Below are 288,358 nucleotides of genomic sequence, written 5' to 3' on the forward strand. Positions count from 1 at the left end.
AAATAAACAACGATTAAAATACAGACCAATACCTCAAAGTTAATACATATATTTACAAAGGAAAGAGAAGGCTTCCGTGGTCTGGTCCGATCACGTTGTTTTTTTTTTTTTTTTAGCCTGAATCAGCCAGCCTTTTTTGCTTTGCCTAATAATGCCATATATCACCCAGACAGGGCAGCAGGCATCTACAATAAGAAACATCGGTGTAGTTCTACTTTTTTTATTTTCACGTTACAGCTAATATCTCATCTTGTGTTTTGCGCTGACGACAAGAAATTGGGGCTTTCGTCACGTCAGACCAAGCTTACGCATAACCCGGACCTGCGAGGATTCACACTGCAGAGGTGCAGAAAGGAGGATGGATGGGATCAACGGTGCCGCAACTAGCTTTATGCGCGCATAATAGGCCGAATCCATGGACTTCTGATGTTTGCTGGAGTTCGCTCGAAATCTCACAGCAGCGGGTGCTAGCGAGTGATGCCGCCCTGCATGGATAATGATCCATAGATGTCAATATCAACTATTCGTTCACCATTCATGAATCGCACGTTTAGGTATATTAACCAGCCTTGCCGTTTTATAATTATTAATGTCCCAGTTTTCACGCACTTAGCATTTACCGCACCATTTATACGGCATCATATCGCACCAACTGTACGGCACCATCTATACGGCAGCACTCCGAAATGACGGGCGCGATGCGCAAAGAGGGAGAATGGTTATCTCGGCTGAGTTCACTAAGCGCTAACGGTAGTCAGCGATATTGGCATATGCCGACCTATAAAATTGCGTCACTTCCCGTCTTCGTTCCTCTCGGCGTGCGCTTTTACGAAACGCGGTTACCGCATACACGCAAAGAATATCGAAGAACAAATCCTGTCGTAGCACACACTAATCAAGGCCTGACTATGGATTCAGTGAATATATAGCGCCTAGCACGCGAAGAGCGACTGCGATCTGCCAATCAGTGCCTATAAGAGCACTATTTTGCCAGCATTCAGTTTACGCTGATTACGGTGTCGACTCTTAAATCGAAAGCCCCGACACCGAGATAGCTCCGTACAATCCCCACATAAAAAAAAACAACAACAACAAAAAAACGAGAAACCGTCTTTGAATGTAGGCGTGTTAACGTCAGTGTCTTTGAAGCATGACGCTCGTGACCTCACTACGATGCCCTTCTCAGCTCCGTTACCGCTGTCCGCTCCGGGCCGACGTGCGACGTTCACTGTGAAGATGGTTAGACCCTGCGGCGCGTCAGGGCACGTGCACATGCTGCGGTGCACGCTCTCTCGTCTCCCGTGACTCGCGCCTTAATAACCGCACTGAGTCGGCTGCGAACCTCGTCCAAAAATTGGGAAGTCACGGCTACGGCAGTAACTAAATTGCCGGATCCGCGGGTTGCGGAAAGAACTCCCATGGTTTATGGGGACGATCGTCAGACGAGCAGACGCGATTCTGGTTAGCAGTGATGTCGCGTCTATGCAAATAGCGTACCTCGTCTGACTTCTAGGAGGGGAATTACGCACAGTACGCTGTAATGGACTAAACTAAACAGCTTACGTGCAAAAACTAATGGTCAAAGATGTACCCTCGAGACCAAGATAAATGTCTTTACAGCCAAATACCGCTTTTATATCGCTTTTTAAGGACGCTGTTTAGCGTTGACACCAAACGCAGTGAACTTGGTAATACTGTAAGTGAATTAGTGAGTAAACTATACTAAATATGAATGGAAAAGACGTATAATATGTAAGCTCTAAGCACAGAGCCACGGTAAAGGGAATCTTGATGCACCAGAGGGTTTATCCGTTCCGACACTAGGATTAAGTAGGTTAGGAGGCGGGTGTTCGTGCTTTGCATCATACAGTACATATTTACAAACAAAAACTGCAGAACGTTTCCTGAAAATTTCGCCACGCCGAGTAGGTGCTTCTAGTGTTGGATGGGGAATCGACGCAAGTTTTTAAACGCCACGTGGTCCAGTTACTCGGCAAGTGGGAAGGTAGTTCTTTTTTTTTTCTCTCGAGAAAGAAGAAATATAATTTGGCCCATGCATTGACCAAATCCGATCAATTATTGCGAGCAGCTTTGAGGAAACCAATATTTTTAACGCTTTTAGATATGTAAATAACGTGTATTTATTTTAGACATCACCTCCATGCTTTACGAACGTTCTTGTCTTAAAATACTCGCCATTTTCTGTAGGCATCTATATTCACTAGCCCTGACACACGAACATAAAGAAGGTGGAATAATTCGCTGATGATACAAAGATTGTACTCACTGGCAGCCGCGTGTGGTGGATATAAGTAACACGCCCTCGTAAGCCACTACTGCAATTTTGTTCGGCACATTCCATAGTAGTTAAAAAGACCAACTTCATTTTTCAAGGATTCTCTATACTCCAGGAATACCGCAAATACCTACCTGGCTCCAGTATCATTCAAAAATTGTTCACACTATCAGTTGAAATCTGCCCGAAGTACATTCGGGTATCTTCGCTTCAGCACGAAGAACCGAGAGATGAAAACCACAGAGAATCTAGAAAAGACAGCAGTCATTTCATCATGCTTTCTTATCGTGCCAGAACCTAGAGGAGATAGCGCAACGTTCACAATTCTGATTAGTCTTTCCCAATCCGTAAAATTTCCTTTCACGGCGTGCAACATTGACTATGATTAGTTGAAGGAGGCTTAGTACTATAAACTAACTAAATCTTTCAGCCTAAGAATATCAAAGATGGCTTGCAGGGGGAACCAAACGCCACCAAGAGACCTGGAAGACATTGTTGACTAGCATATAAATTTACCTAAATGTTTATTTAGAGGTTCGAGCAGCGTCGTCGCTCACCCCCAGCGATTCATGCTGCTGTTCGCCGACTACCTCAAGACTACATGGCCCATCCGAAGAAGCAGGCACAGACAAAATTACAGGGCTTCACATAGGTCTGGTTAAGAGTGGAAATGGCGAAAGCTATTTCACAGGAATTTTGTCACTAACTGCACCATCATTGTCATCCCTACTACCATCACCATCATTACTCACGTTACTGACATCGTTATCAATTAAATACACAATCCCTGCGATCACTACTATCGTCTTTATCACTGACTGCAATCCGCAAAAAAATTGGAAAAAATAGACATTGTTTTTTTACATTGCTGGGAAGGGTTTTGTTTTTGGGATGTATTGCAATGGAAAATAAGTAACGATTTTCCACTACAATCGCACGGCATTCGATATTTAAGCATTGATAATGATGATGGGGTACCGTTTGATGTAATTATGCATTTGGGCCTCCGCAGTTATCACGCTCTTGAATGACAGGCTATCAATGTGACAGGGGAAAAGACCTGATCGAATTTATTTGTGAGAGAGTGTGCATGGATTTATCACCATGCAAAAAGTTAGAAGGGTTCAACGCTGCTGAACCGAATATGGAGCGAAAGCATCAGCTGCGGGTCACCGAGCGTTGTTCTTTTTCTTTCTCTTCTTCTTCTTCTCCTTCTTCTTTTTCCTCCTCCTCCTCCTCCTCCAGCCCAGATATAAAGCCTCGCTTTAACCAAGCCATATGAACGTGCCTTAGTGGCCTATAGGGGTAGCGCGATATGCCAGGGTCCGGGCAGGCTGATTCTGACATGACCGTCCCATGTGAAACGAGAGATCCAAATTGGCAGCTCCTGCCAGGAGACCACGGACACCGACAAGGACACGGAACACAGCGATGAGTGGTTAGACCTGGCGTTGTACTGCTTTCGCAATAAAAGCGGCTGCAGAACTTCCCAACTGGCTCTCAAGGCTGGCTCCTTTCTTGTCATTGCGAGAGTTTGAATGTCACGACGTCGGCTAACACTGGCTTATCATGATGTCCCTATATGTTCATAGCCATGTGCTGTTCATCTTGTGATTGCAGTTCGCTTGCAGTCCGGCATGAGCTGACTCGTACTTTTACCTCCGATAGCACGCTAAGTTGTTCGGGAGACCTGACACGTTTGCTGCAAGCATCCGAGGATGATTAAGAATATGTGAGCATTCGGTAGCTACCCGTACAGTTCATTCCTTGTCCGTTTGTGTTTACAGTTTCTGCTACAATTGCGAAATATAACTGAAAACAGACACCTCCTAATAGTTATTTGCGACACTCATCAGTAATGAAAGTTCGGGCTGCGGAAGCGCAGCTGCTAGCGCAGTCCTTCGTAGTCACCCTGGCCGCTATACGCCTAGTGCCAACAGCTTCCGCCATACGAGTAAATGGTATGGTTTGCTGGCGTGCTAAAACAAAGCACAAAATAGTGCCACTATGCCGGACAGCTTCCACGACCACCGTGCAGTAGCATTTGTACACTGCCTATACCGCAGCAACAACGGCACACGCACTGCCCGAGATGGCGTCGAGTAGAACCGGTGCGTACTTTCCCTGCTTGGCTCATACGGGGCGCCACCCCAAAAAGAAGATGGCGGCGCCCAGGCATCGAAACTAAAATTTTTTGCATGCGTCGAACGCTTGATGCTACATTCCAGGAAGCCTTCTGTGGTGCGCTAGAGGTACAAAGAAAAGATGCATGCTACGATTGATGTGTAGGACCGAAATGGGCGATAGGAAGAAGATAAATTATTTAAAAGTGCTATTTCCATAGTGTGCCCATGACATCGGCACCTTTGTGTCCGCGAGGGCACACGCGCGCTCGTGTATCGTCGTGTCCTTCGTCGTAGCACTCGTGTGTCATGGGATATTTCAGCGTACCACCTTCACCTTTGTACGCCCTGCCGAAAAAAATAGTTGTGGTGTAGCTTTGGTTAAACCGAATATGTCGCAATAGCTTCACGCGGCTACGCCAGTTTCGCGCCCCCTTATATAATCGAGATTTGAGTTAGTAGTCCCATTTCCACGCGTCGCATCTGAGACACAGCGCCCCCGCAATGTAAGTCCCCCTCCCGCACTCTCACTTTGACATTTGACCTTTAACTTGACTGCGGTTCAGGACTTTGTATACACACTGCGATTTGGGAAACACACGGCGAAACCCGGCTTTACCTAGCGTATAGCGAAAAAAAAAACAGACAGTATAAGACATACAGCCTTGTAAAAGAATGCAACGTTCATTGAAACGTTGTGCACCCTTCAGCTGTCAACGAAAAGCTCCCACGCTTTCTCATATCATAGTATTTTGTCTCTTGCCCAATTTATTTGCTTCACCAGCAGGGATGCAGAACTCTCGGTAAATGCACTATTGATAGTGCTTATATTATTTTAGGAGGAGGAGGAAGATGAGGAGGAAAGGCAGGGTGGTTAACCCGTAACAGCAACCAGTTTGCTACCCTGCACTGGGGGAAGGGGGTGAGTGGATATAAAAGTTGTGAGAGAGGTATGGTTGAAGTTAGTACAGTCACATCACAGACATGCCACATCACATCACGTCACAGTCATATCACTTAACATAAAAGCAAACTCATAGTCTTTCGATTAGGCCTGTGCTTTTCATAAAGCGGAGCAGTGCCTGGGAGTCCTTGACTGCAGACGATCGCCGTGGCCAGGGACCTAAAATCTTAATTTCAGTCAATGGGCGTCGATTTAAATGCTCCAGCGTACGGCACAGACACTGTCTTTCCTCACTGTATATAGGGCACTGACAAAGAATGTGGCATATAGACTCGTCGCATCCCCAGTTTGTGCATGCAGGGCTGTTTGCCATACCTATCATAAAAGAATACGAGTTTGTGAATGCTACACCAACCCACAGGCGGTGGTGGTGGTGGTGGTGGTAGTGGTTATTTATTGTATATACAAAAGGAAAGAAAAGATGTTTGCCAGCCCCGGTATCTGCTATCGGATATCTGAAGCACCTGAACTGGGGCGGCGGAAATAAAGGGATAGCGAGGAAAAGATAGAGGACATCAAACAGGAGAGCGATAGGGAGAAAGAAAAGGGTAGGTAAAAATAAAAGAAATATATACACTATGGTACAGTATACAGTAGCGAGAAGAGGTCGTAAGGGGGCGTTGCATTGGTGAGCTGCTCGTACTCGAGCAGCGCCGCTCCCATGCGTGAGTGGCGATGATGTCGCAACCGATGTAGTAGCAGGCCGCCGTCCTCAGCGCGCTGTAGGCGATCGATGTGTCGGAGCGCCCGCGCCGTGGCCTGAAGTTGTAAAGGCCACGCACCTGCCTCGGCCAAAGTAGCTGAGTTCTGAGGAAGGCCGAGGCAAATGCGGAGCGCCTTGCGATGCTCGACCTCCAGCTTCTTCCAGCATGGTTTGCGCAGTGTGACGAGCGGTAGCGCGTAGAGTATTGCCCCCACAGCCGCCGAGTTGTATAGCTGTAACGCAGCAACGCACAGGCGGCACAGCAAAGTTTCTGTGCCGCAGGTGGAAGCCGGAGCTTCCACCTGCGGCACGGACTTTAAGCGGCAGTTCGCAAACTGGCCAGAATTCCACAAAGGGAGTGTGTGTTCCCGCGCAAGTGCGCGAAGCCTGCCCACTGCGTCTTCCCTGAAAAAGGGAATCAACACACAATCGCCGTCTTGGTGGGCTGCTCATGCGACCTTGTCCGACAGAAGATTGCCCGCTATGCCGCTGTGTCCTGGAAGCCATTGGAAGATGATATGATGAAAAAACAGCGCTACAGACGTGGACGGAGGTCAAGAACAAACAGGATGGGCGCTGTTCCCGATAATACTACCGGAAAATGATGTCATGTCCTCAATTAATTGCACAGTGATGAATTGGTCGTATTACTACCGCTATCGTATATATACTCTCACTACTACACAGATAAATTATTGGTAGTATTAATAATATGGGTAGTACCATCATAATAATAGTATTACTAAAATAATACTATTGACGACGTCATGAACAATTAACAAGCTATTGTCCACCGATAGGGACAAAACGTTTTCGATATTTGGCAATCAGCAATACTAGGTTCATGCAGTTTATGAACACATTTTTGTGAATAGAGTAAAATATACACAGCTGCAGTGAAAGCCCCGAAATATGACCATGAACACATTCTTACTAAATATTAACTAGTTGCGCCATAGCAACAGCATGGTTGCTTACATGTTTTAGTGCGTAGCACTACTAGCCACAGTCATGAATTTTGCCTATGTCTGTCCGAAGGCGCCCAGTCTCTTTTCGTGAACTTGAAGTAAAGAAAGAGAAGGTGGCGACGCGCGCGTCGCCACCTTCAACATTAAGGAGGCGGAGCAACCACACAGCTGCAGCAGAAGCCGCTCTCGGTCTCTGTCCATCCGTCTCTCCGTGAACTTGAAGAGGAGAAAGAGAAGGTGGCGACGCCCGCATCACGCTACTTAACAATGAGGGTGCGGAGCGGACGCACAGGTGTACCCAGAGAGAGTGGGGCGAGTCACAGTTGCGGACATCGCGGTGGTAACCGGGCAGCGTTGTATAAGCGTGTGTTAGTCCCGACAGAGCAGTCGTGTGTCGTTCGCGCGTCCTTAACTTTGGCATTTCTTTCCTCGCATCAGTCACTCCTCAATCTTCACAGACAGCAGACGTTACGCGCGGTGCTCCCTGGACCTCAGCTCCTGACCCTCTCGCCGCGTCGTAAAGCAGCTTGTGCTCGCCTTCGCGCCTTAACTGGCATTCGCCTTCAAGCACATTTCCCTGCTCTTGGATTATTTTTCTTCAACCTGGAGACCTTCTTTCACTGCTTGGAATGTGTTAATGCCGATACTCATGTAGGACGCGCATGTAGGAAGGAGCATGTAGGCTCTTTCTGCGGTTTTAAGTCATTCGAATATCTTGACAGTGTTACGACCGTGCATCATCCGCACTTGCGCGCTCTATTGTTCGCCTGTGGGCATGGATAAGTGCTGTGGATATGTGGTGTTGGTACAATGGCTCTAAGTGAGCCTGTTTCCAGGAATCCTGTTTTGTAAGCCTGTTTTGCTTTGTGGACACCCTGCAAATGCCAAATTGACCCTGTCAAGAGAAAAACACCCTGTCTAGAAAAACACAAAGAAATGTCCCCCTGCGGGAAATAGCCGGAAGTGCTTTGGTTCAATTGTTCACCCTTCCCGTCGAGACGCCTTATCGTCCAGTGAGGAATGCCTACTGTCCAAAGGAGACGACAGAGTGACACGTCCGCTGACGTGCAGGACAAGAAAGGAGCATGACGCATACGGCCATTAAATGATTTCCCGGGAATGCAGGAAAGATTTGCAATTGTCGAAAACGGACAATGCTGGGAGCGTATGCGGCGCGCACGTGCACTTGGGTTTCTGAGAAGTAAATCCACTTGCCGGAACCAGCCTATCGATTCTTGGCTGAAGAATAGAAATGTACCTCCTCGCCGTTCCCAAGCTTTTCCCGCCAACAAGTGACCAGGCTCAACGAAACAATGCCGGGCCAGTCACTGCTTCAGACCATCAGTGCAGTGATGTGTTCGATTGGATGCCGATATCTGAGGGGCGTGCCCTGGATTTGGTTGGTCAGCATCTTCAGAGAGGGGCTGGACATAGGGGGTTTTAAGGACGCTGCAGAGCACGAAATGTCGCTCTGAGCCCTGGGTAAACGGCTCATCCAGTCGCTTCTCGCTATGAACTCTTAACGCTTGCCATTTTGCTGATGTACCCTACTTTTTCTTGTAAATAATCTTGTAAATAAGTTTTCTTAAAGTGCCTTTAAACCTGCTTGTACATATTTCACCAACTTCGAAGATTCAATCCTTCTTCAACCCGGAGTCTCTGCACGCTACCAAGTGAAGGCCGGGTCGACATAGCCCCAGCGTCACGACAACTGGTGACCAGCGTTGGGATCTGGATCTACAAGCTACAACATCTGGTGATTCGAGGTGGATCAGAATCTACAAGCCACATCTTGTGATCGGAGGTGGCATCCCAAGCAACAAGCAGGAGCAACAATCGGCCAACAAGAGAGCAGCTCGGAACATCGATCGCATGTGTGGGTGAGTGCTTGGCTTTTCTTCTGATGTGGACCAGGTTCTAGAAGAGGGTTAGATTTTAGAACTGGTAAAAAGTGTTGAAACGCCTTTAGGTTTGGTAGTTTGCACTATTGTTTTGGAAGTAGCCGACACTCGGAGCGATCATGGACCTACAAAGGCTGCAGAAACCGGACCTGTTGCTATTGTGTGAGGAATTGGGAATTGATACAAGTGGTTTGGCACGAAAACCCTTGATTATAAAGGCAATCAATGATCTGGGAACCGATGATGAGGAGCTCAGTGAAGCATGGAACCTCATCGGTCAAAAAAAGGAACAGCTCAGACAGCAGAAAGAGTGGGAAAAAGAGGAAAAGAAGCTAGACATTGAGCTCCGGAAATTAGAACTAGAGTTGAGCAAGAGGTCGGGCGATTGTCCCCAGCTAGCGGTACCTCGCCTCAACAAGGAGGCAGATTTCAAGATGTCAAAGTACATGCAGCCATATGTGATATCAGGTGATATCGGTCTGTATCTGGCTAACTTTGAGCGAACCTGCGAAAAACTGTCCTTCCAGCGAGACACTTGGTCTCAGAGATTATTGACGGTTCTGCCCTGCGAGGCAGCGGAGGTTGTCGCGCGGCTAAGCAAGGAGGACGCGGACAACTACGAGAAGGTCAAGGCTTGCCTTCTGAGAAAGTATAGGCTTAGCGCCGAGGCGTTCAGACAACGTTTTCGGAACGCTACTAAGTCCAGGGACGAGAGTTACCCTGAATTCCTGTACAATTTAAGAGTTAATTTGGGCGAGTGGCTAAAGAGCACTGATTCCTACAGTGATAGGGACGCTGTAGTCGAGCGAATTATTTTGGAGCAGTTTTATAACTGCCTCCCAGAAAAAGAAAGAAATTGGTTACAGGACCGAGACGAAATTAAGTCGGCAACTGAAGCTGCCGAACTTATTGAGGAGTATGCTTCGCGCCGACAATTCAGCAACCCAGCAGTGGATAGGCCCCGCAATCCCAAGTTGAGTGTGAATAACCGTCAGGAAAGGCACTTTGCTAGAGTTGGAAACGAAGAAATGAAGGTTTCTTCAGGCAGATTCCCTAGAAAGGACGGCAGTGAGAAAAGTGGGGAAGTGACCAACGCGCAGAACACAAAGAATAAGCTTGAGGCTAGGAAGCCGCTCACATGCTTTAGGTGTAATGAGCAGGGTCACATTGCCGTCAACTGCCGGAAAGAAAAGATTGCTTTCTCGTATGTCAGTGACTGCGATGAAAATATGCAGCTTTTAGAACCCTACCTGCATGACCTAGTAGTCAACGGGAAGCCTTGCAAGGTACTGCGCGATTCGGCCGCAACGATGGATGTTGTCCATCCGGCGTATGTGTCGCCTTCCGACTATACAGGACAGTGTGTGTGGATCCGCCAGGTAGTGGAGGAACAGAGTGTGTGCTTGCCAATCGCGAACGTGGTCATCGAGGGCCCTTTCGGCAAGTTGACAACCGAGGCTGCCGTTTCAGGAAAGCTTCCTAAGTGCTATCCGTATTTGTTCTCCAACAAATCGGACATGCTACTGCGAAAGAGGGGCATCCTTTTCGGAGACAGAGTTGTGCAAGCCTTAACACGTTCAAAGGCGCGAGAACTAGCTACACTGCTCATTCCAGAAGAATCCACAGCGGAGGAAACGGCAGTTAAAACAGCGGTCGATGCGGAAGATAGCGGGTCAGAAAACTTTGAGAGCGAGGCATCTCAGATAAGTCAACTTGAAAGTGAGCTTGATGAGACGCGGAATGAGGACGTTCTTGAGAGTAACCTCTTGCCGCCAGTGTCTAGTAATCTCACGAGACTTTTGAGTGGAACCCGAGAGGACTTAGCTATGGAGCAAGCCAATGATCCCAAGATACAGGAGATAAGGGAGCGCCACCGCGCCACTAAGACAGCAAAGAATATTTCTTTTGAGATGAGAAAGGGAGTGCTGTATCGCTTATTCAAGGATAAGCGCGGAGTAGAGCGGGACCAATTAGTCGTTCCCGAAAAGTACCGCGGAGACTTACTGCGACTTTCCCATGGCAGCTCGTGGTCATGTCACCTTGGAATAAAGAAAACAAAGCAGAGGCTGTTGCAAGAATACTATTGGCCTGGATGTTTTAAGGACACGGAAAATTTTGTACGGTCATGCGATACGTGCCAGCGGGTTGGAAAGGCGCAAGATAAGTGGAAAGCTCCGATGGTGTTAGTACCAATCATTACCGAGCCGTTTCACCGGTTAGTAATAGATGTAGTTGGGCCACTTCCTGTGACAGAGTCAGGGTACCGTTATATCCTCACTATGTTATGCCCAGCCACAAAGTTTCCAGAGGCTGTTCCGCTGCGCGAGGTGACGTCCGAGAGTGTAGTGGATTCGCTGCTGTCAGTGTTTGCACGAGTTGGATTCCCTTCCGAGGTCCAAAGTGATCAGGGTAGCGTTTTCACGAGTGTCCTCACCACCTCATTTCTCGAGCGATGCGGCATTAAGGTAGTGCATAGCTCGATCCATCATCCGCAGAGCAACAGCATAGAAAGATGGCACTCTGTTCTCAAACGAGTCCTGAGGGGACTGTGCTATGAAAACAAGCGCGAATGGGATACCTGCCTGCCTGCAGCGCTTTTCGCTTTGCGGTCAGTGCCGCACGAATCCACTGGATTTAGCCCAGCCGAGTTGGTGTACGGAAGGTCACTGCGCTCACCTTTGCGAATGGTGCGCGAAGCCTGGGAGGGGCGCGGAGAAGACCCAACAGTAGTAGAATTCATTCTGAACCTCTTGAATCGCTTACATAACACTAAGGAACTCGTTGAGGCCAGCATGAAGTCAGCCCAGGCTCGTTCCAAGGTGTACTATGATAAGTCAGCCCGTCAAAGGACGTTTTGTATCGGGGACCAGGTGATTTTGCTGAGAAGTTCAAGGCAGAATAAGCTCGAAGTACAGTGGGAAGGACCGGCTGAAGTCGTTGCAAAGCTTTCTAACACTAACTACGCAGTGAAAATTCCCGGTAGGCGTAAAGAAGTGCGCATTTATCATTGCAATCTTATGAAGCCTTATGTGCAGAGGGAAGCCGTGGTAAATCTAACGTTAAACCTTCCCGAGGAGATGGGGGACAACTTGATTTGCCTCAGCGGTAAAGGAAGCAACGCTCAGGAGCTTCTCAGAAAGACGGAGCAGAGAGGAGAACTAAAGAAATCCCAGCTGTCCGATCTGGGCGAAATAATAACAGAGTTTGAGGCCTGCTTCGTGGACAGGCCAGGCAGGACTGATTTGACTGAGCACGATATTGAGCTGAATTCAGACGTGCCAGTGCGATCAAGGTGCTACCGATTCTCTCCAAGGCAAAGAGAAATTCTGGATAGGGAAGTAACTCGCATGCTGGAATTGGGAGTAATAAAACCCTCGGAAAGCGATTATGCTTCGCCTATGATCTTAGTAGAAGCTCCAGGTAAAGACCCTAGGCCTGTGGTAAACTACCGAAAGCTAAATTCTCTCACCAGGGATCAAGTGTATCCTATTCCGAATATTGAGGAGAGAGTAGAACAGGTCAGTAGAGCGGCATATGTGACTACGCTGGACCTTACTCGAGGATACTGGCAAGTACCGCTCACTGAACGCGCCAGCAGATACGCGGCTTTCGTCACTCCGACGGGCAGCTACCAGCCAACAATGATGAGTTTCGGGCTCAAAAATGCTCCATTTTGTTTTTCCCGACTCATGGATAGGGTTTTAAAGGGGTGTGAAACATTCGCGGTGCCTTATTTGGATGACATTGCGGTTTTTTCCGACTCATGGGCGGACCATATGGTACATCTAAGAGCTGTACTGAGCCTTTTGCGTCAAGCTGGACTAACCGTAAAGGCCGAGAAATGTTGCCTGGCAAGGGCGACCGTGGACTACTTGGGTCACAATGGAGGTCAAGGTTTCAGGAAACCCAGCGAGATTAAGATTTCTGCGGTAGCAGTCTACCCGCGGCCGAGCACGAAGACGGAAATTCAGCATTCCTGGGTCTGACTGGGTACTACAATCACTACATCCCTAACTATTCAGCTTTGGCTAGCCCTCTGACTGACGCTCTCCGCAAGACAGAACCGACAAATGTAGTCTGGGATGAACAAAAGGAAGCCTCCTTCGTAAACCTGAAGGCTGTGCTGATTAGCCGTCCGGTATTGCGAGCTCCAGACTATGGCCGAGAATTCACGGTGCAGTGTGATGCCAGTGATCGAGGGCTAGGTGCTGTTCTCTGCCAGAGAGATGACGACGGTAATGAGCACCCCGTGCTCTACCTGAGCAGAAAACTGAGTTCTAGAGAGAGAGCTTATTGCGCGTCAGAGAAAGAGTGCGCTTGCATTGTATGGGCCATTCAAAAATTGCAATGCTATCTTGGAGGGGCCAAATTCACCGTAGAGACGGACCATTGTCCCCTGGCTTGGCTGCAAACTGCGACATCGAAGAACAGTCGCCTTCTTAGGTGGAGCTTGATTTTACAGCAGTACAATTTTGAAATAAGATACAAAAAGGGGAAGTTAAATGGGAATGCGGACGCGCTTAGCCGCTCTTTCTAAGCGGTCCGAGATGTTCCTCACCATGTATCCAAATTGATAATCAGGTTTTTTTTTTTCGTGCGCTTGTATATGTGGGTCCTGAACGTCTTGAGAGTGGGCTTTTCTCGAACAACAATGGCAGTTTCCTTTTAACCTGGTCTCTTCAGACGGGAGCCGAGTGCTTGCTTGGACATGTGGTTGAGTTTCAGACAGCTCGAGCAATTTGGCCTACGACAATCAAGACAACGCGACAAGCAACAGCGAGCTTCAAGCGTTCATGTGCAGGCCATTAAGTCGTCTCTTCATGCAGCAGCTGCGACTGCTGCCCTCCGAGACTCTTCTGGCGGGGGAGGAGGCTGTTACGACCGTGCATCATCCGCACTTGCGCGCTCTATTGTTCGCCTGTGGGCATGGATAAGTGCTGTGGATATGTGGTGTTGGTACAATGGCTCTAAGTGAGCCTGTTTCCAGGAATCCTGTTTTGTAAGCCTGTTTTGCTTTGTGGACACCCTGCAAATGCCAAATTGACCCTGTCAAGAGAAAAACACCCTGTCTAGAAAAACACAAAGAAATGTCCCCCTGCGGGAAATAGCCGGAAGTGCTTTGGTTCAATTGTTCACCCTTCCCGTCGAGAAGCCTTATCGTCCAGTGAGGAATGCCTACTGTCCAAAGGAGACGACAGAGTGACACGTCCGCTGACGTGCAGGACAAGAAAGGAGCATGACGCATACGGCCATTAAATGATTTCCCGGGAATGCAGGAAAGATTTGCAATTGTCGAAAACGGACAATGCTGGGAGCGTATGCGGCGCGCACGTGCACTTGGGTTTCTGAGAAGTAAATCCACTTGCCGGAACCAGCCTATCGATTCTTGGCTGAAGAATAGAAATGTACCTCCTCGCCGTTCCCAAGCTTTTCCCGCCAACAAGTGACCAGGCTCAACGAAACAATGCCGGGCCAGTCAGTGCTTCAGACCATCAGTGCAGTGATGTGTTCGATTGGATGCCGATATCTGAGGGGCGTGCCCTGGATTTGGTTGGTCAGCATCTTCAGAGAGGGGCTGGACATAGGGGGTTTTAAGGACGCTGCAGAGCACGAAATGTCGCTCTGAGCCCTGGGTAAACGGCTCATCCAGTCGCTTCTCGCTATGAACTCTTAACGCTTGCCATTTTGCTGATGTACCCTACTTTTTCTTGTAAATAATCTTGTAAATAAGTTTTCTCAAAGTGCCTTTAAACCTGCTTGTACATATTTCACCAACTTCGAAGATTCAATCCTTCTTCAACCCGGAGTCTCTGCACGCTACCAAGTGAAGGCCGGGTCGACATAGCCCCAGCGTCACGACAACAGGTACTTTCGAACACCGATACTGGCGAAAGGGCACCGCCTATTCGAGAATGGGCATCTTTAGAACGTGATCTATGTCGACGTCACCGCGAAGTGCGCGCCGCTTGCGACGGAACAGCCGCGCGAACGATGTTGAATTTCGCGTGAACAAACGGCGCTTTTTTTTTGTACCGACATTTATTGACTGAGGGCATCAGTGGGATATGTGAGGAAGAATTAAGAAATAATTATATGAATGGAAAATGTTGGCTGATGTGAAAGGAGCGTTTCATTTACCTATTACGTTCACATCTCATACCCGAATGCCTTCCGCAGGACCCCGAGCAGCAAGGCCAACGCTACCCTTGGGGCTTTCCAGCCTCATCTAACACCGTGTACTGTGCGCTGTCAGTGTGTGTTGGAGAACAAGATGCGGTCAAAATTTCTACAGCCTTCCACTACGACCTCCGACATAAAGGCCCTATAGATGTAAAGACGAGATGCGCAGTCTGGATGCACTACTTTACCAACTTGGGTTTTCAGCGGGGGCTCGATACGTTATTCCAGCTCTCGACGGACCACAGGACCGACCAAAAGAAATTAAATACACTCATCCCCAGATAGCAACTTAGGGGCCTCTTCAAATGGTTGCAGTACTTCCCCAACATATCAGAACTGTATCCACTTCTGCTCACTGGTCTGACCTCGGTGACGCGTATGCTGCGACTAGTTAGTCCTGTCGTCGTTGGTACCACCGTCACACCAAGCACTCCGAAAACCAAGTCTATGCTGCAGTCCCTTCGCACGGTTAATTTTATGCATTGATTCGACTACCTGTTGAAAGTGCTATCGATAATACCACCGACACTAATATCTATATTGCTATCTAAATCCCTATCGACATTTTTACCTACGATAGTTCTATAGTGAGCAAACTATTGATAGAATCGATAGCACAACTGATAATTTTGCATCACCACCTCTGCATATCCCTCTTTCTGGTGACTGCAGGTATGCCAAGACAAGAAAACGTCAACATTTCCTACTGCTCAAGCCACAAAAAGGTTGTGCTGTCTTTTAATTTCTTTACGTGGATTTCGCCCAAGTTTGATGTCGCAGGCACACGACAGAGTATAGTTATAGCACACGTGACTGAGGACTTATCTGTACCACACAATATTGCCACGTGCCTAGCGCCGCGCCACTGCCGTGCTTGGTGCCGACGACGACGAAGTGGTTGTTGGCTCGAGAGGCGAGCTGGTGCTGGACTCTGTGATCGGAACTAGAAGCCGATCTTATTCTTGGGTCCTCGTCTACGTGTACCTTCACGGCTCCCTGTGGCTTGAGTCGTGACACTGATGGAGGTGCGGGGTGCGTGGGGACTGAAGAATGAGACAGGATGAATGGGTGGACGGGACATATATTATGGTGAGCCTACTAAAAAAAACATAATATTCATCTGCCCGTGCCACTAGGTATAACGGGCTATGGTACGGGCGGGCGGTGTCGTTGCCATAGCTATAGGGTCTCTTCGTCAAGAGGGAAGGCCTCGGGGGGCAAGCCTCGGAGCCGCCGGCTTGTACGATGAACAGGAGTGGTCACGAGAGGCGGCCGCGTCGGGTCATCCGTAGGAGAAGGGATCAACGATGGCACCTCCACCAGTAAAGTATTTCTCTGACATTAGACTTTGGTAGTTTATTATTAGTAGTCTAATAACAGAAACTATATTAACTTCCTCTAGCAATGCAGTAGAATATTGTAGTGGCTTGGCAACTTGGCAGTCAGATGTCATACTGTCGGCGCCAGCGCGCGATACAAATGCATCACAGTTTTCTGTCTGTCTGTCTGTCTGTCTGTCTGTCTGTCTGTCTGTCTGTCTGTCTCTGTCTGTCTGTCTGTCTGTCTGTCTGTCTCTGTCTGTCTGTCTGTCTGTCTGTCTGTCTGTCTGTCTTTCTGTCTGTCTGTCTGTCTGTCTGTCTGTCTGTCTGTCTGTCTGTCTGTCTTTCTGTCTGTCTATCTGTCTGTCGTTCTGTCTGTCTGTCTGTCTTTCTTTCTTTCTGTGGTTCTTCCGATATCCGAGTGATGCAACATGCTTATTTCTGCTTTCATTAATTCTTTTTGTTTATTTCATTATTTCTTCCTTTCCGTCTTCCTTTCCACATCCGATTGATGCAACAGGTGACATGCGGAAAATGAAAAGGGTGATCGCACAAGGAGAGAACTGCAGGCTACATGCTGTCTCGCAGAAGACTTTCCTCCACATCCCCCGACATATAAAGAGCAGCGCAATGACAGCGGTCGTCATTGGCCGTCATCATCCACATTGAAAATAGCCGGAATCCTGAGCACTGGCGGAGCATGTAAACAGCCATCGGGCAGCCCCGTTACCGCCCGTGGCTGTTCGGTTGTATAAGCCTCCAGCAAAATGTGATGGGACGTTTCTTCATCGAGCGTCGCTACACTGTCTGCAACCCGTTGTGTCGTGTCGATGTAGATGATGATGGCGACGATGGGCGCCAGGGGATCATTTGGTGGCCAGCGCGCTTTCAGTGACGCTAGCAAATGGACCATTTATAGTCAGGTTTGCTTCAGAGGTCATTATTCCTCTCGCTTTCATTCGTTCGTAGGTGGGTGATAAGCGTTATTATGGAACACGCAGCTCAGGCAAGCAGGTTGACAGACAACTGTCCTGTCCCCAGAGCGGATCTGCAGACTATCCAAATGCTACTGTACGGAGTAGTGCCATTTTTTTCATTATGATGTTAGCCTTCTAAGTAAGAGATGACATCTAGACTATTCCCGCCAAGAATTTTAAGCAGTACCTGTGAGGATGAAGCGGGGCAGAGATGCTGTTTTATGAACAACAGTGCCATGTTTGTTGTTTTTGACGGCCACTGAAAACAGCGGTGCTTTGACAAGTAGTAGCATTCTCTTCTCTTTTCGCATGTTTATTGGGGTTGGGTGTTGAAGGAGCTCAGAAAAGAAGGAAGATCTTCTAATTACTTGGTTGTTGCCCACCTTAGCATAATTATGCTTACAACACTTGAATATCGATAATTAAAACATTAAGGCGACCAAATACAAAATTTTGAGCCTCAACTAAAAGAGCCGGTTCAGGCCGAAGAGCTAACGCACTGCGTTGCACAGGTAAAAATATACAAGGCGAATCAGCTAGCTCACATCTTTCGATATGTGCTCGCTCGTTCGCCACTACACACACTTGACGGATATGCAGTTGCCCTCGAAGCACGCCGGCATTACATCTCTGCAGTCAGTGAAATCCGCCACAATACGCACGAAAGCGTCGGACACGTACCCCTCCAAATGTCATCTACTATGTGGGCCCTGGAGAAGGGACAGTTACAATTGTTTTCACAAGGCAGTGGAAAAGAAATTGTTCTAACAGGTAGAACGGAAATTCCGCAGAGATACTCAAGGCGGCTTGCGTGCCACAATACGGAAGCATTATAATGCCTTTGGGTCATACCTATACGTAATCAAATCAAATAAGAATTCTTTATTTCAAGGAATCTCCTGCGGAGACAGGGACTAAAGACTAATACTGCCTAAACGAGGCCCCTGTTCCCGATTAGTTCGTACAGTATTCCTCGTTTAACATTTGGGGTGAACTGCATAGAGAAGATGTGATTTTCATTCGATATACAAAAAGCAGAAAGATGTTACAGCGTTATAGGTAAAATAAAATTAAACAAAATACGTAGAACATGTATACGTAGGGTTAAACAGAAATCATGTACCCAGATAAAGTTAGTCAACATCGTTGGACGCGTTACAGTATCAGTGCATGCAACAAAAGCAAAAGATAGCCAAACAAAAAAGGAACAATTTGGAGCAGACTACATACATATTGCCACCTAGCGTTGCCAGGTGGCGCATGACTGAGTGAAGGAGGACGACGAAGTGTCGCTTGCGGGTTTGCGTCTGTGCTGCTCGCTGCTGTTGTGTCGGAGCAAACCCCTTGCTATTCTTGATATTCCTAATCACCTTGTACATGACATTCTGGTGGAGCTACTGGGTGAGATCACCTATGCAAGAGTCTCCATCTGAAAGACGTCGCGCCAGCCCTGTGCCATTGGACACCCCCGTGCATCGCTCCCGTCGACGGCTCCAGGGACTGTCTCCGGAGTTTCAGCCATTACCCGCAGCCATGACATCCAGTGCTTCTGCTCAGCAGGTAACGGGCGTCGCACCGGCCTGTAACTACACCTTTCAGGCCCCTCGGGTACTGAAGTCTTTCAACGGGGACCTCTTTGAGGATGTGGAGGACTGGTTCCTTCAGTTTGAACGTGTCGTTGCTTTTAACCAGTGGGACGATACTGTCAAACTAAGGAACGTCTACTTCAGCCTTGAGGATGGCGCCCGGATCTGGTTCGAGAATCGAGAGCAAGTGTTAACATAGCGGCAGGAATTCCGTCGTCAACTGCTCGAGGCCTACACTAGCGCGGATCGTCGCGAACATGCCATTCACTCTCGCATCCAGATGCCAAATGAGAGTGTCCAAGCGTACGTCGAGGACATGACGCGCCTCTTCAGGCGAGCCGATCCGCCATGTCCGAGGACAAAAAGGTCAGACACTTGATGCGCGGTTTGAAAGAGCAACTGTTCGCAGGCCTTGTGCGCAACCCACCGTCGACTGTAAACGGATTCCTTGCGGAGGCCGCCACAATGGAAAGGGTGCTACAAAAACGTGCCGCGGCTTATAACCGACCTCTCCATACTGGCACAACCGCGGAGTCATTTGCATCTTCCGAACGGCATCCTGATGCTTTGCGTGAACAAATTCGCAGTGTCGTGCGCGAAGAACTGAGCAAGTTCTGGAACCCCCTGCAGCAATCGCCAGCTTCCGTTTCTGCTATAGTGCAGCAGGAGGTGCGACAGGCGCTCAAGAGCCCTCTTTCGCCTGTAGTTACGAGCCCGCCATTGTTGTCGGGGACCGAAAACCGTCCCACATATGCGGAAGTTCTGCAGAGTCAGGCTCCCCCTTCACCGCCGCCCATTCTCGCGCCGCCTACAGTTTCGCTGCCCTCGGTGCAACCAGTGCAGTACTTCGACGAACGTCCCCTGCCTCGACGCAAAGCCTACATTTGCGCACGCCTGACCGCCATCCACTCTGCATCCACTGCTGTGAACCAGGCTAGGTATCTCTAGCGGGATTGTCCTTATCGACGCCTCGGGCTTCACGGCTTCCGCATCGACTCGCTTCCTACCCGGTTTGGTCAACGACCCCGAGTAATTGAAGAGTACCTGGCGGAGCAGCGTTCATCTCGTTCGCAGCGTCAGTCCCGCTCCCCTTCACCAAGGCGCTCATCGATGTCCACCCAAGGTTCCTCGCGGGAGGGGCAAGGCCGCTCGTCTAGCCCTGGTCGGGAAAACTGAAAACGGCGACCTTCTGGGGCGAGGCCGCTGGTAGTCGCTGCGTTGAAGACCTCCCGCCGTCGCCGCTTCGATCCGACCGCGAGCTGCTGGTACCGTCCCCTAGAGAAGCCAAAAGCGTTTCTCTGGACATTCCTGTTATTTTAGACGGTCGTACTACAGTCAATGCATTAGTGGACACCGGTGCGGATTATTCGATTTTGAGTGGTCGCATGGCGACTGGTTTGAGGAAGGTGCTCACTGCTTGGCCAGATGTGTACCTTCGAACCGCCGGTGGTCATATAGTTACCCCAAAGGGGATGTGCACGGCTCGCATTCAGATTACGTTCGTCGTTAGTTGCGTCGTTTTGAGTGACTGTTCCCATGACCTTATCCTCGGTATTGACTTTCTGCTAGAGTACGGAGCAGTTATCGACCTGCGAAATAGACGCGTCACATTTTCGATGGGACAATCTGCCGAACGAGATAGTAGCAGTCCTTGCAATGCCGCACTTCGCGTTTCCGCTGAGAGCGTCTCGCTGCCGCCGCGAAGCAGTGTTCTTGTGGAAGTTACCTGTGACGATTTCCGTGCCGGCGATGTTGTAGCGGAAGCGAACCATTCACTCCTACTTGCTCAAAGCATCTGCGCTGCTCGAAGTTTATTGTCGCTTCACAATGGCCGGGCTGCACTCCTTGCAACAAATTTTTCTAATGAGCCCCGGCACTTGTTTCCGCGAACTGCTATCGCTTTCGCTGACCCTGTTACGCACGATCCGGTCTGTTTTGCATCCACGGCAGTCGAAACTAATGAGCCATATCTTGACAACATCGACATTAACTGCCACTTGTCGAAGGAAAAACGGCGGGCCTTAGAGCTACTGTTGCTGGACTTCAAGCACTGTTTTGCTTCTTCCTCGAAGGTTCGTCAAACTCCCATCACACAACATCGCATCATTACTTATGAAGACGCTCGCCCTATACGACAGCAGACTTATCGTGTGTCTGCCAAAGAGCGGGAAGCGATCCAGACGCAGGTTCAGGAGATGCTGGATGTTGGTGTTGTGCAGCCTTCACAAAGTCCGTGGTCTTTACAAGTAGACCTGGTCAAGAAGAAAGACGGCACTCTTCGATTTTGCATCGACTATCGGAAATTGAATAATGTGACAAAGAAAGATGTATACCCGTTGCCGCGCATCGATGACTCACTCGTCACATTGCGACGTGCGAAGTATTTTTCATCTATTTATATGAAAAGCGGCTATTGACAAATCGAAGTAGACGAAAGAGACCGAGAAACCCAGTCGAAAAAAACAACAGAAAATTTCTGATGGTCTTTAGTCTTGTCGTATTTTTGGCCTATAGTCTGACGTTCATTGTTTGTAGTTTTGTATTGTGACGTTCATTGGCTGTAGCTCTGTATTGTGACGTTCACTGTCTGTAGTTCTATATTGTGACGTTCATTGTCTGTAGTTCCGTACTGTGACGTTCATTGTCTGTAGTTCTGTGTTTTGAGGTTTTGTAGTCTATTGTTCTATACTGTGACGGCATGAATTCTGATGTCCCACAATCTGAAATTCTGTACACTGATGTTCTGTAGTCCGAGGGCGCATATTCATTTCGCATACTGTTGTGACTTTCTTCTCTCCTCTTGTGAGAATATTCACACATGCAAAATCCAACCAATGTCAAGTAGGAAAAACTAGTCTCATGGGATCATAGTCATTAATTGGGCTATTTTGCAGGCATGTAGACCTAGCAGCTCTGCACAAAAAAGTGTGCCAGCATGCCGAAGACATGCGAAATAACACCTGTGAGAAGCCGCCTTTATTTGGAATCCATGAAGCTGTATTTCCAAAAGGCGCTTGAACGGGAACACCTGAATGACCAAAAGATGCAGATTTCAATTAAACACCTATTTAAAATGCATTTTTAAACAAAAAAGTGGTTTCGATGAAGGAAAATTGCTGTTGGTTATTTTGAAGGTAACTGAAAAATGAAAGAATTATTTTGTGGTTTTCATAGACATTAGCTATGGAAAATGTTGTAGTGGCAGGCGCAAGAATATTTTAAACCTCATTGTGCTCATTATGTGGATTGCAAATGGGCAACGCTAGGCCATTATTGTATTACCGCTTTATCAAATCATAGCCCGTCTCTCCTACATAAAGGCCACAACTCTAACGTAAGTGGTAGAATGCCAAAGTAGTAAGCCTTCATATAGAGCAATAAATAAACGTTTACAGAGTTTAACAAAGCTCATTGAAAATGTCTAAAAGATTATACGTGTTTAGCCTAACCATTATTGCACACAGATATCCTCAGGACAGACAGTATGCAATGCTCTCATAACTGTGGCCCATGCAAATCTTTCTCTGCTAGGAAAATCTCCTGAAATTGCAATAGCTTTTATTGCCTTCTATAAGCCTATAAGCTGTTATGTTACAGAACTGAGCAACCTGTGACACCCACTGATTAGCTACACCTTGAAAGCAAGCATAACTCCGCTGCAAAAAAAAAATACTGTGCATACATTATTCTGTCACCCACCCGAAGGAATACACTGTAAATCTTACCCTAGAGGAAAAGGTGCAGACATTTCTGTGCCAGGTACTGCGGCATCATCTTGTAGCGCTTGACCACATCTTCTTTGCTGCAACTCACCTCCTTCGTCTGCACAAATAAACGCATTAATTATTTCCTAATCAATTATTCATTCGATTTTGCAACGACAAAATCACGATTTGGATGAAAACTTCACATATTTTCAAGAAAATTATTGCTCGTCTGGAAGCATTGATTTACTACTGAAACACTCTTTAGCATAAAATAGAACATTGCAAGGGTTAGCATGCTGAAATACAACTACTGCTCTGACCATGGTCAAGCAACTGCTGCATACATTTCGAAACGAGCAACACATGTTGTTTCGTGTTGTTAAATTTTGCAGCAAATATGGCTTTTGTTTCGTGCTAGCCCGGTTCAGCTATGAAAGTGACTCAAAACTGCTAGCATAATTGTTGCTGCCTAACAACCAACTCGCACATTGAGCCAGTCATCCATTGATAATGATAAAACCGTTTTGTGTGATCTCATCAGCCTTCCCCTGCACTGCATTTCAAGTAGCAGCCATGCTCTTTAAGCAGCATGGTTTGCAGCTTGTTGATAGCCACAGTTATACCATCACCAGCTTCAGTTTCAGAAATACCAAAAACAATACAATTCCAATTATATTGTATACAGCCACCACAAAACCAAATGAAATCTCTTTTGTAGTTCTATGGAAAGATGTTTTTGTTTACCTGACAACTGATGCCACTCCAAAAGGGTAAGGTGAAGGGAACACTTTTGAGATGGCTCTGCTACAAAGGCTTCCTGTCACGCTCCTTGTACTTCAGTCCTACCGAGGTAAACGGACATCAGCTTGCAGAAGTCGGAATCCGATCGGAGACTGAATTGGTTCATACAATTTCCATGGCCAAGGTGGACCTGTAAAAACACAAAGGTAAATGTAATTAATGTGGCTGATTCTTTAAGTAAATAAGACTATGCATCATTCAAAAGAAGCACACATTTTGTTATAGTTGTTGAAGAGACAAAACCACTTGACTGAATAAAGTTTGAAGCAACCAAGTGCAAGTTATTTATACTCCGTTTCATACATCAAGTGCAACACTGCCAAAGCTACAGCTCTTGTTTGCGCTCTCCGCATCCGCGATGAAAAAATAGTGCCTGCTCTTGACGAGAGGAAATGATAGTTGCTTTGTCTGCAAGCTTAATGCATCTTACATTTGCCATCAACTTCATGAAAAGCACCTTTTTTTTAGGGAGAAATGGTTGGATTCGGTGAATTTGTATGTTCTTTATGTCGTTTTCGTTCGTGCCGCGTTTTCACTGCTCCGCAACCTTGCCAGCTGTGCCACTAGATGGCGCTGGCTGTGCCCTTCACGCTGCACATCTCTTTTTGAGGAAATGGTTCTTCGGTACGAATTTTTTCTACAAGTTCCGCACTGCGAAGATGTCTAGGCATGCGAAGCAAGTTATTGCAAACGTGTATGCTCGGAATAGAGCCCGTTTCCGCAAGAACCACTCGGCCACAGAACGAGCGCGTAGTGATACGCCTCCTGTTTTTTTTTCTTGCGGACTACTTGCGTAGCTTTCGCTGCGTTGCACCTGATGTATGAAACGGACTATAGAATATACTTTAATCGCGAATCGACGGCAACGCGAAACGGCGACGATGCTCTGTGTTGCTGGTATAGTACACCGCAAACTATTTGCATATGCAAGTCACAATTGCAAGAATTGAAGTGTTTTGCGATAACATGCAATAAAACGGATTTACACTTGAGCTATAAGAGTAGTAACTTGACCTTTCATTTATTTTTTTTTTTGTTGCGATTATACATTCGTAGAATCCTTGCCCATTCACCATTGTTTGTACAAAGCGGAGAATTTACGCGGAAATGCACAATCACGATGCAACACTGCAAAAAAAAAAAAAAAAAATGAGAGAGAGCGCGTACGAAAGGAACGGCAGTATCGTACGCTTCGCGTTCATGCTGTTAGCTGATTATGCATGCGATTGCGAGGAAGGAGCAAAATTTTCTATTTCAGCAGGTCGAAGTGACGAGCCAGTCGACACATGCATTTCTGTTCGCGCGAAGGCTTCGCGCGATGTGTGCCGCCGTCGCGTTCGCGTGAGTTTTCGCGTACATGTAGCTCACTCAGCCAAAGAAGCGCGCTTCGCGATAAGCATGAACAAAAAATACAGAATCGATCCGTGCTCTACAAGGCGTTATCATTGAAGATCTGAAAGGCTGGCGGCAATATTTTGCGACACACAGCACAGCTAGAGTTCTCCAGGCAAGACTATAATAACGCCCATACTTGGCTGCTCGCGAACTGTAGTCTGGCCATCCGCCTTGGTCTGGCGCCTTTGTGCTTTTCATGCTAGGAGGCTAGAGGCAGTGCTCAAGATCAAGGTGGTTGCTTAGGGTAACAGTGGGGGCTTAGAAACTTCATCCGTCATCGTAGCTACTAAAAGTAGAAAACAAAGACAAACATCACATTACGTACCTTCTTCCGCGCATTAGGCTCGTATGGCGTTTCCGGTCCAGCCTGCTAAGCTCTCTGCTCCATCCCTCCATTTCTTCGTCTGCGGTTAAGTGCAGCGTTACGATTCATTTTTCGCTTCAGAATACAATTCAAAACACATCGTAGCAAAGAGACGCTTACCTGTAATATGAAATATATGTGCAATGTGGTGGGCGCCGCGCGGATTTTCTTCGCCTTCCCAAAATCTTCAACATCGTTCTGTCGAAGTTTCCAATGTCCCGCGGTGAGGACTTTCGCATTGTGTCTTCTCAGATAATATAGCACTTGTGCTCGTTCTCGCGTTAAATGAGTACGAACAGAAACGTCGCAGATCAACATAAAGTGACCGCAGGAGAAAGACGACTACACGGGCAGCACTGGCGTGATCCGCGAGACGAACAACGCGGCATCTTGCTAACTTGAGTGAACGAGGAGGAAGCGGAGAAAGAAACAAAAAAAAGGGGGGGGGGGGGGGAGGGGCTGTGGACTGCCGGCGGAAACGACATCAGCGTGCGGATAGTGGGATAAGGAAGAGCGGAGGAGAAAGAAGAGAATGCAGATGGTCGCTCGCGTCCCGCTGCCGCCAACGCGGCATCCATCTTGGCCAACTGGTTTTTCGTGGAGAGGGAGAGAGAGCTATGAAGGGTGAAGGGGAAATGGCCTCCTTGCATTCCCAGCAACAGAAGAAGAAGAAGACAGGGAAGCCTCCCCCGGGCTTGTGACAATGGGAGCCGGGCAAGTGTAGCACGGGCGCAACAGGCCGGCGGCAGCGGCTCTACTGGCGGCCCATACAAACTTAGCTAGCGCTGGTGACCTGTGACACATTCGAGAATATTGCCTTCCGGCGTGAATGGAGGTAAAATTGTTGTACTTTAATTATTGTAAGGAGCATGAAAGAATTGTGGAAAAGGCCAAGCTTCGCTTCTGAATACGCAATGCACTTTTATCGGGGTCTTTAAATATCACATCGTGAACTAGCCCTATTTGGAAGATCTTAATTGTGCTTCTTTTTACTATTGCAATCATGATACATCGCCAAGTAAACAAATCAACATATTTTAGGCAGTTGAAAATAGTTATGCAAGCAAAATGAGAAAGTAAAAATTGATGTTTGTCGGTAACATACACCTGTGTTGCCTTAAATCATCGAGCCGTGCATGCTCAGCCATCTTTTTATAAAGCACAAATTCCTGCGGTCATTTCGCTTGACTCACTCGATACCTGTATTTAATCACGCGATTTTTCTAACTACTGTCCATTTTACTGCGCGTACATTTCAGGGAATTCTGCCTTTTTCCAGACGAGGGTTCATTTTTGTTCGCGTAACATCCACATACACACAGCCGCTGAAGAGCAGGGGCATAATGCAATTGTAAATACAAAATTCGATGCGGTGTCCTTATGTACGCAAAGCATTACAGGTAACTACATGCTGCACTGTCACGTTTTTTCTCGTGTTTAGCAGTGGCCTCCGTCATACGATTAAGTTTTCGGAGGCCAGTTTCACTTTTTGGGCAGCACGCATCTACTATCAGGAGCTTGTAAATTCTGCCGCTGGTATTGCGGTGAAGGGGCGTCACTAAACCTTCAGAATGACAGGTGCACAGCTCAGATATAAATGAAATTCAGCCACGCCTTTGCAGCACTTGTACGCAAACGTTATTTTATCGCCTGTGGTGCAAGCGCACATTCGTCTTCAACGTTTTTCTCACCGTTCGTGATGTACACTTTCATCTCATAACTGGCGAAGGCTGCTACTCACCATTCTATATGGAATCTTACTTCCAACATACCGACGCTTCAATCGATATTTTTATGCGGGAAGTTTCCTCAATTTAACATTTTGCTAAAAGGGGCCGGGTCGTTTTTTTTGACAAAGATTTTGAGGTAAAACTTCGTAGTGTGCTCTTTTAACAATATCAAACAATCCGAATTCAGCGTACAACATCGTGATGTACAGGCAAACGAATTTGACAAGAAAGCAAGATGAACTGGTGAAAACACCCGGGTATGATTCAAAGTGGTTGGAACCTACATTCACGGGAGCTCAGAACGATTCCCAAAAAGAGTCCCAACAGAATTCAACATGCGTGAAAAAAAAAAAGGAAAAAACCTGCTCACTGAAACTCATCGCAGTGCAGAAGAAGGTCATTCAACAACATGGATGAAATTATGTCTACACAACGCCGGGATGAAAACAGTCTCAACGGTTGCAAATATGGATCTTTGCATCATTTACCTATGGTCTACAGTGAGGGAATTAGCCTAGGGGAGTGTGCATAGAAGCGAAGGCGTATGCATCGGCTTCTGTATCGATCAAGTCAGCAATGATTTAGTGCTGACCTTTAACGACAGGAGGACATGGATCACCACAGCCTGCCAGGACTTTTAGTGCTTTCCGGCGTACTGATTTTTACTTGCTGTCGTTTCATTTGTAAATTCAAGGAAATCGATTTTTTTGCCGCCTACTTTATCCTGCCTCCGCAGTACCTCCGAGATGCTGGTGTACAATATTATAAGCTCTTATACCTCATTGAAATCGAAAAGGAAGAGGTTCTTTCTTTCCTTCTTTCTTTCTTTCCTTTTTTATATCTGCTAACTCATAAATTGCCAAAAAGAGTCTCAGTATTGCTGAGCTTTGGAGGTCCCTCTTCAGTTCATGCTGCAATGAAGGGCACCGAAGTTTAAATTGACGACTGGAAAACAAATGCTATCCCGTTATTATTTCTAGTGTGACTGAGACCGAAAAGAAATTCGTTAAGACTATGAGTTAGCGTCCGTCTTATTTAATTTCGACGCTAGTTCCCGCCTAGCAGCAGCCATTCTTTTATCACGCGCATCGATTATCTCGACATTAGATCTCGATCGCGATGTTCGTCTGAGACCATCCGCCGCCAGCCGTGAGCATGTGCGCGTCCAGAGGAATCGGACTCCTTCCCTCGGTTCCCGGCGCCGTTAAGGTACTGTATCCTGTTTTTTATTTTATTTTTTTTTTACCGAGTGGTGTTTTTGAGCGTTCGCGCGTAGCGTCTACAGTGGCGATAGTGTGACCTTAATAACTAGTTGAAAGTATGCACTGTGCGAGCGAAGTGCTGTGAAACTGCGATCCTTTCGAGTGAAGTGCCTCAACGAAAGAGTTTGTATTTTATATTTGGTAATTTACTTTTTTTGTTAAGAAAAGGTCATAATTCTTTTACAGTCTGCTTTTTCCGCCGTCATGTCTATTCTTTAAAGCCCTCTTTTTCGCAACACTCGATTCTGCAATACTTCGGATGCCGCACCATTCCTACTTTTGTGGGCTATGCCAATGACTCAATCAAACAACAAACCGGAGTGATAATTCTCTTCCTGGGGCAAGACTGTCACAAAGGTCTTTACAGGGAGGTAAATTTATATCAAATTGCGCTAGAGCACTGCCCCCGACGCATCAGAGCCCTTTGACTAACTGTGGCCTCAATGTGATCAACAGGATAAGTGTAAGCTATGGCAATCTTATAATGGGAGAGCTGTATTAGGAGGCACGTGAACGATCTATTTCGCCTAAGGGTACCCGAGAAAAGCAATAAGTTAAGTTATTGCCTGAGGCTGAATTTTCATCACACGTTACCCTGACCTTATTGGGCGATCGTTTGTTCAACAATATTTATTTTCGCATGGGCTACGCGTGTTCCAAAATTCATTCTCTGGGCGACCATGATGAACGCACAGCAGAACTCCTACATAGTGTAGCGACCATTTCATCATACTTGCTCACAGCGACCTTATATATCTGGAGATTTTATTTCTTCCATGCCTTAGTTAAAACTCTCGTTTTCTCTTCTTCCATCTTTATTTCGCTTCTTTTTATCCTCAGCCTAGTTCGTTCGAGCTCCGGCCAGTTTTTCTACTGCCCACTTTACCAGTAACGCTTCTTGTCGTTTAACTCCACTCGCCTTTGTTGGGGCGCCTAGGTAAAGAAAATACACAGCAGAAAACTGCTTTGTCTGCCGCCCCGCAACTATGCTTTTCCTTTCCTTTCTGGGGCCATCAGTCCCCTTCCATGTCCTTACCTCGTTTGTCACGTTCCCCAGTCTTCACTCGGTCGGCAGCGTCTTTTGCATAGTGCCGCCGTCGACGCTCGTTTTGAGCAGGCCCGCAGTGTCGGGTCGGCGGGTATCTTGTGCCATTGATCACCGTGTCTGTGCAGGCTTTTGGCCATTTGGCTCCTTTTAAAGTTTTTTTTCCCTTTTTGCTCTTTTCAGCCACCTTTTATCCCTCAAATTTTGCTCTATGCGGAATAAGCGATCAAATTTTAGTCAGCGCACTTTGGGTATTTTCCTGATTGCTTCGTTTGAACCAGCTGACTTTTTTTTTCTTTTTTTACTTTGATGCACCGCCAAAAAGGTCCTTATTTTCTTCACAGTGTCCCGCAGACGACCGTGTCGCCTTGCTGTTTTGCAGTCCTGCCCCGTCCCTCCCTGTCTGCAGTAAACGTGGCTTGGAGTGCCGGTGGCTTATTCTTTTTTTTCCTATTTGAGCTGTCTCTTCTAAGCAAATATTGTAAACGCGCGAGTGGTGCAGCGATGGTGAGCACACAGCCACCGCGTCACGTGTACTGCATGCAGTTGTGGTCCTTGAGATTTATGGCTCATGGATCCATTGAGCTGTGCCGCTGAACGGTTTCTGACAACAGAGGCTAAACGCACGCTTCTATGAGTTCGCCCAGCATTGTTCGCAAATGTTGCAAATGGCCTTTGGACGTGAGCGCGTATGAGAGTTAGGGATGACTCGCAGAGAGAGACAAAGCGTTTAAGACGCCCTGCCTGCTCGGCTGAGTGTTTCATTTTCACGCCGCGTGGGTAAGGGTGAAATGCATCGGTGTACGTGCACTTAACGCTAATTTAATACGAATACATAGTGTAATTTGTCCTTCGTGCTTTTAGGGATGTAATTTCTTTACGGGGTATGTGGTGCTAGGCGCTGCCTATGATTGGTCTATCTTCCTTGCATGCTGTCTTGTCTCTCGCATCCTGGTCATTTTTTGTAGCGAGTAGTTTAATTTTTTCTTTTAGAATGACGAAGTCTGCTGCCTCAACCGGCAGCGTCTCGTTTCATGACGGATGAGGATGTTAGTCAAATTTAGTACCGTTTCTGCTGCCCTCTCGATCATGGTTCGCTTTAGCCGAGTGCTCAAATCTTCGACGATCATTCATTACACCTTAATCCTAATTGACTTCTTCATATCAATACATCGTTTTATTATTTGGCCAGAAAGAAAGTGTCTTACAGCGCAGTCGCGAAGTCGAATCAAATCTGAGGCTCTGAACCAATATAAAGATGCAATATCGAATCATTTTAAGTCAAACCACACAGAGAACGGTCCAGACAGTAAATTGGACAGAAAATGTCAGAACATCAGCGTGGTTCGACGAACACGGTAAGGTGAAGGAGCAAGCGGTTCAACGTTTCTACAGTGCCGCATGTAACCATCACATGCACTGCTTGTCACGAGGCCGTAGTTAACTATTAAACAGTACAAAAACAAAACGACTTTTGCCAGCCGCGGTATCTGCCATCAAATACAGCGGCGCCCGAGCTGCGGTACAAAATAGAAAGGACAGCGAGAAGAGAGGGATTGGAAAGAAAAGAAGGGACATACGAAAGAAAGCACGCGGCAGGTTATAAAGGTTTAAAGCCAGTCAGTCACATGGAAAGTGTACAATAGCATGATGCCCGCCGCCCATTGTCTCATCAAAGCTTGCCAATACGGATAGATATCGAATGGCGGCACAGCACCGCCACGAACGCCACACAGGCGGCCGGATACAGGAAGACTATGCCGGAGCGAGACGGGCACCCTCTCTTCTTGCAGCGAAGAGCCCTCATCCAGCCAGCTGGTCGGAAGAGGAAGTGGGGGGAGGCGTGAGCCTGAGAGGGGCGAAAACCGGTTGCTGGCCAGTTCCCGAATCCGATCCTCCAGAGAGGTGGTTTGCCTGCAAGCACACCCAAACGTAGTTTGCAAAACTTGTCTCTTCGTCCCGTTGTCCACCGCGGAGGAATGGGTGCCTTGTAGCGAGCTAATGCCTGTAGGTGGGCAAATTGCCGTGGAAAATCATTTCCCTTCAAACGCCGCATCATTGTCGTACTGCAATTAGCGTGCCCTTCTACCGCACTAAAATTTACAGAAAGCCCCTTTTCCCCCTGACACTGCCCGTGCATCTGCCATGTCTGTAGCGTCGGTCCCGCCGAGCTAGGCGCGAGCCAGCAAGGACTGCGTGCGAGTGCTGGAGACGTGCGGGGAAGTTGCTTGTGCAAGCATATGCCGTCCTCGTTTTTGTCCAAGAACGTGTGATATCAGGATGCTGCACGAGAGTCAACTCTTTTGTAGTGTTTAAAGGATGGAATCTATCATCGATGTGAGAACAAGGATAGATCATTTGAAGATATCGCTACAAATTTGGAAGCAGATTTCGCAGGTGAGAAAGATTTATTCATCCGGTTGTCTTAAGGATTGAGATAAAACAGAAATAGCTTCGCGACTGTTCCTGTGAAACTCATTCGCACTCATCGAGAAGCTAATCTCTGCATCGAACGAAACAGGAGTATTGCGGTCACGACTGCTCCGGCAATCGCCCGTGATGCTACTTCACGTGCGCGCTAATGGCGCAATTAGCGGTATGCGTGCACGGCAGCAGACAGACACTCAAGGCGCACTCTGTTCTGGCACAATTAGTTGATTTTAAGGTTGTTCAAAGGCATACAGCTCGTAAAGTTTAGCCTCTACATGGAACTGTCTCTAACACTGTTCAGTGTCTTTTTACGAAGTTTGTATTTTGAAATGAAATAAACATGTTTATACGCAATAAAGAAAAACCTAATGTTTTATTTGAGACAAGAAAAATAGTGTGGTTCTACATGCGCGAAAAAGAAAATTTCTGGCCACTACAGAACACATAATAGTATTTTTCTTGTGACCTCGCTACCTGACGTCGCTACATACCTGCATACCTTGGGTTGTCGCGACCATTACGTCAGAAGGTACGTTAGAACATTTTGTCGTTGCGACAGAAAGTTGTTGTCGCCGCAGACAACACAATGTTTTGTTGTCGCAACAGACAGAACGTTGTGTTGTTACGTCAAAACTTTGCGTTGTCTGTTGCGACAACACAAAGTTATGACATAACAACACAACGTTCTGTCGCAACAACAAAGTGCTCTGACGTAACAACACAACGTTCTGTTGTTACAACACAGTCTTTTGTCGTAACGACACAAAGTTCTGACGTAACAACAAAAGTTCTGTTCTCGCGACAGAAATATCTGTAGTAACATCAAATTTCTGTAGCGCAATAGAAATTTCTGTAGTACAACAGACATTTCTGCTGTCGTTTTCGACTGGAAAAAACCGCATTTGTCACTCCAGATGGCCTATATGAATTCAAAGTACTCCCATTTGGATTGTGCTCTGCCCCAGCTACAATCCAAAGGATGATGAATACCGTCCTCACTGGTCTCAAGTGGCAGATCTGTCTTGTGTACTTGGACGACGTAGTTGTTTTTTCCGAAATATTTGACCAACACCTCGAACGCCATCGAGTTGTACTGGAAGCGCTCCGTTCGGCTGATCTCACGCTGAAGCCCGAGAAATGCCACTTCGGGTATACAGAACTCAAGTTCCTTTCCATGTTATGTTGTGAGCGCTGATGGGGTGCGCCCGGATCCCGATAACACTGCTGCCGTCGCACAGTTTCCTGTTCCAGCTAACAAGAGGGCTGTTCAGCGCTTTCTCGGCCTGTGCGCATATTATGGGCGGTTCATTGCGGACTTCTCTCAAATTGCGGAACCTCTGACGCGCCTCATAAGGAAGGACACCTCCTTTGTGTGGAACTCTGAGCAGCAGACGGCCTTCTCTTTGCTTCGCGAGCGCCTTCAAACATCCCCTGTTCTGGCACACTTCGATGAAGCGGCTGACACAGAGGTGCATACTGACGCCAGTAGTATCGGTCTTGGCGCGGTCCTTGTTCAGCATCAAGACGGGATTGAACGAGTAATAGCCTATGCTAGCCGCACACTCTCTCGCGCCGGAACGAACTACTCCACCTCGGAAAAGGAATGCCTGGCGGTCGTGTGGGCCACTATGAAGTTTCGCCCCTATCTTTACGGCCGACCGTTTAAAGTCGTCACGGGCCATCATTGTTTGTGCTGGTTGGCAAATCTGCGAGACCCATCGGGACGACTTGCACGCTGGAGTTTACGGCTTCAGGAATTTGACATAACTATTGTTTATAAGTCAGGCCGCAAACACGAAGACGCTGACACGCTGTCACGAGCCCCCGTTGACACTGACGATGCTGCAGCCGATGACGACAATGGCTTTCTAGGAGCTCTCAGTGCATCTGAGCTCAGGGATCGACAAAGAGCTGATTCAGACATCCTTCCATTCATCGATTATCTGGAAGGGCGTGATACGACGCTACCTCGGTGCCTATCTCGGCACATTGGTTTATTCTGTATGCAGCAAGGCGTCTTGTATAAAAGAAACTCCCAAGGCCAAGAAAGAGCTCACCATCTGGTAGTACCATGCGAGCTCCGTGCGGATATTCTCCTTGCTTGCCACGACGAACCGCCGTCTGGTCATTTGGGTTACTCACGGACGCTTGCTCGAGTCCGCAACATGTATTACTGGCCAGGACTCTGCGCAACTGTGAAACGCTATGTAAGAAGCTGTTGCGAATGCCAGCGCCGTAAAACACCGCCCCTGAAGCCTGCCGGATTTCTCAAGCCCGTTAGAGCACCATGTATTCCATTCGACCAAATCGGCATGAATCTCCTTGGCCCTTCCCTTTGTCGCAGGCGGGAAACAAATGGATAGTAGTCGCTACTGACTACCTGACCCGATACGCTGAGACAAAGGCAATCCCTCATGCCACAGCTTCCGAAGTAGCCGAGTTTTTCATGCATAACATAGTCTTGCGGCATGGCGCCGCTTTAAATGTCATTACCGACAGAAGGACAGCTTTCACTTCGCAGCTCATCGACCACATATTTGAGTTGAGTTACACGACCCATCGCAAGACCACAGCGTACCATCCGCAGAGCAATGGTCTTACCGAAAGGTTAAATAAGACGATTGCGGACATGTTGTCAATGTACGTCAATGTGCAGCACAAGACCTGGGACGAGGTGGTGCCGTAAGTCCCATTTGCGTATAATACAGCCCAACAAGAAACAACGCGCTTCACACCATTTCGACTTGTGTATGGGCGTGAAGTTCAGAGCATGCTCGATTCCATGCTCCCGTGCCCAGAAGATGACCAGCTTCCCCCAGATGCCCATCAGTATGCCATCTGCGCTGAGGAAGCCCGCCAGCTGGACCGTGTGCACATCGGGCGGCAGCAGACCTCTGACGCGCACCGCTACAACCTCCGGCACCGCCAAGTTCACTACAAACCTGGGGACCAAGTCTGGGTGTGGACACCAGTTCGCCGTCCAGGCTTGTCAGAGAAACTCCTTTCCCGCTACTTCGGGCCGTACAAAGTGTTGCGTCGTGTGAGTGACCTCAGTTATGAAGTTATTCCAGACGGCGCCGCACTCTCAAAACGTCGAAAGCCCAGCTCGGACATTGTGCACTTTTTTACATTTTTTTCGGAAGGGGGGGGGGGGGGGGGGTAATGCCACCTAGCGTTGCCAGGTGGCGCATGACTGAGTGAAGGAGGACGAAGTTAAAAAGGACGACGAAGTGTCGCTTGCGGGTTTGCGTCTGTGCTGCTCGCTGCTGTTGTGTCGGAGCTAACCCCTTGCTATTCTTGATATCCCTAATCACCTTGTACGTGACAATATTATGTTAATACAAGAAACGTTTTACACATTTTTTTTTTTAGTTTACGCGGGCTATCTGTCCAGTTTATAATACCTTCATGTTTGTTCAGACACAGGATAGCTTGGTAGTATAATGACTGTTTCCCATAATTAGTTCTGATTTTCGGAAGCCTCCTTGACTGGCGCCGGCAACCGTCCTTTTAATCAACCGCCGTGCCGAAATCTGTGTGTGTTTGCGACTCGTATATGTTGGATAATTTTGTACAAATCAATCTGACTGGCTATGAGCAAGTCATGTTTCACATATAGCTCACTGGTACGTAAATTACGGACATCTCCTACATAATGTTTAAAAATACGTAACATTCGTATTACCATTAGTCTATCATAGTTACACGGAGTAGCAGTGCCTCATACTAGCGAACAGTAGGTGAGCTCTCAATAAATTAAAGTATAATATAGATTTTTCTTTAGCCAATGAGGTATTAGTGTAGAAGTTTTTATAATACATCCAATTGATCTGGCTATATCAGTGACCTGGTGCTCTACATGACATGTCCATGTGAGCGTCTCTTGAGACCAAACTCCTAGAAATTTCTGCTCAGGTGTTTGCTGAATCATCTGTGCGTTGTACATAAGGCGCATCGCGTGTTGATCATGGTCATTTAGAGGAGGGAATATGATACACTTAGTTTTAGGGGCGTTTAGTTTTAGACGGTTTTCGTTTTAGCCATCGAGAAAGGTTTTGTACATACTTATTGGCGATTTCCTCGAGTTCATATTTTGTACGTGGGGTAAAGAATACGTTGGTATCGTCCGCAAACATTACTATTTCGGGAATGTTGGAAATTTCAGCTAGGTCGTTGGTGTATGACAAGAACAAGGTAGGCCCCAATACTGATTTATGAGGAATTAGCTACGTTCAACCAAGTGGAGGAATAATTATTTACATTTATTAGTAGCAGTGAACAGCACGTATTCCGCAGAATTTAAACTTACGGAGAAGTATACTGTGATTTACTGAGTCAAACGTCTTTCCCAAGTCTAGAAACAGTCCTAATGAATAATTGCCTTGCTTTCAATACTTTGTATGGTTTTCTTCTTCACGTGAAGTTGCGCCTATTCAGTTCATTTCCGTTCTTTAAACCCAAACTGGGAGCTAGATATAACATTGTATTTCTCTAAAAAACGTTGTCGGTCATTAATTGCCCACTCGAAGATGGTTGGTTTGTGGAGTTTAACGTCCCAAAGCAACTCAGGCTATGAGAGACGCCGTAGTGGAGGACTCCGGAAATTTCGACCACCTGGGGTTCTTTAACGTGCACTGACATCGCACAGCACACGGACGCCTTGCTTTTCGCCTCCATCGAAAAGCGGCCGCCGAGGCCGTGATTCGATCCCGCGTCCTTGGGAACAGTAGCCGAGCGCCGTAACCACTGCGCCACCCCGGCGGGGTGCCCACTCGAAGACTTTCGAATAAAATGGTAATATCGATATCGGTCTATACTTTGTAAGCGCGCTTCTGTCTTCTGGTCTATGTAGCGGAATAACCTTTGTTATCTTCAATTGGGGAGGGAAGACGCCAGTTTCGAACATTAGGTTAATTATATGTGCAAGAACATTTTTAGTAACTTGGATACATATTTAATTAGTTCTGGCCTAATTTCATCATAACGAGCAGCAACATCAGTTTTTATTTTGCCAAGTGGTCAGTTTATTGTGGCGAAATGTGGTAGAGGAGAAAATAATTTTTCAGGGAGTTAATGTGTCTCGTCTGCAGTTCATTGCCGGCCATTGCTTTATCTGGCTTTCCTGACTGTACAAAATGCTCATTCATTGAGTCAGCCAAATACTGCCCGGCTACCACGTTCCCATCTCTCTCAACCTCTTCTAGGCATGGTTTGGCACATTTTCTGCTCATAAGTCTATTAACACCTTCCCATACCTTTTTTTGAATTTTTACGGTAGCGGAAGAACCAGTTTTCATAATAGGCGTATTTTGCTTTCTTTAGGACTGAAGTAAGTTCATTTGGGACCTTTTTAATTTCCTTGGAAATATTTTTATCGCATATTGTAATAAATATATGATACCCGCCCATCTTATTTTTCTCTCTTATTCTCTCGTACAGCACAAATTTAAGCCAAGGCTTTCTGATGGCTTTTTGTTTTGTTTGTTTTTTGCGGTCACACAAAGGAAACTCATCACCATAACACGCTTTTAATTTGCTGCAAAATCTTGCGTAAGCATAAGTAGGATTACTGCAGTCCTATACACTGGTACAGTTTACAGCCTCAACCAGAAAATAATATTTCTTGAGCGACTTGTCATCTACGTTTCGATACTTAATTACTTCAGGAGGTCTTCTGTGGGCAAAAGAGATTGGTAACACAAAACACGGGCAAATGATCACTTGTGTCGTAAGTTATCACTCCAGACTTTAATTCTGTTGTGTTAATATTCGTCAAACAATGTCTATGGTTGTAGCTGTTTTAGGACCTATTCCTATTGGTACAAGAACAAAATTCTCACATCTATATGATACATTTAGGCTCTCGTATTCCAGTGCCTACTGGTCACTACTAGCTGTGTTTATGTTTATGTCACCTGTGGTAAAAAAGGTAACCGACTGCAGTATTTGCTCGACAAAATCTAAAAAGTCACGTTTAGATTCAGCTGGTTGTCTATAGATGGCTGCAAGCAAGGCAATGTTTGTACATGCTCTACACCTTGCAGAGAGTTACATGTAGAGTGCTGAGTAAAGCTAGGTTGCCCAATCCATAAGGCTCGTGAGTCCTGGCTATGACTATGAGTTAGTATAGACCATTTACAGAGAGCGCTTCGGGTTGAGCCCAACAGGTGACGCCACTAGTACTGCCGCCATATACCCCTATTTCAAAATTTTTAATCGCGAAACGCGACTGCACATATTGTTTTTGCCCACGTATAGAGTGTTTTAAACAGGTACTGCTAATGCCGGAGTTTTTAGTGGTCTCATTGTCATTTTGTATAGTGCTGTCACCACCAGCCAATGTTGGTTTGTGTCTCCTCGCTAAGCGCAGCGGTGCGTGGCATGAATCCCCCCCACTGGTAAAAAAAAGACAGAAAGAAAAAAAAAAGAACACAGCAAAAATAACGTCTTAGTCAGCAGGTTGCAGGGCCTTTTGTCTCTTCATGGCTGACTTTGGATCATGAAAGGCTGTTGTTTTCTCGTCAATTGTAAGGTAGTAGATGCTCATGAATAACACATCGCGGGCTAGTTGTGTTGTGTAGACGAGACACACAGTGCTAATGTGGGTCTCGTCTTCCTTTCATGTCCCTGTGTAGCTTACGCTGTTCTGCCTTGAGTACATGCTCACCATTATTAATACACAGCAGCTGCCATCGTTCTAATTCCCAAAGAAGTCGAAGAAAATGTTCCTGTGGTAGGATCGACGAAAAATTTTACGGAGCAACTGACGTGTAGGGCTTTTGGGGGCTCACACTTGTTCTCAAGTTGATTTCTGTCTTTCTTATTGTACATGTTTTTGTGAAGGCAGCACGTTGGCAAGTCGCCAATGCCTGCAAAAAAAACTGTAGAAATGTCCTAAAATTTACCCGGTTTTTAATTTCAGCGCTAACAGGATCTGCGAAAACGACTGAGTCACTAATCACTCTAGCATCAGAGATAAAATATGCCGCTTTAGCTGCACCATTATCGAACTGTTCCAAAGACGTTTGCTGTTCCTAATAGCCTAAAATATTATATAAAGCGAATTAATTAGTCGTAGGCACGCAATTGTTCTTTTTCTTTTTTTTGGTGTGGGGAGGGGGGGGGGGTTGTTCAGGGTATTTCCTCGATTTTGTTGTCGGGAGAGGCGCTTGAGCTCCCTTTTTCCTCTTCGCTCTTCGATACCTGCCTGATGTAGATATTGCATGTTGGTAACCTTAGTCAGCGGTACACTTTCCACATCAAAGTTCATAGAACAATTATTACGCACAGAATGTGGCACACAGAATATAACCGTGGACTTTCGTAAGACAACATTTTGTGTAGGGTGATCCACTTTAGCTATAACATGGCATTGCTTCCTACCCTGGCATTCCATAAAGCTAGGCGGCTGGCCATGCGAAGCATCAGCTTTGAGTCCCACTGTGCATATAGTATCGTTTTGCTTCGATAAGTGCATGCATCCGACGCAATGCTGCTTTGAAGTCATTAACCGAAGTGGATCACCCTGTACAACAACTGACCTCCACTGGTAAAGGTATGTACGGCCTAGTCAGTGATCCACGACGTAGTACGGCAGATCAAATGTCTAGCCAAATTATTGCAGCGGCTACAGTTGGGACACATAGTTCTGTCTGTTTATTGTGAACAACTGAGCACTTAAAGAGTCGTTCGAACAACTTGCGTTTTGCGAGCCCAGAGCGTTAACGAAACCTAAAATAATGTGCAGACTGTGAAGTGAGCAATCACATGCGGGCGTGCGCGCTCTTATTCTTTTCTAAATTTCATGCAATATTAAGTACATCAAGAAATATTTCCGTATTTATCCACGCGAATAAAATAGAGAGTTCTGGAAAGAAAGCACTCAGACTTTGATGTGTTCGTAATTTATGCAGCTTCAAAATTATTTACTGCCTCCATCATATGGCCGTCAGGTAAAGAAATAAAAAAAAAGAAAATGCAAGCTGACACAAGGCTGTATGTTTTTCTCCAGAGTCACACTGATCCTGGTATTGAGTAATTTATGAGCCTAAAGCAAATATTCAATGCCACAAACACGCTTCTACACAATGTCTTTGCTCCGTGCGCGAAAGCTGTAAGAGTGCCTTGTATGGCGCCAGCGCACCGGCCGCCGCTGGGATAGGACGCACGCAATGGCGGCGGGCTCGTGTGATAGAGTGCGCCAGAGCCCATGCTCCCGCGCTGTAAAGCGCCTTACTGAACGTTCCGCTTCATCATCCATGAATACTGAATATACACCGCCCCTCTACATACGTCGTGGCGCACCTTACACCGGCGTGGTGACGGCATCCGAATTTCGTCCCATGGAAGCCGCCGCTGCATTGTCTAATGTCCTTAGTGCCTACAACGCTTTAATGCCTCTTTAATAGCCATAACGTTTCAACAGTTGTGGGACACGTGAAGTGTAATCATACGTATACATGCATACGCGAAGTTACCAGTGCAGCGCGCGCGATCCCCCTGGACGGCGGCGTTGGCGAGGACAGAACAATGATTACTCAGAGAAAGGCGCTGCGGGTTGCGCTTGCATTGGTCCATCCACTGAGCGCACGTGGTTACTGTCGTAGTTTGGAACTAAGCGTTCTTTCAAGTTGCCTTTCACTCGCAGCGGTGGGGCTCTGTGTCTTTCGCGTTTGGCTGCGAATCGCAAGGCTGTGGGAAAAAAACACCCCTAAGCAGTGCGAGCTGAACGTATGTTTAAAAAAACAAAACGTGGTAAAAAAAAGCTAATCCGCGTTCCAGGGCATCGTCAAATTGCGGCCAACTTCAAGTCGAAAGAGATGCAGGCAAATTATAGATGCCGTGTAAAGAGTGTATATAATACACGTATAGTGTTGATTCATCGATTATGGAGGAGGTTGATACTGTGATTGCTTGACTGGTTGATTAGTGATTAGTGACTGGTGATTAGTGAATGAAACCTGCATGGTGTGACAAATAATTTCTTGTGCGTGTCAATGAGTTTGAACACGTTTGAGCCTGTGGCTGGTACTAGTGCGACAATGTTGTCTGACATTGTACCAGAAGCGAACGATAGTGCGGGAGCTTCGTTTCAGGATGTGTCTTGTTATGATGGTGCCCGACAACCAAGAAGTCATAAGGTGGATGCCGCGAAGGTGGAGAACGCAGCCAGACGGTTGAAGCGAAGGCGGTATGCCAAATTACGAACGTTAGAAGCGGGAGCGAAGCGCCGTAGGTGTGCGGAGAAACGGAGCTGGAACGTCACCAAGCTGCAGACGATTGTAAGCGATCATTCAAGCCAAAGGTGCCGAACTGAAATGTCAACGTCGTTTAATAATTTGCAAAGAATCGCGTGGTGAAAGTAGCATCAGAGTAGCAACAAATCAGGCAATGAGTGCGGACGCTATCCCATCTAGCAAAGCAAAAGCGCTCTCCTAATTTCTAATAAAAGATCCGGCGTATTATTAACCTCGAGTACGAGTATACGCACACACCCGATGTGATTATAGAAGGGTCATGGGTGAACTCTGCCGTCACTTGAGTCATCAACGTCGGCTACAAGCCAGAACAAGGAGCTCGTATAGACGAGCACGGTGTCCTGACCATCAGTACAGCGTTTCACCTGCTGGTTCACCAGCGGCTCGAGCGGCCAACTGCTGCCTGAATTTATCTCCAGTACTTCGTAGGCGCTGCCGGCGGTGGTTTTGCCAACGCCTCATTGAGATTTCACGGCTTATGAAGAATGCATTTTCGGACTGGAGGAAGAGTATGTACGTCGATCGACTTAGAACTTTGAGGCCCTTGGGCACTGCTCCGAAAAAATGCCGGAACGGACGTGAAAAGAAAAGGATCACAATCTGCAGGTGGCAAAATAAGGCAAGGGAAAGTCTTGAAGGTCGCTTCGTATCGCCGAAGTAGTATACACACATGCCCCTCATAAGATGTGACGTATGCAATATACATACATAGTGCATCAATTTATTATTGCTAATCATTGAAAAACTAGCTTTGTCATCAAGTTAGACTGGATCAGGTTTGTGAAAGCATTGCCTATTTACGGAAGGCGTAGGCCGCTTGGAAAACATAAGTTGAACCTTATTAAATGTTTAAGCATGGTTATTTTCATTCCAGCTTAACTTTCTAAGAACATAATTTTTCCTTCTCGTTACCAAAGCTGTTCTTTGTGAGGTTTGCTTTATTGCTAGCGTCCTATTTGTACAAATAAGCCCATATCGCACGTATTCACTGATACTTGACACTGGAGGTTACCTTTCCTACCTGTTCTTCTCTGTACTAATAATTTGACATTGAAATCTGACGCTGCCCGTGGACACTCCACATCTTTTAAACCGCTCCCGCTTATGACACCACCGTTACAAACGGATGTATAAGGTGAAAGCCTTACTTGACTTATGATGGAAATCTCGCGTGGGCGAAATATGTCGGCGAGATTCTTAAAACTTTCTACAAAGGGGGGGGGGGGGGGGGGAGGGGGGGCAGAAATACAAAGTCACAGGATAATAAGAGCACAGGGAACAGCCTCTAACATGAGAAAAAAAATAAAATGAGAAATAATAATAAAAAAATTTTTGAGGACAAATTCAAGCAACAGTTTCCCAGCATTTCAATCAGAAAGACCATAAGTTCGAAGAAATTAAATTATATATTCTCCAGTCAGGCTTTAAATATGCAAGGCCTGCAGAAAGTTTTAAGAATTGTCCCCCTTAGATATATGCCTTATCAAGGACCTTCGCAAACCCTCCCTGTGTAAGGTGTATCTGCACCAAACCCGCCTAAGTGGTGACTAATCATCTACCCGGTACTGTGTTTTTTTTTCCCTGGTACTGCCGCTTTTACTTCTTTTGTAGGCCACAGGATCTCTGGTTGCAGGTTGAGATACATACTTAAGATTATTATTATTTTTCACTATGCGGTTATTATCCTGTGACTATGTACTCGCCCCCTACCCCCTCCTTTTAAGAATTGTCCCCTAGATATATGCCTTATCAAGGGCCCTTTGCATAGCCTCCCTTTGTAAGGTGCATCTGCACCAAACCGGCTTTAGTGGTGACTAGTCACTTAACCGGCATTGTAGTTTTTCCTGGTACTGCCGCTTTTACTTCTTTTGCAGGCCACAGTATCCCTGGTTCCATGGCTGATAAGTACATACTGAAGTTTTTTTTTTTTCACTTCATGACCCACTTTCTTCTCACCCATCCTCTCCTCCCCACTCTTTCACACCCACTTTCCCCTCCCCAGCTTTTCTTCTTCGGAAGCAAAAGCGTATTTAAACCCCTGCCAGTGATGATGGCTATGCCCAGACGAAGACAAGTCCACTTGTCAAAACGTTGGCTCATCTGCGAACTGAGGCGTACCCCATTTACCCTTTTTCAGTTCTTTTTCATACCGTGCAAATCATCTTCTTTCTTTCGTTCTACCTGAATCATTATGGCGTAGTAAGACAAGACCATTTTACTAGCTCTCAGAAATTGCTTGTATGGTCAATACTGTAAACAGATTTAGCGGCAATGCGGCAAGCTGCAATGACAGGGTATGTTAAAGGAATGGCTTTCCTTCATCTGGAATCCTTGACGTTCAAATAGAATGCTGCATACTTGTTCGTATCCCCTCACACTCATCAGGTATCGCGGTCAGGTATAGATCGGCCCCGCAAGTCTATGGTACGCTGAGAAAGTAGGACACATGAGCGAACGAGCCATCCGAGGGATTCCATTAAAATAGAACGCCCTCTTAGTTGTCTGGTGTCTTATCTTACAACACATCACACTGCCTTTTTTTTCGAGTGTATTTAACAGTCTGGCAGTAAATTGTACTGCCTTCAAATGCTCAAGGCAGCTGCGGTAATCGCATTCAACTTCCTGCCATGGGAGAACGCCTAAATAATCAAAAGCCAAATACTCCGATCTCTCTATCATAGCAGGCATTCGAAAAAATAGTGCCGTTCATAGCAGGAACAATAATTTTTTTCTTTTCACAACTTCCGCAGCATGTCGAGAGAACTCTATTCATAGTCTAGAATTTTCTAAGTCAATTATCTGTAGCAGCTCCGACGTGTTCAACTAGAGCATTGTCGTATGTGTAAAAAGGATGCTGAGGTGGTATTACTTTTTCGCTTATGTTATGATTAAGTTTGATTGTCTCAAGGCTGGATTCAGTGAGCTATTGTAGCATAATTGTGCAGGAAGTCCTGGAAGTATGTTTATTTGCTTTTCCTACTATAAAGATAATCCTATTTTTGCCTTGCTTGCTCATTTTTCTCCTTTTTCAGCTCCCATTGCAAGGTTGATGCCGAAATGTCATCTGCTGTTATTCTGTTATGAATCGTTTGAGCCTATTACCAAAAAGACAGGTGCAGCATCTTTTCCATTTTACATGAACGCGGACTATTACAGCTACCACTACTACGGCGCCAAAGCTACATGGCTAGACGGTATTTGATTTTCAGGCTGGTGTCGTAAAGCCATGCACGCTTGTTGTAAACCCATGTGTTGTAAAGCCACGTGTGTTATAAAGCCATGCATGCCAAGCCATGCATGCAAAAATGAGTAAACCATGCACGCTACTTTATAACTATGGTTGCGCCAGGCACCGCAATTGCAATAAGCAACCTCCTTCCCCAAAAGTAGGAAGAAAATGCGCATGAGCAGCGTATGCAATGTTGTCCAAATCAAAACAGAAAGAGCACACCCATAAGGAGTTTTCGTCCTGCCTCGAAGCGCAGGATTAAGTTGGAAGTACGATATCCAAGGCTGCAAAATGCGTCCGAATTAAAATGAAACTTTTGAAAGATATTAAACTGGCTCTTGCAAAAAGCTGAATTTCTGCGGAACTGCTTTAATAGACACCACTGAGCCAAGGGAAACCCGACATTGATAATTAGGCTATCATGCAGTATTGATGGCAGGGAATATTCCAGGACTAAAGCTCTCCTCTAAAGGTCGTTCACCTCCATACTTGAGGTACAAGGACAGTTCCGTCCTTCCTAGCAGTCAGCGATTCATATTTCGCTGGACAGTCCCCTAAGCCTGCAGGCACGTTTTAGGGATCCAAAATGTCACCGCGTGCTATAATCGTGCCCAAGGAACACCTCCCTCTATCTTGTAGCCTTTAAATCTTGTATGAAAGTGCAATGCCCTCTCATGTAATACCCCACACCTGAGGTCTTTGAGGTGTATTCTAAATAAATGAACGAAAGTCCGCGATTGGCTTCTGCCATTTATTAAGGCGAAAGCTCATCGTTGCCTCATCGTTGTCGTCAGCAAAAGTGTCACGCTTTTGCGGCGGCTCTGATTGGTCGAGACGGGATGACGTCATGGAGGTTATCGACCAATCACAGAGCACCATCACGGTATGCGCGAATGTGTGCCCCATATGGCCATATGCCAATCAACGATAAAAAATAATTTGATAACTAAACAAATGACTAATTACTAATTAATTGCTGATTACTGAATAATTACCAATTGCTGATTAATCACTTGAGATAATGGCTAATTAGTGACAGTTGCATAATCAATTAATTACTGAATAATGCCGCGCCCCCGGTAAAATCAATCCCAACTAAACGTAGAACTGCGAAAATACAAGGAACGCGATCTCGTCGCTGCCAAGCAGAACTCACTAAATAAATGCACTCGCAGAATGTGAAATAGTCGCCCGCTTTACTTGTAGCAGCATTCTTCGCTAGTTGCGCAACAGTCGCGTAGCAGAATGTAGCACTCAAGCTTTCGCCTTTCATCACTTTAGTCGCCAAAGTGCCTTCAAATTTTTCGCATTCCTACTATGCAAAATATTCATGAACAAGCCAACTGTCCAGCCACACTGGCCTAGAGTGGCTCGAAGTTCTTTCGGAGCCGAAGTGAACACCGTGAAAAGCGCGCTACTCGCACAGCAGGGGCGTTAAACAGCGCACGTCTCCCTACAACGTTCGATGATTTTCGCTACCATGCAATGATCGCGTTGGCGACTCTCTGAGGACTGGTCTGCCTGAGTCTCGTCATCCACGCATTCCTGGCCACTTCTAGCACAGATGCAGCGAGAAGAGCGAAGACGGTCATGCGCACCGCAACCAGAAGCCTAGTTTGTAGGAAAGCGGGCCACTTGCACGTTCGAAAGAAGGCGCGACTTTTATCCCCGGAGGTTTGCTGCCATTATTACGGTGATGAGATGCAAGTGTTCTGGTACCCGGTGCAGTGCCCTCGGCAACTTCCGGTGCGTCGAAGTCAGCGAGAGGCTGCGACTGTTTTACAGGATGGCTTGTTCTACAAATCAACTAGAAACCAAGAATCTGAGTCTAACGACGTACTGCGTCTGTGCTGCAAGTCCAACTACACTGGCTGCGCCTGTCCCCGAGAGGCCAATAGTACAACCGGACAACCTACCTTAAGGGGACTTTTCGGAATTCAACCAGTGAGAACTTGCTGTCGTTTAAATCTTTTGTCCAGCATGTCCTGGATTACGCTGCTGTCATATGGAATCCATTCGCAGGTGTTAACATTCATTAAGGAAAAGTGGCAGATAGGAAGACCATTAGGTTTATATTTATTCACAACTAAATGGCAACTGTTTTCTAACATCATTAAAGTATAAGGACTGAGAAGAATTTCTGAAAAAAAAAAAAAATTAAGGTTCATGTTTAAAATAATCGAAGGTTAATTCAATTTCGACAGTTCGCAGCTTCACACTACTTCGTCCAGCTATATGGTGCAAGAAGCCGCCATAAATTCACTCTGCTCCGCTTTCCTGACAGAAACAATACTTCTTCTTTCATCACACAGTCATCGACTGGAACAAATAAGAAAATGATTTAATTTGACAAAGCAGTATTACACTTTCAAACTGCTTTTTTGATGACGAACGTGTCCCTCTTTATCCATAATTACTCTTGATGTGCGTATTTATATCCTTTTTGCTTGTATATTTTGTACAGCTTATGAATCATAGCTTTGTATTTCTTGGCTTGCAAATCTGTATTGTTTCGATGCGTATGGTTTTTCGTGCTAGCGTCTAGAATCTCCTGTTGTTAATTTCTTTTTTCTTTTTTTTTTTCATCTTGCCATTGTTATTCTGCTCCGCCCTCCCCTCTCCTCTGCAACAACCCTTCTTAGCAGTATTCCAAATAATAACTAAAATGGCTGATACCTTTCATTTGCCTTGTAAGACCCATGACGTCTAAAAGTTTGCTTCATGTAGTTGCTCACAGCGTGTCATGAACCTTGATCATTCCGCATGAGCAACCAATACACGTGAACAGGCTGTCGCGTAAGAAGGTACAATTTTCCCAAGAGTGAACGTTATCAGCACACACTTACGCGTTCGCTCGTGAACGTGCTGCTAGAGTGCTAGAGTAGTAGGCGTTTGAACGGCTACAAAAAGATTTAAAAAACATTAATTCCACCTGCCCCATGCACGAAGAATTGAAAGCGCTAGCTTAAATGCGTACTTCCCCTCAACCACCCCGCCTCCGATCCGGCTTCTCCAAAGCTGCACAGGAGATTATAAGTTTTATCTTATTACTCGTCGCTGAGGCCATCGAGGCTATCCCCCAGCGTCGACGATGAGGCACTATCGTCATAACCCACGACTTCAAAATTGCTCCAGCCGCATGCATCATTGGTTCGATTATTAGGTACCCTAATGCTTTTCTTTTTTCAGGCTAATAATTGTGAAGGTGAAAGAGAGCAGAACCTTGCTAGAAAAAAAAAAAAAAAAAGAAGAGAAGGATCACGTTCAGACCAAGTCGGCAAATGATCGTTTAGAATTTTTTCCGAACCGAATTTAAAACTTCGCAAAAATGCCTATAAGATAACTTTCTTCCAGTTAGAGCCTCGATCGTAAAAAAAAAAAAAAAAAGACAGTGAGTATTCTCTTCATCAAGCATCAACCTATCAACTTAGCGGCATCAATTTCACTTGCATCACGTTGCGAGGAGCGCTCATCACTGCGATACTTTGCTGCCCGAAAGCAAAAATAAAATGAGAAAAAGGGAACTAGTTCATAATATAAGTATCCGCGGAAAGAAGAAAAGCTCAGCTGCAGAAATAAAACGAAGACAGTTGTTTACAGAGGGGGCGCAGAGCAAATAGAGGCTTTTGCATATAAAAGCGCGCGGTTTCGATTTCCAAGGGAGCCATGTCCTCCTCATCGGTGAGTCTTTCCACACCGTAATGGACTGGAAAAGGCACCACGAATTTTAGGAGGCAAATAATCGAAGCGTTCTAATCCTGAGTGCCTTGAAATGCGGCGCCGATGGCAGCAACAGATTTCTTTTTTTCTGCGCTAACTGAGATGTGAAGCATTTTACGCTATACGCTCTGAGAATACTCAATTCCGAAATCAGGAGAGTGCGGCCAACGCCCGCCACCTAGTGCCAAAAAGGTTGCGCTGATCCGTACGGCTCCGCACGACCGCGTGATTGATGAGCTGTTGATGTGAAATGGCGCTCCGAGGCCATGCGCTAGGGAGTTTAATCCCCATGCCTGGGTGAATTCCTCCAGTGTCTGTCAAAGCTTCCAACTCACGAATCGTTTGGATATTTGTTCACGTGTCTGTGAAAGAGACATAGAAATTCAGAAAGTGAGCAGAACTTTTCACTGCACTGCTTATGGTAGCTCAATTTGAACATGGGAAACGATGGCATGGAGGAAACACGGCACAAAGCTCACAGGACGGTTACCACTGCGTTAGGTGAGATTCAGCAATAGCAATGTACGAAATTTTATTTCACGATATATATTGAGGTGATAGGTTGGAGAGCGATATGGGGCACATATATGTGCTTGACCTTTTAATCCTTTGGTGATGTCGAGCAAAATCCCGGGCCTTTGTCCAGCGGTGGCGCCGATAGCACTGGGAACTGCGCTGACGTCGATAGCAAAAATGACGCGTTAGTGGAACTGGGCGATATCAAGGCTGGTGAGACCGCCATTCGAAGTGAAATGAAAGCGATTCGTACTCAACTGCCTGAATACGAGCGATCGTTTCAAGAAATTAAAACTAGATTAGTTGAAATTGAAAACGACTGCGCTTCTTTATGCTCTCTTAAACAGCAGATTGACAGCGTCCAATGTCAAGCACAGGATAACGAAACTAAAATACAGTAAATTGCGCGGAGACTAGACCACTCAGAGGATCAATCTCACCGCCCTAATAATCTTCTGTTTTTTTGTTGTTGTTTATTGGTGTAAAGGATGCTGATCGTGAAATATGGGCGTATTCTGAAAAATTGATTATTGACGTTTGCAATACTAGCCTCAATGTCTCAGTTGAACCAATGTACATAAAACGACCCGGGCGTTTCGGCAGAATGAAAAACAGACCTATAGTGGTAAGATTTACACGCTTTAATATCAAAGAACAGGTTCTTACAAATGCAAATAAATTAAAAGGATTGTAGCATCTCCGAAGACTATTGCCAGAACACTCGCCTAGTCCGCAAAAACCTAGTGCAGTTTCCAAAAGGCCAACGTGAGAAATTCGCCCTCCGGCACAATAAATTGCCCCCATAGGAAACAACACATACACTTTTCAACAAGCTCCTCATAGCTTGCTATTCGCAAGGCCCTCTCACCGCGCGACTGCCAACACCGTATCTTTCCTTTATACTGTTACGGACGACAAGGAAGAAGAAGCGGGCAGTGGCGCGGTCAGGAGCGCTCGCGCTAGGCCCACGAACATTCATTAAACGTCATCTACCATCGTCATCGGTCATGTTCTGTCACCTGTCTTCATCGGCTTGCCGCTTCGTATCATTTGGTTGGAGGTGCGGCGTACGGCATCCCCATCCTCGCCTTGGAGCATCGACGCCATCTTCAAGCCGGGACCATCACCGAGGGCCCAGGGACATCGCCGAGCAGCTTCGCCCCAGCCCTTCAAGCCCAGACCTGAACAACTACCACCGCCCAGCCCCCAGCTCGGACCTGAAGACTAGGAGAACAGACATACCGATCAGAACCGAGAAGAAGGACCCGAAAGACCCGAATGACCCGAAGGAACCGATGGACACGAACACGCAACCCCCGCCCAAGCTGCCCGACGTGACCTCGAGCCATCGGTCCCATGGACTCTGGTGACGGATGGTTGACAGCTCCAAGGGAGGCGGATCACCCACGCATCAAACATCGTACTGGCAAGCCGTTCTATTCTTCCTTCTTCGTCTTCTTCTTCAAGCATCCAGACACGCCCATCATCATGCCATAAAATCATTAACATCGCTAAACTTCCTCGTCCACGATCGGGACGATCGCTCGGTAGCCCCGGGTCATGTTACGGACGACAAGGAAGAAGAAGCGGGCAGTGGCGCGGGCAGGATGCGCTCGCGCTAGGCCCACGAACATTCATTAAACGTCATCTACCATCGTCATCGGTCATGTTCTGTCTCCTGTCTTCATCGGCTTGCCGCTTCGTAACAATACTAACACAAGAAGCACCCTTCCTAAACGCGATGCCCTCACAAGTCTCATTGACAGCACCCAATGCAATGTCGTCTATACTAACTGAAACTTGGCTAAATGAACTAATAGATTACAGAGAAGTGCAGACCTTATTGCCCAAATTCGTGATTTTCCGCCGCAATCGAGTAGGTAGGCGAGATGTTGGTGTGCTGATAGTCATCCGCCGTAACCTTCAATGTTTTAATTTGAAGACTGATTCATCCCTCGTAATATTGTTCATCTGCTCTCGTGCCTCATTTCCACCCGTGACGATCAGCAGTGTTTACTGCTCTCCAGACAGTGGCGCTCGTTCATTCCACTATTTCATGATGCTATTAACACCGTAACCATGAAGATTCCGCATGCTACTATCCTTATACTAGGGGATTTTAACCTTCTCGCTATAAACTGGTCGTGCCCTTCTGAGATCGCGTCAAATTCCGCAGAGTGCCATTTTGTGAACACCTATCAAACCTTTGCTTTAACCCAACAAATCTCTGCGCCAACAAGACAAAGTGCAGTCATCTAGCACACTTGATCTGATCCTAACGTCACATCCGGAAAACCTGTTGTCTCTTTCAGATCTTCCTGGATTTAGCGACCATTCGATAATACACACCATGTTTCTCAGTCACTTATCAAAACCTAAAAAAGTAACTGAAACACTCACTCTTCGTGATTAAGACGATTATCAGAACATTAACCGTGAACTTGAAAATTTTTGTACTTTGTTTCTTATCGACTTTGAGCAAAAATTTACTGAGACTAACGTGCTTCTTTTTAAAACAAAATGAATAACCTCATACAACAATACATCTCTACAATTCCTGTAAGCGAGAATGTTACTACCCCTTGATTCAAGACTGCATTAACATGCCTCAATAACAAGATAAAAATGCTCTTTCGAACAATCAGACGAAATAACAACCCTAATACATGACAGAAGTATTACGAAGCCGAAAAACTATTTAGCGCCTATGAATTTAAAGCTAAGCAATCATTTTTGAATACGACACTTCCCGAAATGCTACGCATGAACCCTTGTGAATTTTGGAGATGCATCAACCCTAACCCTAGCAGCCCAATAACACTTTGTGATGATGGCATGGCTGCAGTTGCAGAACCGGATGTTGCTGAAGTATTAAACCGCACCTTTAGTTCTGTATTCCTTGAACCAGATGCGAACCTACCTGATTTTCCGTCCTTTGGCTTCCCTGCTATGCCTGATATATCCTTCAAACGCCACGGTATTATAAAATGATTGATTCTTTGAAAATAACCTCATTAGCAGGTATTGGCGACATACTCAAAAGTACTGACGACAACTCAAAGGTACTGAAAATACAAACATATTGTCACGAAGACAGGGATTTTTGGAAATCGGCAACAGGGACAGAGACACACAGTCAAGACAGAGGTTCACGGAAAACGGTAACACAAAGACACAGGCTCAAGAGTCCACAGTCCTAGCTAGCCAAAGCGCGCGAGAGTCTCCAACTTCTTCGTCTTTAAAGCGCTACCTCAAACCGTCCGGTGGCATTGTTCCCCCCCTTCGAAAAAAAAAAAACCGCAAGCTCACAGAAAAAACTGATCCGGATGGCAAATACGACTTTCAGCGGGTGAAATACGGCTTCATGCGAAGCACGTGCACTAGGTCATGCGATCACTGACGACTAGAACTCGGTACAGTTCCGTCTGGAATAACCTCGTACGTAACTTCTGAGAGGCGACGCAACACTCTGTAGGGTCCGAAGTAACGATTGAGAAGTTTTTCTGACAGGCATGGGTGCCGGACAGGTGTCCACATCCAGACTTTGTCACCAGGCTGGAACACGACATAGCGATGTCTGTCGTTATATCGGCGTGCACCTGTTGCTTGCTGTTTTGTAATGTGATTACGGGCGAGTCGGCGAGCTTCCTCAGCGTAGTTGGTGAATTCTTCTGCGTCAGCGGTAAGCAGCTGGTCGTCAGCCGCACATAGCATCATAGCGTCGAGCATGGTCTGTACATCGCGTCCGTATACTAGGCGAAACGGAGTGAATCGAGTGGTTTCTTGGACGGCCGTGTTATATGCAAATGTGACATAAGGCAATATCTCGTCCCATGTTTTATGCCGCACATCCACGTACATGGCGAGCATGTCCGCTATTGTTTTGTTTAGTCGCTCAGTAAGGCCATTAGACTGAGGATGGTAAGCAGTAGTCTTTCGGTGATGTGTCTGGCTTAGTTGGAAAACTTCTTCAAGAAGACGCGCTGTAAATGCCTTGCCACGATCAGTGATGACGTATGAAGGGGCGCCATGGCGGAGGACAATCTGCGTCATGAAAAATTGCGCCACTTCGGAGGATGTTGTACGTGGCACCGCCATAGTTTCCGCGTAACGTGTCAGATAATCTGTAGCCACGATAATCCACTTATTTCGAGCGGACGATAGAGGAAAAGGGCCGAGAAAGTCCATACCAATTTGGTCGAATGGTACTAGCGGTGGGGGAATAAGCTGCAGGAAACCCGCTGGCTTCAATGGCGGTGCCTTGCGTCGCTGGCACTCGCGGCAACTTCTAACATATCGATGAACGGTGGCGGTAAGTTTGGGCCAGTAGTAGGCCTGGCGCACTCTGGTAAGAGTGCGTGCAAAGACCAAGTATCCAGCGGTGGGTTCATCATGGCAAGCATGAAGAATTTCATCGCGGAGATCTGCAGGGATGACTAGAAGATAGGCTCGGTCACTGTTGCCGGCACTTTTCTTGTAGAGGATTCCGTCGCGCGTACAGAACGATGACAAGTTCTTAGCAAACAGTCGAGATACTGTAGAATCGATACCCTCCAGATCGATCACAGTTTTGAGGTCTGGATCAGCCCGTTGCCGGGCCTTTAAATCAGATGAACTGATAATGCCAAGAAAATGGGCGTCTTCATCCGTACTGTCATGGAGCAACTCCAAGGGTGATCGAGACAGTGTGTCAGCATCTTCATGTTTACGTTCAGATTTATAAACGATAGAGTAATCAAATTCCTGCATACGAAGACTCCACCGTGCTAGACGTCCTGATGGATCTCGAAGACTAGCCAGCCAACACAAAGCATAATGGTCTGTCCCAACATTTAATTTACGGCCGTAGAGGTAAGGTCGGAATTTCATTGTCGCCCAAACGACGGCGAGACACTCCTTTTCAGAAGTTGAATAGTTTGATTCTGTCCGAGAAAGGGTGCGGCTGGCATAAGCGATCACTTTTTCCTTGCCTTGCTGGTGCTGGACCAGAACAGCACCCAGACCGACGTTGCTGGCGTCGGTGTGAATTTCGGTGGCAGCGTCCTCATCGAAGTGTGCAAGAACGGCAGGGTTGTGCAGCCGTTGGCGTAGCTCGGTGAATGCCTCCTGCTGCTCGGAAGACCAAACATATGGGACGTCATCACGTGTCAGGCGCGTCAAAGGTTCTGCAATCTTGGTAAAATCGGCAATGAAACGGCGATAGCACGCGCACAGGCCCAAGAAACGTCGGACTGCTTTCTTCGTGGCAGGGATGGGAAAATTAGCTACAGCGGCTGTTTTGTCAGGATCAGTCCGTACACCGTCAGCGCTAACCACATGACCGAGAAATTTCAGCTGCTGATATCCAAGTGACATTTTTCCGGCTTGAGTGTCAAATCTGCCGAGCGAAGAGCGTCCAATACCGTTCGCAGCCGCTTAAGATGTTTGTCCAACGTTTCTGAAAACACGATGACGTCGTCCAAATAAACCAGTCAGGTTTGCCATTTGAGACCAGCAAGTACGGTGTCCATCATTCTCTGGAACGTCGATGGCGCTCAACACAGACCGAAAGGCAATACTTTAAATTCATATAAACCATCGGGTGTCACAAAGGCAATCTTTTCCCGATCGCGCTCAGCCACTTCTATCTGCCAATAACCACTTTTTAAATCAATGAAGGAAAAGAACTTGGCGTTGCGAAGTCGATCGAGCGAATCGTCGATACGGGGCAACGGATATACATCTTTTTTATGATGTCATTAAATTTCCTGTAATCAACGCAAAAACGCAGCGTGCCATCCTTTTTCTTAACCAATATGACTGGCGACGACCACGGACTTTTAGACGGCTGAATAACATCATCATTAAGCATTTCCTGGACTTGTGTCCGAATTGCCTCACGTTCTTTGGCTGAAATACGGTACGACGGCTGTCGAATAGGTCGGGTATCGTCAGACGTTAAGATGCGATGCTTGGTGATAGAAGTTTGCCGGACTTTCGATGATGAGGCAAAGCACGGGGCGTACTTCAGCAGTAAGGCACGCAGGTCGCGTTGTTGACAGGCAGAAAGGTCACTGCTAACATCGATGCGGTCTAGAACACTAGGAGTATCAATAATGTCAGACGCAAAACATTCAGAAACTTCGTTTAACAGTTCGCCGAAAGCGATGGCAGTAGAGCGATAGAGGTGGTGAGATTCATTCGTGAAGTTCGTGACGAGAAGCTCAGAGTGACCATTGGTGAGAATAATTAAGCTTCGAGCTGCACAGATGCCATGAGAAAATAGAAGCGAACGGTTGCCTTCAGCAATTATTGGCCCTTCACGAAGCCCGTCGCACACAACACTCACAAACACGCGGGAGGCGCTGAAACACACTCGGCTGAAACTCGTAGGGCGCACGTACGTTGGCCGTCGGTGGGGCCGGCAGCCGCTTTCTCCGTTGAGAACGAGACCGTTCGCTGTCGGAGATCGATGATGGCGCCATATTCCGACAGGAAATCCACACAGAGTATCAAATCACGTGAACAATCCCGGAGAACGACGCAGCTGACAACGAACGTTGACGTACGAATCTGGATTCTAGCCGTGCACTGTCCAATAGGAGTAATTACATGCCCCCCAGCCGCGCGTATCTGCGTGCTACACCATGGTGTCATAACCTTCCTAAGATGCGCTGCCAGTTTTCCACTCATAATCGAAAAGTCTGTTCCGGTATCCACTAGAGCGCTGACGTAATGACCATTGATGCACACAGGGATGTCCAGCGATAGCCGGTCTCGTGAACCAAATGCTGTCGTTTCAGCTCCAAAATCCATATCTGCTCTCATTGGGGGGACTTCGTTCTGCTGCTGACATTTAGCGGCCTCGCCCCCGGAGGTCGCTCTACTCAGTTTTCCCGGTGGGGGCTTGGCGAGCGACCAGGCGGTGCTCGCGGGAAGTCACCAGTTGTTGAAGAGGATGACCGACGTGGGGATGGAGACCTGGATTGTCGGCGCGCCATCCGGAGGCTCTCTTGTGCGAGGTTGTCTCCAATGTCACGAGGTAGTTGACCGAACGTGCGTCTAGATGCGTTGGTGTAAAAACCCTCTGGTCCGAGTTCCCGATAAGGGCACCACCGGAAAATGTGACCAGTTTCCCCACAGTGGTAGCAAAGGCGGCGGCTCCGAGGGGCCCGCCAGACGTCCGTTCGTCGAATGTTTGACCGCGGTGGCCGCACGTACCGCGTTGGTTGCTGTGCAGGAATGTATTGCGTTGGCTGCTGGACGGGCATGCTTTGGGTTGGTGGTAACGTAGACAACGGAGCTTGGACGGGAACCGGGCGTCGGAGAATATCAGCGTAAGTCGGACGAGAATAATCAGGAACAGGGGTACTTTGAGCTTCAGCAATATTCAGAGATGGCTGCGTGACTTGCTGAATCTCTTCGCGTATTATGTGTGCGAGAGAATCACCCCTGGGTTGGAACGTGCCACAAACCTTCTGCAGTTCCTCACGTACAATTGCACGAATAAGATCACGGAGGTGATCAGTATTGCTTACAGCAGCTGTAAGAGGCTCGGCAGCAGTCGTAGACCGCCGAGCGCTGGTGTAGGATCTTTTCCATGGTGACCGCCTCTGTAAAAAATGAGGTAACTGTAGTAGGTGGGCTACGTACAAGACTAGCAAAAAGCTGTTCTTTAACCCCACGCATCAGGTGGCGCAGCTTTCTGTCTTCAGACATGTTGGGATCCGCACGTCGAAATAGTTTCGTCATGTCCTCAACATACATCATGACGGACTCGTTTTGCATCTGTTTCCGAGATTGTAGAGCACGTTCTGCTCGTTCGCGCCTATACAGGCTGACATACGCCTCTATGATAAGACGGCGGAACTGAGGCCATGATGTTAATGTGCCTTCTCGGTTCTCATACCATGTCAAAGCATGGTCTTCCAGACAGAAAATGGCGTTCCGTAGCCTTAAGTTGTCGTCCCACTGATTAAAGCATGCGACTCGTTCGAACTGAGTTAGCCAATCCTCAACGTCTTCATGCGCAGTGCCATGGAGCGTGTTTTGGAAGGTAAACAGGAGTACCTTGCAAGACCGACGTAGTGCTTTGCGTGGCTGGCCGGAGGCTCGTTGTTGAAGTGGACTCCAAGGGCCCGTGTTCGGGAGGAAGGCCCAGGTTCCTCCGGCTCACGCGATGAATTAGGGTGTCCACAGGCAAAAGCTCGGTGTCGTTGGTTTGCGGAGGGGTGCGCGACATTACCCAGCGGCTCCATCAAAACTGTCACGAAGACAGGGATTTTTGGAAATCGGCAACAGGGACAGAGACACACAGTCAAGACAGAGGTTCACGGAAAACGGTAACGCAAAGACACAGGCCCAAGAGTCCACAGTCCTAGCTAGCCGAAGCGCGCGAGAGTCTCCAACTTCTTCGTCTTTAAAGCGCTACCTCAAACCGTCAGGTGGCAATATCACAGGTGCCCTGTTATCTCATATCTTTCAGCAATCACTTTCATCAGACATTGTACCCTACGGGTGGAAAGTGTGCAAAGTCATTCCAGTACCAAAAAAAGGGCCTTCACCTTCCCGCGTACTAGCGTTCCGTCTAAACTAATGGAACACGTAATCTTTTCTCGCATCATGAAATTTCTTGCATCTGATCATTTCCCTCACGCTAACCAACACGGCTGTATAAAGAGCTTTTCTTGCGGCACTCAGTTATCTGTTTTTATAAATTACCTAAGCTGCAACCTTGATCTCAACATTCTACTGGGCGCCCTCTTAGATTTTGAAAAAGCATTTGATAAAGTTTCCCACAAACGGCTTTTTTTTGGAAACTTTCACGTCTTAATCTCAATTCCTTGATTCTTGACTGGCTTCGTAACTTTCTAATTAACCAGCAACTAACTAACCGGCAACAGTTAGTTCTCGCTAATAAATGCTCATCTTCCCGCTCCTCGGTTATCTGGGGTACTCCAGGGAGCAGTCCTGGGGCCCCTGCTTTTTCTTATCTATATAAACGACCTGCCAATTGACATATGCTCTAATATGCAATTATTTGTTGATAATTGTGTTGTTTACCGTCCTATAATTGCTCACAGTGATCGCCAGCTTTTTTAATCCGACACAGATCGCATTTTAACTTGGTGCAGTAAATCGCTAAGGTCTTTCAACGTGCAAAAAATCTATTTCCTTTCACAGGCGTTCCTCTGAACCATCTTCAAAGTACTTAATTGCTAACTCAGAAATCGCAGCTGTAACCACATTAAATACCTTGGCCTTCATTTACCACACGATCTGAAGTGGACATACCACGTAACACAAATTTCTAAAAAAGCAAATCAAGTTCTTGGGTATTTTCGGCAAACACTACGTCTAGCACCACCACCGTTAAAATCACTAGTCTATTCCAACATTTGTAGGCCCAAACTAGAGTATGCATGCTCTATTTGGGACAATGATCAAAATAACGTTTCTAACACACAAGAAGCAATATAAAACCGCGCCGCTAGATTCATCTTCTCTGCCTATTCTTAATATGAAAGTGTCACCAAACTAAAATGCAATGCTCATCACTCGAATTTAGCTAACCGGCGTAGCATCGCAAGACTGCGTCTGTTTAATAAATCCCATTATCATGTTCCACGCGAGTCTTATCGTCCCTGAATACCGCACCTCCAGCCGCACGAACCACGGAAAGACCACCCGTCCCTCGCAAAGCCCGTACACCTGCACATCTGTATTCATTTTTCGTGCGCACAGCGAAAGACGAATGACTTCCCTGTCGACGTCGTGCTCCATACTGACCAATCACTATTCAAATTATCAATCCAAGCAATATTATGCCCTGTAACCCACTTCCTCATGTAATACCCCATCAATGGGGCCTTTGGGGTTGTAAGAAATAAATAATGAATTTGTATAGATACACAGCGATCTTTTATAGTTTCTCACGGTCACCTCGTTATTCTTCAGTTAGTGCTCTTATTCAATCCGCCCTTCCCTTCGCTCTCGCTGTATTCTCCCCCCATTGTACTAACCACTAGTCGGGTGTCTTACGTGCCCCTGGTTGCGCGTCAGTTTCACTTGCCATACCTTCTACCCCCCAGTTTAACTACAGCCACTGTGATGCTTGTGGCAATCACCATTTAAGGGCGTCCTCTTATGCGCTCTTGCCTTTACCCCTCCTTCCAAGGTATTCTCCCTCTCTCTCCATTTGAGCATTCCTGCATTCGTCGTACCCTCTTCCTTCAAAAGTAACTGTCCTCCGATGCGCAAAAGACAACTGCATCAGATACCCAAATGTTTTAATTCAGTAAGCTACATCGAAAGAAGCCAGAGATAATTCGATTCTGATAAACGCTATTTGAGCACAAGCGCGGAAGGAGGCGCGAAGCACAGATAATTTGTGGACGCTTGAGAGCGATAGCTCACATCGCAGCTTCATCATCATTAACCGCGGCTCGCCGTCATGCCAGTGGACAGTGCAGAGAGAAAAAAAAAATAACAACGTCCGGCCCGAACTAACTCCGACCTCAAGGCGCCGAAAACTTGAATTCATTACGGCGCTTTCTGGATGCGAACACACAAACAGTCAATATTGATGGCGTAGTAAAGACGTTATGCTTTAAATGTTTCTTTTAATGTGGCACGTGTCTTCCAGTTCAAAAGTTTACACTTCTAAGCAGTTCAGGTGTTCCCAAGGTTGGCGTTGAGATTTGTTTTTATTGTAATTGAAAAGACCCGCTCATAACAATTCAATATTTTATTTTTGCTTACTGCAAAAAAAAAAAAAAAAAACTTTCTTTAGCTGAGGAGCTCGCCACTGGAAGAACGAAATTGCGTTTCGCGCCTCATTGATTGAAAATTTGTTAATTCAAGCGTGGCAATGCTAATTCGCGTACCTCGTTTGAGCCGGCTGCGAGTGGCGAAACTAATAAAGCATTTTCCTTGGTTATTTGGTTATTTTCCTGCTTTATGGACTGCGTTTTATAACCTGCAAGCAAGTTAGAAAAAAAAAAAAGGTGCTGGATTTAAAGAAAAACCGTACACTGTCTGTTTGGTATTCCTCACAAACAACACGAAGTGGCACAGCCAACTTGTTTGGCACAAGGCCATCATCATTCGTAGCGCGAAAGAAGTTCCGTAAGAGGCCACGACGAGTACTCTGTTGACAAGTCGGCTACTTTTTGTGGGTTAAATCTGTATATTTGAAATGCCTTAAGAGTAATCTGTCTACGCAATTTGCGTTTTTATATTTCTGTCTGTAATCACTCACCTCTATAATAACGCTGGCCCGGACGATATGCGAAATTCTTTTAATTAGTTAATTTCCTATTTTTAGCGCGTTTGATGAAAGAGAGCAACTATCAGTATGATGTAAAAAATAGTTCTGCTTCCTCCGTGCCATGCAAATACTGTTTCGTTAGTTTCCAACTCTCAATACGCGGTAGCCTTTATTCCGCTCTGTTCGCGATGCCCGTAAAGGAGCGATGACGATGCGCGCATACAGAGTGCCATCCTCTACGCTTTACCGCGCAGAGGTATAAGGAAGGGGGATATTATTAGCCTTAACACATTGACAGGACTTCACAGTAAGAGGCCAATTATGACCGGAAGTAAGTAGTCCAAAGTTGACAGTCACCTACCTGTCAAAATCCGGAAACATCTGCCGAGATTCGCATTAACTTATCTCGTTTCGTATCATCGTTTCATTAGCTTATCTTTTGATGTCCTTTTATTTATCCTAGCAAAATAAATATACTGTCTTCATCACATTTTTGCTCAAAAATTTATTCATTAGAAATTGTGTAAGAAATATAATCTTTGTGTAAACCTGTGTTGAATATTCCCGCGTTGCCACTTTGCTGTTGAATTTATGATATGTATACTATGTGCATTTTGACAGGCTAACTTCGGGACCTTCTTTTGTATATTTTTAATAATGAACATTTAGCGCACTTCAATAAACCTTCAAACTGATAGTGGCTTATTTGCCACTTATTTGTATAGAGCACAAGAACCAGTTCATTCGCACTCGGACACCTTGATGTTGGCGCCGGCGTGTGCTACGTCATTTTTATTTTTTGTATATGATATTCATGAGTCCAACAAATTTTGATGTTCACTACTGTGAGTGGCACGGCAATGTTAATGAGTCAACTATCGGCGGGAAATATTCCACAAAACATGATTTTATTCCTGTTATATCTAGGTTTAGCCACGGTATTTTCGAATGTGTGGATTTCTTTAATCCCCTTTTAATACCGAATCACAGGTAACCCCAAACTAGGCCAGTCGCCCCCCGCATTTCGTCCTGAGGCCACATCGCACGTACAGCAGTTCATTGCTTACCTGTAGCAGTCTAATAAAAAAGTCAACACTAAACACATTCAGAAAACAATGAGACGGACCAAGTAGAGCTTCCACGTGCGTCTTCCATCATTTGGAGAAGCGGAGCCCCTATTTGTGGCCTGCATGCAAGCTCTCTCCGATCCTGCCTAGATCCACTCGCGACATCGTAACCACGCTGTTCTGTAATAATCGCGCTTTGTCTGAAATACCCCCCCCCCCCCCCCTCCAAGAAAACAAAAAGGAGAAAATTTGCGCACTCCTTTTGTCTCAACGCAAACAAACAATCAAACAAACAAACGAACAAAAAAAAACTAAACAGCCCTCTGACGCCGGTTTACAGCGCACGGCGGAAATCCGGAGCGTCCCGCTCGTACTCAGGCTCTGGGGTGGTCGTGCAGTTGCGCCCAACCTTTTGCAGGCTGCTGAAGCGCCCACGGATAATGGGCTGCCGTCTCGGAAAATAAGCCGTGATGTGAAAGCACGGCGTCTGCAAAGTTGGCGGGACCGCGGCGGTAGCGCGAATGAAGAAAGAAAGGGGCGCTGAGAAAAGCCCGTAACAAAAGGATGACGTGCAGCAAAAACAACACGCCAGCGGGAGAGATCAGGGCGGGTGAATCGGCTGCCATCATTATCGTGGGCAGCGTGCTGGTTGCGTCTAAGGGGCGCCTCACAAAGGCGCCCTGACAAACGCGGCGGCGCACCGTGGGTGCCCCCTCCGGGCCAGGATGCGCTTTGGGACGCGCTTCAGGGACGCCTGGGTTTCAATGAAGCCGCTTACGGTTTCGTTAAAATGGAATGCACCGCCTCCTGCTGGCTTTCGGTGAGCGTACTCTTTGGCGCAGGCCCCGGGTCGGCACAGGGGTGCTGGGCGGCTGCTTTTCCGGTCCACCGAAGGTAAAATGTCACCCAGCCACCGAGAGGTGCGCCTCCACACAGTATTAGCGAGCCGCCACCGCGCGATGCGCAGCGAGCGAGCGAGCTCAGCGGAACAAAAAGAGTCGTCTAGCCAACCTGGCGAAAAAGAAGAAGCAACCTTGGTGAGGAAGACGACTGGGAGAAGAAAAAAGATGGACTCCGGACAGTACGGACACGTGTAGCATCATCTATTAGTTTAATTCTTATTAAACAGTTTGAAAATGCAGCAAGAAAGGCATCCTGAATTTAATCCGAACAGCATCAAATAGCCAAAATTGCCGGAAGAGGGACTGCGGAAGAGGGGCTCACCAAGATTTCTCGAACGGTGCCTCCCGCTATAGTAGATAGAAAGCGGTCCCAAAATTAATCCTCCTCCCCTACTCAACGGCCTCCAGTCTACGGTGCGTGTTTGGAATACTGCTTTGTTCGATTGAACGCTAGACGTACTACATAAATGCAATGTCAGCGCTTCCTCCTTTTGCAGTCAGCATTATGCCAAGTGTCAGCACTTCCTTTTGAGACTTGTCAGTGGTCAAAATCATTTCATTTCATCATGCCTTAGACGATGATGCCAAGCACATGGAGGATCAAAGATGACAAGCATCCCAGGCGCTGCTGCCCACACCAAGCTTTTTTTCCAACGTGCAGTGGGTATGAGAGGAAGAAAGATTAAAGTTTAGATACCGCACTTAGGGTGAACCTGCGCAGTGGTGAGCTACAGTAGAAGAAGGTGTAGTGTATACAGAGGTCGCGTCTCGAATGCTGATAGTGATACTTGATACCTCATCTATAAAGAAAAGATCGCCCCGAAGAGGGCGATCACGGCTATGGAGCTTCCGGTGTCCTAGCAGATGCGCCAACTAATCGCCTGTAAATCCTGTGACTTACACCATCGAAGAGGAGAAAGCACTGGGCGCAGTGCACGCGGCGTCACTATTTAACTGGTAACGTCCGAGTGTTTACACATGTACTACAGTCCAATATAAAATGAATTAAAAGGGCATTTCTACGAAAAAACAATGAAACATTTACTGCATAAGGAATCTTGCACTATGAAGAACCAAATTTGAATAAAATTTCAATCGATACTCATTGGTGACAAATTTACACTAGGTCTTTCATAAAATTTAATTCCCTTTAGAAGACAACACTGCGTCCCGACCTGATTCTCATACAGTCATATTTGTGAACATTGACACTTATAAACATAGTTTACGCAGCGTATGCAAGACGGGGACACAGAAATAATACATGATCAGTGTCGGCACACTCACATTAGTGTGCAGATGCTTATATTTTTATGGCCTCGTTTCGCATTTATACTCAACTCATATGTGTAAATCAACGAGGCCATCCAAGAACTGGGAATTGTCCTTGTGCGCTTGCTTTTTTTCTTTGTTTTTATTTCACGTACAATAGCGGAGTGGAACTTGACAATTATACCATTGTCCCTTCAACTGCATTCTTAATTATTATCTTGCAATTATTGCTGCGCTCTGTATTTTTACTACAGCGTACTTTCCACCTTTCTTAGATCTAGTGTTCATATTATATGATAAATAAAAAACAATAAAAGAAATTATAAGCTCTCGCATCAACTTCAGCTGGACTAGCACGTTAACTTCTAATGATATCAGACAGGCCGTTTTCAGTGAAATACTACTTTGTTAAAGCAAAAATAATGGCCTAAACCGTTCATACCCGCGTGGCATCAGTATCAGACTCAGAAAAGCGATTGCACGTTCTGCCCATGCACGTTGACAGCTATTACATGCCTATTTGCGTGATTCTGTATTGCGTGGTTGCAGTGTGACAAAATAAGCGCTTAATAGGCTAAGAATATGAAAGTGGATCTTTTCCAGCTTCACGCAGGGAATCCTACAAGGACGTCAGGGATGAAAAAGAAAAACAAAATTCTGTTTTCATGCTGCACCTTGCAAAAGATTAGAGGTGACAGCCAGGAAATGCACGCTTCGTTGCGCACATACTACATACATAGCGGTATTGCCTGAAAACACGCTCATGGGCTCTGTAAAATTTATTGTACTTATCAGGCACACGATAACTGAACTCTGCCGCTAAATTTAGACTATGTAGATTTCCTGTGTCGTTTCTACATATCTAATCCAGCGCTGTGCGATTGATAGATGTTCGATTTTGTGTCAGCGTTACGTATATGCACTCTAAGTGCGCTACCGCCACAACATCGTCTCCTGCGGCAGTTAGATGGTGAAGACAAGGACGCAGAAAAACAGCCGACTGTTCGCGTTCGTTCACCTTCTGCAGTGCTCGCCTGATCACCATAAAGACATAGGAGGAACGTGCATACACGGTTGCTTGTTTACAAGGAGGTGAAGTGCTTAAGACTATACCATATGATTTGAGATGTCAGAGCATCTTAAAGGAACCAAGATTGTCCGGATTATTAGTAGCCCTGCACTATGGTGCATATTCAATTTTTCCCCTCCCTGTTTCAGTCGTTTCTCGGCTGCTGAGCCAGGGACGAAGGAGCCGTGTCGGTCGTGTTTCGATGGACACGGAGTTAAAAAGACTGCCTTGTGTTGTGAAAGATCATACTGGTCGAAAATATTCTGCAACCCTTTGCTTCGATGCATCTTTCTTCCATCTTTCACTTCATCCTTTGCACTTTCCCCTTGTTTATCACTTCCTCTACTACAGCCAGCCAAGCAGAACCTCAGCAGTAGTAAGATAAACGAAACGATTCGAGCGTACCCCGCAAGTTCATCTTGCAAAAAGGACATGTTTCCTCTATTGTAAGAGTGACGCTGGCAAGATGAGCGACATGTATGAAAATTCAAAAATAAACCGCCCTGAACAAAACGAACACCGTTCTAATGTACTACAACATCAATGTGGACGGCAAAGAGGATAGGTAATGAGAGTGGTTTATTATGTGTCCAGAGATGAAGTAGCAAAGATGACACCTTGGCCTTTTCATCACCGCTGGCGGGAAACGAGATCGTGCTGCGAGCGACCGAGATTACGGAGTAGGCGAAACATTTTCTCGCTCCATATCTGCATACCGATCTTTGATGAGAATTGTTTGCCATGTGACGCACTTCTCACTTCCTATGCGTCAGCACCTCTGCTTCCCCGTTTAATTTTTTTTTTTTTTGTTTGCTCCTGCGGCGCACTGGGTACTGAACTAATAACGCTATATGCAAATAGAGAATCGAAGCTCATATATGTCTGAGAGTGGAGACAAAGACGGAAAGTGGTGCAAGCCCCGAGAAACAAGTCACTCTGTGGACGCTAACACGTTCAGAGCGCGCTGGCTCACTGCGTGCATATCGCAGGGATTTGTAAAGCCACGCATGTACAGAACGAGAATCCGGTAACGCTCACGGGGGAGCGCTCCGCTTCGGAGTATAACAGCGAGACGGCCGAGCATTTGAAGCTGTTGCGCTCAAGATAGTACAGAAGATACCAGTACATATGAAAGAGGCAAGTAGTGAATAGAATATCAATACAGAAAAGGCAGCTTGCTAGCCCGCGACGCGTAATAACCATGTTTGTCGTGAGCCAAACGGGATTCAGCCAACGCATGAAGGCTTGGGGCGCCTTCATGACTTCATTTCTCCGTTTGGACGTCTCCTCTTTATTGCCGCCCTCTTCTTTTGTCGTTGCATGGGGCCAGGAGGAGGGTAGACATGACTAGTGCGTTAGCGTCACCCCAGCTACGACGTGGCCCGCTTTCGCCCGCGGTGTTGATTGTTTTCCTCTCACCTCCGTCATCTTGGCGCTGCTGTCCCATGAGTGACAAGTTGAGATTGATAGGGCCGACGTTGGCCCGGCTGGGGCCAGCGTCATCCTGCGGCTTTCATTCGGTGCGAATTATTCACGCGCTGCCTGCCCCAGGAGCAAGCAAGCGCCGTCGCGACGGATGACGCCGTCGCTGGAGCAGTGGCCGGCTCGCGCGCGTGTGCAGCTCATTACTCATAATGCGCCTGAACAATAAACGGGTCATGACAAGCCGGGAGGCACTAATGAAAGGCCCCGGTGGCAGGACCGGGTCCGCTCGATCAATCTTGGCTCTTCGTCCGCTCAATTATCAAAGACGCTCGAGAAATCATTCGATTACGGCTTTTGCGCCGCGGAACAGGTAGCCGCGCTCACCATAGCGCTTACTACAAGTGGAAGCCACGCCGAGATGGGTCAGTGCTACCCCTTGTCCTCCTGGCTCACTGCACCAGCTCCGAAGGGGCAGTACCGCGACGTGGTCAGACATTTGTTTCTCGTGTCCGGGGTCACGTGACCCCAGAATTACCGCCGGGTAACGCGGGCCGTCGCTGAGCAAACATTGACCCAGGACGGGAAAACATTTACTGGCCCATCGACCTGCTTGTATGCACTGCCGAGAATCGGGCTCCAGTGCAAACCGGGTGACGAGGGAGTAGGTCAGTCTCTATATGCTCGTGTGTACAGGGGTTTGCGGTGCTCCGCCTGCTTCGACTCAGTCGCTGCGGGCCACCCTCCACCTGTCGAGGTGCGTGCTCATCAGATCGTGGCGCAGGCGTTGGCAGCACTGCTCTCCCCTCCAGCTTCGTCGCACAATTTCATTCACATTTTTGAATGTCGTCGTACTCGTCAACATGAGCCGGACTATACCTAGCGCGAAGGTCTCTACCATATTCATTCAATTAACCCTGTTCTTTGCTAGCTGCATTTACTTGACCCCTGCGAAAGTTTTAACCTCATCCGCCCACCTGAGTTTCTGACGCCCGCTGCTACGCTTTCCTTGCACTGGAATCCAATTTGTTACCAAAAGCGACCATCGATTGTCCTATCTATATACGCACTACATTCCCTGCTCATACTCATTTATTCTTCTTGATTTCCACAAGAATATCATTAACTCGAGTTATTTCTCTGACCCACTCTGCGCGCTTCCTAAATCTTAACGTTACACATACCATTTGGCGTTCCATAGCCCTCTGCGTTGTCCTCAACTTAAGTATAAAATCCTTTTCAATAGCCTCCAGGTTTCAGCCCAATAGGTGAGTACATGTAAGATGGAACTGTTTTATACTTTTCTCATGAGCGATACCGCTAAGCTCCTAGTTATAATCTGCAAATACTTTCCAAATGCGCTCCATCCCAGTCATATTATCCTAGTTATTTCCCTTTCATGGTCTCAATCGTCGGTTACTACCACTTTCAGCGTTTTATTGCCTATTGTGAACTGCTGTTCCTTCCCTAAGCTGTTCAACATTACCTTAGTCTTCTGCATATTGATTTTCAAGCCTACGTTTGTGCTATTTGTCTCTAGGCCATCAATAACCCTTCGCACTTTATCCCCTGAGTTACTTAACAAGGCAATTTTATCAATGAATCGCATATTACTGAGGTATTCTTCGTCAACCCTTACCCCTAACTACTACCATTCCAAGTCTCTGAATACTTCCTCAAAGCAAGCTGTGACTAGTACTGGAGAAATCGTGTCTCCTTGCCTAACACCTTACTTTATGGGAATTTTGTTACTTTCTTTATGCAGAACAGTGGTTTTTTTGCGGCCACTATAATATCTCTCAGTACTTTCACGTAGGGCTCGTCTATACCTTGATTTCGTAATGCCTGCATGACCGCCGTAATTTATACCGAATCAAATGCTTTTTCGTAATCAATGAATGCTATGTACAAGGACTGGTTATATTCCGAGCATTTTCTATCACCTGGTGAGAAAAAAATGTTTCAAACCAAGCGTGCCAAAAATAACCCAGACACGCGATTAAAATTTGGGAACATTTTTTTTTTGTGCAAACTGGTCTTGGATTTGCACACCGTATTTCTGCAGCAGCTGCCCTTATACGTCCTCATTGCCAGAGCTCACTACGTTACGAAACCAGACCGGAGTTTAGTGAGACGACTGTAAATCACACCGGTATTTTAATTGCTAGGCATATGAGTCGTATACACGACCGCCTAGGCGGGAGTACAGAGGATATCCATGTGAACATAGAAAAATACTTAGTTCTGAGGGGTCGTGGTCATTGGTTGGGAATGCATTTCTACATAAGATGTACCCGTCGTCCCACGTTCCAACTTAAAATTTCAGCTCCTTTTGTTTTCACAACAACGCGAAGTTCTGGTAGTCCAGAGCCAGCGCCCATTAAGACGAGCACCTATTGATGATTCCCTGTACTTGCAGTTACGCTAATTGATATTCACCCCTAGCTTGCTCTCGTACCCGTTTGTCTCGCGAGCGGATAGAAGAAATAGAGTTTCGTAGCATAAAAAGATGAAAAGAAAAGGAATGGGTAAACCGAGCGCTCGGCTGTGGACGCAGGCGCGGCGCAGACAAATAACTGGGTAACCCAAAAGGATGGCTTCGCAAGGTGAGCCCCAAGGGAAGTTCGCTGGTGGCTGACGGCGACATCATCAGAGTTCAATGGCTCGCTTGACGACCTTTCTTCGGCGCAGCTACGGGGACCCCTGGCCAAAATACGGTTTCGAAGGGCAGCTGTTTGATCTTCAACTACAGCGCTCTTTTGTCCTGTTCAACCCAACCCCGGCGGCGCCGCAGCCTAGAACGATCCCTCTCACCAGCGCTCGCACGCGGTGTGATTATAGACTAGATATAAAAGAAATCTGGTTTTACTATATTCGCTGCTGAAGCTCATCCATGCTGCCGCTCTTTTTAAGCTGCAAAAATGAGCGAGCGCGCACGAACCGATCCGCTACGGGAGCAGATATCTAGCAACAGTATCGAAAGCTCTTGAATTTGCTACGCGGGATTGTAAAATTTCAAAAGAGGTAATTTTCCATAAATAATTGCATCAGTCGCTGTTGCCGGAGGGAATGAAAAGTTCCTGGGGCAACAACCATTTTGCTAGCCATGATACCAGCATTAGCTGTTTTATCGCAGTTATTTTTCAGCTTTTTTAGCACTCGTTCTTGGCACGTGTGGCTTAAGTGCTATTTACCGCATAATGAAAGCGATGTCATCTCCTTGGAGCGACATTGTCACGAAAAAGTGCGAGATGGACATAAAACAATTCCATGAAGTCTGCTTGAGAAGCTCCGATGACGGGCAGCATAGTGCGCGGCTTCATTAAGCCAACAAAGCGGATCGGAAAAACGAGCGCATAATTGCAGTAATTAGCAGGGTGTGAAAGCCGCTACTTTGAGTTTAATTGCATCGTACGGAAGCAAGGAAGGGCGTTATCATAGGGCTAGCTCGTTTGCTCGCAGTCATAACCCCCGATGAAATTTATGTGTTCTAATTTTTGTTTACATACGCATTAGACTGGCGCCTAATGAGGAGCCCGCTGCCACTTTTTTTGCTTCGAAGGGCTCCATCCGAAGTGCCTCAGAGTGCTTACTGCCTTGGCTTTGCAAGGAAAATAAGGAAGAAAAGAAACGTCTACATTCGCCGGACACGGTGACTTAACCAAATTCAAAATACCTGTTTTGTATGGGCAGTCTGCTACGCTCACAGGCGCATGGTGGCAGCGCAGCTCCCTTCTGAGAACAGTTTCATTTTGTTTTTCTCACTAAATTTTTTTGACGGGCAGTAACTTGAAAGTATACATCTTTCTTTATAAATGGATCCCGTAAACCCGAAGAGAACTCTAATTTAGACTTAGTAAATGTTGAGTGTGCAAGAAATTTTAGCACGCACGAGACATGGCCATGACCAAGAGAAGGACACAGGAGCGACCGCGTAGCTGCTGCCGCGATGGAGCGCCTCATCGCAGACATAGATGAGATCGAGGCGAGCCTGCGCTGTGCCGCGCTAGCAGGTATAGCGCGTAGTCGACCCCGTTCGTCCGAGCGCCACATCCACCAGGTCAGAATCACGCAGGACCCCTCTTAACAACCGCGCCGATGCATCCACACCGCCACCCCCGCCTGCTCTATCACTCGCGCTGAGTACGCAGTTAAAGACATCTTCGAAGTATACGATTCCGGGGACAAGATGAAAAGGACGGAGAGATCAAAAGAGCTCGGACGGTGCCGCTGTCTCATTTGGGGCGTATACACACCCAAAGCGAGTCAGCTCCCTCCCACAAGGGCATCAACGAGACAAAAGCGCGTGTCCGCTTCCAACTCGCAGTCGACAATGGGGACGTTATCTTTTTTCCTAATTAGAATGGCGGGGCCTCCTGCTCTTGAAGTCGTGATTGTATGAAAACACCAGATTTGGGCTCCAGAGTAATGAACAAAGAATTCAGCATCATCCGCACTTGAAAGTTTGGTCTCTTGTAGCAGAGCAACGTCGACACTGTTTTCATTAATTAAATCAAGGAGCCATCTTTTCCTTTTTTGTTTTTATAAGGCTCGCCACGTTAATGGTGGCAACTTTAAATGACAGCTCGGATGGATCCATTGTGGGGGAAAGCTTACCGGACTGGTGGCATGCGACCCCCGCTACCACCGACCGAAGCTCCCCTCTCCCCCTCGCAAGGGTGGCTGGCGGTTGCAAGCTCTTCCCTCGTTACGCGGCGGCCTTCTCTCTTCCCCTCCTTGACATTGGGTTCGTCAATGGCATCGGTGGGGTTGACGTTGTTTTTTTTTCGACCTGTCGTCTCTGTTTCTTTCCGTAGTGCGCCTTCTTTCCGCGGGCATTTGACCTCAAAAACCTCGACCTCACCTCGAATTCAAGAAGTATTTGGCGATCTCACTCAAACTCAAACTCAGCAATATAGGTTGAGGTCCTCCAGGCCACCTCATCTCACTTTTCAGGTGACCATTGGCGACCTCACTTAATCTAACCTCAAACTCACATGTGAGGTTGAGATCGGGCGCTCGACCTGAAAAAAAAAAGCATTATCAAATTAAACCGTAACTTAAAGCATACCTTACTTTATAATCCTGGGATATATAGGCAAACCAGAACTTTGTGGTATGAAGGCTGTATTTTACTCTTAATTTTATAAAACAATTCATATTCCGGAAAAAAGCAGAACTGCAGAGACTTCGTGTCCAACTCTGCACTAAAGTGGTGATCCTCTCCCCCTCCTCGACTACCCCTTTTTGGGTCGGTTTCATCCTAAGGCCTGCATGGGTGTCATATTACTACGCATCGGCCCTTAATGCAATACAAAGACTTATTCCCATCCGACCCACGTGAATAAGATTCGTATTAAGAATAAAACAAGCCAGTTCTTACTATATACTGAAACGACAGATGCTGTTGACCCTAGGGATGATGACGACAATGACGATATGCGCTTTTTCTTAAATCGAAAAAGAGTCTTCATGGTTGTCAAGTTTGCATTTAATTTACTGTACAATATCTTCCAACCGAATACATTAAATTAGGAAAAGATAGGAATACCTTCCGAAAATTTGATAGAGGTCCCAACCGGCAAAAAGGTTATGAGGTCCCAACCGGCCATTCCCTTCTCCCATATACTCGGCTCCCCTTCAAGCGGCGGTGAAGGTGACTTCAGCGACCTAGGTGTGTGTCGATAACTGTCTGATCCCGTGGCGTATTGCAAGAATTATCTAAATTGCTTCTTCGAACTCCACGCCTTCATTAAAAATTGGTTGTGGTTGAACTCTGGTTAACCCTAGTTGAATTGCGACAGCAACGGCGTAAGCTTCTTTTCCTTGCTACATTATTCCCTTATCACGCCCTATCAGTGTAAGGTGCTACATTATTGGGGACACTTAAGCTCATCATTCTAGAGTATGACGCGAGAGCGTAAGCTACCAGTTTTCTCCTTCTTTTTTCTCTTCTTCTTCTCCTCCTCCTCCTTCTCTTCGGCTGTTCAAGGTCAAGCAGGATCTTTGTCGGGACCACGCGACGGCTCAAAACCTGGCGCAGTACTGCTATCGCAATAAAAAAATACAGGGGTCGGAACAGCTGGGCAAGAGGGTTAAACCTGAACCACTTTGTTGTCGCGAACATTGGCTCGCCCGTCAAACTTCGCCTGAGCAAAATCTGTCCAACTCCCACCCGTGTCCAAAACAAGAATACGATATAAATACTTGTACGTCCGAACAGAATCCTGAATACCATTTCGCCAACAAGTTTGAGACAGGCTTCTTTGTGGTATTCACTTGTTTTCCTTTAAAGATTAAACTATGAATTTCACGGTGGAAGATGCTCAGTCGCGTGCACCGCAAGAGCATCCAGAGAAGCTGTACAGAGAAGCTGTATAGTTACAGCACATAAACGTAAAATAAAGTCAAGAACAACAGAAAGGAGGCGAGCCCGCAGCCCGTAGGGACCGCGTTCCCTGCTATGAACGCGCTCCTCCCTTCGCCTTCCGTCTCTAGGCATCTGGTTTTGCTCAAGACGTGAATGCCGAACTGTCACCAATACACACCAAAGGCAGTGGCGTATGTGTGAGCTCCGCTTTCAGAGACTACATTGCGACTTGCAATACATACAAAAAAAAAAAAAGAGAAAAATTAAATGAGCGTGCCGGTAAGTGGAAAGAAGGATTGTGCTATGGGCCTCTGGAAAGACGCCGAAGAAAGATTCTGTCTTCTGTTGGGCAGCGCGCAAACGTACCTGATGAGTGATGACATACAAGAAATACATATAAAACGAATGCCATGCTGACGAAAGTACTAACAAATGTCGCACACTAAAAACAGAAGAGAACTGAGCTTCCCAGAGCGAATAGAAGGCTTGAGACATCGACTTAGTACTGCATTCCTCAGTTCTAGCATGTAATAGGTTTCATTCACGTATATCTCAATTGATTAAAAAAAAAAGGAGTGTCTGAATACATTACCTTGACATCTGATCACGAAAATTTCCGTCCGATTAATATGTCCGTCTCGAACAGATGGCAGGACAAAAGGGACACACTTAATTTGCCACATTAAGTCCAGACGCCAAAATGTCGAACCAGAAACCATCTCAATACTTTTTTAGCTCATAAAAACATGTACGAGAACGCTTTCCTTTTTTTTCTCTCTCTGCACCTAAATAAGCAATTTCAAGAGAGACCTGATATTATAAAGTTAGTAATCCCTTACCATCCTCCTGCATTGCTCGGTTTCACTCGAATTCGACAGATGAACAAAGGGCCTTAGCGGAGCAAAAACGTTTTTTTTTGTCATTCAGCTTTACTGTATACAATCCCCAAATAATGTTTTGTCTTTTCCTTCTAGGTAAATGCTTGCCATCGGTTAACATGCGCAAGCTTCTTCCCTGTATACCAGCTGGGTCTTATAAGCTGCACCGTCCGTCCCATCCTATTGCATGCTTTACCGCTATATTGGTTATGTAAGGAATGCCAGTACCTTAACCCCATGCTGCAATGATTCGGCGTTGCAGTTGTTTGGGGCCACTTGCGAATATATGAAAAGGATCAAGCAGCACAATACCAAAGAGAGGTTATTCTGGGGAATATAAGAATATAAATTTAAAGAAGCGGAATATAGAAAGATGCGTACGATTCGAAAGGGAGGACCTAGATAAAATGCTTAGACGGTCTTGTGCCGGTTTTCCTCGTTTGTTAGTGTTTTTCTTTTTTTTTCTACCAGTGTCACGCCCTCTAACAATTTCGCTGCACCAGTTTCTTCAAAGTTTTCGTGCAATGTACAGCGGGATCCTTCATCGAATGTAAGGCAGTACGGGCATGCACACGACAATTGGTACTACTGCGCGTCGTCTGCGCAAAGACGATTTTCGTTGGTTTTTGCTTGCTTGTTTGCTTGCGGCATCCGAAAAAGGCACCGCGGTTCACCATGAGTTGTGCTTTGCGCGCTCCTGGGTGTTTGAGCCAGCGGTAAGTATCTGCACAAACAAGGCAGAGGGAGCGGGGGTGGGGGAGTGGGCACGAGGATTTCGTGCCTTAAAAAATAAAAAGACACTCCTTCCATGAAGATCAGAGAGAAGCGTCCTCGGGCTGCGGACATTATGGTGGAACACCGAAAGCTGTGAAGGGGATGCGGCATCCGGTCGTCGAACGGGGGGTACCTGCGCGGGCAAGAGTCTGCGCGGGCAAGAGTCTGCGCGGAACACCAAGAGTCTCCGCGGTAGTACGCTCGAACTCTGCGTCAGAAGGGGCGCTCTTCGGAGTAAGCCGCGGCAACAGCAAAGAGCCTGTACCTCAAAATTTCCACCTCGTACAATGGCGACCTCACTCAACCGCAAACTCAGGCGTGAGGTCGTGGTCCAATTTCGTTACCTCACTCAAAACATTTTGAGCTGTCGCCGACCTCACCTCCACCTTACCTCACTCCGTGAGGTTGAGGTGATTTTAAGGTTGAGGTTGACCTCATGTAGACCTGAGGTCGGAACCTCATGAGGTTGCCCACCTCTGCTCTTCCTCTCTCACGAGTTGTCTGTAGTCCGGTTGTTTAGAGACCGGCTTATCTTATTCCGATCCCCGAGGCCCTTCGCCGTCGGTCGAGAGAGCTGAAGGTTCGTCGACCTCCTTGATCGCAGTGACATCTATGGTGATCGATCCATTAATATAAGGTTAATATTTTTTTCAGTGATAAAAAAGCTAAATTTATAGTTTCATGAATAGCGCTGTGCGCAAACGTTTTCAGTTTTTACATATGTTAATAAGAAATAATTTGAGTAGAAACATGGTTTTACAAGCGCCTGAAAAGTTAATCAAATTTATACCTCTAAAAGTAGGAAAAACTGTTTATACCTTCGGTTCCGCGTTCGCGGGGCCTCTCCAGTGCGATATCGTCTCACGGGCAATGTTTATTCATCCGTCTCTTTCGTCGTCGCCGGCGCCGTGGGCCGGGTGAGTCGCAGCCTGCAGCACATCTGCTCTTTTTAAAGCCGAATCATTTCAATCTACTTAACTGAACGACCACTCGATGGCTTGTACAGCTTGTTAGAGGCTTTTTTTTTTACTTCCATTTCTTCGGGACTTTACGACGAGTGACGATATACTTATTCCACGCTGGGCAGCGGGGTCAGATGAAGTCTACACCTTCTCGTATTGTAAGCGTCTGCTTCCAAGATGTTAGACATCAGAAAGCTTGCGGAAGGCGCCACATACCCCATTTCGCCTGGCTCTAAATTTCGACGTGGCCGAGCTCCACAATTCATTTCCTTCTGCATGACTGCTATCCTTCGCTACCACTCCTGTAAGTCCTGCCTGTCGATGAGTGCCGGTTCCAGCTTGATGGGGACAAGGATGTTCGTAGTCTTCATGCCATTAACATTTACGCAGGACAGAAGCCATTTAGGCGGCGGAGTGGCCCTGCAAGTAGGAAGTACACCTTAACTGTACCAGTTATCTTGAGACCCTTCCTGAAGATACGTAAGGTGGCTTCAGTGAAAACATTGCCTTAGGAACTCTCGCACTAGCGGTGATGTGCTCGAAGCCTCATCCCTCCGTTAACGGATGGAAGGCTGAGTCGATGATCCTATTTATTGTAGTCCATTATGGCTGTACGCTCGTAGAGATGTCCGATTCCTTCTGACAGTGCATTTTACATGACAAATGTTTACATGTTAAATGACTTATGCCGAAGTCATTTTCGAAGCACAAATTTTTCAGATAGCTTGAATAGTGGTCGGTGACCAGAAGATAATTTCTTTCTGCACAGTGGAACAAATCCTTTGCTACTTGCTCCCAATGTTGCTCAAGAAACCGGATGGGATGAGTGGCTGATTTGTATATGCCTGCTTCTTGATGCACATTGAACAGGGGCGGCGGATAAGTTCTTCAATATGTGTTCAAATTCCCGACCACCAGACAGACTCGCAAGCTTTGCTCGATGCTTCACAGTTCCACCATGACCGCGGAGAATCCCGTCAGGGATCTTTTTTTTGTATTCATTGACGAATTAGATCTCAAATTATTTTCTTGCCACTCTGCTTTCAACTGTAATATATGATCTGTGCTGCCAGCAGTGTCTACATACCAGTGAAATTTCGTTTTGATTTGGCCATCTGTGCGTGCTGTACGTATTCAAAACATTGCAGATTGAACCAATTGATTGATACCGCTGGGTTTCCATCAGCCTTTTGTCACTAGACGGAAAATTGGCAGTAACTCCTCGTACGTAGGTTACAACTTCTCTCTTAAGATCACTGCCATAATTTTTAGGAAGGTGCCGTCGAGACAGCGTGTCAACAGCAACAAAATTTATTTCCGGGGATATGTACTATGCTGCAGGATAAATGCACCATGCACAATGTTAGTAATCAAACTTCAGGGCCTGTCTAGTTCTTGGCCTCAAAATAGGCACTAAATGCTTGCGATCGGCTTCGAATGTGAGCGGAAGGCCAGTGACGAACTCGCGAAAGCTCTCACAGGCCCAGGTTTGTGCAATACCTTCTTCCTTGATCTGCGCGCCCTTCCATTCAGCCTCTGGCAGAGTACGGGGTACGGGAGGCATACGCTATGGGTTGGTATCCGCCTCTTCCTGCTGTTTTCGAAGAATTGTAACTAATCTAAACGAGATGAAATGACTAAAGGTACCACTGTGGGGGTCAAATATTGTCAAAGCAAAACTTTCCGTTAGTGTTTTCTGCAACATTTTGAAACGTTTCTATGAAACTCAGGTCTACACCCACTAATTTGAGGAGCTCAGAAAACTATTCTATGAATAGGGAACATAGAACCACTTCGCACACACATCGTTCGCTTAGTGGCAGGCTTCTCGTGCGCTCTAGGCTTGTGTAAAGCGGATTGTGTTCGCTGGCCAGATCGAGAGAATCCTGACGAAGGCGGCGCAGTGAATTGTGCGATGTCAGAACACGTTAAAGCACCCACACGTGGTGCACATTATCTGGACCTCTCCCTCATAGCTTGAGTCGATCTCGGACGTTAAACCCCATAAGCCAAAACAAACTGTATTTATTTAGTTATTTTATTTATCCAGAAATACTGCCGATCCCAATCGAGATCTATACAGGAAGGCACAAAAAATCTAAAAAAATCCAACAACTAATGTACAGAACATACAGCGGTGCAAAGGGGTGTGATGCAGGTGGTTCAGTTAGTAGCGTTCGTAATAATGGATGAACAAATGACATCAGATAATAGGAAAAAGCAACAATATATCCTGAATGATACATTAATTGATAGCGCTTTTCATGAGTGCGGGTAGAGAGCAATTAGTGCAGAGTAGTGTTACAATTCACACTGAAAATCTAGTAGTATTGTTTCATAGGATTCCAAGAAAGTTCTAAACGTTGAATTAGTAACGCATGGTGGCAAGTTATTTCATTTTGTATACGCTAACGAAAAAAAAAAAGGATATTTAAACTAACCTGTGTTGAAACAATATTCTTCTAGCGATTGTGAATGTTTTTATCGCGTAACTCTGGTTTCTGATTTTGAGATGTACCTTGAGGTGTCTATGTTTATAATGTTATGAATTAGTCGATAAAGTAGTTTCCGTCGCGCAAGCCTGGCGCGATTCTGTAATGTGGGCATTCCTGCTTAGTTTATCAATACTGTGGGGGAATTAGTTTGTCTGCATTTGTTATATATGAATCTCACTGCTTTTCTTTGGACTCTCTCTAGTTTCTCTATTAGTTTAGAGGGAAATCAAAACCAGGCTACACTTGCATATTCAAGTACGTGTCTGACGAAGGAGACATTAAAAAGTAATTTAATGTCAGATGGCGCGCCTCGAAGGCGTCTCTTGAGAAATAACAGCCGTTTTAGTGCTGATGACGTAATGAAGTTTACGTGATTGTCCCATGGGTCAGTTAATATTGTTACGTGGAAGATTTACAGTCCGAAAGCTCTCCGCACAGCTAACGTTGATGAGGCACCGATTTCACAACACAGCGTCGTCGTCTTCTCGGAGTCTGTTGCACTTCTTCATCCTCATCACGAACAGCGAATACAGCTAAGTAACACTACCCCCCCCCCCCCCCCCCCCCCCGCGGGAAAAGCACAGTCCCGGTGCGGTCTATGTTAGCGAAATAGAACGTTGATAATAGCGAAATAGAACGTTGAACGTTGACGGGACACATGCACTATTTCGGAGGTTGGAGCTGCGGACGGGGACTTCGGAAACACAGATTCAACTTCGTAGGTGGCGTCGGTCACGGGGCGCAAAACACGCTAAGGGCCAGTGTAACGGGGCAAAAGTTTTTCACACAAGCCCACTCGACGGCACGGGAGCCACAGCAAAACGAGAGATCCAGGAGTGCAGTGGACATCACGGTGGCGGCTGTCGTACCGGAACTTTTGGGAGTCTTGGATTGCAGAGAGCCTGGCATGAGCTATCCGGCGGGCATCATGAGCGCGGGCGACGGCATCACTGGCGTAAGTACTGGTAGCGTCTGGCGCGGGTAGGGAGATATCGAAGCGTAGCAACGGGTGTCGGCCAAATAATAAATAAAATGGGGAGTATCCAGCGGTATAATTTACAGATGAATTGTAGGCGAATGTCACAAAGGGGAGATGAACGTCCCAATCTCGATGGTCGTCAGACACATACATGACCAGCATGTCTGTGAGGGTACGGTTTAGACGTTCCGTGAGCCCGTTGGTCTGGGGGTGATAGGCGGTGGTGAATTTGTGGCGGACGGAGCACGAACGGAGAACTTCGTCAAATACTCGCGACAGGAAACAGCGGCCACGGTCAGTTAGTAGTTCTGGAGGAGCACCATGATGAAGAACCACGTTTTCTAGAAGGAAGTCAGCGACGTTTGTGGCGCAGCTGGTCGGGATGGCTCGGGTAATAGCGTACCGAGTATCGTAATCGGTGGCGACGGCGATCCATTTGTTCCCTGAGGCGGAAACTGGAAAGGGGCCAAGGAGGTCAACGCCTATACGGGAAAACGGGTCAGTCGGTATGGGCATCGGCTGCATATGACCTGAAGGCAAAATTGTGGGCTTCTTCCGACGCTGACACAGTTCACATGCGGCAATGTACTGCTGGACAGAGCGGTAGAGCCCCGGCCAGTAGAAACGTCGGCGCAGGTTGTCGTATGTGCGAGAGAAACCAGGTGGCCAGCCGTGGGAGCATCATGGAACTGTTCAAGGATGGTGGAACGCAGGTGTTAGGGAACGACGAGCAAAAGGTCCATGCCATCTGGTCGCATATTATGTCGGTATAGGGTGTTCTCGTGGAGCACAAATAAGGCGAGAGATGGATCAGGGTGGTCGGAGGTAAGACTGAGGATAATGAAATGCAGAGAAGGATTTAAGTGGTGTTCATTGGCAATGCTAGCAAAGGCCGAGACAGACAAGACACATGCATCATCGTCTGCATCATGCATCAGGACTAGGGGAGTCGACGGAATGACATGACAAACAGTCTGCATCTTGGTGAAGCTGGCCGGACTTGTAGACCACGGAAAAGGAGTATTCTTGTATTCGTAGCGCCCAGCGCCCCAAACGGCCAGTAGGATCTTTGAGAGAGGAAAGCCAGCACAAGGCATGATGGTCTGTTACACAGTAAAAGGGCGGACAAACGAATAAGGGCGGAATTTCGTAATAGCCCAGACCAGCGCTAGACACTCTCGCTCTGTGATAGAATAATTTTGTTCGGGTTTTGAGAGGAGGCGGCTGGCATACGCAATCACCCTTGTACGGCCGTGTTGTCGCTGAGCGAGTATAGCTCCTATTCCATGGCCACTTGCGTCGGTACGGAGTTCAGTATTGGCGGAAGGGTTGAAGTGGGCCAAGACTGGTGGAGTGGTTAGAGCAGCAATAAGCTCTGGGAAAGCTGCAACTTGTTCAGGCCCCCAATAGAATGAAACTTCTTTCTTGAGGAGTTGGGTGAGCGGACGAGCAAGGACTGCGAATTTCAGGACGAATCGTCGGAAATAGGAACATAGGTCAATAAAGCTTCGGACATCGCTGGATGAACGCGGAGTGGGAAAATCTCTGACGGCTCGTATCTTGTCAGGGTCAGGCTGAACGCGGGAAGCATTAACCAAGTGACCAAGAACTTTGATTTCCCGATGGCCGAAACTGCATTTCTTTGATTTGAGTTGAAGGCCGGTGCGGCGGAATAGCTCTAGAATGGCAGAAAGGCGAGAGAGGTGGCTGTCAAAAGTGGACGAGAAAACAATGACGTCGTCTAAGTAACAAAGACAAGTCGTTCACTTGAAGCCGCGCAGCAATGAGTCCATCATCCGTTCGAAAGTTGCAGGGGCGTTACATAGGCCAAAAGGCATGACTTTAAATTGATAGAGGCCGTCAGGGGTGATGAACGCTGTTTTTTCACGGTCTTTCTCGTCGACAGAAATCTGCCTGTAGCCGGAACGAAGGTCGATGAATGAAAAGTAGCTGGCTCCGTGCAAACTATCAAGCGCGTCGCCGATACGCGGAAGAGGATATACATCTTTTTGATTATTTTATTCAAATGACGGTAGTCAACGCAGAATCTCCAACTGTTATCCTTCTTCTTGACCAACACGACAGGGGATGCCCAGGGGCTACTGGAAGGCTCGATTATGTCGTTCGCTAACATTTTTTCGACCTCCGTTTGAATGACGCGTCGCTCGGCGAGCGAAATACGATAGGGCCGCCTGTGAATATGAGCTTTCGGACTGGAGATCTTCCGCGTAACAATATGATCAAACCAAAATATCTATGCTGTGTAACGGCGCGAAGCGGGATATTGTTTAGTGCGTATGAAAATTCATAGGAGTAATGTTTCATTATGACTCGTAAGACGGCTGATTTAGTTAAAAAATACACTTTTTTCATTTAGCGCACCATTCATTTACTGATGTCATTGCATGTCTAAGTGTTACATGGTCATCTGTCAATTAATTTCATGGTTAAAGATACAATCATCAGCAAAAAGCCTTACATTACCAGGAACACTAGTGGGCAGAGGTGGGTAACCTCGTGAGTTTTCGACCTGATGATCGACCTCAACCTCTGAGGTCGGCGATAGCTCGAAATGTTTTGAGTGAGGTCACGAAATTTAACCTCAACCTCACGCGTGAGTTTGAGGTTGAGTGAGGTCGTCATTGTGTGAGGTCGAAATTGTGAGGTCCAGGCTTTTTGATGTTGCTGCGGCTTACTTCGAAGAGAGCCCCTTTTGACGCGGAGTTCGAGCGTACTGCCGCGGTGTGCCCACCGACTCTTGGTGTTCCGTCCGTCTGTTCGAGACGGAAAAATCAATGGGATGAAGATTTGTGTGGTCAGATATCGGGGTAATATGATCAGACCTTCGTTTTTTCTTTAAAAATCAATTGAAATATATGTGAATGAAACCAATTACATGCTAGCACTGAGGAATGCAGTACTAGTCGATGTCTCAAGCCTTCTATACGCTCTGGGAAGCGCAGTTCTCTTCTGTTTTTAATGTGGGAAATTTCGCATTACTTTCGTCAACATGGTATTTCTTTATATATATTTTCTTTAATGACATTTACGTTAGTGCACTGCCGAACAGAGAACAGGCTTCTTCCCTCACATTTGGCTTTTCCTTTGGCATCTTTCCAGAGGCCCATGGCACAACCTTCCTTTCCACTTAAAAGAGCGGTTATTTAGTTTCTCCTTTTTTCTGCAAGTATTGCAAAGCGCGATGTAGTCTCTGAAAACGAAGTTAACACGTGCGCTGCTGCCTTTGGTGTGTATTGGGGACAGTTCGACATTCACTGCATGAGCAAGAGCCGATGCCTAGAGACGGACGGCGAAGGGAGGAGCACGTGCACAGCAGGAGCGCGGTCCCTCCGGGCTGCTTGCTCGCCTCCTTTCTGTTGTTTTTGTCTTTATTTTACGTTTATGTGCTGTAACTATACGACACTAACGGGGAAACGGTTCCTCTCTATGCTCGTGCGGTGCATGCGGCGAAGCAGCTTCGGAGACACCACCGTGTAATCTATTAGTTCGGTCTTTAAAGGAAAACAAGTTGGTTGGTTGGTTTGTGGGGTTTAACGTCTCAAAGCGACTAAGTCTATGAGAGACGCCGTAGTGGAGGACTCCGGAAATTTCGACCACCTGGGGTTCTTTAACGTGAATAACACAAAGTAGCCCGTCTCAGACTTGTTAGAAAAATGGTATCCAGTATTCTGTTCGGACGTACAAGTATTTGTATCGTTTTTTTTTTCTTTACTTTTTTTTGGGGGGGGGGGGGAGGGGAGGAGGAGGGAGTTGGACATTTTGGTCCGGCGAAATTTAACGGGTGAGTCGATGTTCGCGACAGCAAAGTGGTTCACGTTTAACCCTCCTTCCTAGCAGTTTCGAACTCCGTAATTTTTTAATGTAAGCGTGGTGTTCGAAGAAGCAATTTCGCCCATTCTTGCAATACGCTACGGTATCACAGAATTATAGACAAACACCTAGGAGTGGCCGGTTGGGACCCCATAACATACACAACGTTCCTCTTCGAAATTTTCTGAACGTATATTTGTTTATTCGGCGTTGGCCGAGTTTTGTGATTATCTGGTGTGTGGTTGGCTTTTCCTCTTTTGTTTCTTTTGTTGGGGATTTAGTCATCATGAGGGGCTGTTATGGCAAATTCGTGCCTCGTTAATATGGACGACCCGAAGTATGAACAACTTTTCTGGGGACGAAACTGTTTCAATTTATTTATGCCTCGTAAATATAGAAACTCGTTGTCTGAGCAACGGACAGGGGAAGAATGCATAAAGCCCACTTGGGCCCTTGTATTTTTGTCTTGTTAATATGGGTATCGCTTGAAAAAAGCAGAGGAGTTCGAACGCAAATTAAAGAAGGGCACACAGGCCGGGAACCTATGCGACAGCCGATACGGCCGGATACCTGAACGAGTCCTGTGGAGTTGAAAGCGGGCGTGTCGTCATTTTAGGAGGGGGAGGGGCGCTAGAGCGGAAAGGAACGTTCACAGCAAACCGAGGATCAGCTAAGTAAGAAAGACCCTGAAAGGAGGGAACCGGGATTTTTCTGGGTGCAGTGGAAGTGCCGCAACGAGAGGCCGCAGTCGGTAAAACAGCAACATGTGGTCGCAATACATTCTGCTGAGCGTGAGCAGAGGCCGGTAAGAGCGTAAGAAAGAAATAATAGGAAGAAAGACAAGCGCCAAACCGTAGGGGTGGGAGCTGAAGTTTTTCTTTTCCAAAGCACAATGTGTGCTCTATGAAGCCGTTAACGCTTTTCGGTCAGAGTTAAGACACACTCACGAAGTAGAGCGACAAAAGAAAGGCGGCGAGCATGCAACCAGGACCGGGCGTCCCGTCCTGGACGCCCTTCCTTCTCATGATTCTGGTTTTCTTCACTGCTGCACTGCCGAACTGCCACATTTTGCGCCCCAGGCGGTCGGTCCGCATGTCGGCTTCGCCTTGAGTCAACGATGTGGCCTTGATAAGGTCTGAGCTCTTTGTCGTCGGCTAGCCGTCGTTCTAAACTGTACTTTAGCTTGCAGTGTTTGTTTAATAGGAACACATACAAGCGGCGCAGGAAAGGGCTGTTCGATAGCCCTCAGCAGCCTGCCAACTTGACTCCCTCGCTTCCTTACATCCACAGTACAAGGCAGAAAAAAAGAGAATCAGAAGAATGGAAAGGCAGGGAGGTTAACTAGGCATTTGTTGGATTGTTAAAACGTTTATTTGGAGCCTGCAGTAAAATGCGCGCTCGCGCGCGCGCGCTCCGGATGGGGCCTACGTCGTCCTCTGGGCACCGGCCGCACGGCCTGGGTCCCCGTTCGCCGTTTCCGGCTCGCTGGTTCCCTGCCGGGCCAGCGCCTTAATGACCTGCTGGACGGCCCAGAGTTGTTCATTTTGATTGTCGCTCCATGCGGCTGCTTCCAGTCGCGGCGGGATCCTCCCAGACTTAGCTTCTTCCTAGTACTTGTTGCAATTCCACAGAATGCGTGCGAAGCCGGCCGTCTCCGTTCGGCAGACTGCATTTGTCTGCTGGGTGCGTCTCGGGATACATTCTGTGCATCAGCGATGGGCTGGGGAGTGAGCCCGTCTGTAGCTGTCCGAATAAAACCTTTCGCTCTCGACTGAGCCCCGAGCAAGGGGGTGGAAGAGTTCTGCGAGCTAGGCGGAACGCCTTGGTTATTTCGTTGTAGTCGGTCATTCTGTCCTTGGGGCTGAACCACAGTGGCCAGTCGACCGAGGCGCGGTCTGTTAGCGCACGTGCCTCGGCGTACGTGTGCCGTCTCGTTGCTGTCGGCGATGCGGTCTGACGCCTCGCCCGCGTGCGCCGGGAACCACTTGATTCTCATTTGTTTGCTGCCATCGTCTTCCTTGGTTGCCTGCAGTATGCGCACCGCTTCCTTCGCTATCCTGCCTTTGGCGTAATTTCTCACCGCCTGCCTCGAGTCGCATAGCACTGTGTGGCAGGCGCGGTCGGCGATGGCCAGGGCGATGGCCACCTCCTCCGCTTGCTCTGCCTTGGTGCATCTCGTGCTGCGGTCGTGCGAACGGTGCCGGTCGCGTCGACGACGACCGTCGTGAAGCCGTGTATCTTGGCGCACTCAGCCGCGTCAACGTAGCGTGCGTGTGTGTCGGCCGCGTGCTAGTCTATGAGCGCCTTGGCTCTCGCTGCTCACCTCCCTTTGTTATACTCCGGGTGCATGTTCTTCGGTACCGCGTCCACTCTGATGTTGCGCCTGATCTCATCGGGGACGGGGAGCTGCGTCTGCTCCCTGCAAAAAGAGTGCAAAGAATCAGGAGCCTGTAAACCTCGACTTTAGTCTGACGTTTGGCATGACAAGAGTTAAACGCAAAAGAACGGAACTGAACGTAGGCGCGAAACGGGACATCTGCGAATACAAGCGGCAAAAGCCATCTCAGTCAATTCATTGCCATGAGGGACTGGGCCCAATTTCAACTAGGCCTCAGCCTGGTCAGGTCAACGGTAGCATCGATACTACAGGACTCTGATAAATGACTCAACGTCGGCATCGCCGCGTCAGCCACAGTCCGACAACGCCCAGCACAGTTCGAAGAAATGGAGTCAGCCTTGTTAATGTGGTTCGGGAATGTGCGCGCGAATGGGGCTGTCGTGAGCGACGAAATGTTTCAACAAAAGGCTCGCTGCCTCGGTAACATTATGGGTGCGTACAGTTCCCTCCCCTCCGTCTTGATAGGTTTTACCTGTGATGACTTAAGGAATTTTTGTTCAATAAAACAAGGTGATGTTTACTGAAAAACATTATTCTACGCTATGTCTAGGCTACTAACTTCAGCTACTCAAGACTCAAGAAGATAGCTGACAAGATTTAAGAACAGACATGACATTTCGGGTCGACGGATTCATGGAGAAGGGGGTAAAATCTACAGCTCGGCTGTTCTTAATTACAAATTTATTTAAAAAAGCAGACATTAATTCTAAAGTTTTTGCTCAAAAATATACTTTTCGTTTTTATTCATGACTCGTTATTATGGATGACTTGCGTTATTGACAGTTTTGGTCGGAAACCAGTGTCCATACTAACGAGGCACGACTGTATTTCTATTTTTTCCCAATTTATTGTATTCGGTCGCAAGAAAATGTACAGTGTATTAAAAAAAAGCTTGGCAATCATCAATTTTTTTTGCGAATTAAGAAAAAGAGCATATCGTCATTGTTATCATCGTCACTAGGGTCAACGCATTTCTCTTTTCAGTACATAGTAAGAACTGGCTTGTTTTATTTCTAATACAGATTTTATTCATGTGGGTCGGATGGGATAAACTCTTTGTATTGCATTATGGGCCTATGCGTAGTATTGCGGTACCCATGTAGGCCTTAGAATAAAACGGACCAAACAAAGGTTAGGCGAGGAGGGGGAGAGGATTGCTACTTTAGGGCAGAATCGGACATGGAGTTCCGGAGTTTTTCTGCTTTTATCCGGGATATTAATTGCTGTATAAAATCAAGAGTAAAATACAGCCTGTATACGACAAAATTCTGGCTTGCCTATATATCCCAGGATTACAGAGAAATTTATATATGATTTAGGTTACGGTTTATTTTAACAATTTTTTTTGTGAGGTCGAGCGCATGACCTCAACCTCACATTTTGAGTTTGAGGTGAGGTTGAGTGAGGTCGCCAATGGTCACCTGAAAAGTGAGGTGAGGTCACCTGGGGAACCTCAACCTCAATTTATGAGGTTGAGGTTGAGTGTGGTCAAAATTTTTTTGAGTTTGAGGTGAGGTCGAGGTTTATGAGGTCAACTGCCCAACTCTGCTAGTGGGATCATCTGTAAAGGGCACCTTGGTCCTTTGATTTTACCTTCGCACACGTATTTCAGTGAAAGCGTAATAATCTGATTCTGAGCTAGTTGGCGCATAAGAAAAATTCAATAAAAGCTACCAAAGAAACAGCCTGAACAATCTCGTGCGTTCTTCTGCGAGTCTTTCTTCTTTGTTGGCTGTTACTGCTTTAAGATGAGCAATTTCGAACAACGACAACAATAAAATATTGATATGGTAAGGAACCAAGCACACACAGGCAGACGTTAAAGTTCTTATGATTTTTTTTAAAAACGTATTCAGCAAAGGGTCTGTAATATGATGCGCAAGACCAATCAGGTTAGTTGCTTTAAAAACAAAAACAAAAAACGGATAAGCACACGAGACGCAAAGACAAATTGGGCGCAAGAAGATAATAGGTGTCAACATGACGGTGAAATTCAGCTTCTCTTTTCTTGCAAGCACTGCTAAACACTTAATGCCGGAACTCTCGTTCATGCATCATCCGACGGCCGGAATACTCTTCGTCCTGAGCAGAAATGCCGCAGTTAAAGCTAGATTGCCCTCTCTGTGCGCGTGGAGCACATTCGTAGTGTGGTTGTTTCTTGCGTCAGCTTTTACCGCGAAAATGCAATTTCGCCGAGTTTCTCAAAACATCGCTGAGTTGCTGAAATACGTGTCCGTATTAATGAACCACGTATCTGCACAACAATTTTTAGTTTTGTTCTAGTCACAAGGGAGATAGGGGAGACAGTTCAGCAACTTTCCCCAACTCTTCGCTAATGCACCTATATGTTGCCGCTCCGTGCCCACTATGCAGCACACGCATCAGCGAGCTGCGCTAATTGGCAGCCTTTGCCCTCCGCTCTTGCAAAGCGCCCTTCACTGAAACGCACAATGACTTTTTGAGCGCTATTCAAGCTTGAGCTCCGCTTAAAATGAGTCTAGGCTGTTTACGTAAGACAGAGCTCCAGGTGGATTAAGTGCAGTCGGGTTCGAGTGGGCGATAGGCGTGCACTGGTATACGCGAGGCAGTGAAAGCCGCTCCGTTAACTGGCTGCCCCGTTTAGTAAGTACCCAAATAACGGACAAGTTAGATCAATTCAGCAGTCGCAGCATTTAACGAAGCCTCTACTGCGGCGCTCATTTGTTGAAGGAAATGGCTTAGTGAAGGGGCTACGGAGAAAAGTGGAAAAAAAGTACTCATTCTACAATCTGCATAACGTCCCCGGTTCTGTGATTCCGGACAGCACCAGTGTCTGTCTGCTTCTCTGCCATCCCCTCTGTTAGCCCTGTTCAGTCCTTTTCGGCGTTTGACCGAACCAGCCCGACTCAAGCCTTCTTCAAGGCTAGCTCACGAAATAAAGCATCGCATAAAAAAAAAAAACTGCAGGATAAGTATATTTCAAACATGGCGCAAATCTACGGCGCCTGCCAGCGCATAAACGAGGCACGACAAAGCGAAATTCGCGAACATGAAAACACCTTTGCGAAGATTTCGTTCAGAAAAAATACACACAATGTTGTTGTTTTTTTTTTTCCAGGACGAAAGCCCACAGAAATATGATGCGTCTTCCTATGTAGCCAACTTAACGTCGCCTGAATCCATTTTCATTCATCTTAGTTCTTGCAACTTAGTTCGAGGCATTTACTCAGTTTATTTGATTCTTGCAGCATTCTATATTGAATACGCTTCCTTTATTGAGTTTGGATATAAATATAAATTAATTTGTACTTTGTTAAATGCTGATTTCGTTTGTCTGCGGTGCCTTTTTTTTTTTTTTTTTTTTTTGCACCTGCTGCTTGATATCTTCCGTGCTTTTGTCTTCGTTGTGACAAGTGACTGTACATATATAACTCCTCCCAACTTGGTTACCAAAAGGCTACCAACATTATACTGAAAAAAATAAAATAAACAAAATGATGTCTTAAGAAAGAGCACGCAGCTCCGTACTTCCCTAGGTGAAATTACATGGGTGTTAGCTAAGCTGGCCGCTTGATACTACTTAAGCCCTCATTTACCTACGGTTAATCAATCTTGAAGGGCCCAGGTTTTCGCGGTACGCGTTTTCAAAACGAAGCTTGGCTAAAGAACACATCGAGAACACCTGCAAAACCTCAGCCCCGATAAAACTTTCATGCTTCGTTTATTCCTATTTAGCCTCTGATCCGACCCCCCTCCCCCTCCCCCCGTACAAAAAATTCAGACCATGACCAGGCTCTAAATTCAAGCCTCACCATCTTTCAGGCAAAAACTCAGGTTTTCAACTACCCCGCTGCGTTCCCTGCGGTAAATGGGTTTTAGCATCCTCGTGGTACTCGTGGTATTGTCCAGCTTTTCATCGCATTTCAGAGGTGTTCTATAGATTGGGCTGCTTACTTGTACACAACTGCTGCTTTTTATTATCTATCCTTTTTCGGAACGTGAAGTTTTTTTGTTTTTTTGTTTTTCATTTAGCGCTTGATGTCGCCTCTTGGAAAACACTCTTGGAATGCCGTACGTCCCATCAAGAGATGACCTCAGTGTGTGAGCCGACTGTCAGCTCATCGTGGTATATCTTTCACTGTCCTTCACACAGGCATGCATAAACAAAATAACGAATGCGTCTCCTTACTGCTTTGCCTTGGCCCCTAAAAGAGCAGCGGCACTATGGATTGACCACAGAAGCGACTTAGTATTTGCTGCACTATTGTAAGTTACACAGTAACGAGGAACGCTGCCAGGTATGCACGTATTGGGGGAGCATCATTTTACTACCTCTAATTTTTCACTGTGCTCGTATTATGGCCAACGGCCCGACGCCCATTCTGCGTTACGATTTTGCATTACATCAAGATGAAGCCGGAACTTCCTATTAACGTGCCCTGCTCACACTTTAAGCTTTCGCCGGCTGTTAGCCACGTTGGAAACGACCTTTGGCGCTTTTCTTGCTTCTTCAGTGGCAGTCGGCCACTGTCACCAATAGAGCGTAGCCGACGTGCTATCGTACGGGCCTCAATGGTACCACGTCACGAAAACCAGTCCTTGAAATGCACGTTATTATTATATCGATCTCTGGTCTTCCTTCATCTTCAGGTTTCTTGCTTGCTCCTGGCCATGTACGGAAGTGACTGATGGGATCACAACATTGATTATCATATGTAGCCAATATCCCGGAGAACAGGGCCCGCTTGCACAAAACAATCTTAAGACTGTCTTAGCTAAGTCCAGACTTAACTGGAGTCTAAAGAATAGGCCACTAGCATGGCCGCTTAAGACTGGAGTCAAGACTGGGCTTCAGTCCTGGCTTGAATAAGTCGCTTGTATGATTACGACTCTAGTGCTGTCTTGGTTAAGACACAAGGACGCCAGGTGTCTAAGTAGAGAAATTAGGGAAATACAGGGATGCGCTGGCACTGTTCTTGCTGTAAGATGTACACATTCCGTCAATTTTGCGTTGTGTAAAATCCGTGCCATTGCTTTTTGCGGCTTAAGATTGTGTTACGAGGAAAAATGCCCCAAGTGGTTGCCGACGCCGTTCTGAGAAGCCACTCTGGTGAACATGAACCCGAAGCGTTCGACGTTCGTAACACGAGCCGTCTTAAATAAGCTTGGTATTTCTAAAGACACCATTTAAGTCTGGACTTAGCTCGGACTTTATCGTGCAAGCCGGCCCAGATCGCTAAAAGGCCGCTGTCTACCCGCTGCCCAAGCTGCCGATCGACAATTATGACGACGGGCGGGCATTTTCTCGCCTTTTTTAGCTATCTCTTGGAACAAATTAAAATAATTAAACGGACACCGCCTTTTAACATACATGAATCAAAACAAAACCAGATATATAAAACAAATGGGAAACGGCCCCTGTTTTTGGCGCGCCTGAAGCCCATTCTTTGTTTCGAATGGAGCGTTTCAATCGATGCAGGATGCACTGGTGTAAATTTAGCAAATCGAAAGCAGCTCGTATAAGTTTTTTTCCTTTTTCCCCTCTCTTGATCAACTCGTCCTTGCAGAAGTAAATATATTATTCCGTCTTTCGCAGTCGGAGGACTAGAAACGCGGCTTCTTCCTACGGAAACAATCCAATGACGGGCATATTAACAAATTCCCAGCAGGCTACTGCGTAAATCCCCAAAGATATGGGCATTGCGTATAGTAACGACTCGGGGGGGGGGGGGGGGGGAGGAGGGGGGGGGGTCTGCAACCTTTCAAGCCAAGTCTCTGTCAGCGGCATAGATCCCTAGCAGCCTCCACTTGAATCTTCATGAGTAACAGAATCGTTTTCTTCCTTGAACATTTTGAAGGCATGCATGGGGACATGGCGAGCCCTGCACGTGGTCATTCGTAACGAGCGCGTCTCTTTCTGAAAGTGGCAGCGTGCCGTTCGGAGCTATGCAAGTGCAGTTCATTCTGATGAGCACGCGGTGGGATTAAGCGGAGTCGGATCTCGCCAGAGGTCAGAGCTGCGCAATAATGGGAACTGTCGCTTAGAAAGTTTCTTTGAGGCCATGACATCAATCATTCTGGGTTGGGTCGCCCTGTGAAATCCCCAGTTTAGTGTTGGCATGTAAAAGACCACTAAAATGCGCTACATGGAAGGTCTGTATCCGTGCGTGGCTTTAGAGTGAATGTAAATAATGAGGGAATTAGAGTAAGTGAGGCGTGGGGTCCCATTACGAAATCAGACCCAGGAAAAGCGCTCTTACGAATCACACATTCCTCTTTAGTAGCTTTATGCTGCATACAGCAAGCAAGCGACATGGTGAACGATAGTTCATCTAATGTTTAATATGAGGAAGCTGTCCAAAGTGTTGTGTTTGCACAAAACCCTTCGTTTAGTAAGTGCTGCTCTGAACCGAGAATATATACTATCTCCTAAGCGCGAAAAAAATGAACGGTACCGCATTATGCTTTACTAATCGCTCACCATTTGAAAAGACAAAAAAGCCTTTGGCACTTGGTATGATTTTAACTTACGTGCAAAGGAAGGGGCACGTGTTCTTATCATTTCTGAAGTAGGAAAATTTTGGCTTCAGCCTCCATCTGGGGAAATAATAGTAGTCTTTTGTACGTGCTGCTGAGTTCGTTCGTGTACGCAGTGATCGGCAGTCACGTATCGAAGAACAGTTTCCGGTGACGCCTGTTTGCTGATGTCATCGTGCATTTAAAAGGAGAAATTACTAATCAGCTACTGCAAAAGCTTGCTGGGCCTTTACCATATCTCCTATTCGTTAACATTAGTTCTGAACGTAAAAGCTAAGTGCATTTCGATTAATTTAGACATCCATTCACGTCGCTGAACCCAAGCGTAGAGTAATGTCAGCCCTAATGTGAGAGCTCTCTCAAAGCTAACGAGGCTATGCTAAAAAACATTTTGTCTTTAAAAAAAAAAAGGTAACAGTGGTGCACACGGTCTTCAAGAATAAAATGATATATTGGTACTAAGGAAATAAAAAGAGCTTCGGTGACTGTTATCACTCTCGAAGAATTTTCAGTATCAGTATGGGAGGTTCTCACTTATGTATTCCAGTTCGGCTCGGGAGCCCAGTGAAGAGCGTTTAGTGCAAATTGGAATGAATTAAATAACGGAGGTGAGGCCAGACATCCCTAACCGCGCTAGCCGTGCTCGCGGCGATTCATTTTTAGAAATGCACATATAGATCTTCACTCTAGTGACGGAAAGGGAAAGAAAAAAGGGGCAGCAACCAGTCTGGTTGGATAGAAACCTATGTCAGGAAGCCGTGAAAGGGTCACTGCGCTAAACAGGACGATAGTAACTATAAACATCGGCAACCCAGACAATGTCCCGAAAAGCGCTAAACAGGACGATCGTAACTATAAACATCGGCAACCCAGACAATGTCCCGAAAAGGCAAGTCTTGCGAGTTATTCGCAGCGTGTCTGTCACGAAACGCTGGACATTTTAGTGCACCTGTGCTTTTATTTCACTTCTTTCTTCTGTGTGTGATTATTGCTGTTCTCAGTTGAGTTCTGCAGCGAAATTATGGACAGAAGGCCACAGATAACGACACTGGATTTTTTTTTGTCTTGGAAGTTGTCAGTTCTTGAATTAACTTATAATCTGCCCTCAACTGTAGACGCCCAATCAAAAACTCTGTACGGCAGCCGTAGAATTATGCAGCACACGCCATAAAATAAACTAAGTGCGATTCTCGCGCATGGCTCCAAGCTCTAAAATGCCACGCGCGCTACATGTGTACTAACATATGCACAAAAAGACCAATGATCACCGGTTTCTAATATTAAGTGTCTTATATCAGTCCTTCGTAATATGTCTACTGCGAATATCGTCATTGATGACTTACTGACGGAAAATACAACGCATCAGAAAGACGGTCACTAAACGAGTCGACAACACCTTCGCTACTGCGCTATCTGGAAGTCGCTTTTTAGTTTTACAGCGAGAATCGTCGGGCAGACTTCCTCTGAGAAAAATAGCATCACTAACGTAGTATGTGTTCGAAGAAAACTGCTGATTAATGAGAACAAGCATCACGTGGTCTCCGAATCGTTAACAAAATCTTACGCAGATTAACGGACACACACGAACACACACACACGCACGCACACACGCACACACGCACACGCACACACACACACACACACACACACACACACACACACACACACACACACACACACACACACACACACACACACACACACACGCACACACACACACACACACACACACACACACACACACACACGCACGCACAGAGAGAGAGAGAGAGAGACGGGCGCACTGATAGCAAGAGAGAGACGCGAATACAAGCGCGCGCACGGGAAGCTCGAGAATATCGTCAGCCATTCCTTGAGGAGGCATTAAGTAATGTCTTGGTAAATTTGAGGTATTTTTGGGTGCCTCATGAAGCCGAAAAAGTAAAGGCAGGATTGCCCTCAAGGTGTTTACAGAAATTACCGGAATGAAACTAAGGAAATCAAGCCGTAGAGAGTTCAGCCTTAGCTTCGGAGAACACATTTTCAGACATCGCTAGCTTTGAGAGGCGAGCGCTCAAGCTACTGCGATATACAGCAGGAGGACAGACCAGATAGTGTGGCTGTATACAAACAACATTCGCGGTAGATATATACGGTTGCCCTCGGAACAAGTCTAAGGGCCCTACCCCCGCAATTTCATCATTACAGAGACTGCTTCGGTATAGCTGTACGGGACTACAGTCATGTCTATCGCTTGTCAGAAGCATTGCTTTCCTAGTGCCCCGTCGGAGTGCAACGTGATTGCCTCCAATCCGCACACCGAGCTCTCACCACGAAGCTGAATATACGCTCTACAACAAAGGAACACAGGCTACACCGCAGGAGCGTACTTATGCGTAGGCTGCCGTGCACATCTCGTGGCAGCAGCAGCGAATAGCAGAGGTTCATCCCGGCCTCGGCTTGTTGGAACCAACTGGAGGTCACGCGACGTAAGCTGCACCAGATGAACAGGCGCCATCGTGTTATGGACAGCGACCGTCTATTTCAGCGGCTGCGCAACCATTTGCGCTCGCACATGGAACTGGAACTGCTCGCATGTGAGCAGTTGACAAACGTCACGCCCCCTACAGTTTCTCCTCGCCATGGCCTGATGTTTGGGAGGTCCAGCAAGACAAAGTCGGCATCGTGGAAAATCGCAGCACTCCTCTCTGAGCTGCGCAGCAACTAACCGGAGCCGTCAGTTACGAGGAACTGCGAGGCCACGTCTTCGTGCTCAACGACATCTCCATTACAAGTGAAAGATGCTTGTTCATAGGCTTTAATCCTTGCCATGCATCTGCACAACGCGTGCCCTACCGGGCCTCGTGCGCCACGGCGGAGCTGCTGTACAATCGATTGGGGCTCGATCTCCTGCTGCTCCTTGCTTCGCCGCCGTACAGGCGTGCTCTAGTTCCTGTGCAACTCCCGCGCCGTCCTCAGCCTTCAGCGAACACCTGAACCTGATTATGGTTGCCCACTGTTAAGTGAGATCAACATGCGCCTAGAGCTCTTTTAGCAGCGCGGTTGCGGCCTTTTTGCAGTGTCCAGGAAGTGCGGCATTGACGCCAACGAACAAACCGACAAGCTCGCGACCGCTGCACATAACCTTCAACCTTGCGACTTACCCTTTGTACAGGAGGACGTGCGCGAGGTAACCTGCGACCACCTCCGACAGAACCTGGACCCACGCATCACACGAGGTCAGAGCATCATCAGCTTATGTTGTGGGCTGTATGTTGACACGGCTGCATCGTGCAATGATTATTTGTGGCATGTCGTTCGCGTGTGCTCAAGGACGGAGAGGTGTGCCACAGAGCAGCGGCAAGCGATGTGAATGATGAGGGCGGTCCATGTGAAACTTGCTCCTCAACTGTGCTGTGTCATGAGACGCTCGAAGTCTATTAGACGCCGGGCGAAATTGTGGACAATGTTAAGGCATTACTGTTGCCGAATGGCATTGTGAGCACCAGTGGTTAAGCTACGGTGAGCATCTGTGTGTATTTCGAGCAGACGAGCTTGACACACCGTTCATTCCTGAGAAGTGTCAGGAGGTTTCGTGCACGCTACATTGTACGACATGCACTCGGGCGCCCTCTCTCCGACTATTGTGTACAATGTACCGAGAACTGTTTTATGTCGTGAACGTTTACATGAAGCGCATTATGAGACGTTGCGTGAATCAAGTCCAGCCGAGGCAACCGATCGAAATGGCCAGGAGAGAAAGGTAACAAAACATAGATGGCCGGCGATAACGGAAAGAAGGAAAGTAATGGGAGAAAACGAAGAAATGCTTTCACTGACAGAAAAAGAAAGAGTATAAAAACAGAGCATACAGGCTAGGAGCGCCTGCTTTCCCTCTTAACGCTTTTGCCCCTCGCTGTTCATGCTCCACCTGAATCACCATTGAGGTTATCGCTGACAAGAGTGCCGGCAGACGTTTATTGAAGGCAATGCTTCGCTACGCTAGGTAAAGCCGCGATTCACGTGTCTGGTACTTTAACCTTCAAGTTGACAGGTACTACGCCTTTCCTTTTATAAATTAGGGTAAAATTGGTCTCCGCGTGGCACTAAATCTGACCTTCCATGGACCTTTTTGCCCAAGTGAAGTGTGGGTGTCCACGATTCCTTGCGCAATATCTTTTCCTCCCTGTGTGCTATTTGAATACACCCATAAGAAACAAATTTGTCAGCTTTGGCGACGCACGCCCGTTCTTTCCGAGGCCCACATAAACACTGCACAACGGAAATGTCCGTGAAGACTGGATACGCCACACCAAAAGTTTAAATAATGGCCGCCTTTTGGTGAACGGGAACTATCGCTATTTTATTTTCTGCCGCTTGCCCATGTGAGATCAGCCAGACGCCGATAACATCAAGTACACAACGCGCACTTCCTCAAAGGTACATCTGTGCGACCACGCCGCATAAGTGGAAACAGAACTCTAACAGAACCAGATGTCTAGTGTCATGCTTGCCGTGAGTTGTGTACAGCGAGGAGTTTAGAGAAGGGGGAACCACTATTACTTCGGCAAGGACAAGTGGGCCATTGGCACCACGCAGCGTGACATCATTCAGCGGGCCGCATATCTTATTTTAGGTGATGGAGAAAGCGTTGAACCACTCACTCACTGTAGGTGATAAATTATCCCGACATATTCTCCACGCAATACCCGTTTACGGCGGGATTATCTTTTGCGTGTTTTCTGCGATGATCTACAGAGCAGGTTACATGCGGCGGTTTTGAGCTTGCCTCGTGGAATTGGGACGGAAGCGTTGCATCACCATCAGCAGCTGCATCATACTGACTACGCCCACTGGAGGGCAAATACGTCTACCGCAGCCCTCCATTTAACTAGTTACCGTGCCAGCTCCAGACATTTGATCCCCAAAACTTCCTTACCTCATCCGCCCACTTAACTTTGTGCCGCCCCTGCCAAGTTTGCTTTCTTTTGGAATCTAGGTAGTCACCCTTAGCGACCACCTTGGCGCCGCATTACAGTCCCTGCCCATGCTCATTTCTTTTCAGTGCTCTGATGTGCTCCTGAGCACATGAAATAAATGAAAAAAAAAGGAAAATATGTTAACTCACGTGTGTTGTTCTGATCTGACCGCGTCTACTCTCTTCAATGCTCTTAACGTTGCGCATATCTTTTTTTTCCATTGCTCGCCGAGTTGCCCTCAATTTTGAATCGAGTCCCTTCACTAGCCTCAACGTGTCTGCCCCATATTTGAGTACCGATAAAGAACAGCTATTATGTTATGAGCAATACTGTAAACTACCAGTAATAATATAAGAATGCAGGCTAAATGTGCGCCGTCCGATTCTTATTCTAGCCACTCTCGTTGTCGTTTTTTTTTCACTCTCGTTGTCCGGATCTACTGTGACTAGATGCACACAGTATGACCTTATCGTCTTCAGCGCCTCGCTACCTATCGTAAACTGCTGTTCTCTTCTGGCTCTGTTGACGATTACTCTGTAATTTTCCCTATATTAATTTTCAAACCCCCGTTCCGCTGCGCTTGTCTGGGTCATTGATCACGCTTTGCAGTTCATCTCTTGAGTTACTTAGTGAAGCAATACCATCAACCTAATCGCAGGTTCTTACGGTGTTTTCTATTATCCCTAATAACTGTTATCCACAACTGTCCCCAATGCTGGTTTCCGGATAGCTGCTGTAAACAAGCAGTAAACACCACTGGAGGGATGGGGTCTCCCTGCACCTATAATTAACAGTCCTCTTTTTTATTTTATAGCTTTATGGAGAATTTGGTGACTGTAGAACCGCTGTGTATATCTTCCACTATTTTAACGTTTCTAGGAGTATTGTTCTTAATGGCAGGGTGCTAGCAAGGTAATGATATCGAGATTAACGCGAGTCGCAAATGCATTAGACACTGTGTTCTTCAGACACATATACCCATGTATTTGAAAACGCTAGTTGAACACAGTCATTAAAATGTGCACTGCTGGGCTCGATTTTGGGCGTGTACGCCTACGGGGCATGTTCACTGCGATCTCATCGGCGGTTGTAATTTGAAATGCAGAGGTGACGGCTGCGCGACACAACCGCTGACCCGTCATTTTATTTTACGGCACCTCGACTGAAATTGCACATGCCATGGTGCCAATTATTGCAGTGCGGAAGTGAATTTATTGAAAAGCTTGTGCCGTATATACTTGCTATTTTCACTGAAGCGTTCAAAGCAGAAACATGCACCCGTGCTTGGTGCATAGGCGGTTGGAGCTTTCATGCAACTTACGTGATCCTAGACGGCGGAGGCGGCGTTTGTTTTTTCTTGGAGCACAAGGCCCAAATATTGCGATGACCATTTGGGCATGGCTGCTTTTTGGACACTTCCAGAAAACTGGCCCTGGTGTCTTTGTATACAAGTTTCTGCATCGTTGTGCTCTCTATTTTTGACTGCTAAGTCGCTCGTTTCTTCGTGAGAGCCGACGAGTAAGGGTAGATGAACAAATAAGCAATAAAGACGGCAAAGGAAAATCGTCCTAAGGGAAATTGCCCTGACCTACTGTTGTGACCATAATTGAACGCTTTGGCAAGAATTTGTCTGGCGCTGGAAACTGGTGAAGAGTAGGCTGTTATGCGGTTGGTTGGAATAAAAAAGATATTTTCAGAATTGTTGTTTTATTTTGAAAATGAAGCATGAAACTCGATCTGGCGAGATCGAATGCTTTCTAGACGCATGCTCTCTACCTTTAGTTTTCCTGGTCCCAGCTTCCTGAGCACGAAGGTGAGCCTTCATAATAAACCTTCCGAATTGAACACGACTCACTAACAACTAAACCTAGTGGTGGTTCGCCGACGAATTGTTTTCGGAATCCTGCATCTTCCCGAATCACAGTTAATCATGGACTGAGTACACAAGATAGCTATGCATTGAATAAGCAGAGAAACACTGAGACCAAATGGCAGTCAGCCAGTGTCGATATAAATACAGCGTTCAAAAGACAAAGAAAGCTACTTTCACAGAAAACGAAGGATTTGGAAACTAGAACAGGCAAAAAAACAAAAAAAAAACAAATTGAATACACATGAAGTCCTCCCCAGCCTGCGATAACTTGCACCTCTTTTGATTGTGTTTTGGGGATCTCTGAGGCTAGAACATGGCTTCAAATTCACTTGCAAACGACAGTAAGAGGAGTCGTTTTTGTTATCGGCGTCACAAGTTCTAATCGAGCTGCAGCAAAAAAAAAAAATATCTTTTCTTAGGTACTATTTTTGTGGCAGTAAATAAGTCATGTGGTGACGGACGTATATCTGAACAGCCAGAAGGTGCCACAAAAATGATTTCTACTAGGAATAAAATCGGATGCAGTCGTCCTCAGTGTCGTTTTTTTTAAACACTCGCTGCAACGGTGCCAAACAGGCTTGCAGCAAACTGAAATGCATACCTGGCATTGGCGTGTGCAGGCGGCAAGGGTGAGCACGCCCAGCACGATGAAGGCCGGGCAAGACGCACAGAAGCCTCAGATGCGCGACCCCTTTGTAGCTGCTCCGACCAGTCTGCCTGTCCAAAGTGGGAGCGTGTGCGCCCGCGGCTGTGCAGTCATTGAGTAGGCAGCAACCCGTTGAGGCGCTTTCCAATACTTGCTGCTTCGTACTAAAGTCACACGCTTCCTTCGAACGACCACCACAAAACCAAGCTTAGATGTGGTTCCGCATTGGTTTGTATCAAAATATAAAAAAGAGAAGAAAAATTGACCGAAATATAGCACCTAAATAGATGTAATATTGGCGCCTTTGTTTTCCGAGCCGCCAGCCAAACGAAGCCAAGTATTTGACAGTGCAATGTGGTAAGGAGGAGGAAAACCTACCTTGTACGCAAAGTACCTGGTTGAAGTGTCAAGCAAAAAGATACATTTGTTTCAGCTGATGAACAACCAGAGATGTGAATCCAACACAAAGCGACAATTTATTTGGAGAAAGTTTTAAACGTTACTGTTCTGCTAGCAAGTAGAGACACTTTCTTAAGTTTAAAACGTACGCTCATCTCTGAAAGATAACCCACGTCTTTTCCGGCGCTTTATCTGATCAAGGAAGAGCCCTAAACTTCGCCCACTGACCTCCTCACTCCTGGTAACCTGCCTCAGGTCTGAGGTTATGTTGCGCCTTGGGTGCCTTCCTCGCAAACGGTATAAAGTAAGCCCCCTAGTAAAAATGGAGGCGCTTGCTAAGAGAAACTTCGCAGTTATATTATCCACGTCCTTAGTCTTTGGCCAAAGTAGCACAAGCATTGTGCGCTTATTTTGGCTCGACGAATAGTGACAGCGTTAAACGAGGTAAATAGCCCTCGACAGATTTATTCGATTAGCGCCATCCTCTGCACACTCGGCATAAATAATAGCCACGTACTGGCAATGTTTCAGGCGTCCAAACATGAAAGATCTCCCACTCTATACTTTGTGGGGTTACCTTTGTGAGGCCCCTAAACCACATTACGCGGACTCGGGCCAGAGCAGCCGAGGGCACAGCCATTTGGCACTGCGCGTCTGCGCTTCGTCTCCGAATGAAGCAAGAGAGAAGTTATAAACACAAGTGTTTATTATACAGGCAGCTGCATTACAAACACTGCACTGACCCCCAGGCCTCATTACAATTAGAAGCCCAGCTGCATAACCTGAAAGCGAGGCCTGGGGTCCGCGTACGCAAGGCACAAGATATATACTGACGCGTTCGCGGCAGAGTTAAGGGCTCTCGCAGGCCTCTTGGCGAATCAAAATGTCAAAGCGCGCGCGTCACGTTACGCAGGAGGGTGAGTAATGAAAGGAGCACATCTCGACGAAACAATTCACACGCCGACGGCTCAACGCGCGTCGCCACTGGCACTGGCCTACGGTGACGGAGAACCGTGCCAAATCAGACCCTCCCGACTCAGAAGCGTTGGAGTGGCACATGCGGGAGTCGCACTCCTTTCAGCCCTGCACTCGAGTAAGCATACAAGGTGCGCACGTTCACAACCCGCATGAACAGCTCAAGGCCGGGAAGCCGGAGGGAAAAAACGAACGCACCTGCTGCCGCGTCTCCTCGTTCGCTTCCTGCACGCTGCCTCGCCTCGAAACAAGAGTCCAATACGTCATCGGGAAGTGGCTCAATCGGACTCGAGACCTACATGGTGAGAACAGAATGGAGGGTTGGGTAACAGCAGTTATTGGATGCGTTCACTTCGAAAGGATTCAGCAGCATGACTGCCGTCCCCTCCTCCCTCTTGGTGACCCCACAGAGGGACTCTAACGGTTCAGCAGCATGACTGGCGTCCCCTCTCCCATCGTAGTGACCCCACAGAGGGACTCTAACGAGCAAAACTAACTGCAGTGGCCGTTTATTGCACGTTGCTCAGAGGGCGATATCTCCAGAACTTTCTCAATTCCGGTCTTCCAAATTTAGGCAGGCGTTCCTTCATAATTTTAGGGCAAACGCTTGAGTCAGTGCTGGGCCATCTCTCATGTTGGAATCATGTCACTCTGCGGTCAACTTTTATGGAAAAGTAGATGAATCTGATTTCTAAATGCTGTTGCTGTAATTGACTTCATGAAAGCTAACGGCCACAAAAACAGCACACCTTTCAGTTGAAAGAAAATATTTGTTTTATTCATTGTCCCATAATGGGCTGTCGTTGTGCGTCAAGGCTGCTATTGTCCATGCTGTGAACGTCCGTAATAAACGTACGACTGTTGTTTTAGAGCTTCATCGTTCCACTTGATCTCCATCTATTTTACCATTGACAATATAACATATTTTCAAAAAAAAAAAAGAGAAGAGAAGCAGGATGTCCTCATAAGGTTCTATGCTGCCTCCATTTATGTTACCTGCGTTTAGAGCGATGTGACGGGTCTCTAGATCCACCGATGGATCTCAAAATTTTAAAATCCTTTTGGTTATATAGAATTTAACGTCTTAAAGTGAGCCAGGTTATGAGAGAAGCCGCAGTGGAGGGCGCCGGAAGTTTCGACCACCTGATGTTCTTTAACGTACACTGACATTGGAACACACACAGCAATCGAGCGCCCTAACCACTGCACTACGCGGTGGGGCCCCTTTTGTTACACTGGTACATTTTCAATTAATTTAAGCAATTCTGTTTCCACTGATCCTATTGTTCGGGGCGTTTTAGACTGTCCCCTTGAAAGGACGCGCTTGTTTTGCACCGCTTGAAGGAATGCTTTAAATAATTCATTTTTACCTGTGAGTTGCTTGAGTAGGACTCTAGAATTCGCTTTTATTCATTTTCGAACGCGTTCCATAAGGATCCCTTGTTTTTAGTGAGTAAGCCTATACTCAACAAATCTGCTTTGCCATACAGTTCTGCGCATTCAAACTTTTATTGTGCTTTCCTTCTTGCCAAATTCTCAGAGCCGGTCATGCATGCAAAAAAGTGAAGAAGGCATTCAAATGAGGGTGGAAAGTTTGCAGGCGGCGGGATGGCCCAAAGTAGTTTATGTTTCAGTTGTGGAAGTGGTGCATCATAGAAATAAGTCTGGAACGACGAGCAGGGAGCAGAAGAGATATTCTGCTTGCATAACGTATCACAATCTCAGGATAGTAGAACGACGGCCATACGTGTTTAAGGCCCTTAAAATACCTCTAAGGTTGTGAAAAAAGGATTACCAGGAATAAAACGAAAACAATTATACTGTAAAAAGAAAAACAATATCTATGTTCTCATTCGTAATTTTGGGGCATGCAGAATCGCACTGTTAGGTAGGAAAATTTGCATCCGCCTTACAGCTGCTCTATAAATATGCACCCAAAAGGCACAACGACGAAATTCTCCGAGATGGGCACCTAGCTGTACAGTGCAAGGCGTGTGACTGTGATCCACCTTGTGATTCGCTTTATGACAGTGCCTTGTTTTCATATAAGCACGGTGAGAAATTGACGAGTTCAGTGGTGATCATGATGGACAGCTATGCGGCAATTTAGGGCAGTGTTAAGATAAAGAGCAACATTGAACAAGGGAGTTTTTCTCTGCCGAGGGTGAGGTCGAAGGCTCATTACCCAAGCAATGAACAGCATATAATAAGAGAACCAGGCAAAAGTAAAGCCTGTACCCATTACCTGCACCAAGGTACTCTGCAGCATTGGATATCGAAACCTGTACCGCCCGCAAGTGAGGCATGAGAAATCGTGGAACTGTCTGAGATTGGGCTAACTGCGACAAAGTATATCAGTAGGCTGTCTATAACGTCACACCATTTTCCTCTGAACAACAACTACAAAACAACGCACGCACACAAAAATTTCTTTGGTGAATGACAAACACCGCCATTGCTGTCTCTATGTTTGTAACACTTTTACTTTCACTTTGATTCTTTTGCAGACATCACACTTTCATATTTCAGTATTCGTATGCTCCTGGTCACGCAGTAAAACACCAGTTAGAAGTTAGCGCTTGGACGTTTCTTGTCTTTCGTCTAGCCTTTGTTTGAGGGTCACGTTTTATTGTAAAAAGTGGGAAGAAAAAAAGAGGAAGTAAAGTATAATGGGGAAAGGCAGACTGGTCGGCAAGTGGTATCGTAACCCTTTCACGCCATGGAAATGGGGATGACAAGAAAGAGATGAGTGCGCATAGACGGTAATATAGTAATAGTACAATAAATGTACTACAATCAGCCCAATGAGTAAGAACGTACGGATTTTCCACAAGGCAATTGAATGTCGTGGACGACACTGTTGGCGCACCTAGCGAACTGCTGGCAATGCTTCTTCTGACCTTTCACCTTTTGGTTTTCGCACATTATGCCAGTGGCGGAAACACTTCTGAAGATGAAGGCTCGTGCAAGCAGGAATCAACTGGCGGGAAAAGAAAGTGCTGTTGCGATTCCATACGTCCACAAAGTTTCTCACTAATTCAAAAAATCGGCAAACCAGTTTAATGTGACAGTAGTAATTTCCGCCCCCCCCCCCTATTTTTATGTATATTGTTTTTCGTAGTCCACGAGCGAAAACGCTATTTTGTCGCTTTTATCCCCGTACCGTATTCGTAGATCTTTGTCCATTGTTTGGCAGAAGGAAGCGAACGCGTATTGAGCATTCTGTGCTAGTGCCCCAAATTTGTTAAATAAAATGTATTCTAGATAGAAGGCAAAGTCTAAGGCTTTATTTTGATTTTTGTTTTTCAAGAACAAGATACTGCATTTGGCGGGGAAAATATGTTCTTGAAAGATCGAAAAGCAAAGCATGCCTGAACGGAATTAAAGAGGAATGAGGTGCTTGTGCTTGGAGCGCGACTTTTGTCACAGTGACAGCAAAAGGGGGGGGGGGGGGGGGGGGGGGGGGGCTAGAGAATGCTGATAATAAATTTTAATGCCCAGGCTGCGTAGCCTCATACAAACACCATTTGAGGCCGTCGTCTTTGCCGCTGTTATGCGTTATCTCTATTTCAGAGAATACTATCTAAATAATTATGCGCATTTAGCTGCATTATTGAGCTCAGCTTTTAAACCACGAAGTATTGGAACCGTTTGTGTGGTTATTTACATCCGGTACAAGAATTGGTAGCGGTTTAGAAAAACGCAGAGCGAAAGTGAGTTACATTTGCCATCTGGCGGAACACAAAGGCATTTTTTTTTTCACTGTTTTGTAGAGATTGAACACACAAAAACGTATTTATCAGGCACTTTCGCTTTCCGTTTTCACAGAACATGTGTTAGCCATAGCAACTCGGTTTTATATGACTGTGCAACCTTCAAAGCAGCCCCCCCCCCCCCCCCCCCCCCCTTTTTCCTTCCTCCCAGTCTGCGAACGCGCGCCCTGTAAAGCCGGTTTTGCCTGTAGGGCGCCCAGTATAGAAACATAGCTTAACTTAAATGGTAAGTGACACAAGAGAGGGAAAGGGGAGAAAACGTTTGTTTTACAGCGACGAATGACAAGAAAACCTAGCAGAAAAAGTACGAAAAAGGAAGCAAAGAGTAGAAACGGAGTGAGGAACAGAGAGGAAGTTTTTTTTTTTTTTTTTTTTCTTCAGATTTTCCCTTCTGTCATGTGCTAATGTAGCATCAAAGTGACTTTAAGAAGCGAATAAATAGAAACTCATAAAAGAAAATATTAGGGGCTCGCCACACTTTAGATTACAGCGCGGCATATAAAACCTAACACAGCAGCATTAGCGAGTCTAGGAAAGAAGCAAAACAGCAAAACGAAAAGCTCTACCGTGTCGCGAGTTGAAACAAAAATATTGAAAGTAAAAGAAAACAGGTTGATGCAAAATGGCAATGGATTTGACCAAATAGCGCCAGGGACCATGTACAAGGGTGTGGACTCATCCCTGAGTGCGGTGAAACATTTTGGGCTGAAGGCCGGCGCTTGGGGACGTGCTTTCGGAACCTTACACTTGGGGCGTGAGCAGCTGCACGGGGACGATAGGAGTGAAGAGCAGTGCCGAGCCGACGACGCACTGCGGGAACAGTGGATCTGGCTGGTTCTGAAACCGGAACTCCAAGTTATTGTCCTTGAAGCCAGCAACACCGGGTTCAGCCCGTCGGGAGAGCAGCGCTTGCAGCTTGGGAGCGAGTTGAAGCCGCCGACAAAAATAAATAAATAAAGCGTGCGTTCAGAAAGGGCTTTTCTGTCAGGCAAACTACCTTTATACTATTTTCGTTGCTCGCACTTCATAGTGTAAGCTTAATTGAGAATGAAATAGAAGGTCGGCTCAGTTCATTGGACTCGTTAGGAATATATTTATCAGCTGCTCACAAAGATTAATTGAAGTTCCACGGCACTCCGGAGTCGGGAACAAGGAAGGCACTGTAAAAAAAAAAGAAAAAAGAAAAAAGAAAAAGTATGATTCCAATAGCGGCGAATATGTATAGTACACGAATAGACTTACGTTTAGTTCTTTTCCCGCTCACAGTCCTGTTTATGTACTTCTAACATTTTCAACTGCGCACAAATGATGCACGATGAATATAATGAATATAATCGTGTGTTTTGAAGGACTGAAATGATTACGAACGCTCTGTGACAGCTAAGCTTTTCGAGAAATTTCGAGAAGCGCCTTCGTATATTAAACAGGTGCTCTTATAACGACAAGGTTGTGGTAGGAATGTTGTGGTATTTAGTACGTGCGTGTTGCTGATCCTGAATTAAAGGTGTAAATAACGAAAAGAGATAATGTTGGGCTCTATACTTGTGAATAAGCCGCTAGTAGGTTATACCTAAAAACATACTATAAAACGCATTATCTTAATATTGCAAGTGATGTTCGGTATAGAATGAGGCTTGCAGAAAGGCGTCAAAATGATTGGTTCACGAAAATGTTGCCTTTTGATGTTTTTTGTTTTCGACACGACTCTTTGGTTGACGCCTTTCATACGTCTCTAGGGGTCCAAAATTATTTGATCCAGTCAAGAAAACATCATTTTAGAAAAAAAACAATGCTCTCATATGCCCAAGGCGAACAATAGTATTGTTTGGACTTTGGTCGCTCGAAAGCGCACCACAATGTATATAGACATTTTAGTCCCACATGCGAGTCTCTCAATCTCCCGGTGAAAAACGCAACGAGAGATGGCAGCATTCTTTGTCTGTAAGCACTCGCTCGGTGCATCTTCGAAATGAACCCCGCATAAATACCGCAAAGACTGTACTACAATACCGCGGCTTTATTCTCCTTGCGTTTGCTGCATTATTCTTGCAACGTTCTAAACTTGGTTCGTAATTCTGGGGCAGCACTCGTAAAAGTGCATTAAATTACACGACGACATCTGCTGATCTTCTACGCAAAAGTGCATTAAATTACACGACGACATCTGCTGATCTTCTACGCGGAGTAATAGGAGTGTTCGTTTTTCATCTAGTCGAGACTGCGTGGGCCGTAGTCGAAGAGCACTCGTTCGAACTTTTTAGCCTGATTGGCCTCACGGCGGCGCCGGTACAAATTGGAAGCAGGCTGAGGTCGCTGCCGGCAGTATTGAATCCGAGAGCAGAAAACGCAACAAAAAGTCCTTGACACTGCACGCATGTTCAGAAATAGTACCAATGTGGCGACGACGTTCTTTTAGCATAGTCCAGGGCATGAGGTGCGTTCTAAGCATATCGGGATGGCTTCTTATCTATGCGAATTTCGCGAATAACAATGTTACAAATAACTAACGAAGAGTAAAGTTTTCAATCTGCGTTTTAAAAATATATATTTACTGATCTGTGCTGAAGCGTTTGTGCACTGCTGCTTTCATCCACCGAAAGCAATGATCAAAGCCTCGTGCGGAGAGGTAACAAAACTGAACACGCTACTGCATATTTTGGAGAGTGCCTGAATTCTTGGCGTGAGACGTGAGCAGAAACAGACAGGCAAAAAAAAAAAAAAAAAAAAAAAACGATATGAGGAGTTCAGTAGCACTGCATTAAATAAAGTATGCTGAGGAGGTCTTGAGGCACGACAGCACACGCCTGCCAGAGGAGTTCGTTAGAGCGAGCTGTACCAGACAGGCGAAGATAATAAGAACGGGAGTCCTCAGTTGCTTGGCTCCTGGCTGCTTAGGATGGTTGAGTCACCCAACAAATAGCCCTGTTGGGGCCACCTAGCAACAGCGCTCTGACACCAGAAACGAAGAAAACAAGAAAACTAGTATTGAGTTATATATGACAAGCCACATTCACGACTCTGCACGACGCCTTTTTTTCCTTTTCAACCTTGTTTCCCCGTGACAATGTTTCAGAGATGCACAGCTATCGGCGCATTTTTTTTTTTTTTTTCAAATAGCAACCCGGATTGTGGGTGTGGAAGCAACAAATTTGTACTTTATATTATTTTATCGCGTAATTTTGTTACGTGTATCACTCGTTGACGTCAGACTTAGAGAAAAAGTAAGAAGAATGACTCCGCTTAAAGCTTATTGCAAATATTTCCTTTTTATTCTAATGTTCGAATAGTATTGCCTATCTCCCTCGGTTTCCACTACTCTTCAACCACCCTGGTTGCTACCATGCAAAGCAACAACAACAACAACGAAATACGAGGTGACAATTGATTTAGAGACACAGTCGTCCCCAACACAATGCTCTATACGAATAGCGGTATAAGGAATTGGCAGAATTTGCGGCTTTAAGCCTCGGTAGTTCGCTTCGTCTTCAGACCCGTGGCAAAGGGCAAGAAAAGTTACAACAAGGAGCATAACCCTGCTGTACTTTCGTAAGACTCCCGATGCGACTGGGACGGCTTATTTAAGTAATTATCTGGAAGATTTTGTTGTGCGGGCAATACTGCATGCGACAGCTTAGCGTTCGAAAGGGGACGAAAGGGACGAAAAGATACGTAGCAGGAGAGGTTACCTCATGTAGAGCAGTTTTTTTGCGCGCCCTGAGGCACCACGAACCAAAATCTTGATTTCAATAAACAATTCCCTCTGAAGTCAATCAAAAGTTATTACGAACGAGGTGGGCAGCGACGATGATAAGCACGTCAGCGTCATTGAAACGGCAAACTCTGGCATTCTGCAGACATAGCTTCTGCTTTTCATATTGTTGCAGACTTTAGGCGATGGTCTGTATACATTTGACGCCGCTTTCTGAGGTGTTTTTTAGATATCCAATATTTTAGTGTTGCGTTATCAAGAGAATGTCCGTAACCAGGCTCATATATAAACGAGTCTGCTGCTTATAAAGGTAGAGAAGAGTCGGCAGGAAGCTTGACTATCTGGAGTGCTACTCTGCTCTGGGGTAGGGAAGAGAAGATGGAGGGTCATGATGGGGGACAATGGTTGGAGAAGAGGTATGAAATTATATATACGTATCATATGCACCACAATTGCGAGTCGATTCCGGTGCCATCCGAGAAGCGGGCAAAAGCCCGCATTGCCCGTAGAGAATTTCAGTCCTCCGGCCAAGTGCCTAATAGTAAATCCTCCGAGAGAGGCCTGCTGTCAGAACGCTACTTGGAAGGGGATAGCGTCAGCACTTAGCGCATCTGTACTGAACACACCACTTGTGCATATTCTAAAGTCACATCAGTTCCGGGGAGTCAATCAAGTTAAATATAAATGCTTGCCCGGGAAAGCCATTCTAAACGCAATCTGTGCAGCAAGCATGCATGATCGCGCGAAATTTTAGGTGGAACAGAAAATGTCGTTGCATGATCTATCCTCTTCGAACGGATGTGTCGGGCGTGTGGCTGGTTGTGGTGAGTCACCGTCGCACTCCACGTATAGTTCGAAAGAATAGCGGTATCTGGTCCAGAAAAAGGGGCAACTGTTCGCTAGGCCGGTGCTGAAGGCGCTCTCTACTTCGGTATCACCATGCTGATTTCCATTTAGCCCGAATTGTGCAGGGATCCCCTTAAGCATTATCCTGTGTCCTTAGTCACGAGCAGATTAAAGGTGTTCAGTGATGCTTAGTACCGAAGTTTGGTAGGCGGTGTGGGGTAGAAAACTTCCCAAACTCTTGAAATGGTTCCCCACAGATATGTCGAATAACTTCCCGAATGGCCACAATCTCAGTAGGTTAGATGTAGAATCATGCCCTATAATAAACCGGCGAGTCGTATTTGAGCGGGTATCACCATGGCTTCAGTTTATGCTTGTTGTGACACACATCGTACAGTGTATACGAGAATATAGCTCTGATATTCTGACCAGATGTACGCCTGAGTAAGTTACTCTCTAGTCCACTACATTTGGAACAGTTAATTTATTCAGTATATTGGAAGAACACATGCATACCGAAGGATGGGGCATCACCTGTGGTGGCTGTGCGGGATGATATGGAATTGCATAACTTGAGAGTAACTGCGACTGATGGCAGAAGAGTGCACTGAAAAAACTGCTGTCCGACCGATTATTAAAATTTTCATCAGTGGGTGACAACGGTGTCCTGAATGTAGGCGTGTGACAATTGGTTCGTGTGACAAGGGCAATCCCTAACTCTTCAGGCACTGTGATGTCAATGACACAGCTCTTTGAGATCTCGCAAGCAGATGTGGGCGTGTCAAACTAGAAGCCCAGATGCAAATTTCATCAGAATACGCACTAACGTGTATGTTAGCTGGTATTATCGCAAATACTGTCGCAATGTTAAATAAAGTTGGGCTCAGTGCATTTCCCTGTGATATTCCGAGGCAGACTTGGTGGCAAGTGGCCTCTCAATCAGGCGTAGCCACAGAAACTGAGCGTCCGCTGAGGCAGCTGTCAACCCACAGGTACTGCAGGCCGCCAAAGCCCAAGTCGTCACGTTTATCACGAATGACATCATGAAAAACGTTGCTCGTAATTACCATTGATGTCTATAAAGGTATATAGGAGCTACCTACCAGTCGACGGCAACGCATTCGTGTTGCACAGTCGCAACGAGGTAGATGGCGCTGTGAAGTGAAGAGCGTCATCGAATAAATTCTGCCATGGTTTGGATAAAGAGCATTCCTTTTTAAATCGTTATATTCTCTCAAGCACAATTCGCTCCATAACGTTTCCAGCACAGCTTGCTAGGACAGTAGGATGTGTTGTCGGGCTAGTTGGTGCAATACTTCAGACATGATATAGTTGCGCGTAAAAAGACACACACACGACAGGGTACAACAGCACGAGCGCAAACTCTTTATTGGAAGAAAAATGGAATATATTTAAACCCTCGGCCACGCATGTATTCATGGCTGAATTGCTCTCAACCCCGCCGATATCAGGAATCAGCAATGACATAGCTAAACACGTATGACTTAACACTCAAAACAAAGATAACGAAATATATACGAAACAGAACTTAGCAAAAGCAGTCAGCCCATCGTAGCAAAAGCAGTGTCAAGTATTCGGAGACATAGCAGTCAAAATCTAAACCGTAAAAACAAAACAAACAACAAGGTAGAATAACATAACCGAACGTACCTAACAAACAATTTGTAGAGATAACCGTTAGTCACTCGTTGCAAAAGCAGTGTCATGTATAGGAAGCGAAAGCAGTCAAAACCTAAAGGGTAAAAACTGGAACAAAAAAAAAACAAGGTAAAATAAAAAACCCAGTATATAGTACCATCAAAGACAGGTCGTCAGAGGCAAGGGACAATTAGTGGACATTAGGTGTCGAAACCTAGATCATTTTATCGAGACAGGCTACCTCACTGTTGTACAGCACAGCAGAAGACTCGCAGACACAGTCATTCTCTCTTTTTTATATATTAAATACGCTTCCATTGGTTCATTGCGAGTGAACTATGTTTTAGGTTTTGACTTCTATTGCTCCGAATACTTGGCACTGCTTTTGCTAAGATTGACTGACTGCTATTGCTAAGTTCTGTTCCGTTTATATTTTGTTGTCTTTGTTTTAAGTGTTTACACATACGTGTTTAGTCATGTCAGTGCTAATTTCTGATACCGGCGGGGTTCAGAGCGATTAAACTATGAACACTTGCGTGGTTGAGGGTTTAAAAATGTGGTCTCTTTTTCTTCCAGCAAACAGAGGGTAGTTTGCGCTCGTCTTGCACCCTGTCTTGTGTGCGTCTTTTTTCGAGCAACTATATCATGTCTGAAGTCTTGCTAGGGCAACAAACCGATATGAAGTAAGTGGTAAGGAAGCTGTCCAGGTGTCAGAAAAGCAACCAGGTGGCTGATCTTCTGGTGTTCTGGAACAGATGTGAAAACCTATCCCAATGAAGTAATTCAGCAGCGCATTTCTACCGTCGATACCCAGGTGAGATAGAGTTAATTAAGAAATCCCGTCAGGACTAAGTACACACGAAGGCCTAAACGAGTCAAAAGCAGCGTCTAATTCAGGCATTGAAAAGAGCAAGTCGTAGTGGTCATTCAGCGAAGGTAGTGCAAAATATATCCGAACTTTTTGATGGTGCCACAGTAATACCCAGCAACCATTTTGCAAAAATCTGCGATTCTGCTTCAGTGCGCTATTGATAAAGGGCCAGGGAACAGAAATGGTGCCTTTCTTGCTTAGGTGAAAGTAAGCTTTTGAAAACATTGTTAGGATCCAGCAATAAAGAGAACTGCCTCTAGCTTTGTCTCCCTAACCTCTCGAGGTGGCACGTTGTTTGTCGTTGAGCTTGGTGATAAAGGGCAATATTTTACGCGCATATTGTTCATTTATATTTACTTTCGGCACTCCAACAGCTTCTCGAATTTCACGTCAATGGTAGACACTTGCGTAGGCGCACATATTTAAAGCGTGTTCTCCTCGAGAGAGGATGTAATCAAGTCATGTATTTTGCCACGGTGACGTGAGGTTCACACGGGAAGTCTACACATATGTCATAAAGCCGGGCCAATCTGTAAATGACACACGAGACGAAGTGGTAGGAGAGAGAGAGAGAGAGAGAGAGAGAGAGAGAGAGAGAGAGAGAGAGAGAGAGATTTTAATGGCAACAGGAGATGTCTGCCTGGTAGAAAGCCTAGCATGCTACTCCTGATGAGGGTTGATGGATGAGGGTGACAGAGTGTGGGAGGGGAAGGGGAAATAAATGAGAAAAAGAGAATCGGTGTCGCACACTTTCACACGCACATAATCACACACAGATGAGTTTTAAAGGGTATTGATCAACCCTGTGTCCTTAAGAAAAGTTAACTTTCACACGCACATAATCACACACAGATGAGTTTTAAAGGGTATTAATCAACCCTGTGTCCTTCAGAAAAGTTAGTAAGGCCTTGGTAGCTCGCGCAGCAGACGATCCGTCGCACCAATGACCCAGGACATGTTCAAGGCGCAAGGTTGTGTCGCTAACGTCGCACAATGGCCTGTAGCAGAGTGCAGTTTCCCTTGGTAACAAGAAGTGGTAGGTTCGAACAACATTTTGCATACATACGTTATTATGGGATTCTTCCCATGTGTTTCTTCATGACTGCACCGGTGACAGAGGGCTAGAGAATTCTTGAATCTAACACTAGATTCAAGCAGCTGCTCTAGGATGTTCCACGCACAAATATTGGTGAGCCATCATTTATATTGAAGAAATCCTGGGTGCGCTTAAGATAGGCCAGGTATATTTCACAATATTTAATTACGGCATTACCCTACTGAGGGTGCTCAATGTTTGTATTGCCCATAATAATATGAGGAGCCGTGTAAGACTGGATTAATGGAGTTAGATATAAATGGTCACATCCATCATGGATGAAAGGATGGCACCGACCACAGAAAATACTGCTATTTATAGCCTCGATGTCAAGTAAATGTAGTGGTTTGTGTTGTGTGGCTTGGAAAAGTGCGAAATGTCTCGAAGCATAAGTAATAACACTTAGCTTGTCTCGTCTTCTTTCCCAAACCACAGCAGAGCCTACACAGGACGGTGGAATGCAGACGTAATGTTGGGCTCACAGATCGCAGTCAAAGGGAAGCGGCGCTTCTTGACACGCCGTCGGAAGTCATTCAGACAACCACGCCATCCCCTCGGGAATTTCACTGCATCACTACGCTGCGGCACATGTGCATCGTCACAGAGCATGTATCAGTTTCTAGCGCAATAGTGAATTACCGCAATGCCGCCGAGAGCGGCATGCTACGGCCTTTGTACACAGCAGGCCACTCAACTTCAGAAGAGGAGGATGTATCATACTGGGTCATGCCGACCATGACGCGAGATGCGCACACTAGCGCGCAGTCTTTCATATCAAGATACGAACGCCTATGTAAGCGGTCGCAATAAAGCTTGCAGCGTCTTTTTCGGTTCCCGCTGCAGCGGTGCCTATCCATCTTCCTTATTAGCCAGACGGTCTCTGACAAAGCGAATAATACGAGAGCATCTGACTGAATTTTCGGATTAAACAGTCGGTATCGTATTATTGGTTTTTGGATCAAGCAGCGGAGGCAACTGAGCTGACGCGGTCTGTGATATTGAGGAAAGCATGTTGTCGGTTTAGTTGGTGATCCATTAAGTAGAAAATTAGCGCAAAAATAGAACACAAAGGACAAAGAAGAACACATAAGACGTTTGACGAGCGCTCGTCAAACGTCTTATGTGTTTTGCTTTGTCCTTTGTGTTCTATTTTTGCGCTATTTCTTAATTTTTTTGTGACATTGGCTTATCCAGACTATGCTTGCTGTATGACCTCGGGTATCGACGTCAAGAACGGCACTTGCAGCGACGAATAGACGCGGCCGCCTCGTAGTTAGTCGAATGGTCTTTCATCGCTTCCGTCAGTTTCATTCTTCATTTTATAACAGCCTTCCATCCGAGCAGTTGGCGCAATTGATAGTCTTCGTCATTTAGGGGTGATGTTTGTGTGCAGCGCTGCATCGATGGCAGATTAACTCATTTCTGCAAAGGGCGCTCACATGCCCGATCTTGTTGCGTTTGTGGCATTGAACAGGACTTGGAAAGTACAGACGTACTGTATGGATGCCTCCCATAACTGACTTTAACGACGGATGGGAGAGAGCTAGTCTCAAAAAATAAGTTAAGACACTTGGGGCGGCCAAAACGATAAACTTCGATCATCCGAAGCGCAGAATTGATCAGCGTTTGGAGATTGCTATCTCTTACCTCTACGTCAACATCCGTAATGACACATGTGATAGTCATTTTTATATGAACAAGAAAAGAGAGGACGGGTATGCAGCCTAGCACACAATTTCCTTCACGCATGCCCACTGTGGTCAGGGGTTTGACATAAACTGCCAGGACATTCATATATGAATTGATGTTGACCTCTTCGGCTTCTCCCAAAACCATTGTCACGAAATCGGCGCCCATTTTCATCAAGCCGGCACGGCGCGAGGCCCGCGCGGCGTCGCGTGAAAAGCATGTAGAGAAAGCCCCCTTCCCCGCGCGGGAGAGCGCGTAGCTTTGTACGCGTTGCCGTCACCCTCTTTTCCATTGCCCGGGGAGGACGGTGATTCATCGGACTGGAATCAGCCAGAAAATTCTAGCATCCTCTATGGGACCTAGCCAATGACGACGCGCGGCTCGACGGGAGGAGAAGAGGGAGCTACAACCAGCGAAGCTATGTGTGTGTGCGCGCTAGCTTTGGCGCGTGTTAACAAACAGACGCGGCGCGCCCTATTTAAAGCGACCGCGCGCTTGTTGAGTCAGTCAGTCAGTCAGTTCATCAGTGCTTTGCGACGTGTTCGGCTGGACTCCCGGGGATCACCCGCTGCTGGCAAGCCCACGGACTTTCAAGGGAGCGGCGCTCGTCTCGTATGGCGGCCACATCGTGACTCTTGAGGCGTCGGACTGCAACAGTGCCCGGTGAACAATTTGGTGTTTGTTTATGTACTCTCTCGTGTTTCATCTGTTGTAAAGCCTCTATGTTATTGGATACCTGTGTAATCGCATGCTTAGCGTTTGTTATTCTGTGAACCTCTCGTCTGTGCATTTCAAGTGATCTTGTGCGTTCCGTTGTATCGTCTCTTGCTGTGCATAAATTGTGTTTTGTTTGTTACTTCTGACTCCGATCCTTTCTCTGGTTTGAACCGGCGACCGCTGGGCACCAAACGACCACCCCCTTCTGTCACTACAAGGTAGTTGAATTCCGGCTGAGCTTGCCACGCAGGTCGAGGGCATCTCCTTTGCGACCGGAACAGCTACCCCCACTCACTCTAAGGGTGTCTGGGAGTGTGCGCACCGTTAAGGGCGCATCGTTAATAATACCCTCATAATTATTAACGGGTGACAACCATCTAATTCAAAAACGGGGTCAGTCGCTGTCTGTTTATGGCATTCAGGTAGCCTTCGTCGTCGCTGATGGGCAGGCCACGGAGAATCCCCCTGCTCTGTCAGAAGTCTGTTTTGGTGACTAATCCGTGTTGATCTTCTATGGAGCTTCTATTTCAAGTGGCGCAACTCAACAAGTGTGCAGCTTCTGCCGGAATTCTCAGTTACTGTGAAGTAACCAGCAGAATCCAGATCCCTATTTTCGCGATGATGAAGTAACTAACAAGCTATGCCGCAGTCTGCTGGACTGCTGCGGGAGGGCGCAGGGGAGGGCGCCATTCATCCCGTAGGATGAGGAAATAATGTTTAGCTCACAGAGTTGAAAAAGGCAGAAAAGTGGAATAACCGCTAACAAGAGTACGTTGGTATCCTCACTTCCTCCAGCAATATTCAAGTTCTTCTCTAAGAAACATGGCTGTTGTACGTAAGGTTCCATTCCCCTTTTCGTGGTACGTTTTGCCACTTGGCGTGTTTGGTGCCCATAGGCTTGACTAACTCGTTTTGGATGGGAAAAACAGCGCAAAAGGACAAAGAACAAAGAAAAAAGAGCACACAGCGCTCGTCTGTGTGCTCTTCTTACTTCTTCCCTTGTCCTTTTGGGCTGTTTTTCCCATCCGAAATGAAATTCGACCAACTTGCCCAACTCAGCATCCTACTGCTTGACTAACTGGTCATGGCGAGTAATTTAAGAACTGACAGTGCAGACATGCAGACACAAAAGATGCACGTAAAAGTGCCTGCATTGGCACTCCCTGGCACAAATTCCTTCTGGGTGTAATAGACATGAGTTCACACAGTTTCGCTGCCCCCAAAACCTGCAGTGGTATCGCTAAAGTGCTCACACAAATGATAAAGGTGTCATTCGTATCGATGACAGTTTGAGCAGGACTGCCGTGTAGGTTCGAAAGGGGAGTTCCCCGTGATCCTTTCTGTACCCAGTCACGCAAGGTAGGTCTTCAAGCATGCACTTTCAAATTAGAGAGCATTTGCAAACTCTAAAGCGCGGTCTGTAATGCCACCCATTCGCTAACCGTGGACCCGTGGAGATGGCCGAAGTAAAGCCGACTTATCAATTTGGTCGGCTTTACGAGAATTTTCGAGGGACGGCTCCCGTAAATAGATCAGAGAACGTAATAGCTTCATTTGAAACACGGTCAAAGGCGGCGAAGAAGCAATAGATAAAAAAATTGTTCTGCATGTTTAGTCCTGTGTGCAATATGGATTGCTACGTTAGAAAGTCGGTGGCGCCGACTTGCGTGTGGTGCGCACGCTTGCAGGCGGTTGCCGCATATTTTCTGCCGCATTTTATAATGATTTGATACGTTAGTCTCTGTCGATGTACCGTTGTAATTTTTTTCTTGTAGATGATGATTCTGCAATCTGAAAGGTTTGCTTCGTAACTCTAGTTCCAGTTTCAGCACTAGATGAGCTTGGATATTAGTAATTTTATCATCATCATCATCATCATCATCAGCCTGACTACACCTACTGCAGGGCGAAGGCCTCTCCCATATTTCTCCACTTAACCCGGTCCTGTGCTAGCTGCATCCACTTCACCCCTGCGAACGTCTTAACCTCATCCGCCCACCTAATTTTCTACCGGCCCCTGCTACGCTTTCCTTCCCTTGGAATCCAGTTTGTTACCCTAAGCGACCATCGGTTATCTTTTCTTCGCACTACATGTCCTGCTCATGCCCATTCCTTCTTCTTAATTTCCACTGGAAGGTCGGTAACTTGAGTTATTTCTCTGACCCACTCTGCACGCTTCCTATCTCTTAATGTTACCCCTACCATTTTTCGTTCCATAGCCCTCTGGGTTGTCCTCACATTAAGCAGAACTGTCTTGGTTAGCCTCCACGTTTCAGCCCCATAGGTGAGTACAGGTAAGATGCAACTCTTGTATACTTTTCGCTTGAGCGATACCGGTAAGCTGCTAGTCACAATCTGCGAGTGATTGCCAAATACGCTCTATCCCAATCTTATTCTTCTTGTTATTTCCTTTTCATGGTCCGGATCTGCGCTAACTATCGGTCCTAAGTAGACATATTCGCCTACTACTTCCAGTACTTATCTACCTAATGTAAACTTATGTTCCTTCCCGAGGCTGTTGAACATTACCTTAGTCTTCTGCATATAGATTTTCAAGCCTACCTTTTTACTTTTCCTGTCTAGGTCAACAATCATTACTTGCAGTTCATTCCCCGAGTTGCTTAGCAAGGCAATGCCATCAGCAAATAGCAGATTACTGAGGTATTCTTCATCTACCCTTATCCCTAACTGCTCCCATTCCAAGTCTCTGAATACTTCCTCTAAGCAAGCTGTGAATAGTACTGGGGAGATTGTGTCGCCTTGCCTAACACCTTTCTTTATGTAGAACTATGGTTGCTGTGAAGCCACTATATATAGCTTCCAGCACTTTCACGTACGGCTCGTCTACCCCCTGATTTCACAATGCCTGCATGACCGCATAGGTTTCAACTAAGTCAAATGCTTTTACGTAATCAATGAATGCTATGTATAAGGGCTGGTTATATTCCGAGCATTTTTCTATCACCTGATTGATGGTATGGATATAATTGATAGTAGAGTACCGTTTCCGAAACCCTGCTTGATGCTTTGCTTGATTGCAGTCTACGGTTGTCCTGATTCTATTAGCGATTACCTTAGTAAATACCTTATACGTAACAAACAGTAAGCTGATTGGTCTGTTTTTTTTTAGGGTCCTTAGAGTCCCTTTCTTATGAATGAGGATTGTGTTTGCATTCTTCCATGGTTCCGGTACTATCGATGACACCAGACATTGCGTATACATGGTGGCCAGTTTTTCTAGCACGATATCCCCCCCCCCCCCCCCGTTCTTCAGCAAATCTGCAGTTATCTGATCCTCTCCAGCTGATTTTCCCCTTTTCATAGTTTCTAATGCTTTCTTGACCTCGTCCTTCGTCACTGGTAGAACGTCTGACTGTTTTTCCCCTACCGCCAATCTCACTACGGTCCTGACTACTTTGGCTACTGTAGAGATCTGTAGAGATCTCTCGATGTAGCGTTGTAATTGTTTTCTTGTAGATGATGATTCTGCAATTTGAAAGGTTTGCTTCGTAACTCTAGTTCCAGTTTCAGCACGAGATGAGCTTGGATATTAGTAAACTTATAGCCCTGCCTATGCTATGTAATGGGCTTGGCTGAATGCCCCTGTTATCCTTGTTTGTTTGCAACTCTTGCGCTGTTACACTGTGCAGTCATTTTATTAAATTAATAGCAGAATCAGATAACGCATTTACTTTTATTCTTGTGTTTCAGACCGATGATTAGAAGTAGTGCACAAGGTGTCAGAACGCCACAGTAACACAGTACGAGGCTTAATACGTTCATCTTCCTTTACACATGTATCATAATTAATACGATGTGTTCATTTGGCATCCGACCAGCTCAGTTATGATATCCAAATTCAAATTCAAGTTACAGCTAAACGCCATACTGTATTTTGTAATACCAAATCTATCCGAAGAATGTCCTTCTAAATATGAAGTGTTTTGCTATATTAAATATATCTGAACAATATATTTTTAATTATTACACACGCCTTTGTTTCATTTCCATGAGATTAACGTGCAATTTGAAGCATAAGGAAATATTTTTATTTGAAAGAGGCGGTCTGTTACGTTGAATGCCCCAAGGAAACTGCCTGTGTTTTTAGTCGCGTAAGCGGATTATATGAAGACAGATTGTGGAATCTCGTCCTTACAGGGGAGGGATGTTTTTGTGCGCGTATACGTCGTTGAAAAATGTTCTCCACCTCCTCCTCTGTATTCCGTTTCATCTATCTCCGTCACCTACGTGGGTGGTCTTATGCTTTAGTAACCTTCCTCTTTATTCTCTCCTTTCCATTATTCCTCTTCAACTGTTCGTCGCGCTTGTCCCATCTTCTAACTTTTTCTGCCGAGGAGCCTTTTAGATCGTTTAATACAAAATATGATACGAGCCCGTGGGGCCTACAGCACAGCACGAACCGAGGAGAAAACTAGTTGGTATTACTTTAGATGTCGCCTCGAGAAAAAGGAACGCAATGTGAGCATACTGCGGAGGTTTTCGTGGTGTGTGAACAAAGTATAATCCGGTTGGTAGCATAGGTTATATTTTAAAGCCGACTCTGCTGCAAGAAGCAGCCGAGCGGAATCGCAGCAAGCCAAGTGGCAAATTTCCAGGCAAGACTGACGCCTGTCAAGCTTAGCCGACCGAGCAGAAGCCACCGGAAAGAATGGGTTCGGCTTGCACTGGTCGCCGGGCTGTGCAGAGGTATAAGACATAGAGAGGGGTGAGTGAAGAAGGGACAAATATGACATAGACGCCGGGCGGGGATGAAGGCGAAGCAAGGCTAGGGACACTGTGCCTCTGTTCGGGAGACAGGAGGCAGAGTTTTCTGGCAAAACCACTCACTCGTCGTATTTCCCGTGAGAGGCGGAAATGAGGAACCTCTTGATTCCGGCACGCAGATTCCCCCTCGCTCCCTTTCATGAGAAGGATGGACCGTCTGTAGGCTATTTCCTCCGCGCTCGTTCCCAGGTGCCCGAGGTGGACGCGCGCAGATACGGCAGCTCGAGTCGTCGCAGCGCCCAGCTTTTACACGCCTTGAGGCACAACGGAAATTGAGAACACAAGCAGTGGCCGGCAGCTTTTTGTGACCCAGAGGGTTTGCGGAAGAATACCTGACAGAATAAGGGCTCACAGCCATCCTGATGCCCTAGCAGCGCATCGCATGGTGCAGCAGCCCTTGACTACTTCTATAGCGAGTGGAGTGGTATTCACTTCGGAGAGTGAACAATTATCAAGCGGATGGGGGACCCACTCCAGAGTTTCATATGTCTACAGAGGAAAGGTTCAGTAGAAGGTTTCACATACAGAGAGCAAAAGCTTCACAAAAGCAATGCCTTCAATACAAGTGCCTCTCGGTCAGAGGGTGCCGGCTGTTTATTACGATGAGACCACACCTATAGATGTCATCTGTATCCTTTTCGCACCAAGGAGATGAGGCGGCTCATTTGGTATAGTACTGGCAGCGAAAAAAGTATTTTTTGCTTTCATTCTCGCAGATCGGGTTCATGCATTTCTACACCAACAAGCATTGATTAGTAGTGAGGTTAATGCCTGTGTTGGCATCCTGTTTTCGAGTGTCCCGTTTAATTAGCGCCATCAGTTCCCCTCACCAACCCAAGGAAGGCCACCGTCGCTGTCGGTTTCAACAGCAGACACGCTGACACGCTGGATATGTAAAGCGCTGTACTGAGCTTGATATTCCAACCTTCCTCAAAATACACACATTTCAGATGTGATCGCACAGCAGATATATAAGCTGTATGAGCGATAGATTAACTCGCTCTAGAGCAACAAAGAAAAAAGTGAGACTTTGTATAATTGGCCAAATAGACTGAATAGTGCTCTAATGAACAAATGCATTCGAAACGTTGCAAGAAGTTTCGTTTTATCAAGCAAATGGCAGAAATAGCTGGTAATCGCCCCTCTATGCCGTGACAGGTCGCCTGCGATGGCAGCCAGTGGGTGTGGCTCATATCTTACCGCAATAAGCCGTTTTTTGAGAATGGTGCCCACTGCATATTAGAGTATCACGAAGCATTTTCTCGGCATACAGATGCTTCTATGTGGTCTGTGCTCAAAACTTGAAGACAGCCAATAGATACCACTCTGAATCTTCACGTCTTGGATTATTTATTCAAGATGTGGCCTAAAAAAACAGCTAACATTTATTTTTTTTGAGTGCCTTTTTTTAATATTCAGGCAATACTCGTACACAATGTTCGAATTCAGCTTAGAGTGGTTTGGTTCGGCTCCACTGCTGACGTCTCAATTATTTCTTCCGAGTTAGACATAAACGCCAGTCGGCCCTTTCAGAAGTCAGTCAGGGCCCATGCGCAAAAAGGCTGCTTATAATACTTTATACAAATCTGTGCGAAATTAGGCACAGACGTAACGGAAACAAGGCTGGTCAGGGATGGACGCATAAATGGCCCATCCTGAAGGCACATTTCAGTGTAGGCACGAGTCAGCGTACCGTAATGTCAAGCGGCGATTCCTCGTCAGCGTCGGAGCTACAAGTAAAAAGCACTAGCGCATCACACGCACACTGCGCTTGTATTGAAAACACCATCCTACCCAAACGTCTCCGGGTTATGAGGTTTGCCCATGGGGGAGTGGAATCTTGCTCTAAGGCACCACTCGCACTTTGGAGGAACGTGTCGTCACCCTCTAAATGTTTTGTCCTCTGGCGATGCTACGTCAACCGTATTACATGCGCCGGGAACAAGCATAATGGCTAGGCAGATGGCCGTCAAGAAACGATGGCATATGCAGCTAAAGCCAATAATACCTGACCTCCTTTGAGGCTAAAAAAATGTCTTAGAGCGCAGCTCTACATGCTCGCGTTGCTATAGCTTGAGTGGCGTCGGCGTAACCAGTGGGCAGCTACAAGGTGGCCCAGTGGGTCGCCCATGTGAAGGACCAATGACAAAGGCCAGTGGCAAAAGCCAGTGACAAATATGCGAATGACAAAGGTCAACTTGGGGCATGAAATTTTGCTGGGCTTCCCACAACCCGTCATGATCATCCTGAACACAGAAATCTTAGACAGGCTAGTGGCTGGCAGCATTGAAATCCTGAGAGATCCTATTACAAGTGGCAGAAGCCAACCTGGGGCATAAGATTCTGCTCGACATCGGAACATTACCACCTCGGACAGTTTGGATAATGGCAGCGTCGGGATTATGAGGAAACCCCTAACGCTATCGCGTTCTGCCATTAAAAGCGAAGCTTAAGAACGCGTCTTCCAAATTTATTTGCATGTTAAAAAAATATGCAGTAGAGTAACGCAAAAAGAGAGAGTGGATTCGAACTGCCGCTTTTTGACCTTTTTTGTCTTTATATCCTTTCTTTCACAAAAACTACAGACTCGCAAGTTTTCAAACGTGAGCTGGTTTACATGCACTACATCTAACTATAAAAAGTTCAAATCGATAATTTTTTCCAATTAACTGAAGAACTCACATGCACATGACTGGGTTACAAAACATCTATTATCTGTAGGACGAAATCCCCAAACTACACTTGGATAGGGCTGTTAGGAAGGTCAACATGGAGAACAGCCATTCGGCGTTTCCACACGGTATGCAAGCCTAATAGCATTATCAGAGCACACAGAACACCGCCATGATTTTATACAGTGTGCTACTTCTCGATAGTTCTGTGACGCAATTTAGGAACCGAATGGACTTTGGTCGCTAGATTGCGTCACAGAACTATCGACCAGCAGGAAGCCTAAATGACTCTTATTTTTCCCATAAAATTGCTTCGATTTTCAATTTGCTTTTGCTGCTCAACCAGACGCTGTGGGAATGGAGCTATAATCCGTATCCGTAAAATTTGATTAGCTGCTACGTGACGGTGTTCGACCGGACGCACTGTGGACTGTATACGGTTGACAGAACGGATGCACGCCCTGGCTCATGTAACAGACGAAGGAGACATCAAGTTTTCTGGGACATAGAGCTAATCTCAAATCTCTCATTATCGAGTATTGTTCTCCTGGGTCTAGTTTTTTTTATTATTTTTTTATTTTTATTTTTTACCCCCACTGCTTGTCAGAACAACAGATGCCATGTTTCGCGTTACCTGGGTGCACTCAAAGTTTTGATAGTGCCCTTGTGCTGTTCTGTGTTGTGTTCTGACGAGTTAAACAAAATCAATTAAAACTGTAGAGTAATTAAGTATGGGGTAGGAGCTCAGAGAAGAATGAAAAAAAAAAAAAAAAAAAGCTGCCAACGCAGTACAGTCCGGGAGGATCAGGATCGGAATGAACACTATAAACGGGTTTTTAATATTCGATTTCCGTTTTGTTCTGACTATTTTTCAGCCTTTGTCTCTGGCTGGAGTGCTGACACGTAGTGACACGTTCAGGTCTGCTACTCAATGCAGCAGGTGGCCAAAACGGAATGAATAGAAGAAAAAGAATCGTTTCCATTGTGCTTTGGCACAGATATACTTAAATGGCCACTCCTGCAACTCGTTTTACCCATCGCTGTTTTCGCTTTGTAACGGGAGTACTTACAATCGTGGGGTCCTTCCACTGTGTCCTTCTGATAGCCCGAATATTAAAGATATCATAGACAGAAAAAAGTCAGCTCTCAGCAAAAACCAGTGATTTATTATTGTAATGCGCGCGTATGCGGCCCAAAAGCTTCTCACGCAGAATGAACTGCATATGGTTGTGATCGCACAGAAAACGAGACATTCACTCGGCGATAATCCGCAAGGCACGACAAAAAAAAAAGTCAAAAAAGTATTCTGAGAACGGGAATGAAAACTTTTTTTACTGTTTACGAAGTATCTCAAAAAGCTAAAAGAAAAAAAAAGACGAGCGTGAGTTATGTTTACGTGCATGCACATGTAGACGGGAAGTAGATGCAAGACTTACTCGTGGAACCCAAAAGTGCTCGAATTTTTGTTTGTTTGTCCATATTTGCTCTTATTTTTATTTTGAAAAGCAAAACAATGCCGTAGAGAGAATATAGTTCACGCAAGACTTTTCTTCAGCAAAGCAGGCTCGTATGCCTGTCACTGCTTAAACGGCGTTCGTCGTTCGAGCTTGCGCTGGAAGCCCTGAGTTCCTACACATGACTTTTTTATTTTTTTTTTCTATTTCCTCCGATGAAAGCTGTGTTTTTACGCCCAAGGGAAGTGGAGAAGGAATGTGGACTAGTTAGTGGAAATTTATATTAACGCGAAAAAGTACGCAAAGAGACACAGGAGCAGATGACGCACGCGTCTGTTTCCTTTATCGTATTCGTCTTCAATAGCGTTGTTTAACACCAAAGCCTAATACATACACACTAACATTAGTGCAGTTCTTACAGAGTATGGCTTATAAAAAAAGGGAAAGAAAATCGCATTCATTAATTTCAAGGGCCAGGGACCCTGCCGGGATGGCGCAGTGGTTACGGCGCTCGACTACTGTTCCCAAGGACGCGGGATCGAATCCCGGCCTCGGCGGCAGTTTTTCGATGGAGGCGAAAAGCAAGGCGCCCGTGTGCTGTGCGATGTCAGTGCACGTTAAAGAACCCCAGGAGGTCGAAATTTCCGGAGTCCTTCACTACGGCGTCTTTCATAGCCTAAGTTGCTTTGGGACGTTAAACTCCACAAACCAAACCAAACCATCAAGGGCCAGGGTGCGAAGCTCATAACACAAAATATAAATCTCACTTCGTGAAAGAAGTCTTTATCTTGTTACCTAGCGCTCGGCTGCAAAGTACAGAAACTATACGGTCGTGTTGTTTGCCACGCTTACGCTCGTCGCTTGCAGCCCTGGTGTTTGGAAAGCACATCCGTGCTCTCACGATCGGCGTAGCGCCAGCTGCGAACGCCACTGAACACGAGCACCTGTGGCCACCGTTTCTCGCTTCCCATCTTTCTCGATTTACATTTAGTCGCCCTTGAAGGAAAAACATTGCATTTTCGCATCGGTTCAGTTATGCTAACTGGCAGTTGTAAACGTAGACTTGGGGAAAACTAGACCATCACCATGCGTGCCGTAGCTCGCGCGCCCCGCTACCGATCGATTGAGCTTTTTCATTATTTTTTCTCAAGCCAGAGAAAGAAGGTGGTGAACAGGGTTCGGTAAATGGTATCAACTTTGCTATCGCTTCGCGGTGCGGTATTGAAATTATAGGCTCACTGGCCTCAGCGGGAACTTTTGTGAGCATATGTAAGGAATAGAAGTATACAAAACCTTTATTATTAGTTTTTACACTCATCCCCTTTAATGTAATGCTTTTAGACAGTATTGATAATGTCAATAATTTCTGGCAATATGCCGTGGGTGCGCATGGTGAGAACAAGCAAAAGCAATAATCGGCAAAGAAACCATGTTGAAAACGTTGAACTACCCTCTCTACAGTTGCGCTAATAGGGAACACTTCTGAAATTAATGGAGTTAACAACTAAAAGAAGAATTCAACTCTATATGAGATTAATCGTTCCGGCTTCGGACCAGTTTCAGCCGTCCAAAGCGCTTTAAGCGCGCGCCGAAACGATGTTGCATGGGGGCTAACGTACATCAGCCTCTCAATTAAGTGCTTGCACGGAAAAACGAGTTCAAGTGTGCGGAGACGGAGGTTTATCCTGCATCACTAATAATGTCGTTACTGGGCTGCCTCTGACCAGAGACGAACACAATGTGTATGCTATATGTTGACACTGTATGTGTCAGAGATCTATATGCGAGTATTTTTTTCGTTGTGGCATAAATTTTGTGACCGCAAATGTGTGTGTGTCTAGACAAATGTGACACGTTGGATCTCGCATGCAGTGGCAGGCACTGCAATGCACATACCGTGAGGCCCACGTTATTGGCAAGAGTGGTCTTGGAGATGTTTGCGAATGGTTTGTCGGCGCCCCAGCCAGCACTCCACGTGCTTGTACATCTTCGAAGTGGAGAGATGCCGGTTGTCATTCTCGCGCACCGCCTACGGGGTCTGCTCGGAGGTCTCTTTCTGCAACACATCGATGATGATGATGATGATAATAATAATAATAATAATAATAATAATAATAATAATAATAATAACAATAATAATAATAATAATAATAATAATAATAATAATAATAATAATAATAATAATAATAATAATAATAATAATAATAATAATAATAATAATAATAATAATAATAATAATAATAATAAATTAAAGAGCACTGCAGAATCTGCATTGGAGTAATGCTAAAGCACGGATGCTGCTGTTGGTTACTTATGGTTGCTTCTAGTTGCTTAATTCACTTCTTGGTTACCCATTTGAGTCATTGGTACTTTCAAATTGCGCGCCAATCCCTTCCTATGCCTATTTCCAACTCTACTTCCGGTTGCGTGACGACATATCCTTGAAGTTACATTAATTCACTTCTTGTTTATTCATTTTAGTCTTGGGTACTTTCGAATTGCGCGCCAATCCTGCCTATGCTCTTTTTTTGGCTCTACTTCCAGTTGCGTGACATCGCATTCTTGACGTCACCCTAATTGACTGCCTTATTTGACCGCCTAATTGACTGTTTTGGTACTTCAAAATTGCGCGCCAATCCCTTCCTGTGCCCTTTTTTGGCTCGACTTCAGTATTCGTGACGTCACATCCTTGACGTCAACTTAATTGACTCATTTGAGTAATTATTTTAGTATTTGATACCTTCAAGTGTGGTGCCAAGTCTTTGGCTAATGAGACCAATTTTCGCTTTACTTTTACACTTTCTGGCTGTAATTAATTACGTAATTACCTTTTGCCCTATTTATTTTTAGGACGCAGCATTACGTCACCCTCTATTGATAGACACCACTAATTAACCTCTACCCCTTCTCAATTACTCACAACTGCTGCGGACAAGAGTTTGCGTATTTTGCTTCTAAATAATTGCCGAATTAAATTATTGGTCTAATTATTTTTCGGACACTATATCACGTCACCCTCTATCAATTGACACCGCTCATTCACCTCTACCACTTCTTAATTGCTCACAATTGCTGCGAACAACTTTTACATTTTCTGCCTGTAATTATTACCCAATTAACCTATAGCCCTAAATATTTTTTCGGCAACAACATTACGTCACACTTTATTGATTGACACCACTCATTAACCTCTACCACTTCTCAATAACTCACATCTGCGGCGGACACGATTTTGTGCACGCGGTCTGCGGACAGAAATCCGTGAACATAGCGAAGTAACGCTTTCGCGTTAAAAATAATAGCAATAATATTAATAATGAAAATAATAACAATGCAATAAAAAGGCGCAGCGCCTGTCGCACTTGCTCTGGTGAGACTTGAGTCGCGCCATAAGGGAGGAGGAAGGTGGGAGGGAAAGTGGAAAGAGAGAAAGATGAGCCGTGGCGGAGGGCTACGAAGCAATTTCGGCCCCCTGGGGATCTTTAGCGTGCGCTGACATCGCACAGCATACGGACGCTTCTCTGTTTCACCTCCATCGATACGCAGCCGCCGGCGGTCGGGATCGAACCCGGGTACTCCCGCACAGTTGTCGGCCATCTTAACCACTGCACCATCGCAGCAGGGCCAACACAACAACGCCAGAACGCAATCTGTGGGGGCCATAGGGCCCTTGGGCTGCCTACAGTAGCCGACGTAGCTCGTACAGTAGCTCGTTTTAAACATTTTCATCTCCCCGAGGCAAAAATTACGCGATGTGAAAACTACTTCAAGGCGTCGTCCGTAGCCCCATATTGTCAATATACATACAGATCCAACGGTTTTGCTGCAGGAAAGTGTGGCTAAATTTTGTTCAGATATGTGCCTATGTAGTAATGGTATAATAGCTCAGTGACACCTGTGTGCAGTAACGGCAGCCAACGAGGCAAAAGCTGAGGCACCTGCCCATCGCAGACTAATTTTATTCATGAACGGGAGTTATGCATTCCGACCATGTTTCTTTTAGCGAAGAAGAAAATAAATTACGGTAGGTTACTACACCGGATTAAAATATGTAGCAGTCAGCGTTTAATAACCTCAACAAATCGTTTAATGCAAAATGTTTTCAGATATGTAAGGTGGGAGCGAAGAAGATTCGCCACAGAGCGCTTCCGCCCTGTTTCTTGCAATACGCCCCCGCCTAATGCACCTGTCTGCGGTACTCGGTCAGAAGCTGCGCCCGCTCTCGTCTTCTGGGGGGCGATGACGAACTTCTCGACCTAGTGGCCATTCCTAGTGGTCTCGCTAGTGGCCATTCCCTGGCTCCGTCTCGAATTTGCCGTCCAACTAGTGGTAGGTGACCTTCATGACGTACACGCGATGGCTCAAGAGTGCCGCCCGCAGAAGTGTGTCAAACGAGTCAGATCCAAAGCCAATCCAACAGAAGCCACATACCAAGCAGACTGGAGTTTAATCTTTAAGAAAAACAATCGATCGTCCTCCACTGGGAATTGAACCCCTCTGATCACAAGCCGACGGCGCTGAACAACTACGCCACGCCGAGAAAGTGATAAACGTATGTGAATTCTCCTTGAATAGCGATACTGCCCTCTTTTGGCAACGCAGTGTCACCACGACGACGGATTCCCTCCTTTTTCCAAGAGGCAACCGGCCGGCCGCAGTCGTGCGACCGGTGTGTGTGTCTGGGGGGGTGAGTGTGTAGGGTGTGTGTGTGTGCGTGCGTGCGTGCGTGTGCGTGCGTGCGTGCGTGCGTGTGCGTGCGCATTTGCGCGCAGTTCCTTACAGGCAGTTTGGCGTGCAATTCACGCAGCTGTTTGCATTTTTGAGTCATCAGCTTCAACAGCCACTATTTACCTCCACTGCCCGTCCCTCTTCCTTTTTCCAGCATGGACAGCAGGCCAAACGCAAGTCCTTTTGAGACAAGCCCCTCCACAGTTCCCTCTCGTTAAGGCTCCTCTCTATTACCCTGATTCAAAACAGGAACTTGCCGCTTCACGTTTGTTTCATCCTCACGGTGTGGCGCTACCTGGCGTCCTGATTGGAAACATGAACGATCAACTGGCGAGACTCGCGACTCCGCGAAGCCATAGACCACGTTGAAACGGCTTTTAATGGCTGTAACAGTAGCCGCTATGCAAGCGGAACGGCGACAGGAGTGGAGTGTGATCGTCTTGTGGTTAAACACTTTCTTCGAGTCTTTACTGTTAGTGTCGAACGGAATAAAATAATTTTCGGCGCTCGCGAGCAAATGTTATCGCGCACATTAGATCTTCCGTATTTAGGGCTTGCTACTATCCACATTTTCGCTGATTTTTCTGCAATCTTTTACTCAGCTTTCCGTCCTATATACCAAGCACATATTCAGAGGGCTGCTTTTCCGTCCTTAAAAGGACGTAATACCGCATTACACCAGCCAAGAGTTTATGCTGAACTTTCACAACTGCACAGACCAACATTTCATTCTTTGCTTGTTTCTACTATTTCCGGAAAGTACAGCGAAGAGAGTGCTTTTCGATCCTAGTTTCTGCCGTCGGATGCATTCCCGTTTTCGGGAATGCCGTCATTCAACTGTCTCGTTAAAATCGCTCCACTTGGCACGTGGAGTCGAAACGTGCCTTTGCACGTTTCGACTTTACAGGAATAAATGCATGCTTTCTCGCTCAGTAGAAGAAAGCTATTCCTCCGCGGGGAAGCTTTGCCTTGTCAGAGGGTCGCCCGGCGCCTCTTCGAGGTGCTCCGCGTGTATGCGCAGGCAAGCAGCGCGTACTTAGAAGTCAGTATGCGCAGCAACGAAGTGAGCGTGAGCAGGGTATGACACGGCCGAGGCTGATACGGTGGGGATTCCAAGCGGCGACAGTCATTTCGGCGGGAGCGGCGATCTCGGTCCCTGCGAAAGTGGAAGTTAGGCCTAGGCGCCGACGCCGAATGGAAAATGCCAACCAAAATATCCCTGGTTCATCCAGCCCGAGAGATTTGAATCCGGTATTCTGCTCCCAAACGGCAGTGAGGTAACTCCTGCTTCTCGATGGAGGTCGACACATGTCGCCGAGTACATCTGGGGCTTTGTACTTAGATTACGGGGCGAACATGCCTTCGGCCCACCTTAAGGTCTCTGTCAGCTTCGCAATAACACGGATCGAATGTTTTACCCACGAATTTCTTAGCGCGGGCATAGCGAGCCATCGCTTCTCCACTCAGCTTTCGCCAGCGTACGTGGAGGAACTGCGTGGAGAAATGTGAGCTGCCTGGAATTCTAAACCCCACTGCACGCTCTCGCTCGACTTTATGCATGCGCTACCATTGTAGGAACGGGTGAAGAAAGCGAAATGATACAAAATTGAACGAAAGCATTGACGGCAACGACGCAAATACAGGAGGATCCCAAGCCTGCGGGAATGTCGTTCGCCATGAAAGGTTACTGCAGCCTTCGTGGCGTCTCGACTCTGAGAGAACTAAGTGAATCAACCGGAGACTGGAAACCGCTACGTTAATACCATCCAAGCCGTATCTGCTTATTTTTGTTTTCTTGGTGATTAAGTGCGAATTTACGGCCCATAAGCGGTACTTCGATAGTTCATGCAGGGTTTTGAGGCAATGTAACGCTGTTGTCACGTAGAAAATAATGCATGCCTTTGTTCGCGTGTATTTTTTAGTATGTGGCACTACTAGCCGCAATCACGGATTTCGCCGATGTCTGTACGAAGCCGCTCACTCTCTCTTCGTGAACTTAAAGTTTAGAAAGAGAATGTGGCGACGCGCGCGTCGCGCAGCTCAGCACTGAGGCGGAACGTCCGCATAGCCGCAGCAGAAGCCGCTCTATCTCTCTCTCCGTGAACCTAAAGAGGAGGAAGGGAAAGTGGCGACGCCCGCATCACGCGACTTACTGAAGGGGCGGAGAGGCCGCATAGATGCACCCAGTGAGAGAGGGGCATGTCAGTTGCAGATGTGGCGGCCATCACTGGGCAGCGTTTCACAAGCGTGTGCTACCGTTACTCCGAAGTGAGCAGTCGTGTGTCTCTCGCGCGTCCTCATCTTCGGCATCTCTCCCCTCGCATCAGTCACTCTTCAGCCTTTACGGACAGCAGACGTGTATGCGCGGCGCTCCCTGGACCCCGGCTCCGAGGCGCTTGCCGCATCGTGAAGTCGCTTATGCTCACCTCCGCGCCTTAACTGGCGCTCGCCTTCAAGCGCATTTTCCTCTTTCTTCTCTCTTTCTCTCCCCCTATGATCCCACACCAGACCTTTCGGCCGCAGAGCAGTGCATTGTAGAGGTACATTGCGCCTGTATTCGTTTATTTCTGAAGATGGTGTTAGGAAAGCTGAGGACGCGGCTGCGCCGTGAGTTTTCTTCGCGTCGCAATGGATGAAGCCGGGCTGTCAGGCACTGCGGCCCAGGTTCACCGTTCTTGACTTGCTGAAGTACAACGGTTAAGCAGTGGTACGCACTTACTTTCGCATTTGATTAACTATGCAAATCGGCAGTAACTTTTCTTCTTGTATTGAAGCATAATTTTCTCAAAACACAGGTCCTAGTGGTACGTGTACGTGCTCGCAGCTACGCAGAATCATATAAAAGTCTTGTGTTGTTTACTCACAACGCATTAAGAGGCTGGACATTTAGCTTATATTATTCAGTGAAGTTCAGATGCAAACCCTTCGCGATCGGAAGACATGACCATTTGCGTGAAAACAATAAGAATGAAAGAGGAAAAACACACCAGTCACATTCTGTGCCCGATAGTTATCTAAGGGCACATAGGTTGAAACACTACAGAAGGATTTATAAGTGAACTTCACAAAAATAAAATCAATATTAAGTCCAGCTTCATTCGTTTTCCTTTACTCTGTCTACATCCCTTTCATTGTTTTTATTCTACGGGATCATGAGTCAACAGCTCCAGCTCTTCACTCTACCAAATGCACGTTTACGGAACTGAGGGCTAGCGCAAGACTAGTCTGTTCGTACATGAGAAAACGCTTGCACTCATGTAGCTTATGGTGGAAGAAAATTGCACAAATCGACCATCTTCCTTGGAAATGACTTTGTGGGAAAAGAGAAACGGGTGGCTTTTTCCTTTGCATCTAAAAGGAAGAACAAACGTTTTGGAAGACGCTTGGGCACCTTTTAAGAGTTGACGTGATAGACTGTGTGTTTTTATTTATTTATTTATTTTTATTTCTTTTCTTTATTCATACCTCAAATGCCCTTGTGTAGGGGTTTTACATGAGGGATGGGCGGCTTCACATATGTAGGTTTTTTCAGCTGTCTTGAAATTGATCGAACTGGAGGGGCGCACAACTTCTTCAGGCCGACCATACCAGTCCTTCGCTATAAGTGGAAAAAACAAATGAAGACGCGACGATGTGCGTGCATGCGGAGGGTATGCATGCCTACTTGGAATGACCGGTGCGGGATGAGTGATGGTGGGAAGGTGATATCACATCGTCAGCAATAGGAATAGGAACTTGACAAAACTTGAGATAAAGAGTGAGCCTAGCTATTGTACGTCTTGTTTCCAGTTCAGGAAGGTTGGCATTAGAGTTTAGGGCTGTGGCACTAGTATAGGAAAAATAATCATAAAAGATAAATCCGGCTCAGAAATATTAATCTAGTGAGGGTCCCAAACTGAGCATGCATATTCCAGTTTAGGCCTGATAAGAGATATATAAGCGAAGGCCTTTACTGAAGGGGTGGCAAATTTCACATTTCGCTGGCGAAAGCCGAGGATACGGTTGGCTTCGTTAGCTATTTTCGTTGTATGGGAGGACTATGAAAGATTGTATGAGAAAATAACTCCGAGATACGATGACACGGAAGATATTAGAGTTACCAAAAGAATAGTTGGGGGATACATAAGAATGGTGCGATGGAAAGAAAGTACCGAAGTTTTGTTAACATTTAAGGATATTAACCACGTTTTACAACCCTTTTCAGCTGCTTGCAAGTCGCGTTGTAGAATGAGGACGTCTGAATTATTGTTCATGGGTCGGTAAATAATACAATCATCTGCGAATAGGCGTATGTTAAAAGATAAATCATTAGGGAGGTCATTGATGTAGATTAGGAAGAGAAGAGGACCCAGGGCGGAACATTGCGATATAACAAAAATCACAGAAGACAAAGGGGAATAGTTGTTATTTGCAAAAACGAATTGATGGCGTCCGGTCAAAAAACTATGTAACGAATTAAAGACTAAGGTGTTAAGTTTTAGCCGTGAAAGCTTCAAGAAAAGTCGGTTATGGGAATTTTTATCAAAGGCTTTCTAGAAGTTTAAGAACAATGAACCTATAGGTATTGTAAGGTCCAGTTGAGAGCTGATGTCATTAGTGAAAAGTGCGAGTTGAGTACCACACGATAGGTTCTTAAGACATCCGTGCAGACTACGATGAAAGAATTTGTTAGAAATACGAAACCGCATTATTTGGGAAACGATGACGAGCTCTATTAGTTTAGAACATACGCTTGTAATGGAAATCTGCCGGTAGTCAAGGCAGATCCTTTTCTGGAGACTGAAATGATCTTACCTCTTTTACAGTCCAATGGAACCACTCCAGACGACAAGGACTCTTGAATGATGTGCGACAAAGAGGAGGAGGAGAAAACATTTATTTACGATGATAAGATTTGGGAAGGGAGGTGCGTTTCGTTGTGGAGCTGAGTGGCAGATCCTATTCCGGGACGCCATTGGCCGTCGCCGCTGCCCGAGCTCTCTGGACCAGGACGCTCTGGGCCTCCAGGTCCGAGCTGGACAGAGCTGCCTCCCAGCCCTCCCTAGTTGGCTGTTTTATTCCTTTTAGTTTTGTATTTTGCTGGCAAGCCCACACCTTGTGGTATAGGTCAGCATACTGCCCGCAGAATTTGCACTTACCTGTGAATGTCGGGTCCATGTGTTTTAGCATGGCGGGATTTAGAAAACACCCCGTTTGGAGCCGTCTAAGGTGGCACTCCTCGGATCTTTCGAGACCTTTGGCGGGTACTGGGAGTGCCCTCCTGCAGAGGCGTAAATGATTTGTAATGTCCGAATATGTTATGAGCGGGATTAGTATGGTTACCTCGGTAGAACCGGAGGATTGAGCGGAACCCCGGGGGAGGAACGCTCGGGCAGCCACGTGAGCGGTCTCGTTCCCCTCCACCCCCTGGTTACCGGGCACCCATATAACCTGCTTTTTACTAGTAGCCGAATCTGAATTTTTCGTATGTGCCAATAATATTCTGCGGGTGAGTGGCGCTGTCCTACCCCGCATGTAATTTCGGCAGGCCTGTTGCGAGTCCAACATTATGTAGGCTGCGTCGCAGTAAGTGGCGGCCATTGCAATCGCCACTTCCTCCCACATTAGCGCGTCGTTAGTTTTTACTGAGAGCCCGTTCACCTGCCTTCCTTCGTGCACAACAGCAATGGTGCAGATGCCATCCTCGGTGGGACCCGCTGCATCCACGTAATATGTGTCTGTCGTACTGCCATAGTTATTTTGTATAAATTTTGCCCTGGCTTCACGCCTCCCCTGATTATACTCCCACTTCATGTTTTTGGACAGCGGCTTAACCGTCAAAGTATTTTCCGCACTTCCGGGATGTCCACTCTGTTTTCTGTGGTGGGGCGAAGCCCTAGATTGAGGTCTCGGAGGACTTGCCTGCCGGTGCAGGTCACCGACAGCCTAGCAATTTGGCTTGTCCTGTGGGCCTCAATCAGCTCCCCTATTGTATTATGGATCCCAAGTTGGAGCAGGCGCTCTGTAGACACTCTGGCCGGCAGTCCTAGAGCCTTTTTTGCCGCCGCCGAAATCATCGCATCAAGCATGCCACGGTCGCTCTTTCTCAGCCTGTGGTAGGGCGCCACATACACCACACTGCCAACGACGAACGCCTGAACCAGGCGAAAGGTTTCTTTTTGAAGTCCACCGTGCTTGCAGGATATCCTGCCAATGATCCCACTAATTTGTTCGCAGGTGGACTTTAATTTTTTCTGGGCTGTGGCATTGTTACCCGGTTATCAATTTGCAATCCCAATACCCGAAGTGTGCTCACCTCTGGTATCGGAATGCCGTTTACGTAAATGTGTATGCATTGTTCTGGGTCTTTATGCTTTACAATATGCAAAAGTTCTGATTTATTCGGAGCGCATTCTAGACCACATTCCCGAGCGTAGTTTTCTACTACTACCGAGGGAGCCTCTTGGAGGGCCTCCTCCATCTGCCCTAGGTTGCGCCGGAATGACCAGATGGTAATGTCGTCCGCATAGATGGCGTGGCGTACGCCATCCACAGCGTTAAGCCTCTCTGGGAGGCCTATGAGGGCAACGTTAAAGAGCAGCGGAAAGAGAACAGCTCCTTGAGGCGTTCCTCGGGTTCCCATATCGATGGGTTCGAATTTTTCATTGCCCAATCTGTTATAAGATTTCCAACTTTCTAAGAAGTTTTTTATGTAGCTAAATGTTTTCTCGCCGCAATTGGTGGCGTTTAAATGTTTCAGAATTCTACTGTGTTTAACATTGTCAAAGGCCCCCTTCAGATCCAGGGCCAAAATAGCCCTGTCTCCTGAACTTTCGAAAGGGGGATCAACGACTTTCCTATTGATTTGGAGCAGTACATCCTGCGCTGATAAATGTGGTCGGAAGCTGAACATAGAGGGCGGCAGCAGCTCGGGCTGTTCCAAATAATCGGACAGCCTTTGCCTCACTACCGTCACCATGAGCTTACCGGCGCAGCACGTGAGAAAGATTGGTCTTAAATTGCCTGTGTTTATCTTTTTGCCGGGCTTGGGGATCAACGTCACTATGGAGGTTTTCCATTCATACGGTATGACTCCTAAGTCCCAACAATCATTAATGTAGGTCGTAAAATCTTGTAGAGAGTTTGATCATAGAGGTTGGCCAGAAGACCGACCGTTATCTGGTCGTCTCCCGGTGTCGTTCCTCTCCTCATACTCATTAATGCGGTTTTAATTTCCGCGACCGCGAATTCTGCATCTAATTTTGGGTTTATATCTCCAGTGTATGTTCTAAATTCCAAATCTTCGTCTACGGTCGTAGATTAGTATCTCTCTTTTAGTTTGTCGGCGAGCTGTTCGTCCGTGCCTTTGAGGTCATTAAGTGCCGTTTTCAAGTTCCTGCTCTGTTCGCCTTTTGATTTATTAGGTTCAATCAGGCACCTGATAATTGGCTCCATGTACTTTTCGTGCTGAGGGTGTCTCGGAGGGAATCGCATCTACATATCCGGTTGGTTTTTGCTAGAGACCCCGCATATGTTTCCGGCTCCTTGGTTATCTGGGCAATGCTAGTTTTAAGCTTACGATTGTGTTTTTGTTTTTTTCATCTCTTAGTAAGAGATCTCCTGGTTTCCCACAAGTGTAGTAGGTGGTTGTCTACTGCCGGGGTGTCTTCAGTGGTCTGGAGTTTGCGCGTGAAACGGTTCTTGGTTTGAATTAGCGATTTGGTCCAATCCTCATATTTTAAGAATACTGGTAATCTCTTTAGTGTTTTTAAGTACTTTTGCATTGATGTCGTCAATTCCAGCAGAGGATGTCAGTTTCAAGGCTTCAATTATGTTGCAAATGCCATGAGGTTCGAACGTTATAGCAGACATCACCGGGTAATATAAGTTGGGAAAACTTGGAAGGTTATCTTTCGGTTCTTCGATAAAACATGTACAAAATGATGAATTAAGTGCCGCAGCAACTTCAGTGTCAAGGAGTGAGGCGTCGTTATTGTCTAGTATCGTTATCGTTGTCTTGGCGCACGCGATAGGTTATGGCGACGATGGGCGCATTTTCCACCGAATCAGCTGTACAAGCTATTGTGTAATAATTTATCAGGCTATGGGTATAGACCGAATCACATACTCCTAAATGCAATAAGGTCGCAACTATGTAGGCCGAGACATATTCTATATTATTTACCAGTGTTAATGATACTTTTTGACGAGACATTTTAAACAAAGACAGAATTAAAAGCATCAGCAAAAGTGATTTTAAACCACAGATATCATATCTGAGGAGACGCAAACATTGGGTCAAATGTGTGTGTGTATGTTGGGAGGGAGAGGGGGCGAGATGGTCTCGTCATTATCTAGCTATCAAGTGACATGAGGATCTCATTTTTTCTACATGCGCTAGCTGCATCACATATGTAAAGGGTGTACTACAATCTCTCTCAAAAGTGTAGAGCCCAGAAAGTCTGCTTCTTAGCCACTTCGCACGGCTTGTAAAGCGTTTCCAGTGTGTTCCGAATCTTTCGATGGTAATAAGTCCTTTTGTCCTGCCTTCTCCCGTGTGAAAAACATTTACTAATGGTGAATCAGCGCCAGTACACGACCCTTGGGCTCTACAGTTTTGACAATTGCTGTACATCCTGTTTTTCCCGTATATGGGTGTTAAGTGTATGTATGTGTGTGCAACAGCGAAGGAAACACACATAGTAGCTTACGGTAGAACGCAGAAGTCTCTGGAGTAATAGGTCAGCACAATCCGGAGTGCACGCTACTTATTCAAAAAATGTTTCATCCGTAAAAAAATATAACTGCGCCTACACCAACTCCGTTCTTCCACAGAAAGGACCAGATAAGAAGGGTGAAAAAAAGGGGGCGATGTGGTACTGAAGGCTGAAGCGATTGAAATGGGTGAAACGTTTCACGGTACATATTCGTATCGCGTACAAACACAAGCGAAGACCAAGTGAGGCAGGCGCAAGGCGGACAGTATGAGGCGTGCTTTAGAAAGCGATATAACACAACCCTGCCACGGGTGAAAATAAAGAAAAAGGAGCGGTGAAAGAGCGCGGACTACTTTGGAAGCAGTGCCACGGTGCTTCATGCAGACTCCAGAACAAATAACAAAAAGCGAAGCAAAGCAAGAATGCGGCCGTGACATCCTTCGGGTCGCTTGCGAGCGACTTTGTACGGATAAGAGGGGGGAGGGGGGGGGGAAGAAGGAAAAGGAGCGCGGCCGTGCATGATCACGTTCTCTCGCGGTGAGTGGAGGCCACGCTAAGGCAGATAGAGGGCGGCATTGGAGGTGTTCCGTCTAAGCCTCCGACGAGAGCCGCACTTCTCAGGTGCTTGTCCGCCCAGGCGACATCAGAGGCAGCATAAAAGGCGTACGGCCACTTTTGCCCGCTAGCCGAAAACTGTGTGCACGCTGTAGGCGGGAGCGGTTTACACGTACGCGCGTAACGGCTCTGAACAAGCGGATCCCTTAGCACGCAAAACGGTATCCGAATCTCCTCGCTCACGCGCCCGCGACAAGTCTGGCTTTACGTATCCGGGTGCCGGAAAGCTAGACACATACGTGTAAGGTCGATCTTTCGCTCTTTGCTAGCGGTGGATGACTGATTTCTTGGCAGCTATATTTGGCCCCTCGGGGTCGGCGATAAAAGAGCCGCTGTGCACGCCTCCGCTGCTGCCTCCTGACATTTATAGCGGCAGTTTCCTGACACTGCCTTTGTCGCTTGTTCGTCCAGTTCTCACTGGCAACAGTGTGACGTTGTTATGGCCAGCTAGGAAATACGTTGTTGAATCGTGACACATGGGAAAAAGCTGCTTGCCTCGTGCTATCGTACTTCTTGAGTGGTTGCTCGGCGAACCAACACTATGGCTTGCTGTTCCTCTAGCGATACCTCGAGAGCTCTAGAGTGAACAAAGACCCAACTAGACTTTTTGCTGTGCGACAGCTATGTGTTTGAAAAGGCTGGTTCTTCTCAACGGAAAGGCTGTTAACGTTTGCGTTTACAGCACGAAAACTTTATGTGGACACCATAGATCCGTTGAAAGTCCATAACTGGGCGGACGTGGAAGATTTATCACAGCGAGCAAAATTTGATGTCGACCGATTTATTCAACCCCCGCCAATCACTTGAGAAGTGGCCAGATGGGCTTTTCCGATATTTTATTTGTCAATATTGGGTATGTTCGACTGTAGCGAGTAGGGCACAATTTCAAGCGAGCGAAGCATTCGACTGCGATGGCCCGTGCATCAGATATTCATGTCGCCACTTCCTTTGAGCCCATGGGAGCACTGAACCTAGCCAGAAGTAAAATGACATTTCGTGTGTTTTTATTTGAGTCCATTTCCTTGAAAGCGCAGCACTAGTTTTACTCTGTTTTTCACAATCTGGCGCGTTCGTTGTCGTCAGCGGAGCCATCACCAGAGCGGGATAAAGACGAAGCGCCAGCAAAGGCGCTATGCCCGACCATGACCTTGGCCGTCAGAAGACTTTTTTGCGGGACAGGCCGTCACTGCAGCCAAGTCGTTGAGATCCTGGACTGGCTACAAGGTTTATACCAAAACCGTTTGAGATCACTGTGGCACCCGCATTGGGGGAAAATGTAAGCAGTCTTTGTGAAAGAAAGAAGAGGTGCGGATGAAGAAGAAAGTGATTTCAAGATTTGTGACGCCACACTGTGACGTAACAACTGATGGAATTGGGGCACCATGTGTGTTCTCTTGAACGTCGACATACCTCCCTTGGCTTTTCGACGTCTTATTGGCTTAATTGGCTCAAATTAATTTACTATTTACTCTACATGCATCAAATTGTTTTCCGAGCGAGATTTTTTTGTCCTCTAATTAGTGCAACCATCCGTTTTCTTCGTTTCGTTCAAAAGTAATCCTGTTGACAAACGTCTAGTGACACGACCTTTAAAACATACTCACTAATTGCTAACGCATTAATAAAGCTGTTTCCAACAACAAGAAATCTAATCGCACTAGTCTCCCCTTCCGTAGCCATTTTCTTGGCTCCTGTCAGACGTGCATGCTTTAGAGGTGCTCTATGCTATTGGAGTTGTAGTCATGAAGTTGTAGCGCCGTCGGCGGCAAACATTGTTATCGCGCCAAGATGGTGTGCGCCAGCAACCGTACGGCCTATTCACGTTTTGACCGGAGCACCCATGAAAAAAAAAACAAAAGGGGGGGGGGGGGGTGATGAGTTAATGTGCTGCGGCCGGCTTCGGCAGTGGTATTCATCATACGAGAGCTGGCGATATTGCAGAAGGGGAGTGGTGCACAAAGGTACAGTTATTTAAAGTACATGCATTCGAGTATTGGAGGGGTTCGTACAGGTTGGACCAGAATGCTATAAGAAACCTTCGACTTCGCCCCAGAGCTAAAACTAAGATATTCGTGTTCCATGCTCGTAACAGGCCTGAGAGTATTTGAAAACACTATAGCATTTTAGCTAGCCAGCTTCCGTTCATGTGCCTTCCTTGATCAGCACAGGCATTGTTCAAACTTTAAGAAAGAGTGTTATGGTTTGACTGTATACGTATCAAGAAGCGTAATATTTCGAGAAAAAAAACACAATGCAATGGAGCCTCTATTGAGGGTGCAATAAATGCAAAGTTTTTAATTGCCGCCCTACATTGTTGGATGCACACATCCCTCCAACATGAAAAGGAAGAGTTTAGCCATGCACTTATCTATAACTCCATAACTATGCAAGACAAGTGGCACACTGTTTTTGTTTTGTAACTAATTTTGCCCCGAAGAGAGGGGGGGGGGGGGTCATTTTTAGCTGGACTGGAGAAATACAAAGTGAAGGGAGACATAAGCTGCACCTTTGAAGGTATGGCGCGATAGTGTTAATGGCTTCCCGTCAGCGGATCCTCGTCCTGATATACATAAAATTTGCTGCTTGCTTAATCAATAAGCCGTCAGTCTGTGTCCCTAGCTGTTATCTTGTACGTATTTATTAGTATGCTAGCGTACGCTACTCACTTATGTGAAAGACCACCGGGTAGTCCGTTTTATTATTGACGCTGCCATTTTGTAGGTAGCGCCATTAGTGGCGAAATTGAAAACAACCGCGAAGCCGGCATGTCTGGTCGCATCCGCGGAACACTAGACAAGCAACGCACATAGGCATTTCGAAGCTTTCTTAATCAACTTTTGCATTCTGAGAGCCCCTGATTGAAAAAAAAAAAATGCTTTCAGTAGCAGTTAAACCATTCGGCTAGAAATTACCGGCAATTATGATCCTGATAGGGACTACCGAGATAACAAGCCTGATTACAATTCGTGAGTGACTATTATGTGATACAGAAAGGAGGCGGCACGCTCCACTGGCCGCGAGGGTCGGGATGCAAGCAATGCAGGGCAGCTTTCAATCTACTTTTTATCCTTGAACGATTTCTAGTGACTGGCTACCGTAACTGTGTGAGCAGTGAAACCAAGCGAATGCAACCTCTTCACTGCATTTTTAGGAGCAACGCTAATCGCGCTAGATTTGTTGGGCCCGCCAATCATGCACATACCATTCTGTTTACTGACTGTGAGGATACTACGCAGAGTTCACACAACTCTACTGTGGTTATATTATATAAGGATTCATTATTCATTTCAGATCCCTCTTATCACCCCATGTCACTGTTGCTGGGCGAGAAAGCCGCGGCGTTCAAGCGTCCGTAGCATTGCCTGCATGACTCAGCCACCAGTTTGCCAGTGCATGCGGCGTGTGCGATGACTGTCATCGATGGCGGGACCTGCAATTTGTGACTGGCCACTAGCTGCGTTCGTCTGATGATGCCGCCATGCTGATGTGAGGGCAGATGAAACAGGAAATGGATAACGGATACTTACGGAATAGTGACCTTAAGAAATAATGACTCCTAATAACCTCAAAAAGGTTGCTTTTATGAACAACCATTTTATAGCCCACTTGTCCCAATACTTGGGTATTTTAACGAATGGTTGTTGTTCCCACGATCCCATTTATATATATTAGCGGCAGCAGACGCTTGCAAGATGCGTGTTTTCATAAGGCATTGTCTTCAAGAGGGACATGAATGTTCATTTATACCTTCATAAATTTCAGTTGACTGCGCCGAAGTAGTTTTTCTTTGCCGGACCCCATCTGGTAAATTTTTGCCGCCAATATTATCATCCGCTTGTTGCCCAGTGACTGCTTGTTGCACCGGTATTTGGTTTCTTCTGTCTCTTCTCTACCAAGAAAGCGTTTAGAAATCGCACGAAAAGCTTCCGAGGCGAAACATTTTCGGTTGATGCTTGAAATACAGAGGCCGCTACTCTTCGCCCGATTGAAAGAGTTGCAACTGGAACAGCTTACAGCGACATTCACGCATACCCACGCTGCTAACATTATTATATTCTGTTACCCTACTGAAAAACTAAGAAAGTTCTATGAGGCAATAACGTGACACAATCTCATAAAAATTGCATTGCATCCCGTATATGCATCAGCGGTGCCATCATTCCTAGATTCTATGAGATTAGAGATTTTATGACATTTGTATGCGATGTTTATGTATTTTTGTATGAGAGTGTGTGAGAAAAAGTGAGATGATTGCCTCATAGAACTTTTTTCACTAGGGTAGTTATATGTCTTCGGTTGGTACTATATCGTTAACTGCAACAAAAAAAAATAAAAAAATATTTTGCTAGCTGCGGCACTTGTTAACACTTGAGCACCAGCCGGTAGAAATGAAACGAACAGGGATGAGAGAGGGCAAATAAAGAAGGGGCGAAAGGAAGAAAGAACGACGCGTGGATAGGGTATGCAAAAGAAGCGTACAAAATATAAAAATATTCCATAGATAGCACACAACCCTCCTGCTAGTGACGTATCAGCTGAGCAGGTCAGACGCTGTTCGGCTGCTCAAGGCGATTTGTGCTAAAAACCCTGCATTGCGCCTGCGCTTTCCGCGTAGTGTGCTCTGGCGCACCCGCTGCTACCACCACGTCCCCAAATAGAATAGAGGAGGAAAGGCGCTGCGCGTTCCGAGTTCGAGGCTATTTTCATCCTCGTATCGAAAGCGGTCTACACAGACGCCTATAATGATGCGCTTTAAATAAGCCGTACGGGGTTCCAGCGTAGCCGATAGGAGTAGCATGTTTTACTCCTCGCCTAAGAGTCCGGGAAGGTTAGATTTCCATCTAACCCCCATATTATAGGACAAGTCTTAGTTAGCAGCGCCTGCCACGTCATGTTGTCTCACGATGTCACAAACTCTGCCGACCAATCAGTGCGCTGGTATTTCACCTGCCAACTACCACGTGCCAGAGCCATGACTCGGACTTCCTCCGACTTACGACTCATGCAGAGCCAGCCATTCGCTGCTACTCACGACTCCTTTGGGCTCACTAATCTCGACTCATGACTCACATGGGCGCATTCACTCAAGTCGACTCACGACTCACCTCGACTCACTCACTCACTCATTTTGACTCGAGTGTCATGTGGACATGGTAGCTGAGCTGAGTAATTTCTTTTAACTGCGCCTGACCAAGACAATTATCTTGATGTAGGAGTCTTTATGATTTGTGCTTTCATTTCGCTGATCATTTTTCATACGGATGGAATGGAAGGTGCGATTCTTTTTTTTGGTATAAAATACAAGCATTGCGTGATACCGCAAGTTGTGAGCAGGCATGAACAAATAGACTCGAAAAGCTGGACTAGGCCTCTATGCGCATTAATTTGTATATCAGTGGCAGCATTCCTCATTTGCGAAATGCTCAAAATATGCCAGGAAGAGCACGCAGGAGGGAGTTCCACAAATTTATTTCTTCCGGTTACTCAGAGACGTTACCAAGCCACCACGTACTCAAGCGTGCTTTGTCGCGGCTATAAATCTTTCCCCTCCTCCACTGTCACCAAATGTGAGAAAAAAATAGCGTCCACCAAAACACAGATCATGATCCTAACGTGAACGGGCTCACTGATGACTCTGATCATGATCTGAATGGGAACGCTAGTGAACGCAAGTGAATTGACTCATGAGTGAATCCGCCGAACTATGGTGCCTGATTCTCTCGAAGAATTAGGAATCATTAGGTGCATTTTCTTTGTTAGAGCAGTACTGATATTTTACTTTAATGAGGAAGCGAGCAAAGCTTCTCCTCGAATAATGCACTTGCTGCTTCGCAGGCGCATTATAATGCTGCGCAGCAGGTGACAGGATGAAGAGGCTGTGTTACTTATGGGCAACGGTACAAGAAAAGCCTGCTGCAGTGAAGAGGCTTCAGACGCCCCTACATAAGGCGAAGCAAGCACGCTCAAGGCTTCTTCAGAAACTAATAACGAGACGCTCCTTAGCCGGAATAATGATTTGCTATACAGACTGTGAGAGTTAACTAAGCGGAACGACGGGAAGTGATAGTAGAGCAGGAGCTGCCTGCAGCCGTGTCTCCAGATTCCTTGAGAGGCCATGCCCCAGTGATGGTGCTACGCGTTTGGCAAGTAGCAAGAGTGTTGCCCGAGAAGAGTAATTGGTGGCGCGGGCCAATCTGGCTCGGTGCAAGCCTCAACATTACTCGCCAAGCTAACCATTTTCCTCTTGACTCCGTTACGGTGAAAACTACCCATAAACTATATGGGCGTCAACAAGCGCGTATAGGCAAGCTTGGCTTCGAGAATGCGTAAAACTGAGTAAATATTTTCACCACAATATGCAATTCAATTGTTTGCGCTGGTTCGAGTTTCTTTATCAATTGTTGCTTTGTTTCTGTTTTAATCATTTAAATTTTCTCGGAAGTTTAATGTGCAGCATGCAGACAGGGAGGTTATGAGAGGTTTGTGTTTCAGTGTATTTTCCATCGTATTTCTGTACTTCATTCGTACGGATTGCGAACAGATGTTCGTATAGGAGAATTATGGTGCGTGAAGAGGCAACTTATCCGACGTTTTATCTCCCACAGTGCACCTTAATTGAGCACGTGTATGTGGCAAACCGATAGAATCACGTACATAGCAGAGGCGGGCATGTGGTGCTGGGATGGAATTTTGCATGTACAGCATCGCCACCAGAGTAGACCGCTGCAACAGATGGACGCAAATAGTAGTAATAGACTAATGCATCGTGTTGTTCAGCCAATGTAAACTTTTTTGCATTTCATCGTATATTAAGCACCGTTCGTCATTTCGAGTCAAAGCAACCACTTCTCGGGCTAGAGTTCCTCCCGATCTGACTAAAGTGCGCTCTTTAGGACGTGATAACACTTAAATAACACTTCCAACTAAGTTGCGGCACGTCTTCAATCTGGAGCTCATTCGATCTTTGAAACAAGAAGAGAACAGGCGGACATCTAAACATTTCTGCCATGTGCACGAACGTATGTATAGTCCCGGGTGTATTATTATGGAGCGCGCATTGGGGGGGAGGGGCATCGATCAAGCTGTTCTCGCACCCCATCTAACAAGGACTAGGAAGTGCATTAGACACGTGCAAGACCAGGCCACAGGTGAACTCGCGCATGAACCGAAGGCACCGTACTGTACTGTACTGAGCGCTTAAAAAAATTATAAGCGCCGATGCCTGCTCCGTAATGATTTGGCCACCTAAGCAGCTTATTTGCATTTCAGCAGAGTTCATGACAGCAGACAACGTGCGCGCTGTCTGTGATGCACGCTTTTTTTTCTTTTGCACGTCTTTCTTGCTACTTCGATCTCCATCCTGCCCGGAACATCTCGCTTGTTTTCCTTTTCCTGCCTTCGCCAAATCATTGGCAGGTACTAACCCTGACTCCGCCGCACCGGAGCGCCGCAGTTTCGCAGCACACGAAACACGCGTATCGTGGTCCTGCGCGCTTGACATGCCGTCCCGAAGCGCGGCCGCCCCCAGGTTGGCGCCGGCGACAATCTACAGCTGAGTGTGCTGACAGAAGCGCATACGCGGTGTACCACGCGAACAATTGGCTTGGGCCGTTGAGCGCGCGTTCCTTTTTCAGCAAGGGCACGCAACGCTGACTCAGAGCCCTACCTGGTGGGCGCGAAGTCGGCGGAAGCAATGGAACCAGCGCCTTCATCGATCTGAGCGGTGCCGGGCTGGCGATGCCCAACGTCGCAAGCGGCAGCTGTCAGCCGGCAGGGGGTGGCTTTCGTGTCAGGGAAGCCTGTTAATTTCAAATTACGCATCGAAGCCGCGCCTGGAGGAGAGACCGCTTTCCGCCCCTCATGGCTGGTTTTGCGCCGGGCTGTCAGTGCGCTCCGAGTCGTTCACATCGGCGCACGGACATCAAGAGAGCGCCACTCGTCAGAGGCTCGCTTTTGGAACGTGCATTCGGAGAGCCCGCTTAGCAGGCAATGTCGCCGTCTGTTTTCTGCTTCCTGTAAACAAACGGGTTCGCGAGAGATCTCTTTCGTGCACTTGCGTCGTCACTCGACGCCATTAAACAAATAGAAGCTTCCAGCTCGTAAGAGGAATGGCCACACACGGACACATGTTGCCGCTATGCGTACCACAATTACCCATTTGCGAAGACCTACGCGTGTGGACCGATAAGCGGTGAGGACCTGCATTCAACTCCCGGACGCATAAAGCGTGATATATATTCATGAGCGTAGAGGGATTACATTGCGCGAGGCGATGATGCGTGGTGCTCACATGAGGCGTGATTGGACGCGTGCTGCTCTTCGCGGCTCTCATCACTGCAACATAGTAACTGAAGAATCTGCCTGTAGTGTGATATCGGCGCAGAGTAGAATATATCGTTTTGCTTGGTTTCTTTGAGCGGCAAACCGCACGGATGCAAGCGAGGGAGCATGCATTAAATAACCAGCTGAGAAAGGAGTGCCATGCATCGTGTAATCCTCTTTTTGGGCTACAGGCATATCGACCAACTTCCGAGAATGCGCGGCGTGTTCTTAATATCGCTGCTGTTGTGAGCACAATGCGCACACGTATTTTTTTCTTTGCCTGCTTCGGTGGCAACTTGTCCCACTATCTGAAGGCTCCACTCCTATTTTTCACAGATCTTTAAATGTTTACGAGCACCCGACTAGACGATCATTAGCGCCTTCTGCCGGAAATTTGCGCATAGCGCGGTGATTCGCGCAAGTGCGCTGGTGGGCGGCTCCGTTTCTCCGACGCGACTACAAGAAGAGGTAACAAGCTTCGTCCCTTCATTTTCGGTTTTCTTTGGGTTCAATTAAAATGTTCCCCTCGTAAATTGCATTTGACGCCTAACTTTTAGGTTTGGTTGCCAGTCGTAGCAGCTTCATCTCGCGGAGCCCATATGTGAAGCATCCTACACTACGATGAAACATGATGCTGGATTAGTTGGAGATGCATAATTGTAAAAAGAAAGCGCAAAAAAGGATCAAAGATTCGGTTTGGTTTATGGGGTTTAACGTCCCAAAAGGACTCGGACTATGAGATACGCCGTAGTGGAAGATTCCGGAAATATCCACCTGTAGTTCTTTAAAATGCACTGCCATAGCACAGCACACGGGCGTCTTGTTGTCCGCCTCCATAGAAAAGCGGCCGCCGTGGCTGGGATTCGATCCAGCGTACTTGGCCACAGTAGTCAAGCGCCCTAAGCACTGCACCACCGCGACGGTGAGGATTTATTTTGTCTGCTAGCTACATTTATACGGGTCGTGGCATGGCGTACCGACTTTGGCGGTTCCAGCTATCTTTGGCAGATATAATTATAACATACATGAGTGATTTTATCACTTCTTTGGCTACTTTCACACCAATGTCAAAAACAAAGTAGCAACAAAGAAGGATATCCATCAATCAACAGAACATGACTACCAGACAGGCACAAAAGGCATATTATAGCGTTTTTTATCTTTATACATATTTCTCCAAAAACTCGCTCCCGGCCGAGTACAAGCTTATCATTGAATCGCAGATTCACAGATATACTTTCTTTTCTATCTGGAAAACTTCGAGTAGATCTTTTGCTTTTTTTCTTGCACTCCTTCGCAGAATATTTGGTTCTTTAAAGCCGGGTGCGCACTTGCATACCATTATATGCGAAACTTAATTCGCGAGCTTATCTTGTTGCATTAAGCTTAGATAACGTTCGCTTGAAAGGTCATCGAGGCAAAGCCCCGTCTTCCCGGCATAGCATTTTCTGCAAGACAGGGGTATCATATAAACCACTCCCAAAGCACATTTGACAAATGCTTCTTGATGTTGTCTTTGGCAACCGCTTTCGCCCTCACCGAAAAAGTGGAGGCACAGCTTTTCCAACATATTTGACTAAGCTGTGCCTCAGCATCTGCGGGAAAACGAGCGGCGCATTGTGCCTGCTGGCCACTTTTGGGGGTTATGCAAAACCATATAAGCATAAGGCATCACCTCTGGTTTTGCCTTCACGCGTTCAGAAGCAGCCGCTTTTGACGGGATCCAAATTTCGTTAGGTGGGTTTCAGCAACTGCCGTGAGAACTGAGCTAGGAAAGCCAGCGGCCGAAATCCTGTGTACCTGCTGGTCAAAATATAGTTTCGCACGCAATGGCATGCAAATGCGTACTTAACCTTAAAGAAGAGAATATTCTGGGCAGGAGTGCAAGCACAGCAACAAGAGTTTTGCTCGAAGTTTTTCACACAGAAAAGAAAGGGGATCTCTGCATCATCGATTCCTCGATAAGTTTGTACTCGACAAAAAAGGCCAACACGCCTTTAGTGCCTGATCTGATAGTCATATTTTCTTGCTTGACGGATCTCTTTCTTTGTTGTTACTCGTTTCTGACATCGGTATGAAGGTATCCAAATAGGCGATAACATAATTAATAGCAATTTAAATTCGGTCTATGAAAGATAGCTGGCGATGCCCAAGTGTGAGATGTGATGCGGCAACCTATATAAATGTAGCTAATAGGCACAAATAAATCAGTTGATAGCAGCGTTCTTTGCCTAGTTTTCTCTTCTGCTTTCGTCCTTTCTGCACAGTCTTCTGTAAAAGTATTCTAGAAAACCGGATTGGGTCTTTAGCGCTACTCAGTACCCCGAGAATCGAGAGCGGTAAAAAAAAAAAAAAAAGTTATCGGCTAAACTAGGCTAGTGTTACCTTTACACACACACACCTTTAGTGGATAGAGGCAACGCTCGAGCACCTTCCTGGCCCGAGAAGTATTTCCTCTCGAGTAACTCCGGCGATGGCTCAAACCAAGGGAAGGACGATGGTCATGTTCGTGCGTCGGCTCACGTCCAAAAACAGCGCCCAACACATTGCTGAACTATTATTTGCTTCCTAGATTGTAATTTGTACAGCGGGACGGAACACATTTCTCAACTCCATGACCACTGTCTTGTTCATTAAGGACACACATACGCAGTGATACACGAAGTGCAAATACGAATAGAAATGCCGGTGTTGCCAGGGCCGCGCGTATAAAGCAGCGCGAATTCCTTCAGGACAAGGCAAAAAAGGCTCGTTGAAAAACTTTGAGAGAACTGCAGAGATCTGCATTGTAGAAATGCGAAGGCATGTGCGTCGTCTTCTCATTAGTATATACAATAGTATCATGACTCAGCACTTTCTAGAGTAATGACTAGACACTTTTCATAACCACAACTTACACTTACAAAAGTCATAGAATTCATAATCATGCTCATTGTATCTCTTATCTAACTTATGAAAAGTGACTATGACTCATGACCGAACTATAATAATTCACATGACATGACTAGGCATGAAATGACATCTATATACTACTTGTAATTTACATACACATTCATAAATATCAGTCTCGCCTAGGAGTGACGTTATGTCACCCGTTACATTTTACTTCCACATTTTGCTTCCACGTTTTGCGGACACGTTTTCGTAAACATAGCTAAGTAAGGCTTCCGCATTAATAACCATGTAGCAAAAGGGACTTTGATTGTTCGTACTGCAGTCCGAGTTCACTTCAATGGTGACGCCAGAGCAGAGGCCGTGGCCGAAAATAGGCTAGGCTTATTTAAAAATAAGTGCGTCGCCCATTTTCTCCCAGGTACTGCCACTGATAAAAGTATTTCCTCTTCCTTTCTCGCTAAGTGCGTGCGTAAACAAACTACCCGGAAACGCATAGGGTGCCGACTCGGCTAATGCACGGCTGTAGAATATCATTAGCGTCTCTTGCTTCCCTTCTCAGCAGGCTGGACCTGCGGCATCTATCTGCGCATACGTGGCCATTACGAAGTCCGCCACGCATGCACAGATATAGCGCCCCCCCCCCCCCCCCCCCCAGTCCAGTCTAACTGTACAAACAATGGCGAAACACACTAACGATATTCTATAGCTCTCTATTATTGGACTTGTTTTCTTTTACCGGCGACAACCCTTTTTATTTACAACTAAAGCCGCATCACCAGAAGCCCACGGATCACTGTAACGGAGAAGCGGCGACGGAGACCGTGGCGCAGACACCGCCGAGATGCGGTGGACGAAGAAAACTCCGCTGGTGAGAATACGGATGAAGCGGGCATTCAGCTCCTTTCTTGCAAGAGGTTCTTAAGAGATGGGTTGCGTTGCTACTGAAACGTAAAATGCACCAGCACAAAGCAGCAGCCGCCGCCGCGTGAGCACAAAAAACATGCAAAAAATTATATAAGTCATCTTTCGCGAAAATATTTCTTCCAAAAACTGGAAACAAACACTCTTTCGTTGGCTGCGTGTGCACAACCTATTCGGCTCAAATAAATAAATACAATGGGAAGGGGAGCACGAGAAGCGAGTCGGCTTTCATTACGATGTCTTTGAAACATGTGCGGAAATAATAGACTCTAATTTACCTTTGTTTATCGGGGGTTAGATGGAGACAGTGGCATGTGTGGGAAGGCACCATTTTATCTTTTCGACAACGCCCCTATGCACGCTGTTCTCCACAACCGTCGCAGACTCATACTTACACAGCTAACGAGGCATTCGCACCTGTGATTTCACAACAAAAAATGCATACAAGGAAGGGGAGTGGCTCATTGCTCTTCGTGCTTTTGTAGGTGGATTGTGCAAACATGTACTTGGTAGAAATCACGTGTCTTGTAGTATGAGCACGGATAACTTGGTCGAACCAAACGCAAAACTGTATCGCGCTATGTCATCAGTCTTACTCGATAGTGTAGTCTTCTCTCATTTGTTTTAAGGCGAAAGGCTTTAATGGCTCATACTCTCGTGGAGAAAGTGCGTCCCGCTTTTACGGCAGTTGTCGCTTGGCGTTCCTTGGCGTGTTGAAGTCTGGGATTGCAGATGGCAGGAAATCAAGACAAGATGAGAATTCTGGATGAAGGCGCAGTATCTGCCACACTTTCTCCGACAAGTGTGCATTTGGATGGTACGCCATCGCTCCTGTCGCGTAGCGTTCCTTGGCGCGCGCCTTCAAGTCTGGAATTGCAGATGGCAAGAACGCTAGACAAGATGAGCCTTCTCAGGCTCACTTCTCACTAATTTAGTCGCTTGAGTCTCTCGTAATTTTATTTTTCGTTTATCTGCTCTTCGTTCTTACGAATAAAGCGTCGAGAATTAGTTTGTTGGCATAATATCGAACTGCTCATATTGCTTTCTTTTTTGTTGTTGTAAATGGCGTCGGCAAGCATAATCCACTCTCTCTATTTTTTTTTTTTTTACTTATAGTAAGACCGGGCAGACATCAGAGGGCCTGCAGTATCGGAATATTCTTCAAATAAAGTTACGCGGCCAAAGCTGTTGACCTTCTTAAGTTGCGGCAGTAATTTATAACGGCTTCTAAAATTTAAAGGCTCTTATTTAAATGCATTCGCACTTTGTTTCTTTCCCTGCAACATTCTCTACAATTTTTGTAAGGATTGATTTCTACTTAGCAATCCCTGTACATTCCAGTCTATGACCGACGAAATGCGCAGCTAGCCTCAAACTCACAAAGCGAAGTTTTCGACATCGGCATACACATTTCATGTGGTCACCCTTTGTACAAGGGCCAAAGGAAAGGAGGCGGCAAAAATCGGAGACGAATGAGAGCGAAGATCATTTGCGCGGCTGCCAAATCCTTCAGCGCCTCGTCTGTATAAGTTATTCACTGATGTATCGTACGATTCGGCACGTAATTTCTTTATCGCCCGGAGAGCGGTAATCGGAAGAGAAGAGCTTCGTTTACATTTTTTTGCCCCAATACGTTCTAGAAGAGAGTACACTGGCGGAAAGAAAAAGAAGTGCACGTAATTCTCTCAATATTCGCTGACGCTCAGGTTGAGATAACGGAGTATCGAGTTCTGCAACTACCTTTGTAAAAAAATGTAGTAGCCGCCCATCAAGTGTTGAAATAGTGGACAGTTCTCAGCCCCCGGTCCTCCCTGGTAAAGGTGCACTTAGTGCCTTAAACAGCCCTGGTGAGTAAGTGCGCACTTAGACAAGCACATTAGCGGTAGTCAGTTCGATTCGTTCGCTGCTGGAGCAGGAGGAAAAACGGCATGAGGAGAAAATATAATTTTCTGTCAAGCTTCTTCTGAGAGGGCTGCGCTCTAGACTGCGGTGACACGCTAAAGCTAACGAGGTAATCCTGCAGCCCAACATTAGCTTCCAACCTAACATTAAAAGAACGCCTGCTGCGCCGAGATAAGGGAAGAAAACGAAGTTCTTGTTTGTCCTGCTCTTCTTGCCCCAATTACCTTTATTTCTATCAATACTAGGCAGCGACGAAAAAATAAAAACGAAGGAAAGGCGGGGGAGGCCATAGGCTGCACATACGAGCAAAATCCAAACAGTGAAAATGTTCTTGATTTCACTGCCGTCACGTGTGCAAATAATTTTTACCATGATGGCTTAAAGGAGACTGGTGTTATATAGTCGGATATAATACGAATAAGCAGCAATCGCCACTCAATTCCTCCTGAAAGAAAGTAATCCCCCATCAAGGCTTTTTTTGTTTGTCTAAATAAATAGCTAACTATCAGACAAATTATAAGCTCAAGAATTTTGATACCCCCGGGTTATTAGGTACAGTCAAATATAAAAAAATGATGCTGTTTACCGCTCAACGGAGTAACGCATACCCCGCGTACCACTACCCACACTTAGCACACTTGGCAGTATCATTCCACTGGAAAATAACCTGTAATGTGCGCTAGGGATTCCGAATAATGTGAGCTCAACGGAAACTGATAGCAAATAAAGATAGGCAGAAAGGCACCGTATGGTCTTCCTCTACGATTACGGGAACTTGTTTCATGGTTCTGATGCTGAGAAAGAGTGAAGAAAGCAGGATAGGCTCATTCCGTACACCAGAAACGTCGACTTAACCACTAAAGCTTACTTCTTTGAAATATGACTCGTAAGATACTGAGTTTTGCCGGAGGACTTGGTGTTTGCTAAATAGATTACTAAGCGCCAGGTGCGATATGTTTAAAATGTACGAGTTTTTTCAAAATTGTTAGACATTAGTCGTAATTATACCATCCGCTATTGTGTTAGGTAATGACGAACTTAAAACCCTCAGCAACGTTTCTCTAGAATAACGTCTTGTTTACGCAGGCTATCGTTGATTGAGCATGGTAGTCGTTCTTCTTCACCGTATGTGGCCTGTACCCTGACCCAAAGCATAGCTGCCATGGCGCCGGTTCGCTGCGACACATGGCTGCTGTCGGGTGTCTGATATCCCACGTGGTTGCTTAAATGCCTGATGCCATACTTTATGCCAGATGTCACAGCACATGCCAGCTCATGCGCGGTCTGGTTACGACAGTGTCACTCTCAATTAGATTTCATTTAGGTTAGAGCTATAGTAATTGAAACCTAAGCAGAACATTAAAATAGATCCCTCAAATGAGTTGAGGTAAGGAAAAAAAGTTGCAGATTTGATTATATGAACCAACGTTCCAGTTAAGTTGGGAAAATTCCATACGACACAGTTTGCGAACATATTTTTATCTGGAACATCGTTACTTCCATATTCTGAGTATTAGTGCGTGAAACGGCGTACATAATGCGTGCTTCGCGTTTATAGCTCACAGTGGACGAACTGCGATTATTATGTCCTAGCTGCAACTCACCGTAACGCGTCCTCATTTTCAGCAAAGCCAAGCTCAAGCGACGTGTGGGTTAGGCTTCATTAGCCGCTCGCAGAATTGTAGTATGATTCGTGCATTGCGCTGATTTTTTCAACTTTGCAGAAAAATTTGGAAAGTACTAGAAAGCTTCCTCTTCCTTTTTATTCTATATATGATTCCGGTCTAACGTTTGACAGCAAGAAGATTTGTGAGATTTGGCCTCTGATACACATAATAACCGTTTCTAGTCAAAACGTTCAGAATAGCACGAAGCTGAGCGTCATCCTTGTCTATCCACCCACATCGATCTGTTCTGACGTGGTGCTAAATGCTTCTTCAAAATGTCCCTTAATATATTAACCGAGAAGCTAGTAAATTCATATATTACTAATGCAATGTTCGTCAAGTTTTAACTTGTCAGCTTTACGAAAAGGCGAAAATCCCACATTCGTAAAAACGAATGTCTGTATTCCTGTTCTTTTAAACCTAAGTGATTCTGCTTAAAACATAGTGGCTGTCTAAGTTGCTTTTGCATAATGGAAACTGCAGTATGCAGTCCTTGCTATACTACACAGGAATCTACAGTACCAGTGATTCTCCGGCGCATTAACACAGGTACGTTAGTTTCCAGCCAGCCCCGTAGTTATCGAGCGACTTCTTATCATGCGATTATGTTACGCGATAGCGCATAGGACTCGTCAGCCGAAAACCCGTCACCGGAATAGAGGGTTGAGAACCGCAGCTCAGAAACGTGTAGGACAAAATACGCAAATCCATGAAATAAACTTGCCGTAATCTGGATCCGAACCCAAGCCCTTTGCATAACAGGCGGGCACGCAACGCATAGACAATGAAGGGACAATTGTTTTTATTTTGACATTGCGCTGAAAATCTAAAGAGGAGAATGCGAACAGCGCGTGCCTCAAATAGCTGGGCTGCGCAATACAAGCCCGCCATATACAAGGAGTCCCACACCATTACGAATCTCAAAATTCCGGGAGGCACCCACAAGCGCCAAGGCATGCGGCAGGCAGCTAGGCGGCTATTCCAGATAATCATGAATCGTTGTCAACAAGCGTGTTAGAGGGACACGTAGTGAACGCGTTATGGTGCATATGATTTACTAACATGTATTTCTGATGTGCACTGACGTTACGGTTATAATACTTTTAAAAAAGAAATGTTTAAATAAGAAAAAAAAAAATAAACAAAAATCGGTAAACGAAACGGCGATGTTAAATTCGCTATCGTGTCTACTCTTCAGACGGAGCTTAAGCATGTTCATAATTTTTTCTTTAGTCCAAACAGAGGTGTACTCCCTGAATTACCTGGGGCCTAACATCTCTGTAAGTAGCGGATATGATTATATTGGAGGAGGAAAGCTTAATCACGCACAAACCATTGCTCCTTGCTTGCTTAAGTGATTATTTATCACCAGTGCATGATGACTGCATGCATTTCCACAATCTCCTTTGTTTTTTTTTTGCCTAAGCTCACAGGGTTACAGAGAAAAAGGCTTACCCCCCCCCCCCCTTCATCCCAAAATGCTTTTCTCTCTTATACTTTGAATCCCCTCCACGCAAATAACAGACGAATATAACCATACACTAAACCCGCCACCAATGAATGTGATACATGAGAGACGGCAACGCCTACAATAATATTTATATTAACTTGCCCTAGCTTGTCCATCTAGTCAACAATAATACAGGTGCCTCTAGATAAACTACAGGATGCCATGCGATTACTATTCTTATTGCCCGGATTTGTGCTGTTTCTTAACGCTCAATGCCACCGGAGACGCGGCTTCATCACTTTGTGACGCAAGTTGCGCCGAGATTTATCTCTGGAGACCGCTGGCCAACTATACAGCCTCTATATTATTCCAGAATTCTGTAGCTGCTGTTGCCGCATTATATCGGTGTTACCTTGTCAGCCTTAAATGGAGCGTGATCGGAAGTCACTATTTTGCAGTTGGACGACTACAAAGTGCGCTTGATGCTATCCCAGCCTCTTAGTTGGCTAGTTCTTTATGGGCGCAAGGAAGTCGACTGAAGAGCTTATTAGCGAAACCTTTCATTGCGTTCGTCACTCCTGGACTACCGGCAACACTTTGTGATATTATATCTAGTGAGGGTGCTCGATCAGTTGCCATCGCCTTCCGCAATAGCAATCGAACGGGCAATCGAACCCTTCGTGACCTATGGCCACAGCTTCTCGTTTCGGTTGAAGGCCTATCGTCCAAGGTGACTATACTGTTAATACTTTTCTTCATTACTTCCTTCTTCATTCTTTATTACTTTCACATTCAAGTGGAAGCTACTTTCGTGAAAGCCTCCGGATACGTGAATGAACAACTAATGCATTTCCTTTGTCTGCTTGGCGCACAGGTTTTTTCTTTGCTCTCTGGTCAGCTGTCATGCTGTCTCCCACCTTTAATATTCAAGATTTTGGTCGACAGGCTAATTTCGAAGACGCCCGCAAAAAAGTAATTTTCCTTTTACCGCCTGCTCCCGCAGCTGACATCACACCATTTTTTTTTTCTGTCTTTTCGTTATAATAGCTGTCGCCCACAGATGGCAGCCGACCTTTCGAAAGCGCATGAAACTAATACGGGAGTACATCAAACCTACAAGTAACTTGCTCAATGTTGCCTGCTTTTTCTTCCGTTCCATTTCTCACGACAGAATTCATCTCACGCTTCCATGTACTACGTGAGGGCTATTCTTTAAGGCTAGAGGCTGCCGTGTAGTTCAAGGACTCAATAAAGTGAATTTCAAAGAGGGCTTTCCAGGCAAGCAGTAGAAGCAGCTAGCCGGTTATAGGGCTTGCAAAGAAGACCCCCAGAGCGAACTGCGGAGATGACGAATGACGAAAATGACCGCAAGGGTAAGTATTCTTTGCTCAAAGAAACGACAAAGACCGCGGAAATGCCGCTTTATAGACTCCTTCCCTATTAGGGTATCCGGGTCTGAAGTACGAAAGGGCTTTCGGGCGGGTGGCAAAGGAAAATAAAAACGTGTGGGAATGAAGGAGCCCTACAGCGAGGCCCTCTATTCATTTCTAACGCGCACGCCCCGCCAAGAAGCAGAAACAAAAGTGAGCGCGCAGCGGGCAGAGAAAGCCTTAGCTAAGAGGATTAGGGCGTCATAAATCCGGCCAGATCCTCGATGAGCCTCGGGCCTGGCCAATCAACCGGGCCTCCAGACGCGCGTCGAACGGAGTAGCTCTCCGGAAGACAGCTTTATTCTTTCGTCCGTGGGACGCCGCGCCCAACTCGCAGCTCTCCACGTGCCACCCCGACGATGAAGAAGGGCCATGGCCTGAAGGTCTGAAATGTTGTCCATGGGCTCGTCTATCAATGGTACGACGACACCGCCCAATTTTCTTCCGTTCCAGCTAATATGAGTCGACAGCCGAGTATTAAAAAACGGTCTCATATTTGTTGCCTCTTGCTTGCGCAGGCTGTCCTAGGACATGTATATATAACCACTCGTTCATCAGCTGCGTTTTTCTACTATTACTATTGGTTATTGTCAAGCGTGGCATCAGGGTTGATGGCAAGGTAAGTCGCCGGCTCTTGCAGCAAAACCAGTGCTGGCCAACGGCAAAAGCTAAGGAAAGGGCCGTAATGTGAATAGCCACGAATGAGCGGCCCCTGTACATTATTTCGGATTTTGATAAACGAAAAAAAAAAAGGCAGCAGGCAATGCCACGCAAGGGCTCCAAAAGATGCACAAATTTCACATCGCGACGACTTTGAGAATGGCGGCACCATAAAGGGCGTAGGCAGCACTATGGACCAAGAAAAAAAATGCCCTTTTTCCCCGACCAATGCTTCTATAACCGCTTATTGCGCGCGCTCAAAGTCGTATGCCTTAAGCAAAAAAAAAAAAAATAATAAATCTTGTTTCATGAAGTAACTGAAACTTCACGACGTCAGAACGCCAAAACATGTGTGGTAAAAAATGTCGGTGAGAGGACATGGAAATATACTTAACGATGCCCGTGAACTGGTTTGCTGTATTCTGCAACAAGTGTTCTGCAGAAGTAAGCGCGACGCGGTTGCGTCAGTCGGTGCATTAGTGGTACAGCGATGCATCATCCCTGCTAGAGCATGTAGTACGTACGTATATACCCGAATATAATTAAATAAGCACTGAGGGAAACTCTATTCAAACACTGCCCCGCCGGGGTGGCGCAGTTGCTCTTACATCTGCGCCACCCCGGCGGGGCTGTCTCCTCTCCTCTTTGCTATATATTTAGAACCATTGTGTAGAATGGTAACTGCTAACGAATACATCCGTGGTTTTAAGCTGGGAGTATGTGAAGTGAAAATATTGGCATACGCTGATGATGTGGCGCTTTTTTGTGAAGACCGCGAAAGCGTTTCGGAAGCTTTGAAAGTAACATAAAGGTATTGCAGGCAGACTAGTAGTGCTGTTAATTTAAAGAAAAGTCTCGGAGTCTTGCACGGGGAATGGGAAGAGGAACCGGAAATTTTCTGTGCAGTAAGATGGGCTACAAAGCCCGGAGTTTATTAGGGAGTCCCATTGGACAAATACGGGGAACATACGCATTACTGGAATGAAAAAGCGGAAGAAATACGGGAAAGGACGAAAGGATGGATGGGACGTAACCTCTCTATTTTCGGCCGTGCGACTGTATGCAATACCTTTTTGGTGGCAAGAATAATGTATTTACTTCAAGTATTGTATTGTACTCGAATCAATATACAAAGGTTCCATCGTGTATTTGCGGTCTTCATTTGGTCGTCCAACTGGGAACGAATTAGCAGAGATAATCTCTTTCGGCGAGTTAAAGACGGAGGGTTGTCTCTAATGCATCTATATGTGCGGCAGATGGTTTTAAGGTTTTGTTTCCTACGTGACCAAAAAGATGCATTCCTGACAACCTTTATGCAAATCATGCTATTCAGTGCAATTCCAGAGTCTATAGTCTCTTCATGCTCTGCTCGGGGATACACTGTGTCACGCTTCCTGCGAGAAGTGGTGTGGTCGTTCAGGTTTTCGCGCGTACGGTACTCTGTAGATTATTTAGCGACGGTACCACCTAAGCGGCTGTACAAGGATCTTATTTCGCAATTGTTCCAAGCTCCATTGTACAGAACCTTATACTGTGAAGGCCCAGGGAAAGACGTGCTCAAGCGAGTTAAAAACATGTCTGTTGCACCGGGCCTAAAAACATTCTTTTTTAAATTGCATACAGGAACCCTTCCAGTCAAAACATGGATGGAAGAAAAGGGCCTTTTTGTACCTTGGGGCTCAAACTGTCTACTATGTAGGAAACCTGAAACAGTTAAGCACGTGTTCCTGGATTGTTGGGATGCGGTGTTTTACTGGGGTGTGTTACAAAGGACACTTTAAAAAGACCTGCCATTGAGGCCACGTGGAATTCGGTACTTGACAAACTGTTAATGACGATTTTCAGTATGACCTCATCATGCTATTGGGCCTTCACAGTATTTGGAGGAGTTGTTGTTGTTGTTGTGTTGGGTTTTTTGGCGTATAAGCAACTAAGGCTATCATGCGCCACGAGCAAGGTGAAAATTTTGTTTTGCAAGAAATGGGAAAATGAGTGTGTTAAAAACTAATTTGTTTAAAAAATCTCCTTTTAAAAACTTGGGTTGTTTTAGATCCAATGGCGCTTAAGCTGCCAACACCATGATGTGCCTAGCACAAGGTTTCAGTTTCTCTTAGTGAAGTATGTTTCATTTTTTCCTACAGTTTGTGTAAAACATTTGCTTCCCTTATGAAACTGAAAACACAAGATAAATCAACAAGTCCATCATCATCTAAAATCAGTTTAGGGTGGAAAGGAATGTATTCTTTGTAAAATTTTGCAAAAAATTTTTTTCTTATCCTTTCAAGACTTGCGCATGTGAATAAAATGTGGTTAATAGTTAGTTCCTCTCCGCATTTTTTGCATCGTGGTTTCTCTTCTTTTTTCAACAAAAAATTGTGTGTCAGGTGCGTGTGTCCAATGCGGAGACGGCATAGGATCACTTCTATAAAACGCTCCTGATGCCGGCACGACATCCATTCTCCCAAAATGGGCTTTACTAAGTGTAGTTTATTTCCCACTTCACTGTCCCAGGCAGACTGCCATTTTTCTTTTAATTTGAGATGTACAAGTTTCGTACAGTCTTTGTAAGGTATGCTTATACTCTTTATTTGCTTGTCGCGGGTTTCAGCAGCACATGTGTCTGCTCTGTCATTGCCTTTAATGCCCACGTGACTCGGGACCCAGCAGAATTTTACGTTGTATCCTCGAGCTATGGCTGTTGTTATATTGTGTATTATGTTTCCGAGTAAAGGAGCAGCTGCATTTCTGGAATTTAGAGCTGTGAGAACACTTAGAGAGTCTGTAAATATAATGCTGTTTATGACATTCTCTTTTAATATTTTCTCTACGGCAACAGAAATGGCATAGGATTCAGCAGCGAAAACAGACGCACAGTGTGGAAGTCTTATGATTTCCACAGAATCTCCTTGCACAACTGCACTTCCAGTGTACACAGCAGTTTTAGATCCATCGGTATAAAAGTCTGTGAAGTTTTTGTACTTTCCTTGCAAATTTAGGAATTCCTTAATAATGTGCTCTTGTGGGGTTTTGGTTTTTGGAAACTGTGTGAGAGTGAGGTCACAGATTTCAGGAAGACTGTACCATGGAGGTAGAGGGCTGTTGTTTTGTGCGACATCAGGCAAGGTGTCCAGGATCTGCAGCTCACTGCACATGCCTTCGAATCGCATGATCAGTGGTCTTGTTGCTTTGGGTTTATTTGTGAAAATTAATCGAGAGGGGCAAGTTGTGACAACTGGATAGCAGAGGTGTTTTTTCTGTGACCTTATTCTTAGAATGTAAGCACATGTGATGGCTATTCGTCTGTCTTCCAGTGAAGGCTCATTTGTTTCTACATACAGGCTGCTTATAGGGGATGTTCTGTATGCACCGCATGCAAGGCGCAGACCTAAGTTATGTACAGGGTCCAGTTTTTTTAGATATGAAGGCCTAGCTGAACCGTACACTATACTCCCATAGTCCACGCGGGAGCGTACAACAGAACGGTATACATGTAAAAGACATGCCCTGTCGGAACCCCAATGTTTCCGCGAAAGAACTTTCAGTATGTTAAGAGATTTTGAGGCTTTCTTTTTTAGTGTGTTTATGTGAGGTAGAAATGTGAGTTTTTTATCGAAAGTAATGCCTAGAAATTTGTGCTCTTCTTTTAATGGTAATTCGGTTCTATTTAAGTGCAAGACAGGGTTGTTCTGAATACCCCGTTTGAGTGAAAACATAACTGCCACCGTCTTTTGGGGGGAAAACTGAAACCCATTTTTGTCGGCCCATGCCACTAGTTTATTTATTGTTATTTGTATTTGTCTCTCACACGTTAATATATTGGAAGAGGTGTAGGCTATCTGGAGGTCATCTACGTAGAGTGAACACATAATGGAATTTGGGATTTCATTGGTAATGGAATTGATTTTTACAACAAAAAGCGTTGTGCTTAGAATGCACCCCTGAGGTACTCCATTCTCCTGAACGAAGCTTCTTGACAAGGTGGTACCGAGGCGCACTTGGAATGAACGATGTGAAAGGAAGTCTTTTAAAACACTGAGCATTCGACCCCGGATGCCCAAAGCTGCTAGATCACGTAGGATGCCGAATCTCCAAGTTGTATCATATGCCTTTTCTAGATCGAAGAAAACAGCGAGACAATGCTGTCTATGTATAAACGCCTCGCGGACAGTGTTTTCGAGGCGTACTAGGTGGTCCGTAGTTGAGCATCCTTTCTTAAAACCGCACTGATGAATATTAAGAAGTTTACTTGATTCTAAAATAAAGGTTAATCTAGTGTTTAAAATACTTTCAAAAGATTTTGCTAAACAACTAGTTAGGGCTATAGGCCTGTAACTCCCAGGACAGGTCGGCGGCTTGGCGGGTTTTAGGAACGGCACAATTATGGCTCTTTTCCAAGTCTCCGGTATTTTAGCTAGCACCCAGATTTTGTTAAAAAGCTTTAGAAGCGCTTCTACAGATGCTTCTGATAGATGGGCGAGCATCTCATAATGAATCTCATCAGGACCAGGTGTAGTTTTTTTACCGCAAGCGAGAACATCCTTCAGTTCTTGCAGCGTAATCAACCTATTGTAAGGTGCGTTCGTGCTGCCCCTCGTAGGCAGCCTATATTTTTCAATCCTGTCCTTGTACTTTAAGAATGTTTTTGTATAGCGTGCAGAACTCGAAATTTTGTGGAAATGCACACCTAATATATTAGCTTGTTCTTCGATGCTTGTCTGTGTATTAGGAGCTGTGAAGATTGGAATTGTGAATGGGGAGAAGCTGCCATTTAGTTTATGAATTTGTTCCCACATTTTTTTTTTATGTTGTGGAGCTGTTTATAGATGTAACATACTTCTGCCATGATTTTTTTTTCGGCATTACGACGAATATATCGAGCTTTGGCTCTTGCTTTTTTAAAAACTGTCAGATTTTCATATGTTGGGCATCTCCGAAAAATACCCCAGGCTTTATTTTGTTCTTTTTTGGCTTCTTTACAGTCCTGTGTCCACCAGACTTTGTGGTTTTGGTGCACTACTCCTGTGGATTGGGGAATAGATAGACGTGCTGCCGCAAGAATGCATGCTGTAAATATTTCATTCATTTTGTCTATATCAATTTTCTCTGAATATATTTCATTTAGACTGGCTTCTTGCCTGAACAAAGACCAGTCAGCTAAATGCAGTTTCCACCGCCTGGGTTTTGTCGGGATGACTGATGGTGAGGATGATAAGCTGATCATGACAGGAAGATGGTCACTTCCGTACGGATTATTTAAAACTTCCCATTTAAAATCGGTAAAAATAGAAGGTGAACTAAAAGACAGATCTAAACAACTCGCTTTGCCTGTGGCTGGGGAGTAGTATGTTGGATTGCCAGAGTTTAGGAGACACACGTTGCTGCATAAAATAAAATCTTCTATAAGCTGACCACGAGTATCTGTTTGCTCGCTGCCCCAAAGACACGAATGAGCATTAAAATCACCAACTAAAAGATATGGCTCGGGAAGCTGTTGTAAAAGGTCTTCTAAATCATCTAGTGTTATCTTGATGTGTGGTTGGAGGTATACTGAACATACTGTGATTGTTTTATGTGTTAATAACGTGGCTGCTACCGCTTCAAGTCTGGTAATAAGAGTTAGCTCCTGAGCAGCGACTCCAGTTTTCACGACGATGGCTACACCACCCGAGAGTCTGCTGGACAGCTCCCGGTCCCGGCGGATGATTTTATAATTCTTAAGGAAATTTTTGTTCTGAGGACCTAAGTTGGTTTCCTGGAGACACAAAGCCAATGGGGAGAATGTAGCCAGGATGTCCTTTATGTCGCTGTAATTATTTAGTAGTCCTCTACAATTCCAATGTAATATGCACGCCATCTTATTTTATGAAAAATGTGAAAAACAAGCTTAGGTATTTTTTGGCCCAACGACTCGGGGCCTGTCTTTTTTTTGACGGTCTAAGCTGTGCCGTCGTCCGTCTGACGTCGAAGGCACAGCCCTACCGGGGCTCGTGTCCATTGCCTCCTCTTCAGAGGCAGCGGAGGAGCGCGCCCCAGATAAGTGTTCTTTCGTGTTAGGCCTCGCCTCATGAGGAGAGACCTTCAGGCTTGTCAACCCGGAGGGCTGCATAGCCTTCTTTTGAGATGGAGGTGGGGGAGCAGCATGAGCCACTTCCACCTGGGGCGCGGGTAGCCCTGCCCGAGGCTCACTCTGTGTGGCCTGGGCAGGTGCTAAATGCTGGTGTGGCACCCCGCACCGTTGTGCCATACCAGAATAACTTGGTTTTGCAGTGAACTGAAAAGCAGGAGTAGTGGCCAGTTTTTGTCGCGCTTCTTTATATGACAAGTTTTCTTTTGTTTTGATAGTGATTACTTCTTTTTCAGTTTTCCACGTGGGGCAAGACCTTGAATAAGCAGGGTGTTCTCCTTCACAGTTAGCACACTGCAATGTGGTTTCGGTGCAGTCATCAGTTGTGTGTTCTTTTGAAGCGCATTTCGCACAAGTTCGGCGACCACGACAACTCTGTGAGCCGTGGCCGAATTTCTGGCAGTTAAAGCATTGTCTAGGGTTCGGTATATAATGTCTTACACTTATCTTCAGGTAGCCTACTTCAATGGTGTCAGGGAGAGCACTGGAAGCAAATGTAAGGACAATGTGCTTTGTTGGGATTTCTTTGTTTTCTTTTCTTATCTTAATCCTCTGGACATTTACAACGTTCTGATCAGCAAGTCCTTCTAACAGTTCTTTTTCTGTCAAGTGTACGAAATCATTTTCTGAAATCACACCTCGGACAGTGTTCAATGATCGATGAGCAGTGATCGAGACAGGTATGTCTCCGATAGACTCAATGTTGGACAGTTTCAAGTATTGCATGTAGTCTTTCAATTCAAGCAGTAGGTCTCCACTTGCCAGTTTTTTCACCTTGTAACCTGTACCTAGTGCACTTGTCAGTGATTTCTCGACTATGAATGGGGAGATAATTCTCGCTGATTTTTGCTCTTCTTCACTATGTATCACATAGTACTTTGGGAAAACTTCTTTGTTTTTTTGGAAAAATTCATGGGTTACATCGGTCCGCCCTCTTTTGAGAGGGCGATCAGTTCCAGAAAGAGAAGCAGCCATAAAATGTGATATTTTTTGGCCAAAGTGGCAGCCACCCACCATGGAGCCCAACAAGGGGACGGGAAAGGAGCTTGTACAAAGAGTCCTGGCCACGTCAGCTGTACACTCTGACTATAACCAAATACGGCGTAACGCAGGGTGGTTAGCCACACAAGGTTAACCCTCGCCGCCAGGAAAAAGGAAAAAGCGAGAAGGGAGGAGAAGACAGGGAAGTTCTGAGAAAGAAGATAGGAAAGTGAAAGATGGAGAAGAGGATAGGAAAAGGCGACTGCCGATTTCCCCCGGGTGGGTCAGCCCGAAGGTGCCGTCTATGGGAAGCGTGGGCCAAAGTGGTGTGTTGCCTCCACCGAGGGGCCTTAAGGGTCCAAACACTCGGCATCGGCTCAACCACCAGGATCCCCTTTTCCCCAGACACGACGATGCCACGCACGACTAAACGTGGGTGCTCGGGGTCCGTGGTGTTGCACAAAACACACAAACACCTGCTTTAACAGGTGCCCCCTGCGGGGTATTTGGAGGAGTAGGATGGCTTATAGACACTGTGATGTCGATGCACCATCTGTATGTGATTATTTTGTTGAACAAGTGTATAAACTAAAAGAAATTTTGAAGCAGCAAGACGCTGCCGAGGAGGTCTTGAGTCTGATGGGCGAACTTGTGGTAATGAAAGTCCATTAGACACGGTTGTCAGCCAAGGGGCATGGCAACCACGATCGTTTACTGATGTATTATTTGTACCAATTCATGCAATAACGAAAAAAAAAAGCCGGGGTGGCGCAGTGGTTACGGCGCTCGACTACTGTTCCCAAGGAAGCGGGATCGAATCCCGGCCTCACCGACCACCTGTATTCAATTAGTGTTGTTCGATAGAGATCAATCTTCTTGATCCTTCCGGATATGTATACCTTTTTCCGGCAATAAAAAATTGTATTTATGGCAGATGAAATTTGGTTCGAAAATTTTGCCACCAACCAATTTTAAATGGCGACATCCACAGCGAGAATGACTGGTTTGCCCCTGTTTTGAAGTTAATTTCGGTGTAGTCTACATTCTTGGATTCACAACTGAAGTTCATTGTTGACGCGCGCAGCTCACTAGCGAAATCAGCCCGCGATGGCGACACCTGTATTGCCTTGGCCCGGCTTTTCCAGCTAACAGAAAGCTCCGTTTTCGGTAGTAGCGACCTGTTTGCATTTAGAATGTCATAAGCTCTCAATACTGCTGAACCTGTTTGATCTTAGTCTCCTTTCAATATGCTTAATTCTATATATTCTTTGAAAAATTTTCAGAAAATAATAAATTTTAACTATTGAATGAGTGGTTATCCTGCTGTCAGGTGGCAATAATAATAATCAATCAATCAATCAATCAATCAATATTTATTTAATGTGCGCAGGAACAACTCTGTGGTCTTCGTGCTGCAGCATAAAAAAAGGAAAATGCACAAACAAGTTTACACACACAGAGAGAACACAAAATAAGAAATAAATAACACATGAAATGAAACTGAGACGAAAAGTGTCACGGAAAGAAAGCAATCAATGAGTACCATCTCTTATATACAGAGTGAGAGAATTGTTGAGCACATCACGAAAGAAAAAAAAAACGGTAGATAGAGAGAAAGAAACAACAACAAATAACTGACATTGATTATAGTGATATAGAAATATACATGAAATAAACAACCATTCCAGGCGCAACAAGTGCATGGTACTTAAAACACAGGTTAAAAATACAGGAAAATACAATAAAGAAATAGAATTGAACGCGGGACAGTAAGATTTGAATATGAAGTTTAAAGTTAAAATATAAGTAAGAAACGGATAAAAAGCAGTTCAATATACAGACAGCATTGAAGAGGAGAAAAAGCAAAAAGTGAAGTAAATACAATATTTGAGGCTAGAAAGTTGGAGTTATACGTGATAAAGCACTATTTAGAATACAACGCTACGTACATCCAAAATAAATGAACAGAGCGAGTTTTGGAGGATGTCAAGGTGAGGACAGAAATACTTAAATAGCCACTGCATTCTGTCCAGAGGGTAATGTGAATGAATAGACGGAGAAACTTGGAATGGTCTGAATTTCCTTATGCTCTTTCGCGGAACGCGAAGATGGATGTAATCTAAGAGCTGAGGGCACATAATGTGGCCATGAAGGAGTTTGTGCAGAAAAATTACATCTACTCTGACACGACGGCAGTTAAGAGAAGGAAGATTCAGTGGGGTACTCTTGGTGGAGCGAGAGGAGGAAGTTGAGGAAGGAAAGCGATATCGAAATATCCTTAAAATTTTTTGCTGTACTCTGTCAACCTTGTTCCAGTTCAATTTACAAGTGCCACTCCAAACAACCGACGCGTACTCCAAAAGCGGCAAGCATATGGACAGGTACAGCTTTAGGAATGGAAGTGGAGTACGGAACTGTCTCGAAAGTCTGCAGACGAATCCGAGTGTACGCATAGCCCGCTGAGCAATGCGTTTAGTATGAGAGGAGAAGCTTAGAGTGCGGTCAAAAAGTACGCCAAGGTCATTAATTTCATCAACCCTGTCCAACAGCACAGAATTCACAGAATAATGGTAGAGAAAGCTGTGCGTTTTACGAGTAAATGAGACAACCCTAGTTTTGGAAGAATTGAGGGTAAGTCGATTCATGGCACACCAATCCGAAAAAGCAGATATGTCCGATTGCAACAACAAGCAATCTTGAAAAGGATGTATCACCTTGAATATTTTTATCTCATCAGCATAAAGAAGAGACGAGGAGTTATTGATGACGGATGAAACTTCATTAATAAAAACGGAGAAGAGAAGCGGGCCTAATACAGAACCTTGAGGAACTCCACTGGTTGCAGGATAAACGAAGGAAGTCTGTCCATTGACCCTGACAGAGCAGGAGCGATCAAGGAGATAGTTACGTAGGAGGGCTACGATTGAGGCTATAATAATAATAATAATAATAATAATAATAATAATAATAATAATAATAATAATAATAATAATAATAATAATAATAATAATAATAATAATAATAATAATAAAAATAAAAGTAATAATAATAATAATAATAATAATAATAATAATAATAATAATAATAATAATAATAATAATAATAATAATAATAATAATAATCAATCTTTATTTAATGTGCGCAGGAACAACCATGTGGTCTTTGTGCTGCAGCACAAATAAAAAAAAAGAAACAAAAACGAAAAAGCACAAACATGTTTACACACACAGAGAGAACACACAAAAAAAAGAAATAAATAATACATGAAATGAAACTGAGACGAAAAGTATCACGGAAAGTAAGCAAACAATGAGTAGAATCACTTATATACACAGTGAGATAATTTTTGAGCACACCGGGGAAAAAAAAAAAAAAAAGAACGGTAGATAGAAGAGAAAAAAAACAACAACAAATAACTGACATTGATTATAGTAATATAGAAATATACATAAAATAAACAACCATTCCAGGCGCAACAAGTGCATGGTACTTAAAACACAGGCAAGAAATACAGAATAATACAATAAGGAAGTAAAATTGAACAAGGGACAGTAACATTCGAATATAAAGTTTAAAGTTGAAATATAAGTAAGAAACGTATAAAAAGTAGTTCAATATAAAGACAGCATTGAAGAGGAGAAAAAGCAAAAAGTGAAGTAAATACAATATTAAGGCTAGAAAGTGGGAGTTATATGTGATAAAGTACTATTAATAATAATAATAATAATAATAATAATAATAATAATAATAATAATAATAATAATAATAATAATAATAATAATAATAATAATAATAATAATAATAATGCGGAGCTTCTGAAAGATTTTCTTAAAGCCAACCTAACGTTATGCGCAATAAGACTAAAGAAATTAAATCCTGCAGAATGCAGTAATATACTTCCAAGAAAATTTCGCTGTGGTATCTTTAATGTTATGCACTGCGTACTGACCACCTTGCATTCTTTGAAAATAAATTATGGGTAGTGCCCCGCCGTGGTGATGTATTGGTTAAGGCGCTCGACTACTGTTCCCAAGGACGCGGGATCGAATCCCGGCCTCGGCGGCCGCTTTTCGGTAGAGGTGAAAAGCAAGCCCGTGTACTGTGCGATGTCAGTGCACGGTAAAGAACCCCGGGTGGTCGAAATTTTGTGGAGCCCTCTTCTACGGCATCTATCATAGCCTGGGTCGCTTTGGGACGTTAAACCCCACAAAACAAACCTAATTATGGCTAATGAGACAGATTTTGTGGCCAGCGCAGCTAAATTAGACTTGAGTACTGAGATAAATAATTTGCCGATATTTTCCGAACAGGGAGTGCAAGAGTTGTACTCCTGCTCTAATTGCTATGACAAGCATGGCCAGTTATATGAGCCAGTTTTAGTTCCATGTACGTAAAAGCTTCACGTACGTAGAGCTCTTACGGGTGACCAGTACGCATGCGTAGAATGTGAAAGGTTTTCGCTAATCTCATGGAATTGCGTGAGATTCGGATTTTACGTTGGGGTCTTCGCCTTGCTGGAGTACATAAGTGTCCCCAAAAGAACATGGAGCACACGAGTGAGGAAAGTTTCGTTTCGTGGCGCGCCTTGCAAGCGGATGCGCGTGTAGAGCTTAGGTGCGTGTGGGACACCCGGATGTTCAGTTTGACAATTTTTGTGTTCGCCTCATCAGCCCGAACGAAGGAGAGCACTTTTTTTACACAAGCTCGTGCTCCGTTTTCTTTTCGGGGCCCTAGTACGTAGCGCTGACAACGTGGCGGCACTCTGTTCGTCCGCTCCAAGGCGATAGCATCCTGGACGCGACATCGTGTTTTAAGCCGTTGTATTTCCTTCAGTTTGTCCAATCGTATACCGTCGCACAAAGTTCTAAGCAACAAAAATCTTTTGTGTTTTTAGATACAAGGGTGACTTTTCAGCTGTTAAGCCTGACGAAGACATGTTTGTTGTCATCATAGCCATGATCTCGCGATATCACCTGAGGCCTGAGTGGCAACAGCAGTGTTTCTACAGTGAAGGTTAGACAGAAAAGGTAACGGGACAGACGTTTTTCTCCTCTCCGTGTAAAGTGGCCTGCCTCATTCAACTCACCTTACACTCTACCCACCCTAACTCCGAACAATACACGCCAAGGCGCGGTGACAATTAAACGCGCGTCTTTTTCGCTTTCCTGCCTATCTTCCTCTGCTGAGCCACGAGAAGCCATCCGCTTTTGGCGCTAGAAACAAGACGCGGCGTGATTGCTTACGTGTAACTATAAAGGTTTCAAACGACATGCGCGTAAGATATGTGCCACATCACGTTTGCGCACGTGAACTCTGTGCGCCCGTGAAACTTATGACCTGCTCTCGTTTTAACGTTACAGTTTTGGTCTGAAAGACCGGGAGTCACGTTTTCAAGGGTTAGTTCCCTGCCATGGCCAGGTATTGTGATTATGGGCCCCCGTGTCTTTATCAGAAACACTGGTTGGCTACGGGCAGTGCTACGACTGAAACTCACAGTCTGGTGAATTCAAAGTGAATGCTTTACCATTAGTCCACCCAGGCATCTGCTGAAAATTCCACTGAGTGGCTGTGCGTGCAGGTCTTAAATCATGTGATTAATGCGCCTTTTAAGACGTATTGATATTTCACTAAATGCTCACTAGCGCCTACTATGTATAATGCTTGCGGTCAGAACTAATGTATACCATGGTACGGTACGGTACGATAAGGTATGGTACGGTAAGGTATGGTATGGTATGGTATGGTATGGTATGGTATGGTATGGTATGGTATGGTATGGTATGGTATGGTATGGTATGGTATGGTATGGTATGGTATGGTATGGTATGGTATAATGTGTTTAATGCCCGCAATTGACACCGGTTAAGAGGTGTACGTCGTTTAATGAACGGCTCCGAATCAATGTCGATGTCCTGGAGATCTGGGACATTTATTATTAGATTTATTTATTCGATGCACTCTATGGGCTTCTGAGGCGGCACTGAATAAGGGACACATAAACACTAAAAGCACCAATGAACTACAGGAATAGGCAAAATGCACTGTCATAAGAACGAAAAATACCCTAACTGCGTAAGAAAAAGTCATGGCGGGGAAAAACTGAGGAATCAGCACAGAATTTAAACGCGACAAAAAAGCAAAACAAAAAACAAAAAGTTACATGCCACATGCCACACTTTCTCCACCTCCCTTTGGAAGGACTTCCAGACATCCTACGAAGCGACTTTGCCAAGGAGATTTTCCTTACTGGACATTGCAGCACTGTAGTAGTAGCACGGACGAGATGAGAAGAACGCAAACACAATCGCTGAATAACAACTGTATATTATTACCTTTAACAAAATTATATAGGAACTAGAATCAAAGCAACTATTCAGTCAAGGTATTTTAAGCAGGCTTTTCCAAATTGAAATGACACGGGGGACTGCAGATGAATTGAAGCCATTGCCATGGCAGAAATGCGTCCAAAGCTTAACTGTTGTGTAACCGTGATGATATGCGCGACGAACCTCAAGAGGAAATTGGCATGATTTCGGGCTATGTACGTATTTCTGAAAAATATATGAAAGGATAATTTGTCGCCAAATTTCTTATGACTGAAGTGAAATGGCTTGTTTGACTAGTGTGCTAGAATTAGGTTTGTATTTATTTACTAAGAAACAAGCGGCTCAATTCTGTGCAGGTTCTAGTAGACATGGTAGATATTTTTGAAGCGAAAATCACTACGCCACTTTGGGCCAAGGTCAGCGTGGACTAAAAATTGACCTTCAAGGAGCCAGAAGACAATGTATGGCTGTAAGAAAAAAATCTGCCGCTACCGGGAATCGGGTCACTATTCCGCCGAGCGTGCAAACCACTACTCCACGCCACGTTCGTAAAAAAAAAAGATAGTAATTCTCCTTGTCTAGCGTAAGAATGATAGTAGCGATGACAATGACTGCATTTAGTTGATAATTATGATAGTAGGGGTATTGATGACGGTAGCATCGATGACAATGACGACGCAGTCAATGAAAACAGTCCTGCATTTCGCCATTTACGCTGTTAAGCAGATTTAGGCACAGTCCACGCTTTTGCTTCGCCTAGCTAGGCTTAGCAAGGTCAAACCTTAGCCAATTTGCTGGAGTTATCACACAAGAGAAGCCAATGCTAGCTGTGGACTGACGAAGAGTTAATAGGAGAAATTTCGGACATTATAAGCAAGAATAGCTCAAATGTCGTCTAAAGTGCCCTAGTGTCCTTGATGGCTTGCTGCAAATATTGGTATAGTGTGCAAGTATCACGAGAGATACTTATAAAATGAAGGCTCGAATAGAACAGAATCCCTCAACAAGTAATCAAAGTTACTAGCACCGTTCGTGCAGCTGAAAGTCATTACATAGTATCTTTCAACGCTAATCAGTCTTGGCATTAAGTATATCCATAAGTGCTAGGGGATTCGCTGCGTTGGTAGTCGTGTGATAGATAATGAAATCGTCTGCAAAATGTCCGCACAATACTCGCACGCCTCGCGATCTGCCTACATGGAAACGCGGCCGCCGAGGCCGGCATGAAACCAGCGTCCTCGATGTTACCAGTTTAGCGCCCTGACCATGTAGCCAACTCGGCAGGTCAAACATGTAAAGTGTATCCACGCACGAATATAGAGAACGTCAATATGCAGAAAAGGTAACAGCGCGCTTTGCACCATGGCTCTAGCGGGCTATTTTACCCACCTCTTCATTGCACTAGACGATCCACTGACTGCGTTAACGATTTAGTTTACGTCATTAAACGCTAATATTTTGGATAAGCCTCGCAGGAGTGAGCGTCATACATATTTCAGTTTCTTTTTTTTTTTTTTGAAATTTTAACTTCCTTAATATATTAACCACGTGAAAGGGCCATTATCTCCTACAAACTCATCTTCAAAAAGGGCTACTGTTATAACCTGATAATCTGTTTTCTGAAAAATAGTATATTAAAAATTACATGCGACGAGAAGATAGATAGTATCAGGTTGCAAACCCGCGACAAGGCACTTAGGGCGTCAAGTTATTACTACGGTGTAACCATAACTTAAATTCGGAACGATGAACAGCACATATTCATGCAGCCACGTTCGGCGAAATCGGACAAATAACATTCAATAAATTTGAAAGCTTCTATAATTATGAATGCTAAAATATTGGTTGTGTGAGTGTTTAGATCAAATAAAATTTATTGCAACGCTATTTTGAGTATCAGCCAGAGGAGATAATCTCTTATATATCAGGCTCTTCAGATGTCCGTACACCTAACGGCTCACATTAAGTAACGTTGCCGTACCGGTATTAAATATTGCACAGTGATATATGACCACACCGCCTGGAGCTCAACGCCCCATTACGCCAGAGATCCGCAATATCGGAACCCGTTACAGCTTCTAACACGTGCTTTGGCTAGCACAGTGAAAAAGAGAAGGGCAGAAGAATTGTTTAAGTCAATATGCTTAGTGGTGCTACGGTAGCAATTGCGTTCGACCAATATAACAGATTTTCTAATTTCAAAATGCGTCTGAACCGCTAAATTCATCCCTTGTTTTATATCCAAGCTGCACACTACAGCAATCGCTAAATCTTTCGTCTCATAATGGTCCAATATTTTTATTTTCGAGGAATAAAGCACCATTGATGCATGTAAGCAGGTTCATCTATACAAAATGTCTCTTTCTTTAGAAGTAGGGTGGCAATTTTTTCGTTTGCTATAATTTGCCTAATATTCCACGACAGTACAGCGCCGTTCGCTTATTTTATTGCGGTCTTTTAAAAGAATGGTGTGAGATTACTTAGTGCGACAGACAAATAAGATGACAACAACAAGAAATAGAGAAACAATAGAAGATATATATTAGTTGAAATTGTTTTCTGTGCATAGTAAAATGTGCCGAATGCTCTAAAAACAAAATATCGTTATGTCCTTGCGTACAGGCATGTAACTTCGTGCACAGAGTGCGCCATTGCAGAAGCCTAGGAGACTGTTTAAACATGGCTGCAGAGTCACAACAACACATTCTACCATCGTAATCTGCACCAGATATGGGTCTTCCAAAAGAAAAAAAAAACGTTTTCAGACTTACCCAGGCACGCCTCCTGATTTCATGTGATTGGCCAAGGTGACGTCGTCAGACCACACGTTGTACTGCCATTTGCGCAGGCCCAGAACGCCGCAGAGGACGTTGCCGCTATGCAGCCCGATGCGCATGTCCACGTTCACCTCCGTCGCCTCTCGGATCACCGTGGCCAAGAACAAAGGAGAAGGGAAGGGTATGCTTACTCATGAAGCTGCGTACTCTCTACTACCTGCCTCCCGACACCGCATGCACGTATGGTATAGATGTCCTGGCTTGGAGTTTTTTAAATTGCCAACCGTTTTCATCCATGAAAACTGAATGTATGTAGTATGGCGCTACAAGGTTTTGTTGTAACATGCTTTAACAGGAGCTGTTGGCGGGCTAGTTGGTGAATGTCTACTGTAGTCATGGTGAAATTGCGCAACAAACACGACACAAAAGTAAGAGGGACACGTAGCACGGGACGAGCGCAAACTACCACTCTTTATTGAAGGAAAAAGGGAACAAATTTATACTCTCGGCCACTCAAGCGTTCATAGCTCAATCGCTTTCCACCCCTCCGCTATCAGAATTCATGAATGACATGGCTCAGCACGTATGACTAAACACCTTAAAAAAAGGTTAACTAAAAATAACTGATAAGAACCTTAGCAAACGCAGTCAGTCAATCGTAGCAAGGCAGAGTCAAGTACTCGAAGCAAAAGCAGTCAAAGAAAACAGAGTCAGGTATGTAAAGCAAAGACTGCCTTTGCTTCATGAATTCTGATAGAGGAGGGGAGGAAAGCGATTGAGCTATGAACGCTTGAGTGGCCGAGAGTGTAAATTTGTTCCCTTTTTCCTTCAATAAAGAGTTGGTAGTTTGCGCTCGTCCCGTGCTACGTGTACCTCTTACTTTTGTGTCGTGTTTGTTGCGCAATTTCACCATGACTACAGTAAGGTTTTGTTGCAATGAGCACTGAGTGCTGTGACCGCGTAATTTATTTTCCTTAAGTTGTCTCTGAATTTCTGCTTGCCTTCAACGCGCACACAAGAAGGGAAACGAGTGGAAGACTACACCACCAGTTTTCGATGACCGGGCTGTGTACTGCAGGTACTGCAGGGAGTTCAGTACTTTAAAATTTTTCACTCGATGCTGCCGGCTACCCTGTTACTAGTCAAGGCGACAGTAGGAACATTCGGTTGAAAACAAAACAGCGGAATATTATAATGCAATGTCCGAAACATGGAAAACCGCAATACTAAGAAGGGTCAGAAGCATATTAGCACCGCGCATAAAATAAAAATGAAAAACGCGCAAAAATTTGAATACGAAAACAATGGCTGCTAAAAAGACTCAGACAAGGGCAGGACTTATTCGGCAGCCTTTTCTACTCAGCAGGTACTCTTTAGAATGAAAGTATATTTGTGCGCATTCGTTCAGCATTCAGGCCCCAAAGCGGTCCAACTCTGCTATCGTCCGGGTCATTCTGGCCGACACGAGCAAAATACAGTATTTTTGTAAGTAGTCTGCTTTTCCCTTCGAGGCCCTTAATGAAACAGTACGATCATTATGATCGAAGCAACAACCTGCCTCTACAGCTCAGTGCACAAAATCAATTGGCGCCGTTGAGCTGTCGATGCAGTCAACGTTCTTCGAAATACAAAGACAATTACTAGAGCAGTTAAATACGGGTCAAAAACAATGCGGCTAATGAAGTAAAAAGTAGTAGTGTTGTCTTACATGTCGGCCCCGCCGGGGTGGTGCAGTGGTTAAGGCGCTCGATTTCTTTGCCCTAGGATAAGGAATGGAATCCCGGCCTCGGCGGCCGCTGTTCGTTGGGGGCGAAAAGCAAGCGCGCCCGTGTGCTGTGCGGTGGCAGTGCAGATAACTCCAGGTGGTCCGAATTTCCGGTGTTCTCCACAACGGTTTCTCTCATAGCCTGGGTCGCTTTGGGACGTTAAACCCCACAAAAACAAAAACAAAATCTTTATATGTTGGCTGACCTCAAATGACGCGTGATTATATAAAGGTAGACAGGGCTAGGTGATAACGACAGCTGGGAAGACGACAGAAGACAAATGCAGCATTGTACATTCTGTTTACCTGGTTTCTCATGCCCTCTTCTTGCTTTAGTTACCAGTCGCCATTGGTCAGATGCTACCATGGCCGTCTGTGGAGTATTCGCCTTTTTCATACCACAGTCATAAGCGTGCCAGAAAACGAAGGCGACAGTAACTATCAAAGAGAAAAGGGGCAGCTGAGTGATGGCGCCTAGTATAAGTGCTGCGTACGTCATTTAGCTATATGTCTGCCTGCGACTTGTGCCCGTATGTGGAAAATATTTTGTTCCAGGAAGGATTGCCTGTTTTAGACCGCAGCTCTTTGGCGCTCGTTCCTACGCTTTATGGCGTCACTGTCGGCGTTGTCCCTCGTAACCAGCTCTATAAATATACATCTGGTTACGAGAGGCATGCATAAATAAATAAATAATGTCCGCACCGGGAATCGAACCTCGATCCCTTGGACCTCCAGCCGAGCGCCAACCAACTGAGCCACGCCCGGGATTTTTATTTTGTTTTCTTTAGTGCATGAGAAAACTTCTCTAAAAAAATAAAAAATTCATTTACTCAAACTTGTTCATGTCTTAAGTTACCGGGCTGCTTAATACGAGCCCGACATATCCCTAACCCGACACTGCACCACCATCAGAAAATCAAAAATCAGGGAGGCACACACATGCATCTAGGTAAGGCAGCCAGTTTGGAGGTTCTTCGTGCGCAGCATATACATTTCTCACCAAAGAATGCTGCTCACAAAAATGTATATCAATCGTACGGCTTATTCCATACACTGATTGCTCCCATCAGCACAAATAGATCATTAGGCAAAGCAAAGTTTTTCCCCAGTGCAGGGTAACCAACCGGAATTCATTCTTTCTGGTTAACATCCCTGCCTTCCGCCCTCCTTTTCTCCTCCTCCTCCACCTTGTCAACAGGCAAAAATCTAATAGTATATGGTGTAATTTTAATGCCCTTCTTAAGAATTCGTTGTGGTATGTCCCAAAAGAACATGGCATCACGACACAGAATAAAGCAATGATCAGTTGTCTCAGGCACGCTACACAGATGGCAATTCCCTGTCCAAGGCACAAACATCCCCTTATCACGAAGAAATGTCTTGATAGGCAGCATCGTTGTATGTAGTCTGAAAAAGAAAAATTTTGCGGCTGCTTGAATGCACATTCTGGGATCGTGAAACGCGCGTCAAAGATCTTTTTTTTCCACCGCGAGGATGCTAGCAGCGATGCCAATGACGCTTCATTTAGTGATAATGACAATGATGACATTGGCAGTGATAATGACGGTGTATTTAGTTGATAATGACAATGAGAGCAAACGCGATGCCCCGTGTACACTAGCAACACTCAGGCTTGAGCATTTCTGCAGTGTAGATTCCATAGTGCTGTGAGAATTTTAGCGCGCAGCTCTTTGGCGCCCGTTCCTTCGTTTCACAGTAACTAGCAACCAGTAACGTAATCGTCGGCGTCGCCGTAGTACCTCGTAACCACCTCAGCAGCCAAAAAGGAGTAGTGCCATAAGATAAAGCGTCAAGGAAACGCATGCTTGACATTATCGGTGCTGTAAAAAAGGAACTGGTAGCAATATCAGGCAAATAATGATACCATAGGATAGAGCCTCAAGAAAAGGTGCACGAGTGACTAAATGGTTGATGTGGCTTAATTAGTTAAAGAATTAGAGCCAATAACAATAATAATTGGTTCACAGAAGAGAAAAGGCGCAATGTCTGTCACACCGGTTCTGTGGGCAAACTACGCCGTAATGGAAGGGAGGAAGAAGGAAGATGGGAGTGAAAGCGGAAAGAATGAAAGGGGTGCTGTATTGGAGGCTCCGCCGTAATTTCGACCACCTGGGGATCTTTAAAGTGCACTGATATCGCACGGTACACGGAAACCTCTCCGTTTCGCCTCCATCGAAACTTAATTAGAGCCTGTTAAGTGGTTTACAGGAAATAAAAGGCGCAGTATCTGTCACTCGCAGAGGAGGAACTAGTTGGTATGGAATATGTATGAAAAATAAAAAGTTGTCTGTTATTGTTCATACATGCCTTGCTAGAATTCTTTGCCTCAATATATCGAAAAGCAGAAACAGCTGATGAGCTGTGCTCAAAGCTCGAATTAGGAAGTAACGTAATCGTCGGCAACCTTTTTGTTTGCGGCAGACATGTCTAATTTGGTTGCATGTGTTATTGGTTTAGTTTATGGGGTTTAACGTTTCAAAGCGACTCGGGCTATGAGAGACGCCGTAGTGGAGGACCCAGGAAATTTCGGTTGCCCGTGGTTCTTCGAATTTCAATGACATCGCACAGCACACGAGAGCTTAGCTTGTCGCCTCCACCGAAAAGCGGCCGCCGAGACCAGGATTCCATCTCACATCCTTGGGCACAGTAGTAATCACTGCGCCACACCGGCGGCGCGATTGCATGTGTTAATGAAAGTGCAATAAAACTCAATATAGGTGTTATGATATTTAGGACAATTTCTATCGAACAAGATTGTGAATGTGGTCAAAACACCCCCCCCCCCAAAAAAAAAAAAAAACTGCAATTAGGATGTACATGTACCATATGGGCCCCTTTGGAGACAAAACCAGCAAAGAAAGCGCGGACAGAGTAAAGAGAACACAAGACACCACCGTCGTCCTCCGTTCCTTTACTGCGTCCGCGTATTTGCCGCTGGTTTTATTCTTTCCAATACCTCCCTCACAAAATAATTTGTAAGCAGATGTTGACGCCTTGCTGAGTACTAGTTGAATCGTCAGAAAGCCAACATGAACCCAAAGACGTTTATTCTACTCAGCAATTCCTCACCAAAATTTCGGTCGCGCTTCCCCAGCATAATTTATATGGAGGGATTATGGTTGATTTCCCGTTGTGGTTTTACAGAGCATATGAACAGAAAATGTACATACGCTCATAAATGCATTAGCTGAAACATAGAAATAAGCTCATCATCATCATCATCATCATCATCATCATCCTCATCATCATCATCATCATCATCATCCTGACTATACCCACTGCAGGGCGAACGCCTCTCCCATATTTTTATTTTTATTTATTTATTTATTAGAACCTCAAGGGCCCCCAGATGGGACATTACATGAGGGGTTTTTCCAATTAACCCATATTTCCCCATATTTCTCCAATTAACCCGGTTCTGTGCGAGTTGCATCCGCTTGACCCCTGCGAACTTCTTAACCTCCTCCGCCCACCTAACTTTCTGCCGCCCGCTGCTACGCTTTCCTTTCCTTGGAATGCAGTTTGTTACCCTAAGCGACCATCGGTTATCCTCTCTTCGCACTACATGTCCTGCCCATGTCCATTAGTTCTTCTTAATTTCCGCTAGAATGTCGGTAACGAGTTCTTTCTCTGACCCACTCTGCACGCTTCCTATCTCTTAATGTTACCCCTACCATTTTCCGTTCCATAGCCCTCTGGGTTGTCCTCAACTTAAGTAGAACCCTCTTGGTTAGCCTCCACGTTTCAGCCCCATAGGTGAGTACAGGTAAGATGCATCTGTTGTATACTTCCCTCTTGAGCGATACCGGTAAGCTGCTAGTCATAATTTACGAGTGCTTGCCAAATGCGCTCCATCCCAATCTTATTCTTCTTGTTATTTCCTTTTCATGGTCCGGATCTGCGGTTACTACGTGTCCAAGTAGACATATTCGCCTACTACATCAAGTACTTCGCTACCTAATGTAAACTGCTGTTCCTTCCCGAGGCTGTTGAACATTACCTTAGTCTTCTGCATATTGATTTTCAAGCCTACCTTTCTACTTCTCCTGTCTAGGTCATCAATCATTATTTGCAGTTCATCCACCTGGTTGCTTAGCAAGGCAATGTCATCAGGAAATCGCAGACTACTGAAGTATTCTCCATCTACCCTTATCCCTAACTGCTCCCATTCCAAGTCTCTGAATACTTCCTCTAAGCAAGCTGTGAATAGTACTGGGGATATTGTGTCTCCTTGCCTAACACCTTTCTTTATGGGAATTTTGCTACTTTCTTTATGCAGAACTATGATTGCTGTGCAGCCACTATATATACCTTCCAGCACTTTCACGTATGGCTCGTCTACCCCCTGATTTCGCAGTGCCTGCATCACCGCCGAGGTTTCAACTGAGTCAAACGCTTTTTCGTAATCAATGAATGCTATCTAGAAGGGCTGGTTATATTCCGAGCATTTTTTTATCACCTGATTGATGGTACGGATATGATAGATAGTAGAGTACCGTTTCCGAAAACCTGCTTGATCCTTTGCTTGATTGCAGTCTAAGGTTGTCCTGATTCTATTAGCGATTACCTTATTAAATACCTTATACGTAACAGGCAGTAAGCTGATTGGTTTGTATTTTTTAAGGTCCTTATAGTCCCCTTTCTTATGAATGGGGATAATATTAGCATTCTTCCATGGTTCCGGTACCGTCGATGACACCAGACACTGCGTATACAGGGTGGCCAGTTTTTCTAGCGCGATATCCCCCCCCCCCCCCCCCCCCCCCCCCGTCCTTCAAAAAATCTGTAGTTATCGTTTACTCTCCAGCTGATTTCCCCCTTTTCATAGTTTCTAGTGCTTTCTTGACCTCGTCCTTCGTCACTGGTGGAACGTCTGACTGTTTTTCCCTACCGCCAATCTCATTACAGTCCTGACTACTTTGGCTACTGTAGAGATCTGTATAGAACTCCTCGGCTACTTTGACTATCTTGTCCATATTCGTGATGACGTTGCCCGCCTTGTCCCTTATCGCATACATCTGGTTTTTTCCTATTCCCAATTTCTCCTTTACCGCTTTAAGGCTTCCCCCGCTCTTTACAGCATGCTCAATTTTCTCCATGTTATACTTCCTTATATTGGCCACCTTAAGCTTATTGATTAGCTTTGATATCTCGGCCAATTAGTCAAGTTACTTTGGCTAATATTTGAAAGGTTGCGCAATATATTGTATACCCGTACCAATATATATATATATATATATATATATATATATATATATATATATATATATATATATATATATATATATATATATATATCAGTGATGAAATCGAACATGAAACATAAGTTCCGCGAAGAAGGCGAGTGCTGTGATAGTCCGAAGTTCCGGAAAGAAGGCACAAGTTGTGATAGTTGGGCGCCGCATCCCGAAGAACACAAAACAGCTCTAACTAATCGCTTAATTTCATTTGTCAACAAAGAAATAAAGGGGCTCAGTTTACAGAAAGTTGCATGTTTATCTGATTAGTTGTACTGCAACGAAAATAGATAGCTACTCGCCAGAATATTTTATATAACACTGCTGATCTGCAGTTCCCGATTGTACACATCGAGAAGCCGTTGCTGAGGGTTATATATAGATTGACGAGGTACAAAGTACAGGGTCGTCCACTTCTAGCTAGAACACGGTCACTGCTTTTAAAGGAACATTGTATCTGACGCAGGTAGATATCGATGCAAAGCGATGCAAGCACACAGAGACACGGATGTGCTGCTTCACATGGCCAGCCACTTTAGATTACTGCGTGGCCGGGTTGGATGCAATGTTGCTTTAAAAGCAGTGACCGTGTTCTAGCTAGAAGTGGACGAGGCTGTACATTGTACAGCCCTGGTATCGTAGTTGCCTTCTGTCCTGTGTGACACTGCCTCTCCCTTCCGTAATATACACCTGTACCTTGAGGGTATTCAAAATAAATAAACTGATCCATGCTTTATAATCTGTGAAGGTTGGTGCATAATACTTCAAAGAGTTATGAGTTTTAAATGTCTTTGTGTGCCGCAGCAACGTGCGTTTAAAACGCCCCTCGTCTAGACACTGCAGATAACGCCGAGATTATACTGTCTGCATCATTGTAACGTCCCTTGAAACTGCGGCTCACGGCCGTTCACTGATTTGTTTTTAGCCAGAAAGGATATTCTTGGAATCAGCCCTATAATTTCAACACGTCCTCAACACGAAAATAGCTAGAAATAAGGTTGCGAATGATTAAATTCGGCGCGGTGACCACTTTTCCGTGGAAATTTAACTCTGCCTCAATATTATGACCGCGCCCGTCTTGCATAATCCCAACACGAATTCAACATGGCATGTTGAGTCTGCTCAACAGAACACCAGCACGACCTCAGGATTGATTTTTGTAAGTGATACCCCTTAGCTCAACTGTATTGAATGAACCTTTTTTCCACGTTTTAGCTTTTACAAGCAGGCGCCAAGAAACATAGTGTAAGGTCATCTTTTGCCATTGGCAACTCACAGACACGGGCACACTATCGTTCTTCTCAACTATGACTACAGATCCCACATTAACGGTGCGACAAAATCATATGCGAACTTATCAATGAACCTTACGGAGAAAAAGAGGGACCGAATACATTTTATTACGAAGCTTTATCCTAAACCGATAAATTGGTAGCTGGCTTTCCAAAGTACTTTAAACGAGCATCGCCGTTCGAGTATATTCACGCTGTCAGGTGCGACGAGCCGAATACTCTAGGCTGCAAAACCCAGACACCATATCTAAACTTAGAGAAGTAGCTTGATCAGCCCCTTTGGCTCGGGGGCTGTGGCTTTCGCCTGCTGAACTCAAGCTTGCGGGATGGAACCCCTCCAGCGGTAGCCACCTTTAGATGAAGGCGAAGTACAAAAACGCCCGTGTGCTGTGATATATCCATGTATGTTAAAGGACCTCAGGCGTTCCAAGCATACTCCAGAGCCCTCCACTATTGCGTCTCTCATAACCAGTGTATATATGTACGACGCCAAGCCTCCCATAGGAATGCTACCACAGAAGTGGCTTGATCGACCAGATGACCTGACATCAACCGATCAACCTTAATCGGCCAAGACTATTGTAAAGCTAAGTAGTACCGTTACTTCGAGGGATATTTAGTGGTGACAATTAGCGGTCTTCATTACCTAGTGTTTCTGTAATATATAATTCGTGGTAACTGTGCTGTGCGTGGCGTGGCGGTCGCATTTGCCTGCACACTATTGCATTGAAAGAACGCTCCTCAATCTTTCAAAGCTGGGTTCTGTTTAGAAGGAAGCTAAGTATTTGTCTGTTGAAGCAACATCACGGTTCCGATTTCTGAAGTGCGTTCACCTTCCTAAATTGCGACGCACCCTTAATGAACAGCATGACCTGGAAACAACTTTCCATGCTTCTATCTTAATTGGTGACAACAGTAAGACTACTGAAGTCCGGATGCAACAATTAGCGCAGACAAACATCAAGGTGTCTTGATTAGGCCGCGATTAGGTCAGCTAGAATTTGCTTTAGCTGTTTGGTCACCGTATCAAAAATATTTAACTTGCCAACTAGAATCTGTGCAGAATAGAGCCGCTCGCTTCATTTCAGGCAATTACAAACCATACTCCAGCATTACAGTAATTAAACAGGACATTTCGCTTCAGCCATTAGAACTTCGTCGACAACTCGCCCTTTTATGCCTCTTTCAGAAATATGTTCATAGCCCGAGACCATGCCCCTTTCCCCTTGAAGCTCCATTGCGCACATCATCGCGGCTACATAATAATCTCAGCTTTCGACGCATTTCTGGCAAAACGCTGGCGTTCAATTCATCTGCACTCCCACGAGCCATTTCACTGTGGAATAGTCTTCCCGACACAATCGCTTCTGAAGTTGACCGGGCGCTGTTTCGAAAAGCGCTGGAAAAGTTGTATAGGAAATAAATAGAACATGTCATTGGGTGTTATTCGTGTTTTTCATTCTTTTTCATGACCTTGATGTATTTTGCTTTTGTATAATCTTGTATCTTGCCGTTGCCTGTAAGTAATTAATTTTGTGTTTCACTGTTCATGTGCCCCCCTTACCCAATGCTCCGCCTTAGGAGCCTGTAAGGTATATTGAATAAATAAATGAATAAATAAATAAACACGGAATGAAAAGCATGAACTGGGGACAATTTCTCCGGTGTTATATGCTGACAGCAACAAGAGCGCGCGCTGACCCGGCTGCGGAGCTGGTTACGAGGGACAACGCCGACAGCGACGACGACGACGATGCGAAACGCAGGAACGGGCGCCAAAGAGCTGCGCTCTAAAGTAAATTCGCCCTGGTCTGGGATTCGAAACCGAGATCTCCCCTTTTCCGGGATGGTAGCTCTAGGAACTGAGCTAACCAGACTTTTTTATTGGCTGCTTTATGAAAAATGCAGTACAGCCAAAGAACACAGGGACGTGCCAAACATCTGTGTACTCATAGCACTCTAAAGTTTTCAGTGCAGCCAATTTTTTACACAAGCTCAGCCATTCCTGTCGCTCGGGCTGAGCTTTGAGAACGTCCCTCGTATATGTAACACTGTCAATGAAATTTTCACGCGTAGAGTGATCGTTTTCATCGGCGTTATTTATCTGCATTCTTGTCCTCCAAAGGCTTCGGATGCTCAATACCATTATCCTGTTGTATTGTACGTAAACCTCATTTCTGACCGGTATATAGCAAATGCTATAAATGAGTTAACATGGAGGGCCACCAGATAAGATGGTAGGGCGAGAGAGAAATTATTCAATGCCTCTAAGTCTGAATGGTGTTTATGGAATGTTTAGGGGAATCCCACAAGGTGGAGTAGGTTTGTAATAAGGGAGTAATTATACATTCAATTCACCCAAGTGAAGTCATACGGTTGCACAGGAAAGCCATACAGCTCTTTCAAGAACTCTGTACTTATAGGACCTATAATGTTTATATACAACAAGGTGTCTGCATACAGTGAACATATTTAGGCTTCTATCTCATGTTTTTGCGCCCATAGGGCTGGTTAGCCTGTGGAAGAGCTGCATGATGGATCATCATACAGAACCACCATATTAAAAAAAAGTCTTTGTTAGAGAACAGTGCGCTTTGGTGCGGGGATCCATCAGTATGAGGGTGACTAATGGAATGAGGAGGAGGCATAACAAGCACCATATTGCCACTGTGCTTTTATTGCCGATCCAGCTCGTACATGTACACACTAGAATGTGCAAAAGCAAAGAGGAGCGTCCTAAAATGAGATGAAAACTGCCACGTGGCCGCCAAGAAATTGATAATGCCACTGACGGCCTACTGGCCCATTCATCTCCTTCCTTTGCTATCTTGCAAGCTTCTACAACTTCACCAGTCAGATCATTGCAGCGGCGAGAAAAAACAATTGTTTTTCATACAGAAGCTGCCAAGGAAGTCTTGCGCCGCATTATTTACAATGAGCAACCAACGGGCCTTTTATGTATATGCAGATCTACTTATATACCGTTTTCCTCCTGCCTGTGCACGTTCAAATAACTGCGGTTTCGACCTTTGCAGCGGAATTTGTAGACAACGCATGAGAGTGCAATTTTGTAAAAAACTCCCTGCCTGCAGGCGAACAATATAAAATGGTTAACACAAGCTACAGACGGCCAACTGGCTACCCAATGAAAAACAAAATACGGCGCAAGACATCCTAGCTATCTCTTATACGAAAAGAAAATGATTCAGGATTGCTACCGTAAAGTGACTGATGATATCGTAGAAACTTTAGAGTAGAAGTAGCAGAAGACAAATGCGTCAGTTGTCCATCTGTGGCGTTCTCGGGGAAAGAGCTAGATCCCTTGGCATAGAAGGCAGTTGACTGTTTCATTTGACTTTTTTCTTGCATTTCATCTCCCCTTTTGCAGATTTAGATGAGCTCATATATGCTCCGGATCCGCAATAAAAGCTTAGTTTAAAGTCAGCGCTTGCCCTCCCTCATCCTTGTCCTTATTTGCTGTTGCGATGTGTTTTCCCTGTAACAAGATCGACTTCCTGTCTGGCAGACACAACTTATGCGTGTATGCCTCCTGGAAATTTGATCTGCGGGCAGAGTGATAGCAGAACGCTGATGCGGCTATGTTTGAGGATTCAGCTGGATTCGGCGTGGTTAAGACTAGAAACCAGTTAGTGCTGCACTTCCATGCAGTGAAGAACAAAAAAACTTTACAGTGGTGTAGAAGTAGGTTGCTGGGCTTTCGAACCAAACGACAATGGTTTGATACAGCTTTAACCATCTTTTTCGTTTCAACTAAAGCTTTCTTTCTGCAGAGGCACTTTTTAATACTGCTCAGCTGATGCTGCGAGCCTGTGGATCACTTCACAACGCTGCAGAACCCTTGCCTGAGCACCTGCCAATTCGTCCATAACACATGCTTTCGTAACGTCACACAATCGTCGACCAATCAGTGCTCGGCCATATCACCTGCCGCATTCCAAAGCACCTGTCAACTCGCCCATGAAATCCTTTGATTGGTCAAGAGGTTTACGACGTCACAAGGTCAAGAACCTGACCAAACCCTGATTGGTCGGCGGGTGGGTACGTCACGAGATCTCATGGCCACTCTCTTCCAAGGGCAATTTTTCACGATACGGACTAACGCATTTTCTGAAAAACGGCATCTTTCACCTTGCCGCATTAATAACGTTACGCTCAAGATTGATTCTTGCACTTTCAGAATTTTGCCACCATTATGAAAGCCACCGAGGAAACAAAATTGATTGCCCCATCACCAGCTCTGATGCTGATATTGCCTGCCGCGTCCAAACAAATTCTGGAGAAAAGAATGTGAGCACATGCTTCTTCTCGAAGACAAAGGCAAAAGAATTCATAACCAAAGCTCGCAAGGCCGGGCTGAATACTAAGGATGTTGGCCTACCTGAAACGGGACACCCAGCTGTATTCGCATACATTACCTGACGCCTGATAACAAGAAGCTGTTTGGTAAGGTGTCATTACTGAAGGAGAAAAAAAGGTGGCGGTTACTGATTGAGGACTGCTAGACAAACTAATAATAGTGCAATCAACTGCATCAAGTCTGAGTACGACCCGTCAGGTTTTCTATAAATTTCATCACCTTTCTGGCATTACCTAATTGGTATTTAGCTCCATCGCAGAAGCTCAGTGGTAACGCACGTGACTACTGAGCCTGGAGGACCAGATACGATCCCAAAAGCTGCGACCGTCTTTCGATGAAGACTAAACGCAAGACGGCCGTACGCTGTGCAATGTCGGCGCATGTTAGGCTACCCAAGGTTGTGTGATTACCCGGAAATCTTCACTACGGTGTCCTTCATATAGTTTCTCTGAGACGTCCAAGTTCAGGTTTTGGAACAGCTTTGAATTTTGAGGCAACTGTGCAATATTTTAAGATACGTTACGCACATACTGACAAGAATGGTCGGAGCTTTCTATGCGTGGCGAAATTTACTTCTGAAGGTTTTACTGTTATCGCACTGAGCTATTAAATGTGCCGTAAAAAAAAAAAAAAAAAACAGTGGGCTTCGTTTTTTGAAAATAATTGTGACGCAGCTGTGTGATATTGTGACTTGTGAGCATGATGATTGGAGGGGTGTATGCTTCCGATGGGTAACAAAATATTACTTCTGAACTTGCAGTTCGTCCTGCGTTCAGAACGAGTAATTAAGAACGTCATAGAGACCCGGGGGGCTGCCCATTAGAAAACGAAGAGCAAAAAAAAAAAAAAAAAAAAAGCTGCAAGCCTGTCGAGGGAAGGTCGGAAGGCCTGCATATATGTTATTAAGTTCCACATATACAATATATGAATAAAAAATATACCTCCAGAAACTCCTAGATTTTGCCAAAATATTTGAGTATGGAGCCCCGTCAATAAAACAGCCAGTAATCCGTCTTTAGTGTTACCCACATTGTAAACGCGACAAGGTCGTGACCGAAAATTCGAGGGCATGATCTGTGTAGGTGGTGGTCAGCAAGTCACATGGCTGCACGCTGCGCACACACATGTGCACATGCACACATACACATTTGGCTGCGGCATCACGAAGGAGGAGATTGGAGTCGAAACCGGGGCCCTAGTATCCCGAGTGAGGAACGCTATCTTAAGGCCACGCAGGCACGTTCGTACGGCTTGGTCAAAGCGAGAATTTATACCTATGTTAGGTATTTTACCTATATTACGACCGATGATACCTATATTACGACCATGTATCGACGAGCATGTGTGAGAAGATACAGGTATATCTTAAGCAATTACTAACCGCCTGAGTAGCAAAGAGCACTTAGAGCACGAGGATCCGCACAGGGAACTTCAAACGGGAGACAATGATGCGGATACATCATGCCTTTTAAAGACGCTTCTTAATGTCCCTTAACATTTTCCTACTCGCTTTACCGATACATGAGAGTGAGTTTGGACTGAAATTAATCGGCTCCCAGCCCCGCCGCGGTAGCTCACTGATTAGGGCGCTCCACTGCTTATTATGGCGACACGGATTAGATCAAGGCCGTGGGGGCCTCTTTTCGATGGAGGCGGAACAGATTAATTTTTTTCGTAGGCACTTTTAAACAGTGACCTACTTCAATAAGAGAAGTGCGGTAAAAAAATTTGAGGTTAACGCGCTCTCGACGTCTCCAGGACTCACGTTCTGCTACTTTCATTACAGAAACAAGTTATAAATAATAAAAAAAAAACTTTTTTTTTACACCCCTTCATTCATGCCCGAATACTGCAATCGGTCGTCTGGGTATCATGATCGTGCTGCAATTTCCGCCATCATTAACTGGCGAGGGAGATCATGACCCAGTCTTTCAGTTGCAAGCTAGTAGGGAGTTTGAATTCACATTTTTCGGCTCCCAGCTCCGCTTTGGTGGCTCAGTGGTTAGGGTGATCTACTGCTTATCCTGAGTACGCGGATTCAATCTCAGCCATGGCGGCCGCTTTTTTATTGGGGCGAACGGCGAGGCGCCCATGGACTATGGGATGTCAGTGCATGTTCAAGAACTCTAACTTTTCCTTATAACCTAAGCCAGAAGAGTGCCCAATAAAAGCAACAATGAATTATAGGCCGCATCTGTCCTCCTCTTTTTTACCGATAAGATTTTGTCTTTTGCTTAGCTGCCGTCTAAAATATTTTGCACATCAAAGAAACATTAACATACGCATTTTAAATGAAAATAATACCTTTTGCAACAAATGCTGGAAATATTTTATTGGTTACATTCTCGAATCACTTCGTTACGGTTTCGAAGCGTAGTACCTGATAGATGCAGGCCTATAGATACAAGCGCAGTCATTGACCATACATATCGTGACAAATTTTGTGTCCACATGAGGAGATCCTATTTTTGTTCGTCCTGATATTCTCGGTTAATTCTTTTCATCTTCAACCAAAGCTGTTATCACCCAGCAAATATTCACCCCACGTAAAGCTAACCAAGATTGGTCAGCAGTGAAACTGTTATCTGATCCATCAGATATAGCTTTGACATGCTTTCTTTAAATGCTCTTGACGAGTTTTCATTCTCCATAAAAAATGTCTAAATGACTCATGTCTGAATGTGAAACGTAAAACGAAGTTCTCTGTTCCACACAGCACCTGAATAATGGCTTACAAATTTGCCGACATGAGTAAAAAAAAAAATCTTCAAATAAAAGACTTAAAACCCTCCGCTTAATCACCAAATTTGATACCAACTTTCAAACTCAGCAGTCTGTTGAATAGACTACTATGTTTGAAAAAAAAAAAAAAAAGCAGGCTAAGAATACATATTACGAATTTAAAATTACCCAAGCTTCCAGCAAGTTTAGAATGAATGGCAAACAGTGCATGCGTTTTTAAATCAAAATGCATATGAGCCTCCCATCACGAACTCGCGCACATCATCTGGTAAACTATGTAAGTACCCACTGGCCATTGTGAAACGCGTATAACAATATTTTGTTCGTAAAGCTCCTGATGTCTTGCTAGAGAAAACCTGTAGTTGGTCATCCAGGTCCTCGTCATTTACACCTGCCTCAGTGGCTCCGTGGTTAGCGCGGTCTACTGCTGATTTCAAGCACACCGGTTCATCGCGGCTGCGGCAGCCACTTCTCGATGGAGAGCAAGGCTTCTGTGTACTGTGCGATGTCAGTGAACGTTGAAGAACCCCAAGTGGTTGAAATTTCCGGGGACCTCCACTGTGGCGTCTCTCATAGCCTGAGTCGCTTTGGGACGTTAAACCCCTAAAAACAAAACCGAACTCACGATATCATTTCCTTTAACATATGACGAAATATTTGCCGTTATTAGCGAAAAAGAAAACAACAACTATATTGCTGGCCTGGATAACATTCCCTCGCTGAATGTTTAACGAATCGCAAACCTCATTGCTCGGCCTTTCCTTCCTTAATCTTTGTGAAAAGTTAGCTCTGTTTTCAAGAAGGGAGACCGAGTTCAAGTTGTTTTCAAGAAGGGAGACCGAAGGGAGTTAGCGCCCCATTGTGATCTTACGCTCTTCTAGCAAGGTTATTCAAAAGATACTGAGAGACGCGAAACAAACTATTAAAAAAAACTTGCTTCTTGTCTAAGCGTCAGTCAGGTTATCGAGCTGGTTACCCAACCAGTTTAGCCTTAGTTGCCTTCGTTGACAAGTTTAAAACATGCGCTCCTCACGGATGCTCTAATGTATACGTATTCATTGACCTAACTAAATCATTTGCCTCGAGTACTCTAAATAATTCAGTCGACAAGCTTAGAACTATAGTCAACGTGGTCGACGCTTTGTCGGTAGTCTCAGCCGTATACATTCCAAATTTAAATTCACTAACAAACAAGCACTGCAAGGTTCGATACTTGGCCTGCTGTTTTGTAACAACATTAATAATCTTTGCTTATATTAACAACTTGTTTATGCTGACAATACTACTATAATGTACACTTAAAAATCAACTGATTCTCTCTGTGAAGCAGATTTAGATTGTATCCTATGCTTTGGTTACCGCGATCGTCTGGAAATTAACCATGCTAAAACAAATTCTATGATTTAAGGCGTTATAACGCCTTAACTGCTGGGAAACAGCGTAGCGTCTTCATATGGGCCTTATAAGGAATTCGCCAATCCTTTGTATAACGCACTCTGTTATTTGTTCTAAATAGGCAGCATAAAAATATAAAGAGAACGATTATTCATCAGCATCCACCAAAGTGAAATTATACAGCTACGAAGGAAAGTCATACGTCGCTAAAAAAAAACTGTTTTTAAAAAAATATTGGACCGGCCCTAGGTTCGAGCTTCCTTTTGAACTTTTCCTTTCCTTCAAGTAAGGCTTTTCGTGCTTCTGTTGAATCAAGCTCGCGTTTCAAGTACTTTTTCTGAAGCGCTGACCTGTATCGTTTCTGTACTTTTCCACTTGCTTGATATTTCTCTTCCGAGACTGCAGCATATTCCAAACAAATAAAATAAATAAATAAATAGCCCTGACGACTATTGCTGTTAACGAATGTTGCTTAGTACGTGTCGTGTTTCCGGTGATAATCAGCTTAAAACAAACTGAAGTAGACGCGATGAGTTTTCTAAAAATGTATTTGAGTTGTAGTGTACAACGGTTAATTCCCCTCAACGTGGACCAGTACAAAAATATGTCTATTGTGTAACGAGTGGCCGAGCTATTCTAATTTTCCTGTTGATGCTGCGCCAGAGCAGGAAATAAAGTTGTAAATGCATGCTGGTGGCAAACCTGAAGTTGCGCCGACTAGCTATCTTAGATATGAAACGAATTTTCCTAGTTATCGTCACAACCACATCCCTTTGCCGTAATATTGTATTGTGTGCGTGATGCTCGTGATGCTTCGTCCGTGAGGGCACCTAGACAAGGACAGCCCTGATATAGTTAATGAAGCGATTTGGAGCAATTTCTTGACAAACTTCTCTTCTGCAGCTTTATGATATGCACCAAAACACTTGTTAAGCGCATCATTAGGCGTCTTCGGCCTAGGGCGGCATAACAAACTTTACCTAAACCTTGTAGAGGTAACAAGACTCCGTTAGTTTCTGATGCACCCTTTTACTCTGGAATGGTGTTAAGGGCTGGAGTAGATTTATAATAAGAGAGTGATTACGCGTTACGATGTGCTCAAGCGCAGCTATACGGCTACAAAGGAATGCTATACAGCTTCCGCAGAAACTACGAAGTGGAAACAAAAACGTTCTCTTAAGACCAATTTTTCTTTGTAAACCCGCCACTGCCGCACACTGCACTGTCTGAAAGACACTTGTTAAATACCTGTGTAACCTCAAACTTTGCATGTATCTCTGTAATATTGCGGCAAAGCTCCGTGATGTTTATTTGTTCATGTTTTCTGGCCAAAGCTGCTGGCCTAGCACTCACCTCCTGCATGGTCACGCCAGAGACGTCCAGATTTCTTTGGAATGATTTCAGCTGCGCTGCTTGTTCTACGGAGTTCGAGATTATCGTGGGTACTTTAAGTGCCTCATCTAGAAACTTCATCGTGGTCGCAAAACAGGGCAAAATTATGAGAGGCCATCAATTTATTCTTCATTGATCGGTAATCCCAATGAAGGATTTTGCGCAAGCAACCACATCTTCCTTCTAGACTGCCTCATCACCGTTACCTTGCAAGATCATGTAGATTATACCAAACAAAGCATACAGGAAGCTTAGTTTCTATTTTCACCTTCTTTAGGAGTCCAGAATAAAAGGTCGACGGCTAAAGTTTGTTTAAAAATCCAGTGGACCAAGAGCTTTTTTATGGCGCTCTATTTTGTATTATTTTCTGAAAGATTTTTACAATGGGGGGGGGGGGGGGGGGGAATGACTGCAAGCATTCGCTCTGTTTACAGCCACAAAAATATTTCTTCTCCATTTACCATAACAAACTCTCGTGATATTTAGCACAACGCGCTGAGAATAGTGGTCGGCAGCAGTGGTTGCTCGAGTGCAGGTGTGACCTAAAACTCGACAAATCACCAAGAGCAAAAACTGGCGTCCTTACCACGCAAAAGGTTTGTGTTTCTTATTATTAAATCACTCGAGTTGTTTTTTCGTGTTCCCTGCTGCCTTGAAGATCATTCAGATGAATGGTTTCGGTTTGCTAAAGTATTAAATAAGTTGAGAGGACAGTTTGCAAAAAGCAAAAGCACCGTAGAAACACCTCTCGGAAAAACTGTAGTGTGCAACCGACAGATAGGATTACGTCCATGAAAGCTGGAGATAGAGCTTCTCTCCGCAATATATGGCCCTCGAGACGCTCTCGTAAGTTATGAAAGCCGTGCATAAACCGTGCGAAACGAATGATCGGCCCAATGCTTCTTGCTCCTTCCTACGGCAATGTGCGAGTTGTGTCGTCTAGTACAATGGAAGTAAGGCCGGCTAGCTGCTTGATGTAGATTCCCATTCCGTGGTGGTTCTTTTCTTTATAACGTATTGACTGAGCCTGTCCTGGAACTAGGAGCTAAATCCTGAGCATCTGGATGAAGTATGCATTTAGAAGCTTTATCGGTATGTGTGTGTGTGTGTGGAGGGGTGGGGGAGTGCTCTTGAAAGCACGGGGAGAGTAGAGGGAATAAAGCAACCTGTCGTACGCAGAAGTGAGGCGCAGGGGCAAACTGGGTTTTGCGCCAACAAGAAACGAACCTCAGTTATTTTTTTTTAATGCCTAAGCATTAAAAGGGTATGCCTTCAAGGTCCTGTCACCAGAAGATGGTCTGTAGGATTACGTTCGAACAAAAAGTGATAAGAAAACGAATAGCTGCGCTAGATAGAGGACGTAAAAATCTCGCCGTGGAAAACATTGGGATCGTGCAGGCTAATTATTTACTTAATTGGAGCCAGTTAACTCAATCAGATGTCGGGTATGTCATTCATGCAGAGTAAATACTTAATTATAGCCATTTAAGTCAATCAGACATCAGGTATGGTTTCAAGGCCCTGTCACCAGAAGTTTATCGTCATGATTACGTTCGAACGAAACGAGTTATAAGACAACTTTGGTGCATGCGGAGTAATTAGTTAATTATTTAGAGGCAATTACATCGATTTGACGTCAAAATAGCTAATGGGGGTAATGTCGATGTCCAAGGCGCGTCACGTGGTACCCAAATTTCATGGGGTGTTACGCAGTAGTGTTCCGTCACAAACCGGAAGCCTCTTCTTCTTCCATGTCCTTTCTTTCACAAAAGTGCCGCTATGATCTGAAACGGTTTTTCCTTACACTACTATTTGTCTTCACGTCTCTTTACCGACTCTGTACATCTCTCTGTTTCGTTTTTGCCCCGAATTCCTAACCGTTAGTCTGTTATCTCAGTTCGCTCTATTCGACTGCTTTCCCGTTGATTAACTTTAGCTGCTTGAGCATCTATCAGCCACGGCAGCACTGCCTCGTCAGGCAAGATTCTGCCCTTTTTCGCATCTGCCAATGCGTATCTGTAACGAAATGAAAGAAAGAAAGAAAGAAAGAAGGAAAGAAAGAAAGGAAGAAAGAAAGAAAGGAAAAGTGAACGGAAAAAAGAAACAAAAGAGGACAGAAAGACAGAAAAAAAGAAAGGAAAAGTGAACGGAAAAAAAGAAAGAAAAGAGGAAAGAAAGACAGAAAAAAAAGAAAGGAAGAAAGACAGAAAGAAATATAGAAAGAAAGAAAGAAAGAAAGAAAGAAAGAAAGAAAGAAAGAAAGAAAGAAAGAAAGAAAGAAAGAAAGAAAGAAAGAAAGAAAGAAAGAAAGAAAGAAAGAAAGAAAGAAAGAAAGTGACAGAGCGACACCGGCCACCGCATCGTCTGCTGCTGTGCCGGCGCCGATAAGCTGCCGATACGTACCGTGTTCGCGCTTGCCAACATGACTTCCAATAAGTGTACTCAGCATGTTTATGAAAACAGAATACGGACTGTAGTGAAGCGCAATTCAGTTCTTTTCCAGGCATTCACCAGCCTTTTTCGCGAATTCTGTCTTTTTTCTCATCTCCCAATGCATATCTGTAACGAAATGAAATGCCTGGAATAAAAGAAAAAATGAAAGAAAGAAAAAAAAAGGCAGAAAGAAAGAAAAAGGAAGAAAGAAAAAGAAAAGAAAGACAGAAAAAAAAAGAAAAAAAATCTGTTAACTGACTGCAACAAGAGTTCTCCCCAGTAAAAAAAATCCGAAGTGTCGAAAGCAAAGAATGGTTACATGCTTGGCAGAGGTGTCGCATGAATTCGGTAGCCTCGCAACAATCCGTGATGACTGCGCTAAAGGAGGCATCGAGGACCTGGATTCCTTACGACTCTTCAAAGTAGCTCTCTACGCCATTCCTCTAGCGCTATTTGTTACATGTCAACAGGCAGCTCGCGATGAAGAGTTAGTTCTCTTGAGTTTTCCGTGTTCCTTCTTGCCAAGGTGTTTTTTTTTTAACTCTTGATATGTTTTCAATCACCCAACATTACGCAATCAAAACGCGCGAGATTCGCTTTTTGCCATGGCTGACTGGCAAGGATCTGATTAAGAAGTGGTAAATCAGTGGACACCAACGCAGCCAGCCCTTCAGAACGCTGAAAAGGAAATATACTTTTACATTAATAAGGATTATCGCAGCAAAGAACAAGCATTGATGTAATAATAAATCACACGTAGATCACTATAATAATGAAACATTATAATGTAATAGAGGAAACTGAAAATTTTCAACAAGGGTTGATGCCGAGACACTACAAATCAACAGATTTGAAGAAGCCTGGCAGATCAGAGAGGGAGAGAGAGACAGGCAGAGACATAGGAATTTAATGGATACGGATAAATTCATATTGCAAGCTAAACACGTTTAATAAAAGCTACCGTTAGAGCAAAGAAAAGTGTGGCATTGTTGCCGTTAGTTTCCAAAAACGCTTCTTTTTTACATTTCTTTTCATAAACCTTTAGTTCGTCCAGCATGCGGACAAGCTCGCACATCTTGACGGTGACATGACGGTGGCATGGCTGCTTTGAGCCCTACGACGAATAGTAAAACGAGTCAGTTTCGGCGGAAGTAGAATAGAATTGTATTACTTTCCAATCTAATTATTGTCCATATAAGTCACTTGAGGAAGGCAAACTGGTTCGCTGCAATGTACAACGTCTTGACATCATAAATACAAGAGCTCTGAGGTTTTATGTATGTATTGGATGAAGTTACGAGAGCTCCTGCGTGAGGACTGACGAGTCTACCAACCCCGCCCCCAACCCCGCCCCTAACCCCTAAGCCGTTTTTCGAAAAAAAAAAATACACATTACACTGCGACTTCTATATGACGTGGCTTCGAAATACAGTGGCAGCAATGTTTTTTTTCTTTATTGACAGTTCGTGCGGACACGCTCTGTCCAGAAATCCTGTCCACAGATCCTGTCCACGCCACTCCAAAGCCGAGAAATGGCTTGTGCTGTCTTTCCGCGATGAAAATCAAATTCAGTAATGCCCCAATTAACTAGCCTCTAGAAACGTCCTCGCAAGTTACATCTCCTCTAACATAAAGGTAGGAATGAAAGCGTTTTAGAATGCCTTTCAAAACGTGATGACGCCCCGCCGAAGTCACGTGACAAATAAATGTGACGGGGTTGAGATCACTTGCAACGATTGATGATGTCCCATTGGAGTCACTTGACAAATTAGTTTCACGTAGTTCAGGATCATAAGAAGCAAAAAACGCTAATGGTTTTGCAATTCACCACTAAGGCAGACTTCAGGGGCCTCGAAGTTTTTTACTCTAAATTGCTCTCTAAATGGGATTACGGCATAACGAAAAGTGTAAAACGTACAAGAAGAAGCGCTCCTACAAAGCCGCTAGCTCATCAAAATGGCCAAGACGTCAACGCACGGAACGCGCTCTGCTACACGAACAAAAATGGGAGAATTGGACAATGCCACCCTGCTTTTAACAAGAAAGGAGCACCTCCGGCGCCGTACACGTGCTCTTATACCTCCGTGTACGGTAAGCCTCCCCCCTGTCTAACCCGTGCAGAGGAGGTGGCGCTTCGGAGGATTAGAGTTGGGGTGGCCCTAACACCAGCAGTGATCCGAAAGTGGCCACAATTTCGGTATTTATATCCACACCTTGGGTGCCCCATCTGCAAGTCAAGAAATATAGAAGCTGACATCCATCACCTACTGTGGGATTGTCCAGCGTTGAAGCCAACGCGGATCCGGCACCTGGTGGCAGCTAGCCTCTCCTCCCATAATCCGCAGTCATATGCTGTTTGGACACAGGGACCGCATCATCGTTCACTCCTCGATTTAATTGCATCAACCAACCTTTTTTCATTTATTTGACCACACCCTTCATCCATCATAACATTCCTTTTATGCCTTGAGGCAATAAACTTCGCAAAAAAAAAAAAAATGGGAGAGTCTGTTTTTGAAAATGAGCCAGTTATATTTTTGATGTCAGAGATTTACTACAGTGGCTCATGGCTTTTAATCTATTAACATGGCATCACATATTATGAGAGAAAGCAAAAAAATTAGAGGATCTCTTAGATGTCTCTTAAGAGGAGAATGGGGAAAGCCTACCCTTCTTATCTATAATTTGCCTCCCATCGTTAGCCTCTTGTCGGAATTCTTTGCAGTGTTACATATGATTATAATTGGTGCACAAGAAAGGAAAGGCGCCGTATCTGTCACACTTTCTGCGACACGTGTGCGTTTGGACAGTACACCATCGCTCCTGTCGCGTGGCATTCCTTGGCGCGCGTTCAAGAGTGGCATTGCAGATGGCAGGGACGCATCCCACCTCGGCCAATCAAAGCCGCCGCAAAAACGGGACACATTTGGTCCACGACAACATGAACCCTTAGAGGCTTTCGCCTTAAAAAAATATGAAGATTAAGCATCGCCTTAAAGGGGTCCTGCCACGGTCATTCAATATATTACAGTTTTTTAGTCTGGCAGATAATACTGGACCTTATTGTTCTATCAGGGCGAAAGCCTTTATTGGCTCATACAGTCGTGGACAAAGTGTGCCCCGCTTTTGCGGTGGCTGTCGCTTGGCGTTCCTTGGCGCGCGTTCAAGTGTGGGATTGCAGATGGCAGGAACACTAGACAAGATGAGACGTCTGGAGGAAAGGCGCAGTATCTGTCACACTTTCTCCGACAAGAAGGAAAGAAACCAACAGTCGGCGAGGCCAAGGAAAGTATTGGCGATTGTACTTTATGTCTTTTTTTTTATTTTTTATTAGGTAATCCCATAAATTAGTAATGTAATCGGTTTAGGGGAAAGATACTTAAACACAAAGTAGAAGGAAAAACAACGTTCCGATGGTGGGAACCAAACCCACGATCTCCGAATATCGCGTCCGGTGCTCTTCCAACTGAGCCACATCGGCCGCTGTCCCACCTGCTACTTTCTTGGGTATTAACGTTCCCTGTGTACGAGCCTTGGATGGATGGAAGGAGAGATGGAATATAGGAGCGTCCCTTTTCAAACGGGGTGGTAGCAGTAGCTATCATGCTCATTTTTCTCCCTATATCTTAAATATTGTTTTAGATTGGTTAACTAAACCATCAATCTATTTATTAAATTTTTGTTTCTGCATTACTCACATTATGCCGCTTCTCTGCTTCTAAGTCACCAATCTTCCAGTCGTTTTTTGCTAGTTTCCACAGCCTGTTTATTCACCCGGCCACTGTTCTCTAAACCCCAGAGCTTCAGGAACAGTGACTGCGCCTGCATCAACTTCCGGATGGATACCATTATATTCGAGTATAATATGGTCAATTGTTTCACTGGAGTTACCACATACAGCACATGCGTCATCTTCATTGTTAAAATTCTTTCTGTAGCTGCGTGTTCTAAGGCACCCTGATCTAGCTTCAAAAAGTAGGGCACTGCCTCTTGAGTTATCAAAGAAAGCTTCCTTCCTGATCTGCATTTTCCACTTTCGGTATAATTCCACACTCTGTTTCTTTGCCATCGAATTTATCCAATTTTTGCCTTCTGTGGTTTTCACTTGTAGCTTAATGCTCTTTATTTCTCCGTCCTTGTGACTAGCATACTTACCAGTTAGTTTCCTAGTTCCTTTCCTCCATTGTGAGTCAACGCTTTTTAAGTACAGGTATTTAAATACTTTAGCTGCCCATCTGTTACTGTCCAATTTCTTCAGGAGTTCCTCATATAATATTTTACTCTGAGCTTACCGTACTTCGAAAGATGTCCAGCCCATATCTCCCTGTACCGCCTCATTTGTGATTTTGCCGTGGGCACCTAGTGCTAATCGTCCAACGGCTCTCTGATTTATTTCTAATGTCGACTGTACCTCTGATTTTAGGCACAAAACCGCATTTCCGAAAGTAAGTCCGGGCACCGTAATTTCTTTCCAAATACCCCTCAAAACCTCATACCTGTTGTATCCCCACAATGCACTATGCTTCATTATCCCGACATTTCTTCGCCCTTTGGCCTTAAGTGATTGCTCATTCTTTCCAATGTATGCCAATCCTTCGTTTACCCATACCCCCAGATATTTATATTCTTCTACTCTGGGTATTTCATGGCCTTGTATTTTAAGACCCTGATCAGCTGAGCCGTTGAAAATCATCAATCATCAGACCCGACTTAACTGTGCTAAAACTGAAGCATAGAGCGTCTTCTTTGTCTCCGCAATACTTAACTAGAGTTTGCAATTCTTCCAGACTCTCAGCTAGCAGCACAATATCGTCTGCATACATCAAACCGGGGAGGCGCTGCTATACCGCTTTTCCACCTAATCTATATGACAGGTTAAAACCTAGGTTACTGTCTTGTATCCTCCGTTCTATGTTTATCACATAAAGCATGAACAGCAGCGGTGATAGAGGACTGCCTTGTCTTAATCATTTGCATACTTTGACATCGTCCGTACTTCTTATCCCTTCCCATGTAATTTCTACTTTGTTATCCCGGTATATTTCCTGCAGGAACTCTATTGTCTCCTCACCGATACCTTCTTCTTTTAATATGTTCCACAGGAGTTCCCTGTTCACGTTGTCGTACGCCCCGTTTATGTCCAGGAAGGCCAAATACAAAGGTCTATTTTCCACTCTAGATATTTCGATGCATTTGGTAAGCACGAACAGGCTATCATCTAAGCGCCTACCATTTCTAAAGCCGTTCTGAAGTTCGCTGAGTATCTGGTTACTTTCTACCCATGCTTGCGCCTTTAATTTCACCGCCTACATGGGCAACCTGTACATAACAGATGTTATGGTAATCGGCCTGTAGGATTTTATGTGCATCCTTTCTCCTTTCCCTTTATAAATCAAATTCATTTTACTCTGCCGCCAGCTGTCCGGAATTTGCTTATTTGTTATGACTGTTTCCAGAGCTTTTAAGAAAGTTTCCTTACTTTTTGGACCAAGTTCATTAATCAGCTTGATCGGAATTCTATCTATTCCTGTAGATGTGTTTTTAGGAATATTTTTTCTGCCATTTTACAGTTTACATTGCTCAGTTCTAAGTTGCTTTGTATTCTGCTACCTTGCGTTGCTTCCTGATTTGCGGAGATTACCCTATCGTCACTCTTAAATGACTCGGCTATAATTGATGTAATGTAGTTCACTGCGTTGCCTCCCTTTAAACAATTTCCTCGTTATCTTGAATCTGATCCTGCTTTCTTTGATTCTTCTTCCCTAGCCAGTTTATATGGTTCTAGAATTTTCTTTCTCCGCCTCTAGTGGCATCGTGTATGTCAGCCATCCAGCGATCGGTGGACCGGTTTATTTTACTTTGGACGAGGGCCTGTACCTTAAGTTTCTTTTGTCGGTATGATTCCCATTTTTGGTCGATTTCCTCCTGAGATACCTGTGCTTTCTTTGCCACTCGGTGTTCCTTGTTTCCCGTGAGAGTGTTCACCAGCGCCACCCTAAACCATAGCGGTGGACGTGGAACATCCTGTGTTACCGCCAGCGTCACGTAAAACGTGATCAAGAGTGAGGGCGGAAGCTGTATAGTAGAACCCTCTTACGCTAGCTATGGCTTCATGACTGCCAGAACCGTGACCCCCGTAAGCTACAAGCAGATAAATGAAGGGGAAATGAGGGTGCTCGTTGTAATACATATAGGAAAGAACCCAACAGTCGGCGAGGCCAAGGAAAGCATTGGGGATTGTACTTTATGTCTTTTTTTAAATTTTTTTCTTAGGTAATCACATAAATTAGTAATGTAATCTGTTTAGGGGAAAGATAATTAAACACAAAGTAGAAGGAAAAACAACGTGCCGATGGCGGGAACCGAACCAACGACCTCCGAATATCGCGTCCGGTGCTCTTCCTACTGAGCTACATCGGCCGCTGTCCCACCTGCTACTTTCTTGGGTATTAACGTTGCCTCTGTACGAGCCTTGAGAGTGTTCACCAGCGCCACCCGAAACCATAGCGGTGAACGTGGAACGTCTTGTGTTACCGCCAGCGTCACGTAGAACGTGATCTCAAACCTAAAATGAACGGCATACGACGGGGGGTACATATGTCGTCGGTTCGAGTCTCTGTCGCTGAATAGCCTCCAGCTTGGCTGTCACATGTGTGCTGAATGTGAAGCGAAACGGAATGACACCGCCCTGAATTGTGCGAAAATAACGGTTGCTTCACGTAGCTCCGAGTAAATATATATTGTCATATATTGCCAACGCCTGTGGCGATAACAATTTCCTGTTTTCAGTTAACGACAAAATAACCGACGAAGATATGAGTGGTGGCATAGCGTGCTCTATTTTGGAAGGTTCAAGTGCCATTTCAGTTCCATAAGCAACGACATCGCAGAAGGCGGCATTAAACATTCTAGCGATCACAGCGTTACCGCTGACATGAATCAGTAGTGACAGAAGTGACCAACTTCTGTCACTAAGTTGGTCTGAAAGGAGAAGAGTGCTCGGTGTATGGAGAGTCGTTAGACCCTTTCTTTTTGTATCTCGCTATATTTTCCCCAGGCCCTATGCGTTCCCGTGACGTGGCTGTGGGGAAGACACGCAAATTTATTTTTTCAGGTTGTTTAAGAATTTCAGTAAATCTTGGTTTCTCTGAGCTAGCGCGAAACCTGAGTTGATTATTGAATGTATTAATCTCACAGTCTGTAAAGTTTCGAGCAGTAATAATTATTTTCATGAACATGTCGAGAGAAAATAGTAGACACAAGCGCCTAAATACACAAGAATGCATAAAATTCGTTCTCTATATTTCATAATTTATTTTGCCGCAAAGACGGACAGCTTTCTTGTATTTTCAGTGAGAGATTACTGTGATGGCGCGTTAAAATGAATACGGTGACGGCCGGTTATCTCAACAAGGCATATAATGAACCGAAAAATATGTTATTTATTTATATACCATCTAGAGCGTGTGAATGGTTTTCGCTATGCATTTAGGCATCATAGTTACATTACGAAAGCTTGAATCCGTGGCAGATGCCTACAAATATTTTTGCTACGCCACTGTCAGCTGCTGGCGAGTTCTGGTTACGCGCATCAATACTCGGATAACCAAAGAATAAAAATTTTCAGAAGAACCAACGCCACAAGAAAGACACCTGCACAGCTAACAGGATCGCCAAGCAGCAGCACACAATTGTGTCAAACTACCGAGGGGAGATTCGTCAAGGCCATTCTCAGAAACACACTCTGGTCATGACGTCTTGATTAAACTGAGAATGAAAAAAAAATATGTGATTTATAGGCATAGCGTGAGAAAGCAGGTTTAACTGGAGAAAATATGGGATGTAAATTATCAAGATCAAATGAGATGATGCACGTGAATGGTGCGGCTGCGCAAGGGGGGGGGGGGGGGGGTGTAACTATGAATATAGTCAGGAGAGGTAAAGTTAATGGCAAGATCTAAGAACGATTGCAGCGCCGAAGCTACCGCAGAGCTACTGAGGGACGAGAAAGAACGAATGCATTGGGTCGCAAGAGAACACGAGGAAGAAGCCGTGCATTTAAACCTTGTAATGCAGATGGTGCACTATAGCCTCAGTTGCTTATGCGCCACTAAACCCAACACAACACAAGTGCTTTAAGGGCACTTTAAATAAGTAATTTTGTGCAAAAAAGTACGAATAAAAGCCACCTTAAATATATAGATATGAAAGAATAAAGCTATGGTTCCTGAAGCGCGTATCAAAACATTTTATGCCATTAAACAAAAGCACCCATGTGCATGCGGCTGCTACGAACGCAGAAATGGATTTTTAAACGCACTACATTCTTCCTAGTCTGCACTTCACGCACTGGATTTGGCAGTCGGCTACTGATTCCAAGGCTGTGGGTTCTACCACGGCCGCAGCGGCCACATATTCATTAAAGTGGAAATGCAAAAATGCTCATGGGCTGTGTGCTATTAGAGCACACTGAAATAGAAGTCATCAAATTGTTATTCTTTTCTGTTTTTGTAATAATGCGCAGGACATTATACAATATACCAGCATTCACGTGGATCACCCGATAAAGCGGAAGACAATTGATTACGAAACTTTTCCATTCAATTTTGGCTGGATTCCCAATTACTTAAAACCTTCGTTCATGCTGCTAAGGCTATAACAACAGATATGAGGGAGCGTACAGTGATTAGCGTCATTACTTGATTCAAACCTGCCTGAAATCTAAGGAGCGGCCGTTATTACGTGGTTTTGGTTTGTATTGAACCGTACCAGGCGTAGTGCAAGTTCGATAAGCCTATTTTCATGAAAAAATGAGTCTAAGAGTTAGAAAAAGACGTTGATTTGTTAGACGTGTGACATATATGAAGTGAGCTTTTTCCTTTGACTTTTTATAACCTCCTTCGAAAGGCTTTGCTTGCCGATTATGTTTTAGCTGCCGTATCACATGCTCCATGCCGTCTTTGGCCGTGACAGCGTTCGGGCCATAGGGGGCGTCAGAGTCCCGCAGCGAAGGGGGTTGCCACCACTGATTTCTTATATGACTCCTTCCATGCCAGCAAGAGTCACAAAGTGGCAGAAAGGAGTCGAATTGTTGTGATTCCGCACGTCCAACTCCTTTTTTTTTTTTAAGAGTGCGCCATACCCCGCCACGCATTGTCTTTCATCTCTTGTTTCACCAGCGACTCGCTGGCAGTTTTTATGACCTCTCCTCTTAAAGGCCAAAGTTAAGAGTCGAAACTTGCTCTCATACTCACAAGAGAGAAGCGCCAAATTATGGAATAAGTATGCGTTCTTGTCCCGCCGCGGTGGTACAGTGGTTAAATGACCGACTAGTGTGCCGGAGTACTGAAGTTCGATCCCGAACACCAGCAATGTTGAACAGCTTGGGAAAGGAACAGCAGTTTAAAATAGGTAGCGAAACTGTGGAAGCGGTAGGCGAATATATCAGCTTAGGACAGGTAGTGACCGCAGATCCGGACCACGAAGGGGAAATAACTAGAAGAATAAGATTGGAATGGAACGCATTTGGAAGGTGCTCAAACATTATGACTAGCAGCTTACCGGTATTGCTCAAGAGAAAAGTGTATATAACAGTTGCATCCTACAACTACTCGCTTATGGGGATGAAACATGGAGGTTAACGAAAAGGGTTCTACTTAAGTTGACGACAACGCAGAAGGCTGTGGAATGAAAAATGGTAGGTGTAACGTTAAGAGATAGTAAGCGCACAGAGGGGTCAAAGAAATAACTGAAGTTACTGACAATCTAGTTGAAATTAAGAAGAAATGGGCATGGCAGCACTGTAGCATGAAGAGAAGACAATCGATGGTCTCTAAAAGTAGCCAATTGAATTCCAAGAGTAGATAGGCGGAGAAGGGGGTGGCAGAAAATTAGGTGGGTGGAAGAGGTTAAGAAATTCGCAGGGGTCACGTGGATGCAGGGGTCAAGTGGATAAACAGAGATAAATTGTATAAGCATGGGACATCCCTTCGCCCGGCAATGGGTATAGTCCTGCGGATGATGATGGTGATGATGATGTACACTATTAGCTGCACAAAACTGAGTAGGTGTCAGACGTGTTAGTATATAGACAGAGCTAAAATGAAAGTGCAGGCCGTACGCGCAAAAATGCACCAGTTCATGGAGCGTGATAGCCATTCCGCGGTTCCCGTATTTTATTCAGCAGGTTTCTGCCCGGCAATCTATTGTGGAAGGACGGTGTCAGACGTTGCAAAGTTATTACGATCGTGTGATAATAAAATAAATAAGCGGCTTTTTTTTTGTTTCCTTTGTTCCCTGCACACTTATGCTCCATAAAAGACCTACCTTTACTGGAAAAATTCAAGCAGCGTGGCGCAAACCGGCGATGTGAAGCTATTTTCTTGGCATGCAATATATACAATGCGTCTTCTCTGTACATCGGTAAAAGGTGCCATTCTAATCGGGACAGCATTCAAGGCCTCATTCTCCAGAGAAAACGGCGGCGTCGACGTTGTCGGTGTAGTGAATAAAAAATCACGTGCATGCTTTTGCCAGGTGGTAGTTGGCACGGCACCTTACCGGAACTGATTGGTCGACGGATTTTGTGACAAATCATGACACAACAGGACGCAGTCTAGTTGGCAGAAGTTAGTAACACAGATAACTAATCAGGGTGGAATGGTGAGATGAGAGTCATAACCTATGGGACCCCGCCGGGGTAGTACAGTGGTAAAGACGCCCGACTACTGGGCCGGAGTTCCCGGGTTTGATCCCAACCGCAGGCGGCTACGTTTCGATGGAGGCGAAACGGAATGGCGGTCGTGTAGATGTCACCACACGTTAAAGAACCCCAGGTGGTCGAAATTTCCCGAGTCCTTCACTACTGCGTCTCTCATAGCCTAAATCGCTTTGGGACGTTAAACCCTGCAAACCAAACCAAACCATACGCTACGAGACCTTTGGATCCCGAATCAGACATATAACTCCTAGACCATGCAAGCAGGTTTACACGGCTAATTTGAACGTTTATATCCATGTAGGGCAGTCTTTCACATAATGTGGTAGGCTGCGACTGTAAGCTAATCAGTACGTGCGCGACAACAAATGCACACATTAAGAAACTAGTTACTAAGCGAGTAGTCGCAAACGGGAGCCATTAACGTTTTCATTGTGCGTCATAACCCTAAAGGCGTAGCTTAAGTGTCCCCATTTTTTTTTTTTTTACTTGCTGCACGCCACCGTGTATACAGTTGCTCACATGGTGCTTCTTTTGCAGCTCTGCCATGCAGCCAAGGGTTCTTTAGCGTTCGCCTGTGGTGTATATACCTGTATGTTAGCCTGTGGACAGGCAAGTTTTGTTTGCATTGATATGGCAAGTTACATGCAATACTAAGCAAAATCATGCAAAGGCAAATATTCTGTTATAATGAACGTTGCAAAATATTTTTTTCTTTCCGCCTTCGTTTGAGTACCTTTACACGCGAAAGTTTCAGCTCTACAAGTCCTTTGAGTATAAGAGACGTATTAGCTTTTTATAAACTTTTGCTTTAGATGGGGATGTCAAAGGTTCCCGTGAAATAAATGTATGAGCCTAAGTGGAGGCCAGCGTTTAGTAAACAACCTGAAGGGTCAAAACGTGTGCGAAACGGGAGAAAAGGACGATCGATTGAAATGGAATGGTACTAGCAATATGAGGAACATTTTGTGACTGCCTTTTTATTTTTGGCAATCGCTGTATTTATGAGCAGCCGCGACTAAAGGAGAGAAAGTTATCTCTTCTGTTTTGTGTTTTGTCGAAGCAAACGGACTCACCGCAAAAAGAAAACGCGCGTAATAGCTTTGCGCTCCCTTCTTTTCGCGGCATCCGTACTTCCAACGTTGGTGGTAAAAAAGAACGAAGAAAAGAAGACCGCTTTCATTTAAGCAACAGCATGCACCTGTTTTCCATCGCTCACTTGAAATTGCGTATCGATCCTTTTCGAACTTCGCCTTTCTGGCGGTGTGGTCGAATAAAAGCCACAATGGGCATTACATATGTTTGAAACGTCATTTCGCGGAATTCAATAAGTCAGTTCCATTTCGAAAACTCGTCTCACTGATGTGAAAGCTTTCAATTTTCCACAACTTTCCGCACATTTTCCGCCGTCTGGAAACAAGTGGGCTGCCGTGTATCACTGATTGCCAGAAGCATCGGTGCGATTGTCTTGGATTTCCTTTCGTGAAAATTCTTTCGGGAGGATCGCTGGAAGACCAGTCGATATCTGATACATTGGGTATGTGAATACTGTCGTCATTTGTAAATATCTAGTATAAATGAAATGGAGTTCCAGATATGCTAAAAAACAACAACGGAAGACTGGATAAAAGGAATCAGACTTTATCTGCACTTTCACTTCCACCGTAAGACTGCCCACAGATAGCTTTTTTTGTGCTATTTAGTCCCAAAAGTAAACAAATACTTGAAATTTCTGTACACCAAAATTTTATTGTCCCAACGAAAAAACAAAAATAAAATTCTTCATCTTTTCCACGAAGGGGTTATGGCGCTAAAAATACACGGACAAAAGAAGTGGACAGGACGTGCGCAGACTCAGAGTTGTGAGTCTGCGCACGTCCTGTCCACTCTTATTTTGTCCGTGTATTTCTTTGCGCAGTAACTCCTTCGTGGAAAAGATGAATGTTAAGCAACTAGCCCAGCTTACCGCTCTACTACAAGAAAATCCATGATGGATGCACGAATACCCCTAACGACACCATAAATACGGCGATTCCACTGGCCCTGGCGTTACAGCCTTGTCATACACTATTCATTTCGCAATTCAAACAATTTTACCCGTTGTCCAAATTATATATAGTCAGATTACTATTTAATCAATGTTCTGCTAGAAGTGCTATACTGAATCTTTATCGGAGGCCAACAAGGTTCATATACCGAGGCCTCCCTTTCTCTGCACATTCACTTATCCTTAAACTATTAACAAGAGTTTGAACAGCGTAAAGAAAGAAATGTTCCGAGTTACGTTTTCAAAAATAACATTTTGTTTCCCAAAACATGTGCAAGGTACGAAACCGATAACGAGGGATGTAATACTAAAATATGAGCATGGTCGGATATAGAGCCTTCGGTAGGCAGCTGCTGCATGCAAAAGCAGTACCTGAACTGGTGAAAGAAATATCAGAACCATTTGCAGTTAACGCCAGCTTGTAGCCATGTGATAGCCTTTGTACAGTGCACCACAGTGGGCCGAAAACCAATAAATCTCGAGTTTCTTCTGCCCAGAAGCATTAAATCAGCTGCAATAACCACGTGTGCTTCTACATGAAACTCACCGATGAAATCAGTGCTCTCATTTCTATTGCGCGCAGCTGAACATATGCAAAGAAACTTACAGATAGAATAGAATACTTACTGATATAAACCAACTGTTTCACCTCAAAAGAGAGAGGGAAAATTTCCGATTTCAACAAATCTACTTTACAATAGTTCTCATTAGTATCATTAGTTGGTTTAGAGACAAATGGTTCAAATAGAAAGGACCAACGTATTATTATATCCTCTTGTAGATTGCGGAAGACGGCTGATGGCTTTAAAACATCTCCCATCATTCTGGCATTGCGTAACCACCGAGTGAATGTAGCGTACGCCGGTGGGCATATACTCACAAGCGTCCTTCTGGGTTAGAATTCTGGTGTGCTCAGACGCCCGCCTGACTGTGTGACAATTAAAGGTACTCTGGCGGAGGCTTAGCAAATATGATGATTGGCTGCTGAGCCAAAGGTCGCGGGATCCAATCCCGACCACTTCGGTCTGTCAGGGCGTCTCTCATAGGCCATGTAGACCTTTGGACCCCTAACTTGGCATACAACACACTATACCGACTACAAGCATATTCATATAATTTGATTGGCTTTTCCAGGGACTGAATGTGGCAAAAGTGTCGGCAGACTGTTGCAAACCAATGGCACTTTTCACCACAGCTTTCTCTACACTTGCTAGGTTGCAGAGTCCTACACTTGCGTACGCGTTTTGGCAGCTGCCGTCGCACACCAGTGTCAGAACTGGCACTGCACGCACCCGTGACCGCTTGGCACCGCTGCAGATGCACTGGGGCAACCGGTGCAATTCAAGTCTGAGAGACTTTATATCACATGATTAGGCGCCGTGCGTCGTCACATATAACGTGGTTCAGCGCCACTACAACTGCGAGGAGAACTCTCGCACTCACCTCAATCCTCCTCACAGCAGCGAGGCAAGTATATCTGGCACACGGCATGTCATGTGGCTAACAAGTGCGCTTTTCCTCTTCACTGTGGCAAGACGATCAGCTAGCGCGCGGCTCGTCACATGACTATCATGTGCGCTCCTACTGTTTAAAGGTCAAATCGGCCAGCCAGGTGACCCTCGAGGATTGGCATGGAAAAATTTGAGCTATCGCTCTAAAATTGCCATGTTGACCTTCGCACTGTTTCGGAAAAGTGTTAGAATCCGTAACATAACGTTTTCTTTTTATCGCAGCGTAGCTTACATGCGATTTTTAGAATATACAGCAGCAGCAAAAATCTACACCACTGAGCCAGGCGGTTCTCGCTGCATATGAGGAAGCCCCTTCCGAGGAGTGTGGCAGCGGTACAAACCTTCGTCAGGAAGGACCATTCATTATAAGGTTAGACAATATCGTTTGGGTTTCTGGTGCTCATGCTTGGACTATTGATTCTATACAATAGTAATTTCCGGTGGCAAGTTAAAAGTTTCGTCTTGTTTTCAAATTGTATGACGAATGAATTTAAATGCTGTGCAAAACGTCTAAACCTTCGCAGCAGGTGCAAGCTACACGTATGTGGCTTAATTCTCCTAGCTTGTGGCATCAGACTCTTCATCTATAGCGTTCTCCGTATTTCCATCGCCCAGTTTACAAGAGCACACTATCAGCATTAAAAATATCTCATTTTAAGCGTGATTTCAAACTTCTCGAGTATTATTGACGAGCTGTATCTTGAATTTATTTTCTTGATTAATTTTCTTGCCTCATTTGCAGTTGATCAGCATTACGTTTGATTCCACAACAAGCGGTGAACAATGTCTGCTAGCTGGCTTGTCTGCTGCATGCAGAAAAAGAGTGACAAATAGTAAATATTAAAAAACTTTTGTTTAGGTCCCAGAAGGCAATCAAGCTCATCAGTTTTCTGGCATCCTTTGTTTTTTTGTTTTTTTTAGTCAAATAAGGATTGATTGATTGATTGCTTTAGTGACCGACCAACCTGCTAAATGAATTGTCTGATTGGAAGGAGCGACTGCTGTAAGTGGATTAGACTGATCGAATAGAGTGACTTACTGAATGGGCAGATGTTTCTGGGTTGACTGAATGACTGAGTAATTGACTACCTGGACTAATTGAAATAAAAGATAGACTGGACCAACATCACTGGACTGACCTTGCTTGACTGACTTTATCGACTTAGCTGGACTGAGTTTAGGAGACTGACTAGACTGACTTTATTGGACTGAGTGAAAAATAATTGCCACAAAGTATGGTGCAAGAAATTATATTAGATACTGGTAATGCTAGCGCATTAGAGGGTTTAAGTGTATGTGAGCGGCCAGGAAAGTCTTCTAAAACAGCGTTCAATATTTTAAATATTTAAGGTTTTTGAGCTTTTGCACTATTCAAAACAACCGCTGGAAACTATTACATTTATCTATCCTTAGAAGCGGATGGAGGGTGTGTGTGCGGGGTGGGGGGTGAGGTCATCGGGAACTGCCGCGGTTTTTAGATAATCTATCAAGCTTAAGTAACTCCCCAGAGTAAACAGAGTCCCTATGAGCCTATGGCTAGTCATTACACCGTTTTCAACTGAAAACCTAAATAAAGCTTGTCCTAAATGGACGGCGCTAATGCGGTTAAATTTTTAAATCCTATGAAGCATACGTTCATTACAATCTTTAGCCCAACTTCCTTGCGCTGGAAGTGCTGCGGAGGCCAGAAATGCAAGAAATCCACTTCGTCCTAACTATACTCCAAAGCAACACATGAGCGGAAAGGAGTGAATGTAAAGGAACATTTCTGATAGTGCTGATCTTCCGCTTTCGCATAAGCCCATTTTCGCAGACTTAGTTCAGGTTATTCCTTTTTTGTCCATAATGGATCATATCGAGATGAAAAAGACCTTGAAGTAAAAACTATATATTCATTTAGGAAGAGAATTTTCAGGAACGCACCATTAAAAATGTGAAGTCGACTCAAGCCTTTTCCCGCGAGAGGTTCATTTTTATTCCAATAGGAGAAAAAAGAAGGCGAGCAGTGCGAAGGGCAGAAAATACGATGTCATCATCTTTTTTTTTTTCTTCCCCTCTGAGCTCGTCTCATACGATGAATGCAAACTGCCGTACTGCTCATGCCTGTTTGTGCAAAAGCACGAATGCGCAAGTCAGTTATTAATGACACCTGGGGGGAGGGGGACGCAAGGAAGCAGTGGGGATGAGCGAAGAAGCCGGGCACTATTTGCAATCGTCACAAATGACATTGCAGTGCTGAGCGAACTGAGTCCTGTCGAGCTCACGCATTTATAGCTCCCAAAAGGCGTAAGTTTGGGGCCATGGTTGATTAAACATTAAACAACAGATTAATCTCTTTGTTTCACGCGTCTTCATTTCATTGCTGGAGTGCAGACAGACACTGCCGAGGAATCCCTGAAAACAGACTTTTGCCGTAAAAGCGTTCGAAACGTCAACCGGTTTCCTTCCTAGGCCTTAAATGATTGGCAAATAAGCCAGCCCCTTTCTTTTGGATCACTTCAGCTGTTGAAGTCTTAGTCTTGCACGCCTCATTCGCGTTAAAGGCTATGCCATCCATGCATGCGCCCATTTGCCGTAGTAAATTAACATGCCCGCAAGTTTCAGTAGTCATGTGCGTTTTTGTTCACGACCTTTTATTTTCGTGATAATTGCACTGCTACGAGGACAGCGTACCCACGCGTGAAATGGAACTTTCGCGAGTGAGATTCCAAAGCTTATATCTTCCTTTCGAAGCCTATTTCGAGAGCTATAAGCGCTGTAAGCGCCACTGATAAGCATTAAATGAGCGCCGTTCTGCCGCCCGCCGTCCATAACGTAAACCTCTGCGGGCGCTACTACAGAACAACCGCACACGAGCTGACCGGCGAGGAGGGCGCCGATAACTTCGTAGTGCTGTCCGACCTGTTTCAAGGGGGTATGCCGTCGGGGTTGCGACCCATGGTCTGAAAGGAGACTCGTCTTCTGTCGGTGCACCTACCGGAGCACCACCCGGCTATAAGCTTCACCATCGAGGACCACAAAGTGCAGTATTAAGACGACATTGTCTGCGGCTTCGTGGGTCTTTATGGCACGATTACAAGTATTCGTAGCAAACAGCCCAAGTACGACTTCCTCCAGGACGGCCTCAAAAGGTGCGTCCACCCACCGTGCACAGTGTGGTTTGCAACTGGGATGTTTAAGGAATAGTCTGAGAACATCGGCGTGAAAAAACAGCTACCAGTAGAAGGAAGATGCTGCCTGCCAACAACATATTTTTCACACGTGGCGCGTTTAGATCTTGGGTGTTGACAAAAGATGGAGCGTGCTATATTATGAACAGTTTTGCAGATGGGCGACTAACAAAAAAAAAATGGATGACAGAGAGAGGGCAAGCAATACACAGACAATAAGGAGTGTGTTGGGAAAATGTGTTTTCAGTTTTCTACAGGGCCCACGCGTTTCTCCCGTAGCCAAGCCCAGTCAAAACCTATTTTTCCCAAACTTTCGTGTCATGCGCCCACCAGAGGTCGGAAACTTTACGCAAGCAGTGAACGCTTCACCGAGATGCTGTGCTAGTAAAGCAGAACCGCGATTGTCGTGCACAGAACTAGAGACATCGTGATTTTCTTTCTGCAAGAGTTATATTGTATTTTTTTTTCTTTGTTCTTGATCAATTACAAAGACACACGAAGGCACAGTGATACTAAGCCACGGACATGTGCTGTTTACAAAAAGCAGCATTGTACGCATAATAAATGTCCTTTTTTGTATTAAGTTACACTTCACTTGTATTTAAAATTACGGGCCAGGTAGTAGCACGCCCTCGAAACAAGTCGTTGCGCACATAGTTTCGTATGAGCCCTGTATAACACTTTCTGACATACGAGTATGAGAACCAAAGTAAACGACATTTAGGAGCCTGCAAAGAACTTTTCCGCCAGTTAGGGGTCTGCCGATAGGCCACAGAGCTGGAGCATCAGGCGCTCCTTTTTTGTTTTATATGCCTCGTAACCTGCATAGCACGCTGTACTTTCTGAAGCGATAGAAAACTGGTCTAGACAATGAAGGGCACCTAACTCGAAATCTATTGTTTTTTTTTGTTTTTTTTTTGTCGCTTATCAATAATTGCTGAGAAAAAAAATCTAACACTGCAATGTTCGTCTTTCGGCTCGTTCATTGCTGTTAAGAGTCAGGAAAAAAAAAGAAAAAAGAAACAACAACGGGCATTCGTAATCTGTCCTCCAATCGTTAGCGGCGCGCAATGCGTTGATATAGATGAACAGCTTAGATACATCTCGCCCCCAAGAACTGACTTGCGACCGGGAAGTGATTCCGCACAGAACACTGGGAAAAACGATGTTCAAAACACATGCGCCACCTCGCCTAATTCGCGCATCCTGTGCAGCATGCGCAGCGCCCTTCGTTCCACTGTCGCAGGTACCAGCAAACGTTGGAGCACACGCAGGGGGATATATGTCCGGCGTCAACCTAACGCGTTTATTTAGCGTATTTAATGATATTGTTTCTAAATATATCAGTATACTGTGTGTGGCACATATACACGAGGAAGTTATAACGCACGTTTTCTCTATTTCCAAGCTGGTAGTCGGAGCAGGAGTTTAAGTTGCCATTCTATGGGCAACTGTTAAAGCGGTGCTTGGCATAAGTACGACTAGATACCGTTTATTCATCATTTCTTAATCACTCACTAATGGGCTCGTTTCCAGCATCACTGTATCTTGAGAGAGCATCGTCCCTCAACGGAATGAAACTGCCGACACAAACGGGTGCATACAAAACATAAGAGAAAAAAGACACAAAAGAAAGACCGAAGCGCCTCGCCTTCTTCGAATCATGTCAAACTTTAAACACTGGACTCGGCGATAGCGGGGAAAATATGAGCTATGGCTAATTGAATAACCCTCGGGAATCGCACCATCGCTCGAGGCAGCTGAGATGTTACTCTGACGAGCTCCAGAGTGAATTGTTCAGGGATGCCATAGCTCGATATAAAACAATAGCCAGAGAACCTCTGCCGGAGGCTTGTTACCCAGCCGGAGAATTGAATTCCTTGAACACAAAGCAAAATAACGCCGGACTTTCCTGGTCTGCGTTCTCTCTTTATCCGCGCTGGCATCTGAAGCTGCGGAACATAGCGGCCAGGCTTGTCGTTACGACCAGACCACACTTGAAACTAAACTGAATAAACATGCGGAGCCGTTTTAGGAAACACATTATGTCGTCAAAGTAGAGAATATAGAAATTATTGCTTTGCCGCTGGGAAGCAATATATATGCTGAACTCTTGTGCGGTGTCTTGTGTGCATTCGTTTGGAAGCGCTCTTCGAGTTTTGAAACGTTAGACAGGAGGTGAGCAGGCCGAGTCATGTGGTGTATCTTTTCTACCATTATTTATATTTATCCAGTTCGTTTGATGCTAGAAAAACGAGAACGATTTTTGATCGAAAGCGGTGCTTCGTCTGGCTACATTTATTGTTTTTTTGTCAGATGCTAGCGTTGAACCAACTGCGTGCTGCCTAAACTAGGCATACTTCATTTATTTTGGACAATAATTTCCGATGCATAAAACAAACAGTCACGAAGCGAGAGATCGCAAGCTGAAGATAACCTATATAGAGGTGAAAGCGTGGCCATGTCTGACGTAATGAAGTTATACCGTTCTTCCGCTAAAGTTCTACTTGTATTTAATGCAGATGATTTGAATTATAGCAGTGCAGTTCTTTAATTTTTATCACGTTCTTTTCTAACTAGTGTCCCAAAAAGCCACCGCACGATGTGTGCTAACAACGTTCATACAGTGCATGTGTACTTCCGCACTTGGAACGGTAACTTCGGTGTTAAATGCTCATGCTTGCTGTGCTTTGATGGTAAAGCGCAGTGGTTACAGTGCAGGTTGGTTAAGCTTGCGCTATGCATGTTTCGAGCCTGGTGCGGCAATTTTCGCTTCTTCCTGCTACGTAGAGGAATTATAGTCTTCGCACGTCATTCTTTGCGCCGCGCAGTTTCGAATAGAACGTTCAGTCAGTTTTCAGATCATAGCTGGCGCAGCTCAGTGTCGCTGTATTTCACAGCGCAAGCATTACTATACAGGGCGTCACACCTTAAACTTTCCGCACTTTAAATAAGGTTTTTGTGTTAAGCCATTTTCTTCAGTATATCATTGTCAGTGATTTAGTGCATCACAATATAGCCAACACCTTCCAACTAGGATGCTTGGTAACTAATATTTAGCAGTTTACTATTTACCTACCACTCTTAGACGCAACATTTTTGAAGGGCTTGTAGCCCATCGTAATGAATTCGTATATCAGCTTTTGGAATTTTGAAAATACCATTGGGGTTAGCACTTCAGCACGCAAATTTTGGTACCTCGCATCGGTAAAGCGAAACCAGGTGCTGCAAACAGCACCGGACACGCCCACTAGACGCATGGCATAGTGGCGTACATATGCTGTTATCGACGTGCCTGGGTGATAGCTGCGAGCAGGCGAGCAATCTATGGTTAAGGTGCTTATAATGATACCGCTGATAACCTTATACAGAAGAAAGTTGTTTTCAATTCAAACTTCCGAATCCCCCCCCCCCGCCCTCCTTGTTTTTTTTTTTGTAATTGTGGAAAGTATTAGGAAATGACCTGCTGTCGGTCTGTCTGCCTGTCTGTAGCCTTTGGCGGTAAAGCTTATATGCTGCAAAAGTGCCATCCACCAGCCACCTTTCTACCCCATCCCTAGCAACCATAGCAAAAGGACTGTCCGTACACGCATCATCACCCTCGATCGGACTCTTCACACGACCCTCGTTCACGTTTGATCAGTGCAATGGATTCGTAGGGAGATGCGCGATATCATTTGGGTTCTAACTTCTTTAACGAAATGAGTCGGTAACTTACCTTTTGCGCAGTGAATCCAAATAGCACGTGCGCCAAGAATTTGAGGCGCCCTGTGTGTGCAGCTGCGCAAACTGATGCTTGTAGTATGAGCACGCAGCGTGAAGTTAGCAGATCGGGAGAAATGCTGCGGTGATGGCCGAGTAGTCCAAAACAGCCGCAATCGAAGGATGCTTTTTTTTCTACAGGTTAGAAACCCACTCAAGGCTATATAAGTATGACTATAAGTATTAAATGGTTATTTTTGCTGAGGCTTCGAAAATAACACCTGACATTTTTTGCTGACAAGGCGGTGGGGCTCTAATGCTAACGGAATAAAAAATATTTACCAACGATTATGCTTCTCGACACTGAGTTTGAGTTCAGATACTGCGTTTTTTTAACCTACATACCACGGATGAACACACAGTGCTGAACAGAGGCGGCTGTGCATTCTGGATTCGGCAGTGCGCAATGTGATCTGCCGTCGCTGAACTCCTGCTCGGGCGGTAGGCTTCGTGGCAGTTGTGCGCAAACAGAAGTGTTCTAGCAATGCCCCCTCCTCAATTGCGCCACTCTCGCTTACTCTTACCGTATTAGCCTCCTCCTCTTTATCATTGGCCCCACCGTGGTGGTGCAGTGATTAGGGTGCTTGACTACTGTGCCCAAGGATGCCGGATCGTATACCGGCCACGACGGCCACATTTAGATGGAGGCGAAAACCAAGGCGCGTGTGTTAAATAATCCTAGGGAGTCGACATTTCTGCAGCCCTCCACCATGGCTTTTCTCATAGCCTGAGTCACTTTGGTACGTTGAAACCTATAAAACAAACCAATCTATTTCATTCGCTGTCTGCCTTCTACATTATGCGATATCGCGGTTCATTAAGCCTTCGTTGTGAGTATGAAAGCGCGAGCGCTTCTCATTCTCTCGGCCGACTACGCTGACGGGGAACGACAACTAGGCTCCTTCCAGGAAGGGGCGTCCAAGAGCTGGGCTATAAAACTAGGAAGAGTAAATGTTCAGTGGTTCGCGAATGGGCTTATTATAATAAATCAAGACTTGGACTTTCAACTGCAATTTGCTGGAAGCATAAAGTTGGGGGAGTTTATAACTCCTTCAAAAATTTCCTACGAAACATGCAGACGCATACACGACACATATACAGACAAGTCACTCACTAGACTGCGACCCTCCAGTATAGCCTCTCTTCACATTCATTCATTCATTCATTCATTCATTCATTCATTCATTCATTCATTCATTCATTCATTCATTCATTCATTCATTCATTCATTCATTCATTCATTCATTCATACTGTCAGCCCTGGGCGGGCTATTACAGGAGTGGATATCAAACTTGAAACAGAAAAAGAACACATCAATCAAACACTGAGATCAACACTAAATTTCATACATAATTGTGTTTGCCACTTGAACAAAACAAAAACATTGTCATAGAAATCAAGCAGAACATAAAACATTGTGCAGTTTATCTAAAAATTCGCTAAGTGATTGTGACGTGACAATGAAGTTTGGTAACATATTCCATTCCTTAATGGCTCTCGGGAAAAAACTAAATTTAAAGCAAACATTTCTGACAGGCCTTTTTTGTGTACTGCCTACGTCTGTATGTACGTAAGAAAAGCTGGCCACCTGAAGTAATTTGCTCTTGAACAGCAACTATAATGTGAACACCGAGAGTAGCCACTGAGATTTGCGCTCCATAGTCTTTCGGCTGGTTCCTTTTTTTTGGGAGTAATAAAGAGCTAATCATCATCATCATCATCCATAACCGATACCCCCCTCCCCCTTTCGTCGCTGTATTCCGAGTTTGCGTCGTTATCGAAGTGTCGCTATCTCACGTGACCTCGAGTCGTCTGATTGGTCGAATCGCCGGAACCGGGCGTCGCCACTACTGAGCCGGAAAAGGTGACATTATGTTCCGGCGTTTCCATGAATCAGATGACTTGAAGTCAGGCAAATAGCGACACTTTCGATAACGACGCAAACTCGGAATACGGACCCAGGTTCGTGGGCCTGAAGCGCTCGAATCCAGGGGGCTAAAGCCGTGGGCGTGCCTTGGAGCAAGGATGGGCCGGGGTTCGCAACGCTGGTCAAAGAGCGGTGCAAACGGGTGACATTCGTGCGGAACTCGGTCAATTGGCTTCGCCGCAGCGCTTTTCAAGGGCTGCTACTCTACTGGAAGCACCCGGAGCCGGAGCAAAGGGTCAACTTCAGCGTGATGCTGGCCAACTTGCGCAACGCCTACGCGCGAGATAACCTGCTTGTATCGGCGGTGCTCCCGCTGAACACGCGGCTACGGTGCGACTCCTATTGCGTGAAGTACATCGACGAGAGCCTGGACGTAGTGCTGGTGGACGGCCACCGGTCAGCCGACCCACGCCCCTTCCCACCTACCACGTGCGCGACTCCGATGCGCAGCCTTCTGCGCGCTTGCCACCAGGGACAGTTCGCCTGCAGCGCGCCATCGATGACCCCGGAGTCAGACGAGTTCCGCCAGGCTCGGCTGGGCGTGTCCTTCACAGGCGCCTGCTTCAAGTTACGCCACAGGAGCCTGCATCGTGTGGGCGCCGTGATGGCTGGACCCGGAGCCCCTGGGGCGCGCACCAACGAGTTCGGCCTGCTCAGTTACGTTGAGGTTCAGGAACGGCTGCGCAAAGAAGGCTTGAAGCGGAGTACCACCACTACTGCCGCTGCCTGTTCGCCAGGAAGGAGTTGCGGTGGATCGCCTACGAGGACGAGGAGAGTCTGGGTGGCACCACAAGCTTGGCTGAGGTATGCTCAGGACTAGCAATGGGACGCCGACATGAACGACTGCGCTAGCCTGGTAGGCAAACCCTGCCTCTGCTTCGCAAGGTCCACGAAATGATGCATGAAGACACGTCGCATCACAAAACTGCCAGCCCCGTGAAATTGTACAGAAGCTTCTTTTAGCTTCAACAGGCAGTGACGCACGACGACGTTGATGGCCTCGGTCTTTGGACTTTCTCCGTTTGATGTAGTGTTCACTAGTCTCTTGTGGATGCCCGAATCGGACTGAGAAGTGACATGCACATATTTTTGCAAAGCACTTCTGACGTGGTGATACTCTGAAACGCTTCCTTTACTTTTTTTTCACGCAAATAATGCGCAGAGATCTAGTCTCTCAAAGAGTAGCCGGAAAAGGATCAACGGAGCGAAAGCTTGACATTGCTGCGCTGCCAATAAGTATACAGGAGTCGTTTGCGTCCCAAATTGTGTACTAAAACCAGAGCCGCTTTCTCGCGAGTAGTGCATAATTAGCCTAATACAGTTGAAGCTATCTGGAATTGCTTAATAAATAGAGTTCATGAAAGATTCTATTGATTTGTCGCAGCTAACATCACGAGTGAAATATTTTGCAAATCACACTTAATGGTCTTCAACGGGCTGCTTTTTTTAGGTGATTTCAAAATATTTTGAGAACCAAAAAGAAAAGACTGGTGGATTGCGCCAAATTATGCGGAACTACGAGTTAAGGCAGATGGGCGCACACGTGCTAGGATAGTGCACATTGGGACATTTGGCACGTGATAGAGGAAGCAAGACTGTTTCGGCCTATAGGGCTGGAGAGCCGCAAAATATAACTGCTCTTTGTTGATATCTGAAATGTCCTGGTGGACCTATCAGCTGCGGCAGAAACTCTGCAATGAAACCATATATGACTGCTAGCATTCGTTAGAGCGCAGGTGCCGAGGACAGCCTTCGAACAAAAACTTAAACGTGCGCTCGCCCCCTGCATGGGAACAAATGCATGCAGTGATACCCACCTGACGTTGTTGGGTCGTTGGCGGCTTCTTTTCACCGAAGTTCGACAGGCGCCAGTCATCATTTTGAGCATGATGCTGCGCTTTACCTCGGCTGCGATGTAGGAGGGAATGACACTCAGCAGCAGCTGCTCCTGCGAAAAGAAGAAGCGCCATGTGGTAATTGGAGACGCCGGCGACCGCTTTCTGCCGCCAACAGATGAAGCCACGCCAGCCCGCCATTGTTCGGGCTTCACTAGAGAAACAAAATAATGGGGAACATGACCGCGAGCATCGCTTACCCCTTCCGTCACGACCTTTCGTCATCATGCGCGTAAGTTACCTTGAAGGCGATAATATTGAGCCGGTTGAGAGATCCTGTCTATTCCTTATGCTTGCGTATGCTGTTTTTGTTTTTCGCTAAATGTCTTCAAAAATGAATAGTTGGCACTTGAAATGAATTGCAGATAGTTAATTTTTTTTTTCAGAAGAAAAATGCTTCCAGAAAATTCCCAGAGTCCTCCACTACGGCGTCTCTCAAAGCCTGAGTCGCTTTAAGACGTTAAACCTCACAAACCAATCGAAACCAACATCATTCTCGCACTCGGCAAAAAATAATTCACATATTTCATAAATTCAACTCGTATGCAATAATAATAATAATAATAATAATAATAATAATAATAATAATAATAATAATAATAATAATAATAATAATAATAATAATAATAATAATAATAATAAAAATAATAATAATAATAATAATAATAATAATAATAATAATAATAATAATAATAATAATAATAATAATAATAATAATAATATGAAATAATAAAAGTAATAATGATAATAACGACAATATTAATATTATTTTTTTTTTTATCGAGGAGGTGGGTATAAAACTGATTAACGCTTGACAAAGTTCCCACGCCCTTTACAGCAAATGAGCAGTGGCACGCGAAGGCACTTCTATCACAATAGCAAACAAAGAGGTGAGGAAAAAAATAAACAAACATATAAACTTGACCTAAACGTAAGCGCGAAAAAGCAGTTTGCTTAGAAAAAGAAAACACGCATCAAAACAACAACAATAATTTCAACTAAAACCATGCTTGTAAAACACTATTTATACGAAGGAATGTTTACACGTGCATAATGAATAGGCACTAAGAACGGAAAGTTTCCCCGAGAAAGACGTCGAGGAGGTTAGTGTAGCTAATGCTCTCTATGTTTATATTCGCGTCAATTTGTTTATAAGCAGTAATGAAAGTTGAAATGCAACCATTTGGAGTTTATATTTTATTCTCGTGGGCGGCATACCTAGTGTAGAGTGTAACGGCGAGTATATGTACATTGAAATAAATGAATGTGGGCTAAGTATGATATATTGGTTATGATTTTCGATTTTCAATCATATACGGCATTCATAGAATATTCAACGGTTAAAAAGAAAAAGAAACCCTGAACCTGAATAGCATTCACGCTGTTTGACACAAACTTGAGCTCAAACTGCTTGTATTGAGGATGTATTTCATTGTCACCGACTCTGTATACGATCAGAGACAGCTGCCCACAAAACAGCTAAACCAAAAGAGTTGACTCGGGACTGCTCCCAGAACAAATACATGGCTCACTAGACCTTGGCTCGCCCCATTCTGGTGTTGTTGATGGGAAAACGGGTCATGTAGCCTTGCTATCTAATGACGTCTTACCATGCTGAAGACCACTCTAATATGTCAGTAAGAAGGTTGGTTGGTTGGTTGGTTTGTGGGGTTTAACGTTCCAAAGCAACTCAGGCTACGAGAGACGCCGTAGTGGAGGATTCCGGAAATTTTGACCACCTGGGGTTCTTTAACGTGCACTGATATCGCACAGCACACAGGCGCCTTGCTTTTTGCCTGCATCGAAAAGCTTCCGCCGAGGCCGGGATTCGATCCCGCGTCCTTGGGAACAGTAGTCGAGCGCCGTAACCACTGCGCCACCCCGGCGATGTGAGCCTTCTTACAACAGCCATACCCTGAAACTTTTGGCAAATTCTCTAAAAGAGTGTTTGAGCGAGTTAAAATAGTGTTTGAGTATCGTTTCATACACTTTAAAACTGACCATAATAATCGATACATTCGCGCATCCTGCCTAGGCAGGCTGCTAGCTTTATGTTATTTTAAAGAAAGGCACCCTATTGGTTTTCAGTAGCAGTCTTAACTACTCGTTATGAGGCCAGACAAATTTCAGAAGCAAAATTTTACGTCACAACGGAAGTTCGGACCATTCCCATCAAGACGTTTCTAGCAGTATTCCAGTATATGTTACAGTTGCCTCATAATTAGGAGTGGTGTCCCAGAATGCTAGACATTGACATAAGCTGGGTCATCTTGCAGATGCCGCGAACGGTGCACAGCTAGGATTTCTGAAAGCTCCGTCGAAGAAAAGCCAGCAAAACATGGAGCCGGATTAACAATGCTTTTTTTTCAGCTCATGATCGAGAAGGCTGTAGTTCTTTTTGCTATCCTTGCACACTTGACCTTGCATACTAATCGCGCCCAATTAACAAAAAAAAAAAGCTTTTCAAGCTATGAAGACGTCTTTTTCTCCACAATTGTACCTGTGTTGGCGACATCACAAAACACGCTAATATTGTTCACTAGTAAGCTGACTGAACGACTGAACTGAACGAAGCAGGTTAAATAATACCTGATAATTACTTTTTATCTATTACAGTCAGGTATCGAGATGCAATATAAAATTTCTAGCCGGTAATTAATGATAGCTGTACCACATTTTAGAACACCAAAAATTTAATTACCCGCTGTGATGGGGCTCAACAAATATAAAATATATCGCGCCAAAAGACGCGCGCGTTACAAAACGTGGCGCTCTATATAGCACTGCCCCCCGAGCCGATCAATGGCCCTAGTGTCATGTCCTTATCTCTGTTTGGCTTGGTTTAGCTTGTTTTTTTTTTTTTTTTTTTTTTTTTTGTTTACAGGGTTTAACGCCGCAAGTCAACTCAGGCTGTAGCAGACGCCGCAATGTTAAACGTATCACTTCACTATTACTTTCTAATGTACTACTCGTGTCTCATGACTACACCTGTTATGAATTGTTAAATTAAAAAAATGTCACATCCTGGTCTATACATGCAACATACTTGAATGGGCAATGAGAAACTGAAATCAATACGTATAGCTTAAAAAAGAAATACTCTATTTTGTTGCGTTATGCCATGCATAGACAAAAATACCTTTTTTATCTGAAGCGCGGTGGTGTGTACTCACATATTTTCAGTTTCAATATTGATAGCAGCGCCGGAATTTCGATTGGCCCTCTCTCTGTTGGCGCACGCCCGACCAGCTGACGCTGGCAACAAAGGCTCGAAATATTTCCCTCGGATAGGCGAATCCGCTTCAGAAAAACTTTGAAATTGTTGCGGGTTTCATATTCCAGCAGGAAAGAATGCTACCTCGGGATTTCGCACAAAAATTTACAAAATCAAAAGGCCCTTTTTTGGGGGTATAGGCTTCAGTGCATTGCGATAATGCCAGATAAAGGATTCTGTTACATAAGGGGCCGCAGGCAAGAAAAATAAAACCAAGCCAATTGATTAGTTCTGCCAATAGAATAAACAAAACAGCAGTAGCGGCATATAGAGCAAGCATACTTAATACTTCGCTGCAGCTGTCGAAGTCCTTTGATGTTTTCGCAAGCCAGAAGCGGGCATGCAATCGAAGTAGAAAAATATCCATGAAACTTTTGTTCTGTAGGTTCCTTATCTTTTTCTGCTTGTCATTTTTGTCTCTTCCGTTCTTTCATCCGACACCCCTTCACCCCGCTGCCTCCTGTTTTTTTTTTTACTGAAAAATGTGTCTTCGCCGAAGGGGCAAATATTGCGATGAGATTCGGGTCATACACGAGATGGAGTGCAGATTCATTGAACATAGCAATGCGCAGTCCCAAATATAATGACAGAAAATGTGCCATGTTGTTGATGCGTTTCGAACTGAACATTAAGCACATAACTGAGATATGTCGCGAATAACAATCATACTTTCTTCATAAACGATGCTTAACTGCGTTTGATCGCCACTTTCAGGGAGACCATACATCGCAGCGGCACGCGACACACAGGCGCCTTGCTTTTATAACGGAAGGATTAACCAATCGCCTATCGCAAGGTAATACCAGTACTCATATTATCATTTCTGGACGAAATGATTGACAAAATTACAGCTGCGACCACAACAACTTCACAGCAACATGCGCGACAAAACAAATTTCCTCTGCGGAGCAGTAAAACGCAGTAGCACACGCACAAAAGCATACACGTCGTCCGTCTAGCCTACGTGCATGTTTGGGGGGATGAAACGAGTAAATACAAAAGCAAAACCTAGTTCCCAGACTCCAATGCCTTGTTCTGCGGTTAAGCCATGAGCTATCGTCACTTCGGTAAACACGTGCCCTTGTTCTCGCCGTTACATGTACGCGACCAGTGCGGAGTACCTAACTCTGAACAAGGAAGATTCTGCAGGAACGCGACTGAGAAAGTGGTAGACCTAAGGTTCGTTTCAGTGACCTTCTTGATTACCATATGTGCCTGTTCGCGGCGGTGAGGAGAGGGTTATCCCTCTTGCCATACATACGCTTGATGCACTTGACGCTTGAGGTAAACGTTTCCATTTACCTGATGCCTGAAATGTTGAGGCAACAAAAATGTGATCGCACTACTTCTACGCTACCGCACCATTTGTTTTTTCAGGAAACATGTCAGTAAAGAGTGCATTCCGTAAAACAATTGCGAAGGGTCGTCGATTTTTAAAACAAGTATAAGCTGGAATATTTTGAATGCGTGCCTAAATTAAAGAGCTTTATTTGGTCCCCAATCTGGGCACTCCTTTAAAAGTTTTAAACGCTTCTCACTTACAGAGCTAACCCTTAACTGACACTTCCCTGATGAACGCCCGCCGTCCGGTATGCTCTCGATTGAAATACCAAACCGTATGCTGACTTTTTGTGTGCCTTTCTCGTCATGAGTTCAGTTCGGTTCATTTAGAGTAACAAATGGCGAAAAGTATTTGTGAACTATAATATATTATCTGAGTGGGTGCGGTTGAAGTTGAATGGAAGTCGACTTTTTCGAGAAAAAATTAAGTGTTCTGCATACAAAGCTTAACAGTCGACATTTATTCACATACTGCAATTCACACAACGACTATTAATCAAAGAAGCATGAGCTGATGATGATGTAGTTATTTTTATCGCTTACATCGCCTTTTGTTCATTTTATAACGCACAAGTAGGTATAATACGCATATAATATGTGAAGTATTCCGTTCCGCTCAGTCGTTCAGTCGTGTCCGACTCTTCGCGACCCTATAGACCATATCACGCCACGCTTTCTGGTCTCTCACTATCTTCCTAACATCACATAACTTCATCTGCAGCGCCTCGAGGATGCCATCTAACCATCGCGTTCGCTGCCTACCCCTTCTCCGGCGACCCTCAACCTTTCCCAACATCAAATCTTTCTCCAGCGACTCCTCTCTTCTCATCAGATGACCAAAGTAGCAAAGCTTTAACTTTAGAATTTGACCCTCCAATGAGCAGTCAGGGTTTATGGTCAACAATATCGACTGATATGATCTTTTGGCCGTCCAAGGAACTCTCAAGAGTCTCCGCCAGCACCACAATTCAAACGCGTCGTCAATTCTTCAGCGGTCAGCCTTCTTCACAGTCCAACTCTCGCATCCATACATCACAACTGGAAAGGCCATAGCACGAGTTATACGGATCTTAGTTGACAGACTAATGTCTCTGCTCTTTACTAGGCAGTCAAGGCTAACCATGGCTCTCTTTCCCAGAAGCAGGCGTCTCCTAATTTCATGGCTGCAGTCTCCTTCCGGGGTAATCTTGGAGCACAAGAAGAGAAAATCTGTCACAGCTTCCACTTCTTGTCCCTTGGTGGTCCAGGACTTGATAGGGCAAGACGCCATGATCTTTGTCTTTTTAATGTTCAGTTTAAGCCCAAACTTCTCACTCTCTTCTTGTACGCGCATCAGAAGTCTCTTGAGTTCCACTTCACTGTCTGCCATTAAAGTGGTATCATCCTTATATCTAATGTTGTTGATACGTTTTCCAGCAATCTTCACTCCAGCTGAAGACTTGTCCAGAGCAGCCTTCCTCATGATGCACTCTGCATATAGGTTAAATAGGCAGGGCGACAGTATGCAGCCTTGCCTCACTCCTTTCTCGATCGGAAACCAATCAGTAAGACCATGCCCAGTTCTGACTGTGGCCGCTTGCCCTTCATACAGGTTCCTGAGGAGCCAAAGTCGGGGCTGTCTGAGGTCAGACATCCCCGACAAGACATCGCCGCAGCGAGTCATTCCGCAGTCAGGCGTTGCTCTCACGGGCCTGTGCGACTAAACACAGTGCCATGTATTAATCTATCCTCATAACATAACTGTTATGAGGATAACTGTTATGTTGAAAGGGTGACCTTGGATCCGAAGTGAAATAATTCGGTCGTTTTTAGGGTTGTACCCTAGCACTGCTTTGCCCATTCTTCTGTTTACTATGAGAGCGACCCCATTCCTTCTCTTGAATTCGTGCCCACTATAAAAGACATAATGGTCGCCGGAGTTAAATTCTCCCATTCCGGTCCACTTGAGCTCGCTGATACCCAAGATATGAATGTTCAATCTGTCCATTTCTCACTTGACAACATCCAGTTTACCTTGCATCATAGATCTTACATTCCATGTTGCTACGTGATATATCTCCTTGCAACATCGGACTTTCCGGTCGCTTCCCGACACATCCACAACTGAGCGTCCTTTTGGCTTTAGGCCAGCCGCTTCATTCGTCCTGGACCTACTAGGAATCGCCCTTTGTTCATCCCCAGTGATATGTGGGGCACCTTCCAACCTGGGGGGCTCATCTTCTGGCGCCATATCATTAAGGCTATTGTGACTGGCCATAGGGTTTTCTTGGCAGGAAATACTGGAGTGGGTTGCCATTACCTTCTTCAGTGAATCACATTTTGTCAGAACTCTCTGCCGTGACCTGTCTATCTTGGGTGGCCCCACACAGCAGAGCTCACGACTTCATCGCGTTTCGCAAGCCCCTCCTCCACGACAAGGCAGTGATCCATGAAGGGCATGTGAAGTATTGCAGGTGCGTAAAAGCTACTTTTTATATTGTACAATTCATGGATTACAAAATCTTGTATGTTATGAGGATAGATTAATGCATGGCACTGTGTTTAGTTGCACAGGCCCGCGAGAGCAACGACTGACTGCGGAATGACTCGCTGCAGCGATGTCTTGTCGGGGCTGTCTGAGGTCAGAGGGGCGTCAAGCTGTGGTGCCTGCAATGCGCCTGCAGTACGGGATCAGCGTTCGGCGTTCGCTAGTCAGAGCAGGATAAAATATTTCTCATATGCAAATGAATATCTCACAGTCGCATCGACAAGCGAGTGACACTCGCCAAAGCCCTATATATATATATATATATATATATATATATATATATATATATATATATATATATATATATATATATATATATATATATATATATCAAACATTTGTACCCCCTTTAACAGCCTTCCCTTTAGTTAGCCTTTATTTGCTTTTCCTTTATGCTTTAATGCTTAACAGACAAAGCACGCTTTACAAGAAATTACCCGCTAGGATTGCCGTTTAGTGTCGAGCTTCACATTCATTTTCATGCCCAATGTGCGTTTCATGAGGGCTCGGCACTGTTTGATTCTCTAAAGCCATTAGGCTGCTGTCTTTTTGGCCGTATGGTTGATAAGATTCTTATGCCAGCCGTACAGAGACCAACAGCGTTGTTCTCTAATCTGAAGTTTTCTTAATATGACTCAGAACACCAACGTCCTCCGATAGTTATGGGCACGCAAACTTTGTCCATGTTTAATTTTTGAATGCTATAACATGACTAATAAAATGTTGTGATGGCGGAAAAAATATTGACGGGAAGATTTGGATGCCGTGAACTGTGCGCCGTAGGGTTAGTGTGTTTCGCAGGTATCTCAACAAAGACAATGATCGTCGCTCAACAATGCAGCATAATAATACAAGGAAAATAAATAATAAGACCAAATAAATAATCAATGACTTCACCTGAGCAATATTTGATGAACGATAATATATCGTTGTACCTCATCAAATTTATTTCAGTGTGGCAAGCTGGCTACCTCGACGTGGCTAGAAATGCGTTATTAATTAAATTGGAGTGAAATAACCTCAGCGCACTGGTATAGTATTTATAGTTGAAATTTTGTACACAAGTCAACATTGATTCCACCTTTAAATTTAAGGAATTTCTTCCCCAGGGAGCTAGATCTAGGGAAAAAATATATATATATATATATATATTGTATTGCACGCGCGTTGAACATGCTTGTCGTCGTTCTCTTCAGCAATAGGCGCTGAACATATCAGAGCCCAATACCTGTTTTACAATATATATATATATATATATATATATATATATATATATATATATATATATATATATATATATATATATATATATATATATATATATATATATATATTGTAGTGTGGTAATCTTCATCGATATAACCACTGACATGCGTCGCGTGCTGCCGCTCTCAAGGACGAAGAAGTTGTTCGCTGCCTTGCTTTTCGCCACGCCTGACGCTTCGCTGCGAGTCTCCCCTGAGCGGCTGGAATCACCTGGGTTCACCGAATAAACACACCCCTACAATTGGTGCAGGTGCTGCTGGGTACGTTCCCATCCACCCTGGAACTTAGAAGCCGCACGTTGACCACTGCTTCCACCATGCCAGACGAGACCACCTCGACATCGGCGCCCCTACCAACCACGGTACTGTGTTCTGGCGTTCTACGGCAGCGTGATCCATGCCTCTTCAGTGGCACGGCTGACCAAGACGTCGACGACTGGTTGTCGGCGTATGAACGTGTCAGCAGTTATAACAGATGGGACGACACTATTAAGCTAGGTAACGTAATCTTTTACCTGACCGACGTGGCGAACCTCTGGTTTCGCAACCATGAGGCAGACCTGCCATCTTGGTCTGCATTTAAGAAGAATTTTTCGGAAGTGTTTGGCCGTCCTGCAGTTCGCAAACTCCGAGCAGAACAACGCTTGCGTGAGCGCACACAGCATGCCGAAGAGTCATTCACAAGTTACATAGAGGACATCGTTGACCTGTGCAAACGTGTCGACCCAGTAATGTCCGAAGCGGCTAAGATCGGACACATCTTGAAAGGTATCTCCGAGGACGCGTGTCAGATGCTCTGGCTGAAAAATCCTGCCTCCGTCAGTGAAGTGATTAAACTTTGCCAGAGCTACGACGAGCTTCGAAAGCAGCGCGCTTCTACCCGGCGGTCCGGTTTTAGAGACGACACCATTTCTACATTAGCACTGGGTGGTTCTACTTCATCTGAGGACAGCCCTTTGATTCAACAGATAAAAGCCTTCGTTCGCGAAGAGGTCGCCCGCCAGCTATCCCTGGTCCCTCAATTACAAGACACTGGTCGCCTTGTTCCTGACATGGCTCCGTCTTTGGCCCCTACCATACGGCGTGCCGTGCAAGACCATATCGCTGATGTCCTTTCGCCCAGTTCCGTGCTCTCGCCCAGCCCAGTGCTTCCGACCAGCCCCGTGCCACCGAAAGTAACGGCACCACTAACGTACGCCCAAGTTGCGGCCAGGCCGCTAATGCCAACCGCACCTGTTTCCTACCAGGCCGCCCCTTCCAACCATCCTTCACCATCGCCTGGGTCGGCGTTCCATGTCCGTATTCCAAGGGTACGCCAACGCCCTACGAACCCTTGGCGCACCGCAGACAACCGGCCAATTTGCTACTCTTGTGGGCTGCCGGGCCATGTAGCCCGTCTTTGCCGCCAACGCCTTCCACCTTCTTGCCCTGACCCCTGGAACTACACGTACGACGCCGACCAGCCCTCGCCGAGAACTCAACCCGGTTCCGAGTTCGTTCCTCGGGACAATCAAACGTATACCTCTCGCCGATCATCTTCCCCTCGTCGCCGTTCACCATCACCGCTTCCCCGACGTTCTACCGGCGCTGTTGAGGGAAACTAACAGTCGCAGTTCCCGGGGCAAGAACTGCGCTTGGTTCGAACTCTTCAAGTCCTCCGTCTTCTCCCGCAAACGTAATACAAGTGTTCGTCGACGGTGTCGCAATACTCGCTCTTGTTGACACGGGCGCTGCCGTATCCGTCATCAGTGAATCTCTTTGCCGTCGTCTTCGCAAGGTGACCACCGCACTACCCGACTTTTCGCTTCGCACCGCTTCATCCCAGCGCATTCATCCCTCAGCAGCGTGCACGGCCCGTGTTCTCATCGAAGACGTCTTATACACCATCGAGTTTATTGTACTGGCTCACTGCTCACACGACATCATCCTGGGCTACGATTTCCTTTCCGCTCATCATGCCGTTATTGACTGCGCCCGCGCGGAAGTTTCCTTTTTACCTCTTTGTGATACCGTCTTGTGTGACGTCCCTACCCGGCCTGCAAAACTCCTCGTCGCCAGTGACACAGACATTCCTCCATTTTCTGCTGCCCTCGTTCCACTCTCCTGTGAAAGCGTTATTAGTTCGACTGTCTTCTTCACACCTTCCGACGCCGCTTCACGCCATCCCTGCCTCCTGCTTCCATTTGCTGTCCTCAAGTTCGAAGATGGCCTTAGTGCAATGTACGTCTCAAATCCATCTTCGTGCCCGTCCGTCCTGCTACGCGGCGAGTGTCTCGGTCGTATTGAAGAACTTGATCCCGAGCTTGTAAATACTCTTCCTGCAACGCCTACTTCATTAGACGTTAATGTGCTCAGCTCTTGCGATACAGCGACCGCTTCGACACCACCCGATGTTCTTCAACAAGCTATTGACGCAGATCTCCCACCCGCACAACGCGATCAACTCGCTGCTCTTCTACAGAACTTCACTTCTGCCTTCGACCTTCCTCACACTGCTCTGGGTCGCACGTCTGTCGTTACGCACGCAATCGACACTGGTACAAACGCACCTTTACGACAGCGTCCTTATCGCGTGTCGGCCTCTGAGCGCCAAGTCATTGCTGACAACGTGGACGACATGCTTCGCCGGGGCGTCATACAGCCATCTAACAGTCCATGGGCTTCTCCGGTTGTTTTGGTCACCAAGAAAGATGGTTCCATCCGGTTTTGCGTCGATTACCGTAGGCTTAACAAAATCACGCGCAAAGATGTCTATCCTTTGCCGCGAATCGACGACGCCTTGGACTGTTTACAGGGAGCCGAGTATTTCTCCTCTTTGGATTTGCGCTCCGGCTACTGGCAAGTACCGATGGCTGATAATGACCGCTCGAAAACTGCCTTTATAACACCGGATGGATTATACGAGTTCAACGTTATGCCCTTTGGCCTCTGCAATGCCCCGGCTACTTTCGAGCGCCTGATGGACACTGTTCTTCGTGGACTCAAGTGGCAGACCTGTCTTTGTTATCTGGACGACATCGTAGTTTTTTCTGCCGACTTTTCTTCTCACCTTCTCCGCCTAAAGGATGTCCTCACGTGTCTCGCCGGCGCTGGGCTTCAGTTGAATTTGAAGAAGTGCCACTTTGCCGCCCGAAAACTCACAATTTTAGGCCACGTAGTTTCTAAGGACGGCATTCTTCCCGACCCCACCAAACTTCGCGCAGTTGCAGAGTTCCCGAAGCCAACCTCCCTGAAGCAGCTTCGGAGCTTTATCGGCCTCTGCTCCTACTTTCGACGTTTCATCTTGAACTTCGCCTCTATCATCGCTCCTCTGACCCAGCTCCTTGCCGGCAGCTCCGACCTTTCCGCCTGGACTCCAGCCTGCGATAAAGCCTTCGACACTTTACGCCGCCTTTTGGTTTCGCCGCCCATTCTACGCCACTTTGATCCGGCTGCGCCTACGGAGATCCACACTGATGCCAGCGGTATTGGGCTTGGTGCCGTCCTTACCCAACGTAAGCCTGGTTACAGCGAGTATGTTGTGGCATACGCCAGCCGAACATTGACAAAGGCAGAATCTAATTATTCAGTCACAGAAAGGGAATGTTTGGCCATTATTTGGGCTATCGGAAAATTTCGTCCTTATGTGTATGGTCGACCGTTTTACGTTGTGACCGATCACCACGCTTTGTGCTGGCTTGCCTCTCTGAAAGACCCATCCGGTCGCCTTGCTCGCTGGGCTCTTCGTCTCCAGGAGTTTGACATTCATGTCATTTATCGATCAGGCCTAAAGCATACGGACGCGGATGCTCTTTCCCGCTCGCCATTGCCTAGAGATAATTCGTCTGACCACGTCTGTGCCTACGATTTGTCGACTCTTACAACTATCGACATGGCTACCGAGCAGCGGAATGACCCCTGGATCAATGCACTTTTGGATTTTCTCTCAAGTCCTACTCCCGGTCATTCATCCAAAGCGCTCGTCCGCCAAGCCCACCACTTCTCCATTCGTGACGGTCTTCTCTATCGCCGCAATTATTTGCTTGATGGACGGAAGTGGCTTCTAGTCATCCCGCGTCATCTCCGTGCCGACATTTGTGCTGCGTACCATGGTGACCCACAATGTGCTCACGGTGGCGTATTGAAAACCTACACGCGCCTACGTCTGCGATTTTACTGGCGTGGAATGTACCGCTTCGTAAGACATTTCGTGCGCGCTTGCGAATCTTGTCAACGCCGAAAAACTCCTCAGAAGTCCTCTGTTTCGTTGCAGCCGTTACCCTGCCCTGCTCGTCCGTTTGACCGCGTTGGCATAGATCTCTATGGCCCTCTTCCGACTACTCCTGCTGGAAACCGGTGGATTATTGTGGCAGTAGACCATCTGACTCGCTACACTGAAACATCACCGTTACCCTCTGCCTCTGCAAGAGACGTTGCTTTGTTCATTCTCCACAACTTGATTCTTCGCCACGGGACTCCGAAGGAACTGCTCAGTGACCGCGGACGCGTTTTCTTGTGCGACGCTCTCGAGGCCCTACTGAAAGAATGTCGCATCATTCATCGCACCGCTACTTCTTACCACCCTCAGACGAATGGCCTGACAGAACGCTTCAACCGTACTCTGAGTGACATGCTGGCCATGTACGTCAACGACGCTCATTCCAACTGGGACCACGTTCTTCCCTTCGTAACCTACGCGTACAACACTGCGATACAGACCACCACCGGATTTTCTCCCTTTTTTCTTCTTTACGGGCGCGAGCCAACCTGCACAATGGACGCGCTTTTTCCCTACCGCCCTGATGTTTCTGAATCGACGCCACTCTCGGACGCCGCCCAGTACGCAGAAGAATGCCGTCAGCTCGCTCGTTCGCTTACAAAGGAAAATCAGTGGCAACAAAAACACCATCGTGACACTGGTGAGGCGCCTTCATATGCGCCCAACTCCCTGGTGTGGCTCTGGGTTCCTGCCACAACCGCCGGCCTGTCAAAGAAGCTTCTTGCTCGGTATCACGGTCCATACCGAGTCCTTCAAAAAACATCTCCTGTGAACTACGCAGTTGAGCCGGTTACGCCATCTACGGACTTGCGTCGCCGTGGACGCGAAATAGTTCATGTGGACCGAATCAAGCCTTACTACGATCCGTCTGTCCTTTCGGCACCATGAGTCGCCAGGATGGCTCCTTCTCTGCCCGGGGGGAAACTGTAGTGTGGTAATCTTCATCGATATAACCACTGACATGCGTCGCGTGCTGCCGCTCTCAAGGACAAAGAAGTTGTTCGCTGCCTTGCTTTTCGCCACGCCTGACGCTTCGCTGCGAGTCTCCCCTGAGCGGCTGGAATCACCTGGGTTCACCGAATAAACACACCCCTACAATATATATATATATATATATATATATATATATGTATATATACATATATACACATGTATAATGCGGATGGCACCGGTAGTAACAAAATAATACTGCAAAATGCAGCTTATACGGACAAATAAATGTTCTTATAAAAAGGTAACCAACAGATGTTATTATTTTCCGCGACTAGAAGCCTGGGAACCAGAAGGCCATTGGCGTGCAACAATAATAAGTGTGCCCTGCCAAGAGTATGTATTTTCGAGCCATGTGTTTGGTTTTTTCTTTGCAACATTGATTATTTCATGGGGATGGGGGGGGGGGGGGATATTATTTGTCTCACGCTCGCAGACCTTCAGACCTTTAAAGTCTCCTGGACGGCGCAGTTGCGTACTTCGCGGTTGAAAATTGAAACGCGTGGCCCAGAAAAACTTCAACGAAGTCGAGCATTTCGCACCGGGAACATCGCGAAGAAAATGCGTTATATAAACACGAAGAGATGCACTAACACTCCAAACACTTTTTCATTTAATAATGTTAAGCTCCTTTTTCATTTTTTTCTGTGTGGCTTAATTAAAAAAATTGAAACAAGATGTGAAATCCAAGCATCCTAGCCGCAGATGTGCAGAATGCTTAACATTCACGGAATGTATACTTCAGAGCAAATATAGCATATTTTGCTAGTGAATATGTGATTATATGACTCGTGACTTTTGAGATGTTTGCAAATAACAAGTTGACATTTACAATTATATTGTTAAGTGGCGACAAGCAAAGAAGACGGCACAACATGGCGATAGGGTGAAGGATAATTTAATGGTAGGCCTAGCGCGAGGGCTCCTCTCGCGCTACTGCCTATCTTTTTCGTAACACTTTCCGGGGCCACCGAGCGATTGTCCCGATCGGTTCGCTTGAAGTTGATGGTGACGTGACGGTGAGGATGTTCAAGGACAGACAGGAGTGAATGACCTGCTTGCCACCACGATGTCTGATGCGTGGGTGATCCGCCTAACCTGGAGCTCTTCAACCATCCGCCACCAAAGCATCCATGGGACCGATGCCTCGAGGTCGATCGCGTCGGGCGGCTTGGGCGGCGGTTGCGTGTTCATGTCCATTGGTTCCTTCGGGTCCTTCGTCTCGGTTCTGGTTGGTCTGTCTGTTCGTCTTCTCTTCAGATCCGTTTTGAGGGCTGGGCGGTGGTAGTTGGTCGGGTCTGGTCTGGAAGGGCTGGGGCGAAGCTGCTCGGCGATGTCCCTGGGCCCTCGGTCGATGGTCCCGGCTTACAGATGGCGTCGATGCTCCAAGGCGAGGATGGGGATGACGTACCCCGCACCTCCAACCAATATGTATAGACAAGCGTCATGTTTGTAAACAAAGGTGGCGCTGCGATCGGCAGCGACAAGGGGTGTAGACAAAAACGGAGCGTGTTATACATTATGCCATGCGACGCCGCCTTCGAAACCAGTTCGCGCGTGCGAATATTCTGAAGCGTAAGCTTTGCTAGTGCGTAGAAATAGTTTGGTCCATGTCTGGAGAGTAGTTCAGCCCTTTACTAGCCGATTACTGCTGGAATTACCTGGCGAACAGTGCTGCATCGGCTTCCTTCTCCGTGGCCTCAACAGCGCGCGGCTACGGCAACGTTTGACTGTAGTGACTGATTAAATTAAATGAAAACGAGAAATCAGAATGTATAAGAAAATAAGAAAAAATAATATATTGTGAACGCTGTCCAACTTCCAGGCCTTCTGTTAGCGCAAAGAAAGACGATGATATAAATGATTGGAAGTGCGTTTTTCTTATGACGACAATTTTGATGGGTTGTTTTCTGCTGCTTCAAGCACCTTCACTCTAAAGAACAATATTACCGGCAACTATACTAAACTAGAAATCATATTTTTAGCCTACTGTATACCAGCAAATTAGATCATAGAATTTCACTGAATAAGAAGAGCTCAATCTTCTAGTTCTTTGTAACATTCGCCTAGTGGGCGCGCTGGCAACTTGTTTTATCCTGCTTGACAAAGAGAAGTTCGACGTCTGTTTAATATCGTTTAATATCGCACAGACGTAGTCAGGGTCACTCAGAGGTTAATATATACATGAAGGCTTGTAAGAATGACGTATTTTTTTTTTTTTTTTTTTTTTTTTTGCTATGAGCGCAAATGCAATGTTCTCCACGATGTCCCCGATTACTTGCAGCGCAATTTGCGCGATCTGCTGAGCATTTTTTTAATATATTGGGGAAGTTGTTATTCAAATGCACGTCATCTTATTTTGCTTATTTTTCATCCCTCATAGTCAATTCCACTTTCGGACATTACACTTAGTGTACCGTATATACCGTATATACCACAACTAAATATCTTGCTCGACCAGAGCTGGTTGTATGTGGTTAATACGTTCATTAGGATCTTAATGACCTTCAAAAATAAAATTTAATACTCTGAGAAATAGCCCTGCTTGACTTTCTCCGGATCCTAACGATGTTCACTCGATTTCTAGGACCGTTGATGAAGTGCGCGTCACTCGCTGAAATTATGGAAAGAAAACAGGGAAAAGCTACTTCGCAACTATTGGCCTGTTTCGGCAATATCCCGCTGGAGTGATCATTCAAGTAACTGCAGTTGCCTTTGGAGCAGCTTTTGTGTCCTTTTCTGTACGAAAATATGTACGGGTAGTACCGCAGATGAGTGGAACTCACAACGCGGTTTTCTACCTGCGTTCGATTAAGATCATACGCGCACGGAATATCACACCTAAATGTCTTATGGTCTGGTAGTATATATATACACCAAAATGTGAACGAGCTGCAGGCGTTTGTTATTGCGTATTCGCCGTGTGGCCGAAAAGCAATCCCGACAATTAAGAGTTGCAAACGAACTGATCAAGTTTCAGTGCAAAAGTGCAACGAACGTTAACTGCCAAGGCAATCTGTCGCCGGAGGGTCTACAAGTGTCGCGCTCAACGCCTCTGTCCTTCGCTCTCATCTTTATCCGACCGCAACAAACAAGTGAGGACAGGTACCATTTTCTTTTTTGTGCCTTGTGGCACAACCAACCGCACCACACATTGCAGGAATATCGGGAATTACGCTCGAAAACGCAGCAAGCGGCGCGCATCCAATGCAGACGGCCCATGCTTTTGCCTATACACCACGAAACTCACTGCTGTCGCCAGCGCCGCCGCTACTCCACTGACGCCACGGGCTGACGCTTGTGTATACACGCACACAGAAGCCAGAGTAATTTCTTAAAATACACGAACAGCCCTCTTATACTAAGTATCACCGAGAACATATCATGTTTTCGCCTGGCTTGTTTCCCAATTACGCGCACACAACTTCATTACGCTCCCCAACTAGGTAATGATTTTATCGCTCCATTAAATTATACCGGGCTCTGCACTTTCAGAGTCCTCGGCAGCGCCTGCAGCTATGCTTGGGCTTTTGTTCTTCCCCATAAAGGTCAGCGCTTTTGCAGCACAGAAAAATGCAAAAGATCAGGAACGGGGAGTGGCACTGCCCTGCAGGCACGGCTCGCCGGAGCATAGGAAGAGCCTTCCACCTCTTTTCACACGTTGCAGTTTTTGCCTGCTGAGTGATACCAACTTTTACTGCTAATGACTCATATGCTAACACATGAGCCTCTGCACTCATCTTCCCTTCCTCCCCCCCCCCCCCTCCCCCGTGCACGCACGCACACACACACACACGCACACACAGGAAACCTTGCGATACTCTTGCGAATTGTCGGATGAGTGAACAAGAAGAATGTGGGACCTCGCCTGCTCAGACATTGGAAGTGTCTCTGAGGTCAAGGGCGTTCGATTGTGGGCCCACGTCACCGCTGCTTTCAGCACAACATCTACGACGTCAGACTATCCGGCCTTAAGTGCCGCTTCATTTTAACGCGACAGCTTTAAAGGGGCGATGACAGGGTCGTTCTATGCATCGCTTTTTTTTTCCATACTTCTGTGTATAATATACAATTCTGTGATTCTACTCGCCAAGATTTGGTGCCTAGCGCGCAACGCATATTACAAAAACTGCTCCAACTGACAGCAACCGCCATATTGAAATACGCCGTTGTCTGCAGTGCAGGCTGCAATATCAAAGGACCCGTCTCTTTTCTTTGGTGGACGATTCACAAAATGCTCGTCCCTCGTGAAGAAGTGCTTAATGAAGGTGCTTGATGGTGCTGTTGCTTTTCAGAACTCTGCTGGGGTTAATATTGATAATTTTCTTTCTCGAGTTTTATCTTAATTCTATAGTTGTATCATTTGAGGAAAAAAAATGTACGTGCAGAGCAGGGGCTTTTGTATTAGTTCATGTGTTGTCCCAATCCAATGGAACATATATCTATCATCAGTTGGCAAAGCGATTTCTGCGTCCTTTAATGGTCAAGGTATAACAAATTGGCTATGGTTTAGCTCTCGTTAAACCTGGTAGAGTGGCGAGAGCTAGATACCCCTCGCTACGCTTAGGTTTCGCTTGAAAGTAGGAGACACAGTTTATGTAATGGCTTGAACTTTAATGTTGATATCAATGAAGATGCCGCAGTGGTCAGTAAAGTAGTGAGTCTTTGTTTCCACTTTGTCAATAGCGTGGTTTAAATAAGGAGAGTTTCGCTAAAGCATTAAGTCTACACTGCTTCCGAAGGTGTGGTGGTAGTCGGTTGTAGTTTGCTCAACTCCAGTTGAAATCGTTCTTCGGCGGCTTAAAGAAATGTCGGGTCGTCTGTCTGGTTGTCTGTCGGGTCGAGTTGGGTCGGGTCGGGTACCATAAGGGGCACTTTTGACCAAGTGCGATGAGGTGAACACGTCTGTTGTGCGGTGGTTTTGAATGGCGCAGCACGGACGCCCGGATCTAACGCCCGGTGGGGTGATCGTCGCCCGGTGACTTCAACTCCAGTCCTGACGTCATTAACGAATGTGACGTCATTATGACGTCACTTTTGGTTATTAGACATGACCGGCTGTGACTTCAGGATGACGTCACATCCGGCCATGACATCACAGCCGATAACATCGCCCTGTGATGACGTCATAGCCAGTCATTGTCATTACTTACGACTATATAGTCATGACTAATGACTAATTAGTACTAGCTAGTGACTAGTTAGCCATTAGTACTTCGGCGCAACCAGCTGTGCTACTATCACCATCACACTAGAGAAGGAGATTTAGGATGCGCTACTCATAAGGGCGCATTTATTACACGTGGTTAGATATAGTAATAAATGCGCCACACCAGGGATCGTGAGTAGCGCATCTTAATACCATGTCAGAAGAAACGAATTCCGGGTGTGGCGCAGGTGTGTTTGTGTTGATTTTCTGTACAACAAAAAGTATTGGCGCATTATTAGTGTATACGCTCCAAATGTTGTGGATCAGAGGGTAGCCTTTTTTCAAAACGTACAAAACTACATCAGTTGTGAGAAATCCCTGATTGTCATGGGCGACTTTAATTGCGTCTTGAGAGGCTGCGATAAATCCAGTACAAGAGCGTTTAGGGACAGAAGTACTGAGGCTCTTTCAGAAATTATAGATACTAGCAACATTGACGACGTGGCGGAATGTTTAGAAGGATCGCGTTGTGTGAAGTTTACACATTTCCAGCGGTCAAGCCACGCGCGGCTGGATCGCATTTATGTGTCACGGACGTCATATCAAAATGCAGTAGTTACAATGTAATACCGATTTCATTTTCTGATCATTGTTTAGTGGAGTGCGGGATAGGGAAAAAAAATCGAGACAATCAGTTTTCATGGGAGACGTGGAAATTAAATAATAACCTCATTACAGACGATATCTTTAGTAGGAAAGTAAGCGAAAAAATTGACAAAATAGAGTCTAGAGGGGAGATGAAAATATGGCAGCAGTGGGAACTTTGCAAAGAGCAAATAAAGATAGCAGCAATCGAACGGTCAAGCTGTATACGACAAGAAGAGAAGCGTGAGGAGGACAATTTAAGATCCTTGCTGGCTAGACTACTTGAAAAAGAAAGCGAAGAGCCTGGTAAATGGATGGACGATATTATTAAAATAAAAACCAGGATTGAACTGTTCGAAGAAGAGCGCTATCATGGTGCGCTTGTGCGGGCGAAGGCGCAAGATATAGCTGCTGGGGAGACACCGACGAAACGAGCACTAGGAATCGAGAAGACGCGTGCTCAGAGAAACCACATTGAACTGATCGAATGAGGCGGGACGTTATCTGGAGAAAGCGATCATATCCAGCAGGCGTTTCTTAAATATTATCGAACTCTGTGCAAAGCAAGACGTGGAAGTAAACGCATTCAAAGGAAAGTTTCTGGGCGCTTCACCGCGATTAGATGATGAGCAGAAAGATAGGCTGGAGCTGTCAATAACCGCGTCGGAGGTCGAGCTTGCCATAGAAAAATTGAACCCGGGAAAATCTCCCGGCCCCGATGGGTTAAGCGCGGCGTTCTACAAAGCATACAAACATGAAATAGTGCCGGTACTGACAGCCGTGTACAACGAGTCCTACAAAGTAAATGTATTGCCCCCGTCTTATGGCAAATCCCACACACTGTTGATTCCTAAATACAATGAAGCAGATAAGTTACAACAGGTTACAGCATATCGCCCTATCGCACTCACGAATGTAGACTACAAAGTTTTTATGAAAATTCTAGCCCGTAGACTAGAGTCAGTAATTCAACAGTTAGTTGGACCACACCAGACGTGTGGGATCAAGGGTCGGTCCATTGTTTCCAATTTGCATAAAGTGAGGAGTGTGCTTCAGTGCTGTGATCACGCAAACAGTTGTGTAGCCATCCTTCAGTTGGATCTGGAGAAAGCATTTGATTGTGTCTCCATGAAATCCTGTTCTGCATACTCGACCATGTGAATGTAGAGTCCGTCATTCGCGAGGGAGTGGCCATGGCGTACCGAAGCTGCACAACAAGATTGATTTGTAAATAAGAGTTTGGGGGCCCCCATAAACGTGCAGCGATCGGTGCGCCAGAGTTTTCCCCTCAGCCCTCTGCTATTCTGCATTTACATCGAGACACTGTGTTTAAATATCATAGGAAACTAAAAAATTCGTGGTTTCCAATTGCAAGCTGCCTAGGTTAAGCTGCTGGCATATGCGGATGATGTGGCTGTATTCGCAGTGAATCGCGAAGGGGTAATCGAGGCCGTGTCGTCTGTAAAAGAATTCACAAAAGTTTCCGGCAGTAAAGTTAATTGGTCAAATTCCCTGTGGCTTTGGCACGGAGAATGGCCAACGACGCCCGAGAAGTTCGCAAACATGTCCTGGATGACAACACCAGTAAAGTACTTGGCAGTCCCACTAGATAGTTATCGCGATAGCGAATCGTACTGGAGGGCACAGACTCAAGCCATGCGGGAAAAGGTGGAGGGGTGGAAAGGGCAACAATTGTCAGTTTTCGCCAGGGCCACAGTGTGCAATATGTTTTTTATGTCGAAGCTGTGGTACGTGATGCAAGTGTTGCATTGTGCAAGGATGAACGTACAGAGACTGCACCGGATATTTGCCATTTTTGTGTGGGCAGCAGAATGGGAACGATGTAGCCGGACGAGTTTGTTTAGGCGGGTGAAGGACGGTGGACTGGGTTTAGGGCATTTATTTCTAAGACAGATTTTCAGCAGATTTCTTTTTGTTCGCGATGTAAAAGATCTATTTTTGCGTACTGTGTGCCAATTAAGGCTCGAAAATGCACTGCTGGAGTTTGTTGTCTCGACCGGAAGTATATCGGGACGCATTTTTGGTTATTTTAGAGAAGTTGTCGCTAGTGTGCGATTCCTGCCTGTTCGATTTTCTTATGAATATTTATCTTGTGTTAGCAGGAAGAAGCTGTACAAGGATTTGTGTGACGTAGTTCTTCCCATACCAATGTACAGGGCCTTATACAGTGGAGGACAAGGACACAACGTACTTATGCGGGTGAAGGCGATGCAGGTGCCGTCAAATGCAAAAACTTTTTTCTTTAAGTTACACACGGAAACACTGCCAGTAAAGAAGTTCTTGGAAGGGAAGAATTTATTTTTACCTTGGGGTTCGCATTGCTAAATTTGTAAACAGCCAGAAACTATAGACCACGTTTTCCTACATTATTGGGAAGGGGTATACTTTTGGGATATTTTACAAAGGACTTTAAAAAAGGAATTTCCATTAGACTCGCACGGTATTAGGTACTTGCCAGTAGAGAATGAGGATGGGGTGCCATTTGACCTTATTATGCTAATGGCCCTCTACTGTATTTGGCGCTCGAGAACGGCAGGATACCATTGCTATCCTGACGCACGGCCAGCACGGATCTATTTTCGGGAAGGCATGAATAGATATATTGAAATTCAAAAACTTGCTCCTGAAGCTCCCGAGTGGCTCGGAATATTCGAGCCATTAGTGACCCTAAGAGAATTTTTAGCATGACGACGCCACAACTCACCTGGCTGATTGTTGTATTAATGAATGCTCATTGTGCCCTGTAAGTGGTTTTGTGTATTGTGCCGAAGTCAGGCAATAAAGAAGAAAACAATAATTCCGGGTGTGGCGCAGTTAGTAGAGCGCTCAGCTGGGGTTCCAAGGGGTGGAGGTTCGATTCCCGGTGAAGGCTTTCTTTTTTTTTTTTTTTTTTGTTCATGAGGAGACCGGCTCAGTGGCGCCGCCAGCTGTGGCGATTGCTCGAGGTCAGTGCGACTACGGCCAAGGTACGACCGCGACAAAAGTGAGATCACGGCGAAGAGGTGAAGTGGCTGGCGTAGTGTAGCTGTCACTACAAAATATTTAGGTATGCTGATGGCTTCCTAGTGATGATGAATAATGACTCTGCAATGACGCATGCGGTGGGAAGTGTCATTTTTGTATTCAGGAATCAAGGGAAAGGGCTGGCTTTTACTCATGAACTCTCAGTTGGTGACAGGCTGCAGTTCTTAGATTTAAATATTCAAATTTCTGGCAGTGAAGCGCATTCGAATCTCGTTGCTATTTGCGATAACGTTACTTCAGCTGCGGTGGCGGCGCATGCTTTTCTTCACTGGCAGTGGCCAGACTGAACATAGTTTTGCAAAAATGCTTTATCAGCCGAAAATAATTAAATTTGACTAACACGCACATATAAAAGCAAGAGGTTCCACTTCGTTCAAAAGTTTTGCCTCCTCCTCTATTGTTGCAAGGTGTGATCTCGCGTCAACATATGCTTGTCAGGGATTTCCACTTAGTTTTTAGACCAAACGATCGACGACAATAGCAACACAACACTAACCCTTCCCTCCTTTCGCGGCGCACGCGGAGGAAGAAAACGTTGGACGTGGGCCTTTTTATATACGGAAGCGCTTGTTGCTAAAACGAACTAATTCTTAAAACTTGCGAACAACATGATTCTAACTTTATGCTTAAATATGACAGCATGAACGCATCAATTTAGGCCTCCTCTGCCATCTCTAGACGGAAGCCCAAAACAAGTCCGATAATCACTACGGTTACATATTATAGTGAAGGCTTCTAAAAAAAAAGGGAAGATCAAAATAAAATCTTTTTGCTGAAGAACAAACCTTTCAGCGAACACCGTCCAGGGCGTGCATCCAAGAGTGCAGCCGACGCCACAAATAGCAGATGAGTACGATATGTCGTGAAGTCAGCGGCCAGTATTTGCCAGACCAGGAAGCTGCTTTGGAATTAATCGAGAAATTTCATTAAAAAAATATCTACAGTACCCGAATAAGCTCAAATTTCGAGGAATTATAATTTAACGTGTGTGGAGTGAAATGCAATAATCACTTTATGCGCAAATGTTACCTGTCATTACCCATGTTTCGTGTCACCGAAAACCTGGCGCGGCGTCGTTTTCCGAGAGCGAAGAGCCCTGACCGACCAACAGTGCCATAGTCACAGTACAGGCACATCACCTCGCTCAATAATTTCAAATACCATACAATATTCTTGTTGATTGTTTTGTTTTAGGGTTTAACGTCCCAAGGAATACCAGGAAATGAAGGGCGCTACATTAGAAGGCTCCGAAAAATTCGACCACCTGGCTGGGAAAATTTTGACCACCTGGAGAAATTTCAGCCAGCTAGAAAAATTTTGTCCACCTTGGGAAATTTCGACCGCCGCTGGAAAATTTGGAACACCTTTAGAAATTTTGACCAACTAGGGAAATTTTGACCACTTGACCACCTGGAGAAATTTCCACCTGGGGAAGTTTCGACAACCTGTAGAAATTTCGACTACCTTGGCAATTTTGATCTACTGAAAAATTTCGACCAGCTGAGAAAATTTGACCACATGGGAAAATTTCTACGATCTGGGAAATTTTGGACCACATGAAGAAATGTCGAGCCCCTGGGGTAATTTCGACCTCCTGAGGACCTTTTGACAACCCGCAGAAATTTTGATCACCTGGAGAAATTTCATCTACCGCTTGGTGAAATTTTTACAACCTAAGGAAATCTTGACCACCTGAAGAAATTTCCACCACTGGGGAATTTTGACAACCTAGAAAAATTTTGGCCACCTGAGAAATTTGGACCACCTGAGGAATCTCGACGGCCTGGAGAAATGTTGACCGCCTGGAGAAATTGTGACCACCTGAGATCGCACAGATCCCATTCAGCTTGTTTTTCGCCTCCATTAAAAGGGGGCGACGCGGCCGGGATTCGATCTCCCATATTTGGGCACAGCTGCCGAGTGTCCTAATGACTAACCAACTGTACCGATGTCCGCTACCGTTAAACGTGACGTCGTGCGTTGAGAGAGTCAATCATTAAAATTTGGTCGCCACTTGTAACGAATGATTTAACTTTAAAATAACTTCGCTCAAAGAAAACAGAAAAATTTCTAGAACATTGCGGGATCTAAACAGCAGAAATGCGAAATCTTGAGCATTGCTGGTGCACACGATCATCACATGGGCTCTCATCATCGATATCAACTAAATTTACCATCATTATTATCGCTAATGTCATCGTTATCATTATCCTTAATTGCAGCGACATTGTCATCGCTTCTATATATCATCCTCACGGTAGAGAAGAATTGTGATGTGCGTTTCGGATCCCGGGCGGGGCGCAGTTGGTTAAAGCTCTCGGCTGGGGATCCGAGGTATTCAGGTTGTATTCCCAGTGTAGATAAGATTTTAATTAAATATTCACTAAATAATTACCAAACATAGTTATTTATTTTAATGACCAATTAATGTTATCATATACAAAATTACTGAGTTACGTCGATGAAGTCATCAGTTTGACCACACTTCTGCTGACTAAATTTTCGAAATTGCCTCCTAACCGGATGTGACGTCACATTAGCTATATTGTTACGGCAGTGTGCGACAGAATAGTGGTCGACACTATGTTTCGTTAAAGGCTTCCGCCTTAAAATTTTTAAGAAGCATTGGCTTTAAGCGCAATTAGAACCTACGGTCCTTGTGTAGTGAGCCAGACCACAAGCGGCTATCGCGGGATACTCTTAAGATGGAGCTTAAGTATGTCTGTAACGTTTTTATATTTTTTGCCCGCGCACTACAGAGAGGTGCCAGGCCAGGGAGGCCGTTTAAAGGGAAAACGTGATGTCATAATAATCTGTTATTACTATTTCTGTAGAATAGCTGTTTACTTTTAACGTATTACGTATCTATTCTTTTTCTCTTCATGTCGTTTTTGGAGCACAGCTCTTTTTTTTTTTGCGTAGAAAAGCCCAACTAATCTATTAATGGTTTGGTTCGGTTTTAGGGGCTTAACGTTCTAAACAGACTATGGCTATGAGAGACTCAGTAGTCTACGGCTCCGAAGATTTTGACAACTTGGGGTTCTTTAACGTGCACTGACATCGAACAGCACAAGGGTGCCTTGCTTTTCGTCTCCATCGAAAAGCGGCCGCCACGGCTGGGGAAACTAATCTGTTGGATTTATGTCGTCTTACATTACTTTCTAATGGAACTAACATATTGTACCATCCTTTATGTTATGTTTCACAAGCTGTAGCAAAGCTGTGCATCACGGTACTATTTCTCATGCTTTTTTTTTATTACTGCGACACTCAGTAGCCGGCGCCCGCTATATATGATCCAATCCTTACCACAAATTCGTTTAAATTAAAATCACGAACATAATAAAAACAGCCTGGCGCTCCGCTACATGGTTTTCCATAGGGTTGCTTCGAGTTATGCAGGTAACAAGCGGACTGAACACAATGTATTACAGCATTGCTCATCTAAGGCTAATATTAACCTTTCATTTGTTTCTTCTCGTTCGCTGCAGCCCAACGCTATAACCATCACAGGTACAGTGGCCGGGAAAATTTGGCCTCTAGCCAAAACTCACACTGCTACCGCGACTGTTTTTCTCTGGAGGGTAGAAGACGAAATAAGCCGGGTATTCTCTAATTATGCGTCTTCGGCGTCAAGGGCTGGGGCTAGACAAGGGATTTCTTAGAAACTGGGGCGAAACGAGGCACTGCCAGCAAAGAGAATACAGCAGCAGGCGTGAATCTGCGGCCGCGAAGGAAAATGGCAAAGTCAACAGGAAACGACGAACTCGGTTTTCTTCAGAGGAGTAAACAAAGTTGGCACAATGTTGGCTAATTTTGCCGCGGAAGCATACGTGCAAAGAGCGCAGAGGACGAAGCCATCGCTTGAAAAGAGTCTGCGTGGAAGAGGAAAGCGTGTCGGCCAAACAAGCACAAAGGTCGACGGAAGCTGTGCTTCCATGCTCTGAATTTTCTTGCTCGTTTTCTTTCTCGTGCTGTTTGTACAGCGGTCCTGCAGCCTGGACGTTTCGCCTAAATCAAAACTTTTTGCAAGTTGCACACGGAGCGACAAGGAGAGGAGGCAGAGGGGCGCTATTCAGAATGCAGTAAAGAAACGGCCACAGCGAAAAGCAGCGAGTAGGAAGATAACCGTCAAGCGAGCATGTTTCTTTCTCACTGTCTCCATGCTACGCATTCCGTTGAAGTACGAAAACAAAAAGTTAGTTACCTTGGTCACAATGAAGCGCCGCGCGTAACAATAACTCAGCACGCCTTTTCTCTCCGCCTATGTATCACCTAGTGGGAAAAGTTCTCTTTATTTTTAAGCATAAATCCTGGAGAATATAATGAGCCACCTCGATCCAAGCGTCGAATATGTCAGAACCAAAACATAGGCATCGATCACAGGGGCGGGGCTCTGGGCAAAGAGAAACATTAGTCGTTTCTTCATTGTTTACTAGCAAGAAACTGACCCATTATCCTCAAGAAAAGCAGTGAGCCTTAATTACACCCTCAACATCCAAGGTATGTGCCTCCTAATTTTGCTAGTTTCCGTCCAAAGGACAGTTTGCGAGTTCAAAAAGATATTTATTTGCCTTCCGATTTGTAACTGCGCGCTTCGAATGAAACAAATATTATTATCGATATCTCAATTTTGCTCGACGTGAGAGAAATTACCAGGACCACAAGATTCGAAAAAACATTCTTATAAAGAACAAACGTTTGTAGTGCGGGAGAGAATAGCAATAGAGGCACGAGAAGCCTGCCTCCACCGGAATAACGAAGGAATTTTCAACGTTTTCAACGGTAAGAAACTTACCACGAGTGTTTCATTCTGGAAAATACAGCTAAAAGAGACGAGAAGCTTGATCTGGCTGCGTAAGAATAACAACGAAAGCATGCTAAAGGCTCCTGTTTGGAATCCACTTGTAAAATTGAAAAGGAAAAGGCATTTGAAATTAGAGTTTTTCAAATACCTTCCACAGGCGCTTCAAACTGTGGCAACCCTTAATAATGTCTGCGGAATAATCTTTCTTGGTGCAGTGGTCAAGATGCCCGACTACTGTGCCGGAGTACCCGGGTTCGAACCCGACAGGCGGCGGCTGCGTTTCAATGGAGGTGAAAGAGAGACGTCCGTATGCTGTGTAATGCCAATGTACGTTAAAGATCCCCAGGTGATCGAAATATTTCTGAGCCCTCCACTACGGCACCCTTTTCTCACTTTTCGCTTTCAATCCCATCTTCCGCCCTACTCTTAATGCGCGGGTCAGGTGTCCACCGAACAAGTATGAAAATACGGCACTTTCCCCTTCCTGCGAACAAATTATTATTATACTTAATCCTTAGGAAGCTGGGCTCCCAAAACCCAGAATCGCGAGATGGGATAACCGCCATCCCCCCCCCAAAATTGCCAACAAGTTAAGGATAGCCCCCTCTCAAGAAACATGCACCCCATACCAACGAGGAACGCAGTAGCAGCACATTTCAAAGACTCCAGAACTTCCTCCTCCAAAAACAAGGGGTAGTGTACACTGATGCGGCAGGGTACTCAGAAGGTCACTACGCTGCAGTAGTAGTGAGCGTCAAAGGCGAGCTAATCTCTAGCTGTAGCGTAAGACACTCTTCACCAGAGGAGGCAGAGATGGCGGTGATTGCCCTGGCAATCAGAAATCCATAAAGCAGAATAATCATCACCGATTCTAAAACTGCAATCAAAGCCTATGACAACAGTCAGGTGTCCAAAGTGGCCGGCAAAATTTTTGAAGCAGGCAAGAAGAACGTACCCAACGACCTAATTAAGATATTATGGGCACCCGCCCATAGTGGACTCACAGGGAACGAGATCGCCAACGAGGTCTCCCGAGGACTCACAACCGGGCCCCCGCGCGGGCAGACTACCCCTGTCCAAAAAGCGAGACTTAAACACATACAGAGAAATTCTAGAACACTACAGAACGGCCAGGAGAACTCTCCCTCCCCACATAGATCTCTCACAAAGAAGGAAGAAGTAATCGGGCGAAAACTGCAGACGGGTACCTTCCCAAACTCCTATATCCTACACAAAATGCACCCTGCAGTGCATTCTTCCCAATGCAAAAACTGTGAAGGCGTAGCGACCCTAAACCACGTGCTCTCAGCTTGCTCAGCGCTAAATAGTCTACATGGAAACAAAGAGTCATAAGAATCCTCCCTACATAGCCATGAAGAACGAGCCCAAAAACAAGTGATCGGTCAAGCCTAGGCCACCGCCGGAATCCAACTGATTCGGCCGTCGTCTAGGAGGCATATAGATAGTGAAAGGGGAGCTGCGTATGACCCGATCACCCATACTCTCCGACAGGTGCAAATAAAATGCTTTCTCTATCTCTCTCTCTGCACGCAGAAAAGCGGTGCGCCACTTTAAAATGATCATGTGCTGAAGGAAACTGCTCTTCTATAAGTTGCGTGTGGATGGTTGTAAGCAAGTATATACCAGCAGCTTCACTGGTATCCTTAGTGGAATGGCAGTAAACGCACTCCAATCACCGATGTCTTAACAGCCGAGCGGATTGGGTTAAAGCTGGGATATACAGACATTGACGCTGCAGTGAATGAAAGCAAATATAACAATCTTGCATGTTTTTATTGAATTCTGTAAATTTTGAATGTTTAATCATTCACATGTGACATATCAATAGTTAGCATGGTCACCAAATACACAGCGCAGGAAAAATTTCAAGCTGAAAATGGAAGGAAGAATAAGTAATTTAGAAAAACTAAAACGTAAGCAAAGACGTACATGTTCTCACCTTTTATGCGCAAGTAACAAGTTTTATCCAAAACTATTTAAAATATGATTGAAAAATAAACAAGTAAAGACAATTTCCGTGACAGGCACTTTGCACACCACCAGCAGACGAGGCCTCATGCAGCGTAAAATGTGAGGTTCCTATAGAGAGGCCCGATTTTAGCACAGAGCCGATTGGGTAGAAAAAGATAATTTCAATGGGCCACTGTATTTAAAGCAACTGCTTTTACTCAGTAACACAAGAGTTCAAGAATATGCTGAAACTGCCGTAGCATTTTGCTACAGCGCGAACAACTGGTGACGTTCGGTAGCCCTAAACTGCTCCGAGATTGCAACGTATCGCAATTCGATATGACAGTCGCCCTCTCACTAAGTGGCACCAGAGCAAAACAGGCATCCGCGGGGACGCGCGCATGAAATATAAAAAATATGGCATATCAGAAGTCGATCTAATGCATCGGCCGTATGTCTCCGCATAAACGAGGCAAGTTGTCAGAAGCACCAATTCACCCGATTTGCCGTAGTTTCAAAGTAAAACAGGCGGTGTGCACTGCAGCGCCAGACGGAGAAAACGCATTTAATGCGCAACATGTAGTACCAAGGGTGGTGACTACCGAAAAATGCCGGTACCTGCAGAACAGTTGTTTTCGTTCAGTCCGTAGCACAGTACCGCGACGACGACGACGCTTCCCTGCAGAAGCGTCCTCACGTAGCCACCAGTGCGACAAGGACAGGAATTAAAACCCGCCTCTCCCGAAATACTGATTGTATCTGACAGAGATGACAATATAAGAATGGTAATTGGGGGGAGCACGAAATTGATGACATCATAGCAACGTCATGAATGAAGACGAAACCAAAATAAATTAATAAAATAAATCAAAGAGCTCCCACAAAGGCCCCAGTGAGAAAAATTGTTCGCTGAGAAAGAAAAGCGCGGATTGCTGATTGATCTCCGAAGGTCATTTCAAGGCAATCGCAAAAAAAAAAAGGTACCGAACAGTGCGGGGACGTCGAGTATGACCAATAAAAGTACTTAAGAGTAGCCAAATGAACCAGAGTCCATAGAAGTAAACCTAATTCACCAGAAGCGTGCCGCAAAAGTCCAGGGCCGCGATTATTGACTGCATTTAGAAGAAATGGAAATATTGGTATTCTCAGCTGGTCAATGCTTCGGGGCTTCGTTTGTTGAACGTAGAGGGCTAATTATCGACGCATATTCAAACTGTAAACTTCCATAATGGCTTCTCAGCACGGTCGAGCGCGTTTAGGCAGCCGCTGGGTAGAGACAACGTGGCGATTTAATTGCGACACGGCTCGCGAGGGTCTCCAAACATAACGCACAGCACTTCGCTTACGTCTGAGGCGCAGACCACTTAACATATATGCAGAGTAAAGCAAACGATAGGGCGGGCAAATTTTCTGCAATACGAGACTAATTCCGAATCATACACTACCCTTCTATATGCGCCTAACACTTCGTACTTACCAAGTATACCGAGGGTACCGAGGCGCGCGTTTCTTAAAGAGCCCTGCGAGCAAATGGTAAGCTAGAAGATATTCCTTCCAGCCCTTCCATCCACACTGGTCGTGCGATTGCCATACACTAAAACAGACTGGTTTATGGGACCAAGAATCAAGTCAGAGACGCTTTCTTTGAGTCTCGATTTTTGTTCTAGAACTAAAATTACACTTTTCTAGTTCATTTTTCACGAAATATTCCCGCTCCCTTGCAGTAAATGCAAGCATATCGCATATAACTACGAGCATTTTTTCAGGAATTTCTGCCGCTTGCATGTGCGGGTAGGTTTAGTCTAGTCTATTCGCGGCGAGGCTTTTGGCCAACAACCATCAAGGATGCAATATAGATGGTGCAAGCGCATTCTCCCCAACTGCGAAAATCAGTCAGTGCGTCGAATAAAACAACGGGATAAAGCGGGCGCAAACGAGGGCCGATTCAACAATCAAAACTGGAAGAAGCAGAATGCAATCAACGAGATGACCTCGGCGCTTCAGGAATACCAGCGAGCCTTAGGGTCAGCATTGGCTCGCTGAGCGAAGAAGAGTGTGAACACGCATATATCACATAGCATATAAAACGCAATCATCCGCTCCAGCGAGCTTTTTTTTTTTTTTTTCCTTACAAGGACAAGCAAACATATAACGATCGCGCAACAGGGGTTTTCGAAGAGCGTGACCTGCGTGAGACCACGTCGGCGTCACGCTTGCTGCAAAATCCGATAAAAGCAAACAACAAAAGAGAGAAACAGGAGGAAAGGAGCGAGCGATAGCGGGAAAGAATCGCAGGGGGCAGCTAGCTATCTCATCTGCCACGGTTGGCACCTCCGAAGGCAACATTAGCAGCGTTGCAACCAGCGCAAGGTTGCATTTTTTTTTTCGCAAATCTACGGGTGTTTTAGGGTGTTCCCTTTTTGAATGGATCTTCTTTAACGCAAATGTACATTGTTCAGAGCGTATCGGCAGTTCGCTGAACAAATGCAGGTTGTAACCGCACTGTTTCATGCTTCAAGGTCCCGTCCATTCCCATAGTGTTCACCAAATTCGCGACGCAGACGTTGTTTCTTTACGGCATCTTCTTTCCGCTAGCAACTCAGGGCTGGCCCAGTGATGTTGCACACGGCATAGTCTTAAATAGACGCCAGGAAGGAAATTGATAGTCACCTAGTTTAACAGAAATAACAACCAGAAGTATGGAATAATTCTATATCACTATAACTGAGATTACAGTGTTTTCACGGTCTCGGCGAGGAAACCTGAGCTTTTCGCTGGATGTCCGTGCATTCTCCGGTCATTTAGGGCGAAATGGCAGAGCGTAGAGGGTTCTTGCGACTTTGGCACAAGTGGGTGGCTCCAACTCGATACACGCCAAGCCGCATGGTCGTGCAAGGCGAGCGCAATGACGAGATTATCGCTGTATTGGACAGGGCCGGATTTCTAACATGAGTGGTTGGAACAACGAATGTATAGATGAGATGAAGGCATTCGTTATCGTTATAATGTTTTGTCTCTTCGTAACACAGCGGTCTACGGAGCTTTTTCGGGCTTGAAGAAGAACGAGGGATGTAGAAGAAGATAGCTTCTTTGCCTAAAGTTAACCTTAAGTTTATTTTTTTTCCCGAACAGGGCGTATGTTCACGTGTCAACAGCATTTCAACGATCTACACATACACCCGGCCTGGTAGTGCTTACATCCACTCCCGTGGGGTACTACAAAACTACGAGCGTATAGCTTCGTAGCATGGATTCGCAAACTAAACGTACAACAGCGCATTTTAGGTCAACCACGGATTTAAGCTTTTCTTGTAGCTACAAAACTACTAAACTCTGCCGTGATGGGGCTGCGGCTAAGGCGCTCGACTTCTGTGTCCAATGATGCAGGATCGAATTCTGACTACGGCTGTTGCTTTTAGATGAAGGCGAGAAGCAAGGCGCCTGTGTACTGTGCGATGTCAGTGCACGTTAAAGAACCCCAGGTGGTCGAAATTTCCGCAGTCCTCCCTTGCGGAGTCTATCATGGCCTAAATAGCTTTTGGACGTTAAACCTATAAAGCTTAAAACACGACTAAAAAAAAAGAAGAAAAGAATAGTGCATAATCGCGTTGCCCTTGGAGCAGTCGTCCAAGAAATGCGCGAAATTATGGATCACTAAAATCAGTAATTGGCCGCTTGCTATGCGCGCAGTCTTCAGCGATCATCAGACGAATTTTCTAACCTTAAATCTAAGCGCGGAACATGTTCCGCGTCAGGACTGGCAGGGTTAAAAATGTTGTTCTGCAGCTCTCTTTCGAGTGCATGCGATTTAACAACAATCTAAATATGGCTGCTTTATGGCATCTCAAATAAAGCCGAAGTGAATAAATAAAAATCAGCTCGGGCGGAACATGTAATGAACAAAACAGATAAGCGGCGATCCTTTTGGAAAGCGGGGTGGATCCCAAAGGAATTATCACACAGCAGTGCTTGGGAGGTGGGGAGGTAAGGATATGAGATATGAATATGCATTGATAGGATGAGCGCAGACGCCGCAGGATCAGATCAATTGGAGCTCAGCAAAAGTTTTCTGCTAAACAGGCTTAACAAGGCCGATGGTTATCATAATGACAATTATGGTTACTAGCGATGGTGGTGATTTTGCAACCTCTGGAGTTTGCTGCACCTAATGAAGATAGGCGGCTGAAGGCACACCAGAAAGTCACGTTCGGCTGGTTCGACGATGCACGCTCTAATTGGCAAGGCTACCGTGACCTAGTGTAACAGACAGTCCATTTACTGCTCCGAATGAGACTGCCACTCAGTCTACGAGAACTCAAACCGGGCATTAAATGCAAGCTATCACCTTATGTGAGCACGTATTTGTCCTGTGTTTGCAGCTGGACTCAGCCAAACCCGACGAAAGGGGCATGGAACATTGTCGTCAGGGGGTCGCGACCTATTTGGCAAAAGCGGAGAGCATCGAGGTTAGATTGCGCCGCGAATGAGTTGCCGAGTCGAGTAGCTCTCTGTCTGCAATCACAAGAAACTGACTTGACCAAAATGTTGGGCACGATAATGATGCAGAATATTTATTTTTTATCGCACAAGGTCACGATGTTACTAATGCTCCGGCGAAAGTGACAAAGTCTGAAAGCTCAGATACATGAACAAAGGCACCTTGCGGTCTCCATTGTTCGTGTCTCTTGCATGACCATGGCGGAAGTGGCGAAGGAGGAGAAGACTCTACCCAAAAGCGGATTAGCGTGACTGCACCGAAGCTGCAGGTCGGGGGGCCAAACACTCAAATTAAGGAATTATGAAAATAGAAATGAAAAAGTGTTGCTCCAACATAACAATAATAAATACGTTTTACCTTGTTTCATGAAACAGGTAAGCTGTTTTGATAAAGCATTTCATTTTATTTTTAATTTTGCATTACGCTTGTTGCGTCTCCTTTTACTGTTGCATCAGCATTTGTAAGACTGCAGGTCTTGCTGGGTGCTTGCAAAGGAGGCAATGAAGCAGTTTCTTATCGCTGCCCTTACGCTGTCTGCAATGGTACTCCCGGAGAAGGTACAAAGTTACTTCTCAGTAAATGCTATTAAATAGGATGCTTCTCAATTTTCTAAGTCTGTCGTTTTTTCATTCTACGTGTGGCCAGTGCCGAGTCTTGTTGCACCTTTGTGGTTGGCTTTTTATTTCTTCCAAAGCGCTTTGCATCTATAAAACTTTGTCCACGGCATGCGAAGAACTGATGCACCGAGCTGCAGCGAGGACTCTATACCGTTGGTGTCACACTACATTGCTTGCCACAGGACTTTCACACGTGAGCTCTAGTGTGCATGTGTAGCCTTTCTTACGCGTGCGCACTGGTAACTCACATATGTTGGCCAGTGCTAGCTTTGTTGTACAGTTTGCTGTATGCCTTACCAGTGTATATGTAGGCTTGCTATAGTAAAGCACGAATACTAATCCGATAGCTTCACTACGCGAGGTAAAAGCCAAGGTCACCATGTGCTTCCGATGACGTTCAAACAGCTTCGAGGTCAAGTTGGAACTTAAGCCACAATCACTTTGGGTGTTCCCACCAAAGATCATGGTCAAAGTCAAGGTCAAGGCCAAAGGTCAGCTGACCTGGGAAGCAGCTTAACGCGTGGGCAGCAGCGTGGCGAGACACATGATAGCTGATGTCAATCTCGAGTGTATATAAAAGCACGCCGCACGCCTAAGGCGTTGCCGCGCCATGGACTCGAAGGAAGAGCAACGAGCAGCCGTGCCCGTTACGATCGTCATTTGGCTGCACCTGACGATCCGGAGGCATGGCTTTGCGAGCTGAAAGTTTGCGGAGAAGAATTTTAGGGATCCGAAGCGGGACCATGAGTTCATTCGAGGATTAAGCCAGAGATTCGATCTGGAATTATCCACGACGCAACCAAGTTCCACTACACATTGGGAAGCGTGTATATACTTGGTCTCACAGAGAGAAACTGTGCAGTAGCATCTACGAATACGCCAAGTTCAACCAAGACGAACTTCTTTGCGGATCACCGGAGTCTCTTCATAGAGATAACCAAAGAAAAACCTTCTGCTGAATAAAGATCCATGCCTCAGCTATAGCTTTGCACTAGGTTTAACCCAAGCTAAACCAAACCTTTTCTTTTTTTTTTTCAATATATACTTATTCGACACTCTACTGCGGATTGTGCGGTTAAGCCAGCGTTTTACAGGTCCAGCTGTACAAGTATAGGCTGAACCTGCCTCTTTGGAAGAGGTGCTTGTTTCCACCCTTCCGGCACCGTCTTCAAATCGCTGGGTTTGATTGTCAGCTGCAAGCAAACAGCAGGATTCGAGCCTAATAGAATGGCGAAGGGTGCGGAGCGCTGCCTTAAAATGGGCGTCCTCGAAAATACAGCAGCGTGCATCCAGAATAATGACACTTTATAATTGGTGCCAATGTTGAACGTAGTCCTGACGTCATTCAACGTCATCAACTTTAGTCCCCCCCTAGTTTTTACGGAGCGCTGGAGTGCCCATGTACCGTCATGTTTTGAACGTATGGACGTCTATGGGGCCTTTGCTACCAGTGTACTACATATTCCTTGGTATGAATGTTGGACGCAAGGCATTCATATCCGAATAGGTACAAGAAGTAGCAAAAATGCCTGCTAAACATACGTCTTTTATTTTTAGCTCGATTCGTTGTCCCCAATGCGCCGTCTGAGTAATAATTTCGTAGGGCGAGTTTCCCATCTCGTCACGTCTACTGTACTTTAAAAAAAGTCTACTACTATTGTTACAAGCTTCAAAAACTGTTTTCTCGAATAAGCCTACTAAAGCTGCTGAAAACTGCTTCTTCCAAGACTTTTTCGGGGGACCATCCAACTAGTTGTTGAATTTCATAGATGCTACTAGCTTTGTCAAATATGTAATCTCCTGGAAACTACTTGTTCCAAGAACTTTTCACACCAGTGCAAACCTGTGGTTGAATCTCGAGTTCCGGTAAAAAGTCGCCGAAAAAATATTTCCCGCAGTAAACGTCTTCGAAAGAAATGTCCCGATTTGGAGGTAGCAAATTATGTCCCCGAACGGGTGCGCTCAAGCGTGCCGTATACCGTAAAGCTTTGAATCGCCTGACGTCCTGCTTATGAAGTGCGAATTTCTTTTAACGCGAACGCGTGAAAGGCCTCGTTCTGCAGAAATTCAGGCTTTGTTGGAGTCATGAGCCAAAAATCACGGCCATAACTCTGGCAGTGATATTGGCAGGTGACATGGCGAAGTAGTGTTTTTTTCGAGAGCTGTGACTTCACGACACACCATGTATCACAAAGCTGGGAGGAGCTGCCATATTGGGTTACTCATTTTAGGTGAGAAGGTGAGATCAGAATCTACCTTTCAGGGCTCTTTGATGCCGATACAGGCACGCTGTACTCTTGAGCCACGCAGGCACTTTGGCAAGGCTTGGTTAAAGCCAAGCTTTACATCCACGTCGGGTGGTCGCTGACGACTGGTAGCTGGATAATATGGTAGCTTCAACACGAATGCTCCCCAGTGCTATTTAAAGCTTGCTTGGAGAATGTATTCAAAGGTATGGAATGGGAGCAGCTATAGCCATCAGGGTCGATGGAAAATATCTCACTAATCTGCGATTCGCTGATGATATTGCCTTGTTACGTAACTCAGGGGACCAACTGCAACTATAATGATAAATAATCTAGACAGGAGAAGCAGAAAGGTAGGCCTAAAGTTTAGTATGCAGAAGATTAAGATAATGCTGAACAGCCTGAGAAAGGAACAGCGATTTAAAACAGGTAGCGAAGTGCTGGAAGGCGAATATGTCTACCTAGGACAGGTAGTGACCCCAGATCCGGTCCACGAAAGTGAAATAACAAGGAGAATAAGATTAGGATGGAGCGCATTTGGAAGGTACTCAAAATTACGACTAGCAGCTTAACGGTATCACTCAAGAGGAAAGTGCATAAAAGTTGCATCTTACCGGTACTGACCTACGGGGCTGACATGGAGGTTAACGAAAAGAGTTCTGCTTAAATTGGGGACAACGCAGAGGGCTATGGAAAGAAAAATGGTAAGTGCAATGTTCGTGATAGGAAGCCTGCAGAGTTGATCAGAGAAGTAACTCAAGTTACTGACATTCTAGTTTAAATTAAGACTAAGAAATAGGCATGGGCAGGGTATGTAGTTCGAAAAGAGGAAAACCGATGGTTTCTAAAAGTAACCAATTGAATTCTAAGGAAGGTAAGCCTAGCAGGGGGCGGCAGAACATGAAGTGGGTGGATGAGATTAAGAAATTCGCAGGGGTGAAGTGGATGCAGCTAGCACAGGACCGCGTTAATTCGAGGAAAATGGGAGAGGCCTTCGTCCTGCAGTGGGTATAGTCAGGCTGATTATTATTATTATTATTATTATTATTATTATTATTATTATTATTATTATTATTATTATTATTATTATTATTATTATTATTATTATTATTATTATTATTATTATTATTATTATTATTATTATTATTATTATTATTATCTGGTTCTCCAGCAGCAGCCCGGCGGCAGAAACATCTCGTTTGTTCTGTTCGCAAGAGAACAGGCGGACGCCTACCATCGGCTTCGATGGTTTGGACACTGGGAAAGCGTGACCATGATCAACGATCGGTTAAAGCTCGGTCTGGGTTCCCTAGTACAGGATTTTCATTCCAACTTGGATTGCATCGAGAATGCTACCCTATCACTATAGGAAGAATTTACTTTAGTCAGAAAACTGGCGAGTGGGCTATATAAACCTGTAGCCGTACGGTATTTGAGGTGAGCTATTTCACTATGTTTTTTGTGCCATTCTTTTCCCAGGCCACCAAACATGTCAGGCATCCCGACGACCGAGATCCGGAACAATTCTTTATCTGTACTTATAGTCAAGAAAGAATCCATTAAACAGAACATATTCTGTGAACTGAGTCCTGGAAGTAATCGTTCTCAGGGAAAATCTTGCCTCGGGGTCGTTTTTTTCCCCAGAGCCTGCTCTCTCAGAAGCCTTTTCTTCCACGGAGAATTTTTTCCGGTGCTGTATTTTCAGAAAACACTTTCCCGGGGCCATTTTTACCTGCACCTGACATTTTTTTCCTCAATCGACAAACGGCTCCCGCGACTGAGATTTGATCTTGTATGGAAACAGTGGGAAACACAGCGGGCAAGAACGAAGACGGGACGAGCGCTGCCCTCCCCGCCGCCCCCCCTCTAAGGCTTCAGAGCAGCTGAGCCACTATGGCGGGGCTGAAACGTGGTTGTGCCCCTGCTAATGAACGAGAACGTAAAATGGCAGTCGACAAAAATTTGCGGGTGCGTAACGCTGGCGTGTTTATTTGTGGTGTGCATCGGCAAGCCTAGCTCCAGCTGCGATGGACGAATATAGTGGAGGCTCAAATTCTAGTGAAAGGAATACATATTACATTAGAGCTTCATCAAATTTTCTGCAATTACCAAGGACTTAGCTCTGTGAATTGATGTCTTATATTAGTCACATATACGTCCCAGGGCTACCCCAAGAGTTTGCTGCAAATTGTATTTCGTACGGGGAATACAAAAACGATTAGAATTTTGGTAAAACTGAGAGAACGGTACTGTAGTAAGCAAAACATTAGGTGCATATTTAGCAATACAGTCATCTTTTAACGCTACTTAAAATATAGTGACATACTGAGTACGGCTTTTTTGACCCTGCCTCGTTTTCCTTCTCTTCCGCAAACTTCTTTTCTAAGCTGAAAAAAAAAAAATATGGGAAGAATGAAGCCTTAAGATAGCACCCTTGACACAGTCACCTGCTTCCTAATGCTATCGTATTAAATCCGTCTATACCTCAGGGATATTATGGTACAAAAAGAAACACTACACTTCATGAGCAGGTTACCCCTCTATCGAACATTTGTTTCTTTTTAAACACCACCATTTTCAAGCCAACGCCGTGCCCGTCAATGCACGTGCCACGGAAGAGCGTAAGCGCTGAAACAAATGAGAGTATATGACCTGCCCGCTGTCCGGAGGCATAAATTCCGATACCTGCCACATGACATTAGGCGCGTGAAGAACACTTGTTCCTTTTACCGCAGCTTCTGACGCATTTATTTTCTTTCAGAGTGCCCATTTTTTGCGTGCGTGGGTTAAGTAGGACCTCAGCTCCCAAACTGCCTGAAGACCTCCGCCAAGTCATACGAGCCAACTTGACTCGGAGTGGTGTTCAGTCTCCTTCTTCTGTTTCTATATACTTGTGCGTATTGACAAGGCCGCCGACTACCAGCGCCTTTCACGAATTGAAGCGGGGAAACAGAGAATTTGCAAAAATGACAAAAGCAGCAATGCCATGGCGCAGCGAAACGTATTTTCCGCATTGAGCGGTTGTTGCTGTTAAGGCGAGGCAGAATTGTTAACGTCGGTTCAGTTCACTGGTTCCACAAGCACAGCGGCTGATTAGCAGTCGGGGCACGAAACCAAAGTTAGTGCCGTCAGGCCGATAGCCTGTGGAGTGCGTATCTAATTTATTGTCCCATCGATGCTGTGGGGTCCCTCCTCTCAAAGGAAGGAAGGCACACCCCAAGGAGCCGCCGTCGTAGACGATGGCGCAGAAGCTTTGCCGCTAATTAATGCTGTTTAATCGCTTTCTTGGCTTCTCGTGGAGGCCGGGGACTCACTCAATCGCACGCTATGGCGCTGCTTAAGTGCAGCAATGCTCGCTTACAGCCACACTCCTGCCCCCTCCTACTTTTTTCTTTGAACCCCATGCCGTCTTATCCCCGTTCCTCTCGATTCCTCCGCTGCTGTCTCCGCTGTTTCCCACAGAGCGCATCCTTTCTCCACCGCTTGCCTTATCTGCCTCGAGGCGGGCAATAAACGCCGCCATAATACCGAGTGTTCCGACGTCAACATCGGGAAACGCGAAGACGGATCGGCTTGAAGGGCAGCGGGCGGCTAGGGCAGCTTTAATGGTGGCTGAATTGTGATGTAGTTGCGATCGATGAGCAGCACGCATCGCTCATTCATCGACCGGCGCATGTAGTAAGTGGTCAGAACACCAAGGAGATCTGCGGGCTGCGACTTGTGACAGCAGCTTAAGCACTATGTACAAAATACAAAGTGCACGCGACTATTTGGTGATGTCCTACTGACCTTATTTACAAAGTTGCATTGGTACTTCTAATGCCGCACTGAAACTTCTTTCTAATTACGCGCCTCTGTATATTATGCGTCTAAAAAACACACTTTCATTGAAATTGGGACACTCACATTATTTTCCGGATTTCTGCCCCCCCCCCCCAAAAAAAAAAAGAAGAAAGAAAACAACTGATATCTGTGCCATATGCCAATGACCCACCGTGATGAATATTTAAAAAAAAAAGTATGAAATCAATCTAATCTGCCCTTGTAGTTCGACACACCAAGCTTTCTTTGCAGCATTTTATGTCATGCAATTTGCTTTTTGCAAGAAAGAAAAAAAAAAGAATTTACAAGCTGTATAAAAGAAAGCGCCTGTGCGCGAGGAGCTTATACCAGAAGCAGTCGCTAGCTAGATTTAAATCACACGACGGAGACAGTCAAAAAAGCTTCCAATGGAGATATTTTAATCGACATAACAAACAATAGCCCCCAAAACAGCCTCCAAGATAAAAAAATGTCATTTCTTCGAAAAGCGGCAGGAACGACTAGACAAAAATAAGCATTAGGGTGTTGCGGAACAGTCCACTTCTTATAGCTTGCAACAGGAAAAAAATAGTGTAAGGAAAGCAATTCAGTCGGCCATCTTTGCCTAAAACACCGGAAACTAATTTAAAAAAAAAACAGAGACGAGAGACTAGAAAATACAACCGCCTCATGCACAAGACCCGAAAAATTTGTTTTTAAATTTATTGATGTGAAATGCTTCATATGAGACAAGTGGATATGATGCAGGTGGATACAAGTGGATGCGCTGCATTCAATTTATTGGCCCGCATGCACATTTAAAGCTGAGCTGTGGTCGACCGGCACAGGGGTAGCACTACCTTTAAGACATAGCCAGCAACAGTGACAGCCTCTAAAGTTACACAAAGAGGGTTTTGCTTGCTTGAGCCTGATATGTCAACTGCCAAATTGGACAAGAAGCACAAACTCAAGAAAACTTGCTTTGCTGACTTGCCGCGCGAAACACGAGTGAACCTTCATTCAAGCATATGCCAAATAGTGGCTGGGAAGTGGTCCGTTGACCGCCGACAAGGAAGATGCAGATATAAAATAATAACCACATTGTGATGAGAGACTGCAGATATTTCTCGAGAATGCAAGCTTTAAATGGTTATTAGTAAAAGCTGCATCCGGTTGATAATCATACTTGCGCAATATTTGGAGGCAAGCATATATTTTCTGTAGTTTTCCGATTTCACAACGTAATTGCTGTTAGAGGCCCTATCAAAAGTTCTAGCCAATTCAGTGCCGGCTCTGTACCAGGGAACAATGCGCTTTGAATGCAGTGATTGCCGAATGAATTATCTTCTGGTCATTATTACTCATTTTATTTTTATGGTGAGGCCATTTTAACCTAATATGAATAAAAAGCCTCAGTGTGAAACTCTTTTAACCATGTGGTATAACTAAATGATCATTTCAACAGGCATACGAGGAGCGACACACTCATTTGTGGTCGAGGGAATCGGTCAGGTGCACAGGCAGCTTTTCTGTCAGTCATTTCGCAGAAAGTTCTTCGAATCACGATTGGTGACCAAGACGCTGACCCACTAACGAAAGTGGCCCAACACCGTCAAAGGCGCAGAGCGATGACCGCAGTCAGCACCTTCACATCGTTGGAGCGTCACTACAGAGATGAGGCAAGCGCCGATATTGCGCCGCGAACGCAGGCTTTTGTTGGCTAAGCGGTTCCATTCGCTATAAAAGAATGCTGCTGCAACGCGTGCCTTTGGTGTCCGATGTCGCAGCGGTACGATCAATGGCGTTTACCGAGATTTATAGTAAACGTAGGTTATAACATGTTTGCAGCTTTGGAGACTGACCATTAAAACTTTATCACCATATGTCAGCGTTTTTATCTCTGATCTCAAATATCATAGAGTTTTTTTTATTTTTCTTTTTTGCTCCCTCTCTTGTCTTTTCTTCAGCTCTTCGTAGCTGATGCTGGTTGTTCTCAAATTCTTAGAATTCTGACGGTGGAGGCAACAGCACCACAGGCGGAGACACGCACCCTATGGTTTTAGTTATATAAGTTCTTGTTTATATACCATGAGGCAATAAACAACCTGAAGGAAAAAGAAAACGGAGGAATAACGCACGTGGTGAAATTATTCACCGTCGCCAATGGCTGTTCACGTAGCTTCGCAATTTTCATTTTTCTTCAGCTGCATTTGTGCCTGCTTTATGAAATGCGCTGCCAAAATAATTTTCTATAAAAATGTATCACGTGGCTTCCTCATATCTTTTCAGAGGCACATGCCACCGCATCGATGTCGGCATATCCTTTAAGCGATGCTTATTTCCTTACATTTATAGATACCGTACCAAGAACAATAATAAAAACAAACCAGATGATATAGCATTCCTGAAAAAAATTCCTTCCTCGAAGCACCCGCCACCATTATTGCAAAGTTTCACATTTTTCGCGAGTGCATTATTTCGAACAAGTGCCTCGCATATATAGTTCCTTCATTTGTCTTCAGTGATGTTTAAATCATGACATGCTTTCAGCTTTCCTTCTTAGCAACCCAGGTCTAACCCAGTCCTGAAAACTTTCCGCATTTGGTGCCAAATCTGAATTCGATGAAGACGCGTATCTCCATGGGAAGTTTAGCCCTATACACGAGAAATGAAAGAGCACCCCTTGTAAAACATAGATGGATTCACATAGACACCGATGTACTGCCAGTAGCTCACATACCGGAAGCTTTAGCCTACGCGCGTTGTGCAGCGGCCCTGTCCTCGACAAGCAAGGCCGCCGGTCTGCGCCATATTTCTTCTATAAATGGTTTTTGAAATAGTCATGTTTCTCAAATTTGTGGCCCGAAAGTGTGAGCTGTCGAAATGGCCTTTTGCGGTGACATAAAAATAACGTGACCGTGAAAACTGATTTTTGGCACGACTATTCATGCTGCCTATATGGTAAATATGAGGAATTAAGGATGGAAAAGAAGTTACAGATGGTAGAAAAGAAAGCAGATGTGTTTGTATTACGAATTGGATGAAATGAACTGCTTCCTGTTAAGGGGCGCTTCCTGAAATCTGATTGGCTGACATTGTGCAGAGAGAAATACGTCTCGCATAAACATCCTATGATGATGTCAACATGACGTTTCATGACGAAGAGGATGTGTTGCCATTGCCGTAAGTGACACAATTTATGTGCCACGTTTGGGACCCGCACTAAGGCGGCCGCATAAAAAACATGGCGAATATGACGCGGAGTATAGGAGGTCGTTATCTCAGCGCAGTTTGGTAGGCGCTTAAATGAGTGGTGAAGTAAGCTGAGACATCTTGTTGTAATGGCAGAAGGCACTGAAACGATGTCATAAGGCTACTTTTTAGCTTCAGCCGCACGAAGACACTATATAGCTGTCCTCCCGTTGCAAACCCCCCGTTTCGCTCTCTAGAAAAATATTCGATTCGCGCGGTTATTCCAAAGCGGTACAGTGGCGGTCCACAAGCTCCACCTTGGCTAGCTCCAGTGGTTCAGCTGCGCGAGACGGGGCATTTTGGAGAGCACCGCTATGCTTTCGAATTCTCTGTCTGTACGGTTCATGAGTGCGATAAGCCGGCAGTGATATGGTGCGGTGGATGTGCGAGGAACTTCGCGGCGAGAGGCAGCGAAGGATCACCAGGAATGCCTTAAACGCAGAACTTTATGTCAACTGGCCGTTGCTCATATCAGCGGTGTTTCACGGCATAATATTTAACTTAAGGCGGGAGGCCACATTTAAAAGTCAATTTTATTTTTTTGCAAAAGTTGATTTTAGCTTTTTACGTTTTAAATATTTGAAAACATTCAGGTAAACGGCGCAAAAAATTATGGTCCTATCATGACTAGTTAGGGGAGAGACAGCCAGTGTGTGAACACTTATCCTGGTATTCTAAAACCGAAACTTAATTGCACTGGTTTCTGAAACTACTAATGTTTCTTATATATGATTAGAATTCATTATATCTATTAAATTTTGATATACACAACATTAACTGGTATTCTTAAGTTTGGTTATGAGTTCTTTTATTTTATTCTTTCAAAGTTTATTATTCTTTTAAAAGCTTTTAAAGCGTTCACAAGAAGAATGACTAACGCTCGAAGAACGCTTGTTGATTACATTCATCTGTGCTTTGTTTAGACACTGTTTAAGAGGCAGGCAGCGTTTTGCTGCTTCAAAAGGTGCTGAAATAAAGCATTCAGAGTCAATCAGACAGTATTTCGTCTAGTTTAGCCAAGTTCCGAGCTCAGAAAAGGCGGAAACGCAAGTTTTTGGGAATTGACCGAGCGTCCGTCTTCTCTGCCACCAGACGCAGGTGTTTCGGCGAGTGCGAAGAAACGTGGGAACAACGTGACAACGTATGAGGCCCTTCTACCGGATTCTACACTTCAAGGTAACAGGATCGTTGACATTGGTATCCTTTATTTTGTGTTTTCCTTACCGGTATGCCCTGTATGCAGGAATAAAGCGCTGACGCTCCAAGCACGCGCTCACCAAGGGGCATGCTCTACCTGGGCAGTGGTGTATGTGGAGTGGGGCTTAGGGTATTCATCTGACACATCGAAAAAGGTGGTGCTTGAAAATGAGAACAATGTTCGACTAGTGTACGCGATGCACCAGTTAGGGAAACATGCCTCCCCTTTCACGACATTCCACCTACGAAAGGATAGCGTCTCCGCTCTCAGCAGTGGCTGAAACAGTAGCATTGGAGTCGATGGTTAATGCTGCTGCCGAAATTCGTCGTGCGGTGGGGAGCGATGAGTGCGGTGTTTCAGGCTATTGAACATGGCAGAAGAGTGGACATTCTTCATTGAACGGATATGGGTCAGTGAGTTCTGTTGACACAGGAAAAGTTACTGATGTCGAGGCTCTTACGAGCACATGCAAGGCTTGCAAAACAACACGCAAGTTAAGCTCAAAAAGTGTCTTATTCCAGGAGTGGAAGGCAAGTCGCACTTTCTGCCATTGAAATCATAAAGGTAATGCAGGCAATATGGAGACGGTTGGCCTGTACAGAATATTTGAATGATCGCAAGAAACAAGAAGCTTGAAGTACTTGGACTACTACAGTGATGACGATGCCAAGAGCTATGCCACTGTAAAAATTATGCACAGAGATAACAGCGTCAAGAAGCTTGAATGCATTGGACATCTCCAAAACCTTGTTGGCTGCCGTCTGATAAATCTCAAGAAAGCAGTGTGCGGACTTGGTGGTAAGAGGGAGATAACCGATGCTCTTATTAACCGCCCCAAAGCCTACTAGGGGATTGCCATAAGACCTAATGTGGAAAACCTTTCGGCAATGAAATAAGCCACCCCGGCCACCCTCTTTCGCTGCAGTTCTACTAACAAGCCGCCAATGCACGGTCTGTGCCTGCCTGGACCGAACATCTGGTGCGAGTACAAACGGGTTGAAGCACTTGTCCAAGGGGAGTATGTGCACAAAGGAGGGCGCCCATATGACGTGCTGAATAGGGTTAAAGCTGTGTACACTAGGGATCTGTGTTCAGACGAGTTCCTATCAAAGTGTCTACATGGCAAAACACGAAGCGCAAATGAGTGCTTAAATGGGCTCATTGGCAGCGGGCTCCCAAGGATGTCTGTAGGCTTTACTACCATTCTGTTTGCCTTGTATAGTGCTAGAATAGCAGCTTGGGCATGTTGGTTATGCATCTTGAGGTAACAGCGCGGAACGTGGACGGGAGCACAAGATCAGAAGACGACACAACGAGCGCTGACTTTCTGTTAACAACCTGTTGAAAGTCAGCGCTCAGTTGTTGAACATCAGCGCTCGTTGTGTCGTCTTCTGATCTTGTGCTCCCGTCCACATTCCGCGCTGTTACCTCAAGTTGTATAGTGCTGTAGCACACTTTAGTAATGGCAGTGTAAGCACCCCCTGAATATACTGAGCAAGGCTGGTATTGAACCATGATACTACACGATAGCACCTTGCATTGCCAGAGACCACCAGCGAATGCAGAAGTCTTCGTGCAAATCAGCTGACTCGACAGCACGGGCTAGGAAGAAAAAATGGCAACGATCTTAGGTTTAGCCGTTTCTCTTCTCTTCGAGCTCATTGTTGGTGACATGTAATTGTATCTGAAAACAGTATGTCCTCACGACCATCTGAGATGTTTGGCATCAAGACACATGTTCAAGTATTGTGTTACATGTGCTTTTTGATGACTAGGCATGCATTACCAAAAATAATTACTTGCGTCATGCAAAGAAAGCAACAGTCATTTCTCACGGCAATTTGTTCACTGCAGTAAGAAATCGCGACCCATTATCCTTCTACCTCTAAATTCCTTCCTTCCTGAGTATATAATAAGTGGTGAAAGCATTTTTCTTATGCCGATATCACTTTTCCCGACATCCTGGCACTAAATCTTCCTTTATTATGAAGAACCATGTTGCTTTGCACTTTTCCACGCATGGAAAGGAGCTGCCTGGTTCTGTGGTAAGTGCATAAATATTTTCATGTAGCAACTGCAGGGATAGATACGCCTGACTCATGACGCTCGTGTGGAGAGTAGGGCAGGCAGGCTGTATATGAATGCATGAGACAAAATTGTGTTGCGTCTCACATTGGTCTGAACTTGTGCCACACGTGAAGGGTAGATGTCTGGTTTGGCTAGCACCATGCTTTCACTTCAATGTTTATGAGAGAAAGTGCCTTCCCATAATGGAGAGCGCAAGAAAATTACTCACAGTCTTTTATTTTAACAAAACAATTTACGTGTCATGTAAATGACGCATGTTTGCTTGCCACATGTGATGCATTTCACGTATATGTTTGTTTCAGGTGTGAATAAAGGTTCGCCATTTGCTTATTTTTCACAAAACAGAAATAAGTACTCCACACCACGTTTTGAGGCTTTTTATATTGCTAGCTTTCTTTAATACAAAAAATCTCCCAGTGTCGTTTTGACTAGAAGGCATAAGCGTTGTAGTCCCTGCATTCAAATGCCACTGATAAGTGAATGTGAGATGTCATTGGCACGTGCGAGATCTGTCTCTCCCATTCTGCGCCATGTCACTTCGAATATCCCGGTGTCGTTCTTGCTCTGCAGCTGTAACACTGTTCTCTCACCTTGTTAACTCGCTCGGCCTCTCCGTCCATAGCTGCTACAATATGCCCAAACACATGTGTGCCATAAAAAATTACGAGGAATTTTAGCGAATAAAGTAGTGAAAGGCGAAAGCCTGAGTGCCGCATTCCGCTACGCAACAGTTGCGCATGTAGCAATGAATGCTGCTACAAGTAAAGTAAGCGACTACTGTTTCACATTCTGTTAGTGTACCGAGCTGTCAAGTGATGAGTTTCGATAATGTTCCAAGCATTGTCTACACAACGTCTAGAAACGTCTAAGTTTGGATCATTAATTATTCGTTAATTAAATTCATTAGGTACTAATTAGCAATCGATAATTGGGTGATTAGTAATTAAGTAGTCATTCAATTAATCACTAAAAGTTAGTCATTAAATTTTAATTAGTATTTAATGAAAGTAACTAGTTATACTTAGTACATGATTGTTAGTCATCAGTAATCGATACTTAAAACAGTAATTAGTCATTTAATAGTGATTGATTGCTAGTTGTTGATAAATAGTCGTTAATTGAATTAATCAGTAATTAACTAGTAAATTCTCATTTATTCGCATATGGCCATATAAGGCACGCATTCGCGCATACTGTGGTGGTGCTCTGTGATTGGTCGATACCTCTATGTCGTCATCCCACCTCGGCCAATTAGAGCCGCCGCAAAAGCGGGACACATTTTGTCTATGACAGTATGAGCTATTAAAGGCTTTCGCCTCAATACACGTAGACCAAACGCAGCAACAAAGTTCAGTTGCTCTCAATGTAGCTGGGGGCGTCTGCATCGCGGAATGCCCCGCAGCGGCTCCGTTCCTGGAGCATCGTCATTTTTCATACTTTGCGCCAATATATAGTAGCAGACGACTGCGCTGTATTTTTTAATCGTTTTTTTTTTCCCTTTTCCGTGAAACTGCGCCGCCCGATTGTGTTCTTACTTAACCTCACACCACCCAGTTGCAAACGTCACATGTACCTCACAATTTGAACACATTGGAGAATTGTCCAAAATAGGGATCCAGGAAAAATGAAGTCAGTGCTGCCTAACAGCATGCATACCCATTGATTTTGTTTTTAACCATTCCAATTTCTATTTTAAAACCTACGAGCGTGGCACGTCGGTGCTGTCTATTCAGCTGAATTTTAGTACGTCAATGCGAACATTTCCGTGAAAGAGCATAATAGTTGGATGAATGAGAAAAATTATCTTATCAACATTTTTTTAAGATTCTTAGTTAAGAAGCGATATTATACTCAGGATGTCTCAATATAATTTCTCAGAAATTATCAAGAACATGATTGGCAAAGGTAAGATTAGTTTTTGAAGCGACAGCTTCATTACACTACCTCGAGCAGCCGTCGCGAGCCTTGAAGTTTTCATCTTCAAGTGACCTTGACAGATATTGCGTCTTTTCTTTCTTATAAACCAATTCACAATGGAAGCGAAAGCATCACTACACTAGGTATAGCAGGTCTTCCTGTGACACTAAATTTGGCCTTCAAGTGAATTTTACCTAATTAAGTGTTGGTGTCCACGATTTCGTGGTGTTCACCCTAATGTATACTGTACCTTCCTTTCCCCAAAACCTAACTTAAACGGAGAGGCAGTTCTGGAATGTGCGATGTCTGCGCACTTTAAGGCCCAGAGGTGGCCAAATTACTACGTAGCCTTCCATTACAGGATCTCCTTCTCTCGGCTTCCGCTCCCATCTTCCTTTTAAGTCTGACAGATACTGCGCCTTTCCTTTCTTATAGACCAATGTATACAATATACAAGAAAAATACATGAAATCAAGATCTTGATCTCATTAGGTATAGGTGCTCACAATTCCGTGAAGTCCATTCAAAAGTATAAGGCTCCTTTCTTCCCCCAAAACCTAATTTAAATAAAAATATGTGAAAAAACCGCGGATTGAAAAGCGGATGTTAAAAAGAGGCTATCGCTGCAAAACTTGCAGGTTTCGCTGATATCCCTAGGTTCACGCCATGCTTAAACACCCACAATTGTTTAAATTTTGTCATTGGCAATGCTAAAAAAATAAGCATCTGAGAGCTCGCTAAGTGGCCTATTCCATTCTGCCTATTTATAAAAAGTCGTCGCAGAGCGTGGTATTGTCGCCAAAATTATGTGGAATTCTATATCATGCAGTATCTAAACAGCGTACGTATTTGATTCCTAAGAAATGCGAGTGGTGCTATATTATAAATCTTAAGTGGGAAAAACAATCTCACGTAAATTTCAAATGCGTGTTTTGATACTCGATATTTTTATCCTTACTGCATACTGCGAAAATTTAAAACCAGAGCTCATCTTTGATGTTGACAGCCTTCAATATCGCAGTACACTACAGCCCCTTTAAATGAAAAATACAAAAAGTAGAATAATTACTTACAAATTACGTATCGCCTAATAATTAAGTGGTATATGCCATGCATTATGAGCACCTCGCTATTCAGTCCTCCTACACAGGCCGCAGAGACGTATTTATCAAAGCTGTTAAAATGCAAACCTGTAAGCGCTAAAATAACATTCACCCGGTATAAATGCACTCTTTCGCTAGAGATTAGGCCGCCGAAAGAAACGACGTTACATAAGCCACACCACCGGCAAGGGCTTGGGTAGTCACAAGGATTGCAAGTGGCATTGCTTTGAAGACTCTGGCTGAGACTGGGCGAAAACGCATGTGGCGACGCGTAGCAAAATGATAGCAAAGGAAAAGCCTCAAATCGTAATAACATTTATCGGTCACACCTGAAACCTTGTATACGATCATCCTCCGTGTCCATGCTTCTCACGGCGGCCGTGGTGCTAATTTTCAGTTGTTGCGGCAGATAATCTCTGAAAGAGGAAACATGTTAGAAATCTGAAACGCAATGCTGGCTTGGCAGTCGGAACATGAGCGCTCGGCTAATTTTCATCTTTTAAATGAGCAGGCTATCAGGCGACACGGGCTCTTTAGGGTGCACCTGTCTAGCCTGGGGGATCGGCACTTCTCCCTGCGTGCAGCTGCAGTCTTTTACATCTCAAGCTACTTAACTGAATAAAGTACGAGTTCGAATCAAAGAGAGCTTTAGGTGCGGGACGAGTGGCCTCCAGAAGATACTTTTGACGCCGCGTGCTTCGACATGACGTCACGAGCTGCGCTTATAACTCCAGTAGCTTTATAGCTAGTGTTAAAATCCGGAACTTAATGATGTGGTGCAACTGTGCTTAGCTAGCGCGAATGCAGGGGAGAAACTGCGCGGTCGGGTCTCAGCGGCGCATGATGAACACTGGCTGTACCCTGCCTCGGCGCGCTCAACTCCATCTGCCACTATCGAACCTTTCGATGGTTTTTTACGAAGCGAATCTGAACGCTCGTTTTCCGCTAGGAAATGTGATTTAAATGCGTCTTTTTCGCACAGACTGTAGCTCTCCTCATACAGCACGAAGCACGGAAGAGCCGCTGCATATTTTAATCTTTGGAAGTTCAGCTTTTCTACGACCACCTCAACAGACACGAAAAATAAGGAACGGAACAAAAGCCTCAATGACGCGTTCAGCGTCCAGGGGAGGGTACAATAGTCGGCGCGGAGAAAGAGGTGAAAGTACGGTCGCGCATTTCGAGATTACTTTTTGAACAATGTGGTTTCTTCGCCGTTGCCAGCTCGCTCTGGGGGAAAATGTTTCTTAAGTGCGCCCGACATACAGAGCTGGTTTCTTCGAGGAGACTCACGATCTGGTGCAGACAGTTGGACATCATTCGGGAGCTTCCCACGAAGGTCTAAGCGCGTTGTGTGTGAAGTTCCCAGCCGTCTTTAAATAGAGCGCCTCCGACAGCGACGGTCATCCTGATCCTATCAACCGCCAGACGTGTGGCTTAATTGTTGCGCCACCCCCAAGTTGAGTTTTCTTTAGTATAATCAGTTTATGCAAATAAGCGGTTTGATGAATCCGCATATCCCGTTTCTTAGAGCCGTAATTACGACTAAATGACAGAAAAAAAGTAAGCAAAATCAAACGCATACTTCCCCGAAAAAACGTAGCTCTACACGAAGACATGCAAAATATAGAAAATTAAGATAAGGAGCTAGTTCCTACTGTTCTTTTTTTTTTTTTACTCTAACAACAGCACAGGGTGTTCAAATTATGATTTTCGGGGTACTTAAATCAAATACGGAAATCACTACGCAAAATATGTTGTTGTGCGACTAGAAGGACGCAAACTGAGAATACTTGTCATCGCGATATCGGTAAATAAATAAATACAATAATTAGCATTTCATTTGTTGCAATTACCATGCATGTTTATATTGTAAAATTAGACAGTCTAATTCGACGACTATGCGTTGGTAAAAAATTAGTAGAGCGCCTGTGTACCGCGAATGCTAATTACGCATTTATTCAAATGCAGGCTGATACATCAGTGCATGCTACTAAATCTAACAGTTACAGATATCAGTATGAATATACGCATATTGGCTGTCGCTCTCACCCCAGCACCATTCCGCAGAATTCATAGATCTGGCTGATGCAACCGAATAAGGTTAACTCAGTGGGGCAGAGAGCGAGATGGAAAATGAGTGACAGCGAGGTGTTGTCAGTTTATTAAATCATTATGCAGATAATGCAAATTCTCGGCATCAAATGAAAAGCTTGTAGCATAATGTGATGTTAAACAGTTTCGTGACACTAAAACGCTACGCTGTTAACTATAAACTTTAACCACATTTAGAAATCGGCAACAAATTTTATATATCTTTTTTTTTCTACCTGTGTTTGCAACTAAATTGTGCTGTTCACATTCTATTTGTAGTGAAGGCTGGGCAGACATCAGATATATTATAATGCGAAAGCATTCATCGAGCAGCCCTACACCGACCAGGAAAACTGCCGATGATCTTGTGGTTCAGTTATAGTTGTCGTGGCAACGACGCTTTCTTGGTGCGCGCGTCGGTCACCCAAGAAGGAATAAGAAAACACAGTCGGAATGTAGTGGATTCGAACCCAGCTATTCCTCTTGGGAAGCGAGTACACGCAACGCCGCAGATTGCACAGTTGATAACGCCGCTTTTTGTTTTCTTTATTGTCGCAAATAACACCGTAGCCAATTACCCTGCGTGTTAAACTGAAACCCCTTCTCGCACAGTGCAATACACAGCGTCGTCCCTGTCAACTTCCAGTCGTGCGCAAAAGCTTCCGCACGTCCTAGTCAGTTTAGCCATCTGTGGCCATACGTTGAAACGAAGGAGGTCATAAAAAAAAAAAAAAAAAACTGCCGGAGTGGAAGTCAATGGGCTGGGGTGAAGCCTGTGGCGGCCATCTTGAGGGGGGCAAGAAATGGCCTGCCAAGTGCTTGGGAGCTCTGTTCGCCGGCGTTGCTAGTGTGTTTCAAGCGCTTAAAGGATTTTTAAGTTCTGATGTAATGCTGTGGGTTATCAGGTGAGCCATACTGGACGCCTACGAATCGATTTGAAAAACCTGGATTTTTAAAGATATCGACGATATCCGAGTACTGGGGCGTTTTTCGCTCTACTCAGTGCAAAAGGCGCAGCTCAACATCAATGTCAAACCTTTGAGTGAAGCCGTAGAAACGCTAGTATTACATAGTTGAGTAGATTATGTCGAGTATAATAATAATCATCATCATCACCAGCCTGACTATACCCACTGCAGGGAGAAAGCCTCTCCCATATTTCTCCTATCATAACCCCGTTCTGTGCTAGCTGCATTCACTTAACCCCTGCGAACTTCTTAACCTCTCCGCCTACCTAACTTTCTGCCGCCCCCTGCTATACTTTGCTTCTCTTATAATCCAGTTTATTATCCTAAGCGACCATCGGTTATCCTGTCCTCGCACTACATGTCCTGCCCATGCCCATTTCTTCTTCTTGATTTCCACTAGAATGCCAGTAACTTGAGTTATTTCGCTGACCCACTCTCCACGCTTCCTATCTCTTAATGTTACCCCTACCATTTTTCGTTCCATAGCCCTCTGTGTTGTCCTCAACTTAAGTAGAACCCTTTTGGTTAGCCTCCAAGTTTCAGCCCCATAAGTGAGTACAGGTAAGATGCAACTTTCCTCTTGAGCGATACCGATAAGCTGCTAGTCATAATCTGCGAGTGCTTGCTAAATGCAATTGAGTATAATAGCACTGCATTAATTGCAAATCTTTACTAAACATGGTGAATTAACTGCTTTTAAACTTTAGACTTTATACAACATCATCGAGTCATATGCCGTTAGATAGCATATATTGAGTAAAATTACACTAGGATAATTTTAGGTCATAATTAATTACTGCTAATAAGACACTTGTGAATAAATATTCAAATACATGCTATAGCTACAAGTCGTAGTAATTAACAAGGAATAAAAATTAGCACAGTGCAATTATACTCGACATATGCTACATAACGACATATGATTCGATGATGTCACATAATATCCAAAGTTCATTACCAGTTAATTCACCATGTTTAATTAAGACTTGTAATTAATGCAGTGCTGTTATACTGGACATTATAGCTACTCAATTATATAATACTAGCGTTGCTACGGCTTCACTCAAACGTTTCACACTGATGCTAAGCTGCATCTTTTGCACTGAGTAGAGCGAAAAACATCCCACTACTTGGAGATTGTCGATACCTTTAAATATCCAGGTGGTTCAAATGGATTCGGAGACGCCCAGTATGGCTCACCTGATGGCCCACAGCATTGCAACGGAACTTAAAACTCCTTTAAGCACTTGAAATACACTGCCAACGCCCGCGAACAGCGCCCAAGCGCTTATTGGCAGGCCGCTTCTTGCCCCCCCCCCCCCCCCCCTCAATATGGCCGCCTCAGGTTTCACCCCAGCCCATTGGCGGTACAGAGCACTTTCCCTCCAGCAGTTTTTTATAACCTCGTTTGAAACACTACCACAATTTTAATGGATTCAAAAATGTTAACTTTCTTACACCACGGTAGCGTTTCTGGGGAGGATAGAAGAGCGCGAAGGATCACTGACTGACATGGTACGCTGGATAAACAACATCGCGGACGTACCTCCACTACGGGGAATCGGTCGTATTCGTCAGAAACTGTAAAACTCTGAGAAGACCCTCGTCCATCAGTGGAGAAGTATCCACCTCACAAACAGCTATTGCACACGAAAAAGAGGCGCGTTGCATGAAACGCTTACAGGTCTATGCGTTATACAAGAGCAAAGAAAAAAATAGCCTTTCTTGACCGATATTCTCTGTTGTCAAAACACGGCCAACAGCACTGCTAACCGGCCTACTAGGTTCATGCATAAGTTTGCTTGTGTGCCGTTTGACAGGGCACAAAGATTTCTTAAGTCAAGCGCGCGTTTCGGCCCGTTTTCATCGCATGTCGAAAACCTCACCTCGGCGCTTTTCACAATAGCCCTCCAAATATGAAGGGACACACCAATAAAAAATGCCTGCAGCGAAAGATCTTCAAGATATCGTAACGATTGGATCGGACAGTGGGCTCCCTCCCGCTCGTAGTTCGGCGCTCCAACAAGTAGCTCCCGCTGGGATGGCAGGCGCGCACCTCAGGCTGACGCCGACGAAAGCAAGATTAGAGGCTACGCCGCGGGCAGCTAAGCCCCTACGCAGTGATTAGTGCGGCGAAGGCAGCATTAGTTCCTGTCGTGGCTCGTAGCTTCCGTCCTGCATCCCGTTCAGGATCCGAGCGAGGAGGAAACGCGTGATTAAAAGAGACCGCGACCCGTCCGCGCCCGACGAAAAGCAATCGCTCTGCCAAGCTTGTCGAACACGATCCAGGTTGCACGGATTTTGGCAGCCAAAGCTGAGGTAAGCCGACTTTTCCGATCGGCTTAGGCTCGGGCCGGCTTCCCGAGACATCCTCTTAGGGCTGGAGCCATCAAGGTGCCGGCAGGTGACCCCGAAAACACTGCCGCTGTCGTTCGAAACCCCTGGCACTCTTGTTTGTTCCCTTCATAGGAGAAAGGTTTCGGCGAGTGAGAATATCTTGTGACGCCTTAAACGATACATTTTACTGCAGTGTGCTTAAGGTCTGCGCTAGTAGAGTTATTTGCAATCTAGGAAACCCACCAGCCCGTTATCGGTTCGCTGAGCGTATGCTCCGTACTGTTGAGTAAATGCGGAGCGGAGGTGGTCATGATAGCGTGTCCTTATAAGAGACGTGCTGAACTCGTCATGCACTGCCTCCTTGAACTATTCGCTGCAATGGTGGAGAGGAGGCGTGGCGACACATTTCTTGAAAGCAAGAAACAAGTTCAAGGGCCAAGGGAAAGCTTCCAGCTTTTGCTCGCTAGCCAACTCTTCGGCAAGGGAACCTGTGGAAATGCTGGGCAGCGAACTGAAGCTTCCACTCAGCCCTTGTTCACTTTATCGCTACAATGTAATGAAATAGGCGCTATCGCTGCCGTAAAAAGCGCGATTTTTTTTTCTAATCTAAGAGAAGTTTAAAGCTTTCCTGTGCGGCTGCACCTCGTTATTGCTCTTTGTGAGCAGTTTATTCTTTTTTTTTTTGTTTTAGTAAGCGTTGTATTTTTCCTTTGTTCGCATCAATATACACTGCTTCAGGCTGGACATGGGGAAACCTCGCCGAAGTTTCTGCCGAGGAGAAATAAAGTCTAGGCAAGTCAGTTTGTTGAGCTCTTCTAAGAGAAGCCATCGGAACGATCATTCCTTGTCAACAATCGGAATAGGCCTGAAAAACGCTCATGAGCTTTTTGCTGGCACTAAGAATGAATGCTTGTCATCTCATCAGATAGACACATATTAGTTTCATAGCGTTTGATTCAGCTAGGGCTTACAGTGCAGAGGCAAAAAACAAAAATCAAGAAAAGAATATAACCTGTTGTAATTCAACCACGACGCATGGGCACCAGCTGCTATCTCGAACCTTATTGCGCTGTAGTTCTTATTTTTTTTTTTTTGTCTGAAGGAAACTAAGTTGTCTCGAGGGGTAGTACCTCCCTGCAGTCATTCGATGTCGCCAACAGCGAGAGCGCGACACTAGAGGTCCTCTGTTGCAAGAGGTGTCCTTGTTGTATTGCTCAACTAACCGTCCTGCTCACAGAACAAAAGAAACATGGCACTCATGTTCGTCGTAGCACGCTCTTCCCTGCGCAACGCTCGAGTTCATTCGTACAATTTATATCAGTTTTTGAGACGCCATCTTGTTTGAGTGAGTGTACCGATAAGGAGAATCGGGCCCGGGCTACTTGTCCGGTCTGGGACCAATACTCTTCGGCCTGCCTGACACGCCCCGAAAGCTCCACGGCGGGACAGCGCGCATGGCTAATACTTGTATCTGTCTTACTTTTGTGTTCCGCCACGCTCGAGTCACCGCGTCGAGGAACGGGCAGTCGGGGGAGAGGACGCCGAAATGTCGAGCACACGCGGAGCCTTCTCGTTTCTTGTCTTGTTTACATTCGAGGAGCGCTTTGGTTGCAACCAGCCGTGATGGCGCTCTGTCTTTGAGCTGTCTGCTCTTTCATCAAGACCATCGTGAAGACGGGCACAGCCTTCTGGGCATAAAATGGGGTAGGCATACTATCAGGCTTGCAGCCACGCCCACCGAAGACGTAAGGAGCAGCACGTCGCCAATGATGAAGCCGCAAAAATTCGAACCGCGTCCAGCCGCAGCGCCGGGCAGGACATGAGCTCCGCTCCAACGCTTAAGCGACGAATACTTTACATTGAGTCTTCATGATATGCGATGCACCTTAGAATGTATGTGCGTTTCCTTTTTTCTTTTTTTTTTTGTCAATTCAGGGTTCAAAGGCGGATGACTGAGTTGCCTTGGACGCAGCTGAAATTATCGCTCCTGAGCCTTACATCATGACTCTGAGCAAAGCGACGGAACACGCATTGGGGCGCAGAGAGCAGGATAGCGAAAACGGCGCTACGACGCGCGATCACAAACAAGTTAATGCATTGTTGAAGTAAAGAAAAAACTATGTCAGGTAATTTAGAAAGAAAAGTCCAGACGCTACAGTGCACTCATGCACAATATATAGAAAAGGAGGGGTGTCCTCTCAAACTACAGAAAAGACAGCAACACCTGTCACTCCTCCACTCTTGAGGAACGTGAAAAGTCGAGCTCTTTTTCTTGCGGATGGGGGGGGGGGGGGGGAGGGGGGGTTGTGGTGAGGTTGTAGGTAAGGTTGTGATGTTGCTCTTTGTATAAGAAGGATGGCGCCCTACAGCGGCTGATGGGCGACTGATTACGACCCTGAGGTTATCTCACTTACTTTTCATATTTTCACAACGACACAAGATCAGCAGAAATCACGCTTGATAACTTCGATAAGTTTGTTTCAATCGCATAAAACGAGTAGCATAAAACGAGTTCAAGGCTCAGGCTGCAGTCAAGTTCAGGTGACGCTTCTGCGGTATTCCTGTTTTAAGGCATCAAGAAAAAAAAAACGGCGAAGTCTTCTAGTTCGCCAAGACTGACTAATTCATACATCATTATGTGGACCGATAGCGAGCAGAAACAAGGACCAATGAATGGCCCCCACACTTCGAGTGCTCATTTCGAGAGCCTTGTCAAAAGTAAGCACTCACAGCAGCCGTTAACTCCGTTATTGTCTCTTCCCCGTTCATGACTCGCATCAACCTCCTGCCGTTCACTACATTTTTCGCCTGCGTAATCTGTTACTTGCAGCAAATTCTTTTTTCTCTTGTTATTCAGACTCCAATCGAACGACCGTGGCCGCACTCAGCGGGGACGAAACTAATGCCGAGCTCCACAGAGAAAGGTTACAGGAAGCCACTTGTTGTTTACGTTGAACTGCAGCAACAACGAACGCTCGAAGAGTACGCTGCACGAACGTCGACACTTGTTCGCATGCCGTATATGCCCAAATTTTCGATCTTCCTCGCCTAGTCAGTAGAGCCGAGCGTTCGTGAATATTGGACGGATGTTCTTGCGCCACAAAAACAAAAGTAAGCAAAACAGGCTGAATGGAGTATGTGCTTGACGCGCTGCGCCTGATGAACGTCGAGTTCCGCACCTTCGCGCTTGATGGCACACGACACGCGCAGCCCTGATGGCTAAAAATATGTTGTAGCTTGTCGCGCTCTTTCTTATCTTACTGTTTTCAAGAGCAGATCTTTGCGCACCCATTACAGCCGAACTGTTTGTCACGTAGGGCTCTGGATGGTGTCAAACGATTTGTCTCGTTGAGATGTACTCTACTCGTTTATATGATGTAATACCTGATACAACGAATAAATATATCGGAGATAGCGAATGGATTCTTTAAATTCGCAATATTAGCACACAATGTACATAATAGATGGCGCTATTGCTTGTTAGACGGAACGTTTCCCATTGTACACAGAATGTTCGAAGCGGTCTCAAATGACTTGGCATGCTCCGGAGGATAAAATTACTAATTGAGATGAAACTCAAAATATGTGTGGGATTCGCACCGACGAATTTTCCGCCCCCAAACCGGGCATACTGAAAAGTTTCAGACCACCATAGGGTTGAGCCGTTTGTCGCAGAGGATTCCGGTCAGTGTCAAGCGATTCGGGGGGTTATGATGCCCACGTTTGCGGAATTTAGTAACTCATATAACGAAGCAATATACCGCATATAGCGAAGGTGGCTGCAACTCATAGCAGTAATGCAAAATCCGCGAAGTAGATGGCGCTGCTTGAGGCTCCCGTTGCTAACGCTCGAAACCCCGGATTATTTGTTTTTCCTCTTGACGCATGTTAGCTGTGCAAAATTGAACGTTCCATTGCACAGAATGTAATTTTTAAAGCACTTTTTTAACATCTAGCTGTATTGCGATGGAGTGTGTCGGGTGCTAAAACTGCGTGCTTGTTTCCGTGCAACAACAGTACAGCATAGCATCGACCCCCCTACGATAGCTCAAGAAGGAATTAATATTTCGGCAATATTTCTGCTGTCCAGGCATGCAAATTATGCTCTTTTTAATGCCTCCTCGTTCTTAATTTCGGACGCTGTTGTTGAGACCAACTTCTTTGGTCTGAAATAAATCTATGATTGGATCTTGAGCGATTGTACCCTTTTATTTCATCATTGGTGAAGCTATATCCAACTAACAAACTAAAGGGAAGGTACATGATCTCTTACGCAGTCGCATGGTATCCGTTGTAGAGGAAGCGGTGGGCTCCCTATGCCGCCATTCCATAAACAATCGTTAATTGAGCATTTTAGGACTTTTGAAAGCTATTGTGCGCCCGGAATGTGCCATGGACTGAGCGTTCCGTTTCTAGCGGCTATCACTGAGACTGCCTGGGATATCTTCGGCCGCTTCAGATTTTTGCCACTTGCTATGCAGGCAGATCTCGTCAAAAATAAATGATACGCGACTCTTTCGGTCTTGGCGGTAACGTAGAAACGATAGCTAACCACAGCCTGCTAGGTCGTATCGTGGTTCACGGGTAGCGTCGTGTCGGGGTGGGAACAGCAATGAAACGAACGATAGGAGACACAGTTGGGAAGAGCAAAGGAGAGCAGGACGGTGGCCTGCCTCTGTTGAGAGCCCATCGAGTAATCTCTCCGGCGCTTCATAGCACACTCGTGTCCGAAAACGCTCTCGCGTCTTCCTCTCGTCCAGCTCCGTCCACGCAGTCACAAATAACTGTCAGGCAGCAGGTGGCCGAGATGCAGCTGCTGGTCCCAAGGTCACAGGAACGGGATCACAGGTCCCGGGTCCCGTCTCGAAGCCGATGACAACAGGCGTCCGACGGTCGGCCACGCATCCCGGTCTGCGATTACTGGAGCAGCAGGCTGGTTCCTTCTCTCCCACTTGCGGAGGTCGCGTTCCTCCCGAAACCGCAGACGCAGAGGGAAATGAGCAATATCCATCCCGTGACACGGTGGCGCCACACAACCCGTTGACGCAGTGAAGCTTGGCAGGCATGGCACAACTGTCACCAGCTTCAGGGCGAAAGCTCGAAGAACGAAGAAGTACAGCGTGACACTTTCGGTGGACAGACAATAGAGTGCCTCTGTGTCGTGGCTGCAATTTTCCTTCTCATCAGTTTTCTCAGTAAAAGGCCCTGAATTGTCCCTCTGTTCCCCTTGATGCCAGAAGCAGTATCATTAGAGGGCTGACGACGTCATACCTTCTGAGCATTCATGGCCCCCAAAAAGTTACAGCCGATTGAGCTTAACTGGCCAAATGGAATGTATATGAGCAAGCGAATCGCGTTTCACTTCGATTTCGGTCTTAAGGTCAGGGGGGTATCGGGGGTCTGAGACCCCCCAGCAGTATTTAAAAGGGTTCTGAGACCCCCTGCACTCAAATGTACAAGAACACAATAGCATGAATACAAAGCAGGCTGCAATATTTTTTTTAACAGGGGTTTTCAGATCGTTTCTTCTCTCTTGTTTCCGCAATTTTGCTGTGACTTAATCAAAAGCATTAACATACTTTTTAGAACCCAAGCCAGAGTACAGTAATTTCTGCCCTTTATAAAAAATGATGCGCGAAGCGGGCCAACAGTCGCCTTCGTTCTCTCTCCCTCGTTATTTATCTTTCCACCGGGGCTCGAATCACTAGAGACCCCCTTCCGATGGAGCCAGACTTTAAGCACTGAAGGCAAGGGTCTTAAGGTCGGGCTTCGGGCAAACATCGGCGAAATGGCTAACCTGAAACTCTAGTGGGTGGCTCACAAGGACCGCTTAACGCACCTGAGGAGGGCAATGCGATAGCGGGTTATTCTGGATATGCATTGCGTCGAGTGTTGCACCGGTCTTGAGTGATACCTACTTAATGTACGTGGACAGACACCTGAAGGATAACTTGGAGGGCCTACATCATTCCGCCTTCAGGTATGTGGGCGACCTTTTAGTATTCACAGACATGGAAGGATTCGATCAACGAATGAGGGACATTATGGATGTTATTACTGAGTGTGAATCCGGGCTCAGGCTGAAATCCCTGCCCAGCATGGGTGAGAGGAAGAGGAAGGTTGCGGTGGTATCGTATGTGCACAGAATTTCACATGGCCTTAAAAATGTAGGCAAGAGGTATGATGTTGACGTCGCATTGACCGTCCCGCTCAAGATGAAGAGGATTTGCCCGGCTATTCAAAGGGAAAGAGAAGCGAAGAAGCAAGAATGTGGGGTGAAACATAGAAACCCATTTGTTGGATGCAAGACAGGTGTTGTGTACAGGCTTCCACTCTCTTGTGGAGCCTGTTATATAGGGCAAACAGGACGATGTATTAATGAGAGACTACAGGAACACCGGAACAACTTGGAAAGTGGAGAGGACAAAACGTTTCTGGTATCACATTGCCATTCATGTGAAATAATGAGGAAGAAGAAGAAGTGCACTCCTAAGCTTGACAAGGTTAGGATTTTGTATCGCCACAAAGAAGAGATGACGAGAAAGATAGTGGAATCATATTTTATTTCAACGGACAGTAAGTGTGTCAGCAAGACTTCTCTTGCTCTTTCAAGCAAAGAGGTGTCTTTTTTAGGTGATATTTTGTGTAGCAGGTGAACGCAGTGGTTGTTTCACGTGATTGTTTCGTTTTCTTCATGTTTGTTTTTTTTCTGGGCCTTGGAGTAAAGGGCTTAGGCATATTTGTGAGTCAGCGCTTGTACTGTGGCTTTCTTTTATCTTGTCCTTTGTCTTAGTGTTCGCGCTGTTTAAGTTAATAATGTTTTGGATATATTGCGCACTGGTGGAAGTAGATGAATATGACGGCATGCAGGGCACTGCAAGAAAAAAAAATCAATAAAACACGTGGGGATTCGACTACTGTAAGCTTTTAATTAGAATACCTATGCAGTCTCTGTTTAAAACAGATGAAAGTTCCGATTCAGACGTTATATCCTTTATCGATGTATTGGCAGCCATACTGTGCCATTCTTGACAACAGTGTATTAGATAGGGGGCAACAGACGTGTGTTCAATCGGCCGCAAACACTTTCTATTTTAAGCTTTACACCTCAACCTTACCTGTCAAAACTCGGCTTCGAGCTAAAGAGCTCTTTGTGCCATGATCAGTGGAGTGCAGCCTGTCAGCAGCCGGAGACTATCGATCATCTCTGTGTTTTGTCGTGATCCAGGGGTTTATAAGGACATTATTCAACGGGCTCCAAAAAAAGTACGTTGAGATCACGCCTTATGCTATAAGAATCTTGCCTGCAATGGAGGCCCAAAGGTTCCGTGCGATCTTTTTATGTTCGTAAGACTGTTTAACCTGGAGAAGAGCCGCTTGATGGATCAACATGCGTAGCCGCCACGTTCCTCGAAGTGTCTGTTCAGATAGCAGTGTACATTAGTGCACGGCGCAAGATCGACGTCCTGTGTGGCTGGCTTTACTCAACGCATGTGTATGCATCGCGGAATTTGCATAAGTGGGCAGAATGCACCAGGATGGTATTTGCGCATGACGGGCATGTGAAATCTGGCCTGATTAGGTAAGGGTTGAAGTCTGTCAAAGTTGTTGCGCTTAAAAAGTTCTCAGAGACACTTAAGGCTGATCCGGTTTGTGGGGTTTCACGACCCAAACCGATTCAAGTTATGAGGGATGCTGCAGCAGAGGAGCTCGGAAATTTCGAGCACCTGGGGTTACTTAAAGCGCGCTAATATTTGCACAGTGGCCTTTAGTCTGCATCGAAAAGCAGTCGCCGCGGCCGGGATTCAATCTCATGTCCTTGCGTTCACCAGTCGAGCTCCCTAACCACTAAGCAACCGCAACTAGACGCACTTCAGGCTGCATACGCATGGGACTGATAAAGAATTATATTATATCCATGTATTATTCGTTCGAGAAACGCATGCAAGATCTGCTGCTGTTGTGCTACGTCGCGTTGCTGTGTTCTCGTTTGCCACCTGACCACAACATTCGGAACTTGGTGCTCCAAAGCTAAGACGTTACACGTGGTTGGATGTGATAACTAGCATGAGATGGGCCTTTTATTTTACATCAAAGCTCGCAGCAGCAACTGGAGTAGAGCGGTAAGCTGGGCTAGTCGGAATACGTTCATCGTTTTAATTGGGCAACGACGGTAAAAAAGAAAAAGAAACTGCGCGTGTCCTGTATTTCCCTTTCTGTTGTCTGTTTTTCTTTTTTTTTTACCTATTTGCCCTCTTCATACGACGAGCAAAAACTGACACGCGGCAAGCCGCGCTTTCCTTTCTAAAACCGGCGCAGCGACGTCATGGGGCCAGTGGCACAATAGGTGGTGTCCAATCTGAACGAGCCGCAAAGCACGCTGGGTAATTCCGACTTCCGGGTCCATCGGCAAAACGCGCGTCTGCTGCGCTGTGCTTGAAACTCGGCATCGACAAGCTTAAAGTCGACTCTGCACGTGTTTTATATGCGCGAATGAAGTCGTGGAAAAGGTCATAATTATCTGCACACATGTTATGACCCCATTTCACGCTTAATATTTAAAGAAAACGCGTAAAACATCGTTACAAGTGCAACCATTACAACGTGTGTCGTCAGTTCGCGCTAAAGTTTAGCATGCGTCATTCATTCAGCAAAAGTTCGTTTTTCGTTCATGTTATCATGCAGTCGCTACATAAATATCTGTAATATACTAGAGCTAGCATTCTTAGAGGTATTTCGCTAGCAGAAGCCGGATAATTAGACTGCCGGCAACCGCAGTTTAGTGATACGTAGGAGCGGACTGTCTCGCAAGTTGTAGCTGCGATGACTAAGAGCTGAGAGCATACAAATACCAGGCGGATATTTTGCACTTTTCTTGCAGCCGTTACAAATCTTTATCGGATTATGCTGTACTGCCCGAGAGAGTCAGAGCAGCTAGGGTTTCTTGTCTTGCGGTGTACTGCAGCTGCTTGCAAGCACTGCCGGTACACCGTGCTAGTTGGTCAGCTAAAATTGTGACATGCGATTATAACAGTGTGCTGTGCTATTCCTGCAGAAGATCTAGGTTTACTTACCAGTGCTTCGAAACCTTCAAAGCGTGCACAATGCTATTTTAGGCCACATGCTCTTGACAGCTCAACTTATTTTGTTTACATATGTGCAAGTTGTTTGTTTTGTTTTTCTAAAAACTGTAGGAGGTAAAAAGCCAAAGAACTGTATCATGGCTAACATCATACCGTCACTCAATGAAAACATTAGGAGGATCACGAAATAAATAAAAATATCTCAAGCATTTAATTTTTACTCGAGTTGTATTAAGAAGATGCAAATGCATGATGAGCGAGTTCCATTTTCAGCACTGCTACATTCATTCCGCATGCATATCATACCCCAACATGTATGTATCCAATACTATACGGACAAAAACCTCTACTAATGCGTGTTGAAGGCCTGGGTCGGCTAGTAATGTAGCTATTCTGGCAGTCAGAGAGACATATCCACTTGCTGAGGCTGCAGTGCATGCGGAAAATCCCACTCATAAACAAAATTAACCAAGCATAGTGTGTAGGACATTTTACATCATTCACATACAACTGTGGAAGCTCTCCATGGTTGAAATTCCCATGCTTGATTGCCTAATACTGATTGCTGCATTATGTCGGTCAGAAAAAGGAAGTACCAAAACAAAACTTTTGTTTTAATGGCATCTCTTGAAACCTCCAGAAACTTCAGAACGCGAAACCATCACTTCTTCCAATCAAAGCTTGGAAGAGCCTGTGACTATTTTGCTGTTCTGTACTTTGTGCGTGGGGTCTGGTTGGACAGAAAAACTATACTGTGTACATTCAGATGCTTCCAGTAGGCACATAAGCTGTTAATCCATACATACTGAAATATGGGAATGTATAACTTCTTCACTATATGCAATAGGTTCAAGGTAAAGGAGTCAAGTACTAAACGCCAGGCATAGTCAACTTGTCTTGTGTTTCTTCATAATGAAAACATCAATTGAAAGCAACATAATGCTTAGCAGAGCTTTGCTACGGGCACCAGACAAACAGCCAGGCACAAGAAAATAGCCAAAGATAGAAGGGACTATAGTCTTCATTATACAGCCATGAAATAGCAAATATTCTTGAAAATAGGAAACCGTTCTCGTACTGTAATTATATATTACAGTACGAGAAGTATACCTCATATTACTTTCACCGGTAGAACTTTTGCAGCACATTTTTTACAGCATGTGATTAATGACCTCCAAGCAAGGCTGAGAGTGAGGAATAGTATTTTGGGGCAAAATGCCTAGTACAATCTGCAGAAATGAGCTTCAGTACACTTCTGGGCTAGTAATAGCAAGCTGTAAGAAACTGAACAGAGCACAGAAATCCTGCCTTCAAGATTCATGCTTCTTACCCTTACAGACATAAAAGCTGCTAGCTAGGCCAGCCTCTGCCTACCTTGCAGACTTTTGCCCTTCTTGAGATAGGCAGGCCACCAGCGCCTTGTTTTCTATCTGAAACCCAGAAGCGAATGAAAATAACACATAAACTTCATGTATCCGCAGCTTTAGACATTAATTCAATTTTCGCATGGATGTTCAGCAGCCCCTAGGCCATTTTAAACTGCTTTGCTGAACAGCAAAATTTGGTTTTCAGCTTTTCTACGTGCCATACAATGAAAGATGAAAAATAGCTGGACTATATATATTAGTGCTATCCTGAAGGGAATATGTTCATGACTCTCACCCAGAGTATAGAAAAATTCTGTTAATTTTTATCCCTGCAACAGTCTTTAACTGTCTCTCTTTCTACACAGGACAAGAATAAACATCGCAGCACCATGTAGTAGGTCTGGACAAGCAGGAAACTTTATCCATCTTGCTTGTATTTCTTCGCGAAATCTGCGTGCTCACGCTGATTGCATCGCTGGCGAATGCATGTTTCGTTATGTATAGTTAAATAAGCAAATAATTGCTTACACAATAATATATAAATCTTACAACCGCTAACTGTGACACGCTGGCCTAGTCAGGCAATGAGACCAACCATCAACAGCTGATTGGTAAGCACTGGCCGTGGTTCTAGAAACTTGCATTTAGCAGAAATGGCCGAGGAGACAATTGTTCAGTATTTATAATGTCCTATCACGCCTTACTGACGGAGGTCAATTACAACACAATTTGCGAACCTTTTGAAGACGTGGAACGACCGCTCGCTGCTACCGTTACCGTCATTATGCGAAAACTGCTGTAACGCATAGCCCAAGTCCCCCGAGCGAGAACTTGGTGCTCCTGAACGAGAGCAAACAACCTACTTCACAAAACCTAATAGCTTCCAAAGCGCTATCCAACACTTGCCATTGACAAAACACTCGAAATAAAGCATCGTGTTCCACGTACAACTCGCCGTCGACGGTCAGCCAGAGGATCGCAACGGCCAGCTGTTTTCGCCGTTTACAACTCGACGGCGCTCGGAACATCTTGTATCGCGTTCTAGTTGAGTTACCGTAGTTGGAAGCCGAGAGCAACATCACATTTCCAGCAAATTAAGCGCAAATATCAAGAGAATAAAGGTTGAAACCGCACGCCTGCAGGCAATGCCAGCAGAAACAAAACAACAAAAAACGACCTGGAAGTCAAAATTCACGTGACAAAGCCTTTCCGTGACGCAACGTCAGCCAAAACTTGGACACCATCTATGCTGGCGCGATGCCCTCTCTCATCATGTGACTACGTGTTGCCGATTGCTGTGTCGGCGTCGAGAGCCAGGCGGCCACTTTATGACGTCATCTGAGATTTGGTACCACGTTCCTTGAAAAGCACTATACGCAAGCTTTTGCTCTAATCGGGCGCGCAAGGCTTTCGCTTAAAAAAAAAAAAAAGCGATGGCGTAACGCTTTTGTGCAATGGCCAGCCAAGCTGATCTTTTCGCACCATCGTGGTATCGCAACCCATTCACGACTACAGTCACTTTACTTCATTGCAGGTCAGAGGAACCGCGCAGGCAGATACCGGTTTTTGGGTTGAATGGAAGCCTTGGAGCCATGAACGCACACCTCTCTCGGCCATTGTGTGCTGCTGTAAAGGTGCTTGTAACTTCAGATTTTTTAGGCGCCTCTTACACTGTATGATCGGTTTCAGTATGAAAGCACTGTTTGTAAGCTTTGGCATACTTAACTGACACTTTTTGTAGTGCTGGATAGCCCCACATATTAGGTTTTCGCGCAGCGCTTTCCCGCGATGGCGTCTCCTTGACGACATTTGCACGCAGTCATGCGTGCGACCACCGTCAGTAATTTGCGTGAAATTGAGATACCGATTCCTACCTGCTCTCAACCTCAACCTTCCCCCTTCCCACCTCAAATACTTTAACAAGCTCTTCTATAGCACAATAAATTATCGAGCAGGTCTGCTATCAATGAACTTCAATGCTAAGAATATAGAACAGGTTGACGCACTGAGAATACCCTTCGATCACATGAATTCGCGCTCGAATCATGACTGGAGCCATGCTACTCTCAATGTATGTAAAACTCAAGTTACGCACAAGCAGGGACCTATGCCATTTTTTTTTAAATTTTGTTCTTGTTGTTGGTGCTCAAGATGAGATGACTGGAACGAACGGCATTAGCATCCACCTTGAGGAGAAAGTAGGATCACGTACCCTCTTACTGCTGCTGAGGCATTGTTTGAGTGAATTTCTGTCTTTTAAAAGCAAGAAGTCGCGTTTTTCTCTCTATTTTTCCCTTTAAACGAGTGCGCGCACTGCACATTTCGATCTTGCGTCGTCGCTGGAGCGGCTGCAGTTTATTTAAGCTGTTGCCACGCTCCGTTGCTGCTCTGTACCTCAATACCAAACGTACGCGACAGAACTCGCTATCAATGCTGTCCTAAAAATAAGGTCAGAGGAGGTTTGGTACTGAAGCTGCATGTGAGAAATAAGGGAGTGGTCAAGTTCATGTGTGCAGCAAATATTTAAGTAAGCAAAGCTTCGCCTATGGTGTCAGCTCTGGACAGTTTGGTAAATATCGACCGAAGGACTGGAGCGAACGATTACGTTCTTGAGCTCATCCCTGGGATAGTAACGACGACTGATTGTTTGCAGGATGGAAAAAGCTAGCTTCCTCACGTATCAGTACCCTCCTTGAGCAAGTAACGCTCGACCGAAAGGCGGGAGATTTCAAATTCTTCAGGATGAAGGTGTTGGCGTCAAAAAACCAAAGTTTCACTGAAAGAAAGTAAAGCATTCTGCTGCCACTAGCAGCGTTATGCATCATGAGTCCTATTACAAAGCTTCAGAAGCACTGAAATAGCAATCTCCTGTGACAGAGTAAGCAAATAAACGAGATATAGAACTCTGCATGCCTTACATTCAGAGGCAAGCGTAAACAAAAAACAGAGCGCGAGTAAAACCCGAATCCGTCTAAACCCCGACTGGCAATGATCGCAGTCAGTATTCAAGAACTGACTGTGTGGACACAACTTTGCGCGGTAGCATTAAAAAACTTCGCATATTTGCCGTTGTCAAACCTGCCCCATCTACAAAGTTCAATGGAGCATGTCGAACGGCGTCGTTTCCATCGATACTATCTGAAGGCGTTCCACATCTCTCAGGCACGTGACAGCTTAGCCACTCTCGCAGAGGAATAGTTATTATCGAGATTCAGCTACCGTTCACCTCAAACTGCTTAAGCGATAGCATCACTTCTCTTTCAGATGACAACAGCAGATTTTCAGCCAGTTCACGCCGTCGTCTCAGAAGTTAAAGCGCGCCGGTCTACGCTTGGACAGCTTGCTCACCCAGTGAAGAGCTTTCTTATCGAACTAATTACATACTGTCTCAAATTAGGCTTAAACGTACCCATACCAGACCGAGGTACGTAATGCATCAATAAATGAGTGTAATATTTACGCGCACCCAAACTGCTTAGGAAAGCGTCACATAGCAGCAGCTCACCGCGCGTTATCGCACTTAGTGCATCACATGGGGCTTGCCGAGAAGTGGCGCCACGCTACGTCGTTTTTTTTTCTTTCAGCAAAAAAAAAAAAATTGAAGTTCGTGGCAATGATTACATGTCAGGGGACGATGCATGCGTTAGCAATGTCTTTATGCATGCGTGTAACACGTTTGGTCCGTGAAATTCGAAGGCCGCCGTTTATATGAATATTTCGTTAAACCCGAGCTGTCTGTTCTTTTTATATGCGAATTTTCGTTGTATCCACCTTCCACTATAGAGGGTTCACAACCACAATGCCGCTTGATTTTCGTGGTGATGTGCCTCTCCGTAAAAAAAAGCCGCAGTCTGTCTGTCTGCTTGTGATCCAGTATATCAAGCTGATTGGAGTACACTGAGGAACCTATTAAGCATTATTCATTCATGGAAGGTATGTACGTACTTCGGAGCAGGCATGACTGAAAAAACATCTCCCACCTACGAGTCTTCGACGGCCTCCGCCATTCAGAAGCTCGCCACTCACCCACCTTTACCCGCAAGAAGTGTCATCGCGATTTTTTTTTTTGTTTACAGGTAATCATCGCCTCTATTTAAAAACCATGCGCGCGCATCAAGCACAAAAATATCTTATTGCTCAAAGTTCCCACATCAGTTTCATTTTGTGCACATGTAGTTCTCGCCCTCTCGAGATGGGCAAGACACGCTAAATGGTTTATACGGTGCGAAATATTTGATAACTTCAGCCTCATCACACCGCATCAACGCACGTGAGCTTGTAGTGAATGAAGAGCGTGGAGGCGTTAAATTGTCACCCTTCCTAACTAAACATTGCGCAGTTTGTTAGTTTTCGTGCCCGACACGAATAAAAAAAGCGCAGTAAGGCGAAGACAATTGGTGCAGAATGTATACTGCCGGCGCCTTTTATTTACTCCTGCGGTAAATTGTGCGTGCGGGATCGGTTCAGCGAACAAGTACTCAGGGGTACCAAGCGTCGCGCGCTCCTCGCAGTTTCGGTTGACATTTATAGTCTGTGAGGGCGAAGCACGGCTCGAGGTTC

The 288,358-nt window shown here is 45.4% G+C and overlaps 1 long non-coding RNA gene and 2 pseudogenes across 1 annotated transcript; 2 read left to right on the plus strand and 1 right to left on the minus strand.

The window, feature by feature from the left end:
* Nucleotides 1-23,474: 23,474 nt before the first annotated feature.
* LOC146202677 (uncharacterized) lies at nt 23,475-25,686 on the minus strand. Its single transcript, XR_014702258.1, has 3 exons — nt 25,405-25,686; nt 25,246-25,324; nt 23,475-23,655 (listed from the first exon to the last, which is right to left on the minus strand). It is a non-coding gene; the product is annotated as an uncharacterized LOC146202677 (long non-coding RNA).
* A 43,716-nt stretch (nt 25,687-69,402) lies between these two features.
* On the plus strand, nt 69,403-224,275 carry LOC146202678 (chitinase-3-like protein 2; annotated as a pseudogene).
* Nucleotides 224,276-252,807: 28,532 nt separating this feature from the next.
* On the plus strand, nt 252,808-269,294 carry LOC146202679 (uncharacterized; annotated as a pseudogene).
* Nucleotides 269,295-288,358: the final 19,064 nt, after the last annotated feature.

Source organism: Amblyomma maculatum, chromosome 1 (assembly GCF_055883805.1).
Source record: "Amblyomma maculatum isolate TAMU_Amacu chromosome 1, ASM5588380v1, whole genome shotgun sequence".
Lineage (NCBI taxonomy): Eukaryota > Metazoa > Arthropoda > Arachnida > Ixodida > Ixodidae > Amblyomma > Amblyomma maculatum.